At 45.4% G+C, this 288,358-nt stretch overlaps 2 protein-coding genes across 6 annotated transcripts; one reads left to right on the forward strand and one right to left on the reverse strand.

Annotated features, from left to right (window-relative positions):
* Positions 1-2,398: 2,398 nt before the first annotated feature.
* Positions 2,399-210,042, reverse strand: LOC139764167 (acetylcholinesterase-like). Of its 5 annotated transcripts, none has more exons than XM_071690713.1 (6): positions 209,751-210,042; positions 105,047-105,075; positions 64,169-64,282; positions 20,843-22,345; positions 20,293-20,468; positions 2,399-8,917 (listed from the first exon to the last, which is right to left on the reverse strand). In XM_071690713.1, exons 4-6 carry the CDS (start codon positions 22,339-22,341, stop codon positions 8,787-8,789), a joined length of 1,806 nt encoding a protein of 601 aa, XP_071546814.1. In that variant the 5' UTR covers positions 22,342-22,345; positions 64,169-64,282; positions 105,047-105,075; positions 209,751-210,042; the 3' UTR covers positions 2,399-8,786. The 5 variants fall into 5 exon arrangements, with proteins under 5 accessions (XP_071546814.1, XP_071546815.1, XP_071546813.1 ...); XM_071690714.1 differs by having other exon boundaries at positions 209,747-210,042; XM_071690712.1 differs by lacking the exon at positions 209,751-210,042 and adding an exon at positions 186,092-187,006.
* Positions 205,292-208,200, forward strand: LOC139764166 (uncharacterized). Its single transcript, XM_071690711.1, has 2 exons — positions 205,292-206,898; positions 207,010-208,200. The coding sequence occupies exons 1-2, from the start codon at positions 205,318-205,320 to the stop codon at positions 208,048-208,050; spliced, it is 2,622 nt and encodes an 873-aa protein (XP_071546812.1). The 5' UTR covers positions 205,292-205,317; the 3' UTR covers positions 208,051-208,200.
* Positions 210,043-288,358: the final 78,316 nt, after the last annotated feature.

Consider the following 288,358-nt stretch of genomic DNA (forward strand, 5'->3'; position numbering starts at 1 on the left):
TATTTATATATATATATTTATATATATATATTTATATATATATATTTATATATATATATTTATATATATATATTTATATATATATATTTATATATTTATATATATATATTTATATATATATATTTATATATATATATTTATATATATATATATATATATATATACATATATATTTATATATATATATATATATTTATGTATATATATATATATATATATATATATATATATATATATATATATATATATATATATATATATCATAAAGTATAAGAATTATAATATATCGTATAAACACCTTTTTCAGACATGATAGGACTATTTTTTATAGTCAATAAATTTCAAAGGTTTGATTAATAACGCTCAAACAGCTCCCTTAATTTCAATATAAGATGAAGATGTCAAGGATTTATCGGTCTGCGACAAATATAATGAGATAAAGCATCTAAAAGTGTTTCCCATCAAAACGTTTTCTGTGGTGGCGTTTGAGAGAAAATGACTTTTGAATGGGGTAACTAATATAAGAAGCAGGAGTCATTATGAGTGATGTATATCGTAAAAGCACTTCTGCCGATGTTGGAGAGATTACGTATGGGCACATCTAGATTTTATTGGAAACTAGATTGAAGGGAATTTAATGAAAAGGATAAAAGGCACAAAAATTACAAAAAAAGGAACTGAATAGGGTAAGGCAGAACTTGAAAACTAAAGGCGAAGATATAAACACTGTTATAGTATGAAGAAAAAGAAAGGCAGGACACAAAGTAGTATAAGGGAAATTGAGAGCAGAAAAAGGAAAAAAAGATAGCAGTATTTGTCTCCAATTTCTTGTTACATTTGTTCCTTTCTTCTCGTCTTGTAACTCTTCTCTGCTTTCTTTTTGCTTAATCAGTCCATATCCATCCAAATAGATTTGAATAATAGGATACTGTTACTGCTCCCAAAAGATAACTTCATTCTGGACCATCAGGTCTCTTTTTATGTCCTTTCTACGTACTTTTCTTCTTTATTAAACCTTTTTATTGCCGCTTCTCCTTCTCTTCCTCCGCATCATATTTCCTTTTCTTTCCTCCCACTACATTCATCCATTCCTCTTTTATTCCACATTTCCTTGTCAGTCTTTTCATGTTCTTTTTCCTTCTACTCTAGCCCTCCCTTAATACGTCTCGCTGAGTCTTTCGTAACTACGGAGTTCCCTTCCCTCATGAATCCCTCATCAAATCCCTCTTTTTATGTTTCTAATGTTCTTCCCTGGCGTTGTCAGCAGCAGTTCTCATTATCACTAAATGATCTTTTCCTTTTGGTGTACTTGCTTCCTATTTTAGTGCTGTACTACTTTCTTCATTTCTCCTCATTTTGTGTGTGTTTGAAACTTCTCTTGTCTTCAAAGTTTCCTGTACCATTTATACTTTTAAGGATCGCATCCTCCATTCTTCACACTAGTCCTGCCCCTTTCCTCATTTTTTCCACTATATATCTCCCTTTCCATACTCTTTCCATTCTTTTCCTTCTGTTCCTCACTAATCATAGTTCGTGCACTGTACACGTGCACTTCTCTTCTTCTCCCATACTTGCACCTCTTCTCATAGCATCATTAGTGACTTTGACATTCTAGTCCACCAGCAACCTCACCCAGCCATCTGTCCATTTCATTATCCAGCCAGGCAGCCATCCATCCATCCGCTGAGCCAGCCAGGCAGTCAGCCATACATAAGTCAACTAGACAGGCAATCATCCATCTATTTCATTAGTCAGCAACTCTTCCATCTAGTTCGCCAGCCAGGCACGCATCCAGCCAGCTCCTCACTTTTACGTATCCTACCCTTATTTTTTTCTGTTCTCTTCCCGTTTCCCACAACACCCCTCTCATCTTCCCTCCCTGTTTCTCTCATTCCCTCCCTCTCTCTCGCTCGCCACTGGAGTGTCGTCCGCACCACTTCCTTTTACGGGATTTATTATTCATGGCGTCTATAGAGAGGTGAGCGGGCGTACCACACAGACCCTGATAGCCCGGCCACTACCCTCGAGCTACGGGAGAGAGAGAGAGAGAGAGAGAGAGAGAGAGAGAGAGAGGGTATAACCTTGGCGACCAACCGATCACCATAGCCCAGTAGTATTGCTAGGAGGACCCAGCCACTGGGACGTCTGAGGTTGTGTGTGTGGGTGGGTGGGTGGATGGGTGTTTGTAGGAGAAGATACACCAAGTGCAAATTATCGTGAAAGAGATGAGCTTTTAAAACATAATTTTAGGAAACATTTTCTGTTTCTGCAGGATATGAAATGTTGCCATAAGTTAGTGACCAAGAAAATGGAAAGCATATATATATATATATATATATATATATATACATATATATATATATATATATACGCACCTTAGGAAACCAGAAAACACGCATAATCGTAAAAACTTTATTGATGTCACTACGATATACATATAATTTTACATATACCATTTTCCAAGAGAGATAGTTTTGTTTATAGTATTTGTGAGTGAAAATTGAGTAAATATTGAAAAGTAAGTAGTCAGTCAATAGGGGTTAATTTCTCAATGATAATGAGGGAGGAAAACCAACTTTATTGAAGCAGTAAAATCGGTCTCAGGATCGCTAATGTAGAATTACAGTCTTCAGAAATACTTTTTGTTATATATATATACATATATGTATGTATAAGTAAATTCATAGATCAGGCGTCACTTACAATATACCATGTGGTTATTTATGGCTAGATCTCTAGAAAATACACGAATTGCATGATTCTAGAAATACTATCTAGACAACCTGGCAGCTGCATGATTCTAGGAAACACCAATTGGGTTTCGGGGAAAAAAATCTAACCCATTGGTCGATTCTCAAAAGCGACCATGAGAAACTAGGCCAAATTTAACATTTCTAGAAAATACCTAAATGAATGTCTCTAGAACACTCATCAACTGGATGACTCTAGAACCGCACCTGGCAGAGATTTACTTACAGTATTCCCATGAGCGACGAAAAGGCCGAGGAAAGCAACGAAAAAGGAAAGCAAAAGCGGCGGTGATGGAGGCGAAGAGCTATAGACCGAGTCAGAGCGTCGGGCGGTGAGGAGCTAATGATACAGAGAACTTGTTTTGCTCCCTGAAAAGAACTGTAGTTGTTAGGCCACACATCAAGATACGTTTCCACCAGTTTCTGCCGGTATGGTCCATGTCTACGCTTCATTGCAAGAGTGGTTCGATGTTTTGCTGTGCAACCTTCTCGTTCTCTCGTTCTTGTTTTCATCGCTGGTTGTGTTTTGTCGGTAAATTTATGTAAATTACCTTGTTTTTCTCGAGTGTGTTGCTCTGGCTGCCATACACGAAACTGATTCGAATACCAGTAGGTGTTTCATAACACGATCCTGATTCGAACGCCTGTAATTGTCATACACGAAGCTGATTCGTACGCTAGTAGGTGTGTCAGTTTCGTCCCGAACCATTAAAGCCGATTGATGTATCTCTATGATGTGTTGCCTTAATTCGCCCACCGCCCCTTCGCCAGACCCCCCTTTGGCACTCGCTCTGTCTCTCCAAGTGTTGGGAACTTGTGTGAGATAGGAGGAAATATTGAGGAGCCAATTGGAATGGAACAAAGGACGACGCAGGGAAAAGATTCGTAAAGAAAACGATACCAGCTTTGTAATGTTGGTTCTTTCGAGAGGATGAGTTTTAATTGCACTGCTCTTGAAAAGACTTAGAGGAGAGGAAATAGGGAAGGGAAAGAACATGGAGTGTGCACTTCCATTTTTGATAATAAATTCAGCGGATGAGAAAGTGACTTATAATGATATAATACTATATTGTGATCAGAATTTTTTTTTTTTTATCTTGAATAAAGATTTGTAATATATTTCGATCATTTTTGATAAACATTTCTACCATAGACATAGGGCAACAACGAACGAAAATATTAGTTTTATAATAACATGATCATTGATGATTATGTATGAAATAAATTACATGTATCTCTTATATCTAAGAAAAAAAAATATATAGAGTTGCGTCAGTGCTTCGAGGGGTCGTATTTGATTATCATGAATGTCATTTAAAGGAAAAGTAATAATAATAATGACGTTTAAGATGAGTCAATTGTCAACAAATGAACATCTGGAAAGCTTAGGATGAATACGCTTGTTTTGCCCCTCCGACGTCTCGAACGTGGAGCTTGGACTCAGTGGGCACCTGCGGCTGGCAGGCAGTGGTAACCCACACACACGTCTGATCCCGACAGATATGTGATGATGAGAATCGCCCATAAGAGACGTCATGTTTCACCACTGTCTGGGCCCCGCCTACGCCCACTGATTCTCTGTGTTTCGGTTCTTTTCTAGGAGTCGCCAGGGCAGGCCAAGAATGGGAGATCGGCCTGAGGTCAAGGTTCATCCAGGGGTCACTTAATACGCCTTTCTGACACCAGCACAGACGTGGTAATGTTACGGGAGATGAGGTATCCTTCCCCCTTCCCCGTCATGCCTGAAATTCATAATACATAGCTGTACTCTGTAGCTGTGAGCTGTACGCCTTGTGAGGCGGCACCTCTGTCACTGTGAACATTTCGCCACCTTTTACCACAAGGATTAGTCATCAGGAAAGCTCTCGGTTCTCGCACATGTTTTATTTCGTGGGAGAAGGAATACATCACACAGAGCGTCGCGTCGCCCGCCCTGGATTCCTCTAGAGACGAAAGGATATGCTGTTGTCGTCGAGTGATCATCCTGTGGTAACGCCCTGGACTCCTGGCCTAACCAGCTAGCTGCTCGACCACAACACAGCAACCTTAACCCTGGCTTTTCTGTAAACTTTCCCCTTGACGTCGGAGGGATACGTAGCAACAACGCCAGTTTCCCCTCAGCCTCGTAGAAGACGACGTTCCACAAAGGTATCCTCCCCACCTGCAGCAGCAGGTGGGCGGTGTGACGAACCTCGCTGGGAACCCAGGCGTGAGAGAGCGGCACACGTCCGGTATGCGGCAGTGATTTTGGGTTCAAATCGAGACAAAAGGCTGAAAATTGAAGGTTCTTTTTTTTTTTTTCTCTTGCTCTAGGCGGCTATCTAGGGCGGGTTCTCCAGTCTTATGAGTATTCAGTAAGGCCGCTACTCTAGATCATATAGTGGCTTAATTGAGGCTTACTGAAGAGCCGTGAAATTGAAGAATGACCCTAGGGACTTTTTAAGCACCAATAGCATAACAGCAAGGTCTACTTAGAGGTCATACACTACACCACAAACAAAATTTATGAATAAATGTGATGAAAACCTACTAATTATGTTATATATATATATTTAATTGAACTATATACTCCAAGACGCTACAAATACTGCTGTATATATACACATGCAAGACACATAACAGTACTAGTACTTCTGCAAAACGAAGTACTTCTCAGCAGAGAGTTAAGGGTTTAGTATTACCCATATGTACATTACACACGAGAGGGTTTAAAGAGCCTTGTGTGAATGGTGTGTTTGTGATGTGCGTGTGTTTGTGATGTGTGTGTGTGTTTGTGTATAACAGAAGACTAAAATCAACCCTTTTTGACTTATAAAGAGTCATACCCTCATATTGTCTTCACTAGAACGAAACAATGAGAACGCACAGTAAACCACCCCGCGAGTTCTGATTGGCTACGTAATAACAGGTTCTGTCTCAGTATGCTCAGCTAAGCAGGTCCAAAAGACATATTGAGATTACATTTAGTCTAGCCTGTCGACACATTAGGATTACATTTACTCTAGCCTGTTTTTCCATCACTCGTAACAGTATACCATATTTACTAGGTATTTGATTCTGATGTTTGATCCATCATGTTTTTGAACCTGCCTAAAATATTACACAGGAGAGATATTCGAGGCGACTAAACGCTTTGCTATGTTTGTACATAGTTCGACACTCACAAGCATAGAAACGACCAGTTGCAGTCGGTAACACTGTACCGTAAAGTGTATAGACATTTGACATTAGAGTTATTCTTAATGTAATAATATCTTATAAAGCTATCTAGAAAGAACGAAACAAAGAGGAAACTCTTAAGAATGTACATATGATCTAACAATGTGATTTGAAGGGTTGTGTAGGGGGTGGGTGGGTCTGTAAGGTGGTTGAGGTATAGGGGTTGTGGGAGATGAAAGGGTTGTTGAGGTATTAAAAGGTTGTGGGAATCTGAGGACTAAATCTGCAAGGACTAAAGGGTTGTAAGAGTCTGAAGTTATATGGTTATGAAAAGTTGTAAGAGCCTGAAGGACAGTGGAGGTCTGTAGGGGTTGTGGGGACTGAAGGGTTGTGGGGATGAAGAGCTGCAGGAAGTGAAGAGTTGTAAGAATTGAAGGGCTGTAGGAAGTAAGGGGTTGTAGAGGTCTGAAGCGTTGTAGGATTCTGAAAGGTTGTAGAGCACGGAAAAGACATAGGGACCGATGCGTTAGGGGTTCGAAGGTTTTAGGGAGGTTGAAGGGTTTTAAGGTTGTGAGGGGGATTCAAGGGCCTGAAGGGTTGTAGGGAACCCATCGGAATGAAAGACTCGTCCCCGTAAACAAACACGGGAGGGACTTGCGTACTCCGTCTCTGTAGACCCTGATACAAGCGAGGGTTTTTATGTCTCGTGGAGTTTGGAATAAGCTTAGAAAATAAAACAAAATTGCTTTTAATATAGCTCTCTCTATATATTTATATGTATATGTATACTAGCCTTAACGCTATACAGGGTAAGTGTCACGACAGACCGTATGTAGATTCCCACAGAGCCACAAGAATAGAGGGGGACATAACATCATTTCGACAGGCTCCAGACGAGTCACTTATATTTAAATCAAACATTAAAATCGTCCTTAGTGTCAGCCAAGAACTAGTCATTATATCTTCTCTCTTACATGACAGTGATTATCTGAGATAACGAAGTAATATCTGGGGAGGAATAAAACGACAGTACGAGCCTAGTCTCGCGTTCGTTTCATTAGGTAGAGAAGAGGGGTTCGACAGCATGGCAACATGATCCACTTAAGACAAAAGTCAACAACGGGTGTGTGTGTGTTTCTTGTGCAATTTACGCCAACATTTGAGTCCAAAGTCGATTTAGCTAGCATATAGCAGGGGAAAAATATATATATATATATATTTATATATAATATACAGGTTCATATAAGTCAATGTTTGAAACTACCATTAGCATCGACCCAAGGAACAGTGGAGGCATCTGAAATCTCTAGACAGGAATGAGAAACAAAGAATCCAATTCACTTTTCCGAACCAGTGGCGCAACATGTGACTATTTCCCGCCAAAACGGCTGCTTTTCGATCCCCCTTGCCACATCGTCTACGCCACAGACACTGGTAATACATAGCCATTTTGACGGGATATAGCATCAGATGTCGATGAACCTGGTCAAAGTGCTGTTACTATTCTTTTTCCTTGCCATGGATTCGCGGTAAATACGACCAACTGTCTCCTTGGGTGATTAATCTCTGCAGTAACCAGACTGAGACGCTGATGCCAGTGGTAGTCCAGCGACGCAAACCGAAAGATCACGTGACACCTGATGAAACTTAGAACACTGTATCGGAAATCCTAAGAGCTATTGTAGAGATATGTATGAGTTGTCTGAGTTCCGGGGTATCTTCTAAGACGATTAGATTAGAGGGAGACGCATCTCACGGGTTAATAATAGGTTACTGCTTAGCGTCTAGGGAGGGGGATTTGAAGGAAAAAAAAGATTGAAGAAAAGGAGACACATTTCGCTTAATGTAGTGGAATGCAACCCCCGTCCCCATTTCTACAGAAGTCAATGGGAAAGATGACGCTTTGGCAGAAGTGTTCTGGCTATTCCACGACCCAAGCTATTGGGGAGGGTTTTGTAGCTTACTAAGAACGAATAGAAAATTAGAAGAGAAAAATGAGGTCTGATAATGCGAATACTTATAGTTGAGGTGTGAGGTGTTAATATGGCTGACCTTCTACGGTCGAGCGGCAATAAGAAGACAGCCATACTGACAACCTTGAGACTGCTGGGTTGCCTGTCCCTGGGCGAGGTGTGTTGTGCAGTCAACAGAGCGTCCTTACACACCACAGGTAGTGTCCAGCTTCACCCAGCGCCACACGACAAAGACAACACCAGAAGAGTCTATCCACTCGTTCTTCACTATATATATATATATATATATATATATATATATATATATATATATATATATATATATCGTAGACGAGTATAATGTAGCAGGTGTGAACTTTGATCCCGAGGCGGTCCTGTGCAGCAAAATCCTGAGGGGCTGTCCCTTACCTATACCCATTGGGCTCCTCCATAACACACTCTTGAGGTCCATGTAGCGTCACTTACTTCCCTGGAGCCCATCTTGTTAATACACACCCTTTGGGCTTCTTTCCTTTGCCAAATATCATTTAGGGACCCTCCCGATACGTGTAGTCTCAAAAGTGATGTTGTTCACAACTTTTGGTTTGAATCCTCTTTTTCGTCTTCTGTCACAACCATTAGCCCAAACATCACTTTCAGCACTGCTACAGAATCTGTGTGTGAACTGCTTTTAGCGCGGCAGATTCTGGCTAAATAGCTCTCATCTAGCGGGATGACGATGTGGGTCGTCCCGTACACATACTAAGCGGCAGCAAACAGCAACTTGTCGTCGTCTTCAACATACTTAAAGCGGCGTCAAACAGCGACTGTCGTCGTCTTCAGTGTCGACAACTGCTTCCCTCAGCAGCAGCTGTTACAAGTAGAGGCGTTTTTGTGTTGTGAGGCGAGGATGGGGAGACGTTCCTCACGGGCGAGTCATTGAGGAGTACACTAGCAGCACGGGCGTTACCAAGGCCGCCCACATTCCCGTGGCTCTCCCAGCACCGTTGGCTTCGATGTTGGGGCACTGCTCAGGACCCTTGCTCTTCTGGTCGGCTGCAAGAAAGGCAGAAAACCTTAATATATGACAATCGGATACTGGAGAATATTTTGTGGACTGAAAGAAATAGAGGAAAGTGGAGAGAGAGGTATCAAAAGCCTGAACATGCTGGAGGTATTTGTGTGAGGCATGAAGCACTACCAGTGTCCCAGGTAGCAAATGGGAACCACTGAGGTAAAAGTGACTTGCAAGGTTGCTGATGTGTGGGGGTGAGGGAGGTCAGAGAAGCGACGATGTAAGTTGGTGTCTGCGGGAGGAAGTAGTGATCAGCCTACTGATTACTATAGTTAGTGTTTGGTAAGATTGGTGCTCAAATAAGTTGGTAGATACGTGTGTTTACTACTGTAGAATACAGAGGGTGGGTGTAGTGACAAGAGTTAAGGGTATGAAGCACTGAACATACGGAAGATACACAAGTTCATTTGTTCCCTTGCTATTGTCTGAATGGGTTCCATTTCCTCGGCTTTTTCCTACATTTCATCTGATGTATGTGTGTTCGACCTGGGTCCATATGGAGGACAGAGGCATCACGTGGCCTTGTGAACTTTCCCTCGTAAGTCTAATAATCAGTAGGTTTCCCGTGAGGGCTCGCTGAAGGCGCATCTGAACGCTGGTTCGACATGTATGTCACCCTCTCTGTGGACAGCTATAAGTTTCCTGATCAAGCTTGGTCAGGCATACATTCGCCGTCGTTTTCAATTTTTACATATATTTTTCATTAATCGATTGATTTAGCACTATGAAGACTAATTTTTGTTAGTGATACAATATAATTTATCACCCTCAAGAACAACGCATATATTAAATGTTCTTATTCGGCCTTAATTCATTGGCTTTGATAGTTAATGTCTTAAAGTCAACTGTAATGACGAGGCAAAACATGAAGAGTGGATGTAGTGACTTGTCCCAAAACAAATCTGGGTATTCCGGAAACTGAACAGATTTCATAGTCACCTCCCGTACGACAGCATTTACCTAGCTAAGAATTCTATTTAGTGTCCTCTCACTCTGAAACCCATCTGGAGCTGGCATTGGTATAATCCTTCTAAAGCAAAGGATGCAATGGCCTTACCGTCGTAAGACTGAGAATCGGGATGTATTTCGTCTGTCCCGATTCAAAGGATGAGGCGCGCGGTTTACTGCCAACCCTGGCATCAAACGGCTGGCGAAGGGGCAAGTAGAGAGCTAACTATGCCTTCCCAAAGGAGAGCATGTGAACCAGTATGTTTTGAGTGTACTGTTTTCTCTTCACGTGTCCCTATTATAGTTCCGGTTCGAATGGTACAGTGCAATGGGTGTGCGGGATGGGTGTCCCAGAGTTCATACTCCGCACACTGGTATAGTTTGGGTGGACAGAAATGGCTGATAACATGTGTGTACCGAAACTTTATGCGGACGAAAACTATGAAGAAATAAAGGTATATATTTGTATATGATGGGCATGTCACCTCGGCCTGGAGAGAAAGAAGTATTGACTGTATGATTTTTACCGCATTTCCTTGCGAACATTGGTTCAGCAAAGTTGCCCATTTATTGGTTAGTTATTTTTCCAGTGACTTTAAATCACAATGGTACCTTCATTTTTTCTTTTTCATTAAAGACCTCAGCCATGTATATTAAGATGGGTTTTCGAAATCAAAAATAATGCGTAATCTACAAAATATAACCGTAACTGAAAAGAAACTTGTATGAGCTGGTTCTTTCTGTAACCCTACAGCGAAATATTTTGACATCTTCGGACGGAACTTTGTAATACGCTTACTTCCTCTTCTGTAGTGTAGTATGTGGTTAAAATCTCGGTTGATTCGTGCATATTTGTGAATAAACCTAAAGGAAGCGGCTGAGAGTATCATGCTGAAATGCATGTTTAAGATGAGGAGGGTGTGAGGAATTGACTCGGATAGGAGAGTCGGTGTGTTTCATGGGTGTCAGTAGAGTGGCTAGTTGGGTTCATAAGGACACTGGAAGGGTGAGAGAGAGGTACCTCCAAAGACTAGCAGGAAAAGGAAGTACGAAAGAAATTCACGTGTTGAGTGGGTAGGAGGCGTGAAGGGCAGGTGGTTCGTTTTGAGAAATGAGTGATCAGACGGAATCATAGAAATGAGACATGTAGGTGCTCTGAGAAGTTCATGGGAGTGGGGGAGTGAAGAAACTGTTAGTTTCACAAGGATGGAGGAGGAGGGGAGAGAAATATAGGGAAGTTTCAAGAGGGGGAAGGGAAGGGAGGCATGGAAGAGGTTAAAGTAAGGGGAGATAAGGGAAAGAGGGGGTGCAGTAACCACGGTCCTGGTCATGGCCTCAGAGAGGATATGTCTGACCTGAACTTCTCATTACCTAAAGAGTGGAGTGTTCAAGACCAGGTCATGGGTGTCCATGAATGATGTAGCTGTGCTGGACAGTTTTAGGGTCTGCATGGCAAACTGAAGCAAGGGAATATTAGCTGAAGTGAGGATCAGATTTAAGATGTATCTTGCGTAGAGAGATTAATGACAGCAATGTTTAACAAGTCATGATAGTCTTTATTTAGACGTACTAATTCATTACCATCAGCTTAATTGTGATTTTGCTCACTAGTGAAGGAACAATGCAGCTCAAATGAAATGTATGACTACAGTCCATATGGAACAAGTTCATATATGAGAAAGAAATAGAAACTACTTGTCACTGACACAAGAGGACCAGCTACGTTTACCTTCGTCTTCTTAACTAAATGGACCAAGTGGGTGAACGGTGCAGGTCCCGTCCGTGGTGACGTCACGACTATCGCATGCGCACTCACCTCCCTCCCCTGTCAAAGTGAACCGCTCAGTGGTGCCAGCTACACACTACTCGGCTGCCGGCGCTCACTCAAGACCACAGCCCCCCACACACACACCATCCCACTCACAGTGACCCCCACAGACTGTTTTAAGATTTTGTGGGTCCGTCCGCTATCATATAATGAACCTCTAAGATCAAGAATTTAAGATGATACAGTGGTTATACATCTGACCGACTGTCAAAAGGCTTAAGAAAGAAATAGAGAGAATTTCTCCCGTTATCATTGGTTAGTTTTAAGGAAAAGTCTCAAGACTGTAGCATATCCAGGACGTGGCAACGTTCCGAACCAACTGCAATAGAGTATCAAAGCGATTCTGGTTGATCCCGACGTTGCCAGACATTACAATATGTTCCAGTCATTCCTCTCTTTTTTTTTTCCTCCCCCATGCAAGAACAGACTATCTCTTCAGTGTCTGTAGATTTGAAGTGCTCGACTTTCATGCCGATTTCACCTTGGACTAGTAACTTTAACTGGCCTATGAAGGAAGGATGGAAGGAGTGGGGGAGGAAAAAAAAGATTTTTAAGAGAATCATTTGGTCGTTTATGCATCGGTTTCGAACTCTCGTCTGGGTAATTATTGGGCACGTTAGCTCAAGTGGTCTCCGAAGGTCTTGTGTGGTGTAGTGTATCTTTAGTGAGCCCGGCCAGCACCAGGAGCTCACGGGTTGGCCCTCCGCCGCCACCACCACCACACTACAAGGCTCGTTATGTGTTCTGCTTAACTGCTGGAGCACCGCACGCTAGTGCCTCAGCGCCGCCAGCAGCAGAAGCATCAGGACTGAAGTCTTATCAAGAGACTAGTGCTGAGAAATTAGTCACCTACGATAGACGTGTGTGAGGTCATGGTGACCTGATACAGATATGTGTGCTTGATGTCATCATTACATGCAGCCTTATGAGTGACCTGCTACACACGTCTTTGTGAGGTTAGGCTGACCCTGCTACAGGCGTGTGTGTTAGCGACGTCACCCTGGAGTCAGGAGTGAGGTGCACCAACGGCGCAGTGCAGACGTCTCTGACGTCAGCAATGTCATACCACTGAGGGGGGAGTTCCGACGTCAGCAACATGATACCACTAAAAAGGGAGGACGTCAGCAACACCACACCACTGAGAGGCACGACGTCAGCAGACGACACACCGTAGAGTGCTGTGAAGTCAGCAACGCCGTAGAACGCACGGGTGTGACGTCGGCAGCGCCATACCCCTGAGAGACACGGGTGTCAGCAGCGCCCCCCACCACAGACAGGCGTGACGTCAGCGGCGTCTGTACTGCCGTCAGCCCAAGCGAAAAGCTGCTGACAGTCTGGGCGACTAGCGGTGGAGTGGCAGACGCACAGAAGAAAGCACTGGGTGAGCGAGTGACTAACCAATTTCCACGCAGATGGGGGCGCACGTCTCCATAACCAGTTTGCCATTATGTGAACCCAATTTCCTCGTCTACCAATTACATCATCATCCTTGTAGGTGTGAGCGGGTGCAGATAGTGGGGCCCTCCCGTATATATAATTCTGGACAGGCATGCACATACATTTTAAGAGAAAAAGAAAACTAAATCATATTTAATATTTAATGAATCGTCTTGTGCTTTATCAGAGAGAGGTGGCTTATGTCTGGAGAGTTATTGAAAAGCTAGTCTACCATATGCTCATGATAAATCCAAAAAGGAAAGAAGAAAACAAAATTTGGCTGGCGTAAGCGTGATCCTGAAGTTGTTTCCCTAAGCTTAGAGAGAAATGGAAGAGGGAGAGAAGGGGGGAGGAGAAGTTACATGATGGAAGGGGGGGGAATAGATGGTCAGGAAGAATTGGAGAATGCTTCACGAAGCAGCTAGTGAAGCAGTGCTTCGTTCGTTCATGTTAGCTTCACATGACCATTAGTTTCAAGCAATTAGTATTGCAGACTATGTACATGCATGCTCGTCCACACACACACACACACACACACACACACACACTCAAAACACCAAACGGATCTTCAAATACATCTCTACATAAACATTAACAACATTAAATGAAGCCAGAACACACCAGTGGTTCACGGCTTCAGACTAGTGTTCACTAGAGGCACACATGACCACACACCCCTTCACATGTTTTACCACAGAACGTATCTCAGCTAGCAACGTAAATCTGCCACGTTACGTGGGTAGTCGCATGCCAGCATCCTCTGCCAAGAGCTGACATGGCAAACCTTATAACATGAACAGTTAAGCATACCAGGGAGGGATAGCTAAGTAGCCTTTCGTGCTCTTACCCACAAACGAGCATACACACTCGGACACATCGAGAAGCAAGTAGTTAGTGTACCAATACTACCATCATTGTTACTATCCATCATTATCAATTGCATCATTATCAGTAAAGATAATGCTATCTTTGTCATCGCTTCTTTTTATCCTTATTACTCCCATCTACCTTTGGAGCCATTTTGGGATTAAACTACTCTGAAACTTTTGCACTATATCTTAGTAGGGTAGACGAAATCTACTTAAAGCTTCCAAGACCCAGTTTCTACCCACCTCTCTCTCAAAAACTACTCACAACTTTCGTCTCTCCTCTGACGGCTCTGTACCTCCACCTCTTGGCTCGACGAACACTATTTCTTAGAAATCCCACATTACGGGAATAGCTAAGTCTGCCTCTAAGAAACTGTGTCCTGTTTGTGTCGAATTTCTTCTCTTCTGAACAGTCGCTCCGTTTATATATGGGATTGATTCGTCCTTGTATGGAGTACTGCTCTCGCATCTGGAGTGGTTCTAGCTCTGTATCCTTGCTTGACAGAGTCAAAAGAGGTCCGACTTATAAACTGTTCCAAACTAACTTCCAAACTTGACCCTCTTGACCTTCGCCGCAGTGTTGATTCGCTTTCCCTCTTCTATAGACATTACTCTGGCTTTTTGCTCCCAAGTGCAGGCTGCTAGTGTGCCCCCTACCGCTAGCTAGACCACGCAATACTTGGCAAGCTGCCGCGTCACAGATTACTGTGTGGCTGTTAGCAACTCAAGGGTGGGCTGATTTGATAACCGTTTCTTTCCTTACACCTGGAAGGTTTGGAGGTATGTCTTCTCGTGTTTTTCTCAATATCTATGACCTAAGCATTTTAAAGTTTTTCACTCCCCTCAAAATTCGTGAATACTTTCCCCTGTCTTCTTTTCTTACTGTTCGAAATCCTCTCTCTACATTTCAGTTAAGGTCTTGTCTTGTTGTGGACTTTGTCTATGACTGGAACCTCCAACTTGGGGGGAAAAAAAAGACTATAAGACTATACTATTTTTCCTATCCTTGTTTGCCTAAATATAAACACAAAGGACATTCTCATGACGTCGTAAAACATATCATTGGATTCGAAACCTAATCTGTTTTGATTCGTTTGACGAGCATGCATATCCAAAAGACAAGCCATGGTTTATCCTGATTTGCATAGTGACTTGCGAATCATGAAGCCCGCATTCGAATCCCTAAGTAGGCAAGCAGCCAATAATAAACCAAGTTAGTTTATCCTCACCAATGGGATTGACAGGTCAGTGCTTAAGGACAGCGTAGCTTGAGGTGTATATAGTTCTCTCGACCTTGGTAAGTGAAACTTGCCTTTGATTATTAAGATTGCTATAGAAAATATTAACTCTCTTTAGGCTTATAAGGATGCATGTCATTCGGAAACCCCATTTCTCTTGACGAAGAACATTGTTCTGACACGTTTTAGAGCGCAGTCTGCGCTCTTGAATCCCCTCTCTGGTGCAACGGCATAAGGAGGCGTGTATAAGATTTAGAAAACGACTACCCGCCAGATCTTATGAGATGTACAGAAGTGAAACGTGAAGACGGTAGACCGCAGAGTTGTGGTGAATGAAAGGGACTGGTAAACATCGAGAGATGTAAACGGAAGAACACGGGGAGGAAGGAAGGAAACCAGCTTACAGATAAACATGAAGAAATCACTTGTTATAGGACAGGAATAGTGAAGTGAGGTAGTTAGAGAGGATTGAGCAAAAAGAGAGAGAGAGAGAGAGAGACTATGAATGGGGATGTCGGAGAGAGAGAGAAACGATCAGCTCATTTTCCTCGTCTGGACACACTTGGTGTGTGAGTGCTTGGAGGAGCAGACCCTCCAAAGATAGCCACTCATGTCCTATTCAGTAGCGGAGCCGAGCACGCAGGGAGGGAACAAGGCGAGGGGAACGTCGGCGAGTCAAGTCTGCCTTGTAGGTGGCGACAAAGGGACGCTGCTGCAGGTTACCTCTATGGTGGAGGGAAGCTGGTGATTTATGCATTGAAGGGTATATGTCAACCTATGCACTTGGAGTGAAGAGGGTGATTTATATAGTACGAGTAAACATGTTCCCTCCTAATACATTATTTCGAGACAATAAAGATAAGAAGACCACATAAGTGATAAATATGGTGACTGAAAAACTTCCTAGTCCCCATCTATGCAACAAATATACACACGAAGAAAATTGTATACAATTTGGAATTGGGGAAAGTAATAACTCACAGGATATGGCAACGTTGCCTTGTCCAACCGCTGCTCAAATTCATCGAGGCGAATGACAAATCAGCGCTGCCCAGTCGCTGAAATGCATTTCGTTCAGAATATATATATATATATATATATATATATATATATATATATATATATATATATATATGTGTGTGTGTGTGTATTGCATAAAGTTTACTGAAGTTGTGTTTCGCGGGAATGTAAAGCAAGTTGTAAATGTTGAGCAAATGACACGTACATTGCAGTGAGGGGAAACACAGCGAGATCTAATGGCAGGATTGACAGGGGTAGAGGAGGGAGTCGGAGAGAGGAATAAAAAGGATTATGAAGAGGTTGGAGGGTGATTAGCACTGACAAAGAGGGAGAGAGAAGGGAGACTTAGGGAGAACCGGGAATGGTCGAGGGGATTGTGGAAGGGAAGGAATGGCTTGAGGACGAAAGGAAGAGAGGGCATTCAGCTGCCATTGCTGTTGATGGAGTAAAAACATCCCCTGAATCTGGTGGTGGAAAGCATCTCCCAATCCGTGCCTCTAGTTGAAGTCTGTCCTCCTTTAATATACTCTCATGACCAACACATTTTTTCACCTCCTTCTGAGCACTTCCATGTCCAAGAATGAGAGAATAAACTACGTATCTTACCCCGACCCACCAGATCGAGCCTGGGTTAAGGTAACGATAGGTTACAAGTAATTAAAGAGAGATTGCTCTCGTTTTTCCTCAGATAACGACATGAATTAGCAAAGGAACAAAAATAGATGAAAGAATACAAAGAACTGTAAAGAAAGCCCTAGATCCTTCTAACTCGGAGACAAAAAGGAGATTCCAGAAATAGAAAGTTGAGTTGCAAGAGAAAGAGAGAGGTGTATAAGGAGCTTTGTGCAAGGAGATGGAGTGCGAGTGGAGTATTAACTTGATCCAAGCATTCAAATTCGCAAGGCGATGACTTCAACCCAACCAAACCTTCCAGATAAGGTAATCGATAGTGTCGTCTCCCCGTCGGGGCTGGGCAGGGTTGGGTGGGGAAGGACGAGACACACACACACACACACACACAGTTATTAGCGACGGCCACGGCACGAGAACTTCAACACTGCAAACGACACTCGTTGCTACAGGCCTGGCAGCGCTATATTTGGTACGGCCCAGCTGCTGTCGCTGCTGCTACTCAAAGGACTCCCAGACGAGAGACGGGGGATATAAAGTGTGGACGGGGGTGGTAGTGGGAGGGTTGGGGGAGAGAGAGAGAGAGAGATAGAGAGAAGGGGACAGATGCAAACAGACAGTCAAACAGACTACAGGCAGAGAGAAAGAGAGAGAATAAGATAGAGGAGAATAGAGAGAGAGGAAAAGAAAAATCTTTGATTCCCAACACCACACTGGGATTTTCACTGGTCGCACATCCTCCTCTTCCGCTCGCACATCTAGTCTCTTGCACACTCTTGCCTCTCGTTGGCTCCTCCCTTCCACGTCTCTGCACCTGACCATTTGCCTTACTCTCTCCTCCTGACGAATGCTAATGCATCTACGAAAAAAGGGGCTGATAATTCCTACGAGGATCGTGGCACACTCGAAGCCATAACCGAAGGGTGTAGTCTACATCACATGTATGCTAACCTCTCGTGAGTTTCAATCTTCAGGAGAGATCATTTTCGTACGATAATTCTCGAGCAATATTAGCAGCTCTTACGGTTACCATACCACGATGATAGATCCAACGAAGCTGTTTACTTAGGTAAATGGTAAGAACGTTTTGATACAGTCCTCCATGGAGCTTACTTGAAGTTTTGGATCCATTTGAAAGACATTGACTATCACTACAGACATCTGAGAGAATTCTTAAAGGCTAACATCTGAATGAAAATGACTTCAGAATTCTCTTTAGAATTTGTCTAAATTTCTATCTAAATATCGATCATTATCTATTTTTCTATCTATATTTCTATATCTATCCCTTCCCTGTTCCATGGGGGATGGATCGGGTACATAGTCACCGAATCTCTCTCTCTCTCAAAAGCTACTATCTAAACAAAAAAATAGAAAAGAAAAATAGAACCCTTTCCCCTTCGAAATATCCCAGAGAGGCCGCTGTGTCCCCACTCTCACTGTGGCCAGCCTTGCCTACCAAGAGCAGAGCAGTAACGGCCGTGCCATAAACCTCCACCCTGTCAACAGCTGACGACCCTGTGTGTTGATGTGCATACCATGGCCTTCCCTCAAGGGACCAGCATCTCGTATTGCCCTCCTGCGTCGCACCTTGTTTCAGAATACCGGCGCTTCGCTCTTGTACATTTTTCATTTCATATTCCTCTCATACTTCGTCTCGATCTAAGTTAAGAAGTCCTGACGACTTCGTCTCTCTTGATTTATACTCAGACGAATCAAATGCAATTTGAAAACCATGATCATCTTAGTCATTCGTCTATAACACCACAGTTCAAGTGGTGATTTTCATACATCAGAACGAAATCGTACTTAGGGTTTCTCTAAGATCAAAAGAATGCCACACATAGCAATGACTTCATTTTTCTATCGATAAATTGTCTATTCATAAGTTAGAAAATGAGATGCATAACAAGGAGTCCATCGTCCCTTCTCATGTAAGCAGTCGTGCTTTTCAGTCATGTATGTTTCCTTAAACGTGCTTGTAAAACTTCACTGATTAATATTCCATCAAGATCAATGTTTTTTTTTTTTTTTTCTGTACAGTATGGCGCCTGTAGCAAGCTGAGACTTAAGCTGCAGTAAATGTCTTGGGTTTTCTGAATCTTTGTACCGTAATCTAAAGAGGGGCAATGGTTACTGGGTAAGATCTTGGCTCTTCGTCTTCCCTTTTGATTCACTTGCTTAAGTATAGGTATTTGATGCGAATTGTTTCTAGCCCTGACAAGATCATAATAGGTAGATAGATATAGATAGATAGGTGCGAGAGAAGGTACAAAATTTACTAGATGTACATAACTGATGAAGAAATCGAGATTTGTCACAAAATTCTTTTATATATAGATTCAGCTCCCGAGCAGAAATGAAAAGGTTATGATCGCTTTTGCTGTTACTGTATCCACCTGACTTTCACATCCCATATCCCTTGAGAGCTTCGGACGATGATGAACAAAGAAACCTTCTGCACAAAGCGGTGACTACTCCCATCCTTGTAAAATGAGTAATCATGGGCTATTTTTGACCAATCCTTTATTTTTACGTGTTCAGTGTCTTGGTAAATATCTTTCGTCGTTTTTAAACACCCGTTGTTTTTCACTGTTTGTGGGAAGTATGGCAAAGTCCCGTGTATGCTCCTGAAATGGGTTTTTAGATTATCATTGCGTTATGCAACTTTTACTCGGTCCAGAACTTAGATTCGTGTTAGTGAATCTCCATAAACTCTCTCTTCTTGGTCAACCTTGGAGATGTGTGTGTGTGTGTGTGTGTGTGTTACAATTCATAACAGGAATACATGTATATATATTCTTGGCAATTGGTACAAGATAGCAACTGATCAAATCATTTCGTCCATCATTTTGATGCTGTCTGAGGTATGAATACATAACTGGTTTATTTTTTTCTGTTTCATTTGATATGGACACCATTCTCGTTTTCTTCGACTAGGTGGGAGAGAGAGAGAGAGAGAGAGAGAGAGAGAGAGAGAGAGAGAGAGAGAGAGAGAGGAAGGTAAACTTAAGCACTAAATACTTTTTTCGGTTCGCTTTCCTAAGTATATACTCAAGCAGTTGAGATATCTACTATATCTTTTCATTACATCATTTTTTTTCCCTTGAAATATTCTCCTTCGTTGCAAAGAAGCTGACGCTGCTTCTGTTCCTCACTCATCACCTCATGTTATCGCGCACACATTCTCTCTCTCTCTCTCTCTCTCTCTCTCTCTCTCTCACACACAGGAGCTCTACCTCCTCCTGGATCTTCTCCTTAAAATTCACCCCCTCAAGGTTATCACCTGCGTACCCTCCTCACCTGTTCCATTACCATTTTTCCTCCGGGTACCCATTTACCGCTTCGCCTCACCTTTTTTACACCGGGCCTCCAGCCTTCCTCACCTGTAAGCTTCAATAGTTTAGGTGCGAATTTTTTCCAGAAGGCACATTTTTTGAGTCTGGGTCCCCTCCCTACGGAGGTGCTGTTGGTGGCGAGGGTAAGGTACTCCCTGCCTGTAGTCGTGTGCACAGGCCAGAACGTCTGGGTCCAGACGCTCTCGCTTCCTTCACTTGGGTTCCTGTGGACACAAGTCGTCGTCACTATTAACATAACAATGAAGTGAAAAGGTACCAGGAATGCACACATGGGAGAGACTGCTGTTTTCCCGACACCAGAGGTGTTTAAGGAAGACATGGTGCCTGTGTTTTATTGCAAAGCTAATGTGAATAGTTCCGAACCAAAAAACCTTATACATAGTTGTACAACTTTCTACAACACACGCACCACACACGCACAAAAGAAAAAACACCAGTGCAGAGGAAATTGTATTCGAGGGTAGACACACACACACACACAGACGCACCTACATGACTTCAAGAATACCTACACTGTGCAACACAAACATACACCTGTATGAAGAAGTGTCCATTTGTGTTGCTCATACAAACCCACCCGGTCTTAGCGAAGTTGGCCCAGTAGGTCATCATCTGACGCGAGAGCTCCTGTTCCTCGAGCTTATAAGATTTTTCAGGGTTTAGAGGATGGCCGAAGATGAAGCTGATTTCGTCGCCGTGGAGAACACCCATCCATTTGGGCCACAGGTTCTGGGAGGAGCGGTGTGTGTAGTAGTACATGTAGACATTGTTCCCTGCCAGGGCGTAGTAGTAGGCGAACTCGTTGACATTACAGGTGAAGTGGTAGTCGCCCACCATCTTGTCGATGGCGTTGCGATACATAGCGCCGTCGTCTGGGGAGAGCCAGTCCGTGTACTCAAAGATGATGGCCTGGCGAACTACCTCGTTGAAGTACGGGTGAAGATCACGCACGGAGACTTCGAACTCGGGTCGTGAAACTGTGATGTCTTCCTCCCTGCGGAAAATGCTTGGGAGGAAATACATGATGAACCAGTAGCCTTCTTCTGAGTTGCTGCCCATCATGATATTGGTTTTTTTGAAGTTATTGTTCCTGAGTGATTTGCTAGGTAGTTCGTCGAGGAAAGCACCATCAATAATAGGCACGAACGGGAAGTCGCAGATGCCAGAAGACGGTTCGTTCCGTACCAGTTCCGTGGCATTCATAGCGCGGAGGCATTCGATGACGGCAGTCAGGTTGATGTGGTCGTGTGGGCAGCCAACGGCTTCGGCGAGGCGCAAACCTCTCAGGATACTCTCTTCCTTGCTAATGATAGCCCAGGGCGCGGTGGCTGAACCTGACTGCATGATGGCTTGGCTGTACAGGTTACGGGAAAGCGGAGACAGTAAGTGCATGCTCACACTGACAGCGCCTGCAGACTCGCCAAAGAGTGTTATGTTGTCGGGATTGCCACCGAAGATGCGAATGTTGTCATGAATCCACTGCAGTGCCATGAGTTGATCAAAGAGGCCTGCGTTCCCGGGCACGTCGGAGTTCATCATGTAGAGGAACCCGAGTGAGGCGACGCGGTACTGCGGTGCCACAACGATCACATTCTGCTCCGCCGCCAGTGTCTTGTAGTCGTACACTTCCAGCGTTGAGGTGCCCGAGTAGAAGCCTCCTCCGTATATCCATACCATGACGGCAGCGTTGTGAGGTCGAGGCTTGGGTACCACTACATTAAGGTAGAGGCAATCCTCGCTCATTTCCGTGTTGGGATTCCACATAGTCGAGCCCTTGAAGTCCCCGAAGAACGTATCTGGAAGCTGCACGCACGACTTTGGCAGGACAGTCGCGTCCTTCACGCCATGCCAGCGGTCGATGGGTCGCGGGTGACGGAAGCGGAGATCCCCGATGGGTGGTTGGGCGTAGGGTATGTTGTACCATGCATCGACCAGGCGGCCCGTGGTTGTGGTAAGCGTGGCGCCTTGCACGGAGCCTTTCAACGTCTGCACCACTAAGGGATCGAGCGCTTCCGTTCCGCACACCGCTGTCGCCACCACCACCCACGCCACCACCACCACTCTCCGCCACGCCATCACTCTGAAACACGAAAGAAAAATGTGTTGTAACACCTTGACACTGGATGCTTAGGGGAAGAGATGGGGATGCTCACACGATCTCTGCTGGGAATAAAGTAACAGATCAATGCAACCATTCTGAAAGAGAGAGTAGATATGTCATTGTTTCCTCGATGTTGTCTTGACATTTAGACGCAGGACGACTCGAAAATTATTGAAAGATTCAGCAGAGGAAATATCCAGAGCAAAATCCTACGTGTCAGGATCGAGAGAACTGCAGAAGGTAACAGGCCTCCTTAGAAGATAGCAACTCTCAATATACGTAGTCGTCCAGAAGCTACCCTTCGGATAGCATCCTAGATATCTAACTCTACTGAAGCCATCTGTACCACTTCAGAGACCCGATGGCTATTCTATATTGTACAAGAAACGGTTAACATATGTTAGTCATGTTCATGGAATGATAAGAAAACTCATTATACGTCACGATGCCTTGTGACAATCGTGTAGGAAAGGTAATGCAATACAACAAGAAACGTACATAGAATGTTCTTATCTCCTTTATAATCAAATATCGTCAGTATATTTATGTTCAAGTAGAACAAGATACTTTTGATATTTGCTTATAATGTGAATTAGTGTTTTTACATTATGCTCAAGCCCCACAGGCCTTTCAATGGTTTATCATGATCACTTCATATACACTCGTTCTGCCCACTGATCTCACGTCCACCCCTGTTATTCATATCGACTCTAGTTCTCTATATATCATGCACGCCCGCACCTTTCTGCATGATCAGGCCCCGATTACTCGAAGCATCTTTCTTTCCATCCTTCCATCTCTCGTGTGTGTGAGCGTGCGTGCGTGCGGGGGTGTACACACATAGGAGTAACATATACAAAATTGAAAGACAGGGACAACACGTGTAAAAACTTTCTCCCGTGACACAGACACACACACACATATATATATATATATATATATATATATATATATATATATATATACACACACAGAAACACACGTATATACAAACACGAAATAATTCACACGAAATCACAATCCTTCCCCAGTTTTTTTTTTTTTCCTCCAGGTACCACACGGTGTTGAATCAACACTGACCGGGAAGCGAGAAAACACTACATAAAGTATCTATTTATAGGAGACAGACGCACGGCAACTGTTGTTATTAATAGTCCAGCCAAACCTCGCCTGACGGATCCTTTCACACGTCACTCAAGGGACGACTTTTAAGGAATCTGTTTGGACCACTGAAGTCCGGCGCACGAATGTGTGAATTGGGACACGTTTGCTTATGTCCTACGATTGTCTTCCTATCTCGCTCACATATTCCTCGACGGTGGTGGTGATAATATAAGCATCCCACGTTAAGCAAGGCTGAGTTCCAGGATGTCTCATGGAAGATGTGGTACAGACAGGGTCGTGTTTGATCCTGTGTATTTCACACAAGCTGAATCCTGCTTGGCTTATCATAGATGAGGCTAATTCAACTACGGTGGATAGGAAATTAATGGTCACATTTTCTCGTGTATTCACACAAGGATCGCGCAGCATTTAAGTGGTGGCTTAATAGTGATGGATAGGAAAGTATGATACAAATGGACCATATTATTCTGCAGGGTGACGAATCGTGAGGAGAATTTTCATAAGGGAAAGACGACACAGAGGACAAATGTCTCGGGAATATGAGGAATGGACGGTGTGTGAGGGATGGCAAGCATCGGGCACAGAAAAGGGAGGGAGGACGTCTCGTGTGGCCACAAACGAGATGAAATAATTCAAGGATGGTACCCAGGCCCCGCGAGATGATCTCGTGGGGGCTATTCCATCAGCCAGTGGATGGAGTTTATTCTCCTTTATTCTCGTATCATAACGAATGATATACACCATCTCTCTGTCGTATATGCCATGCTATCGTGATGACATGAGTAACGTCATGCTATGGTTCATGTCCTCGATATCATGATAATATATCTAGGATAAAGGCTAAGAGTCCAGAGGGTCGTATGTATAATATATATATATATATATATATATATATATATATATATATATATATATATATATATATATATATAGCCCAGGGTGGATATAGGCGCAATGGACGTCATGTCTCTCTGAACTTGGTTGTGACGTCAATGGAAATTGTTCTCGCCTTTCTCTTGATCTGTATTGATTGGCGTCAAGTTTGTACACAGATGCTACCTTTTGAAGACCTAAACAAATACATTATTTTCGTGTAATATTTTTACTCATTAAAAGTTGACTTAGGCTTTGCACAATCAACTTTGGCTTTGTACAAAACAGTGGGAGAATTTCATCAGTGTATATTCTGTGAATTTGGTCTCGATACACTGATGGTAAGGAGAACCGTAAGTGTCATTTGGAATGTAATTTCCCAAATCTCGCGAGGAGAGCCAGGGATCCGTGAGCTCGGAGACGGTGGTAAACGTACCATACTGTCTACCACTCGACTGGTTCTTACAGTGAACGTTAACAAGAACGTGGATGCTAAAGAGCCTCTGAAACAGATTGTGGCAAACGCCGTCATCTGTGCACAAAAGAAAATACCCTCCCATACTCGTGTGATGATGATTTGTCTAATTCATCAGAATAAGTTTAATTTTCCAATACTTTGACAGAGAATTGCATGAACAAAAGTACGTTTGTTCACATCTATCATGGCCAGAATGACAGCTCTCCTGTTTTAGGGAAGAGACGTAAAGTTAATGTGTTTGAGCACGTCAAGCACTTGACATAGAAAATGGTGAGGTGAAATCTCTACTTTTTTTGAAGTAGTGGCTAAAATGTAGCGGTCACACAACTTGCGTGCTATTTCCTTACGGAATTGCACTGAACTTCCCTTCGACGGCTTGGAGGTGGCAAGAAGCGAACATGATGCAACTGATCATCACACTAGATGTGGACTTCTTGTCATATGTATAGGCAAGGAATGGCTGGCTCTCGAACTGGCCTCAGCGATTCAGGTTAAAAGACGCACAGATGACAGCCACTTCACTGACTTCATTTGTTCACTGTGGTAAACTATCTATATACATGCTACTTATATACCTCCTCCTAAGGAGCCTGATGGAGTAGTGAGGAATTACGACCAACAACAGAGTCCTTCAACACCACTGTCTGACGTAGGCGACTTGATCATCGACCCTATACACATGGAGCCATTTCTCTTAGCAGAATTAAAACTCCTCTAGAACACTGAGGGTACAATCTAGAGGTGCTGCCTCCTCTAGAAAGCTAAGGTGGGAGCACTGAGGACACAATCTAGAGATGCCACCTCCTCTAGAAAGCTAAGGTGGGAGCACTGAGGACACAATCTAGAGATGCCACCTCCTCTAGAACACTGAGGGTACAATCTAGAGGTGCTGCCTCCTCTAGAAAGCTAAGGTGGGAGCACTGAGGACACAATCTAGAGATGCCACCTCCTCTAGAACACTGAGGACACAATCTAGAGACGCCACCTCCTCAAAAACACTGGGGGCGAGACGACATTAACAGTGGCCTTGCGACACGCGAATGTATTTAGTTCACTGAAAGATTACTGCATGGATTATCTTCAACAAGAGATAATTGATGGGGTAAGTGAGCGTTTTACAAGGATACATAACAGCTCTCCTTAAACCCTTTGAATATTTCTTTAGTTGCATCGTCGATGCCTTGTTAAGCATCAGGTAGTTTCCAATCATTTCGGATATTTGAAATTGAGTTTACTTATTCCAGAAACATGTGGTAATATCTTATTCTACCCAAAAAGAATGTCGAACAATAGTTTTCTGATGAAGATGTTTACTACGTCAGTCGAAGTGGTCTCATTTTTTTTTTTCTAGTGATTCCCTCTCAGATGTCATAGGACACTCCTTTCCTGCATTCATAGAAACATATGAGACATCTTTCATGAGGTTAAGGATATCTCGTCAGGAGATCTTTTCGAAGTAAAAGCTGCTAGGTTTGCGAATGTTAAGTAATCTTCCATCGAACACTTAACAGGAAGAGGAAAGAAATGACCCACCACGTCCCCTCATCATACATATTAAACGTATATATATGTCAACCTATGTGACCAGTTACCCTCGCTACCAACTACAGTGGTGACCTAGTTTTCACTAGCGGCAGAGCTTCAAACTCCTGCATTCACCGTCGGGGTGACCCACAGGGTCTGCAATTTCCGCCACAGGGACAGCCTACTGTGTGGTGTGTCTACCTTACACCACTGGGGTGCCCCACAGTGGTATGTCTGTAACATCCACGACGAGGGCGAGCCACAGGGGTGTGTCTGTGACATAAACCTTAGGGGTGGGCCACAGGGGTGTGTCTGTGACTTAAACTTCAGGGGTGAGCCACAGGGGTGTGTCTGTGATTTAAACCTCAGGGGTGAGCCACAGAAATGCGTCCTTAACATCTCCCACACGAGTGACTCACACGGGTGTGTCTATAACAAGATATTCCCACTAAGTGGGTTAAGTGAACTCCCTAAATATCCCTCTTTTTCCCGGACGGGGACCTCAGAGTATGACCTCAGCAATTCTAGGACAAAAAGGGATACTTTTTATCATCGTTAAGTAAACGTGAGCAATATCGTAAGGAAAACATCCACAGTTGATGACATGATAGCATAAGCGAGGGTGGAGTGTCACTGATAACAGCTGTAGAGTGGTTTAAAGTGAGTGACAGGGATGGCAAGAAGTGCAACCACTTGCGGTTGACTTAAGCACACCAACGAGTTAAACGTCTTCCCTCCTGGGGTCCCGGAATATCACATGACCTAAACAATTTTAGGATTACCATCTCTGTTTAATCATTTCTTTCAACTTGCTCTGATGTGGTCTGGCATTTTTCTTAGATTCTATGTGTGTTGTGATCACTCGCCAAGGCAAGATTCCCCCCACACCACCCATCATGGGATCACAAGGTCGGAGACATGCATTACTCGTCCACACTTCAGCACAACCGACCTCCTCCTCCTCCCCTCCACTCCCCCACTCTGTTATATCTGATGGCTGCTTCCTTCCCCCTCTTCCCTCCTCCTCCGCCCCTTCCCCTCCTGGCCTGCCCAGCAACCCACACGCACTTTACTCATGCTGCTAGTTATTCCTGGCGCTTCCACGCACTCTAATTTGCCCATATCAGCTCGCAGAACTGGTAAAGCAATTTATTTGTGAGTTATTTTTTTTTTCAGTTTTCCCAGCCGTCCCTCTGTTCTCCCGGGGAAATCACTTCCACCCGCCTTAGTCATTATCAAAAGACATCTTTACTGTTCGTGACGTTACGTTATTCTTAGGGAAGCACAGGTTATGTACTTGGGTCGAGGTAGACTTCTTCTTTGAAGCGCAAGAAGTTCTTTAACAAGTTATTTGTTTCTCTTTCGTCAAATGGACGATTTTACAACCTTGCCGAGAGTGACTTTTCATTCGAGGCGTAACCTGGAGCAGGCAGAGTCCACACACATTATATATAGATAGATAGATAGATCGATATAGATGTGTGTGTGAGGTGAAACAAGGAAGTAGATTTACGGGACGAGGACAGACATACGAGAGAGAGAGAGAGAGAGAGAGAGAGAGAGAGAGAGAGAGAGAGAGAGAGAGAGATCAAAGGAGAGATGTATGTCAAGAGATATGGCAAGTTTCACGTACAGTGACACTGGAGGACGACGTGGGCAGGGTCTGAAGGACCAACTTCCCTAAAGTATTAAGGCTGTGATAGCCATAACCAAAAGTAACTACCAGTATGGTTACGTTATCCCTCATTTTTCCCTTCACTGAAACTCGCTGCTACAGTGAGTTACTATAACGAAACTCGAGGTCATCAGTAACCCGAATGATCTATACGAAGCTTCTCCGTTATGTTTACGAACAGATAACCAAGAATGGAGATCTGTCATAATTAATCCACAAATTCGTTTCACGCAATCGTTTGATTACTCCCTTGGTGGATTTGAAATAGAATCTAAAAGTTAAAAAAGACTGCATAGTTCCGTATGTAAATGATTCGTCGAAAAGCGATTCCCTGCGAAAAGAAAAATAGTTCCCCACGAGAGCAAAATATACCAGACACTCCGTTCTCTCTTTGCACCGCTCCTCATATTACCTTGAAAAAATATAGAAGTGATCTGGATACCGAGAAGCGTTGAAAGGAATTGTTATATATATATATATATATATATATATATATATATATATATATATATATATATATATATATATATGTGTGTGTGTGTGCATGTATATATTTGTTTTTTCTAACGTAATTCAAAATGAGTTTTGAAACTCTATATACCTCACAGAGTGGATAAGATCAGTTCAGATTCGAACCCTGGATATGGCGCCCCGCCAACCTGGCCACACGGAGGTTAAAACACACACACACACCAGAAGTCTATTGCTTTCACGTGTATCGCCCTTAACTCGGGAGGATATTATGATCTAAGAGTTAGGCAAGCATCTGAGGCTATTGCACTACCTCTAATCAAACACTGGATGATCGTTGGGTTACTTCAGTAATGCTATTAATGGTAATTATAGGAATACCTCCAGACTGCTGCCCCTAAATAAGATATGCATGATTTAATTAATGCCATCGAAAGCATGAAGGAGGAGGAGGAGCTGAGATGGAGTGGGTTAAGTGAGGTAATGAGATGGAGTTAGTCTGAGAATTAGCTTAGAGAGAGAGAGAGAGAGAGAGAGAGAGAGAGAGAGAGAGAGAGAGATGGATAGACAGAGATAAACAGACGCTGATAAACAGACACAGAAAGACATTCAGACAATGAGTGACAAATCGAAAGAGATTGAAAGTAAATAAGAGACAGAAGAAAGATGAAAGAGAGGGAGGAAGAGCAGTGAACGGACTGACAGACAGACAGACAAGAGATATGCACAGACGGAGAGGAAGAGACAGACAAAAAAAGGAAAGAAAACGAGCATGGTCGCAGCCAGAGGGAATGAATGAAGAGCGTATTATGGGCGGAGGGAACTGCGCGCGTCTGGTATATTATTCATAGCCTCCAAATATCAAGGCCACCACAGGAGTATCCTTACGGCATTCACAGTCACAGGTACAACGGCCTCTGGTGTTGCTGCTGCTGCTGCTTGGCTAGGTGGGGGATGAGCAGGAAGAGGAGCAGGAGGGGGACAGTGAATGAGGCAGGAAGTACAGGAGGGAGGAAGAACAAGAGGGTGAAGGTAGACGGAAGGAGAGGTTAAACGACGACAGGGGAGAGAGTGACTGATAGCGAGAGTGAGTGTGTGTGGGGTGGGGGGGATGAGAAACGTGAAGGGAGGGTGATGAGAAGGACTGATAAAGATGGGGAGCAATGCTCATCAGAGAGAGAGAGAGAGAGAGAGAGAGAGAGAGAGAGAGAGAGAGAGAGAGAGAGAAATATATACAAGACAATGAAACTTCTTCCTTTGCTTTATGATCTCATCTTTCTTTCACCAGACCTGATCTCTTCCGGTGCTCACAGGCTATCTTAAGACTGGCATTTCATCCTCCACTGGCTGCCTCCCTCCCTCGCTCAGCAGTTCGCTTGTGACTGGTTCCGTGTGTATTAGGATTCCAAGGCAGTGAACCGAACCCGGGTCTTCGGGGTGACATCCAGGTAGCCTAAAGACCTGGGTTCGATTCTTGGGGTCTAGCTGTAGATAGTTTACATCAGATACCATGTGTACATTACAATATATATATATATATATATATATATATATATATATATATATATATATATATATATATATATATATATATATATATTTGGATATACGGTTTGATTGTTGTGTTTTCTCTATATACTATCGAGCCATCATATTACAGCTACTGTTGCTCTTTCTTCTGAAAACAAGTGAAGTGTATGATGGGGCAATCTGATATTTTGCTGGGCGAGAACAGCAGGATTACGAGAATGGACTTAGAGATCATGGAAATACTTCCCGCGAGGCCAAAGTAAAGCACAAAAGCCATTACAAATCCAATTGATCCAATGACAAACTAGAGCTGTTGTTAAGATAACTAATCAAATTTTATAAATAAAGAAAATGTCAAAAAAAAAAAGAAAAAATCTTAAAGTTTATAAATATCTCGATTGCTAAGAGAAATCAACTTCACGAAAAATCATCATGATTACAGATATTGTTTTGGATAATTAAAGTTGTCCCACAAGTTAACATTTTTAATTAGAATATATGTCCAGTGGTACATGTGGGACGAGAGCAAGACGACCACGCCAGCTGTCGCTGGACCCTCATTTAAATTTCAACATCTTTAAGGGTTCTTTTTTTTTCCTCCCTTGACCTCCTTTACTTTGATGTTCTCCCCGCGTCCTGCCTCCTCCCGAAGGAAGATTGTACAGCAAATTACACAATCTTTTTACTAGGACAGACAGTGGGAGGGACAGATACACAAGTAGAGTGACAGACACACAGACGCACATAAGAAATTATATGTATACAAATTGATAAAGGTGCGAATATATATATATATATATATATATATATATATATATATATATATATATATATATATATATATATATATATTGTCTTTCATATATTCATTTCCCGCGTCAGCGAGGTACCGTTAAGAACAAAGGACTGGGCCGTTGAGGGAATATCCTCACCTGGCCCCCTTCTCTGTTCCTTCTTTTGGAAAATTATAAAAAAAAAAAGAGGGGAGGATTTCCAGCCATCCGCTCCCTCCCCTTTTAGTCGCCTTCTACGACAAGCAGGGAATACGTGGGAAGTATTCTTTCTCCCGTATCCCCAGGGATGATATATATACATATACTTGCAATCATCTTTACCTACAATATATTTCCCATTATCTGGCACCAGTATTTAACATTTACGACATGTCTGACTTTATAAAGAATCATGTCTTTCTCTGCCACCACGCATAATGCATATCTTATCTGGAACTGTTTCCAGCCAACTGACGTAGTTTTCAATGTTTTTTCTTTGTTCTTTACTTATCCCTTGTGGGGTATCTAATGTCAATCGTCGGTACATTACAAGGTGTTTCTAACTTTCTCTTGGGATCTCTTGTATATATCTTGCGATAGATAAAATCTTTTTTCATGTTAACATGGTGTTATCGTACACTTAATGACTCGTGGTTTCTTCCCGGTGGAGATACATATCTGGTCCTGAATTATTACATTTTCTGTGATAGCCTCAATTTGTTGCCATGAGGAGTTTATTTATCATGTATCTCTTGTTCTCATCTTCCGCAGTTATAGAGTTCGGGTTCTTTCAGATTCTCATGACACTTCATAAGCGCTCTTGCTTCCAGCGAAGGCGAGAGGAAAAAGGGAAGGGAGAGAGAGAGAGAGAGAGAGAGAGAGAGAGAGAGTAGACCTAAATCGTTTCTTTAAACTGTGAATGGAATGACTGGTCTGCTAAAGCGGAGTCATACAATAGCTACTGAAACCGTATAAGAAAATGCCATATAACAGCGAAAATGACGTCAATATTTTTTCTAAAAATACCGTGAAAAATGACGCCAAATAGTGTGATTATACTGACACCTGGTGTCGTGGATGAGAAACTCGAACGGAACGAAGAAATGCCAAAGAAGGACTGTGAGGTGGTGCATGGCGGCCCAACTGTGAGACCTGCTCGCGCTAAAAGATTAATTATGTGGAAAAGAAAACAAATTAAGAAGAAGAAGAAGAGAGTCTTCAGTAACTGTCAGTAATGGGGTAAAGCGTCAGGGTTATGAACTGTGAACTAATGCCTGCTTGCTGCCGACGTGTAGGAAATAGATCAGCAAAAGAGGATACCAAAGCAGGAAAGATCTTTTAAGAAACAAGGTGTTGGGATTGGCCTAAAAGAAAGATTTTGTAGACACTTTATTCTTCACGTATTCAAAAAACCCCTTTTAGAGATTCGACAGTTTCTGATTAAAAGGAGTAAAAGTGGACGAAAAAAAATAGAAAGGAAAATGGAGATTTAGAGTGGAATGACAGTAAAATTTTACCTTGTGTGTCCAAGTTTCGAGGGCCAGTCCAGATTGGCTTCTTAAGGTCCAGTAACCAGATCTCAGAGGCACGACCTAGTCTTTGATGTGATGCATGTTGTGAATAGCTCGTCAAATACTTCCTGATCCATATACTTTGTGTGTGTGTGTGTGTGTGTGTGTAACCAGTGACTAATTCGAGATCCCACTCGACACCTCCTACATCACAATCTGGAGTGACAGTACGAGTAACCCTCGCAAGACCTTGAGGGTGGAAGTCGCGGGGGGAGGGAAGACAAGGAGGAGGAAGGGTTTAGAGGGATGGGTTCGTAGCCAACAAGGAGGAAGGCAGGAAGGGGTGAGGAGGGAGGGAGGATCGCTGATACCCCGAGCTGAGGATGAGATAAAGGGAACCCCTTCCCTCCCTCATCACCTTATCCCAACCATCGTGAAACCTGTAAAGACGACGGGAGATGGAGGGTGCTTGATGAGTGAACGTGATAACGTTTGATGTACCTGATAACAAAGGACTGGATCCCTCTTCATACAGAGGGAGGGGAAGGCATGAATCAAAGGGGGTAATCTGAGAACTTAAGCAGGGTGATGTCCCATCGCCTCAGAGATACAGCAGGGGTAATAGAGTGATAAGCTCGGGCTATTTAAGGTTCATTATCACTTTAACACCATCGTGATGGACGTTGGTGAGTGAGTAGGTAGGCCTCGCGTCTTGAGCGACGGGGTTTCACATGCCTCATGCCAACGTTCACGTCCTAGACATATCGTCTCCACCACCAGGGTTGCTCTTGTCCCTTCAAGGATGACAGGCACCTCGCTCGACGCTCGCTCGGTTACCATTTTGCGGCCGTTTCTAACACTGTATGGGAACCTGTGTGTCAAAGCTGATTTTTCATTATTTCATTTCGGAAATCAATAAAACACACACATACACACATTTGCTACCGGATTCCGCCTGCGCTGAGTTACGCCGCGAGTAGAAAATCACTTTTGGAAAAAAGGTTTACTGTCTCGTCGAGGAATTTCTTACTTTAAAAAGAGTCCATCCTTTCCCTGCTCCTGATTGTAGGGCAGCCTCCAGATCTGCAGGAGCCCCATAAGAAAGGCTCTGGACTCATATGATTTAATTTTTCTTTTTTTCATAAGAAAACGAGACAACTCCATGGTAATCATCTTGAAGAACCTTTGCCGTCTAGGTCTATATTTACAATACCATATCGTATGTACAACTTGGTGACCCATTGGGTTGTATGTTGTTAGCATACACACAGCTCGCAACCCTACAGCAATCCCAGGTCAGAGGGACGTAACCTTAAACGAGCAGCATGAACTACCTAGAGAGAGAGAGAGAGAGAGAGAGAGAGAGAGAGAGAGAGAGAGAGAGAGAGAGCACATCTTACTTTTTTATGGATATAGCTTCACTCTCGACATAAAAGTAGCAAACGAGGGGGGGGGTAGAAAAAAAAAGTGAGCACTTATGTGATTGTCTACGTTTTAGAGAGAGACACAGGTTGGGTGCGGGGTGCGGGCCCCGGCCTGGAGGGGCTATTGTGGCGTGACGCATAAAGGAACCTGGGGGAAAAAAAAAGAGAAAAAGGATGAGGGAGGGAGGGAGGGAGAGGTAAGACGCAACCTTAATGTGGTCGTTTTGAAGGAGGGTATGAGGGAGGGGGGGAGAAGTGGTGCAGTCTGGGTAATGCCCCCCTTTCTCTCTCTCTCTCTCTCTCTCTCTCTCTCTCTCTCTCTCCCCCCCTCCACCAGGTCCCGGACGTGAGTCGACTATTATGGGGTCCCAACGTACTACTGTAGATGGGAATGTGATGTTCAAAGGGACTACGAAAATCCGCGGGCGACCATATCCTTCTTAACCCTCCTTGGGAAACTGTTACGACCCTTGAGCACGATGGTACGACTTTTAAAGGAGCGACGGTGCAACACTTGGACACGACGACGTTACGACCCTTGAGTACGATATTTGAACATGACAGACTGGTCCTGGACCTGAGGGGGTCACGTCGTACCCAAGGGTCGTACTCTCGTGCCCAAGGTTCATTATATCGTGTTCAAGGGTCGTACTGTCGTCCTCAGTGTCCATACCGTCGTGTACAAAAGGGCGCACGCACTGTCGTGAACAAGGGTCTTACGGTCGTGCCCAAGGTTCATACTGCCGTGTTCAGGGGTTGCACTGTCGTGAACAAGGGTCGTACTGTCGTGTACAAGGGTCGTACTGTCGTGTACAAGGGTCGTACTGTCGTGTACAAGGGTCGTACTGTCGTGTACAAGGGTGGTAATGTCGTGTACAAGTGTGGTACTGTCGTGTACAAGGTCGTACTGTCGTGTACAAGGTCGTACTGTCGTGTACAAGGGTGGTAATGTCGTGTACAAGGGTGGTAATGTCGTGTACAAGGGTCGTACTGTCGTGTACAAGGGTCGTACGGTCGTGAACAAGAGGGGCAATAGACCACAGCCTAGAGAAGCAATCCTGTCCCTTTCATTCCATTATGTTAATGCTCAGCTGTGATGGTACGTACCCCCGTCTGATGGTACCATACTTAGGTATGACGGTACAGCGACCTAACTGTGGTAATTAACACCAACCTCAAGTATAAAAGTACCAACGCCAGACATAGCAGTACCATCCCTCGTTGCAACCCATACCAACTCGCCAACAGTCTTAAATGCACGGTACCCTCACCAGCCTCATAGGCTCTTAGTACCAGTCTCGGGTGGAGAGAGAGCAATACCATATGATACCACGTATGACCTATATAGATACTAAGGCATCCCTCAGTTACCGTAATTACATTTAAGCGACTTGAATACCATCCACTCTGACTTCAAACCCGCTATACGAACCATCAGTAATGATAATGAATAGTAATAATAAGGATAATTAGCATACCATATTTACTTAGAGCCAACTTAAGCTCGTATCTTTGGCTTATGAAGAAGCTGTGATAATGGCATTGTGTAATGTCGCCACCTTCCCCATGCTAAGTCAGGGAACCGCTGTGTTGCTAAGTATATCCAGCTTATCTTCCGCTAAGCGAGACCTCACGTACGTATACGTACACTATATTTGCCTCAACTGTTAACAAAAAAAGGTCAGGCTACATAAAAATTCGCTACATGCTGCATAAATGATCTTTCCGCTCCACACATTTCAACTTTATACCACATATGTTTATATATACATAAAGATCCGGTCCTCAATGTTTATAGCACGGTTCGCGCCAGCTAAATTGTTCTCTAGCGACAAAAGACTAAGATAAAGAGGAGGAAAGACTACACTCTTTGTAAACAACTTCAGGCGGTAACAAAAAGAAAAACTCTCGCGTGTCTCGTAAATCCCTGACGTAGAATAAATCCTCTAGCACTGGAGTAATCCCTCGTGTGCTAAATGCGTCCTTCATGCGCTAAAATAATCCCTCATGCGCCAAATTCATCCCTTTTGTGCTGAACAAATCCTTCTGCGCTCAATAGATTTCTCATTCTCAAGCGTTGAGTAAATCCTTTTAATGTTGTATAAATCTCCTGTGCTAAATGCATTCTTCCTGGGCTAAATAACAAGCGGCAATCGGATCACGTCTGCAGTAGATTAATCCTTGTTGTTTATGCCTTATTTATGCTAGATGTACCTCGCTTAATGCTACATATATCTTACCTATAGTAAACATATTTATGCTACATATACTTTACGCACAGCATATATGCCTCACTTATGTTACATTTACTTTGCTCATGTTGAATATGTTTCGTTTGTGCTTAATATACTTCACTTATGCTACTTATAGTATATAGTATTATCTTATAGTATATATATACCCCACTTACGTCACATATACCTTCCTTAGATCATATATATACCTCACTTATGCTACATTTACCTTGCTTATGTTAGATATACCTCGCTTGTGCTAGATATACTTCACTTATGCTACATATACTTATAGTATACATATTTCACTTGTGCTATATATTCATCACTTAGGCTCGACATACCTCATTTATGCTGAGCGTTCCACACCCATGCTATTTATACCTCATATATGCTAAATAAGCCGTGAATGTCCTGCGTGAGTAATTCCATGGTACATAGAGAACATTTCAATTACAGGGTTTTAACCCAGGCACAATGACTGACACCCACAACTTTATGGCACCAGAAGCGTTTGTTTAATCACATACACACACACACACACACACACACAGTCACACATACACACACACAGTCACACATACACACACAGTCACACACACAGTCACAGACACACAGTCACACACACACACACACACACGCACACACATATGGACACCATGTATGCTAGATAAATCCCAACCATACTGCTTAAATCACAGAATCACTCTGTAAATCACACCCTAGATCAATATTGAGAAAAAAAGCTCTCGTCCGTGCTCGTAAACCACACACCCCCATTAATCCCACTCCCGCTCTGTAATGCGCTCCCACCGCCCCATAAACCCTCATTGAAGCAATGATGTAGATCACTCCCATCCCTTGGGAATCACTGCCATATAAACCACGCCTTGTGAGTGACGGCAAATCAGCCACCAGTACACGACACATCTTAACGTGATGCTTTACGTTAACCACGTCGAAGGTATGTTGAAAAACACCCTGACGATTTATGATTTAAAAGAAAAACCGACGCCCGCTAAATGGTTATGAAAACCACGCCCACCGACGGTATATAAAAACCACGACTGCCAAAGGGTTATAAAAACCACGCCCGCCGACGGTATATGAAAACCACGTCCACCGACGGTATATGAAAACCACGACTGCCAAAGGGTTATAAAAACCACGCCCGCCGACGGTATATACAAACCACGCCCGCTGACGGTATGTGAATCACTCCCTCTACGTATATGTCGCACCCACGCCACATAAGTCGTAACCCTTCAAAGTAGCCATCACCACGAACAGTGAATCTGTTCCGTGACTCACGAGAATGATCCATAAGTCACGAGAGTCGTTCCTGTAAGTCACGATCGTCGTTCCGTAAGTCAAGGTTCGTGTTCCGTAAAGCTATGCTATGTTCCGTAAGTCACGACTTGTCCCGTGAGTCGAGACACCTTCTATTTGAAGCAATGCTGCGCTATGTCCACAGATTCCCATGGGGCTGGAGTCACCTATAGCTGAAGCAGTTCCCTGTTATACACGCTACTCCCACACCACCCAGGCAATGTCCACGCCCTCCACATGCTCCACACAAGGGGTGATGGATGTTTGGATGGATGAGAAGGGAACGTTTGGATGGGTGAGAAGGGAACGTTCGGATGGGCAAGAAGGGGACGTTTGGACTGGTGAAAAAGGGTGTTTTGGTGGGTGAGAAAGGACGTTTGGACGGGTGAGAAGGAACGTTTGGACGGGTGAGAAGGGACCGTTTGGATGGGTAAGAAGGGGACGTGTGGACTGGTGAGAAAGGGTGTTTGGACAGGTGAGAAAGGACGTTTGGACGGGTGAGAAGGGGACGTTTGGATGGGTAAGAAGGGAACGTTTGGGCAACTGAGAATGATGAATAACACGTCTTCTAAACACTCGGGTGGGAATGTAGAATTAACAGGAACTTGTTAAGTTGACTGGCGAGTCATCCAGATAGACCTGGATTAAAATCTTTTGGGTTTAAGACATCACCACTACAAGGAAACCTTTCAACCAAGACAAGAACTTGCAAGAAAATCCATGTAATATACACGTGTGTATATATATATATATATATATATATATATATATATATATATATATATATTATAATCTATCAGAACTGCTCTCGTACCCTACTACATAATAAATTCATTCTTGTAAAGCTGATTAATCAAGAAATAATCCCTACGAATTTTACAAGATATGTGTAAGCACTTCAGACATAACTCAGCCTGTTGTGTATATAGGTCATTCATTATATACATTATGTAATTCATTGATGCTCAGCTTTTGTAAACACTTCACTTACGATGTAATCTAAGTCAATGGCGTCCGGTTCCTGGTTTTTTTCTGCATTCTGTAACTGCTTGTGTGCCACCGCCCACAGGATGAGTGGGAATGCACAAAATGTTAAGATTAGCATACTAGACAGTCCCCTCCCCTTTCCAAAAAAAAACAAACGTTTTCTACATAGCGAATAAGACAGGTGTCCCTCAGCCAAACAAAACGTCCCTGAAGACTCGCCACTCGAAGTAGATGACTTATAGATACACCAGACGTCCTCCATACCCACACTACATCTGTAAGATGCTCTCACATAGACTAAACGTCCTCCATACACTCTCAAAACCAGCCAGATGCCCTTCAGATAAACCAGACATCCTCCATACCCACACTACATCTGTAAGATGCTCCCACATAGACTAAACGTCCTCCATACACTCACAAAACCACCCAGATGCCCTTCAGATAAACCAGGCGTCCTCCAAACACACGCCACACCAGCCACATCTCCCAGACAGGTCAAACATCCTCCATTCACACAAGCACACCCACCAGATGCTCCCCCCCAGATAACCCAGACGTCCTCCATACACTCGGCACGCTACCTGGACACCCTGACCCACTGTCTCTATTAAGAAAACTGGTGGGTCGAAGGATTCTATTGATTCCGACGTCTCGGTCGATGTGTGTCTGTGTCGCTCACCAGAATAGTCGGAGTAGGAAGGCGTATGATATATTAATGCGCATTGCGTATTGCATCCCTGTAGCCAAGATCGCTCCAGGAAGAGAGAAGGAAAAGAGAGATTAAGAACATTTTTCGTCTTCGATGATAGTGTTGTGTCGGGTATTGGGTCGTATGTGATTATCTTTTTCATTCTGAAAGGTAGAAGAGTTGGTCGAGAGGCTGAAGGGGGGTTGACTTGTGTGTGTCATTGCCTATTGGTTGGTTACTTGTTTGTACATTGTGGGGATGGAGGTCTACACCCATGGGGCTCTCCATTTCTTGAGTATTCTTAAATCCATAAATGCTTCTGCATCAGCCCCTCTGTGTGTGTGTGTGTGTGTGTGTGTGTGTGTGTGTGTGTCAAGAATATAGGTTAGGAGGCTAGTTGACCGCACCACTGCGGATGGATCCAACTCGGACGGCAGATCCGAGTCCATCATTCACCCACCTCACTCCCACCTCTCCGGCTCTATCCCCCTGGGGCTGAAGGGCCCCGGAGAGAGAGAGAGAGAGAGAGAGAGAGAGAGAGAGAGAGAGAGAGAGAGAGAGAGAGAGAGGCTGGGAGAAAGTACTTGGTGCCACACTGGGTTGGTTTTTTATCCCACCTTGTACACCAAAGTTAAGAACAGAAACGAAATAAATAAAGATGTACTTGGTGTAGAGCAAATGTTCAAAAGTAGGATAAAAGTTTTTCTCATGTATTTATAAATCAATATTGATTGTAAAATAAGAAAATGCCACAAGCCAATCATATTTGGCAGGGTCTCATCCATTTGTTTTTTGAGTTTGTATTCAATTTGTTATGGTTGGGGTGGGGACGGAGCTAACAGCAAGGGTCCTGGATAGAAGGGCGAGTATGCAGGACTAAATTGGACCGAAGTGGTATACAGGGGACGACGTGCTTTCCATGGACAAAACCAAGGAATGTGAAGCGGCCGGGCGAAACCATTTGAAAGTGTGTGGGGCCTGATTGTGGATAAGGGAGTGAAAATGGAGGCGAGCGAATGCAGCCTGTTTTCATCTGTTCCTGGCGCAACTTCGCTAACTGGAGAAACTGCGAACATGCAAAAAAGTGTGTGTGTGTATATATATATATATATATATATATATATATATATATATATATATATATATATATATATATATATATATTCATTTATCGCAGCTAGACATTAAAGTACAATAAGGTGTGTTGATGGACAAGAGAGTGAAGGAGAGTTATGAAGGTGTGATGATGGACAAGAGAGTGAAGGAGAGTTATGAAGGTGTGATGATGGACAAGAGAGTGAAGGAGTTATGAAGGTGTGATGATGGACAAGAGAGTGAAGGAGAGTTATGAAGGTGTAATGATGGACAAGAGAGTGAAGGAGAGTTATGAAGGTGTGATGATGGACAAGAGAGTGAAGGAGAGTTATGAAGGGTTCTGACTACGAGGGGGCAACGAGAGTGCATTGAGCGAGAGCTTTATGGGTCATGAAACCCCAGGAATCCCATCCAGTTACGATGCCTCCTCCTTTCTTCGAAGCACGAAGCTGCGGTGGATACACCCTTCCCATCTTTCCTCTTTACCCTCTTCCTCGTAACCTTTCCATGCTGCAGGAATCTAGTCTACGTAACAAAAACAAAATCTTAGGAGCTCGCATACATCCCCTGACGTATTGTTTTCCCTCCACACACACACACACAAGATTCTAACTTTCAATCGACGTTGCCACATTTGGCACATACTTTCGCCCCGTATCCGACGTCAGCTCTTACGGAACTTGAGACAAAAGACTTTTTTTTTTTTTTTGTTACTCTTCTCTTCGTCCATCGGTGACAGCCCAAGACCATAAACTACGGGTCTCCTCATTACACAGTTGTCGTCCGCTGGACGAGGCGTCTCCCACACACGGATGCTCTAGACGGGGAAATTGGTTGATGTTATCGCGCGACGCCCCTTGGGAGATGATGCCCGCGCGACGCCCCCGGAAAGTCACTGGAACAATTCCTCTTACAAGGTGGGAAACTTCAGCGGGCATACGATAGTAGCGACCAGTCTTATAATGACTTTACCAGAATGCTGGAAATAGTCGTGGTGTTGCGACAGAAGGGGGCAAAAAAAAAAGGATATAGAACGAGATCACTGGACTCTGGCGTGAGCTTATGGATCATATGGATGATCTAGCCATCGTAAGGAGGTATTGCATGATACTTTATATGATTTTGGATGATCTAGCCATTGCATGGAGGTATTGCATGACACTTTATGATTTTTTTCCCTTTTTTTTTCCCTTCATTCTTTTACTCGAGAACTTTAAGACGGAGTATGAGTACGTCTATGTACGATATAAGTAAAATCTGGGACCTACGTACAGTGCCAATGGATGTAAAGTGCGCGATTTTGCCCATTCTTCGGGCTTTGTACCAAGGACGGTCGAGGGAACGGGTGAAACCAAAGTGTGGAACGAACGCATATGTGGAGACGATACCATATATATAGTGTGTTTCGGCACTAATGTTTGTTAATACTGAGAATCCTTCAGATAACATACGAAAGCATATGTTGACGAAACCTCTACACTTGAGCACTGAGAAATGACCACTCATACTTCCGATCAAATTACGGTTGGTCAGCCAATCCTTGGCAGGGTTTGCAAACTTTGGACGCTGGTGGAACTCTCTCTGAATAACTCCAGTAGACTGAGTGTGTATAAAGGTCAAGGACCTTTGCGTTATCTATCCATAAATAGATGTAGTTTGCATTATGTACCGCTTTCGTAAGTTATACAGCTTTCTTACACGTGGGTGCATTTCATGTGGACAATATACTACTACTGCTGCTGTTTGACTTGTGATTACAATAGAAATACGAAACTAAGGTGCTCGAACGGAAGATGTAAATACAGACGGATAATCGTGGTTACAGCACGTCACACACGCACACGTCACGGGTGGAGGCACAACACACGTCACGGGTGGAGGCACAACACGCAGACAGCAGCAGCGTCTCCTCCTCCCCCTGAAGGCGGGTTGCGTGACACACGCATAAATAACTCATCGATTGCCAGCCTCTTAGAAAACCCCGGGATATAGACTCTCAAAACATTTATATTGATGATGACTTTCGGATCACAGTTTTCTCTCGCGTTTCTCATGTGGTCAAGTCCTTAAAGATGATTATGGTGATAATGAAAAGAAAAGAGGAGGAGGAAGAAGAACTCTGCTCTCTTTCAATGAGCACCACAAGTACAGACAACTTAGTGAATTTACTAAAAGAACGACTTCACTTACATTCTCACAGGAACAACAATAATAATGCTAACCCTAAAAAAAAAGCGACAGACTATGAGAAACGATGTTGTTAAAGAAGCAACACAGAACCTCAGCTGCTGTGGGGAGGCGGGGAGAGCGAGAATGTCACCTCAAATGGAAGGCTGACTGAATGATTCAATGCTCATTCATACGAGAGTTGTCATGGGACGTGAAAAGGTATAAGATAGCACACTGGACACACACACGCCCACACGGAAATATCAACACTACTTCACACGCGAGCAGATATGTATACATACATATGTGCACACTATCCTCTTTATCATCATATTATCATTATTAGTTGTAATTGTAGTATCATCTTCGTAACATACGTATAGTCATCATCATAACATTGTCATCAGTTGTAATATTATCATTACCATTATTGTCATTATTATTACTGAGCTGATATGGTTCATACGTATAGAGAGGAGGAGAGAAGATAGATTGTCTAAGAAGAATATGATTTAGAAGTGGAGGGAAGAAGGGGGATGGGGAGACCAAAAACCAGATGAAAGGATGGAGTAGAGAGTCTTTGCGTACATAGGATAACATGAATTGGATCAATGTGGTATATGGGGGGCAACGTGCCGTCAATGGGCTGAACCATCGGTTGAATATCCTGTGAGGCGGTGAAAAGTAGGATCTAATTTCGGTATATTATACATGACAACTAGTGTGCGACTCTGGGCAAAGTAGGCCATTGTTCGTCTGTTCCTGACGCTGTCCCGCTAAGGTGGGAGATGCAATAGTGTATGAAAATTCATGATCACTTATCATTAATATCATCATTATCACTTATCATTATTATCATCAGTATCCTTGTCATACACATCTAGTAACGCGCGAGCACAAACACACACGTACACACACGCACACACACACACACACACGCCAAGCAAGGACTGTGGTAGGCCAGTGGGCTGGGAGGCAGAACATCACCTTCAAGTTTGTTTGGGTTGGGCCGAGTGTGCATTGTGTTTACTGTAACCAAATATAGCACACGACTATTTCCCCGTGTGTGTGTGTGTGTGTGTGTGTGTGTGTGTGTGTGTGTATCCTTAAGAAATATTTGCTCAAGCTATATTTCCAGATTTGATTTGGACAGGCGCGTACATGTGCAAAGGAAATATTTACGTGAACATCAGAATCTATGAATATTTCATTTCCTTTTTAATCATCAAAATTTGAATGCTAAACATCTGTGCATGAAGTCGGGCCACAGATGGTACCACACACGGATGTATCTTTACGTCATTTTACGTGACGATGTGCAGAGTAGCGAGTGGTACAGAGGACCTGGTGATGGTCTGTGTTTGGTATGATTTGCTTCATCCTCACTCGTGGTCAGAACGACGAAATTATAGAACGTCTTTTAAAGGAAAGAGTAGTTTTGACAAACGATAAGATGCTGTAAAGTAATATGTCATAATTTGTCTTATTACTATCATTATCAATACCTTTTATTATTATTTATCATTACTACTACTACCATCATACAACCCCAGGACGTTCTACAGGGATCCAACAGCTTTGAGGCTGCTCTCCACGTAGGAACAAGGAGATGGTAGACACCCCCTGGCGTGAGACGGTCCTCGAGGACACTCTCCTCCTCTCTGTTTGTTGACTCGAGTACAACCTCGCTGCTGGTGACATCTTGCTCTCGGTGAAACCACCAGCAGTCGAGAGTCCAGCAACGCTTGTATTATGTACATCTATGTAGGCCAGAGTCTTAAGACTTTACGACGTGGACAACTATATCTTCTTCCTGAACAGTGAAGCTCTTTGGCTTCTAGACGATGAACAGTCGAACTCCAGTCATAAAATTCTCGAACCCACACGACCAGGTCTTTATGATTCTCTGAAACAAAACCCAAGAATAGAGAAGTGTGGCTCAGTAATGGATAATTTCATGAACTTTAGCATCTGAAGCCCCAAAGCTAAAGCTCCAGTCTTCCCGAACGAAAACCTGTGAACTTCCCTTTCATCTGTAAGTTTCAGACCCCCGGCGACTGATGGAGAACTTCGGGAGAGCTCACTTGGGACGTAAGACCTCGTTAATGACATGGCCTTTCCTCATCAGGATTAGGCTGCTCCCTTATACCCCCCTAGGGAAGGCTGGGTTACACAACCACAGTGACCCCAGGAAAGGTAGTGATGCAGTCAGCCTCCACCTCAGGACAGAAGGAAAGGGATAGTCTCACACACCAGAGGAGGTCGAGATGAGACTGGCACTTGCTCCCAGTCATAAGTGTGGTAGTTCGCATGCATCACCCTGTGAGGAGGAGCTGCCCGTAAGAGGCCATTCTCCTCTACCCAGGAGGGAAGACGGTAACAATCACCCTCCAAGGAAAAGACGGTCTTCTACTTGCCTCTTCCTCCTCCTCTTCCTCCTCCTCCACACACGCAAGAAAGCTAAGTGAAATGGAGCTATAAATCACTATCCAGAGGAGAGGAAAACCTACTTACTTCTGCCACAAGGAAGGAGACGCTTTATGAGGTTACCTCAGAGAAGAATGGAGTACTCGCCTTACTCCTAGAAGATAAGGCGTTACTACTCACTCCTGGTCGAAGAAGAGTCGGACAACCTATTCGAAACCTCAAAAACACCTACGAAAGGATGGACTACTTAGACTTACAAATGGAGGGAATGAAACTACTAAGGCCACGTCCTGACGGGACGAACCGCTTACTCGAGCCATACGAGACGGTGATAACTCTCACCAACTCAAAGCCCCGACCCGTCAGAAGAGAGCCAGCTCGCCCCCATTCCAGAAAAAGGTTGGTGTATATATCCCCCTTCCCTCGACCTCCTTCCTTCCTCCCTTACGAAAAACGAAGGTATAAATCATTCCCATCCCATAAAAGGAGGGGCAGCTCCCCTCCGCCTCCAGGAGACGAAGAGCTACTCACCCATGCCTTAGGAGATTAGGGGATTACCCCTCCCAACGAACAAAGGATGTGGTGCTACTTGTCTCTATCCCGAGTGAGACAGAGGAGGGCTGCTCACCCTTCCCTCTTCACCCAAGGGGAGGAAGAGACCAGACTTCATTACTACACAAAAGCCCAAAAGTTCATCTAGCAGAGGGCCATAGTTTTCAGAGCTATGGAGTCAACACAGTAGTACAGGAGAAGAGAGGAAAGGTTGAACTTCTCTGACAGTCAGGTGCTCAAGGACACCCTTGCTTAAAGTTTCTCGTATGAGAGACAGAGAGAGGGAGAGTAGAAATGTATATTTGGAGAGGAGCTATGGGATATTTCCAACTACTGAATCTTTATTTTCCATAATCCTGTGTCTGAGGAACGCTGATTGAGACCCTGAAGCTACGAGAGTCAAAAGGATCGGTAAGGCACAGCTCTCCTCTGCCACACTTGGCATCACTCGCGCTCGATTTCCCTGGTTGTGTGTGAGAGGAGACGAGGTCTGAGAGTAGGGGAGGTGAGAGAGTAGAGGTGTGCTTTCATAAGTCACTGTTGTAGTGTTATTCCCATTACTCCAAGACGAACAGCTAAGGAGCCCTGGGAGGTTTGGGGAATCCTTCATTGGACGGCTTAGTAGTCCTGGTATGGCTTAGGAATCCCAGGACGGTTTAGGAGTCCTGGGAAAGTTAAGGAGTCTTGGGATGGTTACGTAATCCTGGGATGGCTAAAAGGAAGAGTCACTCACCCTCCGAGTAAACAGAAGGGCCCTGTGTCTCTCCTACGCAACGTCCCCCACTCCCTCAGCCACTGTCATCTCCCTGGATTGTGAAGGTTAAGGAATGAATTATTCCTGCATCCACTTTACAAGGTTACGATTCTGATTCATTCTGGATGCAGTCATGGCTGACCTCTTTGCTCTGGAAAGGGTATGACCGCAGAGACCTCCATGCTCTGTTCCAAGTGGCCATCAGTTCCATGTCCTTTGAAGGGCTCCTTACTGGGGTTTGGGGTCACCATCTCTTTAAGGTTCTCATGTCCCTTTTCAACTTGATATCACAGTGCTTCCTGCAGCTCGCATAGAATCAATAATTATAATATTCATGCCCCTTAATATTCATCATGTTGATCTTCTCTCCGATTATATTTGTGTTCATTAGATATTTTTTTCTCAACGATCAGTGTATATAATATTCATAATGTTTATATTTTTTCTAATGTTCTTAATGTGCTGTGTTACTAATTTAGAATGTTTGACTTCACGGGGGATAAAATAGGAAAAAAAAATCCATCTAATATTCCTTTAATGTTTTTTTTTTGTTTTTTTTTCATTTGAATTAACTTAGAAATAGGGTTATCTCTTCGGGTCATCTGGTCTGTGGAGCTGCTGTTCGCAGTGTAGCTGGACTGTTCTGGTTCAGCAGGTTTCTGAAGGGTTGTTCGGTCCCTAACTTTTCGTTCTTGCTTCAAGGAGTGAGGTTCGTTGGCCCCCCTCCCTAACTTAGATTCTCCTAAGCTCAGAAAGACTACCAGGGCAGACCTGTCACACACGCACGAGAGCTCACGGCTTCAGAGACTTAAAGACGACTCACACACGGTCACGTCGCCTTCAGTTTACGGTTCTTCTCCGTCCACATCCGGACTGAAATCACGTCTTCCCTTAGATCGGACACCTCTAATCGTCTCCTCCCTCAGCGCAAACCACAGCGAAAAGATTCCTCCTCACTTGTGGTCCTTCGCTCATATCCTCTCCAGTTCATGTCCTCCGTGGCCAGCCGGGGTCTTCCGGTAAAACGAAAGGACTTTCTTTCGTTCCTCAAAAAAAAGTTATGCGTTTGTGTCCACGCAGAGTGGGGGCCTCTGCTGAGCCTCCTGCCACATTGCTAGGCTCAGCTTGTGTCGTGCTGAGTTGCTAGGCTCAGCTTGTGCTGAGTCGAACACGTTGCTCAGATCAGCATCCGTTGCGCCGATACGAACGCGTTGACAGGCAAAGCTGAAGTCGTGCTGAGTCGAGCACCTTGCATAGATCAGCTTAAGCCGTGCTGTGTCTGCTGCCACGTTTCACTTCATGTTTCATTTGTTTCATCTATTATCTCAACAATGTTAAGGTTTTACTCGTAAGTTTTACTTGTTGAGACTGCGCTTCACTTACCTTTTATATGTTTCACTTCTCGTTAATGAGTGTGTCTGACTAGATTCATCCCTGTTTCACCTACTTTACGTACGTATCCCTTGTCATAGTCTTTATTATCACGTTTCACTCATGACGGTCCTGACTAATTACTCATAGCAGTGTTTCACTCGTTACATTTTTCATCGGTCATGCAGTGTTTCAGTTATCATGAGCATCTTGTGATAGATATCCTCACGTTTCGCTCAACAAGACTGTTGACTGTTTTTCAGTAGTTAACCCTGTTTCACCAGTTAAAACTGTGGTTTACTTAGCAAAGCTATGTTTCGCTATCTCGAGCTGAATTTCATTAGTCACTGCTAAGTTTCGATATTGAAAGTTGTGTTTTTGTGTCAAATCTGGATTTCAGTTGCTTTAGATGTGTTTCAACAGCCAGTGCTGTTTCACCAGTCAACGCTAAGTCTCGCAAATCACAGTAGTTTCGCTATTGGGTCTATTTCATAAGATACAGTGCCCAGAGTATTAATCATTTCTCATAAATGTAGGGTAGAAGCAGAGTGTGTGTGTGTGTGTGTGTGTGCGCGCGCGCGCCCTTTTAAGTAATTATGCATATTCATATACGCATATTTGAGTGTGAATGTCTGAATGTACATACACTACTTTGTTACTCATATTTTTCATTGTGTTCTGTTGCCACATGTTCTGGGACTTCGTGTGTTCTGGGTCCGCATGTTCCAGGGTTTTGTGTGTTCTGTGGCCGCATGTTCTAAATGTCCCGCTGGTCTAAAAAAACCAACAATATATTCATTCAGAGACGCAGAGAAGCATTCCAAACTGAGTGGCTATTGTTTACCAGGCCACTCCTACATCACACCATTCGAGGTCGGGTCTCTTAAATGGCCACCTGGGTGGAGCGCACCCACAACACTCCACCCACATTACTGTTTGTCTCCGAATAATAAACCCTGTTGACTTTGCTCTTTTCATTTGGTTATATGATTCTTGCGTCGTGAGTTCTCAGATGTCTTAAGATTTCCACGGTTTTGGGATGATTTTTCTTTTTACTTTCTTCATCTTTCATCGTGGGTAGATTGAATGCCTCCATGCACGCTTTTCTGCCCATTTCTCTATCGAAGGTTCCTCATAACTTTCCCCTGTCTCTTTCGACGGTTCGGTGATTCGACTCTCTTACTCGGTGAACCTACTTGGCATTACTGCAACATCCAGTGTCTCTGTCTTAGAAAACCCCACATTACAGGAAGTAGCCAAGTCTGTCCCTAAGATATTTGTAGTCCTGTCTAGATGCTTGAACTTCTTTTCTTCTGAACAGCTGCTCTGCTTATAGAAAGAATTGATCGGTCCTTTTATTGAGCACTGCTCTCACATCTGGTGTGGTTCTAACTCTGTTCCGTATCCGACAGGGTTTAAGTTGGGAGCGGTCCGACTTATAAACTTTCACAGGTTAATCAAACTTGACCCGCTTGCTCAGCGCCATAATACTAGTTCATTTTCCGTTTTCTATGTGTGTTGTTTTGATCTTTGCTCCTGAGAGTTGGCTGCTTGTGTGCCCCCAACACTTACTCGACCATTTAATACTCGGCAAGCTGCTTCGTCAAATGGTTACTGTGTGCCCGTTGGCAACTCGAGGGCCTGCTGTTATGACACATGTTTCGTTCCCTACACCTCGCAGCTTTGGAACTCTGTACCTTCTCACGTCTTTCCCAGTAGCTATGACATGACACATATATTTTGACAGATTTTTTTTTTTAACTACCTCCAAAATTCGTGAATAATTTTCCTTGTCTCTTCTTCCCTTTCATTATCCTCTGTATTTCAACCGCGACCTGGCCTTGGTGTGGACTATTGCCCGTGGCTGGAGCCACCAACATCTACCACTCCGTTTTCACTTTCCACACACATGAATATTACCTATATTGCTTAAGTTTAGCTGTTAGAATAAGTATAATCCTTAACGCTCAAACTTAGGCTGAAGACGTATGTATTATGGTTGAAGTTGTATGTATCATGGCTGAAGTCGAATATATTATGCCTGAAGTTATATGCGTTATGGTTGGTCTTATGTATTACTGCTGAAGTCGTATGTATCATGGCTTAAGTCGTATGTTCTATGACTGAAGTATGTATTATGGCTAAGGTCTTTTGCATTATGCCTTTCACCCGAGGGTTCCACAAACTTGCCACTTGGACTTGGCGCCACCTAACCTGAGCGCGGTCCTCAGAGGTTCCAGATTACCTCATGAATAATTTAGCAACAAAGTTGTGTACTTAATTAAGTTCGACTTATACGCTCCCTTCGGGCAAGGTCGAGTGGAGTAAAGTTTTAATGACTGTACTGTACAAGTGCTTTTACACTACACACAAAAAAATTAACCTTTAAAAGATGGATTTTTTTCTTGAATCCTTATATGTCTTGAAGCCTCGCTTAATATCTTGTCTTTGCTAAGGAGTGAACACCATATGTAAGGTATCAGATATTCTATTCATCGCTGTAAAATTTCCAATGATGCATCAAAGGTCGTTTAGAGGTGTATTTACTATGTAATTACCTAACCTAACCTTCACTGCTAGTTCTCTGTGCTTCATTCACTTTAGTGACAAAATTTGAGAAGTGATACTCTAGTTTTGACCTAATATTCGATGTGAGAAGTTAATTCTGAATATTTTCTTATCTATTTGTCTGAATGCGATTCTGATATCTGGCAGCAGACGTGTTTGTCTCCTTTACTCTTCTCCTATGATGAGGCTCTGGCGACAGGTTAGGGAACTACGTATGTTGCATTCCAAAACCCTCTGGTGCATAGGATCCTACCTTTTACCTTGCCCTCAATGATATTTGTATCGAAACCTTCTGTCGCCGTCTACAATCCTCAGCAGTTTGCATTTACTCGCTTTGATTTCGTCAACCATGTACTGCCAGACCAAATTTGGAGTTTGTCTAGGTCCCCTTGTAAGAGGAAGCAATCCTTCACACTCTTGTATGACCTTGGTATTATCCACAAGCATATTCAGGAATATGTCTGAGCCTGGTTATTGATTTATCTACATCAAAAAGAGCACTGGTCCCCGTATTAATCCCTGCGGCACGCAAAAGGTGACCTTGGTCCATTTCGAGAATGATCCTTTGACCTGCGTCCTTTGTTCCCTTCCATTACGGAAATATTCTATCCATCACCAAGAAATTTCCCTTTTATTTCTGTCATATGATACCATCTTACCTTACCTACTGTGTATGGCAGTGTAAACTGGTTTTCTTTTTTTTTAGTTTTTGAAATGCATACAATTTTCTCAACATTCTCCTCTGCCTATAGCGGAGCTCACTCTTTCTTGGAAGTATAAGACGTCTGTTACGTGTATTATCCCATTCCTTGAATCCGTACTCTCTTTCCCTTAGATAGTCCCTCCTTTGGAAATTTTCATCCACTGTCAATTTCTTTATCATCTTTTCCAGTATCTTACAGAACACGATTGTCATGAAGACTGTACTGCAGTTCAGAGCAAATTTCAAGTCTCCCTTCTTAAATTTAGATATGACATTTGTCCTCTTTCCCTCCCGTGATATCTTGAACACCATTTTAAGTGGTCTATCAGGCATATCTGCATATACTTATTTGCCCATGGAGAAACTTCATCACAGTACCATGAACCTTATAGAGTCAAGGCCCTTTAGCATTTTGGTCGAATCCTTTATAGGAATTTCAATACCTCTCCCCATTCCATTTCATTAGTGTTCGGGTTATATTTTGTCTGAAGAGGAGGGGAGACTTTTATACTAGTGTTGCCCTTGTATATATGTGTCATGACTTTATTCGTGTGTGTGTGTGTGTGTGTGTGATGTCTCCAACAGAAAACGAGATATTCTACGACTCTGGCCTTAAGCGGCCGGAGGTCAAAGGTCAACTTGACACTGTTTTGTAAATCAATGAACGTCATTTGCACCACAGTTCTCGTCTTTTACGTTTATATAAACGTGGCAATACAAAAAACGTTATCTGCATAAATTTTCTCTACGTCGACAAACCGCTGCTCCGCATTTTCTTACAGAGCGGTTTATCTCCGTTTTCTTTTAAAGAAAACGCGTTCTGACTCTAAGATGTATTACACAGAAATGCCTCCCCTGTGGTTCCCTAGTCATGATCAATTCACCCCCCTCCCTTCGCTCCGTTATAGCGCGGAAAGCCTGACTGGAGATGAACATTATGAGGTGCTAACTTCACAGGAGAGAATAGCCTCCAAAGCTCATAAAAAAAAAGAAAACGTATTTTTGTGTTGGCTTCAAACAATATTCATGTTCTTTTAGGTAAATCTTTTTTTATAGTCTTCTTTGATAATTCCATGGATCGTGTCTTTCATGGGTCATGCTGTTTATCTAATCGTGGGGGATTTTTGATGCAATTTGAGAGAGTTGAATCATAGTTTTTGTTTATTTCACAAGGTACAGTATGTTGGTTCTCTATCCATGTCACAAGGTTTGATTCCATCACATGATGTAACATAACGTCCCATTCCTTTGATTCACATGCTGTAATATGATGACCATTCCTCACATCACCTGTTATAGGATGCTGACCATTCCTCACATCACACACATACGTTTTTCGTTATTATAAAGTGACGTTATATTTTAGTATAGGTGTATAACATTGTCAAAATAACCCCAGGGGTCCCTCCTCAAGGGGCTGTGGCATCTTCAAGGCTGCAGTACAATCGGTGGCGTCAAGAGCAGGGAAAACGATTGGACTCCTTTGGAGTAAGAAGTTGCCAGGCTAGTATATTGATAGATAGAGATAGATAGATAGATATACGCATTGACACAGTAAAATAGCTGATCATATACATATGTAGTGTTGATTAGATTTCTTTTTTTTAGACACTGAATATAATTCTAGCCAAGCACGTATAGGCCACAACAGGATGTGTACCGGAATTTGGAACTCGTTACGGGGAAAAAAAAAAAAAAAGGTCGGTCAAATTAACAAAATATGCAAATGAAAGTCCGTAAATATAAGCCCACAAATGCGTAAACTATCAATAATGTGTCGTATATGACATCAGCAACATGTTCCTCGAAGCCACAAGGACATACGATCGTAAGGGTATATTAGGTGGGCATATTATACTAAGGGTATATCAAGAGGACATATTATACTAAGGGTATATCAAGAGGACATATTATACTAAGGGTATATCAAGAGGACATACTGTACTAAGGGTATATCGAGGATTCTGTGTGTGTGTGTGTGTGTGTGTGTGTGTGTGTCTGTATCGGGCGGCAGACACTTAGGTATGAGGAAGCTTCGCAAGGCGAGTCAGTCAGGCACCTTGGCACCGGTGGGGCCTGTGCCAGGGGTTGGTGCCACCACACTAGAGAGGAACACCTTTTTGGCAACACACAGACACACACACACACACACGGACGATGCCTGCCTGCCAGGTAACTGAAATATAGTAGAGAAGGACAAATAAAATACGTACATTAATTAACTTTGTCAGATTGACTTCTGAAAAAAAAAAAGACAGAAAAGTAACTCTTGAAATCTCGTTATAAAATCTCGTGCAGGGAAATACGTGCAGGAGAAACATTTTCGACGCTCTGGGCTTGATCACTGGTGAATGACACTCGTTCAACATGAAACCGAGGAGGAGAAAAAAGCGTGAATGTAATTAAACTGATGTAAAAATGAGCTATAGGCTATAAAAGAAAACATCGACGAAGAAATCGATGTAGGCTCGGGTCAAAATAAATTGAGAGAGAGAGAGAGAGAGGGAGAGAGAGAGAGTACCATGCCTCCAAAATCATATATATCTCGAAGAAAAAGGAATTTTCTCAATGGAGAAAGAAGCGTGCAGTTCGAAGCCTTCTTGAAAGAGAATGAGATGTGATTTTTGACATGAATGGCTCGTAAGAATTCCCTCTATATCTCATGGCCATCGAGGCATGATACAAGTCTCATAGTGTGTGGGAGGCTTGACACATGAGGGCAGTGAGTCAGAGATGAGGCTCAGGCCAGTGTGTGTGTGTGTGTGTGTGGTCCAGCCAACACACACATACACACACACATGAATATACTCCACACACACACACATGAATATACTCCACACACACACTAATATACTCACACCGCACTTCAAGAAGAACAAAGAGCTAACAGAGAAGGTCCAAAAGAGAGCAACAAAGATCATACCACAATCAAGAGATGCTGAGTTAACAGAAAAGGCTACTAAGGCCTTGAATATCCCCATCATGAAGGAGAGAAGAGCGAGGCGAGTTAACCTGATCACAACCCTCAGGTTTTTAAACCAGACTGATGATGATGACAACAAACACTTCATCGAGACATGAAGAGGATGGAACAACCAGACGACATAACACGAAATTAAGTCAAAAATTTGAGAAAGATGTTAAGAAGTACATTTTTACAGAATAAGGTCGGTGGATAAATGAAATGGAATGATTGAGGACATAATAAATGGGCATAGTATACAAACGTTTAAAAGACTCAATGAGGGAAGATGACGTTCAAGAGATGGGGCCCTACGAGTGTAGAATTCCCCTACCCATTCTGTACAGACAGGTAATCACAAAACGCGTAATTACACACGTCATAAAACGAATACTAGTATAAAAACTTTACCCCCTAACAATATGACATTGAAATCACTGTTGGAACAAAATAATTGAATTATCCCAAGGGCCAAAAGGCGTAAAAAGATGTTAATTGAAGGTCATGTTCATTATAGATAAAGCTTCGCTGCAAGGTGTTGCCACATTGGGAATTTACCATTAAAGCTCCGCACAGTGTTGCCATGTGGACAACTACCCCTCGTAAGTGATGTCATACCAGGGCATAGATCCTGTAGCCTGTCTCCGTAGCTGAGGTGTTATGAAAGTCGTTCCTCTCGTTAGTACTACATACAAGTATAGTACATCACGACTGACATTTGTATGATTATATGTCCCCTCTTTTTTTATGATAGGATGGTTAGCAGGTCGTCTTCTTGTAGGCATTGCCGTCCTCTGGCTCGTTGGTTACTCGTAAGTCGTCCCCTGCTCTGTAACAGTCCCCTCGCCCTCACTCCCCCTCCATTATACTATCGCTGGGTAGACGAAACTGTTGTCGTCGCACAGATCCCGAAACTGGAGTTTTTTGCCCTGCAGTTCACACGATGGTTGCCTTAATGTTTGCAGGAGTGTCAATAAGGAGGTAAATAACACTATCTTTTTTAAAGTAAAGTTTCAGGTAAGTGACATTACGTAGAACTAGCTCTTGGAGGTAAAGCTTTGTGACGTTGGCCTTAAAGAGATGAGGCCTTTGTTTGTTAAGAGGGTAAGGTTTTGTGTGGTCCTTGGCCCTTGGGGAGTCAAGGCTTTGTAGTCCTTAGCCCTTGGGAAGTAAGGCTTTTGTAGTCCTGGCTCTTGGGAAGTAAGGCTTTTGTAGTCCTGGCCCTTCAGAAGTAAGGCTTTGGGGCCCTGGGCCTTGGGAGGTAAGGCTGTTGCAGGGGTCTATAGAGGGTAATGATGCGTCAGGTCCTTACTACACCAGTCAGGCTTGCCTGCTCGAGGTTACACCGCCGGCGAAGTGTCACCTTTGGCATGGCTGTATCATTGGGTATACAACCCTACCGAAGAAATTCTCACTCCAAAGGAAACTACATTTCTTCGCCACTAGTAGCACCCCAGCCCTGGGCTGTAGGAGCCCTTAGAAATTATATATATATATATATATATATATATATATATATATATATATATATATATATATATATATATATATATATATATAGTCCATAAATCTACCAGAAACGAGCCCGGTCTTTCTTGCCGTGGTGGATGAGATCCGGATATTGGAATACGATATTCAATAGTCGGGGGAAAGTATTTGCAAATTGTGCCTGGTATTCTGGCCTCATCCTCAGCGGTCTTGTGGAGGGCTCGTTATTGGCACCAGTAACTCCCTCATCCTCCTGCTTCTCCATAACCACTCCCCTTTCCGCTGTCTCGTTTAAAGGGACCCCTGCTGTCTTTTTTTCTTTAAAGCTACCCCTCTCTCGTTATGTTTAAAGGCCAGGCCTTTGTTGCCTCATTTAAAAGGACCCCAAGTTGTCTCAATACAGAGGGACCTCCTCCTAGATGTCCCATATGAAAGGACCCTACGTTGTGTGATTAAGAAGGAGCCTCCCCCTGTGTCATGAAAAGTGATCACACACTTTCTCATCGGAAGAGACCCCAGGCTCTCTCATGTAAAGGGTCCCTTAGTGTTCTCTGATCTAAAGGGACCCTAAGCAGAGTCTCACTCAAAGGCACAACATGTCGTCTCCACTCTAGAGACACCCGCACTTTCTCATTTAAAGGGATCCCATGATTTCTCATTTAAAGGGAGGCCCACGCACCTTCATTACGGAAGCTCAATGCTGTCTCATTTAAAGGTCGTGGATGCCATTTCCTCGGGTTTACCGGTGATTTTGCGGGGGTTTCTCTCTCTCTCTCTCTCTCTCTCTCTCTCTCTCTCTCTCTCTCTCTCTCTCTCTCTCTCTCTCTCTCTCCTTGTTGCATCCCTCGTTTCACCGACACTCGTGACTTTTTTTTTTCTATTTTCGCTTCAAGGTGAAACGGGTTTCATTCTGAAGGACCGTGACACAGAAAACCATCGGTTCTCAGCGTACGTTGTCTTGGGGTCGACGTTTTCTCTTGCCTTCAAAAATAACGCAGAGAGAGAGAGAGAGAGAGAGAGAGAGAGAGAGAGAAGTAGAGATACAGTGAGTAGGGACACAGGATTCTGACGATGGCCTTCACGATATCAGAGGAGCCCCCATATCAGCACCGACTTCAGGAGGAGATAAAGGAAGACGTGGAAAGATAACAGGAAGCAGAGGAAGATAAGAGAAAAAAAGATAAGAGAATCGGTGAACTTCCCCAGTGTTCATGTTCAACAACTGTTCTTTTTCCATCCCCCAAATCGTTGTGTCAATATTAGAACTCCCAGATACCTGGGAGCTAAACCTGGGGGGTTTAGGTGGGCTGAAGTTTGCGTTGAAGCTGTGCGACAGAAGGGGCAGGAGCGGGCTCCACCAACTCCCAGAATTTCATTTGAGGAGAGCAATGCTTATCATCATTAACACCTGGCCAGATGTTCCTTTAAGCAGATGCAAAAAGCTATTCATTCATTCGTATTTCGTAAATGCTGACGACATCAATGGCTGACTATTGCTGATAAAAGAAAGGGCCAATTTAGACTTATTTTTTCTTTTGTATCTACCTATAATCGGGAGACTTTTTCTTGTTCATTCTAAAAAAACAAAAGTGTTATATTTATAATTCTCTCTCTCTCTCTCTCTCTCTCTCTCTCTCTCTCTCTCTCTCTCTCTCTCTCTCTCTCTCTCTATCTCTTTGTATTTTTGCTGAAAATGGGACTACGAATTTTACGATGCCCTGCTAATGGGAAGGAGGGAAAACCCGGCAACGCAGAATTACCTGTGGTGGGGTTGCTACTGAGTAAGCAGCGAAATGTGGCCAGCAGCTACAGAGGGAACGAGTCTTACAGCAGATCGGAGGACGAGGTGAGGGTTCCTTCGTCCTTACACAAACAGCTCAGTAGGCCACATGTGGCCTCGTCAACAGGCAAACTGCGAACCCAGATAGCTCAGATGCCACTCCACTACGTGGTGGATTTGGCCTCGTCGATATGCACACTGCATACGCAAAACAGCCCGGATGATCGTGTGCTACTCCCGACACACGGGAAGGGATCTGAAGTCGTCGAAATGCGCTTTACCAACACAAACAGCTTAGTTGGTCATATGCCACTCACGACCCAAGGGATCTGACCACCTCGAGAGGAAATACTGCAAACGCAAACCGCCCACTTGATCACATAAGACAACACGAGGGGACCATCAGAAACATTGTTTTTGATTCATTTCTGAGGTTTTAAGTGAGGTGGGGTCGACCGTGTGGTTATAAGGAGAGAGAGAGAGAGAGAGAGCAGCTGGGGAAGACAGACAGAAAAAGAAAAATGAAGAGGAAAAAGTGCACACCAGCTATATGAAAATTGGACAATACCTTTTGGTACGGGTGAAACAATACTGGAAAAGAACAACACCTGGTCTCGCGCGCGAGGAAATAATGAGTTGTTTCCTAGACAAGAGCGGGAGGAGAGCCAGATGTTTCCTAGACTAGAGCGGGAAGGGAGCCAGTTGTTTCCTAGACAGAAAAAGGAGGGGAACTAGTCTACATTTCCCTGCTACTGGAAGTAGCGCAACCCTTAGAAAGATATTTTGGTTAACACCAGGATTGTTGCATGGAACGTAATTCTAGGGTAATTATGAAACAGAAAATGATTGATTATATATGTTTCATATTTGTTAGCTGTTTTCCGAGTTAGGGAGGTAGCGCCATACAGAGACGAAGAACTGCCTCATCTGTTCTTATCCATTCTCTCTGTGTCTTCCATAAAGGACTAAAACCAAAGCCCACTATCCCAGCATGCGGTGAACCCATCCCTGTATTTCTTAGACCCTCATCATCCCATCCTTAAACAGCCCTGGCGACATCACACAAGCTGACGCTGACCTACCCTCACTCGTTACCACTCACCCTCCTCCCTTCCTTTTTGCACACACGCTTCATTCTCTCGCTAGAAACTCCTTACTACATCCAGTGGATTTCCTCCCACACCAGATGTTCGCAGCATCATCCAAAATGATTCTCTGTCAGTTCTAAAACCATACGGTTTCCCACGATCCATTGATGCTACATAAAGATCCCTTTCTCTCCCTGTATTTCTCACACAAATGATATATACATATCAAGAGAAAGAAAAAAAGATATTAAACACTCATGCACAGTGGACTAAATATATCAGCGCTAGGAGGTGAAGCGATTCAATGGGACCTGTGCCGTGCTTAGCGCTAGGAGGTGAAGTGATTCAATGGGACCAGTGCCCTGCTTTTATGTCAGCTGCTGAGGTATCCCTAAACCTCCTCCAACAGTGATCGTGAAAGACATTGACAACCATGTTGCTTTTGGAGGTAATCAGTCTCGCCTTCCAGAGCCAAACTGTTTCGCAAATATCCCAAGCGTCTCGTAATCACGAGGGTAGTGGAGACACACACACACACACACACACACACACACACACACACACACACGTTCAGGATCACTTCTGCAAATACTTCCAATTGGAAACCGAAAGCACTTCCCCCTGGATAGCAAATGGAGCGTTGACCTGTGTACTGCTTTGACATGTTCCAAAAGAAGGAACAGAGAAGGGGGCCAGGTGAGGATATTCCCTCAAAGGCCCAGTCCTCTGTTCTTAACGCTACCTTGCTAATGCGGGAAATGGCGAATGACATCTACGCATGACATCTGATGTAATCTATTTACCACTACACCCCGAGCATCGAACATCGGAACCATCATCGAGGCAGCCGTTCTGGTCTAGGGGGTATAGGCTACCTGGTTCCCACACAGATGGTCCGAGGCTCAATTCTCGGGGTATAGTGTATATATACACAGCCGAAATCCATCGACAAAGGCACGCCAATGTCAAGACCCACATTAAGGTATCTGCATACAAAAACTTGCCTATGTAGGTTGATACACACGGACGCACACACATCGAACGAGGAGTTAACTTCACGCTGACACAACCTAAGCAAGAAAGCCCGTTCCGTCGACACCTGTTCGATGCCACCGATCTATGTATCTTGTCCTACAATTTCTATGAGACATCCTGACAACCATGCGACCTGGTATTTCTAACGTCATTGTGTGTGTGTGTGTGTGTGTGTGTGTGTGTGTGTGTGTGGTACCACTCCCCTCCCTGGTACCTGTGGTAATGGTACGTTCCCTCACTTGGGTTTGTCTAACATTCGTCGTAATAAGGCAGACTATTAAGATGAGAACCCGCTCACTTAGCTATATTCTTCCCCTCACCATTTTCGTACTGCTGTCTGTTCTAAAACACACACACACGAGGAGGAAAGAGTAAAGAGACGGGGCAACACACGTCAAAGACTCTCTCCCCGGAGCACACAAACAGTCCTCACACACTCGCATAGATAAGTATATTAGCATAACTACCCTGTGTTACAAAAGTGTCAAAACACTGCTAATGACAGATTCACCCTTCCTCTCAGCACCTTACCCATTACCTGTCTCTGAACACCTAGCTATTATGCAACCACTAGCAAAACCCATTCAATCCCCACTATTAACCACTCGGCACCATCGTTCATAACTCGTTGGGGAACACAACCCATCACACGACCAAAGATCCGATCCAGCACAACAGCAGCCTGAGCTACAACAACCATTAACCTCCAGGGGGCCAGAATATACCTAATTATACCCAGGGTTGTTTTAATGCTCCTCACACGACCCACCGTGAAGAGGAGGCTCCTCCTTCGCCACTCTCCAGCAGTACTATCGGGAATCTATAGAGAAGACGTTATATATGTGGGTTACAGCGCGGCACGGGGCTCCTTCCGTCCCTCTCCTCTCCATACGGGAACCACCTCCACAAGACGACGCCCCTCCTCCTCACCCCTAGCCCCACCTGGACGGCCAGCTCACCTCTCCCTCACAATTACCCACCTAAAGACCCATTTGTACAGATCCATAGAGCAATAGCATGAACCACCTCCAGATTCTCACACGTATCCACAGTGACCAAGATTCATTTTTGTTGAAACCCGCTTACACACACACACACGTCAAGACCCAGTCCAAGAGCTCCCAGCACACCTTACTAGGTACACCTCTGTCTAGAGTTCTCGTGAAGGTGTGTTGTAACTGAGGTACTCCTCTGTCGATCCTTTCTCGGATCTACCTCTTTTTTTTTTCCGTCTTCCTCCAGCGTCCTTTGAGTGTTTACCAGCGTTCCAGTGTCAGGGTGTCTCTCTCTCTCTCTCTCTCTCTCTCTCTCTCTCTCTCTCTCTCTCTCTCTCTCTCTCTCTCCTACCATCCACCGATGAAGAACAACGAGACAGTAGTCATGAAGTGTCCTGCATGGCTGAGTTCGACCTGCATTTTGACTTCTATGTGTGATCTCGTAATTTCCCATTTCTGGTCGAGTGAGAGCTATTTCCTATTAGGAAACGCTGTCATTGGTTTCCTTTTGTTTGCTTATCGAAGGCAAGAAATGAAGATAACCAAAAAATAAAATCACCGAGACTTTGTCGCTTGTGTTCATACAATTTTCAAACGACTGGGAATTACATAATTGCGTCTAATATACATTAAAATAGAAAATGTAATGAACAACAGAGGATTTAAACCTTTTATCACGAAGCTGTGGCGGGTTAGGACCGAAAGAAAGTATATTCAGAATGTCAACAAAGGTGGAGGATCCTCCACTCCCTTGAAAAGCAGCATTCAAGGTTTAAGAAGGGAGAGAGAGAGAGGTATATGACCACTTCGCCGGGGCCTTCAGATCGCCTCTTTTGTCCACGTGCAAGTTCGCAACACTTGCTTATGTGAAGGTTTTATGGCGTGGGTTAAAGCGGGTGGAGCACGCTCTCAACACACCCCGTGGCTCCCACAACCTCCCTCCTTCAGCCACCACGGCAAGTGGTGCTGCCGGTGGCTGACTGCCGAGTGCATTCATCCTCTGTGTGTGTGTGTGAGCAGCAGACCCGTCACAATCTCCCACTCTGAGACATGGATCATCCCCGAGGGAGACCGATAAATGTACCTGTGGAGACACCGTTGCCACTGTGGCTGGCGTTTGTGAGGGAGGGAGGGAGTGGCTACGGGCGTGAAGTGTGGCAAAGCTGGTGTTATTGCTGTCCTTACATGGCCGCTATATCGGCTTTAAAAGCTATTTTTTTCTTGTCACAGCTATTGCGGCCTCGGTATAATATTTTGTATTTTTAAATCATTCTTTCGGCGAGTTCGTTCACTCGTACTTCATTCAAGTCACATTTGTGACACGAAATGAAGACCGTTTATGCCGGGTCCATTCGGTCGGAAATCATGTGTCATAGAACGACGAGGATGATCTTTACAGCTTAATGCAACAAATCATGAATGTTTAACCTTAATTAAAACATATTTTGTTGGGTTATTGAAACGTTAAAGCTGATCATGGATAACAAATATACTTGATTTTGTTAGTTCACATCTGTGTTCATGATCATATCCATCCTCCATTGGTTAATCAGAAAGACTTACGTGAGTGTGTAATGTGTAGATACCTATCTGTAACTACATATTTGTACTGTATAGCGAAGGAAATTTGCACTTTGTGTGTGTGTGTGTGTGTGTTGAACAATCTGATATGGACGTTTTATTAAAGCCTTCATACACTGTCATGGGCTATCGAGTTAAATCCTATCTGTCTCTGTTTGTTTGGTATAGGTCTGAGTGCTCTCTCTCTCTCTCTCTCTCTCTCTCTCTCTCTCTCTCTCTCTCTCTCTCTCTCATATATATTGACACGGCACATAACGGGCAATAAAGATGAACATTAGTCGTATTTATTGAAATTTGGGAGATAAGATGATTGTGATATTAACTCTACGGCTGTTTTGCGTCCCTTTCCAACCGATATGTTTGCATAGCCCGATATGTGAAGACGAGGGTGTAATCGAAGTTTACTCAGAGTAACGAAGTCTTCAAATAACCTCTAGAACTCAACCTGACACTTATGAAAGACCTTGACGAATCGTCCTGTATATATATATATATATATATATATATATATATATATATATATATATATATATTTCACATTCCTCGGTACACTCAACAGATAAAGTGGAAACACTGTCGAACGCGCGGAAGAAATATTGATATAAGTTGGTCAAAAATGAACACCAGTGTAACTAGAAATTCATAGATGAAGTGGCAATCCTTGTAGCTCTCAAATGGGCACTGACAGACAACCAACTACAAACACAGAAAACGAATGAACGTTAAATTAATAATAATCATCCAACTCGCGTTTAGTTCGAGTGTTTTACGGGATGGAGGTTGACGTGCTGGTCAATACACCAAGATGGGTCTTTTACGGGGTGGAGGTTGACATGCTGGTCAATACACCAGGGTGGTGGGTCTGCGAGACGTGGGTTCTGAGCCGTCTGAGGCCCAGTATGAGTCAGGTCGTCCAGGATTGACTGACTTCGCTAAACTTGCACCAGACAGATGGCTCTCTGCCCTTTGCTGATACACGATAGCTTCAGGCAGGACTACTGAAACTAAACTGGCGGTTTGCATTTCTCACAAGTAATGCCAGCGTTGGACGATACTGGCAGGAGTTGACTGGCTGAAACCAGGATCATTATTTCCTGATACTAAACAATGTTCTGAAGGAAATACCATTAAAGAAGATTAGTTTATATATGTACCCAGACTTATCCAACGTGAGCCAGCTTAACACAGGTGTCGATACCCGAGGCTCAATATCCAAGAGCTTTTCTTGTTCAGAAACTTGAAGAGGAAGAGAAGAAAATATCAAAACAGACTAAGCTGTCCTTACTTAACTTTTTTCTAGTTCAGAGGGAGAAGTTATGTTACATTTGACGTGTGACACAGTCTTTACAATGATTGGTTCATAAGATCAATCTTCGACATTGTTAATGAGTCATCAGATCTCCAGTTCAAGCAGCTAACACTGACGGTGTGTCCTTAGAAGAAACGTACGAGGTTCGAGCACCGCTCGCCACACTCACTCCACTGACCACCGCTGCTTCACCACTGTCGCTGGTGTTCTCAGTGAGGGAAAGCAAGTCACAGGTGGTCCCAAGCTGGATCATGTCGAGAAGGTTTATCTGATGGACATCATACCTGAAAAAGCTGGTTGGTCTGTAGTCATGTTGCTGGTTTATTCAGCTCGCACCAAAAAAGAAAAAAAAAATTTTTCTCCATACAATGTGGAATCGACCATAGAATCTTGTTTACCAGGTGTATACTATTACCCCATGATCACACATACACTCGGCTTTGACATGTCAGAACTGTCTCTGACCTGCGTGGAACACTGCTCAACCTAGAGAACAGAATACTTCAACCATTCACACATTCATCTTTGACGACTACTTAGAATTTAGGAAGAAATCAAGAGAACAAAAGATCAGAAACTTTACCAATCTTAATCAACATAAGGAAAGGTTCTTTAAGTGAAAAAAAGACTCTGTTACATGCAGTTCAAGGGAAGGGAGGAAGACCACGTGAATTTAGGGGAGAAACAGACTGAAGTTTAAGGCAGAGGGAACCGTAGCTATTGATCGAGCATCTAACCTTCCGTGCCGAGGGGACCTTAATTATTAACCTTTACAACCCATAGATCTCAGGGTTCTCTCTATCCCACTGACCCCATCCCCTACCCCTTCGCAAAACGCCCATGAGACAAACATTCCCTTCCTGGTCACCTGGATTCTATATACCTTTGTCTTTTGTCACGCGTTATGAACCTGAGTGTACCCCGGTCACTCACACAAGACTCGCTGTTCGTATGAACGAGGGAGCAAGGCACTGCTTATTTACTATTCTAAGATTTTACTACATTACCGTGTGGCACGCATGACCTAGATTCCTCTAGACTGTCATATTGTAAGCCTGACACAAGTCCGTCCATTACACGTCAAGTTCTGAGTGAGGGATACGAGTATTCTGATCTTAACAAGTGGTGGTCCTTGTCACGATTATTGCATTGGCTGTTTTGGGTTAATGATATCTACCAGCCTAAGACCATTATGACCATCATAAAGGATTGTCATCATCAGAATAGAATGAAGAAACACTCTCTCTCTCTCTCTCTCTCTCTTTCTACGTACGGTGGCTGACTCAGGAAGGCGACTCACCGTGCGGGGAGTGTGGGGCTAGCAGACGACTTGGTGTGTGTTGGCCGCAGCAGAAGCTGTCCCTGGACCGCCTCTGCTCATTTACCTCTGCACGGCTCCCGCTCTCCTGGCCACCTGCAGGTAAAAACATTACTGTTACTGGCTTGCCCCGCTCCCAGGCAACCTACCTCAACTCTAGCGTTCTTGTGTGGGTTCGTGAGAGCGTGCAGGGGATTGAGGTTTTGCTGAGGATTGAGTGGTTGTTGAGGGCCGGCAGTGATGATGGAGGCTGATGGTGGTGATGGTGGTTGGGTGTAGACTTTATTATGCTCCGCTCTGTTGCTACTATTGGTGATAGCTGTGTTGGTGGTGATGGTTGGGTACGTCTGGCGTCAACCGTGTTGGTGGAGATGGTATGGGTGATGATAGCGATGGTGATGATGAAGATGCTTATGATGGTGGGTGGTGGAGATGATGCCTGTGGTGATGATGGCTGATTTTACTGTTGTCACTATCTGCTGATAATACTGTCTGCCCTTCTCAACATCGTAGTCATTAAAGATAAAAAGGCGCTGGCTTTATCTTGCCATTGTCAAGGCATTAGCTGTTGAATTGGTACCTACACACACACATACACACACACGAATTGATACCTACCTACACACACACACGCATGCACACCTACCCCCTTCAAGTAGGTTACCAGACACCAAATGAAACTCATATTACACCAGACACACCAACATGAATCACGCACCATCAGTAAAACATGAGAGTGTGTGTGTACACTACTGATAAAAGAAAATGGACCGAGTGTTGCACAGCCTGCTCAGGGTGTTGGCGTATTTGGGAGCCTAACAATGGGTTGAGCGACAGGTAAATGTCGCGTCAAAACTTTAAAAAAAAAAAGAAAGAGTTCATTATTCCGTGAACAGTTCTATTTCATGCCTGCCTTCTTCAAAACAGGATCTTCAACATCTGGTGAAATTCGCTGCTTAAGAAATGTTTGTGGGTTTGTGTATATCACTTTAATTGTAGCCCATTAAAGCATACGAAGGGCCCATCTGTTAAACCTGACCAGATTTAAAGTTGAATAAAACCGAATCACATTTGGCTACATTTGACTTATCTTGGTTCTAATCTGGAAGCTCAGGTCTGTAAAGGAAACCTATACTCTTTCTCCTTCAAGAAGTTCCTTTTTAACATTAAGAAGAACTTTACAATTCACAGAATAACCAGGCACACCAGAGAGGAAAATAACCCTTGAGAAAGAGAGTGGTGTTTCCTTATTCGGCAGATCGTCTTTGTGGGTTCCATTTAGTATGAATGAATGCACAACACCTCAGGGCTGTTGTTCTGAATACTCGAAACGCCTCACATGCCAACAACAGATAATTATGAAAACAGCGCAAGTCATAACTCGTGGTGAATGAGACTTATGGGTTGCCTGTACACACACATACACACACGTACACATACACACACACACACATATGTACATTTGTTCCACTGCCTCTTTTGCTCTCTGATCCGCCGTGGTTCAACCAGTTTCGGACCTCTTTATTTAGAGGGCGCCTTCTCAGGGTCTTGGTCTGATGTCGCCCCCCCGTTTATACTGTCCATTGCATTGCTTTTTGATGTACTGTGGTAATGGAGAACCGCAGAATCTCAAAGACGGTCGCTATGACTATCACTTGTGTATTAAGGGAAGAGCTCTTTCCACTCGTGTCACCCCAGCTAAACGCCTAATACTCATTCGTCGGGTGGCCACCAAAGTTATGGACGAACAGATAGGCTGGCTGTAAGCCGACTGCCCTATCCCGAACTCCACCCCAGAAACAAACATTGTGAATGATCCTGCAGGGTGGAGTTCTCTGAGAGAGTTGAGCAAGAGGAGGTCAAGAATGTCGATCGTACGACACCGAAAGGATGGGAGGAGGCGTGTGTTTGCGACACGACACACAGTTCCAGAGGCGACACCAGTATGAAGACATGCGAGAACAGAGACGTCAGTACGTCCAGGTACAGCAGTGACATCAGCACCATAAGACATCAGGACCAAAAGTGATATACCAGTAACATCATCACCGTAAGACGTAGCCTCGGATGACATCAGCCCAACATCAACAAGACATCAACAGAAGCAACCACATCAACAGCACTAGTGACACCAGCTGCGTCATCAACACATCAAGAAAAAACAGAGGAACGTATTTGGCTAGGAAAAAAAGGGGGTGGGTGGGTAGTGGAGGAGGAGGAGGGTGGCTGGTGGCCATTATATTGCGTCATTATCATTAAATGGCCCCAACGTCCGTCTCCCTCGGGAGACACGGATAAAACTCGACCATATTTACCCCGGAGTCAACCACCCTCGACAACACAGGCGAGGAAAGGTGTGGAGAGGCTTTATTACCTTCTCTGTTTGTCTTTGTCTTTCTTTATATATATATTTGTGTGCCTCACACACACACACACACACACACACACACACACACACACACATTTCATCCTATCAACCTTCATAGCACCACAAAACAAACCTGCAATACCATAAACATTCTGGGCATAACCCTAACCTCCACTCTGTTGTGGAGCCCCACGTACGTGCAACATTAGAAAACTGCTTCCTGAAAGCTGCAGCTGTTGTAGAAATGTTGTAACCATCTCTCCTGTAAGTACTGTATCAAATAGGGGCCTTGATCGCCGTATAGCTGGGAGTCTCCCTCTCCATTTACCATGATATTGCCTCTCTCTCTCTCTCTCTCTCTCTCTCTCTCTCTCTCTCTCTCTCTCTCTCTCTCTCTCTCTCTGCAGGAACTATCAGTTGTTCGGAACACAGCTCTTGTGAGCTGTGTTCCCATGTCTTCCGAATCCTATAAGCCCTAGACCCGCAGCACGTAACTGACTCTTCCTTCCCATAGCTTTTGTGTTGAAGACCAGCTACACGAGGATTAGGCGTTATGATGCCTCCTCCTCCTCCTCCTCCTCCTCTTCCTTTTCTCGTACAGCAAAGCTTCAAAATTCCTTTTAACCTTCCTCACCTTTTCCTGTAATCACTACACTTTCCAGAGTCGGATCTGTATACACCAAAAGAACTCATATGAACTCGCTTTCTTTCATTCTATTTTTCAGACGTCCTCTTCGTATCCTGCCTTTTCAACCTGAACAGCTTCGATTGGCATATTCCAGGTGTGTTCATAAATCTTAAGTATACGAACGGTTGTTGATTATCGGCCCAGGTGTACTTTAATAGGATCACATCCGTCGGATCATCACTTTACAAATAGCATAGATAACCCAACGTTGTCTGTCTCAAATCCCTTTTAAGTTTCTTAGATGTTTTTCCCCTGCTGATAACCATTACCACTGCCAAAACAAAGAGGCCACTTTTGAAAACGAAACCTCTATCATATATATATATATATATATATATATATATATATATATATATATATATATATATATATATATATATATATATATACGTATGACGACTGCTTTCAACGAAGAAGTATGATTCACGTTGACATGGAACGCGATGAACGGGTTTCCTCGCGTCCATAAGCTAACGCTAGATCTCTCAAGTGATGGAAAGAGTAGAAACAATATCCAGGAGTGTGAATCATTTGTGCCTCGCGCCCTCATACGTCCAGAGTTTGCCACAGACGTCATGCAGGTTTCAATGAGTGGCGCTCCAAGGCCATGTTAAGTTATATTGAGATGTCTCCCCATCCATTGCAGCTTCAGGGTATGGCGTCCCCCGCCCACTCTAGACTTACACAATAGCACTTACGTTTATTCTAGTTTCATTGAGGTATTTCCACTCACTCGTATTTCACTGAGAGGCACCTTCATTCAGTCTGGTTTCACGTAGTAGCATCATCTTCATTCACTGTACCTTTAGTGTGTGGCACCTACAACCATTGTAGCGTCAGTGTGTGGCATGTCTTGTGGTGTGTGTGTGTGTGTGTGTGTGTGTGTGTGTGGAGTCTATCTTTCATTTCTCTCTTTTTTACCCCCGGCGGGAGTGGGCGGGTAGCTGGCCACTATGAATCACATTAGACCGGCAAGTTCCGCAGGCCACTGTCCCAGGAAGATTATTAAAGTTGACTTTGCTTTTGACGCCGACAGACACTCCCGTCATCACACTGTTGCTCCCTGTACATTGCGTTGGCCTTGAACCCCTCCCTGTAGAGCGCGTTGGCGTCGGATCCCTACCTGTAGAGCGCGTTGGCCTCGAACCCCTCCCTGCACAGTGCGTTGGCCTCGAACCCCTCCCTGCAAAGTGCGTTGGCCTCGAAACCCTCCCTGCAGAGAGCGTTAGACTTGAACCCTTCCCTGTAGGGTGCGTTGGCCTCTGAATCCCTCCCTGCAGAGTGCGTTGGCCTCGAAACCCTCTCTGCAGAGAGCGTTAGACTCGAACCCTTCCCTGTAGGGTGCGTTGGCCTCGAACCCCTCCCTGTAGGGTCCGTTGACCTCGAACCCCTCTCTGTAGAGTGCGTTGGCCTCGGAATCCCTCCCTGCAGAGTGCGTTGGCCTCGAAACCCTCCCCGACCGTCGCTAAGACACAATCCTGACATCGCCACACGAACCTTGACGTCACTCTCTCACACACACATCCCTTTTACATCACTGTCGTCGCTCGTCCGTCCACACGAACATGACTCGGAAAACGGTCTATGACTGTGATCACCTTCATAACTGTGACATCCCATCTAACACGCTCACTGATGTCAGGTCCCACGCCCCCTGATGTTACTCCTGTATGAGATCACACTCACACGTCTGTGACATCATCCATATAAACTGTGGACGTCGGCCACACGCCTTTGACATCACTGGTACAACAGCCACATCACCAGTGCGCGCTTGACATCATTCGTTCAAAGATCTCCGATGTCACTCACATTACTCTGACGTCATTTGTAAACCCCTGATGTCATCCACATTACTGACGTCATACACACACACACACACACACACATTCCCGACCTCATTCTGACATCCCTGACTTTACTTATCCCTAAACATCAATGACATCCTTTAATACCACTAGAGAAAGCCTTAACACCAGAACAAAGACCACAAGTGGTATTGAATCCTACAATAAATCTAATATTCATCCAATAACACTAACCTACAACTTTCTTAGAAAACGGTTTGCACATCTAGCCATCTGTTACTTAATAACGGGGATTTTATGATGGTAATTTGACATCGGGTCAATACGATCCTGTTAGCTTTGAAAACACGAGCCAAGAATGTACACATTTCATATCTAATGACTTCCGAACTGTGGGAAATAAAAGTTTGAACACAGGCTAATAATAACTTACTTCCCGTAATAAAGAATTATGTCTTATGTTTATTGAGGCATTCATAACCCACGACACGAAATCATGCGACAACGGAGATTCCACGAATTAGAATTCGAAATAAAATAGTATGCATCAATCTTTTGAAAATGCTTCTCAAAAAAATTGTTCTTATGATTAAAAAGAAAAGAGAAAGACGTAGGCTCTCTCCTTCCCCACTAGTCTGCTGTGAATTGATAACTTTAACGTTAATCTGATGGGTTCCCGTGGTGTAGCGCATAGGTTCGAATCCTAGTTACGCAGTGGGTCCACAGTCACCCCTAGCTGTTCATCCACCTCTGGGTGTTGGTCGATAAAAAGGGTACCTGGCTCAGGTTATGGGATATATATATATATATATATATATATATATATATATATATATATATATATATATATAGCGTTAATGGGATGGGCTTGATTAGGGCCACAGATGCCCATGCCATCCAAGCAAACATAAAAAAAAATGTGTAATTACGAATGCATTTCGTTATCAGCTTCAGCGGCTGACAGTTGATAAAGGTCAGTATCTAGCCAGAAAATGCCTCGGATCACCCGAACGACATTACCCAAGTGGGCGAGACAAAATCCCAAGCTGGTGGTTCGACGCTTCAGGCCAATCACCTGCTAGGGTCGTTAAGGGCGTCAGGGTCAAGCTACTGCATCCAGGTACTAAGACATTGGTATAGCACTTTCTTGAGGCGGTAAGGATGATTCTAAGACCATTGCAAATGTCTAGTAGCCCATGATGGCTTCAACTTACTACAATCACTTCAAAAGAGACAATTCCTGATCACTCCATTCCTCTGTAACGAAGAGTTTTGTAAATATTATTCATGTGTTCTTTCGTATCTTTCGTCCTCTCCTTGGTGTCATTATATTAATCCTCTTATATTTCTTTTCACTATGATTCGTTCATTTTTCCTCCAGGTCTATCGCTTTAAACCCTTCGTAGTGTTTTCGTTTTCTAGCCATCGCGCCATCTGGTGAAGATTCAGTGCCTTTCGTACTATCCATCCTTCGGTTGTATATGTAACTGTTTCTGTATTTCTCTTCTAGTTAGATGTTCCAGCTTCATCTGAATCGCTTTTAGATATGGTATTTGGCGTAGATATTCCAGTGAGGCTCTTTTTTTTTCCCCAGGACCAGCTGGATGACTTGCGTAAGAATCTCCTACAAGCGGCTTTATACATAGAGTTTTTTGGCCATGTATATATATATATATGGGCTGGTTGATCCTCTTTCACGGGTGGGTGATCCTTACACGTGTGCTGGTCGACCTTAATTTGGGAATGGTTGAAACTTAAGTTTATACATAGGGTATTCAACCCTCATATACATGTAGTGGTTGACCTTTATGTATAAGGAAAATGACCTTTATCTGTCTGTAACGGAGTTATGGAGAAAGTACCAAACCCACTACACTACCTGTAGCTGATATGTGGGTCCTGTAAGCAGAGTACTTATACCCAGGGTCATGGAAGGGGTAGCTAACGCCTCTACATAAGCGCAGACTATAGTGTTGACGAGGTAGCTCAACCAGTACACTCCCAGCACAGTTGTACAGACAGGGTAGCGATCCGCGTTTAGAGCTCTGACGAAGTAACTCTGAGATTGTCAAAGCTATGATCGATGTGGACTAGTGTGAAGCCATGTTTGCTGTAGTTGCCACTATATTCCTTTTATATCCCATGGAATATTGATATCAGACTCTCTCTTTCACAGTTACATCCATTTTCTGTTCTTTAAGTTTTTCACTTCGACTATAAAGAATAAAGTTGATATAAGTAGGTGCAGCAGCAGAGAGGGGCTCAGGCCTCTGATTGTGGCAAACGACATAACTGTTCTCGTTCACATGAATAAACTACCATATCCTTGACTCCGAAGTGACGTGAATTGCTCTTCTTTAAACTCATGCTGCAATCATTGGTCTGACCTTGCAAGCGGTGCATTAGCAGATTGAAACACGTTGTTGAAGGTGAATATCTATGTTTGTTCCTGGTCGCCAGAAATATCTATTTTCTGAACACTCTCTTAAGTGAGGGGGTGGGTGGGTGAGGGAGTCGGTCATCGCTCATACAGCCTCACAAAGCAACTACAATTATGGTTGTTACGACATCATCAGTTGGAACGCTTCTCGTGTACGTGGTTTTCTCTGTAATGACACCATTGGATCTCAGTTGGTACTGAGAATGGTGAGGGGGCCTCTACACAAACCAACAACACCTCGAACACTTCCCAAGAGCAGTCGACAGAATAGGATGCACACAATGGGGCAAAAAGACGTTACCAAGAAGCCATGATTAGGGTCACGACACGCAAGCTGGGGGATGCGTTGCTCTCTGATGGCTTCTAGCTCCCAGACAAAACCTAATAACATAACCACAGCGTTCCCTCACAAGAGCCAACTGGTAAATTTTTCGCCAGAGGCTTTGTGGAAGATGAGGTACCAGACGTCAGCTGGTGTGTGTGTGTGTGTGTGTGTGTGTGTGTGTGTGTGTGTGTGTGTGTGGAAAAGTGAGGGACACGTCCTTATCAGCCAGCGTGAAGGGTCGTTTAACGTGACTGAATAGAATGTGGAGAGCTCCATCACACCAAGTCCAACTTCTATTTGGGATCGTTAGGTTCACTTGTCGTGGTTTACTGTTGTGGGGAGGGTGGGTAAAGATGATGAGAGCAGAGACATGTGACTGACTCGAGGAGTCAACACAGCAAAAAGAGGATTATTAGGAGGATTTAATGCCTACGATCATTATCATGTCTCTCAAGCTGGCGAATCTTTAGTCACCTGAAACAGCTCAGCTGCTCACTACACAACATGCAACTGGACTGGACACAACCTCACGACATTATCATCTATTACTGTACGAATCCCTTGAAGATAATCCATCTTCCTCAGCTGACCTTTCCTCTGAGTCTCTTATTAACCAAAACAAACTATGAAATTGAGAAGCATATATACAATCTATCTTCCTTAGCAAATGATATCTGTCGAGACCTTTTTTTTTTTTTTTCAAGAATTGTACGAATGTGAAGTTTTTAACCCTAACTTACCATACTTTACCTCCCCTTGTCTTACGTGTACCTTATGATGGTGTCGCAAGCTCATCTATCCCTCAACCCCTTTTACCGTAGTTCGGTCTCAGCCCCAAGCTGCCATGTTGTTCCTTTCCTCACAAAGACCTGACGTAGATCAAGCACCTCCTCAGATTCTATCATCCCCTCGACCCTTGGATATGCCCATATTTGACATACGTATATATTTCAGGGCTTTGCCGCTTGTGATCTCCGAAAGTTACCTCTAAATGGACATGCGAGAGCGGGAGGTTGAACCCTCACTCCACGTCCTCTTGTATGTGGTGCACTAGTTAGCCTCGTCATATCCACGTGAGAGACTATCAGTGTCATTAATCCTTGCTGCTTCCTCATACGTGGGATTTGCCGGACGCGGTGTAGTTATTGTTTTCACGGGGGCAGGGGGGTGTTCCCGGACTCCGCCTGCGAGGGGTTTACGCTGCGAGTGAAGGAGACATCCACATCAAGCAGGAGAAACCAACGTTAAGCAGGAGGCTCTATCATTAGGTCACTGAATTCAAATTTCCAACAGAAACGCTTTATCGTTCCCGCCCAGTTCTGACTTACTCGTGGGCTATTCTACGTCGCACTCGTGGACCGTTCTATGTCACTAGTGGGGGAGTTCTGCGTCGGGATGTGACAGTTCTGCGTCACATTTGGGCTATCACGTACCCAAGCTTTGGGCATGGGGGTTTGGGGTAGGGGGGAAGGGAGAGCGAGTTTCGAACACCCAAAAACTACGAAAAAAAAACTCAAAACACGAGAATTCATTTTCCTAATGCTTTTCGATGTCTAATTCAGTCCCTAATATTAGTCAAATTCTCATAAAACTGAACACAGCTGTTATAAAAGAGTCAGTTTATTATGAGACCTGTGACCACTGCCAAATAAAAGTCAAAACTGTGGTGTTTCATAATATAAAACAGCTGATATCAATAATCAAGTGAGTTTTGTTCGATGACACAATGGCTTTTTATGGAGGGAGGGAAATTTCATTATAAACTTGTGCCATTGGTTTAGTAAGGTGGTGAAATGAATACATTGGTTTCAATGGTCACAGGTGGCAACTACTGAATCAGTTAAGTAAACATATATATACATTTATCCATTCTTTTCAGTGATTCAAAGAGAGTTGAGATATATATATATATATATATATATATATATATATATATATATATATATATAGAGAGAGAGAGAGAGAGAGAGAGAGAGAGAGATGTCATTACTAAGCCAATTGCATACTGTATAGAGCAAGAGTTACATGGATAAACAGACCACAAAAGACCCAAGGTCAAAGCGACGTGGTCTGAGGAGGGATGGGGGCAATCATACCCCAGTCCCACCACCTTTGTCTACACGCCTGGGGAATTCTCTGTCACTTCAGACCATTTCTACGTCGTTCATTGGCAGCTCAGTATCGCTTTTGAACTGCCAATGCAAACGACCAGGTTCGATGATGAAGTAGACATCAATTCATACGAAGGTAAATACGTCAGTCTCGTTGCGTTCCACTGGACGTGATGGACGGTCTGATAATCACAGGTTAAACGAGCAACAAAAGATATGTGAAGTGGACTCATTGGTCGAATCTGAATCTATATCAGTGGAACAGAAGAGGTTCGTATTTAAACAGCTTTCGCGTTCGAGAGTGACGTTAGATTTTAAGTCATTCCTTTACAAATAAGGATTGATTGGAATTTTCAAACACAATAGGAAAAGGAGAGAGAGAGAGAGAGAGAGAGAGAGAGAGAGAGAGAGAGAGAGAGAGTTAAACGGATACTTAGACCACACAGATCCCAAGGTCTGAACGGGTTGGTTTGGCCTGAACACCACTGTAGAAGATGCAGTCCCCTTAAAAGCAGAAGAATAAAGAACAGCACAGCAGATATCGAGTACTTATACCCATGATGAACCTGGAGCACCGTCTGCACCTGGGGGAGCCATGAAGCACCGTCTGCACCTGGGGGAGTCATGCCTCTGCTTGACCGCGGAGGTATTGTGGGTGAGGCACAATATGGTGGAACGTCTTCCAGGACAGATATGAGACGGAGGAACTTACACCTGTGAGCCAGGAGAGTCTGGTGCGCCATCTTTTCATCCTTGCACATGTGGTAGTGAAGATCTGATCGATGTAGAGCGCAAGAAGAAAGTTGTCCATCACAAGAAACAACGTCAGTAAGGGACGTGAGAATTGGTATGACAGAGGAGGAGGACGACCACCTCCACCCACACAGGACCCCCTGTGCTAGCTGGAGCTAGAGTGGTTGTCAAGCTTAATGTCATGCAGTGATGTGGCCGTTTCGCTTTTCTGGTTTTAGTTCTCAGAAAATGGGCTGTGGCGATGTCAGGATTTTTTGTGGGGGTGGGAGCTGCGGTGGTGTGAGAATTTTTTCCCCTGGGCTTTAGCGACGTGAGGAATTTTTTCTGGACGGCGGTGGTGAGAGGGATTTCTTCCTGGGCTGAAGCAGTCTCAGGATTTTGAGTGTGGTGGTGTGAGGATATTTTTTCTGGGTTTGGGATGGTACGAAGATCTTGCCTGCGGTGGCGTGAAAATATTTTCTTGGCTGTGGCGTTGAGAGAGATTTTTTTTCTGGACTGCAAGCATCTGAGGACTTTTTTTTATTTTTCTGGCTTTCAGTTCTGTAAGAGGTGACAGGCGCAAAGCGATTTCCTTTCTCTTTTTTTTTTCTCTCTCTCGGTCGCTCTAGTGTTTGTTCTGATAGGCTGGGCTGCAGTGATGACTTCTTTTTTTTTTTATTTCAAGGTTTCGCTGTTGAGAAAAATGGGCTGCAGTCATCAGTTTTCCTTTTTCTTCCCCGTTTTTCATTTCTGACATGATAGTCTGCACGGAAGACATGAGTCTCATTCTGTACTTTCAGTTTTCACTGAGACAATGGATGATAGTGACCTGGGTTTAGCCTTCAGTCTCTTGACCATAGAGACGTTCGTGCGCCTCCCTCACTCCTGATTTGGACTGGGGCTGAAATTTGGAGAGCCAGGTTGCATGGGCGCTGCCGTGAGATGGGGGGCAACACGGAATGAGAGAATCGACTGGGCCAGTACAGGTATATGAGAAATTCGCGTGGACTCCACTAAGGAATTTGAGATGAAGGCGATATATTGTCAACATGAATGCAAAGAAAACGTATAAAGCTCTATGTATTGAGGTTCTGTCAATGGACACACACACACACACACACACACACACACGCACATGAATACCTCCGACGCTCTTCGATGCGTTGAGTTGAAAAACAACTCATGACATAAGTTACGCTCCCTCGATCATTCAACGATGCACGTATTATTTAGACAACATTTCCCGGGAGGCTTCGTTTAACTTATCATTTTCCCTTTCCTAGCGACTCTCGGGAGATGGCATACCTCCAGCAGGTCTCTAACATGATGGGAGTTGTGGGTACTGAGACACAGAAGCGAGGTTGGAACACTACGATGCGGTGAGGAGGGAGCCCAAGCAACACTGTATGGAACACAAGTGTTGACGCCGTAAGAATCTCACCGCAGTAATGTGGTTCATACGTGTCGTTCATACTGGGGATGGGGTCAGTGTCGTCCCCGGCTGACTATACAGGCGGGAGGGAGAGAAGAGGAAAGATAAAGAGGTGTTTATCGTCGTCTAAGGCAGATGGCGTATCTTCTCAGATCGATGACGCTATTGCTGCAGTCTCTGACGCTGTCATTAGCCTGGCCAACCACGGGGGCTTCTCTTGCACTACGTTACCACTTGATTAACCAACCAGATGGTGTTAGCCTCAGTGCGTCATCGGCTGGTCGGCCAACCAGACGGCTGCATTTGCATTACTTCACGGTCCGGGTGACCAATCGATGCGATGCATGACGTCACCACCTTATTTACAACTGGGAGACCTTCCGTTACGTAATGCGACAGTGTGACTGACCACTCACAGGGCTTCCGGCAGATATAACCTCAAAGTAGCGTCACCGTCATCCACGACCGCACTACATCCATTTACACTTTTAGGACTTGCATGGAGTCGTCGCTTCCTCCATGTATCACTTCATATAATCTACACTAAGTATCCAGGCTTATCTACACACACACACACACACACACACACACACACACACGTACACATAAGTGTAAATTTAGCATGAAAAGGGTGTTAGGGACTTGTGTTTATGCCATTAAAGGTGAGGTAAAGTCTATGAGTGAGTGTTGGGTCATATTATGATAAGCACAAGTGTCTGGGCAACAGTGTTGTGTGGTCTGTCTGCGTGTCATCTAAGGTTAGATATATGGTTAGTTATTTGGTCAGTTACGTACCACCTGCAGCTCCAAGGCTGCGCTACGGTAAGTAGCAGGGACCCGATAAACTCCTTTAAAGCAAAATAGTTCTTGGACATGACCGAACTCTGTCATTTTACTCGAGATAAACCTCCGATAATATGTATATATATATATATATATATATATATATATATATATATATATATATATATATATAGATAGATAGATATAGTTATTCATAAAGTGAACGACACAACATGGGGGAAAACGTGCACCAATCACAGCCATATCGGGTTATAAAAATGAACAAATTACCTAGAGTTCCTGAAGCGTTTATAGACATGACTCAGAAATTCTAAGCAGACGTAGGAAGGAAGGGAATCCCACACTTTCGCAGTTCGAGGTAAGGCGGTATCATAGAGGTCAATCTTCGTGTGGTCACTCTGCTCATAGAAGCTGTGTGCCTCGGGTCCCAGCCTTAGTAGCAATGACAGATGTTAGACAGCCCACGATAGTGGTGTACTACGATAATACCTGCAGAGCAGGGGAGAGGACAACAACCTCGCACTTGACAGAGAGGGATGGCTGGAGCGAGGTGATGCCTGAGAACGTACGAGATGGAAGGCTTGAAAAAAAAATGTTAGTTGAGGAGAGTTAACAAAGACGCTTGATACATTGGAAGTGAGAGTAATAGTGGGATGGTTGGCAGGGGCTAGAACGACCGATCTCTTTCCTTAGGGATAGGCTGCACCAAGGCAAGCTTCGAAGACAAAATGGAAAAGCCACGGGTTTAAGACCAAGACGTAAACACTCGATTAAGATTCCGTGCTGGCTCGGAGTTATATTAAGAGGTATATTATCTTAGGACTCGAGGATGGGGGGAGGGTGTATGCCAACTAGGCCTCACGCCTCGCGCCACCTACGGTAGGGGAAATCCTCAGAAGACCCCGAGGGCGAAGAAGATACTTGAGGTTCTACGGGAGGAGACTATGGAGGAAGAAGACAACGGGGAATCATCTGAAGTTAAATCAGAGAATGAGGTATTAAAAGCAGCGGCCATGTAAGGTGGAGAGTTAGTCTTACACTGATCAGAACGGATGAGGGGAGGAGAGGCATTTGTCATAACAAGAAATCATATCATCACAACCCTTTATGTGGGAGAACTCGGCCTGTGCGTGGTTACATCAAGAGCAAGGAGGCATCTTCGTTAAGGATGCATCATCGTCAATGGACGACAAAGAGGAAAAGCCTCGCCAAAGCATATCTCGTTTCATAGGAATCCTTCATTTCCCTGCTCCTGATGGCAGTGCAGCCTTGAAGCTGAAGGAGCCCCATATGAGGGATACTGTGGCTATACAATTACATTATACGAATCTAGGGCATATGAACGCGCACTACCAGCCTCCAGCAGCCACGATCGAACCCGGGACCTCTGCGTAGCAGGCGGGAGCACTACTGCTGTGTATATAAACAGTCATACACAATGCTAGGCTCAGTACTGTCTCAGTGGCCCTACATCTCACGGTTGGGTAGGCTGCATAATTAACATGGAGATGTTTGGTAACGAGTCAGAACCATGAATCGTGAAAATCCTTGGCAAGAATTGCCTGACATTCAGACACGACACATTGGAAGCAGATCACACCAAAAGAAAAAAAAGTTGCGTTAAAAGATAAGGAATTAGCGTCACAATATTTTCCATTATTACATCAGTGAAGATGTTTTTTAAAAAAAAAGGTAATTCTCTCTCTCTCTCTCTCTCTCTCTCTCTCTCTCTCTCTCTCTCTCCTCTCACACACACACACACACACACACCACACCCCCGGGTGTGCCCTGACGTCTTAACACAGTAATCGGTGGCCGCGGGAGTGAAAGTGCTGAGCCAAAGGCATCATAAATCCCCACCCCCCACCTCCCCTCTACCCAAACCCTCCCCTCCCCCCACAGCCCAGGTCGCCGCTGCACCAGAAATATCGCCCGACTCGCTCACCTGCTATTTTTGGGGGGGCAAGCTTTGAGGGAGGGGGCGGAGGAGGAGGGACGGGTGCTGGTGGTGGGGGGGGGGGAGATAAAGGAGGTCACTTTTAACCCCTGGACAAGCGATTAGTTGCAAGGATCGGCCGAGGCTGTGGATCATCCCTCCGACCTCACTCATACACCACCTTACCACACACACACACACACACACACACACACACACACCTACCTCCTACACATGGTTGTCTCACGGGTGCTTCACTCACACACCTGTCATACACACCTGACTTGAAAAGACACTGAAACACACTCACTCGCCTTGCACGCACTCAAATCGTTCCCCGTTTCCTTAACTCGCACTTTACACGTACCTATCCCACACAAATACCTCTCGGACGTACATGCCACATAAAACATGCTTGCTACACACACACACACACACACACACACACACTCACCATGAGTCAGCACGGGCCATCTCAGAGCCGGACCCACAAGAGTTCGAATCCTGGACGAGTCAGTGGGTCTACACCCAACCTAGGTGTTCATCCTCCCTCGAGATTAGTCGATCATTGGGTACTTGGCATAGGCTGGTGTGTGTGTGTGCGTGTGTATATATTTAGGAGTAAAGACATGGTACTTGTATGAACAAGGTTAAGAGACGGGGCGACATGAATGTAAAACTCTCTCCTTGTAACACACAACTAGTAATCATACACAGTCACACACACATTTGCTTCTCTTCCCTCAACCAAGTGGAGTAAATTTCTGGCGTGATGCTTTCGAAGCCAAGACACACAGTAGCCTTGGCTATTCTATACTCCCTTCATTTAATAGTTGTATGTCCTTCCTGGTGCAGACATCAAGATGGGGGAAGAGATGTTCCGAGCACACCCTATGTGTGTGTCACACCCGCTGGAATATCTCACCTAATTCCCCCACACATTTTTGTTTTTCTATTCTTTTGTCGAGATACCTCATCATAATTAGCAACTTTCCATCCCACTGCGTATTGCTATCTCTCTCTCTCTCTCTCTCTCTCTCTCTCTCTCTCTCTCTCTCTCTCTCTCTCTCTCTCTCTCTCTCCTCCTTCTCTCCTCATTCCCTTCTTCCATATCCTTCCCCTCTCTACCTGTTTTAATAATATCTTTTTTTCCCTCCCCTCGCACAGTCCCCTTTCTATCTCCTTCTATATTACCTTCTCCCCTCCAATATCATATATTCCCCCTCCTTACATTTTCTTCTATCCTAACTATTTCCCTGCTTCCATCCCCTGGAATCCTATTCCTCCTTTCTATCTCCCTCCTCCTATCCTATGTAATACCCTCATTCTTTCCTTTTCCTATCCTTCATATTTCCTTTCATTGTTCCCTCACACCTTTCACTATTCCACCTACTCAACCCCCTATCCTTATATAAATAAATAATAAATATATATATATATATATATATATATATATATATATATATATATATATATATATATATATTATCCCTGGGGATAGGGGAGAAAGAACACTTCCCACGTATTCCCTGCGTGTCGTAGAAGGCGACTAAAAGGGAAGGGAGCGGGGGGCTGGAAATCCTCCCCTCTCATTATTCTTTTTTTCTTTTTTTTTTTCAAAAGAAGGAACAGAGAAGGGGGCCAGGTGAGGATATTCCCTCAAAGGCCCAGTTCTCTGTTCTTAACGCTACCTCGCTAACGCGGGAAATGGCGAATAGTTTTGAAAGATATATATATATATATATATATATATATATATATATATATATATATATATATATATATATCCACGTACTATCCTTCCTTATCCACACATCTCCACTGACTATCCTCCCCTCTCCTTGTACATCCACCTACCATCCTCCCCTATCCTTATTCATCCATGTGCGTGTCTCGCTCCACACACGCACCGTGGTGACCTGGTCCCCCTCAGTGTAAAAGGTCCTGCACGCCAGCCCAGGTTACATCACACGTCATTACTTCCCATAAAAAATGTTGGAAAAAAATGCCTGAGCTTGAGTTGTGTGAGGTGGCGCTATATTGTCGTCACCGTGACGTGTGGCGTGGCACTATACTGTCACCGTGACGTGTGACGTGGCACTATACTGTCACCGTGACGTGTGACGTGGCGCTATGCTGTCATCGTGACGTGTGACGTGGCACTATACTGTCACCGTGACGTATGAGGTGGCGCTATATTGTCGTCACCGTGACGTGTGACGTGGCGCTATGCTGTCACCATGACGTGTGACGTAGCACTATACTGTCATCGTGACGTGTGACGTGGCGCTATGCTGTCACCGCGACGAGTTTTAAAATGAATTTTGTATCGAGAAAATTACCTCAGCGCCAGTCTAACATACTCAGCAAACTGCCACCAATTAGAAATATGATTTGGGTAAAATAACCCGATATCTGACTGAAGAGAAAAAAAGTGGTCGAAATTAAGGCACTGGTTGAAATGTGGTCTGTGAGCGAATTCCCCTTGATCTCTGGTTGATCATACCGGCGAAAATGAACGATCACGATTAGGGACAATGAGACGAGCGCTGACGTGGCATAATTAGAATCAAAAGAATTGGTCGACCTGATCCATGGGAATCATCACGTGCCTCAAAGGACAATGATGGCCTTTTTTTTTTTTTTTTAAGAGCTCACGAAGCTTAGCTTTGGAAAATTGTCCAGACTTGACAAGATAAGCTGTAGGGGGACCTGGAGAGTCTGTGGTCTGGTAAAGGTCGCCGGTATGATATCATTATAGGAAATGATACAGGAAATGATAGAGAAAATATATATATATATATATATATATATATATATATATATATATATATATATATATATATATATATATATTTCAAACTATTCGTCATTTCCCGCTTTAGCGAGATAGCGTTAAGAACAGAGGACTGGGCCTTTAAGGGAATATCCTCACCTAGCCCCCTTCTCTGTTCCTTTTTTTTTGGAAAATTAAAAAAAGATGTATATATATATATATATATATATATATATATATATATATATATATTTATTTGTGTGTGTGTGTGTGTGTGTGTGTGTGTGTGTGTGTGTGTTTGCCTGTAGCAATAGGATGGAGGCATAAAACAAGGGGAAAAGAGATACCAGTCTTTATAACCGACACTGGCTTATACTCTCAATAATTTCGCCTCATATAACCAAGGACCTTCCGTCCCTCTCTATTTTCACTCAAACCCATCACTTGACACCCAACCCTTCCTTAGTTAAGGATCCTTAGAGCTTTCGATCTCTCATTGCCTTGGGAACTCACCGCAAAGCCATATAACCCAAAGTGGAAAACCCTTAATCATGTCCACAGGCAGAGGGCTCAAAAACAGGATCCAACCCTTCCCAAACTCCCCCCCATACAATGCTGAACATCGCTCGAAGTAAACGCCCTCTTAAGTTTCCCGGGTTCGTTGATGTAACTTGATTACACGAGTTAGCCACTTCCAATGGCGAAAATAAACAGATATACTTTTAAAGGACCTTTGTCTTCCTGTCATTAAAGATGAGGTAAATTCTTTCATTCAAAAAGAACGAAAAGAAGATATATATATAGATAGATAGATAAGGGTTACGAACGCCGCTTTAACTGTCAGGCCACCACACTGTTCGTTGGTGGGTCATTTAGTTCGCAAACTCTGTCACTCACAAGGTCTGTATCTCGTTACTAACGTCAGTGTGATGGAAACATAATTTCTGAAAGGTTATTAAGGATGACATACTGTCCCCCCCAGCCAGACCATTTGCGTGTCTTTGTTTCGACGTCTGTGTCACGTATTTTTTTTCTTCTTCTTATGTAACTTAATTTTTTTTTTTTGGCATAGTGTACCTCTGTTTTCGTCTCTGTTCTCTCTCTCTCTCTCTCTCTCTCTCTCTCTCTCTCTCTCTCTCTCTCTCTCTCTCTCTCTCTCTCTCTTTCATTCCACACACACACACGGCCTTTTAACTCCTTGGCCATCGCCTTTCAGCCCTACCTCCCTCACACACACACACACACACACTCAAACAAACTGAGAAGAAGATGTGGACCCTTGTGAGCGTTCCTGCCCGCCCGGCAGACAGCGCCACAACTTGTTTTTCCCTTCCTCCGTCTGTGGAAAAGGTCAACAATCTCAAAACGCCGCGAGGCGAAGAGAGTGCCATCCCTCATTCCCACACGGTCCATCTCCCCGGCGCCTGCAGTGGGGACTTAGGATCGTATGACCGTGAAAGGTGAGGATTGACTTGAAGAAAACGCAAGAGGAAGCCTTAAAAGAGATATTCTCGGCGGCCTCACGACCACTGTAGTCCAGACTACATCCGGCACACACACACACACACACACACACACACACACCATTAAAACAGCTGACTATAACCGGATCCAAACAACAGCCACTCACATGACAATGTTTGGCTCACAACACCTGCACCAACTCGCGAGGGAGCAGCACTTCCCGTCAACCTGGCGTGTCATTCCCTTTGATATAACCTAACCTAAACTGCCCATCAAACCTAAACTGCTCATCTAACCTAAACTGCCCATCTAACCTAAACTTGCCATCTAACCTAACCTAAACTGCCCATCTAACCTAAACTGCCCATCTAACCTAAACTGCCCATCTAACCTAAACTGCCCATCTAACCTAAACTGCCCATCTAGCCTAAAATGCCCATCTAACCTAAACTTGCAAGTAGGTACAAGGAGATCTATGGTCATACCTTACTTTGAAAACAATTTATATTTATCAAATTAACAAATGACCGATATGTATAGTGACAATTTAGCTAGACGTCACAAACGGGCTCTGCCTAGCCTGACCACTATGTACACGCAGCAAAAAAAGTATGTTACCACGTTTGTGTGAAACAATAGGACACCACGGACAAAGGATTTTGAGAAACGCCCATTGGTTTGGCCTTACATTGGTTGCTCCGCTTTCATGATATTGTGCTATATCAATTGCTAACGACTTTCCCTCTCATCTGCCATAATAAATGTTACATTGCTTTCATATTTCGATGAAAGTAGTCATGAAGTGGAGCTACCATTACTATTGGGAAATTTGTCTCACATTAAAGTTTGCCAGCCCTTCCGAAACAACACGAGTCGCCATGATCATTTCGAAATTCATCAGACACACCCAGTAAGATACATTATTTTCCGTTTTTACGCGTTAACCTTGAAAGAGAAACACTGACTTATATACGCCAGTTTACGCTGACTGTTCTGTGACCCTGGTCAGCAAGTGGGAAAGGCATTCTCAAGGCAGACTGAACTGCAGGACTGTTTCACACTGCATAGGGCATTCACTGTGGATTCAACGGCAGAACTCGTTGGCTTTCCTTTGTGTTTATCATCTATACACGTCCCCTCCATCACTCCCACAGCGAGAGAGTCATGCCGTAGCTCGTAACCCCGTAGGCGACCGTTTGACCATCAATATACTTCGTGGTAATGTTCAGTAGATTACAAGATAGTCACTCGTAGCTGGAAGGAATATGATAATCGTATGCAATGTAAAGTCTGTGAGCAAAGATGTGGCCAGACCATTGGGCCTCAAAATGAGAGAATTCCATAAACAGGTCTAAACAGATTCTAGAAAAAAAGGCATAGCACTATATTTCTAATGGAAAGATAAGTGAAACCTTATATCCAGTATATGCTTCACGTACATATAAGAAAAGACTGTAAACTAATATAATTAGTTAGTCCTGTGATACGTGATGTTATAATTATCTGCTCACTGGGGTCTGACAAAGACCCTTTGTGACCTCTGTACTCCATTTGCGCTACCGCTCGTAGGATGACATAGGGCATACATTAATTAGCAGCTGTTACCAGCGAAAATCTAATTAAGATGAAAGTCCCTGTGATATAATGTTACCTTCTCGGGTTTTGTTTTCCTTTATTAAATCTAGTTCAAAGGATGTACCATCGCCTTCTTCTGCATTTTATTCTAAGTTTTCACGGGAAGTCTCTCTTGTTTTGTTTCTCAATCAAAAAAAAGGAAAAATGTTAAAGTTTATTATCGGGTATTTACTCAGTGGTTGCCACAAGCAGGGGTGAGGCATTGCCACCCTCCCATATGGATGAATAACTAGCCTTTCCCATCGTAGTGAGTAACTGACCCTCCCCCCTCCCATTCAGGTGAGTGTATAGCCCCCCTTTCCATTCAGTTGAACCTTCATCCCTTCACTTTAGTTGAGTACTTGTACTGTGGCAGATGGGTGAGTAATCGCCCATTCAGCTGAATATATTCCTTCCATTTGGGTGAGTAATTGCCCCTGTCATTCAGAAGAGCAGTTGTCCTTCCCATTAGAACAGGTGGCCAGCACCATTCACGTGACTAACTGAGACCATTCCGTCAGCAATAGCCCACTGCCATGTCTATGAGTAATTGCCTCGCACCATTCAAGTAGTTAATTGCCTTCTACCTCTCAGGTGAGACATTACGCCTTCCATTTGCACTAGTAATTGACTCTCCCATCCACATAATTATCCACTCCATTCAGCTGAGTAATTACCCCATGTAGGTGATTAATTACCCCATGTTGGTGATTAATTACCCCTTCCATTCACATAACTACCCCTCCATTCAGGTGAGTAATTCATCTGTTCCATTGTTCTCTGTTAATCACCACTTGATCCCTGAGGCAGTGGACCACCTAAGATCTTGATCACGTGCAGAGACAAACATCGGGTCCCCAGAGGCTACTTCTCCGCGTTTTATAAAAGGGAAAATATTCCTTATCGCGTCTCGTCAAGCTCCATGGTTGTTAGCCTGGGGCATGACCGTGCCATCCCCCACTCAGCCGAGGCAAATGAGGTTCACTTGGAGTCGTGAGCTGGATGGTACAAGAGCCCCTGTGGCGGCTAGAGGGCTGGAGTAGGAGGAGAAAGGGGGAGGGAGAGGGAGCTCCTCCAAGTGCTTGGCACACGCTCGAAGGGATGGAGGAGGAGGAGGAGGAGGAGGTTATAGTGCTGGAGGGTCACGGCAGTAAGGTCTGGGTGTGAGCACGGAGACTTCTGACCAAAAATAAAATATGCTCCATATTCTGACATCACCTGGTGTTGTGTGTCTTGAGCCTTCCGGTGTTCCTGTGGCTTGTGTTTCATGAGTCTTCACTGCAGTATCTCCGAGGTCCTGACCCCTCATAATGGTCCTCTGCCTTGTGGCTTAAGGGACCTCCGTTGTGGCTCTAAGTCTCTTACTGTCCTTGGTGGTTCTCTGACTAGTGGTTCAAGGGGCCCTTCTATTGTGGTTCTAAGTTCCATGACTTTCACCGATGGTCCTCCAGTTAGGGGTTCAGGAGGGGCCCTCTAGTGGAGATCTAAGCTCCTGACTTTCCTAATGGTCCTTCAGGTTATGGTTCAGAAGCCTCTACTGTGGCTCCTGAGTCTCCGATCTTCCTTGTAGTTCTCCAGCTTGTGGTGGCTCCCGTAGTGTGTATGAATGCGATGAGCTCCTGGCCAGCAGCCTCCACGGGTGACCTTTTGTGAAGCATTTTCTTAAGTCTGGTTTTGCTGTGTCATTTGATTCCTGGGTTGGATAACACTTTAATGTAGACCGTATTCGAAAGTTGTTGTGTCGAAAAAAGTCTAAGTCACTGATGGATATGAGCAGAGATTCATAAGCAAGTCTGTAATTTTAGCCTCTTGTTTTTAATTGGTTTTATCATTACTGAGACTCATCATTGATATCAACATATTTTACTTGAGTGTACGTCAAGAAAACAGGTTTACTTTTTTCTTTGTCATGAAAATGTGCATCGTCCCTTGGTCGATCACTTCTCGCCATGTTGTGGATATCCTACTTCTAAAAGAATTAAAAGTTGAAATTCTACGTTATTGGTTCTTGTGAGGAGGGCAGCGTCACAGATACAGTCGTGAATTATTGATAACAGCAAAATCTGGATACATAAGTAACACACACACACACACAAAAAAAGAAAATGGGATACCTGTTACTCCATTCTTATACGTACAAGTGAGGCTCCATGGCTGACGTATACACACACACACACACACACACACACACACACACACACACAAAATGAAACGGATAACACTTTCCAGTAAAACCTCAGATCTATGACACACCCTTCCTAGGAAGACAAACATGGTTGTTGTCGTAGGCGAGAGTGTTGGATGTATCGAGAAAAAGGAGAAGAAAAAAGAAGAGGAGGAACGAGAAGATATGAAAAGAAAGGGGCGTGTTATTCATTTACATGTTCACAGGTGGAGAGACACCGAAGCAGATGTCCTGCTTGGATCTTCAGCAGTATCTTCTGACCTGCTGTCCAAGCAGTGTGGTTCTGAGGAGGTGAAATGTTTTGCGAGTAGTCAGTCTTCTCAGTGAATGAGAAACACCTCTGATGTTTTAGCGAGATGGAATGAAAATTCGTGATTTCACTGTACGGTGGGTGCAAGATCAAAGGTCATGGAAGTAGGGAGAGATCGGGAGGTGGAGGGGCGGGGTAAGGTAGTCCACGATGGAGGACGGTGGTGGTGGTGGTGGTCCACGATGGAGGACGGGTGGAGTTGCTGAGTTTAGTGAAGAGGGTTTGTTGTCAGAACAAGTCTCTCACTCTCCTAACTTCTGCCACTCAAACCATCTCATCACCTCCAACCTTCCCCTCCTCTCATTTCCTAAATCTCCTCTCACCCATAACCTCCTATTCTCTCTCTCTCTCTCTCTCTCTCTCTCTCTCTCTCTCTCTCTCTCTCTCTCTCTCTCCCCACAGTAACCCCTCGTCCTCTTCATTCCATCCTCATGTTTCCTCCCTGCTCCAGGTCCACTCCTGTGCCCTCCCTCAACTCCTCTCCCACCCTCCCATCTTGCCTCCTTCCCTGCTTCACGTCCCCCACCCCCTAGCCCACTTCACTCTCCTCACGTACTTCCCGTGGCGTCTCCCAAGTTCCCCCTAAGACAATAATTAAACAGCAAATCACCCAACTTTGCACTTCAGACCAGCAGGAAAAGTTAGGAGTGGGCTTCGGGCCCTCCCAGGGGAGCTCATTACCTCTACACACGAGGAACTGTGTTCACGATTGTCTCATTCTTATACCCTGGAGTTTCCTTTTTTATTATCTAACTCTGAACTGTGGTAGACTTTAGATATAAAGTCTTGAAGTATACCCGAGAATACAGGTATACCAAGAGGATATAAAGGAAGGGGCAACTGTGCAGATTGCCTAAGACCAAGAGGAACCTCTGGTACTGAGAAATGGGGTGACATTTTCCCCCTCTTCGTAGGGTTAAAAGAATATAAAAAAAAAAATAAGGTCTTCGAAGATCCTCATCAATGGCTGTAAGTCCCAAGGAGGAGGATGAAAAAATACGAGGGAGGGTCTTCTCAGAGCCAGGGTAATAAGATCTGTGAACCTGTTCCAGGAAAGGATTAGATCATGGGCGGGGAAACCAAGGGAGGATCTTAGTCATCATATCGAAGTCTGTGTTACCTCGAATACAAAGAGAATCTGATGATGTTTATATAACATTCTTTACGAGAGATTCATAAACAATTTATCTACTTATCGTTTTCTTTAAAGGATATTACGGGACAATTCTTCCATAGGGATGTGTTCTTTGCTTGATTAAAAACGGGGAAAGAGACGGTAGAGTCGTGAGATACGCTACAGAGTCGGTATGAGGCACTATTAACTGACGGAAAACACCAAAGAGCCAGGACGAGAAACTCTACAGAACCAGGCCGAAAAATACTAAAGAGCCAGGGCAAGAAACTCTACAGAGCCAGGTCGAAAATCACTATAGAGCCAGGGCAAGAAACTGTACAGAGCAAAGACAAGAAACACAACAAAGCAGGAGGGAAATCGAGCAGAACGTGGCCGGCCTGGGTCGGCTACAGCCTGTCATCTCGGTGGCGAGAATCTCTTCCTCCATATCGGGGCTTCATGTCCTCTGGAGCATCGCTTGAACAATGATGTTACAACTGTGGTCTGGGGAGGGCCGGTGAGTCTGGCCAGAGCAGCAACGATCATGTAGATTTTCTCCTCTTGTCACAGACAGCCTCGAAAGAACCTAGTGGTCAGTTGCTGTTTCAATTCCTTTGAATTCTTTTGAACCATCTGCAACCATCAGACCTCGTAGTAAGGAGATGGCCCTCAGACCTAATGGAAAGGAGAGGGGCTCTCAAACCTGGTGATAAGGACAGAGCTCTCAAACTTAGTGGTAAGGGCAAGGCCCTCAGAGCTCGTGGTAAGGAAAGGGCCCTCTGACCTAATGGTAAGGAAAGGGCCCTCAGACCTAATGGAAAGGAGAGGGGCCCTCAAACCTGGTGGTAAAGACAGGGCTCTCAAACTTAGTGGTATGGTCAAGGACCTCAGAGCTCGTGGTAAGGAAAGAACCCTCTGACCTAATGGTAAGGTCAGGATCCTCAGACCAAACGGTAAGAGCAGGGCCCTCAGCTCCAGTGGTAAGGGCAGGGTCCTTAAACCTAGTGATACTGACTTGGCACAACGATGATTGTGACATCCACAGTCACACGTGAGGCACCATCAGGGGGAAGTTGAAACCATCATCATCGTTCAGATGGGGCGGGCGTTCTGGTTCTCAAGGGCGTCGTGGCCCGGCCGGTGCCGTCCATTATGCACTGGTATATACAAGAATGACTTCGACTCATCAGCAGTTTGCAGAAAATCCACCGATCCCAGCCATCTTCCAAAGACCCCCCCCCCCCCTTCCTCCCTCCCTCCTCCCCCTTAAGGACCATTGGTCAGGACCGCCAACCTCCAACCCACTCTCTCCTCAGTACCAAATGTTCGAGAGGCCAGCCAGCCACAAGACATTGAGGGCGCTCCAACTAATGACCCCCCCCCCCAACCCCCATCAACCGACCCGCTACCCCTTCTCCTCCTCCACACCCCTGACCGTCGAGATCCAGACTGATTGATCTTTCTTTGAGCTTCTCCTGCAGCATAATTAGTTCCGTCCTCTGCTTCCTGGAGCACATCCCCCCCTCTTCTCCCCGAAGCCCTTAGGTCGGTGGCCAGACTCGAACAAGAAAATATTTTGCAGAGAGGGAAGGTGACTCCCTGTTCTCTTTCTCCTTCTCTCCATATATATATATATATATATATATATATATATATATATATATATATATATATATATATATATATATATATGTGTGTGTGTAGAGAGAGAGAGGCAGACAGACAGACAGCAGAAGGAGAGAGAGCCATATTTGCACATGTGCATGACATGTATGCTGTACATGAATGCATATACATATATGTATATACCTTTTTCCTCTCTCTCTCTCTCTCTCTCTCTCTCTCTCTCTCTCTCTCTCTCTCTCTCTCTCTCTCTCTCTCTTCCTCTCTTCCTGTGAAAATTGACAAGGTAGAGTGTAATGTGACCTTTGCACGCACCCGGAGACTTTTCTCTTGTTTAAAGCAAGAACCAGATATCGGCGAGGGCCGCGTCTGTCGATCAGTGCCTCACACCACGTGACTATTGACGTAATGATGACGTCATTACCGCACCGTGTCGTCATAACTTACCCCACGTCGCCAGCCAACCCATCTGATCACTTTTAGGACTCGCCCCAAACCTGCATGAAATTGACCATGAACCGAGAAATGGGTTAGTTCTTCTTTTATCGTAGTTGGTCTTAATGGCTTTTGCTCCCCCGGGGTTTGCCTCTGGCCTGTGTAGTGAGAGAATATAGAGTGAATTGGCCTTGTTGGTTACCGAGGTCTGGCGAGGGATACATTAAAACCGTAGCCTGTGGTGGCGGGGCCCGGACACCTGCTGCCGGCTTTAACATGGAGGGAGCCGGGAGGCACGGGTGGGGAGGGTGGCGGCATAGAGGGCGGCAGGGGTGGAGACTGGCATGGGTGGTTGTAGGGTGGCCAGGATGGAGGCAGGGGTCATTACACTTGTGAACCAAGGACACACACACACACACACACACACAGCTCCAACAGTCCATCTGAAGTATACCATCCACCAGAGGCCGAGCTGGTGGAGAGAGAGCTCTTCTCCTTTTCCTCTTCCTCTCTTCCTTAATTCGTCCGCTTCTCTCTCATTTCCTCATACCGTTCCACCCACGTCTCCGGTTCCTCCTTTCACTTGGCGCTCAGTGTCCTTATTTCTCCCACCCGAGATGAGGAAGGGGCGCTGTGAAGTTATTCCCCTCCCGCAACCTCGTGTCCCTCAGTGTGTGTGTGTTTCCGTTCATCTGTCTTCCCCCGTCAGTCAGTGCCTTCGTCAGTATATCTGCTCCTGTCAGTCCGTGCCCTCGTCCGTTCTTAAGTGAGTGTGTCATTCTGTGTACTCGTGCGGTTGTCCAATCGGCTGGCAGAGAAAATGACACCTGGTGGGAATATTCCTGAGGGAGGGCAACTGTAGGCACTGCTGCACACACACACACACACACACACACACAAGGTAATGATGCCAAGGTCGAGAGGGAGGTGAAGAGCTTGGGTAACTGCATCAACTTGCATGGGGACCTTAACACAGTCCAAAGTGGGTCTGATACATGGCTGATGATATTTGACACAAGTGGATGTAAGATTATGTGATAAGACTCAGAGGTAGAAGGCCTCAGTATGAACGTTATCTACAGGGAAATAAGTTGTAGGAATCCGTTGGCGTCGTCCTGTTGCCAGAGGCCCTTATTTAGATAGATGTACGGGAGAGAAACTATGTGCTGGCAAATGAAAGAAGAGCATTCATGTATGTGTGAGTTAGGAAATGTTCAGCAAGCTGTTCACATCCAACATTAGGCCCAACCTAGAATATACCTCTTGACTCTGGTCACCGCATCTAAAGAGGCAGAGAGAACTAACAGAGAAGGTGCAAAGGAGAGCAACCAAGACGATATCACAATTAAGAGAGCCGAGTTAATGGAGGAAGGATAGAGGCCCCTGGATTTGCCCAACATGGAAGAGAGAGAGGCCTGAGAGATGATCCGATCTTAAGCTTTAAGTCTACATACCAGACTGATGACTTAGAGAGTGAACAGTTCTTTTGAAAATGTAGGAGCAGGACAACCAGAGACAGCAAAGTGAAATGAAGGAAGGAAGTCTTTTAGAAAGATATAGAGAGATACTTACGTGCGCTGAGAGTGGTGAATGAATGGAATACAAAGAACGAGGGAAAGGTAATTGTGGACAGCACAGTGGGGTTTAAGAGGTTGCATTATAGTACAGAATGTTCAAGAGATGGGGCCCCACGAAATTACTACTCCTTCCCCATACAGTACGAATAGGTAATTACATGCCCACGCGCTCAGCTACGCACAGACACACACATCGGCCACCTACAAGGCTACCAGGACCTGAATGGTTCAAGCTCAAATTGTTATCAAAGAGAAGACATTGTAATATGTATATTCATACATTTCATCTTTTTATGCACTGGTTCTTAACTTTAAGTACATCTTGGTGAATGAGACGCGATTCCTGTACTTAGCAAATGTAAAATATGAATGAAGGACTTATGATATGAGACTGGAATGAAAGGTGAAATGCGTAAGTAATAACGAGACAGGAAAATAGAATGGATGGGGTTGAAGATGACACACCAGGCGTAAGGATTAAGGTAAAGCTAGCACGAGAGACATGGATGAGAACTAAAGAAACGGTATAAGAAAATGTTCGAAACTGTGAACGGAGGAAGTTGCTGAAGCTGTCTTACATGTTTTTTCTAACATGAGACACTTCAGATGTTCTTAACATGAGACACTTCAGATGGTCCTAACATGAGACACTTCAGATGGTCCTAACATGAGACACTTCACCTTTAAGGCTCGTCCATAGAACACACGGTCTCCAGGTGTCTCGCAGAAACTTGGACTTGGAGCTAGAAAGAGCCTTTTACCTTCTGCCTGTGTTTACCCTACCTCTGTCCTGGTTGCCATACCAACAGAGCAAGTCAGTATACAAGATGCCTTCCTCTTGTCGTATAGAAGGAACTAACGTATTTCATACTGAACACAGGACATCTACGATCCTGGGCCAGGGGTGGAATGAGTCTTAGGATCCTCGGCCAGGGATGGAAGGACACTTAGGATCCCGGGCCAGGGATGGAAGGACACTTAGGATCCTGGGCCAGGGATGGAAGGACACTTAGGATCCTGGGGCCAGGGATGGAAGGACACTTAGGATCCTGAGCCAGGGATGGAAGGACACTTAGGATCCTGGGTCAGGGATGGAAGGACACTTAGGATCCTGGGTCAGGGATGGAAGGACACTTAGGATCCGGGCCAGGGATGGAAGGACACTTAGGATCCCGGGCCAGGGATGGAAGGACACTTAGGATCCCGGGCCAGGGATGGAAGGACACTTAGGATCCTGGGCCAGGGATGGAAGGACACTTAGGATCCTGGGTCAGGGATGGAAGGACACTTAGGATCCTGGGTCAGGGATGGAAGGACACTTAGGATCCCGGGCCAGGGATGGAAGGACACTTAGGATCCCGGGCCAGGGATGGAAGGACACTTAGGATCCCGGCCAAGATGGAAGGACACTTAGGATCCTGGGTCAGGATGGAAGGACACTTAGGATCCTGGGTCAGGGATGGAAGGACACTTAGGATCCTGGGCCAGGGATGGAAGGACACTTAGGATCCTGGGCCAGGGATGGAAGGACACTTAGGATCCCGGGCCAGGGATGGAAGACACTTAGGATCCTGGGCCAGGGATGGAAGACACTTAGGATCCTGGGTCAGGGATGGAAGGACACTTAGGATCCTGGGCCAGGGATGGAAGACACTTAGGATCCTGGGCCAGGGATGGAAGACACTTAGGATCCTGGGCCAGGGATGGAAGACACTTAGGATCCTGGGCCAGGGATGGAAGACACTTAGGATCCTGGGCCAGGGATGGAAGACACTTAGGATCCTGGGTCAGGGATGGAAGGACACTTAGGATCCTGGGCCAGGGATGGAAGGACACTTAGGATCCTGGGCCAGGGATGGAAGACACTTAGGATCCTGGGCCAGGGATGGAAGACACTTAGGATCCTGGGTCAGGGATGGAAGGACACTTAGGATCCTGGGCCAGGATGGAAGACACTTAGGATCCTGGGTCAGGGATGGAAGGACACTTAGGATCCTGGGCCAGGGATGGAAGACACTTAGGATCCTGGGCCAGGGATGGAAGACACTTAGGATCCTGGGTCAGGGATGGAAGGACACTTAGGATCCTGGGCCAGGGATGGAAGACACTTAGGATCCTGGGCCAGGGATGGAAGACACTTAGGATCCTGGGCCAGGGATGGAAGACACTTAGGATCCTGGGCCAGGATGGAAGACACTTAGGATCCTGGGTCAGGGATGGAAGGACACTTAGGATCCTGGGCCAGGGATGGAAGACACTTAGGATCCTGGGTCAGGGATGGAAGGACACTTAGGATCCTGGGCCAGGGATGGAAGGACACTTAGGATCCTGGGCCAGGATGGAAGACACTTAGGATCCTGGGCCAGGGATGGAAGACACTTAGGATCCTGGGCCAGGATGGAAGACACTTAGGATCCTGGGCCAGGGATGGAAGACACTTAGGATCCTGGGCCAGGGATGGAAGGACACTTAGGATCCTGGGCCAGGGATGGAAGGACACTTAGGATCCTGGGCCAGGGATGGAAGGACACTTAGGATCCTGGGCCAGGGATGGAAGACACTTAGGATCCTGGGCCAGGGATGGAAGGACACTTAGGATCCTGGGTCAGGGATGGAAGGACACTTAGGATCCTGGGCCAGGATGGAAGACACTTAGGATCCTGGGCCAGGATGGAAGGACACTTAGGATCCCGGGCCAGGGATGGAAGGACACTTAGGATCCTGGGCCAGGGATGGAAGACACTTAGGATCCTGGGCCAGGATGGAAGGACACTTAGGATCCTGGGCCAGGGATGGAAGACACTTAGGATCCTGGGCCAGGGATGGAAGACACTTAGGATCCTGGGCCAGGGATGGAAGACACTTAGGATCCTGGGCCAGGGATGGAAGGACACTTAGGATCCTGGGCCAGGGATGGAAGACACTTAGGATCCTGGGCCAGGGATGGAAGGACACTTAGGATCCTGGGCCAGGGATGGAAGGACACTTAGGATCCTGGGCCAGGGATGGAAGACACTTAGGATCCTGGGCCAGGGATGGAAGACACTTAGGATCCTGGGCCAGGGATGGAAGACACTTAGGATCCTGGGCCAGGGATGGAAGACACTTAGGATCCTGGGTCAGGGATGGAAGGACACTTAGGATCCTGGGCCAGGGATGGAAGACACTTAGGATCCTGGGCCAGGGATGGAAGGACACTTAGGATCCTGGGCCAGGGATGGAAGGACACTTAGGATCCTGGGCCAGGGATGGAAGACACTTAGGATCCTGGGCCAGGGATGGAAGACACTTAGGATCCTGGGCCAGGGATGGAAGACACTTAGGATCCTGGGCCAGGGATGGAAGACACTTAGGATCCTGGGCCAGGGATGGAAGACACTTAGGATCCTGGGCCAGGATGGAAGACACTTAGGATCCTGGGTCAGGGATGGAAGGACACTTAGGATCCTGGGTCAGGGATGGAAGGACACTTAGGATCCTGGGCCAGGGATGGAATGAGTCTTAGGATCCTGAGCCAGGGATGGAAGGACTTAGGATCCTGGGCCAGGATGGAAGACACTTAGGATCCTGGGCCAGGGATGGAAGGACACTTAGGATCCTGGGCCAGGATGGAAGGACACTTAGGTTCCTGGGCCAGGGATGGAAGGACACTTAGGATCCTGGGCCAGGATGGAAGGACACTTAGGATCCTGGGTCAGGGATGGAAGGACACTTAGGATCCCGGGCCAGGGATGGAAGGACACTTAGGATCCCGGGCAGGGATGGAAGGACACTTAGGATCCCGGCCAGGGATGGAAGGACACTTAGGATCCTGGGCCAGGATGGAAGGACACTTAGGATCCTGGGTCAGGGATGGAAGGACACTTAGGATCCTGGGTCAGGGATGGAAGGACACTTAGGATCCCGGGCCAGGGATGGAAGACACTTAGGATTCCCGGGCCAGGGATGGAAGGACACTTAGGATCCCGGGCCAGGGATGGAAGGACACTTAGGATCCTGGGTCAGGGATGGAAGGACACTTAGGATCCTGGGTCAGGGATGGAAGACACTTAGGATCCTGGGCCAGGGATGGAAGACACTTAGGATCCTGGGCCAGGATGGAAGGACACTTAGGATCCTGGGTCAGGGATGGAAGGACACTTAGGATCCTGGGCCAGGGATGGAAGACACTTAGGATCCTGGGCCAGGGATGGAAGGACACTTAGGATCCTGGGCCAGGGATGGAAGACACTTAGGATCCTGGGCCAGGGATGGAAGACACTTAGGATCCTGGGCCAGGGATGGAAGGACACTTAGGATCCTGGGCCAGGGATGGAAGGACACTTAGGATCCTGGGCCAGGGATGGAAGGACACTTAGGATCCTGGGCCAGGGATGGAAGGACACTTAGGATCCTGGGCCAGGGATGGAAGACACTTAGGATCCTGGGCCAGGGATGGAAGACACTTAGGATCCTGGGCCAGGGATGGAAGACACTTAGGATCCTGGGCCAGGGATGGAAGACACTTAGGATCCTGGGCCAGGGATGGAAGACACTTAGGATCCTGGGCCAGGGATGGAAGACACTTAGGATCCTGGGCCAGGGATGGAAGACACTTAGGATCCTGGGCCAGGATGGAAGACACTTAGGATCCTGGGTCAGGGATGGAAGGACACTTAGGATCCTGGGCCAGGATGGAAGACACTTAGGATCCTGGGCCAGGGATGGAAGACACTTAGGATCCTGGGCCAGGGATGGAAGACACTTAGGATCCTGGGCCAGGGATGGAAGACACTTAGGATCCTGGGCCAGGGATGGAAGACACTTAGGATCCTGGGTCAGGGATGGAAGGACACTTAGGATCCTGGGCCAGGGATGGAAGACACTTAGGATCCTGGCCAGGGATGGAAGACACTTAGGATCCTGGGTCAGGGATGGAAGGACACTTAGGATCCTGGGCCAGGGATGGAAGGACACTTAGGATCCTGGGCCAGGGATGGAAGACACTTAGGATCCTGGGTCAGGGATGGAAGGACACTTAGGATCCTGGGCCAGGGATGGAAGGACACTTAGGATCCCGGGCCAGGGATGGAAGACACTTAGGATCCTGGGCCAGGGATGGAAGACACTTAGGATCCTGGGCCAGGGATGGAAGACACTTAGGATCCTGGGCCAGGGATGGAAGACACTTAGGATCCTGGGCCAGGGATGGAAGACACTTAGGATCCTGGGCCAGGGATGGAAGACACTTAGGATCCTGGGCCAGGATGGAAGACACTTAGGATCCTGGGCCAGGGATGGAAGACACTTAGGATCCTGGCCAGGGATGGAAGACACTTAGGATCCTGGGCCAGGATGGAAGACACTTAGGATCCTGGGTCAGGGATGGAAGGACACTTAGGATCCCGGGCCAGGGATGGAAGACACTTAGGATCCTGGGCCAGGGATGGAAGACACTTAGGATCCTGGGTCAGGGATGGAAGGACACTTAGGATCCTGGGTCAGGGATGGAAGGACACTTAGGATCCTGGGCCAGGGATGGAAGACACTTAGGATCCTGGGTCAGGGATGGAAGGACACTTAGGATCCTGGGTCAGGGATGGAAGGACACTTAGGATCCTGGGCCAGGGATGGAAGGACACTTAGGATCCTGGGTCAGGGATGGAAGGACACTTAGGATCCTGGGTCAGGGATGGAAGGACACTTAGGATCCTGGGCCAGGATGGAAGACACTTAGGATCCTGGGTCAGGGATGGAAGGACACTTAGGATCCTGGGTCAGGGATGGAAGGACACTTAGGATCCTGGGCCAGGGATGGAAGACACTTAGGATCCTGGGCCAGGGATGGAAGACACTTAGGATCCTGGGCCAGGGATGGAAGACACTTAGGATCCTGGGCCAGGGATGGAAGACACTTAGGATCCTGGGCCAGGGATGGAAGACACTTAGGATCCTGGGCCAGGGATGGAAGGACACTTAGGATCCTGGGCCAGGGATGGAAGACACTTAGGATCCTGGGCCAGGATGGAAGGACACTTAGGATCCTGGGCCAGGGATGGAAGACACTTAGGATCCTGGGCCAGGGATGGAAGGACACTTAGGATCCTGGGCCAGGATGGAAGACACTTAGGATCCTGGGCCAGGGATGGAAGACACTTAGGATCCTGGGCCAGGGATGGAAGACACTTAGGATCCTGGGTCAGGGATGGAAGGACACTTAGGATCCTGGGCCAGGGATGGAAGACACTTAGGATCCTGGGCCAGGGATGGAAGACACTTAGGATCCTGGGCCAGGGATGGAAGACACTTAGGATCCTGGGCCAGGGATGGAAGGACACTTAGGATCCTGGGCCAGGGATGGAAGACACTTAGGATCCTGGGCCAGGGATGGAAGACACTTAGGATCCTGGGCCAGGGATGGAAGACACTTAGGATCCTGGGCCAGGGATGGAAGGACACTTAGGATCCTGGGCCAGGGATGGAAGACACTTAGGATCCTGGGTCAGGGATGGAAGGACACTTAGGATCCTGGGCCAGGGATGGAAGACACTTAGGATCCTGGGCCAGGGATGGAAGACACTTAGGATCCTGGGCCAGGGATGGAAGACACTTAGGATCCTGGGCCAGGGATGGAAGACACTTAGGATCCTGGGCCAGGGATGGAAGACACTTAGGATCCTGGGCCAGGGATGGAAGACACTTAGGATCCTGGGCCAGGGATGGAAGACACTTAGGATCCTGGGCCAGGGATGGAAGACACTTAGGATCCTGGGCCAGGATGGAAGACACTTAGGATCCTGGGCCAGGGATGGAAGGACACTTAGGATCCTGGGCCAGGGATGGAAGACACTTAGGATCCTGGGTCAGGGATGGAAGGACACTTAGGATCCCGGGCCAGGGATGGAAGACACTTAGCCTGCAGATGTGTTTGTCAGCGTATATTTTTTCCGGGAGGAACGCCCTTTCCCCAAACGAAAACCCCCCTGGGTTCTTTGGTAAGAAGGTTTTTACCCTGAAACCCCACCGGTTTAAATTTTGTTGTGTGCTTCGAAGTGACTCTGATTTTCGTCGTAGTCTTGGGTTGGGTCATTTTTTTTTCGGGTTTTTTGAATCTGGCTGATGATTCTTTTGTTGTGTTTATGTTCAGTTATACTATTTCTGTGTCTTCGAATCGATCCTGATTCTTTTTTTCGTAGTCTCCATTTTCAGTTGTATTCTTCTTTTGTTTTCTCCGAACTGACTCTTGCTTTTCATTCGTAGTTCTTATATTCAGTTTCATTCTTTGTCCAACGTGTTACTGAAGATGTCACCTGCAAAGACAGCATAGGAAGAGAAGGAGTTCCATCGGTGTACACCATGAGAAGATATGGTGTGTGTCTCATTCTCCCCTGGGTAGTGGGATACAAACTTTAAACGTCTGCCTTTCCCCTCTGACCTTCACTCAAAAACAAGATAATTGAATACGAGAACAGCGCTACCCGAGGGAGACAGTGTTAGGACGTCAAATAACTGTGAAGATCTAGTGATTCGTTCGCCTGAAAGGTGTTAAGGCTTCGGAGTTCGTTCACAACACAGGAGCCACTTAGGATGTGCTCAGGAGGCGGATTGGCATTGAGCAAGAGGCTGTTGACGACTACGCATGCACCGCAGTCCACAAGACGAGGACATGCCTAAAGAATAACGTCTCATTGTTGCTCGTGTATCATCACTACGGCATGAAGTCCAAAGATCCTCTTCACCCTCGAATAATTTCTAGATGAGTTTCAGAAAAGCATCAATGTCACACCGGATCTGCTGGTGGTGAAATGACCAGACAACCACATAGGCAAACCTTGGTGTTGTCAGACACCTCGAAGATCACACACTCCCTCTCCTGTCCACCGAAGTGTCGCGAGAGGCCTCTCCATTCTCCCTGGTCTCTTCTGGTGTGGGACGCCCCACCTGGAAAACCTTAGTCATATATAGATGCATCACATACACACTGGAGACCTCTCAGTTATAAGGATCCACAATATACACTCCTGAAAACCTCACAGTCATAGAAATTCATCACATACACACCTGGATAGATCGGTCATAAAGATCCCTCATATACACTCCTGAGAACCTCGCAATCATAGCATTCATCACATACACACCTGAAGACTTTCCAATTATATAGATCCTAAATATACAGACCTGGGGCCATCTCAATCACAGAGATAAATCGTATACACATCTGAAAATCCCACTCAGTCACAGAGATCCATCATATACACACCAGAGGACCTTTCACTCATAAACATCCATCATATTCACACACCAGAAGACCTTTCACTCATAAACATCCATCATATATACACACCTGGGAAACCCCTCAAATTATAGAAATCCATCATATACCCACCTGGAGACCTCTCAATCATAAAGAACCATCATATACATCCATCATACACACCAGGTCCCTCCATCTCCTCCTCCTCCATCTCCTCCCCCCCCCCCCCCCCCCCCCCCCCCGTGCGCTGGAACATTTTTTCTGATCACCTCGAGGACGGCAGATCAATATGTAATTCGAATGCTTCATGCGAGAAATATACCCTTCATTACAAGCTTCGATGAAAGCACCAGCGCCATCTATCCTCGCCATTCATCATCCTCCTCACGTGTATACGTCACGACACCGATTGCCATTCTCGTTTGTCAAATTTGTCTCCATGATGTGACTGCCTTTATTCACGGTGCTTCTGTCTTTGTTCATTCCCGTGTCTTTGTTTGCTCTGTGTGTATGTGTGTGTGTGGTTGTCAGATGTTTGCCTCTGTGTGTGTGTGTGATTACTACTCTTGTATTAAGGAAAGGGAGTTGCGAGTGTGTTAATCTGCATGTGTGCTTATGTGTATACACAGACCCACACACATACACACACACACACACACACACACACACACACCGTTCGAAATCAATACACAAAGACAACAATGAAGGAATAATCAGAGTGGTACATGAAGCGGAGAAATATGCTCTCCTCAGAGATGGCGGAGTTCTCATAACGGGGAATTTCAATTACAAGGAGACACACTGGGGGAAGGGATCTCTAGAGTCCCACGGAAGGAGAGAGAGAGAGAGAGAGAGAGAGAGAGAGAGAGAGTTCCTACCTAACCTAACCTTACTGTATCTGTGACAATATTCACCACGGTGACCAGGCTAGCGCGTTGTACTCACCACACTTGACTCGTGTATCGACAAATGACATTTCTCTCGGCTGCCTCATCTCGTCCCGTCACGTCTGTCCATCTTGTATAATGCTTTTCTCTTCTTTCAGCAGCTACTCTGCTCCTCCGGCATGACCATCTATTCTAGGTACATCCAGCTCTGTCCTAAACCATGAGTCTAATCTTTTTCTGTAGTTACGTCATCTGTATTTCTTAGATCGAGCGGTATCGCATTAAATAATCGTCCCATTCTGGGCATTAAGGTATATCTTTACCTCACGCATTTCTCATATGTATCTGGGAATAACATGACTGAATAAATCTGTATTGTCTTTCATCTGTTTACTTTCGGGTTCAGAACACTGGTCGTTATTCCCCCCCTATTTGTTGCCAGGCTTGAATTACCACACACCTCGCCCTCTGCCGTTCTAAACGGTCAAGCATCATTTCTCGTGACCGTTCATCATAAACGTCATAACCATCTCGAAGAAAGGCCACAGGAGCGATGGGATGACCTGCAAGGCCAGTCTCAACGTCGAGTGTGTGGTTTGTGAAATGATGGAAAGGATCCACAGAGGACAAACGGTTGGCTTCTTGTCAAAGGAGAAACACTCCGGAAGACAACGAAGATTTAGAGATTGAAGGTCGCGTATAACAAACCTCTTAGATGTCTTCGAAAGAGCGCGCTTCTTTTGGCACAAGGCTGCCTTCGATGGTGTGTGTGTGTGTGAGCGTGTGTGTATCTGGATAGCAGGGAAGCAGCTGGCAGTGCACGGCATACGCAGAAGGCAGGAATAATGAGGAGACTCCATCTATGCATTGAAAATTACTTCATTGTCTGAGAGGTATTCTCGCAATGGCTTGGGGTCAACAGTGGTGTGCCCGTAAGGCTCGATCCTGAGACCATTGTTTTCTGTCTGGCCAGATGGACTGGACTCTCGTGTTTGCAGATGATGTCCAACGTCATGAGGGAAGTCAAGAATGAGGAGGACTGCAGCGGCTTACAAGGGGACGTAGCCAAAGTTCAGAGCTGATCAGTTGATTAGTTGACGTAATTCAACCAAGAGTAAATGCAGTACAATGAGGATAGGACACGGCGAAAGAAGGACTCGATACCAATGTTAACAAGCAGGAAGTGACCCACAGGAATTTATGCGTGCCAGCGACATATAATTAGTAACTGCAAGTAGATAATTACTCGCACACACGAATACGCATATACGTATACACACACACACACACACACACACAGGAAGAAAGACATAGTACAGATATACAAGCTTAAGAGACAGGACAACATAAGTATAACTCTTTCCCTGTAATATACAAATAATAATCATGCAATCAGACACACACACACACACACACACACACACACACACACACGCACGCAGCTTCTAATTCACTTCTCTCCTCACTGGCCGATAAACAAAGGCACTAAACAAAATAGCATTTCAATAAACGTCATTTGGGGAAATTTACTTTTTTCCCCAAGCATTGCTTGTTGATTTATGTCATACAATTTACCGCGATCGACCAACATAATTTGAATCTCCCTAATATGTATGCGCATAAACACCGCCCATTTACATATTTATTTCGATGTTTATCGGTCGTTCCCGCGCGTGGGCCTGTAATTAGTCTAAGTGATATTGCTGCTATCCATTATAGCTTTTATAGCTCAGGGCCTTGCTGTAACATCATAGTTTTAACCGTAATTCTGTTATGGGGTCGGGAGCCTGATTTAAACTGCCGGCAGCCGGCACCACACTTGTTCACTATACAGCCGGTCGGGGACATTAATGCGACTCATTACGCCGGCCTCGTGATGCTATGTATCTTGCTCCATGTGTAATTACATAGTTCAAATGGCCTATTTGTACGGTAAGGGGATAAGGGGTGGGTTTAGGAGGCTGTGGGGGGAGGGGCCTACACTTGTAGTGCCCTATCCTTTTGAATTTTTTTCTCCATACTCCATTGTCCTAAAACTTGTTATACTTCTTCTGTATGTTGTTTTCAAGCATTTGTAGCTTCATTAACCGATTGATTCCATTTTTCTATTTCTCATGAAGGTATTTCTTTGGATGTCTTTTTTCTTAATATTTCTTGCTTCATGGTGTAGCCTGTGATTGTTCTGTAGTTACAAATTTCCATGACTCACTCACTGCTGGCGTCAGAAAGCTGCTTCAAGAAACTCGGAAGTTGTGATCAAATCACTTATGACTCTTCCATATTCCATGGTGAACAAATTCATGGCCTCTGATATGTATACTTAGAACTCATTTCTCCTCAGTTTTGGTACTCATCTTTGATGCTTTCCTTAAGATCTTCCCTCTTCGTTCTATTACACCTTTAAACGCGTTGACCAAACTTTAAACGCAGTTAGTAGATTTTGAACGAGGTGATTTAATAAACTTTAAACGCACGCAGTGACTACGACAAGATGGTCTATGAAATAACGAGTTTAGGAGAGATTAAAAAAAAAAAAAAAAGAAACTTTTGATACAGCAAAAGTTAAATCAATACCAGTGATCACCATGATGATCATTATGATAATCATTATCATTATAATCATTACCATAAGCACCATAATCATCCCCAGAAAAACAACACAGTACATATAGTAACAATTACCCTTAAACTGTTCCATAGACTGACGACTCATTAACCCACAACCAACACTGACAGGTAAACCACACTCACCCAACACCATCCTAAGAATACCAACTATACACATGACACTTACCTGCACACTATACTGAAGCTATTGAGCACTATGACCAAAAGGAAACTAAACTGTATTAACCATAAACCACAAACCTCCATCATATATATATATATATATATATATATATATATATATATATATATATATATATATATATAGAATGTATCCGTATTCATACGCACGGTCGCCAGAATTTAGTATTCAGCGTTTGTGCCGGTGTGGACACCATGGTGTTTATTTCCTTCCAGCCGTAATTGCCGCCGACCTTTGGCATATAGACTGGACCCGGTGGCAAACGACGAGCAATTTCCCACTATGAGAAGATGACAAATTGATCACCTTTCACCACCACACGAGGGTGAAGATGTCACACCAGACAACGAGTATCCAGATTTTTGACCCCACAAAGTTTCAGGGTTAAGGAGGATCTAAGTGTCTTACTTGAAGGATCTGCCGAAGATCATGTTATGATTCGTAGGGGAATGGGAAAACCTCGAGTCTTATAATGAAAATGGAAACCTCGAGGCTTATAATGCGAATGGAAACCTAAAGTCTTATAATGAAAATAGAATTCAGAGTCTTATAATGAAAACTTAGGGGTATCCACCGTCTTATATATATATATATATATATATATATATATATATATATATATATATATATATATATATATATATGACCAATAGAGGAAGCATGCTCTAGTCATGGCCATCTCAGATGAACAGTAAAATGATATGAGAAGAAAGGATGAATCTGAGCTCCTCAGTTCTTTGCATAGACCCAACTCTTAAAGACATGTAGCTATAGAAAGAAAAAAGGCACCATAACGAGTGCTCTCCATACAGAAAGTGTGGCAAGCAGAAGCCAGTAAACATTCAAGAGGCCCGGATCTTAGTGGCTGGGAGACACACACACACACCACTCACAACAGCAGTGGCCGACACGATGCTTGCAGAATAAGGGGAGAAAAGCAACATGACAACGGTGGACTGAATGGGATGGTGGAAAAGAGGTAGAGTAAGAAAGGTAAAGAAATGGAAGGTTTTTGACACTACCTTGGCTAAGGAAGAGATGTGCAAGAAGCCCTCCCTCCCCATCTTCAACATACGAGCAATTCCTCCATGCGTGTTACAATCGATTTTGAGGATTCGTGAGGGAATGAGGTCACAGTCAGGAGGTGGTGTATGAGGGGTGAGGGGCCAAGTAGCGATGCCTCACTTACCTAACTCGCTCGGCCGGATGTCACACTTCCTGTGGGCAGAGAAACATTAGATTACAAAATGTTATGAGTTTGTTCATAGACAAGTCATTATGTTCTGAGTCAGTTCACTGACAGATATTGTATTGCGAGTCCAATCACAGACACAGTTGTTATGAGTCCAATCACAGACATAGTCGCTATGTTCTGAGTCTGTTCACACGCAACGGTTGTTATGTTTTCAGTCTGTTCATCAGAGGTGCCAGCAATTATGCATGCATCAAGATCGCATCTCTTACTGAAATTAGTCTGCCAAACAACCCAATTAACACTACTGTTGCTATTCCGTTTACTGAGATTAAATACTTCTACTTTTGGCTCTTTTACGACAATCATATATACAAATATATAGCTAGATTTTATATATATATATATATATATATATATATATATATATACATACAGAGGTGCCTTTACTTATGTATACAAATTACCGTTCTTCTAGTAATACTCTTACAAAGATATAGAAATGAGGAAGATTACAGATAGAGTACAGAACAAAGGACAATAAGACTAAAACGCCACTTCATTTTGCCTAAGGCCTTATCGAAAGTGACTGATGAGAGAGAGAGAGAGAGAGAGAGAGAGAGAGAGAGAGAGAGAGAGAGAGAGAGAGACGAAGAAAGAAATAATTGCGTCGAGTCACGACAGATTGTTTACCTCTGTGTGTGTGTGTGTGTGTGTGTGTGTGTGTGTGTGTGTGTGTGTTGTAGAAGGAGAATATAGGCCACTAAACGTCATACTTAGGGAATTGTTACTCTGTGTCTGTGTGTGTGTGTGTAAAAGATAAATATATATATATGATGATTTGTTAGACTTAGGCAGCTATCCGGTTGCAAATACACAATGACGGATATTACGACACTGGGAGAGTTCAAGACAGATACTAGTTAACTAATCATGTAAGATCTTAAGATCAAGATGGGGCTGGATATTTCCACGCTATGGATGAGCACGTGAGTAAGGTATACCTAGACAGCCAGGGTGGCAGATGAAAAAAAAAAAAAAGGATGTTTACAGAGAAAATGCCATGGTTTATACGTTATGCACTTAGCTTAACTAAGAGGAAACAGAGCTGCACTTAGCTTAACTAAGAGGAAACAGAGCTGCACTTAGCTTAAATAAGAGGAAACAGAGCTGCACTTAGCTTAACTAAGAGGAAACAGAGCTGCACTTAGCTTAACTAAGAGGAAACAGAGCTGCACTTAGCTTAACTAAGAGGAAACAGAGCTGCACTTAGCTTAACTAAGAGGAAACAGAGCTGCACTTAGCTTAACTAAGAGGAAACAGAGCTGCACTTAGCTTAACTAAGAGGAAACAGAGCTGCACTTAGCTTAACTAAGAGGAAACAGAGCTGCACTTAGCTTAACTAAGAGGAAACAGAGCTGCACTTAGCTTAACTAAGAGGAAACAGAGCTGCACTTAGCTTAACTAAGAGGAAACAGAGCTGCACTTAGCTTAACTAAGAGGAAACAGAGCTGTTTGCTTGCTTAGCATTGCAACTCTTCATGGACTGTTTATGTTCATCAAGGCAGGTATATAAGGCTGTCCTTATATCTGTCTTCACACGAGCTGTGGTTGCAAACCAGGCGATTGTGGTGACGAAAGGTGGACGGGAGTGGATGGGCGTTGGGGAGTGAGGAGTTCTGTGTGTCAGGTGGATGTGTACAGAGCAGTTTATAGCCACAGTGCCGTGTGAGCTGCATGTGATGATGGTCGGAGAGGGTGGACTGGTGCAGCGAGATGAGGGCCCACTTGGTATGTGGTGTAAGATGGGCTCAGGATGCTCCTGGGTGTCTTTTTCTGCACTCTTTACGGCTGGTTCCTCTATGTAGCTGTTAGAGAGGAGGGCCAGGCTAGGGACGAATACGTGAATTTAAGTAAAATGAAAATTGTATAGATATTCCTGTGCTGATTGCTTGGACGTTTAGTGATTCCAGCGAGCGGAGAAGGTACAGACGGTACGAGGAAGATGGGATGATAGTACAATCATGACTTCTCCAATCAGAACTATCGCCATCTACAGTAACAATAAGATGTTTGAAGTCTCTAACTACCCTGAGGATGTCAGGGCCTCCTCGTGTGAGTGATGGTGACGTCGTTGGCCCTAGTCCACTCCTATAGGTCGTTGTTGATGAAGTACCGAAGGGCACTGAAGTCAGAAGGATTGCTTTAGTTGGGGATGCTAAAAGGCTGAGTCGTCTGCGTACTTCTAGCGGTGGATTGCGTCTCTCTTAGAAGCAGAGGGGCCCCATATTGGTGTCCTGTGGTACACCTTATGTTAGGGGTAGTGAGGCCGATGTGGCACACCTAAAGCTTCGTGTCACCCGGACAGTGTGTGTGTGTGTGTGTGTGTGTGTGTGTGTGTTTGATAATGAATGATAATGATAACTGTGAACGGTTTATTGAATATAGGCAGCCATTCCGACTGAAAATACACAGCTGAAACAATACGGATATTACAGAACTGGGAGGTCATAATAGCTACTAGTTATCTAATTATGAAAGAGCCTCAGATATGTGTGTGTGTGTGTGTGGAAGGGAGAGGAAGACTGCAGTGTAATTTATCTGGATGAAATATGAGACTTCATGTCCTTCCTGCAGAGTTAAGTGAAGGTTCCGGGGTCGTGTAAAATAGAGTCTTTCCAGCCACTGGGACCAGTTGACGTTGCTTCTACACACACACACACACATATATATATATATATATATATATATATATATATATATATATATATATATATATATATATATATATATATATATATATATACACACACACAAAACAAATAGTTGCCCCAAGGAAGAAGCAACGGCTACAACAGCAGCAGCAACAGAAGCAGTAGCAACAGAGGCAACGACTGCAGCAGTAGCAACAGCAGGAACAGCAGCACCAACACCATCATCAGCAGAGAAGGTGGCGTGTGGTGGGGTTATCACAGCCATCGGTGCTCTTAATACCCTGACGGCACGTTGCATTCCCCCGGCGCTGTGGTCCGCAATCGCTTGTATATTACAGACCCGACTCATGCATTCCGTCACGCACTGTCACACACCGTCACGGGCACGGAGGCTATGGATGCCTCTTGTCCCCAGACTTCCTAGGATGGAGCTGAGACGACTTTACGTGTATGTGTGGAGGGATGATTCGCCCTCCATTTCATAACTAAAGATTGTATTGTTATCATCGTGTTAATCAGACTCTTACTCCTGTTATCAGTGTGGATGAAGGTACGATATTACTCAGAGGAAAGTGAAGATATCTTATCATTATTGATAATGGGTCATGTATACTGCTTAAGGTTCGAGTCAGACGAGGTCAGAGGAGGGGGTGCGTGCTGTGTTGGGTCACGCGACCAGAACCGCCAGGCCTAAACCATAGCAGTTATGCTGTTTGTGAATCCGGCTAAACTAGGTCACGCTCGGTAGTTTACAAGACCAGGTCACGCCTCGTGATACTAACACCAGGCCACGCCTAGGATTTATAAGACCAGGTCATGTGTATAGTAATCATGAAATGGTTTAATAAGCCAAGTCGATCATTGTAATTATGGCACAGCCGGAGGCATGTGTTTCTCTCCTAAACCAGTTCACATCTTACGATTAGAGCATGTTTCATGGCAGTTCCTGGAGGGCAATTATAGCATAACTCAAACCAGGTCACGTCTAGTGGTTATTACATGGCCTGCATATATATATATATATGTGATTTTCTCTATTTCTTTTACTCATTCTTTTACATGTTTCATTCAAGCTCTGGCCTCACCGAGGACTTCTATGCATGACTGGAAGCTCTAACATAGAGGGAAGTCAATTTCAGTATTGGTGTCGCTACATCTAGTAATTTCATTCATACATTACAACGAAATCAGGGTTACATTGTATGATTATCTTATATAAAAACAAGTCACATAATCATCAGTAGGTCGTCTTGTGTAGGCCACATTTGATGATAATTCTGATGATTCCAAGAAAGGAAATGTCTTATTATGACATGCCCATTCGATAATGTCACAGCTATTTAACATTAGGATCATACACCCACATCATAAATATCAAATGAATACGTCGCGTGATCATATGTAACAGAACGCACGTGGGGGATCGTAACATATCGCAATCCGGTCCACGTGTTATAATCATAGTATATCTTAGATCAGATCGCGTCTGGTGGTGGTAATATGCCTCCCCCGTGAGGTCCACGCCTCAGAGTCGTCATAGGTCGAGTAATCTGGCCGAGTAATGAACCACCATTAGACGCACGCTACCTATAATTTGGCCTTCAAGGGGACGCTAACTTGCGTGTTGTTGGCTGGCCTGGAGAGAAGAAGGGAAGGGGAGGAGAATAAGGGAGGCTGATGTTGGAGGCCAAGGAAGGCCAAGGGGTAGGCGGAGGTCTAAGGGTGGTTAAGGAGGAAGGGGGGGAAGGTCGAGAGGTTGGGAAGGGGGATGGGGGAGGGCAGCCAGGAGGACGGGAGGCTAAAGAGAAATCGCATTTTCGCTTCTTATTCTGGCTTGAGCTGGATTATGTGAGCGAGGAGGTGGGTGGTGGGAGTGGGTAGGGGGAAAGAGGATTGTGATGTTTTATGTTATTTCAGAACGGGCGTTTAGTGGGCTTAATGGCGGAACTATTTTCCCTGGGTGGGTTGGCCTGTAGTGGAGGAGGAGGAGGAGGAGAAAGAGGAAGAGAGGGAGAGTGAAGAGTAAGGGTCAAAGAAGGACGAGTCTTCTAGTTGTGGCTCGGATTTGGATACGAGAAATCTGCATCAGTAAACGCATTCGAAATCTAGATTTGTTCGTGTGTTTTGTTCTCTTAATGTGTGTGTGTGTGTGTGTGTGTGTGTGTGTGTGTGTGTGTGCGTGCGTGGAGGGTGGAGGGCGCGCACCACTAACCCGACCAATCCCTGTCCACAACTCCTGCTGCCGCTCTGAACCAGTAAGCACCATCACGTCCTCAAGTGGCGCTAGGGGAATAGATCATCACCTTTTATATTCAGATGAAAATACCAGACTCAATATCTGAAACGCCATCCATCCAATCTGGGTGGAAGAAGACTACGATTTAATGATCTCAACGTTCACTTGGTTGCTGGTCCTTCTGGTTGGTAATGCAATCGTTCTCAGTTGCCTTGGAGTTGCTGATGAAGTGGCTCTCAGCTGCCCTCTAGCTGATAGTGGGATGGTTCTCAGCTGCCCTCTAGCTGATAGTGGGATGGTTCTCAGCTGCCCTCTAGCTGATAGTGGGATGGTTCTCAGCTGCCCTTTAGCTGATAGTGGGATGGTTCTCAGCTGCCCTCTAGCTGATAGTGGGATGGTTCTCAGCTGCCCTCTAGCTGATAGTGGGATGGTTCTCAGCTGCCCTCTAGCTGGTAGTGGGATGGTTCTGAGCTGCCCTCTAGCTGATAGTGGGATGGTTCTCAGCTGCCCTCTAGCTGATAGTGGGATGGTTCTCAGCTGCCCTCTAGCTGATAGTGGGATGGTTCTCAGCTGCCCTCTAGCTGATAGTGGGATGGTTCTCAGCTGCCCTCTAGCTGATAGTGGGATGGTTCTCAGCTGCCCTCTAGCTGATAGTGGGATGGTTCTCAGCTGCCCTCTAGCTGATAGTGGGATGGTTCTCAGCTGCCCTCTAGCTGATAGTGGGATGGTTCTCAGCTGCCCTCTAGCTGATAGTGGGATGGTTCTCAGCTGCCCTCTAGCTGATAGTGGGATGGTTCTCAGCTGCCCTCTAGCTGGTAGTGGGATGGTTCTCAGCTGCCCTCTAGCTGATAGTGGGATGGTTCTCAGCTGCCCTCTAGCTGATAGTGGGATGGTTCTCAGCTGCCCTCTAGCTGATAGTGGGATGGTTCTCAGCTGCCCTCTAGCTGATAGTGGGATGGTTCTCAGCTGCCCTCTAGCTGATAGTGGGATGGTTCTCAGCTGCCCTCTAGCTGATAGTGGGATGGTTCTCAGCTGCCCTCTAGCTGATAGTGGGATGGTTCTCAGCTGCCCTCTAGCTGATAGTGGGATGGTTCTCAGCTGCCCTCTAGCTGATAGTGGGATGGTTCTCAGCTGCCCTCTAGCTGATAGTGGGATGGTTCTCAGCTGCCCTCTAGCTGATAGTGGGATGGTTCTCAGCTGCCCTCTAGCTGATAGTGGGATGGTTCTCAGCTGCCCTCTAGCTGATAGTGGGATGGTTCTCAGCTGCCCTCTAGCTGATAGTGGGATGGTTCTCAGCTGCCCTCTAGCTGATAGTGGGATGGTTCTCAGCTGCCCTCTAGCTGATAGTGGGATGGTTCTCAGCTGCCCTCTAGCTGATAGTGGGATGGTTCTCAGCTGCCCTCTAGCTGGTAGTGGGATGGTTCTCAGCTGCCCTCTAGCTGATAGTGGGATGGTTCTCAGCTGCCCTCTAGCTGATAGTGGGATGGTTCTCAGCTGCCCTCTAGCTGATAGTGGGATGGTTCTCAGCTGCCCTCTAGCTGATAGTGGGATGGTTCTCAGCTGCCCTCTAGCTGATAGTGGGATGGTTCTCAGCTGCCCTCTAGCTGATAGTGGGATGGTTCTCAGCTGCCCTCTAGCTGATAGTGGGATGGTTCTCAGCTGCCCTCTAGCTGATAGTGGGATGGTTCTCAGCTGCCCTCTAGCTGATAGTGGGATGGTTCTCAGCTGCCCTCTAGCTGATAGTGGGATGGTTCTCAGCTGCCCTCTAGCTGATAGTGGGATGGTTCTCAGCTGCCCTCTAGCTGATAGTGGGATGGTTCTCAGCTGCCCTCTAGCTGATAGTGGGATGGTTCTCAGCTGCCCTCTAGCTGATAGTGGGATGGTTCTCAGCTGCCCTCTAGCTGATAGTGGGATGGTTCTCAGCTGCCCTCTAGCTGATAGTGGGATGGTTCTCAGCTGCCCTCTAGCTGATAGTGGGATGGTTCTCAGCTGCCCTCTAGCTGATAGTGGGATGGTTCTCAGCTGCCCTCTAGCTGATAGTGGGATGGTTCTCAGCTGCCCTCTAGCTGATAGTGGGATGGTTCTCAGCTGCCCTCTAGCTGATAGTGGGATGGTTCTCAGCTGCCCTCTAGCTGATAGTGGGATGGTTCTCAGCTGCCCTCTAGCTGATAGTGGGATGGTTCTCAGCTGCCCTCTAGCTGATAGTGGGATGGTTCTCAGCTGCCCTCTAGCTGATAGTGGGATGGTTCTCAGCTGCCCTCTAGCTGATAGTGGGATGGTTCTCAGCTGCCCTCTAGCTGATAGTGGGATGGTTCTCAGCTGCCCTCTAGCTGATAGTGGGATGGTTCTCAGCTGCCCTCTAGCTGATAGTGGGATGGTTCTCAGCTGCCCTCTAGCTGATAGTGGGATGGTTCTCAGCTGCCCTCTAGCTGATAGTGGGATGGTTCTCAGCTGCCCTCTAGCTGATAGTGGGATGGTTCTCAGCTGCCCTCTAGCTGATAGTGGGATGGTTCTCAGCTGCCCTCTAGCTGATAGTGGGATGGTTCTCAGCTGCCCTCTAGCTGATAGTGGGATGGTTCTCAGCTGCCCTCTAGCTGATAGTGGGATGGTTCTCAGCTGCCCTCTAGCTGATAGTGGGATGGTTCTCAGCTGCCCTCTAGCTGATAGTGGGATGGTTCTCAGCTGCCCTCTAGCTGATAGTGGGATGGTTCTCAGCTGCCCTCTAGCTGATAGTGGGATGGTTCTCAGCTGCCCTCTAGCTGATAGTGGGATGGTTCTCAGCTGCCCTCTAGCTGATAGTGGGATGGTTCTCAGCTGCCCTCTAGCTGATAGTGGGATGGTTCTCAGCTGCCCTCTAGCTGATAGTGGGATGGTTCTCAGCTGCCCTCTAGCTGATAGTGGGATGGTTCTCAGCTGCCCTCTAGCTGATAGTGGGATGGTTCTCAGCTGCCCTCTAGCTGATAGTGGGATGGTTCTCAGCTGCCCTCTAGCTGATAGTGGGATGGTTCTCAGCTGCCCTCTAGCTGATAGTGGGATGGTTCTCAGCTGCCCTCTAGCTGATAGTGGGATGGTTCTCAGCTGCCCTCTAGCTGATAGTGGGATGGTTCTCAGCTGCCCTCTAGCTGATAGTGGGATGGTTCTCAGCTGCCCTCTAGCTGATAGTGGGATGGTTCTCAGCTGCCCTCTAGCTGATAGTGGGATGGTTCTCAGCTGCCCTCTAGCTGATAGTGGGATGGTTCTCAGCTGCCCTCTAGCTGATAGTGGGATGGTTCTCAGCTGCCCTCTAGCTGATAGTGGGATGGTTCTCAGCTGCCCTCTAGCTGATAGTGGGATGGTTCTCAGCTGCCCTCTAGCTGATAGTGGGATGGTTCTCAGCTGCCCTCTAGCTGATAGTGGGATGGTTCTCAGCTGCCCTCTAGCTGATAGTGGGATGGTTCTCAGCTGCCCTCTAGCTGATAGTGGGATGGTTCTCAGCTGCCCTCTAGCTGATAGTGGGATGGTTCTCAGCTGCCCTCTAGCTGATAGTGGGATGGTTCTCAGCTGCCCTCTAGCTGATAGTGGGATGGTTCTCAGCTGCCCTCTAGCTGATAGTGGGATGGTTCTCAGCTGCCCTCTAGCTGATAGTGGGATGGTTCTCAGCTGCCCTCTAGCTGATAGTGGGATGGTTCTCAGCTGCCCTCTAGCTGATAGTGGGATGGTTCTCAGCTGCCCTCTAGCTGATAGTGGGATGGTTCTCAGCTGCCCTCTAGCTGATAGTGGGATGGTTCTCAGCTGCCCTCTAGCTGATAGTGGGATGGTTCTCAGCTGCCCTCTAGCTGATAGTGGGATGGTTCTCAGCTGCCCTCTAGCTGATAGTGGGATGGTTCTCAGCTGCCCTCTAGCTGATAGTGGGATGGTTCTCAGCTGCCCTCTAGCTGATAGTGGGATGGTTCTCAGCTGCCCTCTAGCTGATAGTGGGATGGTTCTCAGCTGCCCTCTAGCTGATAGTGGGATGGTTCTCAGCTGCCCTCTAGCTGATAGTGGGATGGTTCTCAGCTGCCCTCTAGCTGATAGTGGGATGGTTCTCAGCTGCCCTCTAGCTGATAGTGGGATGGTTCTCAGCTGCCCTCTAGCTGATAGTGGGATGGTTCTCAGCTGCCCTCTAGCTGATAGTGGGATGGTTCTCAGCTGCCCTCTAGCTGATAGTGGGATGGTTCTCAGCTGCCCTCTAGCTGATAGTGGGATGGTTCTCAGCTGCCCTCTAGCTGATAGTGGGATGGTTCTCAGCTGCCCTCTAGCTGATAGTGGGATGGTTCTCAGCTGCCCTCTAGCTGATAGTGGGATGGTTCTCAGCTGCCCTCTAGCTGATAGTGGGATGGTTCTCAGCTGCCCTCTAGCTGATAGTGGGATGGTTCTCAGCTGCCCTCTAGCTGATAGTGGGATGGTTCTCAGCTGCCCTCTAGCTGATAGTGGGATGGTTCTCAGCTGCCCTCTAGCTGATAGTGGGATGGTTCTCAGCTGCCCTCTAGCTGATAGTGGGATGGTTCTCAGCTGCCCTCTAGCTGATAGTGGGATGGTTCTCAGCTGCCCTCTAGCTGATAGTGGGATGGTTCTCAGCTGCCCTCTAGCTGATAGTGGGATGGTTCTCAGCTGCCCTCTAGCTGATAGTGGGATGGTTCTCAGCTGCCCTCTAGCTGATAGTGGGATGGTTCTCAGCTGCCCTCTAGCTGATAGTGGGATGGTTCTCAGCTGCCCTCTAGCTGATAGTGGGATGGTTCTCAGCTGCCCTCTAGCTGATAGTGGGATGGTTCTCAGCTGCCCTCTAGCTGATAGTGGGATGGTTCTCAGCTGCCCTCTAGCTGATAGTGGGATGGTTCTCAGCTGCCCTCTAGCTGATAGTGGGATGGTTCTCAGCTGCCCTCTAGCTGATAGTGGGATGGTTCTCAGCTGCCCTCTAGCTGATAGTGGGATGGTTCTCAGCTGCCCTCTAGCTGATAGTGGGATGGTTCTCAGCTGCCCTCTAGCTGATAGTGGGATGGTTCTCAGCTGCCCTCTAGCTGGTAGTGGGATGGTTCTCAGCTGCCCTCTAGCTGATAGTGGGATGGTTCTCAGCTGCCCTCTAGCTGATAGTGGGATGGTTCTCAGCTGCCCTCTAGCTGATAGTGGGATGGTTCTCAGCTGCCCTCTAGCTGATAGTGGGATGGTTCTCAGCTGCCCTCTAGCTGATAGTGGGATGGTTCTCAGTCAATCGGTTACCCAGCCAGAATAACAACTAACCAATCACCCAGATGGCGAGATAAACTGCCATCCAGCCACCAGCCAGTAAAACAGTCAGGCAGGCAGTTAGATAGCCAGTCAGACAGAGTGTTAGAGAGCCAGTCAGACGTAGGATTAGACAGCCATTTAGACAGAGGGCCAGGCAGCTGGCCAGTCAGACAGTCAGTCAAAAAGGGAATCAAACAGCCATCGAGACTGCCAGTCAGTCAAACAAGGGATCAAACAGCCATCGAGACTGACAGTCAGTCAAACAGGGGATCAAACAGCCATCGAGACAGACTGCCAGTCAAACAGGGGATCAAACAGCCATCGAGACTGACAGTCAGTCAAACAGGGGATCAAACAGCCATCGAGACCGGCAGTCAGTCAAACAGCCAGTCGATCAGAGGGTCAGAGAACCAGTGGGACAGCACCTGCCTCGCTGCAGTGTCCTGGCAGAACCCGCTCACCTCCCGGAGTCCACAGGTCTCATCTTCGTTACAGCGCCTCATCTCGCGCTGGTGATTAATGAGAGACTGGCTCGTGCAGTCTCATCCTTTTTTTACATATTCCTGAGATTTTCTGGAATCGTTTCTCAGCGGCTGATGAATGATTGTGCTATTTCTCCCGAGCCCTGAGCTCCCATGACCTTGCCATGAGCTTCCATGGCCTTAGCACGAGCTTCCCTGACCTTGCCATGAGTTAACATGACCTTAGCATGAGCTTCCATGACCTTAGCATGAGCTTTCCTGACCTCAGTATGAGCTTCCATGACTTCAGCATGAGTTTCCATGACCTCAGCATGAGTTTCCATAACTTTAGCATGAGTTTCCATGACTTCAGCATGAGTTTCCATGACCTCAGCATGAGTTTCCATGACCAATGGGAGAAAAAAATTCTGACTGGATTTTTTCTGGAGGAAAGCATATACGTATATGCCAGTCTGAGTATGTGTGTCAGTGTGAGTGCGCAGGTGTCTGGCCCAGGGTGCGTGAGTGTGCAGATGTCTAAGTCAAGGAGAGCGTAAGTGTGCAGATGTCTTGGTCAGGGAGAGTGTAAGTATGCAGGTGTCTGGGTCAGTGAGAGTGTAGATATGAAGGTGTCTGCATCAGGGAGAGAGTACAGGTGTGTAGGTCAGGGAGAGTGTAAATGTGCAGGTGTCTTGGTCAGGGAGAGTATGGATATGCAGGTGTCTGAGTTAGTGAGGGTTTTATCGTGGAGATGTCTTGGTCAGGGAGAATACAAATATGCCAGTGTCTGGGTTAGTGCCAATATGAGGGTGCAGATGTCTGGTTCACGAAGAATGTAAGTCTGCAGGTGCCTGGGTCACTGCCACTTTGAGTCTGCAGGTGTATGGATGAAGACCATTGCGACTATGCAGGTGTCTAGGTTAATGCCAGAGTATCTATGCAGATGTCTGGGCCATTATGGGCGTACACATGTGTCATCGCCAGTGTGGTGAGTGTGTGCAGGTGTTTAAGTATCCAACATTCCTCTTCAGAACACTTTACAAAAAGACAGGTGTACAGCTCGTCCATGTTTTGAAGGAGGAGTTTGCAAAAAAATTTCCACATGACAACAGTGCTGATGGAACCTGTTACAAAATGTCCACTGACGTAGTGGAGATACAGTGAGGAAAACAGAGATTTTAGATGATGGATCGGAAATCTCTGGAAGACATTTCCTCAAGATTTGTGTGCGCAAAAACATATTTTTTGTGTGTGTGTGGGGGGGGGGGGCACCCGAGAACCAAATGGGAACAGCGGTGTCGCTACGAGAAGTTAACTCTTGAAAAGAAACTCGACCGAAAAAGAAAAACTCTCTCTCTCTCTCTCTCTCTCTCTCTCTCTCTCTCTCTCTCTCTCTCTCTCTCTCATATACATATATATATATATATATATATATATATATATATATATATATATTTGCCTAATGATATGAAAAAGGGAAGAAATATAGAAGAAAACGAGACATCTTGTGCGGTGGAAAATTACAGGAAACCAAAACTTGTAGACGACTTTCTCCCCGGCAGATCCTGTGTGCCTTTCACAAGCAGCTTCGGAAGAGGGGGGGGGAAGTCGCTGCAACTGCCCTGGGTATAAACTGGCGAAGAAAATGAGAAGAGGCGAGCGGAAGTAGCGATTAATCTCCGACAATCTCCGGTACGGACAAAGACCCACTGGGAGAGGCAGGCTGGTTACCCCGAGAAAAAGGCTGCCTTAAAATATACTCTTAAAGACGTCCGACCACAATGGACGACGGGATATTACCTTCCTCCTCCTCCTCCTCCTCCTCCGTCCTTCTTCTTCTTCTTCTTTTACATATTTCTCTTTTTTGAATAATCGAGAAAGAAAACGAGAGGGAAGGTGTTCCACACACACACATATACTCTTCAAAGTGTTCATAACGACCAGGCAATATACGTCAGGGGGACCTAACCACACGACCACGATGACTGAAAAATGTTTTTGCCACAACCGTCACCCTCATGGTCGACTTTGCGATGCAGCCACGAAGAGGTTCGACTTTGCGATGCAGCCACGAAGAGGTTCGACTTTGCGATGCCGCCACGGAACTAGACAGCCGGCCACAGACACAGACTAGACAGATGGCCACAGACACAGGCATAACTAAATGGCTAATACTAGCGAGACAATGTAGTGCGTCCCTCTGTGTATTTTAATGATCGTATAAGAGGTGGTGAAAAGTATCTCTTTTTATTACGTTTCATTGACAACGGCTGGAATGAATAGGATTACTGGCCATAAAAATCAGTTTTTTGATGACGTTCGACCCTTAAGAGAAGGTTGACAACGGTCAAGTCACAAACCTGTCACAGGCGTTGTGTAGACTGTGTTAACCCATCTCTGTGTCTCAAGTTTTATGAGCTTTAGCTGAAATGTGGCCAAGACATAGCGAAAAAAAAATACATCACTATTTTTTTTGTAACCTTTGACCCCCCCCCCCATAAAGGTTAGTTAGAAATGGCCAAATTACAGCTTTGCTTTGTGCATTACGCAACATTATATTAACCATCACTCATGATCATGTTTACTATCACTAACCACCATGTCCATCACTCTCCTCATGTTCACTGTCCTTCACCATAATGTTCACTAGCCCATTATCTTGTCCATAGTCACTCACTATCATACTCACTGCCACTCACCATCATGTTCACTGTCCTTCACCATAATGTTCACTAGCCCATTATCTTGTCCATAGTCACTCACTATCATACTCACTACCACTCACCATCATGTTCACTGCCACTGATCATCATGTTCATCAAAACTCATCACCACGTTCATCATCATTCAGCATCATGTTCATGTTCAACGGCTCAGAACACATGCTTCGAGGGTTGCCTGAACTCTGCCACCCCACCTCCTCATCCCTTCCCTCATGAAATCCTCTACATTACAGGATCTAAATAGAACCCCTCCCTCCCCCCCCCCCTCCTATCCTCCCATGAAATCCTCTACAGGATCTAAATAGACAAAGCAAATAAAGAGATCTGATCATATTGAGCCAAAACACAAGCCTGACCAAGATTGAAGAACGTGAGGGAGAACGTACGATAACGTCTCACTCTGAGTGACAGAAACAACCTACCACACACACACACACACACACACACACACGCATACACACCAACCTAGCCTGTCACTGAGAGGGAGGAGAACGCGATCATCTAAGGACACAGACGGGCCTCCTCCCTCACCGTCTCTGTCGTCATCAGCCGCCCGTGTTATGCTGACTCCACACGACCAATGGAAGAGAGGGAGGGGAAAGGGGCCTTTATCTGATTCTCGAGGTGGCCCCCACCGTGCTGACCTGACACCGTCGCTCTTCTCTAGGGGCGTGTGTGACTGACGTACGGGGTTACAAATGTGATGGTAGGGCTACGTCGATGTGGAATATTGTAACGTAGACGCAGGGGGGCTGCGGGTCAGCTATATAGAGCAGCGGTTGGTGACGTAGGCCTAAAAAAAATGGAACATTATGAGAGGGAGAGAAATCCACAAGAAGTATGGGTAGAAAAGATAGGAAATAGAAAGGCAGAAAGAAAACAGATCTTACTGTTGTACTGAGTGTCTCGCATCTCTCAACGGAGACGACTTCGCCAAAGGTCATCCCCTTGAGGATACAAGGATGGTTTTCAGTTGATATATCTAATGTGACCTGACCTCGTAGAGAGAGACTGTTGTGGTGAGTACCAAGCTCCTAGTGTAGACCCCCACAGTTATTCAAGATTCGAGCGAAAATCTCCTGTGATACGAAGAGGAGGAGCGATAGTGTAAGAAAATAATGACCTGTGATCTAGTGATCGAAAATACACAAATTTAAACTGTATTGATCTTTGCCCTTATGTCTTACGGATGAACTGACTTATGGATGGCTCGTAAAAAAAGAATAAGTATTATCGAGTGATCATCCCCCGAGAGGGTGAGAATCCCATTGATTTCCCCTACTGGGGCGGCCGTGTGGGTCGTGTTCACACCACACACTTGAAACTCCTGTTGGTCGAGTGGGTTCAACAGAAGGTGGGGAGAGGAAGAACACAGTAGACCTTTCTATCAGATGCCATTTCTTAAGGTAAGGAGGAGGCACGTTTTTACAGACGTTCGTACGTATGAAAAGAAAGCCATTTCACTTTGGGTCAGTAATGTGTCATAATCAACGAAAGGTAAAACAAAAGTTAGGGTGAAAGTTTTGCTTCTTTTATCAAGCTTTTGAGACTTACTAACGTTACTTCGACATATGGGTTTCTGGAGGTTCCCGTCTCGTCTGTTTATGCAACCAGTCTGAGACCAGGAAGTATTCTTTTTCCACTGCCTTGTTCACCTTAGCATACTGAGGTAGTCGAGATCTACTGCCGTACACCCTGGGAACTCAAACGTCAATTCAAATTCATCGTAATGCAAGAAACATCGCATCGTCATTTCATCTGTAGTTTCCACCCTCAAATACGACGTAGGTAGATTTCAATCTTAAAGCAACTTTGCCATGATTCATCCCAAGAGCGATCTGATGTCACTCGTAAGAAGCGTCTCGTCATTCGGCCAAGGGCATCGCGCCGTTTCTTCTTGATGACCACCAGCAGGTAAGGGAGGCTCAGCCACAGTGGCAGAAGCCTCACAGCCGTACAGGCTTCAGAGCTTCGTAACTTTTGGTTCTCCAGTGCCCCTCAAGGAGTCAGTAAAGGGAGCGCCATGTCTCACGATCAGCCAAGTGTATGTCTGTAGTAACAGACATAGGACTGCGTCATACAGGGAAGCCTCCCACACACACACACACACACACACACACACACACACATGCCTCAAGTTTCGAGCAGTGATTCATCGTGTCCATCACCTGACGTCCGTCTCGTGCGCTGAGTGACGGCATGATGTCTCTGGCCGCAATACGCAGAATGAACACAGGCGTCACTGCCATCCGCCGCCACTTTCCTTGCGTATCTCCCGACTATTAGTCGTGGAGTGTGTGTGTATATCTCTAACAACACTGATGCTACCTGTTTCCTCGAGCAAGGTGGAATGTTTGTCACCTCCTCCAGGGACGTCTGGAGAATGTTTAGGTTCCTTACATTGAGAAGGTGGGTAGGTAGACGAAGGACAAAGGGTCCAATCAAAGAGTTACTCAGGGGTTTGGGATCTCCCTCGGCCTTGCAGATGGCAGACAATAGACACCTGATAAAGTTAAGACACGGGTTTCTTAATCTTATATCTAAGTGTGGGGAAGAGGCATTGGTGGCCCGATGCTGACGATCTGCTACCTTCCATCTACTTGTGGATATATATAATCAGACTGAGAAGCAGCGATCGGTCATCACCATTCACGTCCGCCTCTCAAAATCCTGTGGCATAAAAGACGAAGACGATACCCAGCACTCGCCAAGCATCAAAACAGATGTCTGGTGTCCTCACTAACATCTCTAGTACATCAGAACAGATGTCTGGTGTCCTCACTAACATCTCTAGTACATCAACACAGATGTCTGGTGTCCTCACTAACATCTCTAGTACATCAACACAGATGTCTGGTGTCCTCAATAACATCTCTAGTACATCAACACAGATGTCTGGTGTCCTCACTAACATCTCTAGTACATCAACACAGATGTCTGGTGTCCTCACTAACATCTCTAGTACATCAACACAGATGTCTGGTGTCCTCACTAACATCTCTAGTACATCAGAGCAAATGTCTCGTGTCCTCGTGAGTATCCATATATGATGACTCTTGTGCTAATAGATCATTCATCCATTTGCCCACCAGGAGAAAATAAAGGGCTTCTCTTAGATGGGAAGGGATTTCCATGCCGACCAGTCATGAAACCGGACAGTCATGAGAAGCGAGAGCACACGTGGTTCCCCAACGACGCTTCAACAGCAAGGAGTCTTTTTTCGTTTCAATGGTTCACGATATTTCTCCACTTCTCTATTTCTCAGATGCCTTCATCCACACGCGCCCACAAAAACGAAGAGGACTCTGCTTGATTCCTTCATCATTCTTCTTCCTTATCATTAGTTTTCTGTCTCCGTTGCTTCATTCGGTCATTCCCAGTAAAGTCCCACGCTCAGCCTCTTGCTAACCCAAGTGCCAGATTGGAACTGACGCCACTGCCTAATACCATATCTAGATTTCATTCCATGTTCATCAACTCTATTTAAGTCGTCTCGTCTATGAACACTGTATAAGTGAAAGAAGGTTCGACGCTGCGCGGAGGCTTCAACGTCCGTGGCAGTAGATCGTCTGATGTGTATGTTGTTGAAGGTATTGTTTATGGTGTTTGCGCTGCTCAGCCTTCGCCTTCCCTGCTCCAGCTGTGGATGATTTCATTAGATCAGATGATAAGCGGATGTTATGAGATTCTCTCTCTCTCTCTCTCTCTCTCTCTCTCTCTCTCTCTCTCTCTCTCTCTCTCTCTCTCTCTCTCTCTTCCATCATCTCCTCCTCCTCCTCCTCCCGCTTCCTCCTTCTCTCTCACTCTTTCCTCCAACTCCTCCTCCTTCTCCTCCTCCTCCTCCTCCTTTTCTCTCTCCTCCACCTACTTTTCCTCTCTCCTCCACCTACTTTTCCTCTCTCCTCCACCTACTTCTCTCTCTCTCTCTCTCTCTCTCTCTCTCTCTCTCTCTCTCTCTCTTCCTCCCTCCCTTCCTCTCTCTCTTGCTCTCTATTTAAACAAATAGACGAGTAATTTAAACGAATCTCAGTCTCACTTGAAAAATAATACACCCCATTTCCCCGGCCAAAAATACCTGCCATTTTCCAAAGCGAGAGAGCCCTCTCCCCTGAGTTTGCCCACGCTACTGCTGGATCCTGTTTCCAGCCAGTAGGTCTGAGGATGTGTGGATTCCTGGCAAAACCTTTTTTTCGACTCATTCCCAGAAAAGTTGATAATTGGTACCGAACCAAAAACACTTCCAGTCTCCGACCGCGTTAGGCGAAAGGGATCGGAAGATTTTCAGAGTCGTGTTGGCTCATAGAAATGCCCTGGTTGGGTCTGTGTTTTCAGCGGAGGGTTGTCAAATCATGGCCACATGAACGGGATCCCATGTTCACAATACGTATGGACCAGGCAGTGATGATGCGTTACCCGTTTGAGTGGTGGGAGAGAGAGAGAGAGAGAGAGAGAGAGAGAGAGAGAGAGAGAGAGAGAGAGAGAGAGAGAGAGAGAATAGAGAGAGAAGGAGGAGGGAGGGAGTGAGACAGACAGAAGGAGAGGAGGGAGGGAGAGAGATACAGTCATGGTGAAGGCATTGGCGTGCCAGACCTACCGCTTCCCTAAACACACACATACACACACACACACACACACACACACACACACACGCACGCACCACGCATTCTCCAGTGTGGCCAGCAAGAGACCTTGTGTTACGTGAGGTATTTGGTTGAGTCTGGGTAAGTTAGGCGAGCCAGCCAACACGCCGCTGGCTGCCTCTCCCTGTGGTCTCATTCCAGCGGAACTCCAGTTAGTTGGTAGGCTATGGACACACACACACACCTCATCTTGATAAATATATATATATATATATATATATATATATATATATATATATATATATATATATATATATATATATATATATATATATATTTATATATTTTATCCCTGGGGATAGGGGATTAAGAATACTTCCCACGTATTCCCTGCGTGTCGTAGAAGGCGACTAAAAGGGGAGGGAGCGGGGGGCTGGAAATCCTCCCCTCTCGTTTTTTTTTTTTTCTAATTTTCCAAAAGAAGGAACAGAGAATTGGGCCAGGTGAGGGTATTCCCTCAAAGGCCCAGTCCTCTGTTCTTAATGCTACCTCGCTAACGCGGGAAATGGCGAATAGTTTAAAAGAAAAAAAAAAAAAAAAAAAATATATATATATATATATATATATATATATATATATATATATATATATATATATATATGCCTCGCTGCTGGAGAGAAAAAGAAGAATACTTTTTCAGAACTAATCAGATTTGTTCACGTTCTAGACTCCGTCATAAGGCGTGACAGAGAGGGCGGACGGTAGAACGCTCCTGCGCAAACGCTAACGTCGATATGTGTGTTGAGAAATTGTATGACGTCATAAAACCCCCATCGATTGACATCATCATGACGTCATAACTTCCATAGCTTGGCAGTGTGACGTGATAAGCAACCCACACCCAACCCCACGGTATGACCCCATTTGCCTTCCTTCGTCAGGAGGCCGAGTGAAGGGAGGTGGTGGGAGTATGTCAAAAGGCCTGTTCTCCGCACCTGTGAGCATTTAAAAATGGTGCTTCACCGACCAACAACTTGGCAGTGGTCTGAGATGCCACCAAAGGCAATGATTTTATTTTAAGAGAGAGAGAGAGAGAGAGAGAGAGAGAGAGAGAGAGAGAGAGAGAGAGAGAGAGAGAGAGAGAGACTCAGTCTGTGCCAGGCGCCAATGCCATCAGTGTCTGCTTAGTGACACTCAGAAACGACCAGAATAATTTGCTGAGTGCTACCACTAGTGAATCAATGGTGCAAAATTAGAAAGGAAATACATATACATATATATATATATATATATATATATATATATATATATATATATATATATATATATATATCAACACATACAATCACAAACATACAAATAGGCATAAGTTCAAACAAACAAGTAAACTTACATCCACATAGACACACTCAGACACACACACACACACACTCTCACACACAGACACACACACACACACAGAGCGGAGGGTGGTGTTGGAGCTGGTCGCGCGGGCCATTATAAGCGGCAGACTGTCATCCCTCGCAATTTAGGGGAGATGCAAGCAGCCTGCTGTGGCTGTCTTGGTGCCATTGTTCGCTGCGAGGGTAATGATGGTGGTAGTGGTGGTAGTAATGGTTGTAGTAGTAGTAGTGGTGGTAGTAATGGTTGTAGTGGTGGTAGTTTGTATGGATGTACGGGTGTCTCATGAACGACCCGTACTATCACTTGTCTCTGATCTGTCTGTAAGTGTTACTTCGACCATTACCCTCGTGCGTTGTCTCCATGTGTGTGTTGGACTGTCTGTGGGCACATGATTTGCCCGCTTAACTTCCCGTAGTTTCTGTGCGGATGGCAGCAACACGAGCATTGGTCCTTATGTCATCTTACCATCATCCTACAACCGCCATTACACACACACACACATATATATATATATATATATATATATATATATATATATATATATATATATATATATATATATATATACTTATATGTTGCAGTAGATCACAGTGGTGTGCGTGATCTAGTATTTGCTGATAACCTGAGGACAATGAAACACGATAAGTTCCCAAGTGCACTTTCGTGGCTATTAGCATTATCTTCATACGTGCTTATCTGTGCTTACCTGTGTGTAAGTGTTAATGTGCACGTGTGTTTGCTTGCACTGACGAACGTGCTCGTGTTGTGTGCCCTTACGTTTGTTGTGGTAACGTGTTTGCCAGCGTTAGAATAAACAGAATTGTAATTCTGATATCATATATTTCGAATGACAGATATGAGCGGAACGTGAAACAGAATCACAGTGGGAAGACACATTCATACCACACACACACACACACACACACACACACACACACGATGTCCCGGCTTGGCAGCGGTCCACGCATGTTTCTGGCAAGCGCCCCACCATACTACCGTGTTGTGCTCATAACTTGGCACTCTCTCATCCGTTCTCTGGCAGAACTTCTCTCATCTTCCCCTCTCCCTTGTCCTCCTCCTCCTCCTCTCATCGTTTTTCCACTCTGTTCCACCCCATCTTGAAATGCTTCCAGGATCTAGGGACCTCTGGAAATCTAAGAGGGGTCTCTTATATTCCCGGGAATAGTGACCATTTTTCACCACAGTCTCGAGGGATTTCCTTTTTTACACCTTTTTTCTCACTCATTTCGTCCTCTAGTCAGCCACTTTCTCTCCACTACTGCCCAAGACATGTCATATTCTCCCATGACCTCTGCAAACACGGCTCCAGGAGGTACCGACACCCTCACACCCCTAGTTCCGCAGGGAGGCTGGACAGGACCTCGTCTTGCCGGTCTGAAGTGAAAGGAAGCGGTCGTGGGAAGGTTTAAACCTTCTGGAGGAGAAGACACGACGAGTGAGGTGTACTTCGCAGCAAGGGAATGAAGTAGAGCGGAAGGTCTTCATCCATGGCACCTCAGGGAATGACCTAGAGAGGATGGTCTCATTCCGTAGTACCTCCAGGAATGAACTAGAGAGGATGGTCTCATTCCGTGGTACCTCCAGGAATGAACAAGAAAGGATGGTCTCATTCCGTGGTACCTTAGGAGATGAACCAGTGAGGGAGTCTGACTTATTCCACAGTAATCCAGCAGTGGATAAGGTTGGGTCTAATGAGATAATGCGATTTCGACTCATTCTCATGAAAGCCTCATATTTGCCTCACAGATGGCGCACGGAGGAGCATAGTGAAGTCTCGGAGACTCAAAGTTAGAGTCATAGTGATAAAAGGAAAATTACAAACGAAGGGAGGTGTGTGTGTGTGTGTGTGTGTGTGTAAGGCTATTGTGGTCAAGATCTCTCAAGCAAATGTGTCAGTGCTGGTCAGAGGGCCCTGGGAAAGTTGGCCGGGGGTGCGTGCCATTTCACTCCTACTCATCGCCCTCATCCACTCATTCAGTCACGTTTCTCTCCATTCATGCCTCAAGTCGCGTTTGAGTTGATGAGCGTACAAGGGGAGGCTCTCACGCCTCTCCTCCATCAAGACGACCTCGGCATCACTCACTGTAGAGGTGGTAGCGATGCGTACACTGAACCAGCCTCTTCTTCCTAGTGGACATACCATTCCCTTGCAGTAGATGGGTATAGGTAGCTCAGGGTTATTGTCCACATGGATATTTAGACAAAGTATTTCCTGATGGGCTCTTGTCCCACGCTGGAACTTTAGACATTGGCAAAGAAGAAAAAATACCAACGAAAAGCATTAATAAGAAAATGTAAACGTAAAAGATATGTCTTTAAAAGGAGGTACCTCAGCAGGATCCTTTAGACATAGCGTACTAATTTCAAGAAGCTTATAAATTTCTTTTAAGCAACATTGTTTCCTGCCTTCAAAAGGCTTCATTTGAGAGAGGAGGGAATATATACAAAGATTCTGTGGCCAGCAAGCTTGGTATAGTAACGCTCATCAGGAGGTCTAACAAGGGAGCCCATTGTGTGACTCACTCATTTAAATTCATCAAAGCTTGTTTACTCTGCAAAAGGAGCCGAGGAGGCTTATTCAGCCATGGCACACGACGACGAGGAAAAGCCCCTCGCAGCGCACTGCAAGCAGAGGGAACATTTATGCCGTGAGGGCGATTATATTAATCTCCTTCCTTCTCTTTTCTCTCCTTGTTAATGCCATACTGGAGTAGGATATGATTATCATCAAACAGCCGTGGAGTCGAACTGCCTGAGGTTGTGGCCTTTACTCCGGGTGAGTGTGGCAGCACTCCGTCCGATGGTGGTGGTCTGTATAATCGTGCACCAAACAGTGGGAAAGAAAAGGGGACACTCAACCCTCTTGGGTTATTTTGTTAAGTCATCAACTGACCACAGTAACGTCAACACACGCCAGTCACTAGGTCCACCATACGACTACTGTCACAAGCAGGTGAAGGAGACTGGTGACACCAGTGTTCTTAAGCTCACATGAGAGAAAAAAGAACATCATGGAACTTTACTTTTACTACGAAGATGTTCAGACAGGGTTAAGGGAGCTACCGAGTGTTCCATCTGGTGCTGACAACGATACAGGGTCGCTGACAAAAGAGCATCCGCGCTTCCAGACTGACGATGCAGAGCAGACAGAGGTCCCTGGGGGTTTGATAGTGAGTCTTGATCATCGATTTCTTGGCCTTGAATGTGGCAAGGACTGCGTACACCCCTGAAGACACGTTCACCCTCCGGCTACGAGCGATCATGCGTATTAACCCGCCAGCCAAGGTCACCGACCATTGCAGTGCAGGTCTTGGACTGTTTCCTGGGGGCCCCCCATCGATCATGACGTCACTGCCTGGGAGGGTGGGGAAGGGGAATGACATGGTCAGCAGTTCCCGAAGGAGCTTATCTGATCTCATCTCCTCGTCGCTGATTGTCAGAAGGTGCTGCCTCTTGCCTTCTCCTTCCTCCCACTCCAACCCAACCTCCAACCCCTCGCGTCTCCACGTCAATACAAAAGGGCTCTGGTCACCGCCCCAGGGCTCTGGTGACCTTGAGAAAGTCCCTAAAGCCCCCTTAAACTTAGATATCAACCGATAACACTGTACAGTCGCAACAGGCAATTGACTCTCGTTTTCTTCATTCCCTCATTTCTTCCTTAATGTCTCTAACTTGCCTTCTGTCAATCTCTCATCACTCCTGCGAAGCTCCTATTCTCTCTCTCTCTCTCTCTCTCTCTCTCTCTCTCTCTCTCTCTCTCTCTCTCTCTCTCTCTCTCTCTCAAGACTTCCTCGGGCCAAGGTGCGACAGCTGAAGGGCCTTGCCCCAGCTGGCACCACACTTGACTGTCAAGTTAACAGACATGGTATCCAGAAATACATCACTAGTGTGATCTATGTGGTCCCAGGCAGAGGAGGCGGAAGGAGAGGCTATAAGCTCGTCTCTTCGTCAGCGGAAGTGCAAACACAAAGGTCTGTGAGTACGATTATCCATTGGTAAATACACAAAGACACGCACAGCAACACAAAACATAAACACTTACATATACACACATGAGTATATAATTCATTAGCTGTGCTTTACACACACACACACACACACACACACACACACACACACACACACACACACACACACACGGGCCTTCGTGTATACTATATTCAAGCACTTTTTTTTTCTATATCAAGACGATGAGTGTCTTAATACTACGTCAAGGAAACTGCGTTGTTCACAAACGGCTGGAGAACGTCATCATAATGACGTTATCAACCTCACAGTTTCACTATCAGCACTATCCTCACACGATCACTATCAGCGCTATCCTCACGCTATCACTATCATCACTATCCTCACACTATCACTATCAGCACTATCCTCACACTGTCAGCACTATCCTCACACTATCATCACTATCCTCACACTATCACTATCATCACTATCCTCGCACTATCACTATCATCACTATCCTCACACTATCACTATCAAAGGGCAATGAGGGAAAATAAGTAATGACGGGAAACACTGGTAATGAGTAGGCATGGGTAGTCAAGATGTTATGAATGAGGAGAGGCAATGAGGAAACCTAAGTGACGAAACTGAGGCGAGGAAGAGAAACACAATTAATGAAGATGATTGACACAGAGACACAGACAATTAGAGGAGATACAGACAAAGAGGGGAGACAGACAATTCGACGGGATACAGACAATGAGGGGACACAGACACTTAGAAGGATCAGATTGCGATGAAGAGCACCGATAGTGAAAAGGCACAGGTAATGAGGGGACACACACATGAAAAACATGATTAATGAGGAAATACTCATGAGGGAGCATAGGTAATGAAGGATAAACAATGTGTAATATATAATGAAGGAAAACAGGAAGAGAAACGGGTGATGAGGTAATGCAAGCGATGAAGGAGCATGGATGAAGAAACATTAATGAGGGGGGGGGACGCGTAAACGAAGGGACATAGATGACTAAAAGACGTTAGTAATCAAAATACTCATTTGCAGAGCAAAGACTGAAAAGGAAAAGTCACTAATTGTAACTAATCCCGGCAATTAGGGTTCCCAGTTCATGAGGTGACACTCATAATGAGAGAAGACACCTATCGTAAGTGGACATAGATAAAGAGGGGGATAATTAATGAAGGGACACATATAATGAGGGAACGCAAATGATGAGGGGCACACAGGTAATGAGGAGAAGTAGATAATGAGGAAACACATGTTGTGAGAAACGCAGGTGACGAAGAAATATATGTAAGAGGTGATGATATAGATAATGAGGAGAGACAGCTGAGGAGAGTACAATGTTAATGAGGGGTAAGAAATGTAGTAAGGGCATATATAATGAGAAGACATGAATAATGAGGATACGCAGTTAATGAGGGAACATGGGCAATTAGGGGAAGCAAGTAATGAGGGGATATCTACATACTGAGGGAAAACTAATGATAATCTCACACAGGTAATTAGGAAATACAGGTTATGAGGATATGAGAGGAACACAAATAATGAGGCAATGTGGTGAGTGAGAAGACACAGTACGTGTCACCATGATAAACTACAGGTGATCATAAGACTCAAACGATGAGGGGAAGCCCGGTGACGAGGAGGAATATGTATGAGGGAAACACTGGTAATGAGGGGATACGAGTAATGAGACGGCGTGGCTGATGAGGCAGCTCAAGTAACGAGAGGACAGACACTTCAAGGGGGACACAGGTAATGAGAAGACACACAGTAATGAACCATGGATGACGAAATCAATAAAGGGATCAAGGCAGAACGCCAAACAGCTATCCATCTGAGCGAGACCCTCATAATACCTGATTGCGTGTATTCACAAATATTTGACTCGTTTTTTCCCAACTCCCCGCTGCACTGAGTGCCAGACGGGAGAACCTATTTCTCTATGAGTGTGTGTGTGTGTGAGTTGCCCCCCACAACCTCACTCGGGCTCTAACTACCATCCTTGCTCTCTCTCTTATGGACGAAGCGAGTTATTCAGCACACACACACACAGTGAGGAGGGAAAGGCAACAGAGAATAGTTAAACTGTCTTGAGGTTACATAACAGTCGCGACTTGTAGAGGTGAGAACACACACACACACTGACGCGTTAAGTGCCTCCATATGTAAGTATATACCCTGAGAAGGTACACATGAAGGCCTGAGAAGGTACACATGAAGGCAATGCTTCCATAAGTCCCTTCCCAGGGCGGGAAGGAGTGAGGGAAGAAGGCACAATCAACCATCGTCTGGCATGGGTGGTGAAGGGTCGCCTGTACCCGACCCCCCTCACCGTCCGTACGTTTGCATACTTGCGCAACGCAGGCGACTTACGTAAGGAATGATGTCCTCCTGATATCGAGCCATGGGTGGCACCATTATCACTCCAAATGACTGGAAATAGAAGGAAATTCTTCCTACACCAGACTACTACTACTTACGTGCCGACCTACCACACGATCTAAGGAAACGATGGGGGGACATTATAGCGATCACATGGTTATCCCCTTTTTTTTCATCCAACGCCTTGAAGACAGTCGAGGGAAATTCTGTAAAGAGCAGCTTGGGTAGTATGAGTCCTGTGGGCTCTTAACCTGTTCCTGGTGATGGCTGTAATACGGTAATCTCTTCCCCCACGATATGCTGTTCACCTGGAGGCCAAGACTTCACCCCGTCTAGGCCTGAACAAGTCCCTGTGTTGAGTATAAGTTTTGTACACTCAATCCAAAGTATCTTGTGGCCCTCTTACCTTGATGAACAATACGAAAAGCATTTCGCTAATCACTGAAATGACTTCCAATACCCTCTTTTGCGTCTCACGAGCTCCGGCCTCACCGTAAAAGCGAATCACAACCCTCTCAATCTCTTTGTCAAATCTTCCTCATCGACGAAAAACAATTAGTCTTGAAAAGACAAAAAACTATATAGCGATGTGAGAAGCCCCATCGCCGCCCTCCTCCTCCTCCCCATCTAGCTCCGTCCCACGAGAGCCATAACACAAACAGACGTAAAATGGCATCGTTATCAAGAGAATGAGGGGAAACGTAACTGGTTTCTCGAGAGAGACGAAAACACGAGTCTCACTTGAGCCACAAAGACGCGGGCTTATGGCGGCATCTTGTGGCGCTGAGGGCTTTTGGTCTCCTCAGAAGCTGCGACAACCTTGTGATATTTCTTTTTACCCATTCTTTTTAGGACTCTTAAGAAAAACGAGAGAGAGAGAGAGAGAGAGAGAGAGAGAGAGAGAGAGAGAGAGAGAGAGAGAGAAATACTTCCTCAAAAAGCCTGGATTATTCTTTTTTCTTCGTGTTCCTTTACGTCTCCCTTTCCGTGACCTTTTTATGGACTTTATTTTTCAGTACTGCCTCGATGATGACTTTTGTCCTTGGCTGGAGCCTTTGACTGGGAGGGAAAAGAGAAAACGATGACAAAATAGTAATTTTGCTCGAGGAGGTTGGATGACGATATGTTTTGCTCGTGGAGGTTGGATGACGATTTGTTCTGTTCATTGTGGATGGATGACGATATGTTCTGCTCGTGGAGGTTGGATGACGATTTGTTCTGTTCATTGTGGATGGATGACGATATGTTCTGGTCGTTAAAGATGGATGACGATATGTTCTGTTCATTAAGGATGGATGACGATATGTTCTGTTCATTAAGGATGGATGACGATATGTTCTGGTCGTTGGTCGATATGTTATCGGTTCATTAAGGATGGATGACGATATGTTCTGGTCGTTGAGGATGGATGATTGTATGTTCTACTTACGGTCGTGGAGAGAAGATGGCGTTATCTGCCAGTCGTGGAGATCACAAGACGATATAATTTCGTCGTGGAATTTGGGTGACAATATTACTAAAGCCTGGTAACCTCTGCAACGCTAGTAACAGGCAAACTGGTAACAGGCAGACTAGTAACAAGCAGACTAGTAACAGCCATGAGGGCTAGTTGCCTCCACTCCAACTGTCTCAGATACTCCTCCTCTCCTGATTAATAAAGACGAGACATCTCCTCCGTGGAGGTTCGTGGAAGCAAGCTCATCAGCTCCGAGTGTATCCGTCGTGGGGGACTGACTGACTGACGGGGAGAGAGAGAGAGAGAGAGAGAGAGCACACACACACACACAACCCATGTGGAAACCACCCCCTCCCCCAACCCCCTCGGAAATTAGTAACTTGGTATTCCAGTAAACTTTGCACCAGGCGTAATGCATCATGGACCTCTGTAATCCCACCGCTACACGACCGGGGCCTAATGAACTCCTAAATCATAAAGCAAGGTAGTGGCTTGGGGGTAAGGCAACCCCCCCCGCCAGCGCCTCTCTCTCTCTCTCTCTCTCTCTCTCTCTCTCTCTCTCTCTCTCTCTCTCTCTCTCTCTCTCTCTCTCTCCGCCACTGCCACACCTAGAATTATATTACGTGCATATAACCCGTACCAGAGTTTCCTCATCCCAAGATATCTTACAATTGAACTTAACGAGACGAAACGTCAGTTAGACACAGGTGGTATCAGTTTAATTCCATTTTTTTTCTTTTTATCTTTTCATTTTTCAGATTCCAAGGAACAATTTCTATCTCGTCAGCACCTTAGGCCTATACCGCCTCCCCTTGTATTCCACAGTCAGTCCTCTCCTCCCCGCCCCTGCTGGTCCTCATTTGCGTGTTAGGGGCCTCGAAGCCTTGTTATTTCTAGCTGTCGTGAAGGAGGGTGGGGGAAAGATCCCCTACATCCTCTTCCTACATCATCCCCCTACATCATATCCCTTCATCTAAAAAAGAAAAAAATAGTTTTTTTTCGGTCCTAAACCCCTTTTGAGTCTAGTCAACAGCGTAAGGGAAAGAGAGAGGGAGATCCCACCTCCCACATAGGCTGCATTGCATCGTATTCCGAAGGCCTCCCTACAGATTAGGCAGCAGCCACAAGGGGAGTATTGAAGACTTAGGTGCTAACTCTGAGAGCAGGAGAAGGTGGGGTTGATACACCATGTTGTGTCTGCTGTAGTGGTGGTGGTAGTGATGGTGATGATGGTGATAGTTGTGGTGGTAGTGGTGGTGGTGGTGGTAGTGGTGTTGGTAGTGGTGTTGGTAGCTGTGGTGGTAGTGGTGGTGGTGGTGGTAGTGGTGTTGGTAGCTGTGGTGGTAGTGGTGGTGGTAGATTCAACATTACATTTCACGACCATAGCGAGAAGTGATTGAGGGCCCTAAGACTGGGTTGTATCAGGCTGTTGTGTGTGTGTGTGTGTGTGTGTGTGTGTGTGTGTGTGTGTGTGTGTGTGTGTGTGTGTCTGGGCGTTGGTGCGCGCGTAGCGTGATACAGAGCTAATTACACATTGCTCGTGGCTTTAAAGTTGGGTCCTCTCTCTCTCTCTCTCTCTCTCTCTCTCTCTCTCTCTCTCTCTCTCTCTCTCCATTTACCATCTTTCATCTGTCGTCTTGAACTATCTCACAGCGGGGCAAGAACCTGACGGTGAACACAAGGAAGAAGAAGAGAAATAGTGTATGGTTGAGGGGGTGACGTGAGAAGGGGGTTACTGGGGGAAAATCTATTAGCATCATTTATGGCGAACATTATATCTATTGCCTGGGGTCTTGAGTGACCCATCACGGAGGTGGGAAGGAAGAGATAAAGGGAGAGAAGTCGATGCATTAAGGGACTTGTGTTTGTCTGCGTCGAAGGAACTGCGTGTGTCTCAAGATGATATGAAGGGAAACATTTGTAGTATAAATCTGTATATTATCTAATAAAAACGATATAGCCTAATTTCATGTGATATACTGCATTAGTAGAGATAGTGCAAATGGAAACGTCTTGCTTATATCAAGGATACAGAAGTACTGACTGTTTACGCTACAGTGAACTCTGGACAAATAAACATCAAGGCGACAGAAGTGGCGCCGCATCGGACACCTTGAGGGAGATTTAAGAGGCTCTGGAGGGTCATAGAGACTATCATAAAGGCCAGTATATCAGCGGGAAGTTATATACGCCAGCTCTTCTCAAGTCCTCCTGATTATAGATGGTGTAATCACGGCCCATAGACTATACTGTGGCCTCGATTATTGGTAATATAATGATTAACATTTGACAGCGTATAGATTACCTTTACATCAGAGATAAATCATCAGAATGGGTGTTGCTAAGTCCTCTCGGAGACATAACCTTGATTCGCTCCTCCGCTAGGAGAGGAATTCGTTCTAAAACTTCGGTTTGTCTCCCCATCGCTTGACAGTCACTTTTGCTCTCTCCAGATGTTTCGAAACCCTCCTCTACCCACACATTCTCAAACACTTACACAGTTCCACTCCCTTGTTTCAGATCACCAACACGACTGACGCAATGCAAGATCTACTGGTGACCTCACCTGTGTGACTCAATTCTAGTATTCCATTACCAGGAATTTAGCGAATCTTTCGTCGTAGCTCTCGACATTCCTCAAGCATTTGACCAAGTGTGCCGTGAGGTTTTGCCTTCTAAACATCCTTCCTTTGGTTTTTCTGCTTCTCTCTGTTCTCCAAAGCATATCTCCCTGTCTACTCGATGCACTGTCGCTCTTGTTAAGTGAGACTCTTCCCGTCTTATCACACCAAAGCGGTGTTCCTCAAGGTTCTGTCTTACCTCCCCATCTCTTTGTTCGCTTCATTAACAGTCTTCTGTCTTCAGTCTTTAACCCAATTCACTCTTACGGCGATGACTTTACACTTCATACTTCGCTTTCCTTTCCTTTCTGACTTTAATATATTTTCCTTCCCTCACACTGAACTTATCTTCACTCTTGATTCAGATCTGGGCAGCATCTCGGAAATAAGAAGCAGAAATCTGGTTGAATTTAGTAGTGGGAAAACTAAGTTTCTCCTTAGATCTTTCTCTAAATGTCATTCATTTTTCTCAATTACATTTCAAAACAGTACATTTAATTCTACAATAACATAAACACGTTAGGTATAACCACGTCCCCGGCAATATCTGGGATACACCATATCATAAACATTACAAGCCCGGCTTCCCAAAAGCTAAGAATGTTTCAGTGGTGTGTCATCACTTCCCTCGTGAGCAACTGTTCCATGTCTACAAGGGTTTTTATTCGCCCAAGTATGGCGCACTGATCTCACATTTGGGGTGGCTCTTCCTCCGCCTCTCTCCCATAGCCAGAATGGAATCGAAAAAGCCTTCGATCTCATCAATTTCTCTGCTGCCACCTCTCGTCAACCATCCCTCTCAGCACATTGCGATGTTGTCCCTTTCCTTCTTGTTTTCCAGGTATACTTTAGGCAAATGCTCTCGTGCGTTGTCTCATGTGTCCCTACTACTAAGGTTTGGACCCCTGGCACTCACCTGGCCGCTGCTGCTGCTTCTTATTGCTTCTATGTGGATATAAACCAAAGCTCCGAAAATTCTCTCCGTTCTTTACGTCTTTCCCTCTTCCTACAACCTTTATGAGTCAGGTCTACACAACACCTTCAGAAGTAATGATTAATATCATGTGGCCATTAATATATATATATATATATATATATATATATATATATATATATATATATATATATATATATATATATGAGTTCCATTATATTTCAGTTCGTCGTCTCCCGACCACTGCGCTGCTCGGGGTTTCAAGCTTCGTTGGTTCATGAGAGGTTCACTCGCTCGACCATGTCTTAATTGGTTCACATTTTCATCGGTTCAGCCATTCCATTTTTTCCTCCTTTCTCTTAACATTTTGCTGGTGGGTTGAGTGAACTAAGGCCTCGCTCAATACGCCAGCTGAGAAGTTCCTTGCATAATTAATCAGATCAGCCTCACTGTCATCGACCAGTTCCTCTAAATCCTTAAAGCCTATATGATTCCATTCCCGTTTCAATGTTACTTCATCTTTATCTTCTAAGTGAATGTCAAAACAGTTTCTTCGACTTGACTGCCTCAGCACAGTGCCATTCGTTCCGTAAAGTTGACTGAACTTTCGTCCAACATCATTCGACCAGTCACCACCACTCGACCAGTCAGTCACGTCAGCTGCGTCGGAACTCAACCAGGAGGAGAGAGATGGAGAGCGAGTTGGGTGCAGTATGGATCAAAGACGAATCAAGTACGGTACACAATAACCTTCAGACGAAGAATTCCTTTCATTAATCACTTCGTTATACTGTGTATCGCTACCCCAGACGTCATTCGTATCATATCAGCATATACTGTATGTCAAAAGGCGATGGAGGAAGTGGTTCCTTTGTTAAGAAATTCATAAGTTGGTTGACGTATGGTGTCGACTGTTTCTCCGAGATATTGTAGTGTTCACCTTCCAGATTGTGAAGAGTTCTGCCACCGTCTAACGCAAATGGCCTCAAAGTCCAGCTTCGGTCTTATCCCAAACGAGAGAATTTCATAAAGACATAACCTTCTTTCATTACCAGTGAATGTCTTTTTCTTTTTTTTTTTTGCATTTCTTTCATGAAAGTCTGATATCAAAGTTGAATGAAATGTAACTGATAGACTGTGTTTAAGTGATAAGGGATGACTGAAATCAGTGACTGTCAGATGTGTACGGTGGGGAAGATTTCCCTTTGTGAAGGTTTTTGATAGGGAAGTATTTTGTATACAATCTCATCGAAGCCCTTTATCCAAAGGCGTCCATCAGTCGTCTGTCAATGGCTGTAGAGGAGCCTTGGAGCTGCAGGAGCCCCGGAAAAAAAGAGAGGAAATCCTGAACTTCTATGATCACCATATACAACTGTTTCACCTCCGTGAATTTCGGATCGTCACGACACCTTACGAATCATCTTTGGAAAAATCAGTGTATAAATTCGTGTACGACACGCAACGACGCAAGTCATGCGGACTCAACACACACACACACACACACACACACACACACACACACACACACACACTTGTTCTCTCGGCTACGGTCGCGTGACGCTGTTTATTTCGTCAACAAGGGCTGGTCGCACCTGGCGTGTATTGTACTCTGTTGTGACGTGCTACACTGTGTTACACCCCTCCCTCCTCCCTCTCCCTCTCTCTGCCCCCTCCCTCCCTCAACACAAAAAGGGGGTGGGGGAAAAAAAAAAGAATATACGACTGATTAAGGGCAATAATGGCTTCTTTATTTAGTGATTATTTGTCAGCAAATTGGCGCAGCGACCTTTCCAAACAACGAACATCCCCTATTGTTGTCTTAATCAGGGGATCATAAACACGCTGGTTAAGTAGACAGCCTCTGGGAGTCTATGCCTTTACAGATTTTTTCGTAAATGATCTGGTGTCCACATGCTTAAATCGTAAAACACAGAAAATTCATAAATCATATATCATTTAATTTTCCAAAGGAAGGAACAGAGAAGGGGGCCGGGTGAGGATGTTTCCTCAGAGGCCCAGTCTTCTGTTCTTAACGCTACCTCGCTGAGGCGGGAAATGGCGAATAGTATGAAAATATATATATATATATATATATATATATATATATATATATATATATATATATATATATATATATATGATATTGACTGAATTAATAAATCCTCTTACCTTATCTTATCTATCATGGCAGATAAGAAAGAAATAGAAACTCATTCAGTTCGGGGTCAGTAGTACGACCAATTTCGAGCTTCAAATCTGAAATCTTTTCTGAACATGAATTTCAGCGCCATGTGAAACTGCCTTTGTTTTACGTAGTCGAAGTTACCGAGAATTTTGGGGGGTTTTCTCTGGTTATAATTCAGATTGGTCGATGTCAGATATGACGGCAAAAATATGCAATATTTTTACCTCGCTGGCAGTAGACACGAGAGCGAGAGAAAGAGAGAAGGGAGGAGAAGAGGGGGAGAGAATAAATACCTATTTACGAGGACCTACCAAAAAGAGGGCTAGAGAGAGAGAGAGAGAGAGAGAGAGAGAGAGAGAGAGAGAGAGAGAGAGAGGTCAGCAAAAAAGGTACCCTGCCACCACCTGGCAACATATTGGTACCCTGCCAACACCTGGCAACACACTGGTACCCTACCATCACCTGACAACATATACTAGTGCCCTGCTACCACCTGGCAACACACTGGTACCCTGCCATCACCTGCCACCACACTGACATCATACAACACATAGCCACCTATTAAACTGAGCAACACACTTAACAAAGCAACATGAAATGCAGCAAAACATGAGACAGAAACACACTCAACACATGAAAAAAGAATATCTAAAGGTAACCCACACACACACACACACACACACACATACAATCAACATAAACATCAAAATACCCAAAAAACACATCAGCAAAATCATATGACACAACACAGAACGGAGGGGAGAAAAGACACACACACAACACCGTCCATACAACACAGCACCACGCAACACAAACCGCAACACAACTAAAAACATACCAGACAGGAACACACTACAGTAACACCGGGAGTTAGTCGGTCAGTGGACCATCTTGAATATTCTAACACTATTGACAATCTGGTGCTTGGTTGGTGTGTGTGTGTGTGTGTGTGTGTGTGTGTCTTGCTTGCCCCGCACCACAAAATTAATCAAAATATTGAAGGCTTTCACTTTTTTCTTCCCCCTCTCGTTCCGCGTCATGGGGGAAATTTCTACTCGTCAGCCACACAGAGCACGGAACACGCGAAGGTCGACAGGAAGGTCTGACTCAAGACCCATCTCTCTCTCTCTCTCTCCAGACTCTTATTCTTCTCCTCTAGGCTAACCGTGACCCAATACGTCATGTGTTCCAGTTGTATTTCATGTGTTCCAGCGAGGAGAGGGGAGGGAAGGTGAGGTGGATATACCACTGATCCCTCACGAACGTGTCGTGATGGCTGGGGAGTGTGCGAGCAATACATCAACACGGACCTTACAGTAATCTGTGGGGCAGGATTTTTGTGTTTCTCTGGCATTAGGGTCTTCTGTTTTTCGTGTTGCAGTAGAGACGACAGTTCATTTCTCTGTTATGAGAGAGGCTTGAAGTCATGGACTGAGGGTTGTACTCGAGGCCAACCCTTGCATGGTCATAAAGGAGAAAGAAATGATATAACAAAATAGAGAGGATCTGAATAAGTTGTGTATGAAGACTAAGGTCGAGGAGGCCTCAGGGTAAAACCAGGAGTCCTGACACAGGTGAAGCTGAAGATCATCCCTTTGGGAGGCATGACTTGAGCAGTGCCAACGTCAGCGCGTCTGCGAAGGGACGTTGAGAGAGAGAGAGAGAGAGAGAGAGAGAGAGAGAGAGAGAGAGAGAGAGAGAGAGAGAGAGAGAGAGAGAATGGTCGAACCGAAGAAAAAGTTTCGAATCGAATCGAATCACGAAGACGAATCATGAGACCCCTGGCATCCTGTGGGCCGAACTGCGGTTCATCAACCATTATTTCATGCTTAGGGACACGTCTGGTCGCAGCCTAGCCACTGTGACTCGACATCATCCACCTACAGTCTAGACTGGGAATTTAGTGGCCTCGCGCGTGTGTATGTGCCTAAAATGGACTTTGCACACACGCAGTGCGCCACACTGACAACAGTTACACAATACTTTAAAACAGGCCCCATGCGTAGCTCAGTAGTGCCTCAAGCGTGAACTAGCTCTGCATTCCGATGCCACCCATTGGTAAAGAGAGCCAAAGAAAGGAGTACCTTACGAGTGGGTTATGACTTCGTGACAAAGTTACATATCTGTGAGGGTTAGGGGGTCGGTCTGTTTTGCCCCACACCTTGCACACCGCTGGAGACAGACAACCTTGGATGGAGTACAGGGTTGCCAGAGGGAACGAATTCCCCTTGACAGTCTCCTCACAGCCGCTGATTGTTTCTGCAGTCCGCGTAAGTGGTCCACCACACATCTTGCCATTTTCCACTCCCATCTTACCCCTCCAGCCTGGCTTACTTAACAGTTCCTCACCACTCGTTTTCCTCCTGACTTACATGTGTGTGTGTGTGTTTCGCTAACTTATAAGGCGCCTCGGAAGGGTCTTCAAAGGTACTACTACTTTCACCAGTGCTTGTATGATACAGAAAGCTAGCCACTTTAGTGTTACACAGACCTCAATACTCTAGTGTTTCACAGACCTCAATACTCTAGTGTTTCAAAGACCTCCACAATCTAGAGTTACAGAGTCCACCTCACTCTTAGTGTTACACAGACCCCCCTCCACTCTCGTGTTACACAGACCCTCCACAGTGTTACACAATCCACCACCCTCTAGTGTTACACAGACCCCACACACTCTAGTGTTACGCAATCCACCACACTGTGCCATTAGTCAGGAACAAATCAAATCGTAGAATTCCGCTCTGTTGGGCCATGTCTTTTATCTCAGATAAGCTCTCACGCAATAAAAATTGCCACAAGATCAGAATTGTCACAAGACCAGTACAATCTCAGACACAAACCTTGAGATAAGGAAAAAGATCTTAAGAGAAACAGTAGTTCATTTAATTTTGAAGCTGAACGACTACCAAGGTTATCAATTAAGGCCGCCAGCGTCATAGCTATAATCACTAATCCTTAGAACTCAAACACCTGAATCTCCCAGGTGTTCTGGATAATCATCAGACCACATACACGCTCATTATTTATATATATATATATATATATATATATATATATATATATATATATATATATATACATATTCGCCATTTCCCGCGTTAGTGAGGTAGCGTTAAGAGCAGAGGACTGAGCCTAAAGGGGAATATCCTCACTTGATCCCCTTCTCCGATGGTTGGGTGGGTTTTCGATTCCTCAACTACCAGGGGACGTCAGGCTATTACAGCCACCAACCGATACATTTCTAACACTCTCCTCACGTGTGGAGGATGACTCAAAGACCACATCCACTCTCACCAAGCTGGTGGCCTTTGCTAGGAGAAAACTAGTTCTAATATGTGATCTAAACTAGATTTTCAGTCATATTTTCAAAGAAACTTTGATGCATAAATTTTTTAACAGAATGGTTTGCTACTTTCCTAAGAAATATGACATATGATGTAATTAAGCCATAAAGCAACTTTATCATCGTCTGATGTACATCATGAACTTCAAGAGATGTGATTGAATTCCACGCTGCTGGTCTACTGTGTAGTTCCTTCCATCAGTAGCAACCTCCCTGATTCATTGACTCATTTCTGCTTCATATGAACCGAATAATTCATTTGACTCGGGTACGAGTCACTCACAAATCATACAGTGGGTCAAAACCCATGTGAGATATCGTTGTTTCGAGGGGTCCAAATCAAGATAATGATCGATATTAAGGGTCAGGATATGCTAAACAAGATTAACAGTGATAGCATAACTCTGTAGTTCATTGATCTAAAACAATCAGAAGATTCAGCCATTTCGAAACAAAATGAAACCTGACGATTCAGTAGTTTATGGTTTCGAAACGTAGTGAAAACTAACAATCAAAAGTTGTATTATAACTTCACTCGCCCAGCAGTTCGAGGCTCCGCTTCAACATGAAGCTATATGATTCGAAACTTCGAATAAAACCCTGGGGTTTACAGCTCAGCGATACGACACTCATTGATTCAAAGCTCTACACTAGAGGTGTAGATATCCAAACGAACATGAGACTTACGATCCATACCAACACGGGGTTCAGTGATTCAAGACTCCAGAATAAGCACAAAAGTAAGTAGTATAAGATTCAAAGTTTACACAACTACAAGATATAGAGACCAAGTCCTCTCGACATTCATTTGTTTAAGATTTCAAAAGAATCATAAAGTCTCAGTTGTTCAAGGCTCCACAGTGACTACAAGACTCAGTGTTTCGAGTCTCCTCAAATGACCAAGGAAGACTCTCAAGGTCTTCAAACACTACGTAGTCATTTTAGGTTCACCAACCCTCACGAGTGACTTAAGTCACGTATAGAAAAAAACAAACATGATAATATTTCCTCAAGGTAAATACTCTTTGCGGTCACCTGCTTCATGAAGTCTGAATGAGAATGATGAAGGTGATGATGAAGCTTAAGAGCCACCAGGTGGGGAGATCTTAATGGCTGGTCGCCTAAGCTTTGAAGCTGGACACGTGCGTGCGTGTGTGTGTGTGTGTGTGTGTGTGTGTGTGTGTGTGTGTGTAAAGAAACCGACTCATTTTTCAATTACCCAACAAAGGTAACGCGCTATATGAATCGCTCTGTCTTATCTTAAGAATCACAAATGAATCTCTTTGAACTGTCTTTTCTTGCGAGTGTAGAGGTATTCTTCCGTGAGGACCAGCTGCTGGTATCACAGTGAGGATACTGTAGGATCGGCTTTCTTTTGCTTGCCGTGAGGTCCTTCTGGGCAGGGTAAGCTAGAGTGGCCAGGGCACACAGGCAGTAGCTGAGGGAGAAGATCAGGTGGAGATAAAGCTGGGGAGGGAAAGACGAAAAGGAAGAAGAAGAAAGGGCATTAAAGAAGAGGCGAGAGTGTTAAGAGGAAGGAGAGAAGGAATAAACGAATGAAGATAGTGATGTGTGTGTGTGTGTGTGTGTGTGTGTGTGTGTGGAGGTGACCGGGCGTGAGGGCAGAGTGGTGGTCAGCGCCACAATCAACCACAACAGGATATCACCACTAGAGCCATGGTAGTTTACTGTGACGCCATGTCCCTCACACCCCGCCTCACACCCACATGCCCACCCATCACTCAATCTGCGCCCATCCGCCCCCGCTGCTAACTAGCTCCTCGTGCGTGCGTCCAGCGACCTACCTAGCCTTCCCCTCCACCTTGCCTCGCCACCGACACATCTCTCGCACTCACCCTATTGCAGCTTGATCACAACCTTGTTGTATTAACTTATTTGGCATATGCTAGACAGTTTCTGAGGTTGGAGGTGCAAATGTGAGGAAATGTTAAGGAGGTGGTGTAAATGTGAGGGAGTCAGTGCACATATGAGGATGTGTGAGGGAGGCGGTGCACGTGTGAGGATATGTGAGGAAGGCGGTGCACGTGTAAGGATATGTGAGGGAGGCGGTGCACGTGTGAGGAATTGTGAAGGAGGTAGTGAACATGTGAGGAATTATGAGAGAGGCGGTGTGTGTGTGTGTGTGGTGTGTGTGTGTGTCTTGCTTGCCCCGCACCACAAAATTAATCAAAATATTGAAGGCTTTCACTTTTTTCTTCCCCCTCTCGTTCCGCGTCATGGGGGAAATTTCTACTCGTCAGCCACACAGAGCACGGAACACGCGAAGGTCGACAGGAAGGTCTGACCCAAGACCTCTCTCTCTCTCTCTCTCCAGACTCGTATTCTTCTCCTCTAGGCTAACCGTGACCCAATACGTCATGTGTTCCAGTTGTATTTCATGTGTTCCAGCGAGGAGAGGGGAGGGAAGGTGAGGTGGATATACCACTGATCCCTCACGAACGTGTCGTGATGGCTGGGGAGTGTGCGAGCAATACATCAACACGGACCTTACAGTAATCTGTGGGGCAGGATTTTTGTGTTTCTCTGGCATTAGGGTCTTCTGTTTTTCGTGTTGCAGTAGAGACGACAGTTCATTTCTCTGTTATGAGAGAAGCTTGAAGTCATGGACTGAGGGTTGTACTCGAGGCCAACCCTTGCATGGTCATAAAGGAGAAAGAAATGATATAACAAAATAGAGAGGATCTGAATAAGTTGTGTATGAAGACTAAGGTCGAGGAGGCCTCAGGGTAAAACCAGGAGTCCTGACACAGGTGAAGCTGAAGATCATCCCTTTGGGAGGCATGACTTGAGCAGTGCCAACGTCAGCGCGTCTGCGAAGGGACGTTGAGAGAGAGAGAGAGAGAGAGAGAGAGAGAGAGAGAGAGAGAGAGAGAGAGAGAGAGAGAGAGAGAGAGAATGGTCGAACCGAAGAAAAAGTTTCGAATCGAATCGAATCACGAAGACGAATCATGAGACCCCTGGCATCCTGTGGGCCGAACTGCGGTTCATCAACCATTATTTCATGCTTAGGGACACGTCTGGTCGCAGCCTAGCCACTGTGACTCGACATCATCCACCTACAGTCTAGACTGGGAATTTAGTGGCCTCGCGCGTGTGTATGTGCCTAAAATGGACTTTGCACACACGCAGTGCGCCACACTGACAACAGTTACACAATACTTTAAAACAGGCCCCATGCGTAGCTCAGTAGTGCCTCAAGCGTGAACTAGCTCTGCATTCCGATGCCACCCATTGGTAAAGAGAGCCAAAGAAAGGAGTACCTTACGAGTGGGTTATGACTTCGTGACAAAGTTACATATCTGTGAGGGGTAGGAGGTCGGTCTGTTTTGCCCCACACCTTGCACACCGCTGGAGGCAGACAGTCTTGGATGGAGTACAGGGTTGCCAGAGGGAACGAATTCCCCTTGACAGTCTCCTCACAGCCGCTGATTGTTTCTGCAGTCCGCGTAAGTGGTCCACCACACATCTTGCCATTTTCCACTCCCATCTTACCCCTCCAGCCTGGCTTACTTAACAGTTCCTCACCACTCGTTTTCCTCCTGACTTACATGTGTGTGTGTGTGTGTCGCTAACTTATAAGGCGCCTCGGAAGGGTCTTCAAAGGTACTACTACTTTCACCAGTGCTTGTATGACACAGAACACTAGCCACTTTAGTGTTTCACAGACCTCAATACTCTAGTGTTTCAAAGACCTCCACAATCTAGAGTTACAGAGTCCACCTCACTCTTAGTGTTACACAGACCCCCCCTCCACTCTCGTGTTACACAGACCCTCCACACTCTAGTGTTACACAGACCCCCTACCCCTCTAGTGTTACACAGACCCCACACACTCTAGTGTTACACAATCCACCACACTGTGCCATTAGTCAGGAACAAATCAAATCGTAGAATTCCGCTCTGTTGGGCCATGTCTTTTATCTCAGATAAGCTTTCACGCAAGAAAAATTGCCACAAGATCAGAATTGTCACAAGACCAGTACACTCTAAGACACAAACCTTGAGATAAGGAAAAAGATCTTAAGAGAAACAGTAGTTCATTTAATTTTGAAGGTGAACGACTACCAAGGTTATCAATTAAGGCCGCCAGCGTCATAGCTATAATCACTAATCCTTAGAACTCAAACACCTGAATCTCCCAGGTGTTCTGGATAATCGTCAGACCACATACACGCTCATTATTTATATATATATATATATATATATATATATATATATATATATATATATATATATACATATTCGCCATTTCCCGCGTTAGTGAGGTAGCGTTAAGAGCAGAGGACTGAGCCTAAAGGGGAATATCCTCACTTGATCCCCTTCTCCGATGGTTGGGTGGGCTTTCGATTCATCAACTACCAGGGGACGTCAGGCTATTACAGCCACCAACCGATACATTTCTAACACTCTCCTCACGTGTGGAGGATGACTCAAAGACCACATCCACTCTCACCAAGCTGGTGGCCTTTTGCTAGGAGAAAACTAGTTCTAATATGTGATCTAAACCAGATTTTCAGTCATATTTTCAAAGAAACTTTGATGCATATATTTTTTAACAGAATGGTTTGCTACTTTCCTAAGAAATATGACATATGATGTAATCAAGCCATAAAGCAACTTTATCATCGTCTGATGTACATCATGAACTTCAAGAGATGTGATTGAATTCCACGCTGCTGGTCTACTGTGTAGTTCCTTCCATCAGTAGCAACCTCCCTGATTCATTGACTCATTTCTGCTTCATATGAACCGAATAATTCATTTGACTCGGGTACGAGTCACTCACAAATCATACAGTGGGTCAAAACCCATGTGAGATATCGTTGTTTCGAGGGGTCCAAATCAAGATAATGATCGATATTAAGGGTCAGGATATGCTAAACAAGATTAACAGTGATAGCATAACTCTGTAGTTCATTGATCTAAAACAATCAGAAGATTCAGCCATTTCGAAACAAAATGAAACCTGACGATTCAGTAGTTTATGGTTTCGAAACGTAGTGAAAACTAACAATCAAAAGTTGTATTATAACTTCACTCGCCCAGCAGTTCGAGGCTCCGCTTCAACATGAAGCTATATGATTCGAAACTTCGAATAAAACCCTGGGGTTTACAGCTCAGCGATACGACACTCATTGATTCAAAGCTCTACACTAGAGGTGTAGATATCCAAACGAACATGAGACTTACGATCCATACCAACACGGGGTTCAGTGATTCAAGACTCCAGAATAAGCACAAAAGTAAGTAGTATAAGATTCAAAGTTTACACAACTACAAGATATAGAGACCAAGTCCTCTCGACATTCATTTGTTTAAGATTTCAAAAGAATCATGAAGTCTCAGTTGTTCAAGGCTCCACAGTGACTACAAGACTCACTGTTTCGAGTCTCCTCAAATGACCAAGGAAGACTCTCAAGGTCTTCAAACACTACATAGTCATTTTAGGTTCACCAACCCTCACGAGTGACTTAAGTCACGTATAGAAAAAAACAAACATGATAATATTTCCTCAAGGTAAATACTCTTTGCGGTCACCTGCTTCATGAAGTCTGAATGAGAATGATGAAGGTGATGATGAAGCTTAAGAGCCACCAGGTGGGGAGATCTTAATGGCTGGTCGCCTAAGCTTTGAAGCTGGACACGTGCGTGTGTGTGTGTGTGTGTGTGTGTGTGTGTGTTTAAAGAAACCGACTCATTTTTCAATTACCCAACAAAGGTAACGCGCTATATGAATCGCTCTGTCTTATCTTAAGAATCACAAATGAATCTCTTTGAACTGTCTTTTTTTCAGAGTGTAGAGGTATTCTTCCGTGAGGACCAGCTGCTGGTATCACCGTGAGGATACTGTAGGATCTGCTTTCTTTTGCTTGCCGTGAAGTCCTTCTGGGCAGGGTAAGCTAGAGTGGCCAGGGCTCACAGGCAGTAGCTGAGGGAGAAGATCAGGTGGAGATAAAGCTGGGGAGGGAAAGACGAAAAAGAAGAAAGGGCATCAAAGAAGAGGCGAGAGTGTTAGAGGAAGGAGAGAAGGAATGAACGAATGAAGATAGTGATGTGTGTGTGTGTGTGTGTGTGTGTGTGTGTGTGTGTGGAGGTGACCGGGCGTGAGGGCAGAGTGGTGGTCAGCGCCACAATCAACCACAACAGGATATCACCACTAGAGCCATGGTAGTTTACTGTGACGCCATGTCCCTCACACCCCGCCTCACACCCACATGCCCACCCATCACTCAATCTGCGCCCATCCGCCCCCGCTGCTAACTAGCTCCTCGTGCGTGCGTCCAGCGACCTACCTAGCCTTCCCCTCCACCTTGCCTCGCCACCGACACATCTCTCGCACTCACCCTATTGCAGCTTGATCACAACCTTGTTGTATTAACTTATTTGGCATATGCTAGACAGTTTCTGAGGTTGGAGGTGCAAATGTGAGGAAATGTTAAGGAGGTGGTGTAAATGTGAGGGAGTCAGTGCACATATGAGGATGTGTGAGGGAGGCGGTGCACGTGTGAGGATATGTGAGGAAGGCGGTGCACGTGTAAGGATATGTGAAGGAGGTAGTGAACATGTGAGGAATTATGAGAGAGGCGGTGTACGTGTGATCAAATGTGAGGGAGGTGGCGGTGCACGTGTGAGGGAATTATCGGTGCAGGTGTGGTGAAGTGTGATTACAGGCACATACCACTGTGAGGTGAGGTGGGGTAGGGGGAACCAGGCGGCGGGATAAATCAAGGGTGACAGCATAGATCACTGTATGACTGTCACAGGTGTGTGGCCGTCGGCCCACAACTAACCCAGGTGTTCATCCTTCCCTTCAGGTCTGGTCGATATAAGGGGACATGGCTATATATATATATATATATATATATATATATATATATATATATGTGTATATATATATATATACTCGATCTCCCTGTGACACACACAAAGAGCAATCAAAGATCTTAATCACACTCATGTTGCCAGAATCCAGAAGAACCGAGCGTGTTTTTATGCTTGATCAGATCTCACATAAGCTGAAACTCACGTCAAAATTTCTCTTGGGAAGACGAGCGACTATATATAGGCCAGCCATGAAATACTGATGAAGGGAAGGACAGTTTCGATCAGAATGAAAGCGGTAAGTGGTGGTATGTCCTGCCAGAGGTGGAGGTCAAGTGTATAATCAAGGCTAATCATGTGTGTGTGTGTGTGTGTGTGTGTGTGTGTGTGTGTCCTGTACCTACGCAGGCGCCTGCCTAAATGGGTATCTTTCATTTGTGTGCAACTGGATGTATATGTGTATGTGGATATACAATGTATATGCATGTTGTTTTTATATATCAACTTACTTATGTCAAAGTCGGTGTACATGTATGTGCGTGAGTATGTGTATATATGTAATCACCTGTTTGGACTGTACGGGGAGAGGGAGTTATACACATTTATGGCCCCCGTCTCTAATGTATATATATGCTTACATGTACATATCAGTATTTGTGTTTGTCCATGATTATCCATGTCCATACATACATATATGCGAGTGTAGATGTGTATATGTGAATGTATATGAAAATGAGCGCATGTTTGATATCCTCCCTCCTCCCCCACTCTTCCCCCTTCCCTTCTTATAGCCCCATCCCCTACTACCATCCCCCAGCCACTGGGGCCGCATCGCACAAGTGACTCCCGACCTTGACCTCCGGCCCACATATACCCTGTCTAACCTCTCGTCACAATGGTCTGAAACTTTTCGAGACATCAAAATTTTCTTAACTAATTCCTCCTTTTAAATCCACTTGTCTCCTCCTCCTCCTCCTCCTGCAAGTGTGTCTTCTAACATTCCATTAAGAATGGAAGCGATATTTCGATGATCTCAGAGGTTGTGGAGTATGATTCGATATTCGTAAAGCAATCGTGGACGGATTGTGTTAAACCTGAGGTGAAACTCGATTTCCACAACACCAAGGAAGCCTCACCGAGGCGGGCGTACCACAGTCGTGGCGCAGGGGATATCTCCTTAAGTAAGAGCAATAAGGAAGGATCTCGGCGTCATGTTAAACAGACGTAGTTCTCGGGTGTAGGATGAGCCTCGCCCAAGATCCTTTACTTAACCCAACACCAGCCTCAGTGTTCTAGGACGCCTCCACCAACCTCAGTAACCTAGAACGTCGCCAACAAGCCCAGTAAAACCCAGAACCCTCTCAACCAACTCCAGTTACCTGGATTGTCTCCCTCATCCGCACTAACCTTGAACACCTCCTTCACTGACCTCAGCAACTTCGAATATATCCACGAACCACACCAACCCAAAACGCGATGGTCCACTCAGCACCTCTCTCACCTGCACTCTCCCGCTCGATTTGGCTGTATTGGTCTCTTAGACTCCGGTACCAAACCTCATTCACCTCACTCACTCATAGTTTAATCCCCCTAAATATAGCGTGAGCACCACCTGACAACCTTCTGTCCTCTAACTCATGTTTAACTCCCCCAGAATATCATCTAAGTCATCTGTTCCTTAGTCTATATTTTAAGTCTCCTAAACGTGTTTATATCAACTCATTCACCTCCCTCAGCCACACCCTAACTTCTCTGAATATGATCATATCACCTTAACCTATCCTCTAACTTTAACTCCCATAATCATTATCAAATCACCTCTATCCTCTGACTTGTCAGTAATTGTTTTCGTTAAAGAATTTCAAGATTACAGTGCCCGTTCTTTCTCCGAACTAAAACCTATTGGTTTATTCTAAATTGTAGACCTGACGAAAAAAAAATCTGAGTAAATTATGTTCAGAACAACTCCCTCTCCCTTGATTAAGAAAAAGATTCCTCTTTCTTCGAAGTTATTTTCTCAAGTAAGGGAAGCTGCCACTAAATACTTGGTAATGTGAATGATGTCCATGACAAATTTTTCCCCAGATCTTGTGATGTTCCACAGATTCACATCATCATCGCAAAGCAACGAAGTCCACAGACTGAATAGTTCGATACAACACAACAAAACCCGAGGTAAAAAGAAGTAAGCCACTGCACAGCACGGGTTTAAACGTTTCGTCATTACACAACCCTGGAGTATCGGCGAGGATCTCCCCCTCCTGGATATTTCAACAAGGGAGGAGGGGGAGGATGGAGGGGGGAGCCCACCCCTTGAGTCACGTCTTGTGTCATCGACCTGACCCTCCCACGGGTTCTGGGTCACTCAGGTTGAAGCTAGGTCAGCTGCTGTCTGAGGGACTGTGGGTGCCTCATGGAGCGCTACACTGGAGACTTACATGTTGCTAAGGATGTTTTCTTGAGGACTTCGATGTTTCTAAGAATGTTTTCTCGAGAATTTTGATGCTTCTCAGTGTTTATTTTGAGGATATTTGTACTTGTAAGGGTATTTTCTTAGGGACTTTGATGCTCCTGAAGGTGTTTTCTTGAGGACTTCGATGTTTCAGAAAGTCTGTGTCACATACAACGCGGGGTATAAGCTGGATGAGGGGCGTCCAGAGAGAGTGTAGGCCACACATAGCTCGAAGTTTGTGATTGAAAAGTGTGGAGGTTCCAGGGAGACTCGTGTGTATTGTCTTCTCACTCTCCTCCTTTCTCTCTTTCCCTCTGCTTCCGTTTCATATTTACCTCCGCTGACCATTCTCACCCTCTTCTTCCCAGGTCTTCCTCGCCTTCTCTCTTCCTCTCCTCTTTTTCATCTTTCCTTTTCCTCTTATCCCTCTCTTTACCTGTCAACATATCCATCCCCCATCTCTCTTTCTTCCCTTAAACAGCCAACCAGACTTTCGGAAACCTTCCCCTGGAACCTCCAGACATATGAGACTGGTGTCATGACGACCTAGAGAACACCTGAAACCCGGGTCGATGACCAACCGAGTGGCTAGCCCCGTGTGCACACGAACTTACCAGGTTAGCACGACATAGTAAATTGGGTCCTCAGGGGCGCCAGGAGAAAAGTAACCAAACAAACCTCGACCTAGCTATAATTGCAGCTCTCTGGGATTTAACACGGAAATGCATTTCGATCCTGAATCTACTTGGAGCCCACCAACCATAATGCTCATACGGTGGTGCATGGTTTTCATTGGCTGCTTTAGGTCCAAGAATGGCGGTGCACGCAGGACGGTGTGTGACCCACCTTGGAGATTTTGTTGTGTGTTTCGACTACGAGCAAACATTTCCTCTCTTCACTACACCTTGGCTAGATTACTAAGCCCTTTCTGTTGCTTGACGACGTGACCGATAGTTGTTCATTTGATTTCTTTTATCATTTAGTTTGACAACTGGCTCGCCATCTTGATGAACAATAAGTGACACATGTTCATTCAATTTCTTATTTCATTTAGTCTGACAGCTGGTTCGGCATTTGATGACCAACACCTGGTTCACTTACTCCAAGTTTCATTCAACAGACACTAATAACATAATGGCTTAGCATTCCAACACTTCAGTTCTTTACTTAGTCCGTCACCTAATCTTAAGTTCGTGAAGATCAGATTAGCTTGTGTTACGACAGAAGGAATGAAGGTGATAATTCATTCGAATCATTTCAGATCTCGAAACTCAGCGGTTCCATTGTTTAGTTTCTAACTTAACCTTACCATACATACACTGCATGGAGGTTTAGACATTGTCAAATATCAAAAATACATTTTGAAAACCTCCCTCTAGTGATTGAACTTATGAGCTGGGTTTACAAATATAATACCCTCACCATAGCGACACACAAGTCACGGCCAAAACAGCGGTTCCAACCTGAAGGCAGAATAGAATAAATCAGGTCAAATAGAAGAGACTGAAAGGAGAAAACCGGTTGCCGGTCGTTATGACCGGTCGCGTAGTCACTCCGGTTTGAAATACGAGTAAATAAATTGTATCTGATTACGACGCGGCGGAAGGGAGAGCTCTGATTGGTCGTTCGTCGTGGTTCCGTGCCACGGAGGAGGGCGACGCGAGTAGTGGTAGCCATTATGCCCTTTATTCAACACTAGGAGCAAAAAGAGAGAGAGAGAGAGCTCTAATATGGCACAATGTCCCGAGGCTCTCCTGGCATTACTGACCTTGGGGCTGTTGGGGGAGGAGGAACACTCGTAAATGATTTACATTAGGCCAGGCGGCTTCAATTATTATTGAGACTGGTCTTGACCTGCGGGGAGTGCTCAGCTCCCCCCAGAGAGGGTAGTGAGTGTAGTGTGACCGACTTCAAACGTGTGTGGATAGATGGTTTGTAAGACGCGTCTCAGGGCTTCGTCTCGTCTCCTCGGCTCCGTGCTGTTTGCTGAGGTGGGTGTCGCTCTCAGAGTGTGTGTGTGTGTGTGTGTGTGTGCGTGTTTGTGTGTGCAAGAGGGAAGAGTAATGGATACCACTGCAAAATTACGCCTTGCTATTCATCGTCATTATTTTTTCTTCTTTACCACAATACTCTATGAATCATCCTCCGTTCTCTTCTATTTCATACGCAGCCATGTATCATACATCCGCCAACATTCATGCACAAAGGACACATATTCACTTCTCACAGAAATACAGGCATACAGAAACCTCGCCAACTCCCAGACATAATCCTTAATGTGTGTTGTCTTGCATAATGTATGCAAAGTAGCTCTGGTTCTCTGTCAAGAACACCTGATATGCGAGGGAGATGGTGCAAGGTGGTAAAGGTGGAGCTGGAGGGAATATCACAAAGGAAAACAGACATCAAAAGAGCACCAGTTCCTACTGAAGCTGTTTGTGACAGAAAACAAAATCGTAGCGATTAGTGTCGCAAAAGATATCAGATGGCGTAAGGAGAAATGCTTATAGACTTTATATGCAACGAAGATGCAAATAATGTCAGGTGTGGATTTGAAGCAAAGTATTCAATCAGGTATATTCTGAAACGCGTATATATGGCGTTCCTATTAAATACTTAGATTGGTTGATCGCTCTATATGTTACACTTCCTGTTGAACGAAGTGTACTTCGCCTTATTTGAAGCAAACTGTTGATGCAGGAGGTCGCTGCCATAAATACGAATGAAATCAGATAAAACCTAGTCTTAAGTAGCTGCTTATATCCAAGTTGTATCAGAGCTTTTGATCATTCTGAATGCGTGCATGAAATCTCCTCTTAAAAACCTCTTTTCATCTACGCTACATAGGTTGAAACCATTCAGTTGGCCCTCATGGGATTTCTTTTCTCAGTCAGAGTCATTTCAGTAGTTCACTGCTGAACTCTTTCTGTTCCACGTATGTCTTTTCTTTGCAAGTAGATCGACTACAGCTAAACACAGAACTCAAGGTGAGGACGAACCAGTAAACTAAAAAGAATACGGATTCGTTTCCCAGTCTTGAAACTGAATGGCCCTGTCGATGAAACCTAAGATTTAGTCTGCATATTTTTTTTCGCTGCCTTTACGTACTGCTCACTTGGCTTTCGGTCATTGAAGATTACCATATTCCCCTTTTCTCTCTCATCTAAGTTAACTCAACGGATTTCATACCGTAGCTTTTACTGCTGATACGTGAAACATTGCACTAATTGATAACAGAATCAGAATTCATATGCCTCTCGTAAGCCCAAGTCTATCAGCTTGTTCCACGTCAACCTGCAGCTGTAGCCGTTTAGTTTCTGTCGTTAGCTTACCTCCTACTCCAGAGTCTTCTACGAAATTTGATATCTGACAGACTCACCTCTTTCGTCAGTATTGTCACTGTACATCAGAAAGTAAATTGGTTCCAAGACAGATGATGTGTGTCCCACCAATTGTTTCGTCTCACCAGTCAGAGGCTTGGCTGGAAGTCACTACTCTTTCTTTGCGGCTTGTCATCAAATTTTCTAACTCCCGGAGCACATCATCATCCACGGCAAGTGAAAAATTTCTTGAAAGTAATCTTTGATGTGGGATTTTAAAGAAAATCGAAATACATAGCATCAACCGCTTACTTTTGTTCATATATGTCGATTACATCATAAAAGACTGCAATTAAAAACTGTCGTACTTGGACAGTTGCATGGAAAAACCCTGATGCCAGTGGCCAATTAGGTAGAAATCCTGTAAATGATTTACAAACTTGTCTCATGATGGCATTCATAAGTTTGCCAATTACGGACATCAGGTTAATTAGGCAGTAACTTCCCTACAAGGACTCATTACCTTTCTTTTTTAAGTATCGTTATTATACAGGCAAACTCGCCAATCCTCTGGAACTTTTCCTAAAGTAACTGACTAATTGGAAAGAACGGTCAGGGGGCTTAACTACCTCACCGTTCGTCTGTTTTAATATTTTCAAATAAAACCTATCAGGACCTGCCGTTTTATTTACTTTTCCTCCGTATACTAAATACAGTATATCTTGATCGTGTGTGTGTGTGTGTGTGTGTGTTCAGTATATCGTAAAATATTCGCTGCCAGTAATGTGATTGGATCTGAAAAGCAAGATGTGTCCCCAGTACTGCTGCGGTGGGTTTGGAAGAGATGGAGCGATGTGGTTTACAGAGGTGAGGTGATGGTGGAGCATGGATGATGATGAAGGTTAAATATAGAGAGAGTGGAAACGATTGTGAGATGGGTCTTTTAGTAAGGATGATAGAGTTAGCAGAATATGGTTGCTGATGATGGTTGCCGGTCGTGGGAAGTGGTAAATGATGGGGATGTGTTGATGGTAATGGGTGGAGAATGTGGAGGAGTACAGTTACATATGGTAGCTGGAGGAGATGTTAAGATGTGGTTGATGACGGTAAGAGGTGGCGGAAATGTGGCAGAGATTTATCTACCACAAGTGTTCGCTTGCGGTGTTGTGGTGTGAATAACAACAGTCAGACAATACAGACACTCGGTCTGTTTTCCAGACTTCCATCCCACGCCACATCCTTGGCAGTTAAGGCCCACATCCTCAACACATCCTTGACAGCCTCAAATGACCATACATCTCCGCCACCATCCAGCTCCCTACAGATCCTTGAATTCCCTTACCTCCCACATTACAACCATGCCCCTTAACTTTCCCCCTTAATTACCTCACTTACTGCAGCCCTGAACACGATCCAAGGCGGATCAGCCATCCTCGCCAGCCACCAAGGACAGATCCAGGAAATTCCAGGAAACCCGAGGCGTAAATTAGCGAAGAGAGAGACTGGGATTCGGGCAGCAACAGTTCTCTACAATACGAGGTAGTAACTTCCAGCACCCAGGAAAGGATGGCCCTGGTTCCGTGCCAGCAGAAGAGTTCACAGTTTTTACATTTTTGTGTTTGGTTAATTTCTGTTTCACGACGGCATTCGTCCCCGTTATTGCCGGATCCTCGTCGTACAGGTTCGTTTGAGGATAATGGTGTTCTCATTATCATAAATTCTGCAGTTTCTTTAATGCCGCAGTCTCTTGCCTCCAGGATAGGCATAGGTAACAGCATTAAGGCAGACCAGCCTGGGATCACAGAAGAGGTGATTACAGATCTCTGTAGCACAACCTTGAGGTTGTGACAGGAGCCCACCAAGTGGAGGATCTTACCGTCACCTTGGCAACAGGAGAATGACGCTCACTTCTGGGTACATGAGTTGCAGAAACGTGGCCTTCATATTTCATTTTCCAGTGGAAACATCTTCCGCTTGTGCGCCACGTTTCTCCTCCAGCTTCAGTGAGAGGATCCCACGCCTTCCCGACGACGAGGTGAAGAAAATGGATGGATATATTTCCTCCTGCTGAGGTATTCCGACTCTTACAGCCAGACACGCGAATGTATTAACATACTTCCCGAAGACCGTGCAAGCGTCAGGTCTTCACTGGGCTAATAATACTCCTTCTGTACGGGTACGAAGGCGCGGGTGGACAGAGAGCCACCAGTCACGCACCGTCTGTTGTGTTACTCTAGTTATTGACCCCCACGCCAAGGACGCCGCGGGGCCTTGGTCGCTACGGTATAGATTGAGAAGTGTGCGGTGGTGGCCTGGCAGGGGGTGGTGGGTTGGTGGGAGGTGTGGAAGGAGAGGGAAGACGCAAGGCTAATGGCCCGCGCGGAAGACCATTGCTGACCTATTATTGCCTTCCTTACTACTAGACGCGGGAGAAGCGCTAACGATCCATTGCGACCGCTAGTACTAGCTGGAGCCGCTGCTAATGGTCCCGATAGAATTACTAAGACATACTGAAAAAGTCGATCAGTCGTTTCCAGCCGTGGCTTCTTGTAGAGACGGAGTGTGCTGATGGCCGCAACCTCAATACCTCCTAGAAGGAGAAGGAAACACTAACGATACAGATCCTAACAACTGTACTCAGGATGAACGCAAACTCCCTACGACATCTGTCTGACAGCGGAATGTCGTAGGTAGGATGTGATTCTAAACCTTCACGCAGTAAACTTGGAGCGTTGACCATCTCTTCATCCTCTGCTCACTTCCCTGTTATTCGAGTCCATGAGGCGAGGCCTCAAGATATACAGAGACTTTGAGATTTCGAAGATCAGTTTTCAGAAGGGATGGGTCCCCAACCACAATACGGTGAGGCTCCAGTGTCAAGTTTACCATCTATCTGCAGGAGAAGTAATCTTATCGAGGATGCTCTTGAGGACGCTATAGGACAACAACTGGCGCTATATGGACTTTAGACGGGTGGAATCAAGTGAACACAGACGGTGCGTTCATTCTTCCGTGAGATATAATGTCAAGCCATTCTATATTAATCTCCTTTTAACCTTTAGTCGAAAAACAAAGAGCAGTTGAAACTGTTCTTGCTTGAATTAATCCGTCTTCAACACCTGGTGACTTAGGCGGCTTGCAGTCACGTCTGGTCCGGGATGTGGATGCGATATCCCAGTTCTGCGGAGGATTTAAGTCTTGTTGACTCTCCCAACTTAGGATTTTGACATACTTTCCTTTTATCGGCTTCGCTTCCGTCATCAGCTTAGGCCAGTGCGTGTGAGTGGGTGGGTAGGGCAAGGCAAGTGAGCGCCTCTCCATTTCTGCCATTCTTTTAAGTGTCCCAAAGATAACTCTTTCCGTTATGTAATGTAAGTTAAAACTTCACAGTCGCAAAGGTTATGTATGTAAGACATGGCCAAGTCTCATGTGGGCTGAGCATCTGGTGCGTCAATTGTGGTTCACTAAGTCGGTTCTCACACTTTTATTACATGTATTTCATATCTTCTCTACTAATTCGACAACGTTGAATTAATTTCTTTCTTCTTTTGATAGGAGTTATATCGAGAGATTACGTTGAGCCAAATTATCAGCGAGGAAATATATGAATTAACACTTTAATGTCACTTGTAAAGATAGTAATGTTGTTGATAATCGTGACAATGATAAGGTTACTCCTGCCACTGCAGCAAATATCTGGTTCATGAAAAATGTTGCGGGAAGAGAGTGCAATAACGGCGGACAAGTTGGTCGAACATTGTAAATCTTTGAAAGTACGGCTTATGACGTTGTGGCATATCCCTGGGGCAATGGCTGATCCGTACGAAAAACTTTCTCACTCAATATTAGATGGCTCAAAACCTCTCATGAAAGATTAGCGTCAGGATCTTCTTGCTCAACATCCTTGACGTGCTCCTCCCTCTCAGCAATCTTTTGGACAATGTTCTTTTAATCAAGTGTGATATATAGATAGATAGATAGATTGAATAGATAGATAGATATGGAGGGAACAAGAGCCAATAATCTAGTGATGCACACAGATAGTCGGAGCTTAACTGACCACTACCAAAGATCCTCCTCCTTTCAGCCCCTGTAGGAAATGTCTCTTGTCGGACGTTGCCGGCAGTCCTGCTCACTAGCGCGAGCTGAGTGTTCTATAAACCCACTTCCCTCACTCTGCTGCTCCGTTGTGTAAGGCTACTACCCCCTCCGTACGTCCGGGCTGGAGATGTCATAAGCGGGTAATTGACAAGAGGAACTCATTAACACAGGCTTAACGAAGGCGCAATTAACTAGAACACAAGCCTCGGGATTATCCACGCCTCTTACATAACCCACATTAATTCAAGGTCTCTCGTAAAGCTGTCGTGGCCGAAAATGCTTCAATTATAGCGTACTCGCCCGGCCGACATGCCTGTTCGTTTCGGGGTTACGAATTGTCCTCCCGATAAGCATGAAGACAGATGGTTTACGTGGACAGGCTAAGTGACGTGAACAGTGGTGTTCGTGAATTCGGAGGCCGCTCGACATCAGGGGAAAAAGAAAAATGCTACGAGAGTCCTGGTTTCCCACATAAGGTTCTAATACCATGGGTATATGAGGCAAGTCCCATCCCTACAGCTAGTCTATGATTTATGGTGCTCGGGACCACAACAGTGTCAACACTGTGGACCATAAAGGGATATTGACCCTTTTCCTTCCTAATTCTATGGCGCCACAATGACCTGGTTTTTGTCGTGTTTATGTGTGTACAATCTGTCGTAGTGGTGAGGCTCTCTCTCTCTCTCTCTCTCTCTCTCTCTCTCTCTCTCTCTCTCTCTCTCTCTCTCTCTCTCTCTCTCTCTCAACACTCGATATTGCTGAAACTCCTGCCTTCGAAAAAGCAATCGCGGTGCGAGGCGAGTGTTCAGCTACGCCATTACTACTATGAGGTAGCGGAGCTGTGGGTGTGGGTAGCACGGCCTTGCAGCATTGTCAGCTGAGTTTGGTCCATTGGCTGTTGTGGAGTTGAGGAGGTGTCAAGTTGCTTATAAGTACTGGGTATCGATACAGTTATCTCTTACTTATTCGTGCAGTGGTTGTCATGTCATCAGTCTGTCCTAGAATGGCTTGTGAGGAAGTCCACATGGTCTACGAGGTTACCAGCACGGTACTGTGTGGTGATTAGAACAATTCTTCTGGACTCTATGAACCACAGTTGTAAGGGATGCACTTGTAGGGTAGTGATCATGACTTTACGATGTATTATTTAAGAAGGACCTCCAGGAATGTTAGTATAGCCTTTTTTTTTCTACTTTACTCTCCTTTATCCGCAGTTCAATTGGCCACACTATTACTGTTGTCCATCGCAGCTTTACCCGTCAGTGGTCCCGTCCTCCCTCACATAGGACTTTGTTCCCTGATTGGCTTTACATCTTGCTCTACACCCTCGTCCTTCCTCAGTGTCCTACTCGTCCTCCAGTGCCTTTGTCTTCCTCGCCATCTTCATTACTCCTGAAAAGTCTTAGTCTTCCTCAAGGGTCTATTCTTCCCCTAATAGCCATGACCTTCCTCGAAGGCCTTGTCTTCCCCTTATCACCCTTGGCTTCCATCAAGTGCCCTGTCTTCCCGGTGACAACCTTGTGCGTGTGTTTTATTCTCGTCTACTTTTATCATCCCTCTCCTCTCTCTTTGACTGTAACTCCTCTTATCTTCCCTTATCATCCTAGTCTTCCTTAAAGTGTCTTGTTTACTCCTGGCCACCATGGGGGTCCTCTCCCTCCAGTCATAATTGTGTTCCCCGGCAGCGACGGTGCTTAGAGACCTTATCCTCAAACTACGTGTTATTGTTCTTGTAGATGGCCGACACTCAACGGGCAAAAACACGCCTCCGTCATGGCCGTCCTCCGTTAATGGTCGTTTTTTGTCCCATTACGATCCTGTCTTTCTATGTTGCCACTGTTGCTGGCGTGTCTGTTTTTATTTCTCCGTCCATCTCTCCACTCTTTTGTATGGCCTTGCGCCTGTAGATTTATCATTTATTCATGGAGGTCGGTACCCGTTAACGGAAACCCAATAATTGATTAGATTCTTCATCAGATATTCAGGTCAGCGCCTGTGTCTAGCTCCGGAGTGTGACGTCAGTAGCTCTCGTGGGTGTCTGCCTTCAGTATAAGAGATGATGGTGATCCTGGAGTGACTACATGGATAGAACATCCGGCTATGTTGTCTGGCAATGGTACGCGGGTCAGGCTAAAGCGTTAGACACGAGTATCAAGGTTGAGGGAGGGAAGCAATAAAGGCTTTATGTTGACGCATATCATGGTCCTCATGGAGCTCTAACCCCGGCATCTGGTTTCAGCAAATGCCTTGTGTGATTAGCTTAAGTGCCTGGTTTCATTGGTCGGTTTAAGGGTCTCGCCCGAGTGTCTATATGGAGCAACTTAACTTGTCTGTCTTGGTCTGAGTGCGCTGCGTGCATGTCCTCGGCTTCTGTGTCTGGGTTGAGAGTTCATGAAGTGCAAAAGGGGGTTAGGGGGGGGGGGGGAAGTGCGGGTCAAGAGCTGAGTGAAGTGTGTCCCACCAGCAGTCAGCACCCGCTTGGTCCATGCAACTCAGTCATCCCCGCAAGATAAACCTTGTTGGATATACACGTAATGATGATCGTTCATTGCTGACCTCTCAAGGACCCCAAAGAATAAAAGCGATGAGCCTCACTCAGATAGTGTGTGTGTGTGTTGTGTGTGTGTGTGTGTGTGTGTGTGTAAACGATGTGGTTATGTCTAACAAAATGCATCACGAATTATGCCGAGCCGAAACCGTTTTGTGCACAGGCCACTCAGGGTAACAGGGGTCTGAGGGAGTATAGGGGTGTTACGTCACACTTCCGCACGTCTGACACGGGAAGCGCTCAACCCGCAGACGGACGGAGTGGTGACCCTGGAGTGCAGTTGTGACCCTTCTTTTGCGTGGCGGTTACGCGATCTGAGTGGTGGCGCGTTCTAGGATGTATGATGGTGCTTCAAGACCTGAATAGTGAGTGACCTCAGTCAATGCGTTATGTCCCCCACCCCCAAAGAGCTGAATGGTGAACACTCTTACATGGCCCTGTGAGGCGAGTTGAGAGATGGATGCCCCCGTGTGTCGACATGCCCCATGGGGTTTTACACGTCGCTTCCTTCCTTCCTCCTCTCTCGTGGTTCACTGAATGGTGGTCCCTGTCTGGGAGAGGTAACATGCCCCTCAGGGTATACCATGCACGCTGTTACACCAGAGAACCTATTACTCTCTATGTGAACACCACTCTGTGTAAAGCCTGTCTATGCTCACGGCCGCTGCTGGAGGACGCGTTATCATTTACGGCAGTGAGAATACGTCGCCTTGTGGTACACCACGCCACACCACTAACCTTATAACCTCATTACCACAGCCACAGCCTCCCTTACACTCTCCCACCACCATCGAACATCCCTTGCTATCTGCCTTTTCCATCCGGAAAAAATAGAAAAAGATAAATCAAGGGAATAGCGAATGCAGACAGATGTGGCCGTGGGAGCCTCCTCCCGAGGGGAGAGTGAATTATTACCGAAGGGGCAGTGCGGTGTGCAGGAGGATGGGGCAGTGCGGTGTGCAGGAGGATGGGGTAGTGCGGTGTGCAGGAGGATGGGGCAGTGCGGTGTGCAGGAGGATGGGGCAGTGCGGTGTGCAGGAGGATGGGGCAGTGCGGTGTGCAGGAGGATGGGGCAGTGCGGTGTGTGCAGGAGGATGGGGCAGTGCGGTGTGTGCAGGAGGATGGGGCAGTGCGGTGTGTGCAGGAGGATGGGGCAGTGCGGTGTGTGCAGGAGGATGGGGCAGTGCGGTGTGTGCAGGAGGATGGGGCAGTGCGGTGTGTGCAGGAGGATGGGGCAGTGCGGTGTGTGCAGGAGGATGGGGCAGTGCGGTGTGTGCAGGAGGATGGGGCAGTGCGGTGTGTGCAGGAGGATGGGGCAGTGCGGTGTGTGCAGGAGGATGGGGCAGTGCGGTGTGTGCAGGAGGATGGGGCAGTGCGGTGTGTGCAGGAGGATGGGGCAGTGCGGTGTGTGCAGGAGGATGGGGCAGTGCGGTGTGCAGGAGGATGGGGTAGTGCGGTGTGCAGGAGGATGGGGTAGTGCGGTGTGCAGGAGGATGGGGCAGTGCGGTGTGCAGGAGGATGGGGCAGTGCGGTGTGCAGGAGGATGGGGCAGTGCGGTGTGTGCAGGAGGATGGGGCAGTGCGGTGTGTGCAGGAGGATGGGGCAGTGCGGTGTGTGCAGGAGGATGGGGCAGTGCGGTGTGCAGGAGGATGGGGTAGTGCGGTGTGCAGGAGGATGGGGCAGTGCGGTGTGCAGGAGGATGGGGCAGTGCGGTGTGCAGGAGGATGGGGTAGTGCGGTGTGCAGGAGGATGGGGTAGTGCGGTGTGCAGGAGGATGGGGTAGTGCGGTGTGCAGAGTTGCTCTTCCTGGCATAGAGGTCTTGCCGCAGGGACAACAACAGCTGAATGGCGTGCACTTGTCACACCCACTTAGAGACAATTGATTTATTGTTGTCGTAAGTGAGTGCGTCTGACGGAGGCAGTGGATGAATGTTATTTATTCATTATACTGGCCTGATTCCTGTCGCAGCTCTATTTCTCCTACAGCAACTATGCAAAAAAAAGTGCATAAATTCTATTCTCTGCATTGGTCCGCTTCATCTTTTTTTAATCTTTATTTTTCACCGATAGTTTATTGAGCAATTCAATATTTTAGTATGCTAATTCTCCAGCGAAATCTGCGGAATGGCTTTACATACAAAAATGTAACGGTGATATTGTGAGGGGGTTATGGGGTTAGTGGAGAACTTAGTGGATGAGAGGGGAGAAGGCTAGGTGAGAGGGATATTCAATGAGGGAGAGGACAAGTAACAAGGGAGATCTGGTGAAGGAGAGGGCTGGTGAGAGGGTGAATTAGTATAAGAGAGTCTTGATGAAAAGGGACATTCGTGTGTGTCGAGGTTATCCGCTGGGATAGTGTCCCTAGTCTTGCAAAGACAGGGACGTGACAGTGAAGCAGAAGACGTCCCCCTCACCCCTCCCTCCCTCTGGCACGACAACTGGCAATAAAAGAGCTAAGAAGAGGCACTCACGCAGTAAGGAAGTAGTGCATTGCTATGGACATCTTATCGGAAAGTGTGAGTGGGGGAAACACGCTCTGTTCAAGCATCTACTGCCGGGTAATCAGGAGAGGTGGCGAAAACATGAAAAAATGAGAGAGAAACTGAAGTAATTACATATTGCATCTTACAACATCTTTTCCTTCTTGAACGGAGTTAATTACTAATAATTAGAATCATTAAAGTATTTGTCTAGTTGTATTTCAAATGTGTTGGTTGTTTTCACCTTGACAACAGCTGGTGCCACTGTATTCTAGTGTTGTGTACAACTCCAAAATTGCTGTTTCTATTCTGTTATTTCTGGTCGTTGTATTTCCATTTACGGGGAATGAATTGTCGTGAGTTGTCTTGTCAGAAACGTTCAGAATCGTGAAAAAGGTTATGAGATCTCGGAGCTTACACGTTTTCTTAATACATTCTAATGCTCCAGGCTGAAAGGTTTACCTTACCAAGCTTTTATGTGGTACGTTATCGAAAGCTAGGTGGAAGTCTAAGTACATAAGAAGTGAAGTATTTCAGAGTCCTAGTTGTCATAATTAAGCTCACACCACCGCCTTTGTTTTCGGTTGTGTGGTACATTTATCTATAAACTTCCCTCAGTTTGGGTTACGTATATCCAAATACATTTCATGAAAGTTTCTTAAATATCGTATCCAATAGAAATTTTCAATGAATCTGATGATCTTATAACCTTTCACTCTCCTTACAAAAGTTGAGTGGAGCTTTGATATGTGGAAGGCGCTGTGTCTAATATGTTATCGTCTCGCACTAGGGCATCTATCATTCTATCTCAAAATATAGATTACTGCCATTAATCAATTAGTCTACTTTCCTCGTTACCATTTGCTCTGTAACTCGAGTTCACATTAAGGTGAAAAAATCTCCAACGACCATATTTTCCTCTATTCTTAACTGAATACTTGATGTCATGCTATAACGTAATATGATTTATCCTTAGGCAGTTTGTCTACCACAAAAATTACTTTGAACGTATCAATACAGCTAAATGGTCCTCCGTGGTGTCATTAGCCACTTCCCGAGCCTTATATGTACGGCCCTTCAATCTAGCCCCTGGTAAACGACCTTCTTCTATTTTTGTTCCTGTTATCATAACTATTTGTCCAGATGCCCAGCCAAAGAGTCCCCAGCAAGAGCGAGGCAATACTCATCTTTCATTCAGTTCCTCTGGTACCTGGTGCCTACGTGTTTCGAGTCAGTCTTAATGTCTTTTCTCCTCGTGAGCTTCTGAATGTTCCGAACCACTTGTAAACTGTTGTTTCCCTTCCAGCGTCATCTCCACCTTAGCCGTCCTGGTTCCTTAGATTTCCAGAGTATTCGCAAGTGCTCCCTTTTTCCCTCCAAGTGCACCTGCCTCTGCCACAACGTACCCTGCCTCACCCTCACCTCACCTCAGCTTACTGCTAAAGCTTCCTGTAGCTTCGCTTCTTTCCCTCATCTCTACTGATATCCAACGACATGAAACCAAAGATATATACGTATACATGAGCCAAACTTAACCTTCATTCTTGGCTAGCAATTCCTCATAGCAAGCAGGTGAAGCGAGCTGTGTGAGAGACAGCGGTGATCATCGCTGACCTCATATATGAGAGAGAGCGCTCAGTAGAGACGTCTGTCCCGACCATGATGAGGGGAGGGGTGTGGGAGAGCCTGAGTGACGGAGAGACTGGATGAGGGAGAGGATGAATGAAGGAGAGACTGACTGGTTGGTGAGGCAGGAGACAAGTGTGGAAGGGGCTGATGATTATGAAGATCAGTTAGGTGTAGGAAATATAGGTTGATATGAAGGACTGATGACGGAGGGACTCCAAGGATCAGGGAGAGAGAGGCTTGGACGGAACCCTGAATCAGTCATCAATACATAATGCACTGCTTCAAGGCAACAATTTAGCAATGTGCTATCGTCTCTACGTGAGCGATGACCACCAAGTCATCAAGTCATCTATAGTCCATGATCATAAACCCCCCACCACCACCCACCTACCCATCCACACTCCCTCTCCTCCTCCCATCTCATTTTCGACTTCGACTCTAATGGGCAATTTCATATTCCTTCTATACAACTTATAAACAATTCATAGATCCAGGCCAGTGAGGATACCTTACCCAATCTGATGCTGGGATCCCGGTTTTCCCACAAATCATGTAAGATATGAGAGAATAGAAAAATGTTACGTATGAAATTCAAGATGATATATTTGCATTCAAGCTATCATGAATGATATCCAAAAAAAAAAATCTTATGATAATGATTATAAAAATGATAATATTCATATATCAGTAATGACGATGCCGATAATGATGATGATAATACATTATGATACTACAAGTAACAACTACAACGATAATTATGATTATTATAATTATCAATAATGATAACTATATTAATGATAATAATGATAAAACCAATAATAATGATGACAATGTTAATAATGATAATAATAATGATATCAATGATAATAATCATGATAATGATAAAAAGCTTTGCAGAACAACCAGTCAATAAACACAAACAAAAAATGGGGCACATTTCATGCGTCTCTCATATTCATAATTTTCCATTCACGTTTATAGAAAAAGGGAATGGCTCTCTCTCGCTAAACAATGCTTAACATTTTTGTTACATGATATTTTGAGAACTTTTGAATTGGAGAAAATAACTGAGGAATATTTGTGACACAGAATACAATATTAGGTGTTTCCAGAAACAATTTCACATGGACTTCTACGATTTTGAAGTAGATATAGGACACACACACACATATATATATATATGCAAGAGCCCCCGTGTATTTGTTCAGCCTTACTGACCATGAGTCAGCACGAGCCAGCCAGGGGTTGGACCCGCATTGATTCGAGTCATGGACGTGGAAGTTGGCCTACATCCAACCCAGGTGTTCATCCTCCCCTTGGGGCTGGTCGATAAATGAGCACCTAGATTTAGGCTGGTGATTTTGTGTGTGTGTGTGTGTGTGTGTGTGTGTGTGTGTATACATACTGGCAAAGATATAGTATACATACAAGGTTAACAGACGAAGAAACATGTGTAAAACTCTCTCCCCGCAACACACAAACAGTAATCACAAATATCAGTCCACACACACACACACACACACACACACACACACACACACAACGTCTCTAGCCTATAGCCAGGCCACATTTGGTGAAGAGCGAAGGAGACTAAGAGTCTGCTTGTAAATATTAGATCATCATTCAAACATGTGAATAATTCAGCAACCTGTTCACATTCTACATTGTGCCAGAATTAGAGTACATTTCTCGTGTTTGGTCACTGTACTTAAAGGAGCCAAAAGAACTTACAGAGAAGGTCCAGAAGAAGGCAACAAAGACTGTGTATGTGTGTGTGTGTGTGTGTGTGATTATATTACTTGTGTGTAACAGGGAGAGAGTTTGTCTGCCTTAACCTCGTATATATGCCATGGCTTCCCTCTTATATGTGTGTGTGTGTGTGTGTAAGAATTTTCTTTATGATATAAAGCAACTTAGCACCATGAGCATGACTATATCATTCAAGGGTTATATCGCTGTGCTCAAGGGTCGTACCGTCGTGCTCAAGGTCGTACCCCCATGCTTAAGGGCCGTACCGTCGTGCTCAAGGGTCGTACCGTCGTGCTCAAGTGTCGCATCGACGTGCTTAAGTGCCGTACCGTCGTGCTTAAGGGTCGTACCGTCGTGCTCAACGGGGTAAAAAAAAAGAAATCGTCTCATTTAGTTACTCTGTTTTGATTGTCTCCAAAGGAACCCCACCTGTTATCTTCGGCTGAGCCTTATCTGCCACTCAGATCAGTCTATCACGCCATTATCTTCATCTTATCTATCACAGACGCCTGATGGTCGTCCTTTAGTGTTGGTCCTTATAGCAAAAGCGTTTTTATGCACGTAGACACTGTAATTCCAAGACATTCTTTTTCTGAGAATTCTTTTCTTTAGTTTCCATTATTAGAGTGGTCGTCTCTTCCATTTCCGTATTCATAATTTTCTGTTCTTTCTTTCTTTATCTTCTTTATTTCTAGTCTATTTCCGTTTTCAACATGCACGTTTTCCCCTTCCATTTCTGAATTAATCGACGTTTATCCTTTTTTTCATCCATCCCATTTGCAAGTATTATTTGCCTTCCATCACTCGCTTTTTCAAACCTTCCTTGTTCTCAAATTCATCCTTTTTTTCCCCTTCCTTATTTCCCGCTTATTTGTGATCACTTGCCACAAAGGAAAGATTATTCTTTCATAATAATGGCAGAGTTTGAAATTTCCTTCTTTGAAAGTGTCTTTTAAGATAGTGACTGTCCCCTTCCTTAGCTTGTAAGATAGTAATGTCCCTTTCTTACCTCCTAGGATCATAATTTCCCTTCACTATCTCCCAAAGATCATCACGTCTCATCCTTGCCTCCAAAAACCACAATGTCTCTTCCTTATTTCGCACCGTGACAATATTGTCCCTTCCTCACCTCCTCTGAGAACGTCTTCCTAAGCACATCCCACAATGATCCTCATCTCGGCCCCAGAATAAATCTTCCCTTTTCTCTTACATGATCTACACCAAAAACATTGTAAATGGTGAAGCCCTGATGAAGCACTCTCATCTGTATCCTCCACTCCCTCCTCAACCTTCCCCAGGTGTTCCTACCATCTCATTTCTACCGCCTCGCAGTAATTTCAGGACGATGTTAATTTCAGCGAAGCAATTGGCTGGTGGGTAGGCAAATATTTGTCCTGTTCTTGGAGAGGGGAGGGAGTGGGCCTTACGCCTCGACCTGTTTGCCTCGACTCTTAATCAAGAATCATCCAATAGCTGTCAAAGAGAGTGTAATTTCTTTCCAGGGTTATTCGTCCTTGGGGTTCCCTTGAGATAAGCTGGGTTGTACACCAGGGAGAGTATGTGATGTATCCCGGGGTTTGTGTGTGTTGCATCCCGGGGTTTCTGTGTGTTGCATCCAGGGGTTTCTGTGTGTTGCATCCTGGAGTTTCAGTGTCATATATCAAGAATATATATATATATATATATATATATATATATATATATATATATATATATATATATATATATATATATATATATATATATATATATATATACTTCCTACGTATTTCCTGAGTGTCGTAAAAGCAACTCAAAAAAAGGGAGGGAGCGGGGGGCTGGAAATCCTCCCCTCCAATTTTTACTTTTCCAAAAGAAGGAACACAGAAGGGGCCAAGTGAGGATTTTCCCTCTTAGGCTCAGTCCTCTGTTTCCTAACGTTACCTCGCTAACGCTGAAAATGGCGACTATGTGTGAAAGTATGACTATGTATAAAGTAATACACAGGCACACACACACACACACACACACACAGACACACACACACACACACACACAGACACACACACACGTACAAACCTATAAATCCACAAATGTCATTGATTAAAGTTGAATCGCTTCCGCAGAATGGCGATGGAGTACCTCATTCCGACATTCAACAAAGCTTAAATAAAAACTTCCCCGGCCACAAAAATAACAAAGGAGTGTGTATCAGCGTCGTGCCCGACGAACTATGATAACAAAACAGGGGAAAAGAAAAAAAAATGGAGAGAAATTTGTAAAGTGATACTCACTACAGTTCAGGGCCTCTGTTAAGTACAGCACACCCTGCACTTAAGATCTTTGTGAAGTGCCACACACACACACACACACACACACACACACACACACACACACTACAGTGAAGAGCTTCTTCCCTTTGTTCTATGACCTTGGGAGACCAGAGACTGACCTACAGACGAGCTGGATGGTCACATGTCTGGACCCACACCCCGACCTTGCCCACCCGCTCAGCTCTCGAACTTATCACGAAGCTTCAACGTAGTCTACCCTTCGTTAAGCTTTTTCAAAGATAGGTGTGGACTGGCTAGCCCTAGATGTCTAAGCTGGGATTTGACTAGCTATCCTTAGATGTCCAAGCTTGGATTTGACTAGCTAGCCCTAGATGTCTAAGCTGGGATTTAACTAGCTAGCCCTAGATGTCCAAGCTTGGATTTGACAAGCTAGCCCTAGATGTCTAAGCTTGGATTTGACTAGCTAGCCCTAGATGTCTAAGCTGGGATTTGATTAGCTAGCCCTAGATGTCCAAGCTTGGATTTGACTAGCTAGCCCTAGATGTCTAAGCTTGGATTTGACTAGCTAGACCTAGATGTCTAAGCTGGGATTTAACTAGCTAGCCCTAGATGTCTAAGCTGGGATTTGACTAGCTATCCTTAGATGCCCAAGCTTGGATTTGACTAGCTAGACCTAGATGTCCAAGCTTGGATTTGACTAGCTAGCCCTAGATGTCTAAGCTAGGATTTGACTAGCTAGCCCTAGATATCTAAGCTGGGATTTGATTAGCTAGCCCTAGCTCTCCCCAGCTTTCTATGCTTGGACTTGGCTGGATAGCCCAAGCTTTCTCAGCAAGAATTCGATTGGCTATCCCCAGTCTCTATAGCTGGGGTTGGGCTGGCTAGTTCAGTCTTCCTTAGCTGGGAATTGTTTTGATTTGGATGTTTCAGCTCCTTAAGCTGAAGTATCCACCTACCCTATTGTCCAACAGCTTCAAAAGCTTTCAAAACTGGCAATGAACGTCTATTCCAACTGTCAAAACTGGAAATAAACTGTTTGTTCTAGTTTTCTAAACTAGGAGAGATCTGTTTGCCCATATTTCCATAAATTGGCATTCAGTCCTTTAACTAGAATGCATAAACTAATAGTTGACTGTCGTCTCCAATTTGCTAGATTTGATCAAGCTGTCTCATCACCAGTTCCCCCACTCTCTTCAAGGAAGCTATTAATCCCATGTCCTAAAACTTGGAATTGGGTCGACCGTCTGAACCCTCGAAGGTCAAGAGGGGGAAAAGTGACTTCCCAGTCGCCAAAATCTGCGATGGGTAAATGAGGAGTGTGGAGGTGGGCTTCCGGCTACACTGGAACTGGTTAGAGCTTGTGAGAGATATGAGAGAGAGAGAGATATGAGTGAGAGAGAGAGAGAGAGAGAGAGAGAGAAACATGCGACAGACAGACAAAGAAAGACAACAAAACTACTTAATGAGACGATTAACAAGGGTAACCCTTGTGATACCCTAGTGAATATGGACCGATCTTCCATCACACGAACAAAAAGGGCCTGAGTAACAGGACATCAGGCGGCTGTAGAGAGTAAGGAGAGGAGGAGGAGGAGGAGGAGGAGGAGGAGGAGGAGGAGGGAGAAGACGTGACGAGATTCTCAGGTGTAGGACGGGAAGGAGGGAGGGAAGGGGTGGTGGTTAACCCTCGTTGGGCTGACCAGAAACCCAGCCTGTGGGACACCAAGGACGAGTGGCGTCCCTTGAGTTTCCGCCTCCCTGGCTATATTTAACGACCACTTCCCCTCCGCCCCCAATTGCCGCTGACGACGTTCTCAGTGACGTTCCCTGGTGGTGGCAATACCGAGACACGCACTGTTGGCAGCGCAAGCATCACTGGCACTGGTAGCATTTCAGCACTGTCTCTGCTCCTGCCAATACTAACCACATTCCTTCTTGTTCTTGTTGGTAATCAAAGTATCACCATCGGTACTGTTGTTGGCACTGCTGTCACAAGATCACAAGGGTGGTAGTGTCGGCAGACCATCATAAAGATTCGGTGATTCATCGCTGATTCGTCCAAACCACACACTCCACCACCCTCCTTGCTGCTTCGTCGGCATCAGGCTTCCTCCCTCCTTCGTGGAGGTGCTCGCCACCCGGCGTGGCCACCGTCGCAGTGCAGTACGTATTATCATAAAGTTCTTGGCTCTGTTGCCGAAGACTTGAGCTCTGTTGGGGCCCCCCGTAATTAGAACTACGGAACACTCACCGAAACAAGGTATCTGGACACCTAACTACTGGGTTTATACCATCAAGAGAAAGTGACGAATAAGGTCTGAACTTCAAAGCATCTCATCTCATGTGATCACAATCAAAGTTGATGATAATGATGTCAGTCAGGAACGCAAATATCTTCAATTAACTCCACTTGTCCAGCTGTGTCTCATACCATCATAAAGGGTTCTTTCTTTCTTTGCTTTTCTTTCTTTTCTTTTCTTTTTTCTCACTCGATCCGCCTTATTACTTACGGGCGTTAGAGAGGGTGAAGCAAGGGCTGCTGGCGTCTGCCTGGCTTCTTTCCTAGCGAGGGAGTGAGGCAGTCTCCACTCCTTGACATTACACTCAGCTACGTAGTTCTGATGGCCAGCTAAAACCTTGTCACTCCTTCGCCAACAGGACAGCAGTGAGTCCTTGACTGAAGCCCCACGATATATATATATATATATATATATATATATATATATATATATATGATAGATAAGTGTGGGTTGAATAACTATTTTACGTGTATTTTTCGTACAAGTGAAAGTAATCTTACTAAACATGGCAGGTCGGTGCATCCTACTGGCAGCTGCTGATACTTTAAGAGACCGAGGCTGAACCTCTGTTCCATGGGATCAAACCCAGTTAGCATCATCTACGCTCCTCCTTTGTTGTTCACTGGATTTATGACCTCTTACGTCTAAACATTATTTCCTTACGTCTCTATCGAAATTTATGAGCTACTTCCATACGCAATATTATCTTCCAGCTCGTCTCTAGGCATTGGTGTGTTTTTGGTTTTTTTTTTTTAGTTTTTTGAGTTTTTTTAGAACAGTGTTCAAAGCAACGGCTGTCGCTTTACACTGACATGAGTAACCCATCGTTCTCTCCGTCTTTGACAGCTGACGTCTTGTACCAGCAAGTCTATCCGTCTGTCTCCCTGTCTGTCTCACAGTGAGAGCCAACCTTGGGAGCCTCGGCAACCAGGGGAACACCAACAAGATCAGGACAAAGTAGTGGGTAAAAGGCTCAAATAAGTATGGAACATGATCAAGGTCAAGTAACAGACTTAGGTAGGCATATAACCAAGATAACTCAACATATGATAAGATCGCTCAAGCATGTATGTATGAGTGGGTTACGCTGTATAAAAAGAAAAGATAAGTCAGAGCAGCTGGCTAAAGGTACATAATAAGAATAGCTTCTAATAATACCAGGCCAACTAGATCAGGAAGGACGCAGCATCATAACCAGGCTATTTGTAAATCGCTTCATTTGGACATGTAACGAGGTGGGGCTCGGAACCTAGCCATGTCATATTAAACTGTCCTAAGGTCAAGGGTACACTCAGGTAAGTCCTGGTCAGAATGGAGCCAGACCGCAACCGTGTGACGATGGGCAAAGACAGTATGTGGCAAGACCAGTGTAGCAAGAACCAGGCCAGCGATGGCTTCAACTAGAAACCACCAGAATCTGATAATGCTGGATCACTTTATATCTAGATGTTAAGCTAGCTTGTAACAAGGTCACGTCGGCGTGTAACGAGTCTAAATCAGCCTGTAATAAGGGAAGATCAGACTGTAACGCAGACAGGTCATGTAACATGGTTCCGGCCGGCTACAAAGTCGATTCAGTCTGTGACGCGGTCAGTTCAGCATGTTACACAGCCACAAGGGACGGACTGGAAAGATGGCTGAAACGAGGGGACAAGCCGACATGAACTTCATCCTTAGAGTTCCATCCCTAAGTACTGGCCAACGCTCAACACTGAAACATTTCCTCTACATTTAATTTACATATTCAGCCTCGTCGGGACACAAGGAATTTACAAGTTACCGAATAGCCACGGAGGCCTTGTGATAAGCATTCAGTGGGAAAATACTTGACTGTAAGGGACATTTCATGGAAATGAAGGAGCCTTGGATAGCCCCGTTCGGAGAAGACTGCAGACGAAGGCGACGTCGAACACGCCAGTGAGGTATAAAGTGGGTTGAACGAGCATGCCTACCCGGGGCACCCTCGCCTTTGAGAATCAGGGGGACACAGATTCAACGCTTGAGCACATACACGGCCCATGTTAACATAAAGTGTGTAACGAGCCTCCGGCCCGTTACCTCTGTCGATAATTAGAAGCCCGTCTCTCCGTCCTCCGCTGCAAATATTCAAGGGAACACCAAAGTAAGTGTCAACATTACGGTCCGGTGACCGTAATTTTAGTGTTATTATACAACAGCATTATACCCAGAGCGTTGAGACAGCCACCAGCCTCGGAACGGGCCAGCTGGACATTTTGGTGGAAGGATAATCATCCAGTTTTCAGTAACTGGATGAATACGGACGCACACCGCGGATATTCAGCGGTGGTGATGTTCACGGGACACTGAAGTCAAATCTCGTCAAATGGGTCGGACCAGACATTTTACGGTGAACCAATATGTACGTGACTGATTCTATGTAAATTTTAAATCTCCTTTTATCGTATTTGTAGACTGGCTCAGCCCGGGTCGTCCCTATACCATTATTACTCCTCTTTTTCAGCCCCTGAGCTTTTCTCTCGATCTCCTGACGTTTTCTCCAGAACACTTCCCAGTCACTCGCACCCCTTCCCTGCAAGTAACTCCAGTACAACTCTCTAGTCCTTTTACTTTTATAGAACTGCCATCTGAAAGGCACAACAACGATAATCTAAACGTTAAATGGATTCGGAAATAGATTTAGACGAGAATACTGGAGAGCAATAATGTCCCACTCTGCGCGATCTTAGCCAGAGCTATGAACGAGACCTATGGGACGTTTTCGGTATAGAATACCGAACGGCTACCATAAATAGTAATGTGGCTGTGTCCCCGATACGTATTTTCGACCTACTTGAAAACACAAAATACCAATTCTTAAACACAATAGCTGGCGAGGACATGTGGCGCTGTGTTGTGAGGAACGTTCAGGGACCATTGCTGTCGATGGCTGGAGATATCAGGAGAGCAAAACCCGTTTATCCCTGAGAACTCGAGATATCCAATCCCAAAGCCCTACTTACGAGGACGAGAGATGTCAGAGGAGAGAGGCAGCAGCGCCATACCTTAGTCTTAAGGGGCGTCGGAGTGTACACAGCCAAGCTGCAGGGTAAGAACGAAAGAACTATACAGGAGAGATCCACACTGTCTGTTGTTAGAGACATCAGAGGATATGGACTCATAGTCAAGTACCGAAAACAATGAGTGAACTCCCCTTTCATTTTACGGAAGCGTGGAGCATGGGGTCACCCACACACACACACACACACACACCAGAGCATGGGGAGCGAATCACCCCTCACACACCAGAGCTTGGAGTATGGGCCACCACCTCTTACACACACACAAACACACGCCAGAGTGAGGAGCATGGGTTACCAACACTCACACACACACACACACACACACACGCGCGCCAGGGTGAGGAGCATGGGTTACTAACACACACACACACACACTCTAGAGCATGAGGCAAGGTAGTCCACCCTCAACCAACCGGCCACAATCAAATCCAATTCTCTCCCTCCAATTTTACCAATTATTCAATTCTGTTCGAGTGGTAATCTCCCCACCGCGGAAATGCACCTTTTTTTTATATTTCACACTCAACACATCAGCTTACAAATCCGCTTTTTTTTTTCCCCACCAGACAAAATGAAATTACAGCATCGCTTTGGGATCAACCATGGGTTCTCGACCACCCTGGGATAAGGGGGCGTCTCCATTCACTCAAGAGAACACGCACTAAACACTTATCGTCCTCTGTGCACTCAGCCAGCCAGTCACCTATGAAGGGAACTCAATGTACCACTTCTCCAGTGACAATCTACTCGGTTTGAAGTCTCTCTCTCTATCTATCTATCTATCTATCTCCCCAACGCTGGGAGAACCTTCAAGACCAGTGCTTTCCTGACCCCCGTGGCCTTTGACCTTTCACTTACATTTACTAAATCCTCAATCCTCGTCATCTTCCTGAGTGATGCCTAATGGGTGTGTGTGTGTGTGTGTGTGTGTGTGTGTGTGTGTAAATACTATTTTTGTGATACGAGGGGGGAGAGAGAGAGAGAGAGAGAGAGAGAGAGAGAGAGAGAGAGAGTTCTACACTCGTGTTGCCCCGTCTCTTGACCTTGTATGTTATGTACCACATCTTTACTCTTATGCGTGTATATAAACACACACACACATACACACTAGTGCCGAGGGAGGATAAACAGCTGGGTTTGCTGTGGGCCGACTGCCGCGCCCATGATTCAAGCCCAGGCAGGCCCCTTGAGTGAACTATGGTCAGCAACGCTAACCACACTGTGTGTGTGTGTGTGTGTGTGTGTGTGTGTGTGTGTGTGTGTGTGCAAAATCTAATACAAAAGTGTGTGTCGCTTCTATTGAGGTTTTTTCCCCACTGTAACTAAAGGACATATATGGACACGAACGTTGGACACAGGCTCCCACGGGGCCCAGAATAGTATATTATTTTCCACGAGAGCGAAGAGGTAATTAAATCTGACCTCCATCCCATTTTCCTTTTTTCCTCCCGTTAGAGCTGGGCTGACGCTCCACACAGGCTGCGTTATGTATGGTCTATGTATACTGGCCAGGATACGTACGTTGCCCACATCCTTGTATACTGGCCAGGATACTTACGTCGTCCACATGTTTGTATACTGGCCAGGGATATGTATGACGTGTCTATCATGTATACACCCAAACCCTTGCTTGGCTGTATAAACAAAGGTATAGGCCGGATATCCACGTAGAGCGCCGCGAACGGTCGCCAGGCACGTCTACGCCAGCCCGATAGCGGTGAGCAAACACTCGTGGAGATCGGTCCAGCCAGCGCTCACAAGCCCCAGCGCACTGGAGAGTCATGTTTGCCGAGTTAAGGTGAATCCGTTATCATTTCCTGCTGGTGTTTGCTTCATTTTTATTGGATGAGAGATGAGCTGCCCTGTGTCCCCGTGGACAGATGTGTGTCTCGTGTATCACTGAGAGAAGATACAAGTGTCGTGTGTCTGTAGGTGAACGTAGGTCCAGTGTTACTTGGGCTCGATACAGGTGTCTTGCGTCGCTGTATATGGATACGGGTGTCTTATGTCGCTCTAGACGGGGATACAGGCGTCTTGTGTCGCTGTAGACAGGGATACAGGTGTCTTGTGTCGCTGTAGACGGGGATACAGGTGCCTTGTGTCGCTGTAGACGGATACAGGTGCCTAGTGTCACTGTGTACGGATACTGGTGTTCCGTGTCGTTGCAGATTGACTTCGTGGGAAATGTATCTGTGTCCTTTGAGCGGGGATGAATGCCTCGCACGAAATTCGGATGGTCGCAGCTAAACTGCATCACTATGGCCGGATACGGTTAACATGTGTGGCTACGGACGGACGTAAGTGACCCACGTCGCTACGGGCGGATGCAGGTATTCTGTATAACTGTGGATGACGCATGTACAGGCATCCTGTGCCACTTTAGAAGGAGGGAGAGGGATTGGGGCGGCGCGGCGGCGTGGCGGAGGCTGTCCCGTATCCTTCTGCGTGGATAAAGGCGTCCCTTGTCACTGTAGATGGATACAGGCGTCTTGTATCGTGGTGCCAATGTTGCAGTTCGACGTCGTACTTTATGGTGCACATCTTACAGTTCGGCGTCGTATTTTACGGTGGAAATGTTACAGTTTATCCTCCGATCATCTACAGAACCATCCGTCTATAAGACTTCGATCAGGTACTGGTCTGTTCTGTTCATCAGAGCTCAGAGCCATCCGTCTATAAGACTTCGATCAGGTACTGGTCTGTTCTGTTCTGCCTGAACGCACTCGTGAATTCTTACTTCGGTCGGTGAACATACACGAACATTTGATTTCCGATCGGTACTCGGAACACGAGAGGCCTATGGGAGGTCGGTCACTGCCTTCTCCTTCCGTATTTTCCGTCCGTATGATTTCCCAGCTCCAGCCCATTTAATCCCAATTTTCTGTCTCCGTGGTTCCACCAACCCGGCCGCTCCCCTATTTTTTTCCGGTGGTGTGATTTTCTTACCCCTAACCCATTTCCTCTTCCCATTTTTCGTCTATATGGTTCACCTTACCTGCTCCCCCGACCCCTCCCTCCCTTTCCCCCCCCATCCATTTTCTTCTGCCTCCTACCCCTCTCCTCCCCCTCATCCATTTTCTTTGTTTGGAGGTGGTTATTTGGGACTAACGCAGCAAGTTGTGCGTGTCCAAATGCAACAAAGCAAGCCACGGATGCACTAGAATAACACAGCAAGCCTTAGATTTCCCAGTATTGCACAGCAAGGTTCGGGATGCGCAAGTATAACACAGCAAGCCACTACCAGAATAACACAGCAAGCCTTGGATTTCCCTGTATAGCACAGCAAGGTTCGGATATGCCAGTATAGCACAGTAAGCCGCGGAAGTACCATGAGGACACCGCTGGCGCTGCGGGACCGTAACTCTTATCATTTGCTCAACATTTCTAAACCAAACTTTTCCTATATCAAATTCCTGTCCTTCCTCCTTACAGTCGTCTACCCGACATTCTCCCTTTCATCATCGTCTGAGTCTCCTGTCTCTTTTTCTCTATCCTTTTATTCTACGACTCTTCCATCTTTCATTCTTTGTTCTCTACTGATATGTTCTTTGGTCATTTCCCATTTTTAGTCTTCTTTTGCTTATAGTTATTGCTCATTCCTCCTCCTCCTCCTCCCTTTCCTGCCACCCTGCTTCCTGCTTCGATGCATCCCGCGAGTCATGAGACCGGTCGAGTCTTTGAATCTTGCGTGACGAGGATTCGAATGAAACCTGCGTCATCCCCATAAGTTATGCTTCTCTCCCCACCGAAGCGGCTTCAAAGCAGCTTCAGAAAGGGTTCATCGTTAACACAGGTTATTGCCACAGTCTTCCATAGGCTCGAGGAGAACTGGTGTACCATGATGGCGGGCGGAGTCATGGTGGCCGTCATCATGACTTGAGGGTGTCGGGTCGGGCGCTGCAGGAGGTGGGGATATGACCTAACTGGTGAGTTCCGGTCTTGATCAGCTCCTCGCGTTACGGACGCGGGAAGTTGTGAAGGCAATACAATCATCGTCGACCATCCTGTGCCTCCCCCCCTGAGATGGGAGGCAACGCCTGGGAGGGAGTGGTTCCCTACGTGGGTGAAAATGTGAGATCCTTATGCCGAGCGAATGGTTTCGGGAGCGGGTAATGGAAGGAGCGACAAAGGCCGGCGAGTGCTAAACCTTTCACGGTCTTGGTGCGAGTCGTTCTGCCCAGGGAAGGAGCTGTCGGCGGCGCCTTTCAGGGATCCTGCGATTCGCTGAAGTTAAACGATTCGATGCGTATACCGTGTTCTTCACACAGCCGCCTCGATATTCGCAATATTGTTCGACTGTTCGTCTTGAAGAACCTGCTCGAAGACGGCCGAAGATTGGGCATGTTGTGAGATGCTTCACTTTCCCTGAGGCTTCGAATCGTTCCAGCCGCTCGCAAAACAAGTTCCGAACTCGAGGGTTAACCCGGATCACTTGCAGGCCTGTGAGTCCGTGTTTTTCCATTCCACCTCCGCCCTAAAAATGTCTCTCCCCTGAACCATTTGCCTAGTCCTATGGTCTCCCTCCATCCCCGAGACCCCCCCCCCCTTTTAAAGTACCCTTAGCTCCGTCCTCTCTTCCATTTCAGCCATGAATCTTCCTTATGGTCCGCCATAGAGGAAATCCCTTCTCCCCCGCCTCGGCGCCCCCACCTTCCGAACCCACTATATCTCCCTGAATATCTTACGTCCGGGACGATGACGACTCCCGCCGGGATGGCAAGCGAGGACGCCGTCAGAGAGGAGGTAGTCTCGAGGCAAGTTATCCCAGGGACCCCCAGCGAGACATTCACGTCCATATGAGCGAAGCATATTCTCTCCTCTCTCTCTCTCTCTCTCTCTCTCTCTCTCTCTCTCTCTCTCTCTCTCTCTCTCTCTCTCTCTCTGACCTCACTACGATGACTCCGCCAGTGCGCTATGCTGCTTCGTCGTGTTGCTGTTCTTGATACTCCTGTAGCAGGTGCGCGTCGCTGATATGTGTTACTGTTGCTGTATTATCGTGTGGTTACTGCTGCTGCTGCTACCCCAACCGGATGCCACTGCTGCTGCACGATGTGTGTTCCGTCAGGGTCATATGGAACCTACTACATCTCCGTCAGAATCAAGTTGCACCGTCATGTCACTGCTACTGTAGTGTCGTGTTATCATGCAACTGTATCGTATTTTGCTGGCGTTCTCCCAAAGTGGTCCCGTTATTTTGTCGTCCTGGTGTTGCAGTTGCCACTGCTTCTGTTACTCTGTTGCCCTAGTGTTGCAGTGTAATGCCACTGCTTCTGTTACTCTGTTGTCCTGGTGTTGCAGTGTAATGCCACTGCTTCTGTTACTCTGTTGTCCTGGCGTTGCAGTGTAGTGCTACTGCTTCTGTTACTCTGTTGTCCTGGTGTTGCAGTGTAGTGCTACTGCTTCTGTTACTCTGTTGTCCTGGCGTTGCAGTGTAGTGCTACTGCTTCTGTTACTCTGTTGTCCTGGTGTTGCAGTGTAGTGCTACTGCTTCTGTTACTCTGTTGTCCTAGTGTTGCAGTGTAATGCTACTGCTTCTGTTACTCTGTTGTCCTAGTGTTGCAGTGTAATGCTACTGCTTCTGTTACTCTGTTGTCCTGGTGTTGTAATGTAATACTACCGTTTCTGTTGCTTTCTGCTGTTAATCTTACTCCGTTGTTTGTGTTTTAGCTTTGGTTTTGTCACCTCGATTCGTCTCTGTGCTGTATAACCATATTGCTTCTGCTGTTCCTTGGTACAGTACTCGCTGTGTCAAGACTGCTGCTTCAGGGAAGTACAACACCCTTACGTTTACATTACGTCGGTAGTAAATATTCAAACACATAAAAATTTACTGACAAAGTGCGAAAATATTGTATTGCTTTCATTATGACTGAGAAAGTACGATAAGCATGATTATAATAGGAAGATCCAAAGGTGCAAAGTTGCATTTTTTTTTCCCCACGTTGAAGGCTTCAGTTACGGATAAAAGTTCCACATCAAGGCCGGGCCTTATTTGAAAGGATTATGGAAGGGAAAGAGACAAGACAAGGGACAGCATTTACGAATTTTGGAAGACGTGAAAAATCTGTCTTCTAAATTGTGACAGGTCATTGTTACTGGGAAAGACATGAGAGGGTAGAACGTTCCAAAGCTTCGAGTTGTAGGGAAAGAAACAGTTATCAAAACGGCCCACCCGTGAGTTGCCGACGGCCTCACAATAATCATGTGACGCAGCATCTTGCCGAGTATTGCGTGTTCTGCCTAGTGGTATGAGAACACAAGCAGCCAGCTCTCAGAAGCAAAAACCAAAGTAATACTTATAGAAGAGGGAGAGTGAACCAACATTGCGGCGTAGGACAAGCGGGTTAAGTTTGATATGTCATTTGAGAGCTAATATATATATATATATATATATATATATATATATATATATATATATATATATATATATATATATATATATCGGTGGTATCATATCCCAGGTGTCAACTAGCCTTACATTCGTCTTCCAGATGTCCACTAGCCTTACAATCATCTCTCAGGTGCCCACTAGCCTTACATTCATCTACAATGTGTCCACTAGCCTTACATTCATCTCCCAGGTCTCCACTAGCCTTGTATTGATCTCCCAGGTCTCCATGATCCATATATGCGTCTGCTAGGTGTCCACTAGCCTTATATTCATCTCCCAGGTGTTCACTTGTCTTAGATTCGTCTCCCAGGTGTCCACTGGCCTTGCATTCATTTCCAATGTGTCAACTAGCCTTACAATCATCTCCCAGGTGCCCACTAGCCATACAATCATCTCCCAGGTGTCCACTAGCCTTACAATCATCTCCCAGGTGTCCACTAGCCATATAATCATCTCCCAGGTGTCCATTAGCCTTACAATCATCTCCCAGGTGTCCACTAGCCTTACAATCATCTCCCAGGTGTCCATTAGCCTTACAATCATCTCCCAGGTGTCCATTAGCCTTACAATCATCTCCCAGGTGTCCATTAGCCTTACAATCATCTCCCAGGTTTCCACTAGCCATACAATCATCTCCCAGGTTTCCACTAGCCTTACAATCATCTCCCAGATGTCCACTAGCCTTACAATCATCTCCCAGATGTCCACTAGCCTTACAATCATCTCCCAGGTGTCCACTAGCCTTACAATCATCTCCCAGATGTAACTAACTCTCCAATCATCTTTCAAGTATTCACTAAACCTCACACACTGATCGTAACCTTACACGTTTATGATGATAGATCTCCTGCAGATCATACGGAAAAAAATGATGTTCATCTGCACCAAAGATATACCTTGGGATGGGGGAGGCACAGCTGCAGCACAAGTGACGTCACAGCGCCTGACGGAGGAGGACCCCCAGCACTGCGGGGAAACGAGACAGAGCCAAGGAGGGCAGATGATTATTCGACTTGAGAAAGTTCCCAGGGAGGGCTGACGAGGCGCCTGGAACTATCGAGGAAGAGGAAGAAGAGGAGGAAGATGATGATGGTGGTGATAATGATGAGGGTGAAGATGATGAGATGGTGGTGATAATGATGAGGGTGAAGATGATGAGGAGAAAGGATGATGGTGGTGGTGATAATGATGAGGGTGAAGATAAGGAGAAAGGATGGGTGGTGGTGGTGATAATGATGAGGGTGAAGATAAGGAGAAAGGATGGGTGGTGGTGGTGATAATGATGAGGGTGAAGATGATGATGAGAAAGGATGATGATGGTGGTGATAATGATGAGGGTGAAGATAAGGAGAAAGGATGGGTGGTGGTGGTGATAATGATGAGGGTGAAGATGAGAAAGGATGGTGGTGGTGGTGGTGATGATGATGGTGGTGATGATGACGAGGTGATGGTGATAATGGTAGTGGTGGTGGTGATGACGAGGTGATGGTGGTGGTGGTGGTGGTGGTGATGACGAGGTGATGGTGGTGGTGGTGGTGGTGATGACGAGGATGGTGAACATCAACCACAAGAGAACCCACCCAGCAGGAGGCTCCCGAATGTGCCCTTTGATCCCTATGGAACCCAAGATGATAGGAAAGTACTCGTTGTAAGTAATGTAAGTAACTGAGCTGCGTAGGAAAGTACTCGTTGTAAGTAATGTAAGTAACTGAGCTGCGTAGGAAAGTACTCGTTGTAAGTAATGTAAGTAACCGAGCTGCGTAGGAAAGTACTCGTTGTAAGTAATATAAGTAACTGAGCTGCGTAGGAAAGTACTCGTTGTAAGTAATGTAAGTAACTGAGCTGCGTAGCACCACTTTTTACCGAAGCGAAAAGTGCTTCTTAATACCACTGTGCGAGATCGTAGCCACTCAAGTGGTTCATCAGCACATTATATATTATTGAAGAACAAGTCGATCCCACTTGCTGGTGGGGCCGGAGCTCCACTTGGCATAAAATGAATAAGCCAAAACTACAAAATTAATTGCGTGTATTTGTTATACGTGCGTGTTCGATCCCAGTTCCCCGAACAGTAAAATTAGACTTCCTCTCAAGAATGAGTGGCTAGTTTCGATATTTTTTTTTTCTTTCTCCTACTGACGTTCAGAATATCTAAAGAATATCTAAATCTTCGGACACGAACATTATTTGAATGAGGCCGCAATGACAGACTGTCAATCGATGTCGACTACTGCGCATGTCGATCGGTTTCTGGCAAGATCCGAAGTCGACCGGTCCACCACGGATCATTTTTTGGAGCTCTGTCAATTCATTTTTGTGTGTCTGTGTGTGTGTGTGTGTGTGTGTGTGTGTGTGTGTGTGTGTGTTCACCATCTGTGTGTCACGAGGAGAGAGTTGTACACTTGTGTTGCCCCGTCTCAACTCTATACACATTATCTTGTCACAACCTAATGAAGTGTACACACACATGCACACCGCAACTTACGCCAGCTACCCATTCATCCTTCGAGTCTAAAGGTGAGGATGAACAGCTGGGTTGGCTGTGAGCTGGCTGCCCTATCCGACAATCAAGCCCGGGCCTGTTAGACTGGTGGATCGTAGAACTAACCTCTATTCCACGGAGGCGTGTGTGTGTGTGTGTGTGTGTGTGTCAGTGAATATATAATGTTAGGATTTTTAATATTACGGTGAATTTTTAGCGTGTGATTTACTACCTGAATATCTGTATCTTATCACACAGGATTTTCCTAAGAGAGATCCTAGAGTGTCAGTAATTATAATGGTCGGGTCATCAGTATCACAAGGCTTACCCATGCCAGGCTGGGACGTTTACCTGTCCTATAAACCAACAGCACAAGTCCTTCCCAAAAAAACTAAACTTACTTTAAGCTGAAAATCCGTAGAGGTCAGCACGGCAAGCTACACTCAGGGGTCACTGTGAAGGAGGGAAAACCTTCTGTGGCATCTGAGGTCCTCGTCTCTAGCTGCAGGTGCTGGGGAACAGTGATGCCTACCTTGCCCTTGTGAGGCAGATTAGCGCCGCTGAGTGAGCTGTCCTCACGCCACAGTGACCTCGTCTCCTCCCAGGGAGACTACCTCCATATACCGAAGAAGACCAGCCCATGATCTTGAAAATTACAGCACATTAGCTTGATCGAAGACCATCCCTGCAGTTCGTCAAATCCTTGCAGGTTTAACCTTTGTTCTTTAGTGCCTTTATTTGACATATGGCATTAAACTCAACGAGGTTAGTTAAATCTGCATCATCTCTGGATAGACATCTCCAGCAGATGCCTTACCTCCGCCGTCAGACATCAGTGCCAGGCACCAGTCCCTCCCTGGAGGGTACATTTCCATCATACAAGCGACCCCCAGCATCCTCCCTCGTGTACGCATTTTTCAGAAACCTTTTGGAGTGTTTTTTGGTAAATATTTGAAGAGTTAAGTACTGTGTACCAGGTGAGGCGGGCCGCCCTTCTCCCACAGAGCTCACTACACCTCCCTCGCTCACCCCAGCATGCCACTTGCCTCCTCACATCACCTCCTACCTGGCCACTAGGTACGCTGTATACTTCATGCGCTGGCTCATTATACAGACACCTGCTGTATATTAGATACATCCTTTATAAATTTCCTTTTTTTTGAACTCACTGTCCAGTCTAGAGGATGTGGGTAAATTCTCTCTTGCCTATGTGGCTGTATGTATACACGCAAGACAAGAGGTATTCTGGATAGATGCAACGGAAAACCTACTCAGTGCTGAGGCATTGATATACAAAATACTGTACCTCAGGGAAGCAGGTCAGAGGAGGAAATCATGGCAGGGATAGGAAACACACACAAACACACACACAGAAATCTGATCACATCCGACACATGCTAGAGAAACCTGAAAATAGTTTCTAAAGACGAGCAAATCCTACGATTTTCTTGTCCAGTTGAGGAATAGGTGAGTGACTAAGGTCTCCTATAGTCCCTCTGTACAAGGCTGAGTGAACCTCGTGAGAATGTAGCCACAAGGGTTACGCTGTCGCAGATCCCGGTGTCCAGCACCTACCACGGAAGGGGACCTGATGCCCAGCATCTACAAAAGGGGACCTGGTGCCCAGAACGTACCGCGGGAGGGGACCTAGCGTCTAGCATCTTCCCGGAGGGGACCTGGTGCCCAGTACCTACCATGGAGAGGATCTGATGGCCAGTACCTACTTACGTTCTAGGGACCTCCTCTCTTAGAGGAACCGAGAGGAACCGAGAATCCTTAGGGTGTCTCACGACATCCATTTACATGTATACTACTACGGTCTCCAGAACGCACAACATGGTCACGTCATGCCCACTAACCCCCACACCCTCTGAAAATGGTCACAAACTCCCCAATTTCCCCAGAGTGTACAATGCTTATCACACCCTTATAGACGAAATGGCTTCCGTAGCATCCAACGCTTGCACTAACGACCACGCCCCCCCACAGGCTTTAGTATCCCTCACCTCTTCACTGTGTAGGCTATCTAATACCACCAGAATGTATAATGACTAAAAGCCACTATTGTACACTCCCTAACATGCCCCCATCCCCAGTCAGTACAATCCCCACCACGCCCCCATAGTAATTAGTACCCAACACATCCCCTGAAATGTACTCTGCCCAACATGGCGCCACCAGCCTGGATTCTAACCTTGAACTAGGATACTGCCACTACACCCTCATCGCGACGAAGGTCCTATACCCCCGTAGTGAAAATCAGCCGCTGCACACCCCAGGGAGTGTACACTACACCTCGCCACCACACGGACGGCATACATCTACCACTACACCCCTAGAGTGTATTTCCTCATTTATACCCTAGTGTACTGAAGCTACCGATCCCAGCCGATGAGCAGTACATCACTTCACACAAGCGTGACGGTGTAGTTCCAGCACTACACTTGGGAGACTGACACGAGCCACCACTTCCCCAGAATTCGTGTGAATTAACAACCTTCTATGCACACAATTGCACCCTCCTGTACCCATCAACACTCCGTCTGTACAGCCCAGAATGATCATCAGACAGGAGAGTAGGCGCAATGTACTGCACACGTACTCAAGACATTCAGCGACTGTCGTTTGACAGTGGAAGCACACAGTGGCATGGTCTCCAGTGATGTTTGTATATCGCGGGGCAGAAAGGCCAGCTGGAGCGTGGTGGTGTTGATGCTGCTCTGTCCTGTAACCAAGGACAGGTGAGGGCTTCCCCTCCCCCCTTGCACACGTGACGAGCGTCAACAGAGCTGTGCCTGTTGGTACGCTGCCGTAGTCCGTCTGTTCTTACTCAATCTGTCACGCCGGGCCACATGAATGATCGGGGAATTGACACCCTGACGGACATCATGAAACAGAATTAGATCGACAGATGATTTTTTCCCCCTCTCTTCCCTCCCTCCCTCTCTATCCAAGGGCCGCCCGCATGTACATGTGGAGAGCTGAAAGGGAAACAGGAGGGGGGGCGCTGGGATTTGCTCCTCACAGGACACGAGGTGGACCTCCACTAGAGCACTAGAGGGCCACTCCTCCGTCTGGCACCACACCCCCCACCCCAACTAGGCCTGAGGGTTATGTAAGAGTGAGAGGAACGCCCCCTTCAGCACTTACCTTGCCCGGGCAGGCTGGAGGATGGGTCCGCTGCCTCCAGGTGGGTAACGCTGGTTGGCTGGGTCAGGGCCAGCAGTCACCGGAGCATGTGTTGACCCCCCAGACCAGGTCAAACTCTCAGTCGGCCTTTCTGGACTTCCTATATTTGCATAACAATTACGCCTTGGCCCTTCACGTGCTCTTGTATGGGAGTTAGGATCGATGGGTCCGGGTTACTTCCCTGTGGCAAGACTCAGGTGCGATGAAGGTGTGTATGTGTTTTGTGTGCGTGTGTGTATGTGTGTGTGTGTGACACCTGGTGACACTACCAGAGTCCCGGACCTGCCGCCGCCTCGGGCCGGTCCTGGCGGGGGGTGTCGAGGGAAAAACAGTCCGACCTTGGTTTTAGGGTTCAAACGTCAAGGGCTGAGATAGATAGAGTGAGAGAGGGAGTGAGAGAGAGAGACAGAGAGAGAGAGAAGAGGGGGAGAGAGAGAGAGAGAGACAGAGAGAGAGAGATAGAGAGAGAGAGAGAGAGGGGGGGAGGGAGAGGCAAGGGCTAATGCTTCATTCTCACACTCGCTCGCTCCTCAGCAAGATTGGTTTAAGAATCTTGGTCGAGGAAGTAACTTAGTCGTCGGCGTTGGCACTAACAAGAGAGGAACAAGGCTGGCGGCGGAAGCCTCGAGGGGTCGACACACGAGCGTGAGGATCAAGTGGCGGTAACGGGCGCGGAGCGGAGCCCGACGTGCTACCCCTGCCACGGTCGCCACTGGACTGCCTGACACACTGGCATCCCTGCCGGGCCACCACCTCTCTCCGTCCTACTCCGACCCTCCTGCTGCACTATCGATTTTTACCGCGTTCGCTGAGCCCTGGTCTCGCCTGCTCTCTCCGTAGCTACCCATCAACATCAAAATCCTTGTACAAAGGCGCACGCACCACCACCACTAACCCGCTTACCACATCAGTGATGTTACTCATTAAAATCTCTCGAGGCTTGCGGGAGAGCCGCTCCTGCGCATGCGTCGTGACGTCACACGAGTGCCCGGGAAAGAGAAAAAAAAAAACGGAAAAGCAACGAACGAGACTCGACGTTGTTGCGTATTCTCCCAAAAGATATTTGTGAATAATATATAGCGAAGCGTCCGTATGGTGTGGTGTAGCGGCCCCAGTAGCGGCGGTGGTAGTGGTTGGCGGCGGCAGTAAGCGCATCTGCTGCAGAGCCGCTTATACATCAGCTAGAATTATGGCTCCCTAAACCTGCCAGCCTTACGCTCCTTGATGCCACGTCGCATACACGATAAATGCTGCTCCGGGATTTCCCACGTTCCAGGCAAAGCCTTCAGAGAGAGAGAGAGAGAGAGAGAGAGAGAGAGGGGACAGGGAAGGCTCTCCAAAGCCCTTTTGCAAGATACTTTTCTTCTGGAACCTTCGGGTGTACTGCATGACAGATCACACCACGAACATTTTCTTTCGTCATGCCTCATTTAACTGTTTCGTCGTCATAGCTCCCCTTGAGACGAATTACCTGTCCCCCCTCACTTTCCCTGCAGTCCGTATGTAGCGCTTCTTCCCCCATTTAGCTGTAGCTAGCGTTCTAATCGACTGCCTACGGTACATTGATACATATATACATGTACTTTACAATTACCTTCTTGTCCCAGGTACCTTTTCTATGGGGCTTCCGCACCACTCAAGAAGCCAGCTACGTCCACGGAAGTGTCAGTGAAGCTATGCGTATATCTATCTGTGTGACGTGAGGGAGGGAGATAAAGATCCCTAGTCTTGAGGGGTGGAAGATGCACCTGGGGATAAGAGGTGTGTTGTCATATGGCTGACTCGGTGGTGTTCGTAAGTGTACGTACAGCAGGCGAGAAAAGCGTAGCTCGTACATGTCTTGGGGATGTAGTTCCAGACGGATGCACGTCTGGAGGGATGGTATTTACGATCAGGTTGCGAGGTTGGTTGTCTGGGGTTACCAGGTCATTTCGGAATGTATATGTTCCGTTACTGTTGTGTGTTTCTTGAGGTATGAAGGGTGTCTGAAGTGCTAGGTCAAGGTCAAGTTTATATATATATATATATATATATATATATATATATATATATATATATATATATAGTACCCATCTCTATATTCACCTGTTCTGTGCTATATGTCGGCCGGCAAGCAAATCCATCCACCCAACCACCAACAGTCCTCCATCCCTATCCCCCTCTCCACCACCCTAACCTACCAATGTTGACGGTTCTACCCCCCATCTCCCTGGGAAGGTTTGGGGGTAGGCTGACGGTACTGTAATATTTTGCGACGTTATCCCGCCAGGTTATTCAACCTTTGGTCGCAATTGCCCCATGTGGGAAGATAACGCTGGAAGCCCTGCAGTCCATGGCAGGCGTCTTTTATCTTTCACTATCATTGTGGTCATCTATCTATCTACCTCTTTCTCTATCTGTCTGTCCATTCATCTATCTACTTATCTATTCATCTATCTACTAATATATTTTTTTCCTTTATGTTAGCTGAGCCGGCACGGGCAACTGAGGCCCTGATCAAGGCCATCTCGTTAACGATATATATATATATATATATATATATATATATATATATATATATATATATATATATATATATATATATATATATATATGAAATGGCTTTTGAAATGTACACTTATGTAGTACTTATGATACCATCCACTGAGAGAGGAGATTCGAACCTCTACCACTTGTGGCGATGGTCGAGGCGCTGCTCATACATTCAGACGCCGGCATCCGTACTAGCTATGAAGCTATTCAACTCAAGCAATCGAATGTCTTTCGTCCTCCATACACAGACAAAGAGACCCTCTATGGGTCAATTGCGTCGTACACACAGTACGCATCAGTAACGTTGTAATACCGATCTCTTTCCATATAGGCGGAGTCCTGTAACACGCACACACACACACACACACACACACACACACACACGTATCCATCTACAGACCCTGAGCTTGGCTATAAAAAGGTGTGTGGCCAGCAATTTGCGTACCAGCGGGAGTTACCTCAACATAAACTGCTGATTATCTTCACTAATACGCATGAGGGAGGTGACTGGTAGGTATGCTCCGTCATGCCAATGCCCGGGATCAGAAGTTTCTCACGTCAGGGGTCATGCACGAACGTCTCACGAACCTCAAGGTCGCGACTCGAACTCCAAGGTCGTGAAGAATGTCCTACGAACATCAAGGTCACAGGATGAACTGTCCACAATCACGTTCATGTTTGGATGTTCCATAAATCTCAAGGTCATACAGTCGCCTTCTACGACACGCAGGGAACAGATAGATAAACAGATAGGCAGGTGATTATAGATATACAGAGATATAGATATATCATCGATATGCTATAGCAAATATAGACTTTGTTAATCCGAGGTGTAGCCACATCCGCTGACGTTGGTTCATAAGATACACACAATGAGGATGCAACGTTTGAAATGTACCAACCAAACCGCTGATAGATTTGTGGCTGTAAGGGGTAACTAGCTTGGCTTCACTTTCCATTAGCAGAAACCACCTTCCCACCCATCTCCGGTTCTGATCCCGTCTGCGTCTCTTAGTGAGAACGTATTATATACCACCCACACTACACACAACACCTACACCATATCCAGACGCAGACTCACCACGCAATTCTAACACAAGTAACACTAAATACTCATCCACACTTCCTCCTCACACACACACACACACACACACACACACACACACACACACACACACACACGCACACACATCCTCCACTCACATTCTTCCCACAGTTACACCACTGCTACCCTCACACACATACATACACACACACTGCCCGCCTTACACCTCCACCCACACAGCCTTAGGGAGGGGCCTGGCTCACTGAGAAGCCTCCCCGTCACAGCTGTCGATATAAGTGACTCTTCAACCCGCGATCTCCGACGGGAGAGGCTAAAGTCCTCCAGGCCTGAAGGATGACCTGGCTGTCCATCAAAAGGAATTCAACTCTCGCATACAGCCTTGTTGATGACTGTCAATAAGAGTGATGACCTGATAGAACACCGTAAGAAACATGGCCATCATTCTCTAACACAGGGAGAAGACGTTTGATGACTCATCATGATGAGTGACGTCCTCGAGAGGACGGCAGTAAGGGAAGCTGTTCATCAATCTACGAGAAAGTGAAGGCATGTTGATGACTCTCAGGCCTGAACACATCAGGGCTGGTCTCCACTCTGCTGTGATAATATTGTCGTTATAACAAATCAGGTTGGGCTCAATTTGCATGCATAAGCGTCTTGAGAGACACGATGCCCTGGCCGGAGCGAAGCCGATTTGTGGACTAGATGGAAGCGAAGCCCTGTTTGTTGAGGACAGAGAGGCTAAAAGGTGAAGAATAGATATACAGAAAGCTGAATAGACAGGATCGAAAACGAAGGCTTCAGACAGGTGTTAGGGGTTCAGATCCCCTCGGATTTTTGGCTACAGAAAAGTCTGCTGAGATGATATGGAGATGTGGTACGGAAATGTAGTATTACGATGCCGCATTTGCTGGTAACGAAGGCTTAAAGTAAAGCAGGTTAAGGTCTAAAGATTGGAGGGGATGGATCTGGACGTCGGGGAGGAAAAAAATGGATGGATGGAATAATGAAATGAAACTCCAAAGTGTGTTTATAAAGCACAACATAAGCAGACACTTGAACAAGAGTGCCTCTAGACCTTGGTCAATAGAAGTGGGGCCAGAGGAAGGAAGAGAGACGCCGACATGGTTCATTATGTCTCAATTAAATCGAGTTCAAAATGTATATAGACGGTTCTAAATTTTTCCATACACGTTTTATTTACAATAAAGAATAAGTTAGCTAGTCCTGTTGTTGTCTTATTATTCCAGCTGATGATTATCATTTTTTCTGTATTTCAATTGAGGTCTTTCACAGTCGTTCCGTCCCAATGTACATACGGGAATGGAGATACTTAATTCAAGAGTAAGATAGATATGTTGCTATTCCCTGATTCAGTGACGTTTACTGAAGGTTTAATGACATCTACTTAAAGGTCTAGATGGATAATGACGCCTCCTAAAAGCTCCGGGTGGTTAACGACATCTACTTAAAGGTCCAGATGGTTAATGACGTCTTCTAAGAGCTCCGGGTGGTTAACGACACCTACTTAAAGGTCCAAGTGGTTAATGACGTCTTCTAAAAGCTCCGGGTGGTTAACGACACCTACGTAAAGGTCCAAGTGGTTAATGAAGTCTTCTAAAAGCTCCGAATGGTTCACGACACCTACTTAGGGGTCGAAATGGTACATGATATCTACTTAAATGTCCGGATAAGCTATTTTGTAGATAACTAATATATCAAAAATGAATCAGTACACCAATTGCGAATAATGATGAGTAAATGACTCATTGATTAGAGGATTCGAAAACGGAAATGAAACATATTTGAAGGGTTACAGGTTAACGGCCAAGGGTCAAGGTGACAGTGCTACACAAAGGTCAAGGCTAAGTTCGTTTACGGCGCGTGGGCTCATGAACTGAACTCATGCTAGTGTAAGACGTTGGCAGCGGAGCCAAATGATGGTGGCGGAGGCCACGCGTGGCCTCGTGATCATGTGGGTTCATGTGGTCCAGAGCCGTGTTTGATTTTTTCCCTCATGCTATTTTAAGGCAATTGAATACCGTTCTTTCATGGTAAACTATTGATCATATACTTTCTTACGTTCTTTTTGCACCGGGAAGCCTCAAGCAATGCCAGGAATTCCCAAACTCCTCGAGTTTGACATTGTTAAAATGTCAATTAGTTTGCATGGTATGAAAACTCTGGTGAGGAGGTATTCTTCTGTCTTCATGCAACAGGAAAGAAAGGACCTTGTTACAAAGTCCTCGTTACAAAGCCCTTGTTACAAGCTCCTTGTTACAGTCTTGGGTAAAGGTCTCATTACTGTGATATCTTCTGTTGTTCCCATTTACTCACAATCCTCGAAGTCTGATGTTGCTCGGTATCATTTCTGCGCATGTAGATCGTGCCTGCGATACCACGGTCTTCTGAGATTTAGTCTTACACACACACACCGTCCTATAATGCCATCCGAGCCAGGAGATAATGTCATCTCTATGATTCATTTTCGATGAAAATACTCCACCCACATGGCTAAATGCCTTTCTTTGGCCCGAATTCTACCAGTTTTGATCCTCATACGACCATTCACGACTCAGTCTCGCTATTTATAGTTCTTCTAACGCTAAGGCTCCTCATCTGAACATCGAATCTATCAACAGGGTCTACGAGTCTGTTCCAAGTTCCCAACACGACCAGAATCCTTCTCATAGACTCCAGACAATACACCCTCGGTACAATACTCCCTCTGGTGACCTGAGTTGGAAATACTTAATGTGTGACATATGAATGAAGGAATTCGCGCAAAGAGTCACCACTACGGTATAACATTCTCCCACAGTTATCCAAGAGAAATACGTCAGCCTTTAAGGTCGTCTCGGTATGACCCTTTATGATCATTTTAGCCTTTAAATCGTCTTAATACCACACCCTTTAAGGTCGTCTCTGTCCCAAATTCAAGTTCGAAAGAACGTGAATCGTGCGAAACAAACCTCCTCGACACAGCTTCAATCAAGAGACTATCAAAGCCTCATCTGCTCACTGATAGAACTAAGACGACGATGGCCATACATACCAGATAGAACTAGTCTTCACCACATTAACCACACGAGAGCGTACATGTTACTCATGTACCTACATGTGTGGCAGCAGATCACTTTGACAACGTTCGCTGGTATTTCAAAACCTGCCTGAAAATGCTTCAAAACCCTCTAGATATCCTTTCATGTCATCACATTCTTAAAAAATCAGGGAAAATAAAACTGTACTGTATTTTAGCTTTAGACCCGGTTATTTTCCCCATTTTCTATGGTTTTGGGTATATAAGAAAAAAAAAGAGGATCTTTTCCCAGGAGACGCGGAAAATATGGTGTGGATACAGTCGTGACCACCAGGTGGTTCCCAGATAATCCTCTATAACGCAACGGCAACGGGATGTCTAACTGCACCACTTGGTCATTGGCCTTTATCCTCCTCCATGTTCTTTCATATACTCTCTCTCTCTCTCTCTCTCTCTCTCTCTCTCTCTCTCTCTCTCTCTCTCTCTCTCTCTCTCTCCGTATGCGGGGAGGACAAGGACAGCCAAAGGAAAACATTTGACCATTTTGAGGTTAGCAACTTTCATGGCTCTGGCATATATATATATATATATATATATATATATATATATATATATATATATATATATATATATATATATATATACATATATATATATATTGGAAAGGATCACAATTTTGCGCGTGATCAAGATATTCCTATGAGTCCACGGGGAAAATGAAACACGATAAGTTCCCAAGTGCACTTTCGTGTAATAATCACATCATCAGGGGAGACACAAGAGAGAAATATAACAGTCAGTTGATATACATCGAAGAGACGATGCTAGGACGCCATTTCGTAAACATACGATTGTCCAAGACAATTTCTCTCTTGTGTCTCCCCTGATGATGTGATTATTACACGAAAGTGCACTTGGGAACTTACCGTGTTTCATTTTCCCCTTGGACTCATAGGAATATATATATATCAGATATCAGATTCGATAACCTGCACTCGGATGAAATACCGTTCCTTAAAGTATAGATTATGAAATAGGGAAAGTCAAAAGACCTCGCATCCATCCAGCCCTGTGGTGTGAGAGCGGGTCATAAATAGCATATATGATGGGGTTACCCGTGGTCGGCTGCTGCTGCTTCTGAGTTTGCACTAGCAACTTGGAGTCGTAGGACACTCACACACACAAACTTCCGTACCATGTTGGCCTCAATATAAACTTCTGTAATAGACTGTCTCCTCCTCTCTCTCTCTCTCTCTCTCTCTCTCTCTCTCTCTCTCTCTCTCTCTCTCTCTCCCTCCCGCGCCCTACCAACCGCCCGTCCGCCTCCCTGAGCAAGCACTGGGAACGGAAGGGAAACTCCCAGATGGTTGGGGCTAAAAATGGCCCAGACTTACATCCCAGAGCAACAACCAGATCGCATATATTCTGCTTATGGGGGGGAAGAATCCACCGTAAACAGGTGAACTGGTTTGAGGCCACAGCCAATAATCCGATTTTGAGAGAGATTCTGTAGCTGTTTTACGCCCTGAGCTGTGAGCAACAGACGGGAAGACATTACACACACACACACAAACACACACACACACACACACACACTCCTGACCGAACCTTCCAAACATACACATTTAAAAAAACCATACTCTCACATTTCAAAAAACCATGCCCTCTACTCTCGGCGTTGAACTTACCATATGTATGTATACATTATATATATATATATATATATATATATATATATATATATATATATATATATATATATATATATATATATTCTCGAACAGCGGGATTCGAACTACCTCCACTAGTGTAAATGCTGAACATGTTCACCACTCTGCTGTATAGCGGGCTCAATATCTGTGTAGCAAACATACCCAACTTCCACACCAGCGGCAGCAATTCGAATCCTACTGTCGGAGTGTTTGTCTGTCTATGGAAAGGCTTTCAATTCTTTACATCAATTTCGATAAGCAGAATAAAGGAAGAGACCTGATCCACCTCTCAAGTACCATGACATCTATTCCTCGATCAGGAACTACCTGCATATATAGATCTGTGGTCCCTACAATGCCTATAGGTGTGCGATGCAACACTACAAGCCTTAGGAATGATGGTCGTGTCATGAATTGGAAGCGTACTGACCTGATGAACCGAGTTACAGTTTCTGTATACATATATATATAATGGTCGACACGACAGAGGCAACAGCATACCCCAGTCGAAGCTAAGTCTATCATAAAACTGATACAGTAAGTTAATGAAACGAATAAAAGTTGGACAATACAACAGGGGATTGATCTCCTCGGTTATCTGTCGACTTATCTCAAAGCGAAAAGTCTACAGGAAGGAAGGCAACTCCATAGCTTCGCTCTGCAGAACAACGAAGGAGAAATCACAACAGCTAATCATACTGCGGTTGGTTTCCACATAGAAACCAAAGGAAGCAGCCGCAAGCTGCGTTTTATGAGTCCAGGACTTTAAGGAGCTTGGAGACATGCAGGCTTCTCACGAGAGCAGAGGCCGAGATGGTTCCTTTAGAACAGAAAGTCACAGCATCAAGCCAGACGGAGAGGGACTGTTGAAGAGAGGTGATAATAGGAGGCGACAGATGTCTGATTCCACTCCAGCCATGATAAGGGTAGTAAAAGAGGCGCCCTGAGGTGTGCCAGCAGTACTCGAATCACTCTGGGATGGATGAGACCCCTACAGATATGGAGTGGCTATTCGGTAGCTGAGCCGCTGAGCCGCGTTACCCATACGGTGCGACCAGGTGCTGAGGGGAGGTCAAAGCTGATTTTTCTGCTCCTTCAGTTTCAGAATTCGCTCTTCCGTGGAATCAACTTTTATTCACCACGGTTCCGCCAGCGATGTGCAACAAGCAGAGACACACTCAAAATCTACAATATCTGGAGTTCCTCAATTTTCCAGAGCCTCTTTGTTATCCATTCCCGTTAACCTACTCTCCTTCTCCTCCTGGCCTGTCCCTTCTCCGCTCTCTACTCTCTCTCTCTTTACTCTCTCTCTCTCTCTCTCTCTCCTCACGATGGCCTTGGGCAGCAGGTTCTGCTGATTGAGGAGGGTCCCGCTTACCAGCGTAGCTTATCGCCATCCAGCCTCCTGGATATACGTATACCCGATTGCTACATGATCACAGAACAGAGGAATGAATATCCAAGACCGATATTCTGCAGCTGCCATTATCGCAAAGGTGTAGCCACACACACACACACACATGCGTAAGTACCGACACGTAGTCCTATCTTCAATCAGCTGTAATGTAAACAGGTATGTTTTATGAGTCAATAAGCAGCCTCTCTGTACCCGAGAAGAGTTCTGCATAATTCCAGCCTCGCAATTCTGGCCAGGATTCAAGAGAACTCATCTGTCTCCTCATTCACTCCTTTCATTTGGCTCTTGACAGTGTGGCGAGTTTTACCTTAGCGTTCTTAGCATTTCTGAGAACCGTTCGTTTCGAGTTCTTCACTAGGCCCTTGAAGATAAGCTTAACTTTCCTACTGCCTGTTATATACCTTTCACTTCTTAAGATCTTATCTTTCATCTACTGTGTTCACTCCTGCCTGCGTTAAGTCAGGCTCGATATCCTCTTTCAGATGTTTATCTCCTCGTGTTGAAGTGCACCCCAGGGCTTTTGTCTTTAACCCTGCCTTTTAACCTTGCCTTTGCTAGCGCATGTGTGTCGCTGACCTGTATGATATTATTTGTCTATTTTTTTTTTTTCCCTCGGCCACACCATCATACCCTTGAGGTCTCGTCTCTTACGACTGTGAAGGCGCTGCTCTGTTGAGTAAACTTAGCGTCGCTGCAGTTAAGGCAAGGGGATATGTATATTCATAACGAGCTGAACAAACGTTAACCACATCAGCCACACAGTGACACTCCACATGCATCTGTCACTCACGCAGTGTCTTAAGGCTCGTTGTGGCATATTCTCTCAAAGGACCCCCAAGTCTTCAGCTCCTTCAAAGATGATTATAAAAGGAAAGCGTCACTCAGTTTCCTGAACCAATTCTAATTTCAGTTTTCTCTTTCTGCTGTATCCGCTGTAACAGTCTTACTTACGGTCATGTGGGACCTGGTACTTGTGCAGGAGGAAGGCAATCGTAACCTTACCAAGGCAAAAGTAGATGATAGTCAGTCTGAAAATTAAGTAGATCGTGAGTGAAGATTCAGACCATTTTCCAAGAATTACTTAAACACAGACGCCCCCAACCCCGTAACCCCACACTCATGATCCCTCCACTGCCTGCTGAACACCCCCTCCCCCCACCCTACCTTTTAGACATCTGATTCTCTTTCATTTAACAGTTACTCTCCGTCGGTGGAACTCCCTGCCTGTGTACCTGTGTATCCTCTGCTCTCAAGTTTCAGCTTTTTTAAGTAGAAAGCAAATACACATTTATCTTTTCTCTCGCTTTACCATTTCAGGGTCCTCGTGTCCTGGAGAGGGAGCAAGGGAAGGTTCCAGCAGGAGAGAACTGCTTTCATTGCCCGAGTACTCTGACTCTGGATGTGTCGCTGGGATGAACAGGTAATCTAAAAAAAGTGTTCAGGTCTCAGGTCCAGCTCATAAACGTTTTTTTCTCCCCAGCGCTCGAGGGCGGGTGACAAACTGTTTCCAGGTATGAGGGGTGCTGGAGTCTGAATGTTTTCCCATGGACGAGAATTCCAGGAAGAGGGGAGTGTTTCCACGTCTTCAGGAGATAATATCCCCCATCCTCACTATCCCCATATCCATGAGCGTCGTCAGCTCACTCTCGTAAACCAGCAGACGCTCGTCCCAATTTGAATCTTTTTCTCTCTCTGCCACCCATCACTCTGTCCTTTACTGCCGCCCACAATCAAGGTATTTTCACGGACAATTACATAATAGATTCATCCTTTTTTGACGATTTTGCTTGTCTGGTTCTAACTGGCAATAGTCTTTGATCTGTATTCGCACTATATGTTACCCTTTTCTTCGATAGTCTTTGATATAAGCATCAGAACCTATTTTCTTCACGGAATAATACGGTGGTCTGCAGCTCTGTGGAGGGAAGGCGACACGTCCTGCTCTGAGGGAGAGGGGTGGGCGATGTAGGAGGCTTCCTCAGGCTAACGAGGTCCTCTGTTGCCGGGACACGCACGCAGTCGGGGCAGGCTGCAAGGAGACCACCACCTCACCCGAACCCGACCCCCTCACTAACACCTTGTCGTTTGTTATTGCTCGTCTTGTAGCTGTGGGGCTTGTGGCTGTGGGGCTTGTGGCTGTGAATGGTGTAGCTGCGGGTCTTGTATTTGCTGGTCTTGTAGCTGTGAGTCTTGTACCTGTAGGTCTTGTAGCTGTGAGTCTTGTACCTGTAGGTCTTGTAGCTGTGAGTCTTGTACCTGTAGGTCTTGTAGCTGTGAGTCTTGTACCTGTAGGTCTTGTAGCTGTGAGTCTTGTACCTGTAGGTCTTGTAGCTGTGGGTCTTGTACCTGTAGGTCTTGTAGCTGTGGGTCTTGTACCTGTAGGTCTTGTAGCTGTGGGTCTTGTAGCTATGGGGCTTGTAGCTGTGGATCGGAGGCTATGGGTGGAATATACATGCACCATACAGCTACGTAGCATACGGCTATGCACCACACTGCGATACGTCGCACGACAACTTCTTCGCAAGGTACCCAGTTGAGGTTACCTGCGAGACTGGGATAGCTGAGGTTGGTGGAGGGGGTTTGAGAGATCGTGGTGAGGTAGCCAGCCCGAGCTGTCACCAAGGGTGCAGCCTTCACTGCAAGGACAGCTGTGTTCTCCATCCTCTGACCCCGACTTGTTTATGTGTTATGTACTCGACAGACAACAGATTTTTGGATGAAGTGATATATATATATATATATATATATATATATATATATATATATATATATATATATATATATATGCATAAACTTCCTTGTATACAACACCTCGTAAGACCCCTTCCGTGTTTAGTCTGTTATACAGGTATTCAATCGAACATATACAGTGACTTAGTTTGATCCGAACGAACTGATCTTTGGGTATGACGGATAAACACTTTAAAAACTGCCATTTAAACCCTTAACTGCGACGGCTAACCTCTTTAAAGACGACCCCTGTACGGTCTCTCATCCCATTTGGGTAAGACCACTCAGTCCCTTGACTACGACAACTCATCCCCACCAATACGATCATCTAACTTAACGAAAACAATAGCAACATTTTCATTACATTCCCTCCCGCTCTCACCACAGAAAGTCCTGACCTGTGTGGCATACACACTGCCGCTGCAACGTGCACCTGACCCCTTCTCCAGTTTTCAGCTATGGGCAATAGCCACAGGATTCTACACAGGATATTCAGTGAACAAAGCTTCCCATCGCGTGTGTTAGCATCTAACTTTTCCCATTTCCTGGGCCACAGCGGGAGGCCACCTGAACCATTATCTTTTGTTTGTAATGTGATTCTTGCTGCTGAGACCCAGACCCCTGACTCTCTCTCTCTCTCTCTCTCTCTCTCTATATATATATATATATATATATATATATATATATATATATATTGAGCCATTCAGGGTCGAGTGTAGTTCCCTCCAATCATTGAACCCCCATATCTGTGTGACCACCACACACACACTGTTATCGATACTCAGAGATCACTATCGTTTATCTGTGATGCACACTTTTGGCTATCGCATGGTCACCGTTGCCTATCGCTGAGAGCAGAACCAGCGGCGCGGGCGGGCGGGCGTGTGTGCAGCACCAGCAGCTCAATCGGGTTCTCCCGTGCCCAGGTAAACACACCCGAGACGTTTGATCTACAACATGGACGAGTGTTGGGTCACCGAGTGAATAGATCCAAGGGCAGCGTATGTGGCTCGTATCCTAGCATCCCTGCAAAGCCAAGGATAGGTATGTGTGTGTGTGTGTGTGTGTGTGAGGCCCACCGATTCCCCAATATCCCCAGGTTAAGGAGGAATAGACGACGCCTCCCCTCGAGCGTAGAGGCAGCGAATGGGAAAAAGAGAGAGAGAGAGAGAGAGAGAGAGAGAGAGAGAGAGAGAGAGAGAGAGAGAGAGAGAGAGAGAGAGAGAGACATGGAAAAAGACAAAGTTAGAAAATGACTTTGTACAACACGTCGGACGTGGAAGAAAAGATTCTGTCTCAGGCTGGCAGACAAGGACCAGAGAGAATCATTGACGACACAAGCCTGTCGAGCAAGTACTCAATTTGTCGATCTTGAAAGCCTTTGTGTTTTGTAAGTCGTCTTTGCCTGATAACATCTGTTCGACTTAGCGTATCGTGTCCACACACTTCACACCACACATGCACAAAGGGTAAGATGGAGAGGTGGGGAGTACAGAATGGTTGGGGCTAATGCCAAGTGGATATTATCTTTCCTGTTCCATCGTCGCTAACCAGGTAATGTACAGAGCTTGGGAGAGAGAGAGAGAGAGAGAGAGAGAGAGAGAGAGAGAGAGAGGTGATCTACGGCACTGTGCCAGGACAGACCATCAGTATTGTGACAGTGCCAAGTCATACAGTGTTACAGCTGCTATCTGCCCATGTTCCTAAAAAATGGACACGCACACACACACACACACACACACACACACACATGTATATACATACTAGTTCTCAGTTCACATGTGTATGTCTTTGTGCTTAAGAACATAGGAATAAAGATCCAGTTATCAGAACTGTTCATTTCACAGCACAAACCATTATGATCCCAGGGTTCACATGCCTCTATCGTCAGTCTGTTATTAACACGACTATCAACGTGGTTGCTGCACAGACGTTCTCAGTCGTAAACAACGATTCGTGATCTCTTAACAATAAAGACTTAGTCAAGAAGCAACACACTTAGCCAGCTGCACGAACGTGATCGGCGGAGAGGCTAGCAGCACGAACGGGATGGCGAGAACCACTTGCACGGATCAACCACGACTGAACCAAGACGACCATCTTTCCAAGCAGCAGAACCTTCTGCGTCTGACGCATCTGAGTGAGGATGGTGGTGAGGTAATGTAACCCTTCCCTTTGGCCGACCAACAAGGGGTTTTACCGAAGGGCAATTGGCAAATCTCTGACGCCATAAGTCTAACGTGGTGGTGAGCCCACTTAATTCTAACCACAAGCTGGGTGTAGGACATGATCGGAGCTGAGATCAAAGGAACACAACCTCGGTCATCATCCATTCCTGCATCACAATGATCCCAACATGGTAAGGTTAAGCTTTGAAAGGGTAGATAGAAATGGTCTCAGTCGAGTCTGTCGTCTGCTTACAAGCCAAAGGATATACCTCATCACTCAACCAGCCCCCCCAAAAAAGGAGACCCAACGTCTCTTCTTAGGCTAAAAGAATTCCTCTTGGATAGTTTTTGTTCAGCTGAGCCATCTTGTACTTATCTGCTTCTCCCCGGACACCAGAGACGTCAAAAGACTCGTGGTAGAGAACATATGTAACATGACACAAAGTCTTGTCAAGCCGAGATGTGTTAATTGAGATTCAAGAGATAAATCGAAAAAGGAAATATGTTAGGAGAGAGAGAGAGAGAGAGAGAGAGAGAGAGAGAGAGAGAGAGAGAGAGAGAATTTCCAAGCCTCCAGGTGTAGTACTACTGAGATAATTTTGCCCGTAATGCTTGAATAGCGAGTCTGCTTCAAAGCGATCCGGAACTCCAACGCTCCACTTAGCGACACTTTGATGTTCTGTTGGCAAACTTGACGTGTGTGTGTGTGTGTGTGTGTGTGTGTGTGTGTGTGTGTGTGTATCAAAACAGTTCTTCAGATGTTTATGGTCCCGTTTCTTGGAAATGGAAAACTGTTTTAGGGAGAGGGAAAGGGAAAAGAAAAAGAGAATCCCTCAATTTCACAGAGCGAGGAAGGAGAAAAGAAAAAGGTCACGACACACAAGCTATGGGAAGCAGCAGCCCCACACATGCCGAGGGTTCAGGCCTTTAGTCCCTGGGTCACACGCAGACAGCTCACGAGAGCAGTGGCCGAAATGATATCTGCTAAACAAAGAGGAAAGACGATGATTACGAAGGACAGGAGAAACTCGTTGAAGAGAGTTGGGGAGAGTTGATACAGAGGAAGGATTTCCATTCGGTTGTGGGTAAAAAGAGGTGTGTGGAAAGGCGCCAACCTAGATATGCGAACAGTACAACCCTAGTTGTGTGAGGGAAAAGCAGGTGCCTAACTACTCAATGGCGCAAGGTAAGAGCGTCTTGTTATCTCCAACGCGTTTCTTACAGAGTCGAACTCGTATTGCTTTGAAATCTCATAATATGAGACGAGTGAGGTTTAGAAAGAAATAAAAGTAGAAATCGTGCTATGTTGACACTTCTGAATTTAGTCTGTTTACCCATTCAGACACGTGGCACAAGTCCGAAATAAGAAAGGAGATATATATTTGCTGCAAGGAACCGAACGAGGAGCAGAAAGGTGGATTGAAGAACGTATAATAATCGACAGCTAAAAATTGGTCAGGATTCGAAACTGAAAAGAAAAAGAATATATATATACATATTCTTTTTTTTCATACTATTCGCCATTTCCCATGTCAGCGAGGTAGCGTTAAGAACAGAGAACCGAGCCTTTGAGGGAAATCCTCAATTGGCCCCCTTCTCTCTTCCTTCTTTTGGAAAATTAAAAACGAGAGTGGAGGATATCTAGCCCCCCGCTCCCTCTCCTTTTAGTCGTCTTCTACGACACGCATGGAATACATGGCAAGTATTCTTTCTCCCCTATCCCCAGGAATAATATATATATATATATATATATATATATATATATATATATATATATATATATATATATATATCGTTTCATGGACGGGTGGAGGTGAGCAGACGACAGTGTCGACAGGATAAAAGAGACAAGACTCTCCGTCAACTGCTACCTCGCTGGAGGGAAATAGAAAGGACAGTATGCTGAGCGAGGCAGAACAGCCAAAAGAAGGAAGTTTAGAGGGTGAAAACTTGTTTCATAGTGTCAAATTTCACGGAGGTGCCGAGGTCCAACGAAAACGGATTGACCAAAATTTCTTAGGGGGTGTAGCTTGGTATAAGTGGATGTAAGTGGCTGCAGGTGGGTGTAGGTGTGTGTAGGTGGGTGCAGGTGGGTATAGGTAGGTGGTAGTGGGTGCAAGTGGGTGCAGGCACTGAAAGAAGATGAAGCGCGCCCCCACGACAAGCAGTGGCAGGGGTAGGATGACCCATGACAGCTAGGGAACTGGGTTGCGGTGCCTGTCTGCTGCATTATTCAAAATGTAATCGTTGTGTCCCCTCACGCGATCACATCTCTCTCTCTCTCTCTCTCTCTCTCTCTCTCTCTCTCTCTCTCTCTCTCTCTCTCTCTCTCTCTCTCTCTGACACCGAATAAACGGATGTCAAAAGTATAACGTATAATCATCATCATCAACATTGCCAGTGAGACCCTGGAATTTAGATAGCGCATTGAGGAAAATGTGATCATTATCATTCAGCCTTTATCGGAGGTCCACATAATGAGAGGCATGATTTTGAGAACTCTCATGAGAGACAGAAAAAAAAAGAAAAAAAAGGAGAATCACTGCTGAAAATGTTTGATGTTTACAACGAAACAAAATGGAAATATATGAATTAGAAAAAATTCAGGAACACACCTCACAAGCAGAGCAAAAACCAGGAGTTTAGCGATGATATATATATATATATATATATATATATATATATATATATATATATATATATATATATAAATATATATATATATATATATATCGTCGAGGTAAATTGAATACATAAGGGGAAATCTATTCATTTTACTTAAAATATCGTGACAGAGAAGATACAGATTTATCAAAAATCCAAGAATAACATGGAACATGTCGAAAATAGACGAGACGAAATGCAATGTAAACTCAGCCAAGAAGCTACAACGGTTGTCCAGTATGTTACCAGGAGAAATGACAACTACAGAAGCAATCGAAAAGAACACTTGACAAGTGTGGTTAAAAACAGAGCTCAGACGATCACCGATATATGCAAATTAGGTGTTTGAAGAGCGAAACAGTTTTACTAAACACGCAAGACGTGCAGGGATCACCAGGGGCTACACAAACACACACACAACCTGTCATTTTGGTCAAATCTTCTCACAGATGATCATAGATATTATCTTGGAGGTACTGTCCGCCTGGATATTGTGTTAGTGACGGCTGCACACTTCAGTGGTTGTCATGCTTCACTCCTTTGACCCAAGTAGCCTGTCATTTTTTTTTCTTTTTTTGTCTCCATCCAGACATGGGCTGTTGGGGTTCACTCCACAAACAGTCTCGCTACCTCACACATGCGTAACTCCTTGTAAGTATTCGTAATTAAAGCTCTCTCTCTCTCTCTCTCTCTCTCTCTCTCTCTCTCTCTCTCTCTCTCTCTCTCTGTAGCTTCCATTCCACTAAAAAAAGAAATCGTTTCCTCCTCCCTACACCCATCACCCTAACTCCCCTATGAAACCTGTTCAGGGTTTTCAATATCGTCTCTCCTGAAGTGTCGCCTATGCCTGGGTTATAGCATTCCCCGTACGCCGTGAGTGGCGGCTTCTGGTGCGTTGTGCAATATTGGTCTCCAGGCGAGAAGGCAGGAGGCTGTCTGGCAGAGAACGCTGATATGTAGCGCTGATCTCGCTACCTCGACCAGACACTGATGATATGTAGCACTGATCTCACTACCTCGAGAAGTATATATATATATATATATATATATATATATATATATATATATATATATATACATGTAAAGCCTAAAGATACTGTATACATATGCAAGGTTAAAAGACGAGACAACACTAGAGTAAAACTCTCTCTCCGTAACACTCAAACGATAATCATATGTACTAATCACACACACACTCACACACACACACACACCACACACAATTACATTACAATCCTTACTTGCGCCACAGCCACCTTGACTTCCCAAGTTGGGAATGTTCAAGAGACGGGGATCCCCACGAGAGTAGCGGATTTAGGTGTAGTAATACCACAGGTAGCAGAAATGGTACCAGTAGCACTGGAAACAAAGGTAGCAGAAGTGGCTCTTTCTTACACTGGAACTTTCTTTCACCTAAAGCTAGAACATCCAGGTTCTTTACCTCAAACTTACTGCCTATATCTCATTCTCATCTTAGCTACATCCACACACAGTCAGACATCTTAACCTGAACGCTTGAGAAGGATGGTCATGTTGATGGTGTATTTTGACTTACGACAGAAGGTCATAGGTCATGTTCATGGTGCGTTTCTAGTTGCGACAGAAGATCAAAAAGTCACGTTGATAAGATGTAAAGACATTTAAACCAACTTTCACTCATCCTCATACATCACAGCAAGTCATAATGATCTCCTCAAACCGACTCCTAAAAGACGCGCAACGAGGAACCGCCTCCACCTCCTCCGCCGCCACCACCCTACAGACCAAATTTTTGGCTCCTCTGCAACCCACTTTTTCCTTCCAAACATTTCAGTTTTCGTCCCTCTTACTGGACAGATGAATTTAATATTAATTGAGAATGTCGATTATTAAAAGATATTGTTGTGTTGCAGCTCTGTGCATCGTGCTGATCCTGACAGGGTTCATGATCCTCAACGGCGCCCTCCTGAGGAAGGAGGCACAGCTTCTCTCCACACTGAAGGACAGGCATATCCAGACGCACACCCTCCACCTCCCTCTCTTGGGACTGGTGCAGGTGAAGGCGTTCACCCCACCGGTAGAGACGGCGGCAAACGTGCCAGTATACCATGTATTCAGGTTCATCTCGCTTGTCAAGAACTTGCTAACTCTTGGGGAGCTCGTGGCCCAGCCTGTGGAGCACGTGACGTACCTCAACCTCCTCAAGGCCTTCTGCCTCCAGCTCACTTGCGGAGTCCTAGTGGCCGTGGTGGTTATCTGTTCCATAGGTAAGTTAGTGCGGCGTGTTAAACGGGCAACTGCACCTCCAGCCCAGGTGGCTAGGGACGTTGTAGCCAAGAAGATACAAAAACAAATAAAGGCTGACCGGCCAGCCAAGGTGCCTCCAGAGGTTGTGTCCATGGAAATGAAGGCTCCCACACCAGTCCAGGTTGTATCCTTGGAAAAAACAAAGGCTGTCACACCAGCCCAGGTTGTATCCTTGGAAGACACAAAGGCTGTCACACCAGCCCAGGTGGCTAAGGATGGTGTAGCTAAGAAGAAGAAGAAAAAGAAGAAGCAACCGAAGGTTGATCGGCCAGCCCAGGTTGCTACGGAGGTTGTATCCATGGAAACGAAGGCTGACCTACCAACCCAGGTGGTTAAGGATGGGGTGGCCAAGAAGAAGAAGCAACCAAAGGTTGACCGGCCAGCCCAGGTGGCTACGGAGGCTGTATCCATGGAAACGAAGGCTGACCTACCAACCCAGGTGGTTAAGGATGGGGTAGCCAAGAAGAAGAAGCAACCAAAGGTTGACCGGCCAGCCCAGGTGGCTACGGAGGCTGTATCCATGGAAACGAAGGCTGACCTACCAGCCCAGGTGGTTAAGGATGGGGTAGCCAAGAAGAAGCAACCAAAGGTTGACCGGCCAGCCCAGGTGGCTACGGAGGCTGTATCCATGGAAACGAAGGCTGACCTACCAGCCCAGGTGGTTAAGGATGGGGTGGCCAAGAAGAAGAAGCAACCAAAGGTTGACCGGCCAGCCCAGGTGGCTACGGAGGCTGTATCCATGGAAACGAAGGCTGACCTACCAGCCCAGGTGGTTAAGGATGGGGTGGCCAAGAAGAAGAAGCAACCAAAGGTTGACCGGCCAGCCCAGGTGGCTACGGAGGCTGTATCCATGGAAACGAAGGCTGACCTACCAACCCAGGTGGTTAAGGATGGGGTGGCCAAGAAGAAGAAGCAACCAAAGGTTGACCGGCCAGCCCAGGTGGCTAAGGATGGGGTAGCCAAGAAGAAGAAGCAACCAAAGGTTGACCGGCCAGCCCAGGTTTCTACGGAGGTTGTATCCATGAAAACGAAGGCTGACCTACCAACCCAGGTGGTTAAGGATGGGGTGGCCAAGAAGAAGAAGCAACCAAAGGTTGACCGGCCAGCCCAGGTGGCTAAGGATGGGGTAGCCAAGAAGGAGAAGCAACCAAAGGTTGACCGGCCAGCCCAGGTTTCTACGGAGGTTGTATCCATGAAAACGAAGGCTGGCCCACCAACCCAGGTGGTTAAGGATGGGGTAGCCAAGAAGAAGAAGCAACCAAAGGTTGACCGGCCAGCCCAGGTGGCTACGGAGGCTGTATCCATGGAAAAAACGGACCCACCAGCAGACGAATTCGGTTGGCAGGTTGCATCCAGGAGGAGAAAACAGAAGCCTGCCCAACCAGGCCAGGTGTCTCGGGGGGAAGGAGCAAAGAACGGAAAGAAGGCCGCCCAACCAACCTGGGTGGTAGTAAGGAAGGCTGCTCCACAACCCCGGGTCGTTAGGCAGACTGTAGCCACGGAAGAAAGGAAGGCTGCTCCACCACCAGCCCAGGTACCGAGTGGGCGTTTAGCTACGATATCTCTCCCACCAGCTCACCCTAGCTACGCCTACAAGGCTATGTCGGGTGCAGCAAACAACCAAACCCCTCAACTACTCCACGAGGTTTGGAAGCCTGCACCCAAAAAGATGAAGACGAAGAAGGCTGCCACACTACCCAATGCACCACCACATGTCCAGAACGGCAAAAGATGGACAGAATGGCTGGAGGTCCCACTTCAACAACAACATCACCTTAGGAGCCATGTTCCATCCATACAAAGGGAATTCAATGTCAGCATTACTTTCCCTAGTAACAAGTATATCGTGATAATAGGCGACCGTGAAATGGTCACTCTGGCCTGCTTCAAAATACAAAGATTGGTCGACCTATCTAAAGTCACAAATGTGGACCTTGTCTCGCTCTTCTACAAGGTCAACCACAGGGATCGTCCTTCTAGATTATGGTCATCTGGACATGTACTCAGTAGGGTGTCCGTCGACCCAAGTATGTACGGCAAAATTATTGGTCAGGCTGGAGGCACAGTTAACGCTATAAGAAAGCAATATGGCGTCGAAATCTACATCCCTCACATAAACGAAGAATATAAGGCTATAGACGTTCTCGGACAACAACGAGATGTCCAGAGGGCTGTAGATCATATACACCAGCTCGTTAGACCCAGATCATATCGTCGGTCCAGTGATATCCTATACAGCAACGCAGAACGACCAACTTACATCCCCGGATTAAATCTTCGCCCCAAATCAAATCGTACTCCCTAAATTGCTCGGTACGAAAACATACAATGAGCAGCTAACATCCCCAAACCATAGTGATGACGCAGACTAAGGTAAGGTCTGGGGCTGATTCTGGTGTCCTTTGCCACCAATGACGGTGGCGTTTTTCTTCTTATCATCTACTTATTTACAAAACTCTGCCTAACGTATGTACTGTGAAGTATAAATCCAAATCGCCGCTTTCTCTTCCCTCCACTCTATCCCTCTTTCCTCCACATTCTCTTCCTCCATCCGTTTCTCAAGGTCAAGTCATCAAGGGTTCCTTATGGTTTATAAGTGTCTTTATTAAACCCAAGCTAACTGGTATAATGAAACATTAGGTCCCATCATTAACTGGTGAATTAAGGTAATTAGTGAGATTACCTCCCATTACTTCCTTAGTGTAATTACTAGTGGTGGTGGCCGTGGTTTGCCCCGCCCATATCCACCACTACCAACGCCGCCACTTACCACCATCTCTGCCACACTAACACGCACCACCACTCTATCATTACCACTATCATCACCACCACTACCACACTGTTATCACCGTCTCCACAGCCAATACCAGTCAACCAACCACTACCACTAACACTACCATAACCAGTAACGTCTCTACTACCAAGACCTCACCATCGCCACCACCTGGAATACGGGTGGAGGGAAGGACGGAATTGACAAAATGAAAACAATAGATACAAAGATAATTAGTAGTTGTCCCTGTTGCTCCTGGGCCCGACCCTGTCTTACCTGTTCCGACACAAACACCGCCCGACCCTGTTTACGTGTGTGCCAACACCATCATCCATGCCAAATCGCCCGACCCTCACCAATCCCTCCTCTCTACTGAAAGACCCAACAAACACACACATACATACACAGCCGGATATCTGGACATGCTACTTCGATATATGTAATATTTTGGTAAAAGGGATCAAAGGTTGGCTGCGAGAGAAGCTTTCCTGAAATGGCTTCAGGTCAATTGGTGTACCGCAGTGGTGTCTCCTGGGACCGCTGATCTTCTTCTCAAGAATGATGAGGAATGCGTTGTATAACAAGGGCCTTGACAAACAAACGAGTCAATACAAGTAATAATAAGCCTGAGACACAACTTGAACCCGAGTAAATGCAAAGTAATTAGGATGAAGCACGAGAAAAATAAACCTTCATAAGAATATCATCTAAAAGGAAGTTCACTCGTATACCTAAATTGTAAGATTACTTTCCAGTTTAGGTTTTTTCTGAGTTTGCAAATCGAAATGGTGAATATTGTTCACATTTACTGATGTGCTAACAAAGCTATAACTGAATTCCTGTATACAATGGTCATATTTTATGGTCACCAGGACCCTTGTGTGTGTGTGTGTGTGACTGGAACTTAGGGGATCGACATTGAACCTAATTTCTCGCCAGAGGTCCACCTCTGGAAGACTGTATGGGAGAAAAGCTTACTGGTACAATAATGAATCAAGTTACTTCCAAATTTATAAATCCACCTTTTTCCGTATTTCATTACTAACTCCTAACGTAAATTCAAAAAACCCTCATATATCGGCCGATCGCGTTTATATATATATATATATATATATATATATATATATATATATATATATATATATATATCATAATTCAGGAGCGTTACAAAACATTCATAAGCCTCATTCCCAAATAAACAACATAATTTCTAAGAATTTAGACGTACTCACTGACTCCTTCCCGAGGTGCTTCGATCCCTTATTTCGAGACCTCGAAGCTGTCGGTGTAGTCCCGTAAACTCTGTAGCGATCGTCACTTCATAACCGTAAGTAAACCTCGCGAGGAACTTGGAAACATACCAAAAGTCATTATGCGTGGCTCACGAACATCAGTAGTCTCATGGCTTTTTTCCTAACATATCACGAATGTTGTAACGCTCACGAACGCTGTGTAACACTCACGAAAAGTGAAACACACGAAAGCGGACACTGCTATGAACTTAGCGGGAGCTCCTTACAGTCTTGACTCGGCTGTCATCGCCTCAGTGCTTATACCCCACACGGCCGGGAGCCACACCCGCCAAAATTCAGTTGCTTATTGCTGATTATTTTCCTTTAAGAAAATCTCTTACGTACATCTAGGTTTTCTTTGACTCTTTGATTAAATCCATGATCTATTTAGGCGTAGCTTTCATTCATTTTCAGAAGATTTCCGTGTTTAGAAAGACAATCAGTTCCTTAATTTCTCCCAAGTTCGTAGAGGCATTGTTTAACGATTGTGTGGTAGTTCTGTAAGCCATGTCCACATCGTTAGTCTTGTATCCGTTCAATGTCTTCCCTACGAGCAGTAGTACTCTTGTCTAATTCTAATTTGAAATAGATGATATGAATGATTACGCTATGTGTATATATATATATATATATATATATATATATATATATATATATATATATACACACAACCCTAGTGCCCGTTTCATGAGGCTCATACTGCTTCGAGGCTGCGGTAATAATCAGAAGTAGAGAAATGATGAACTCTTGCTGTGTTAACATGGTCGTCCACTGACGATGATACAGCCACGCCGAAGGTGACCTTTTTTAGAGCCTAAGGTTTCAAGGTCACCAGATAAAGGGCGGTATAGTGTTCATGGAGTCTCTCCCCCGATACGGTGTCACGGCTGACCCTAATTGGACTAGAGGGATGAGGTCACGTGAAGAGAGAAGGCCTGTGTGACATCCTGTGTTGGATGGGGGCATGGTGGGTGTACACCTTCCCATGGGTTGAGTACACCACCCACCCACACACACACTCGAGGCCTCAACACCACCGAGTGAATAGGTAGTACCTCACTTGACGCGGCCTATCCTACGGGAATCCGTCGCTGGGTAGAGAGAGAGAGAGAGAGAGAGAGAGAGAGAGAGAGAGAGGAGCCTTCTGGCGTCTGGTAGTGAGAGAGTTAGGGAGTTCACGTTAAGGCAGGCAAAGGAAGTCTCCTCCTCCAACTCATCATAGGAACTTGAGTACCAGCAAGTCTGACGTGGTCTCAAGGTTTTGAGCGATGATCGTATATCCTCCTGTCACGTCACCAAAAATACCACCAGGGCCGAATTATGATGACCTGAAGCCGGAGTTACTTAGGAGGAGGCACGCGTGTTATTGTTCGATAAGAACAACAACTATAACAACAACACGCACGAGCTTGTTTGTTAGCCTGGAGGTAGAGGTGTGGGAGGGGGAAGGAGAGAGGGAGACTTTTTATAACAACGGTTGTCAAGTGTGTCATCCAACAACGTTTTTCTTCGCTGCTGTTATATGACCCCGAGATATAACATAAAGGCCATCCGTCTTATTTTGCATTCTTAAGTGGTCGTTATATCTTATTAAGGTCATGTCCCCTACATCCTTACCAACGGCTCTTTCATACTTACCCACAACTCCCTCCACGAGCACCAACGCCACCACAACTCCCTCCACCAGAACCAACGCCACCACAACTCCCTCCACCAGAACCAACGCCACCACAACTCCCTCCAACAGAACCAACGCCACCACCAGAACCAAATGTATCATTACGATTATCCTTCTTTTATTCCTTTTACCATTGCCGATTATTCAGCACCATCATCATATTCATCGGCCAGCCAGCCATCACTTTCCCCAGCAACTTTACTGTCACTTTCACAACAGTTTCTACCACGATCACCTTCATTCCAGCACTTATGACCCCCGACTGCTACCAACTACCCTCACCACAGCAGTTACCAGGCACCTCACGATCACCATCCCTTCACTACTACTCCTCCTCCACCACCATCACCACCACCACTATCCCCGCCACACCCACCAACAACGGCACCAGCACCACCACCATCACCATCATTATTACTACCATAAGCTCTCCTATCATTCCCCCTCTCAGTCATCAGCTCCCACCACCATTACCATCGTCATTAACCTTCAAACATCCTCACCTTTACCTCCCTCCATCACTTGGATCGTCCTCCTCACCGCCACCACCTACACCACCACCAAAGACCACCACCATTCCAACGACCACTGCCACCATTAACGCCACCACCACCACCACCCCTCCTCCTGCTGCTCCTCCTCCTCACTCTATCAGATTGATTCATACTCGAATTTGTCCCCGAGTTCTGCCAGCCCCTCTCCCTCCCTGTCCAGGGGGGAAAAAAGGGGGTGGGGGGAATTTACTGGCCCTCCTGCTCACTGGTCAGGTCCCGGGGGAGGACAGGGAAGGGAGGTGGTCAGCAGGATGGAACCGGGGTAGAGACAAGGACTCGGGGGAACACATTCAAGTCCAGGAGCAACACTTAGGTCAGCACATACACAACACGCCACACACACACACACACACACACACACACAAACACACAACACACACACACACACACACACACACACACACACACAACACACACACACACACGGGGCAAGGCGGCACAATCGGTGCAATAGGGACACACTCATGTTAGACTCATGACAAGAAGGAGAACACGACAATCCCGCTGAAGATTACGGACGCACTCTACCCTAATCAACAGACTCTCCTCCTAGCACACACTTCGCTCAACAGACTCACTCACAGAGTTCAAGATAAGATAATGATACTTATATAACCCCTGGAACTCCTAGCGTTCAGGAAAATCAAATACGGGGTAACTCATTCAGGGCCTGTCACCTCCTACGTGGGCCCTGAGAGTCAGTGCGACCCATTCATTTATGACAGAGAAGGGACACTCAGCCTCAGCTCTGCCACAACCCTCAGCAGGAAGCCATTCCTACAAGAAGACATCGAGGGTCATTCCAGGAGACAATAACAACCCCACGAGTCTACTGTCCTCGTGCCGGACTTACTCCCTGGGCGCACGTTTATACCCTCGGGCGCCTTACGTATGTTGGTGAAGCCCATCCAGCCCCGCCTGGCTGCCCTGGGCGGGTGGTGGTGGTGTGTGTGCGGCAGGGAAGCGGCCGGTGCACTCACTGGTGTTGCCGCCGGGCTCCTGAGTTGTGCGAGTTGGGTCGGACGATTTGCTCTTGGTGGAAGAAGTTAAGAAATGTCGCTTTGGTCATATATCTTATCATGTATACACACACACACACACACACACACACACAAACACACACACACACACACATATATATATATATATATATATATATATATATATATATATATATATATATATGTGTGTGTGTGTGTGTGTGTGTGTGTGTGTGTAGATATACAAACAAGCAAAGTATCTGAAAGATTTACCAGATATTCTATTTTCGAATGATAAGAGATAAGAATATAACGTCCCACTATCCATCGTCAATAAGATTACTATCTAGGCTCCCAGAGTACATCATGGGACAAGCACCGGATGATCACAGTCGAGGAAAAATGATAAAAAAAAAAAAAAAATTGAAAGAATGTCGAGCCTCGAGCCTCGTGCCTGAAGCATCGTCGTTCAAGTCATACTTGAAGTTCTTTACTGCTCAGGTCGGCTGCTTAATCAAGTAGACAGAGACCCAGAGAGAGAGAGAGAGAGAGAGAGAGAGAGAGAGAGAGAGTGTGTGTGTGTGTCCAGTTTTGCTTTACGTCCAGACATACGTCGCTCTTACAGCTGGCCAGACTGAGTACGTTGGTAAGACGTGGAATGAATGTTAATTAGGAATTCGCCTTTATCGATACCTCGGCAGGATGATCCATAACATACTAACCTCCTGACGACCCAGCTCATCCCCGACCAACGAGAGAACGTGCTGGATGATACATGACCACGCTATAAAGAGAGGAGGCTCTTAATCCCTTAAAAAAGACTTCAGATTCTAAGTCCAGCAGCATACGTACCCAGAGACACTGCCAGTGTGTGTGTGTGTGTGTATGTGTGTGTGCTGGTGGCCGACTTGTGCAGTGTGGAGTGTGTTTGTGTGTACACCACTGGATCCCTTCCATCCACAGTCATCGAACACTAAACTCGTATGTGTTTTAAAGCCAGTCAGGAACCCATTATACTTGTGGTTTAGATTTATATAAGATCGTATCATCAAATTATGTAGGACCTGTCACATTTTCTAATGGAACGTGTTGTAATCTGTATCAAATTGTTGTTAGCACTTGAACTGTCTTCTCTCTTCGTTTCTGTGTCATCTGCTAATCACGTATCTTAATGATAATTCAAAATATAATGAGAATTCATATAATTGATTGCAGGAATTAGTAAAATTACATAAGGTAATTCAAACTTATTACTCATATATATATATATATATATATATATATATATATATATATATATATATATATATATATATATATATATATATATATATATATATATATATATATATTCAGCCATAACCTGGTATTGGTGTATGATCTTCATAAGGCACCAGAGCTTATGATTTTCCACATCATGATCGGACAAATCTAGGATCTGAAATCTTACTCAGCATCTTAGCAACATAGAGATTACTACAATAAACCACTTCGCATGAATACGCTCATTGCAATGTTCGTGAACATCAGACGAACTATTTGAGGGTTTATACCGTACATCAGATGCCACACCGCCTCCCCTTCTGAAGTATCTCATCAAAAATGCGGCTGAATTTATGTCTACGTCTGTAAACACCACTATGAAGGATGAGGATTATGATAACGTGTTCTACGAGTGTATATGTAAATGAGTGTGATTAAGATGTCACAGATGACGAATGGGTGAGGCTCGTCCATCGTAGAGGAAAAAGAAAAAATATTCATCGTTTTGTAAATGAAGACCAGATGGGTTTATACATGCACGGGTCTGGGGGTAGATTCATCATTAGCTTTCAAAGTTAAGGGTTACGCATGAGTCGACTGATCGATAGACACACACACACACACACACACACACACACAACACACACACACACACACTGCCCTTGGTTCTGCCATAGCTTGATAAAAGGCCTAACTCCTTGAAGACTGTTTGGGATGACAGAGCCGTCCCCATACAATGGGATCTTCCACTTTAATGTCATATGTCCACTGGTGTGACTTCTTCTGTACTCTATTTCTTAATCGAAGGCCCGCGATTGTCGCCTTTGTGGTCCTATGGAATAAGGTTGGTCTTTGAGTGTTCTGCGACTCGGTGAGGGGGAATGGTGCCCACGTCACTCATAGCTGAGTTATGAGAGTCTTGACGTCATATGAGGTTGTGACATCACAACCATGATTTAGTCATGCTAAGGTTGAGACATCACGGCCATGAAGCATATGGTAACACAACCATGTAACAAGATGGAGACATCTGTCATGATGACAAAAACCGTCAAGCCGTAGAGGCGAACAACACACACTTTAGCCATTATAATCGACCTGTCAAGGCATTAGACACAAACTGGGGTTGTCAAGGAGTTAGCCCAAAACTGGAGCTGTCAAAGGCATTAGACATACGCTGGAGCTGTCAAAGGCATTAGACATACGCTAGAGCTGTCAAAGGCATTAGACATACGCTGGAGCTGTCAAAGGCATTAGACATACGCTGGAGCTGTCAAAGGCATTAGACATACGCTGGAGCTGTCAAAGGCATTAGACATACGCTGGAGCTGTCAAAGGCATTAGACATACGCTGGAGCTGTCAAAGGCATTAGACATACGCTGGAGCTGTCAAAGGCATTAGACATACGCTGGAGCTGTCAAAGACGTACTACGAACCAATCCCACAAAGAGCTACTGCCTGTTAAGGAAATAAAAAGAATTGTTGCCATCAAACTCTGGCGATGGAGGCATAAGCTAGTGTGTCCTTGCTCCAGGGGGCCTTTCATGGGGTAACCGATAGTGTGTGCGTGTGTGTGTGTGTGTGTAGTTTTTCTCTATTGTTTATTTCTAATCATGCTTAGGAGTCATCTATCATTTCTAGTTGTATTCTATTGCAGTAAAATGGCCTTATATAAAGCACTCGATTCCCCAAGCGACATTTTTCACCTCGTGCTTTTGTTTGCTCTATACAGCACCCGGATCTACGTTCCCATGCTCACTGTCACCCTTTCAAAGTCACCAAACTATTACCAGGCGACCAATTTTTTTTTTTTTCCACGAATTTTGTGCGCACTCCTGCCCATGGTGTGGGCGGTGGCGCACCAGAGGATGGAGAGTGCATAAAACGTCCCACAGGATGCCAGGCCACAGTGACTGAATCATATAACTAGATACGCTCTGAATGAACTACTTACACCAGGTGGGAAAATCAGGACACTTCTCAAACATCCGGGATGAAGCGTATATAAATGAGGTGTTTACATGCCATCCTTTTTTTTTCCTATGGTAGAAATTGTCTCTGAATTCATGGCCTTTGCAGTTGTCAACGACACAGCGTTGCAGGATGCGAGACTAATCATTGTTGGCGAAGTTTGTATGATTTTATGATGGACATCTACACGAGGATTTACCGTTATGATATCTCCTTCTTTCCTCGGACAACGAAGCTGTGGAATCCCCCTTCCTTCTTCTTTCCCTCCTTCCCTTCTCATATAACCTTTCAACCTTTAAGAGTCGGGTATACAAACACCTGAGGGGCTCTGATTAATTTCTTAATAGCAGTTTTCACACATCTGGCCCCTCCAGCCTGTGTGTGTGTGTGTGTGTGTGTGTGTGTGTGTGTGACGTTGAGGGGTGCGAGTGGTTACTACGGCTCCTCATATATCATGCCAAGGATATCCGCATTAAAACATGACGGAGACTGTCATTTATGTCTCGATTCCTCCTCTCTCTCTCTCTCTCTCTCTCTCTCTCTCTCTCTCTCTCTCTCTCTCTCTCTCTCTCTCTCTCTCTCTGTTCAGCTTAGGCTTACTGTCTCGAACCACTGAGCTTTAGACCATGTCTTTGGTACTCGGCGTCACCGTCTTGAACACAAATGATTCTGAACCAGGTGTTGATTTCCTCAGCCGCACTGCTTCGGACCCTTAGCCCCAGGATGAAGCATGGCTCGTGTGATTCGCCCTCTCAGACCACTAGTGTGTGGATCACGTCAAAATGCTTCAGGTTCACTGCCTCAGACACCAATCACTGTCTTAGATTTATCATCGCAAAGCAGCGTTTTGACTCAGGTTCACTTTTCAGACACCATTGTCCTGAATCAGATCTCGAGTCTTATGATCACTGACTCGCAAACAGCTATCCATAGATTCTCTACACTTCAGGTTTATTGTCTCACTATAGTCATCCCTAAACCATGTAAACTGCTGTGGTTCAACTCTCTCTCTCTCTCTCTCTCTCTCTCTCTCTCTCTCTCTCTCTCTCTCTCTCTCTCTCTCTCTCTCTCTCTCTGCACCATATACTGTTCTTTTCGGGTTTGATGATATTCACATAGCTATTTATCCTTGAGCACAGCCTCGACTTGACTCGTTTACTGTCTCAAAGCCTATCTCGACTTGCATTGTTTTGCTGTCTCAGAGTTGCTGTCCCGAACCATGTTTTTCCAGTTTGCGTGGATCACTGTTTTAGATCTTACATGATAAACCAAGCTGTCCTGTCGTTCGAGGACATTGATGAAAGGATCTTAAAGCGAGCTACGGGAGAGCAACAGATTTTTCCCTCGAATATTGTAGCCTTTGAAGATGTATAGACTAACTACTGAGAGAGAGAGAGAGAGAGAGAGAGAGAGAGAGAGAGAGAGAGAGAGAGAGAGAGAGAGAGAGAGAGAGAGAGAGAGAGAGAGAGAGATTGTCTCCTCAATTTTTGCCGACGTTGCACGAAGCTCAGTACTAGCTAGGGACGTAGGTACATATAGCACTGCATTAGATTTCCAGGTAATCCTGAGAGCTTACTCTGTCGGAGGGTTGGGATGAGGGCGCGCATGGTGAAGCCCTCTCATGACCTCTTCCCTCCCTCCTCCCCAGTGCCACATTGCTCACGGCGGAGATTATACAGTAACCTCTCCTTCCCCTGGTATAAATAACTGGAGAACAGGAGAGGGGGGAGTTGGTTCGTCATATATCATCTGCCGGTTCATGATGACCGGAGGGGAACGTAATTATTTGGTTTATCCTTTTCATTTGCACTTCATGATGCATAATGTATGACGATTACTCAGAAAAGGAATTTAACACAGGTTCGGGGAATCTCTCTCTCTCTCTCTCTCTCTCTCTCTCTCTCTCTCTCTCTCTCTCTCTCTCTCTCTCTCTCTCTCTCTCTCTCTCTCTCTCTCTCTCTCTCTCCACTCCGCCATCTGTCAGTTTGTGGGTCTTTCATGGCAATATTTACCATACAATGAGACTGATTACACCTCCAGCTTACTCTCTGGCCTCAGCCAACCCATCAGGCAAAAGTCGAGCTAAAGAAAATATAGACATTATTTTTCCCCTGACAGCGAGAAGTCATAAGGACCCATAATCTTAAAGGAACGCTGTGTGTGTGTGTTCTGAGGCCTTCGAAGCGCTGAGGTACATACGTTTTCCTGGAAAATAATGACAAAATTAATGACATTCGACACGACAACAATATTCCTCATCATCACCTCATCATCTCCCCCTCCAACACACAACACGCACCGTCCAGAATCATCCAAAAGAAGAAGAAGAAGAAAAAAAGAGGAAAGTAAAGGATTTGTTCTGCTACACTGCCACTGAACATCTCTTTGAAAAATATCTTGTGTTTCCGGTACGATAATGTTTGGTTTGTAAGAGGAACTTTCGTGTGTGTGTGTGTGTGTGTGTGTGTGTGTGTGTGTGTGTGTGTAACAATATCCTTGTGGCACGGCGCTTTGATCAGCCAAGCGTGCTTGTCTGCCTGAAGGGTACCTCCGCAGAATCCATCCTCCTGCTCTTCCTGCTGCTCCTCCCTCCCCTCCTGAGCCTCTGGCAGCCTCTCATCTGCGCTGCGAGTCTCAGGGACGCGCGCAAGCTCTTGTAGACGGACGAGCCTCCCTTGTTCAAATTCGAAAACGGGAAGATGACGATAGAGGTGCAGTATCGGAGAGAGAGAGAGAGAGAGAGAGAGAGAGAGAGAGAGAGAGAGAGAGAGAGAGAGAGAGAGAGAGAGAGAGAGAGAGAGAGACTTATGCCGGCAGCATTCCTGGCAGATTTATTGGACCTGGAGGTGTAGGGGGAGGTAATGGCTGGACTCGGATACAGGATGGGAGAGTTATGAGGAGAGGGTTGGGCCCCCCGAAGGGTGCCAGTGAGAGAGAGAGAGAGAGAGAGAGAGAAGAGAGAGAGAGAGAGAGAGAGAGAGAGGATAGAGAGAGAGAGAGGCTTGGTTAAATCAGCAACCGTTCAGTGGAGATAAACCACACCACATACTACATTAGTAAAACAGACTGAAATCAAAACTTCATAATGAATTCAGAGGATATTCCTAGTAATGGTACATTTGGCATGTTTATGCATTTTCAAAAAGGGTGGACGACAAATGTTAAGAGACCACAGGAGGACAATATTTGCATCAAAGGCACGTGTGTTGGAGGAAAATACATGTACAATGCACCCATGCAAGGGGACAATACATGTACCAATGGTATCTATGTTGGAGGACAATACATGTACCAATGGCATCTATGTTGGAGGACAATACAAGTGCCATCGGTGCTTATGCTTGGAGGACAATATATGTACCAGTGGTACCTGTGTTGGAGGACAAGACATACATCACCACAACAATGCTGGAGGTCAGTAATACGTACCAGTGACGCGTTCGTTGGAGAACAATTTGCCAGTGATCATAAATTACGCTTGCAAATGGTGAGAGATGCGTAGGTATGCATGGGTGGTGGAGGGACAGAGAAGGCAAGTGTGAACTGATGGAAGCGTTGATATGTGGCCAAACGTTTCGTTCATTTCTTTTTTGTTTAGATGTGTGAAATGATAGTCAAGAACAGCAGGTGTAAAGTGAGAGCACTATGTTAGAATGTGTATGAATAGTTGAAGTTATATATATATATATATATATATATATATATATATATATATATATATATATATATATATATATATATATATATATATATATATATATATATATATATATATATATATATATATATATATATATATATATATATATGTACCCAAGGGATACATGCACTCCCGGCGTAGGAGGGTTGAGTCAGCTGGTTCCATTAGCAAGGCACTCAACTGGGACACCAGAAACATCCGTCAAAAATATTACATGAAAGACTTAGCTGTTGCGTAGGTGCACCAACTGTCCTCCTCCTTACCTCTCCTCCTTCCCAGGCCTTTTCATCACCAGCCCACTGATGTACACAGACCCACAAACATGGTGTGGGGGAGGATGTGCTATGATGCCTTCGGTTCAATGTATAATATCATGCGTTGTGGAGAGAGGCCTATAATGCGGAGGTGTATTCATGAATCGCATGTAAATGGTTCTTATGAATACACAAATTCATAAGTATGAATTATATATAATGTATAAGATCTATATATATACACACACACAGATTGAAACATTGTTTGAATGTCGCCGTCACAATATCTAGCGCTTGTTATCAAGAAGTCAGTACATTCAACTCTATATACAGGGAGACAAACTACAAAATTTCTATCATCACCACAGTGGAGTTCAACCCCACAATATCCCCATCTCACAATATTCCTAATATTTGATAATCAGATTGAAGCTTACATAATATTTAATGTATACTGAGTATACTGAGTCTTCCATTTGATTAACGAAACGCTTTGTGCAGTATGCCATATACATGTCGTATGTTATTGAGAAGATATCTAACATGACGTTATCTATATATTGTCCAGTGGCACAGTCGATCACGGCAGTGGCTTTTCCTACAGTATATATCGGTAGTTAGATTACCTGGCTGTCGTGAGCCAGACGGTTCACCGATAAATGATGTGATCCATGGAAAGCATTTTCGACATTTTGAAACGACAACTATTATCGGATTTGCCTTTGCTTTTTTTGCATTTTCCTTTTTCCGTTTTATAGGTCTGTGTGTGTGTGTGTGGCCGCCATCTGAAGTAACTACGCTTTTAAATTATGGATGAAGTAGAGTATAACATTCTATACTCTTTCTATACTTGAAAAAAAAATCATGGATGAAGTAAAGTATAACATTCTATACCCTTTCTATACTTGAAAAAAAAAGGAAGTTCTATATTGTTTTAGCTAAGAGGGGATGACTGGTATGGTGATGAGAAAGACTTTGCTTCAATGATGGGACTCACACAGCCTGTAGACACATGTGGTTGACCATATCAACAGAATTTACGAGGTCATTAAGGCAAAGTGAAGGAAGAAGAAGAAGAATGGAAAAAAATATATATATATGTTCGTAGAAGTCAGAACCCATTGAGAATGGGTTCTCTTATACTTTACAGATAACATATACCATGTCTATTGTAATCTCAGCATCAGAACTGGCCAAGAATGGAGTGGATTGCTTGAAACATTGTCTAAAAGGATTCAACAATAGAATCAGGGTATCCAGTGCCATTTTAAAGCAGTATCTGGGAGGCAAAAGAAGCTGTGTGTGTGTGTGTGTGTGTGTGTGTGTGTGTGTGTGTGTGTGTGTGTGTGTGTGTGTGTGTGTGTGTGTGTGTGTGTCGTGCATTTATTGAGATAACAGACCACAACAGAAGGTGTCTCCGACGAACACTAGCGAGGCAACAGACATCAACAGGTTCCATGTAAAGACCAGAATCCATCTGAATTTTCACCACACATGTAACGTGACTCGTATCATGAGTCCTCAGCTCATCCATGTGTGGAAGGTCCGTGAGCGGAGGACTGGAGGTGTTGCACACACACACACACACACACACACACACACACACACTTCCAGCCGTCTCTTGGATCATGGTACCGCTGGGTCTAGGCTAATGAACAGGCCTCAGTAATATCCTCGGCTACTTACTTTCTCTGATTAGACAGAAGGACATAACTAAATAGATCCAAGTCGTTCTTTCATAAAGCCTGGATTCAAAAGAAAGAGAAAGGTATTTCACCTTCGCCAGAGATGAGAAAATAGATTTTCGATCTTCGATTAGATATCGAAAGAATTTTTGCCAGCTAATTAGCGTATGTATGAATGAACGAGAAGGATCTTGAAAAGACTTCAGGATCTCACAGTGAACATATCACCAGTCACAGTTCTGGTATCTTCGAAAATGTCTTGATATAGGGAGTGATATATATACCTGTGTAATAATGATTCAGGCTAGATGTAGGGAAACGCACCATCATATTTTGATGAGAGAGAGAGAGAGAGAGAGAGAGAGAGAGAGAGAGAGAGAGAGAGAGAGAGAGAGAGAGAGAGAGAGAGAGAGAGAGAGAGAGAGAGAGAGAGAGAGAGTTCTGAACCTTATGTTCGCTGGGCCATTCTCTGTCATCACCGAAGATGCTTCATAATATTCTTGAAATCGTCTGGATTCTCCGAAAGAAGAAACCACCAGAGACCTGGCGTAAGAAAATTCGAAAAACCTTTCGAGATGCAGTTCCCAGGGCGGAGAGTCCATCTGCATCTAACATCTTTGTGAAACATACTGCAATACGAACTTTTTTCCTTTCCTATGAACGACAGCCTCCTCTTACCATGATCACTCTGGGGACACTAGTAAAAAAAAAAAGGATAATATAGAGATGAGCCACATGGGATGAGAACACTCCTCTCTCTCTCTCTCTCTCTCTCTCTCTCTCTCTCTCTCTCTCTCTCTCTCTCTCTCTCTCTCTCTCTCTCTCTCTCTCTCTCTCTCTCTCTCTGAGGTGAGCGGGATTAACTGGAGCGGGAAATCTGCTCTCTGAGGAGCGCGGGGGGGTCGCATTAGTCAGCGAGGCACAGGACCCAGTATGTGGGACATGGACACGAACTCCGGCACGTTAGGCTAACTCGGTACATTATAATTACATCGATCTCTTCCCCAGCCACCACACCATCCACCTGCTATGGAACACAGCGCCTGATCGGGCAAGACCTGTGCTCACTATGATCCCCATCTTATCGCTATTTACAGACGTGTATGGATAAGCGGTGCATACCAGTTCGTAGCAATGAGACACAGTGTGTGAACTAGCATCCAATCTCCTCAGTGGGGAGGGAAAGGAGTACTTGTATGGTCAAGGAACTTCTTTCCCTCAAAGGAGTCCATCACTTCCCTGCGTCCTTACGTGGAGTGCAGCCCCGGCATCATGATTAATATTACTACTATATACACTGACTGCTATACAGGCCACAGGTAGAACGCCACTCCAGGTTGTGCTGTAGGTGAGCAGCGATGAGGAAGCGGGTGTGCAGTACCAAACAAAGCATTTCTTTTTCTTTCTCTTTTGTTTTTCCCAACCCTCCCTTTTTTATATATATTTTCTATGACGACAAACTAAAGCAGAGGGACAGTGAAAGGTTGTGACCTCCCCTGAATGTGAGGACAAGTTCATGATGTCCAATGTGTCAGCACCGATACCACCAGTCATGTAACCACACGCTACAGTGACAGATAGAGACGTTCGTTAATGAAATGTAAAAGCAATTAGCTAAGTGATCCTTGCCTCAAAGAAAATGAGACCACGGAGAACATTTGGCTTTTGGATTAGAGGCTGTACAAGCGAAGGCTTTTAGCCCAGATGATAATCTCTTCCTGATGTAATCAAATACAGCGAGTAATCAAGGCATGTGAGGTGCACACACACACAACTTTGGTCCGAGTGAGGGAGGGAAGGAGGGAGGGGTAATACATCATAGAATAATTGGTCTTGCTTTGAAATGCCAGAAACGAACAGGATCAAAATGGTGAGCTGTCCTTGGAATGATCCTGTCCCATTCTGTTGCATCCTGTGGGCAGTAAAGGTCATGTTATGTACACGTAAGTATTCGACGTATTGCAACCACCTTGTTACATCAAGTCTGCTCTCATGAACAGGATAACAGACTCCCATGATAATCTACACTAGATTTCTGATTTCCACTGAGGTGTTTCACGACGATTTCGCAAGACAGTAGGTGTTCATAGAGCTTCCCATGACGCTTTCATGATGGCAGATTTCCATAGAGGATTCCCACCGACATGAAGACAAGGTAACAAAATTTCCATAGAGGTTTTCCCTGATGGTTTCAGAGGACAGATGATTCTCACAGTCATGTCACTGATGACTTCACAGCAGTTGAATCGTGACTGCCCACAGCCATATTACTGTGTCCAGTTATATACGTCCGTGTTGCAAGAGGCCACAGCGGTGCGCATGATCTAGTATATGCATAGAACTACAGGTTTTTTTGCATATACGTCTGTGTGTGTGTGTGTGTGTGTGTGTGTGTGTGTGTGTGTGTGTGTGTGTGGTGTGTGTGTGTGTGTGTGTTTTACCTGTAATTTTCTAAATCAGGCATTTCAATATTTGACAAAGAGCTTCAGTCATCATACGAAATGCCTAAGTTACTTGGACAGTTTAAGTTGCTGACTAGAATTTAAAAGCCATTCAAGAGAATGCCTGAATTTGTGCAGTTTCCTTCATGAAATCGCTTAATTATCATTGATATCAATAATCATTTGGAGCGTCTTCGGTACCGGGCTCTTCCCAACACCCTCCACACAGCTCCCTGTATGCAGAAAATAGTTAACAAATAGTCAATTGTCTTAGGGTTGACATGCCAGTGTATAGGAACATGATTAAGAAAGACCCAATCTACATTCTTTCATTCGAAAGGCGTAGAGTCTCTAGGGGAGAGATCCAACTGGCGACAGGAATGTAACTGCTTGTTTACAGCCTCGTCTGGTCGTTTGACTGTAAAAGACCAGAGAGGCAGGCCGTTAGCGGCTCGGTCTCCCCCTCACTGCACCGTCAGTTAGGTCATGATCTAGTGGTGTTGGAGGAGGTGGACTGCGTGTGAGCGTGTGACCCTGGAGTGTAATTGTGACCTAGGAGGTGTAATCACTTGTCTACGGTGGTGTTTGGCCTAATTCTGTGCCTTGCTGTGTCTTTAAAAAAAAAGAAAAGAAAAATCTGTTCTTTAGACTCCCCAAGAAACTATAGCAAGGATAAGGAAGCAGATGTTCCCTTTTATAAGCCTCTCAGAATAACAGTTGAAAGCAAGAAACATTTGACGTGGCCAAGAACTAATCACAAGGAGGATGTAAGGTTAGGACAGCTGTTAGGTCATTCTCAGAACGAGTCTCTCGGTGGATTGCGACTACGACCATGTAAAGGTAAGCAGTTTTTTTTTTTTTTCATTTTGTATGTGAGGGTGAGTACGCTATGGTGGTGCTGCTACGCTCTGGGACGTTCGTCAGTGAATGAGGTAGAGAGAGAGAGAGAGAGAGAGAGAGAGAGAGAGAGAGAGAGAGAGAGAGGAGAGGATGCAGTGGCTAATGGTCGACAGAGAGGTGATGATTGTGGAGTGAAAATCAAATATCAAATAAAGGGGAGAGAGAAAAATAGGAAAGAAAAAAGAAAGGAGGCCGTTGCTGAGGGTTTTGCAGAACAACAAAGTTCAGCCAATGATGATGAATTTCTGTGCAGTTCCCGTGGAAGTAGAGATTGCTTGCTCCAGCTTATACCGTCGATAACCTGTGATCGACGAGGACAACAAAACGATCGCGAGCAACGTATTCGATCCTTGTGATGATTATTCAATCAGGAAATGAAAAAAAAGGTCATAAAAACAGGTTGCCTTGGATGGCGTTCTTAGTGGTCACTAATTCGCGTGCATAGTCTGAGATATTTTTTTGTTCTCTCATTCAACGAGCTACGAGGATCCAGTCCATTTGGGCTCGGGGGGGTTCAAGGGTGGGGTTGATATACGTCTGCGTCTGAGAACATAAGCAAAGTTATTGGTCTTCGCGTTAAGAACGATGCCATTGTATGGAATCTGGACTAACTACGTACCAGCAGCGATCAGCCCAACTGTAACATGCACTGGATGACGAATTGTCTGTATGTCTGTGTATATCTGTGTGTGTCTGTGTGTGTGTGTGTGTGTGTGTGTGTGTGTGTGTGTGTGTGTGTGTGTGTGTGTGTGTGCTACATCATGGCAGCATAACAAAAGTTGTGTGTGTATGTCTGTGTGTGTCTGTGTGTCTGTGTGTGTGTGTGTGTGTGTGTGTGTGTGAGTGTGTGTGTATTACATCATGGCAGCATAACAAAAGCTGTGTATGTGTGTATGTGTGTGTGTGTGTGTGTGTGTGTTTGTTAGATCAGAGCTCCGTGTACTGTATACCACGAGTTATTGTACGTAGGATCTATGTACTTAGTTGTTTACAGTAACACTTGCCTTTGAAATCATATTTAATCTATCTTTTTATGATATGATTAAGGTCTGCCCTCCAACTACATCTTTTATATTGTTTTGTCTCAATAAGTCATCATGCTTATTTTTGTTGTATGAAAATAAGTCATCATATTTCTTTCCGTATTGTGCAGATGTCATCGTATTTATTTCGTGTGATAAGGTCATCGTGTGGAGTTGTTTCGTGTTCTGTGTTTCGTTAACAGAGCCATCGTAGTCATATGCTTTGTGTCATGAAATTATTTTATCTGTTGTGTTTATCTGGCTTTTTCAAAACAACTAGATCGTTAAATTTCCTGATCCCATGTCAGGTATTAAACGAATTGTCTGGCATTATTGGTCATTTAATGGAAAGCCTAAATCTGATAGCCATTTGATATAATGCACATTATTCTATAACCTTTAAATCAAAAGAATTGCTGGTAATATATACGTATATATATACAAATGTTTGTGTATACTCGTCTTTACGTTATTTATCTTTATAAGGTTAGATAACGCCATAGATTAGGTCATTTTTTATCGTAGAAAGCGTATTAAAACTGAAGGGTATCTGCGAGTAATTTCATATCATAGTGGAGAAGTGGGCAGTGAAGTGCAGTGGAGAATACAGGGAACGTCCACACGTCACTGCAGATGACCCAACAGTGACTCCGACGCACCACCACCTGTATGGCGGCGGGCCCACTGGTGCACGGGTCTGCTCGCGGCGGATCAAGAGGTGGTCAGGTCCTGAGGGCAGACTGGTCCAGTCAGGTCCTGAGAGTGGACTGGTCCAGTCAGGTCCTGAGGGCGGACTGGTCCAGTCAGGTCCTGAGAGTGGACTGGTCCAGTCAGGTCCTGAGGGCGGACTGGTCCAGTCAGGTCCTGAGGGCGGACTGGTCCAGTCAGGTCCTGAGGACGGACTGGTCCAGTCAGGTCCTGAGGGTAGACTGGCCCAAATAGTCTCGTCTGTGTGTACTCACTCACTGTAACGCACAAACACGCTTACACACACACACACACACACACACACACACACACACACACACACACACGTATATACACAAACCATACAGGCGCGTATTCCTCCTCTCCCGTCGCCCTTCTGACGCCGTCGTCAATGCAGACGATCTTCCACGTACCACCAACGGAGGAGGAACACGTGATCCTCATGCCAGGATTTCTGGTTATTACTGACAGCGGCCTCCAGCAGCGAGTTCCAGGATGTCCTTCACGTGCTGGAAATTGTCAGCTGCACCCTATGCTTTATGGCCGGCACTCCCTGGGGTGGTGCGTTCCCTCCTCCTCCTCCTCCGTCAGGCAAGAGTGGCCTCAGTCCTCAAACGACGTAATAATCCCTGATGGGGGATCACTCACTACCAGCTCGTCCTGTGTGGTTTGTGGTACAACCACATTATCGCTCTTAGGTTAAGAACAGCGTCTGTTTTTTTCTTTTTTTCTTTTTTACACAATGCCTTCGTTTTTTGAAAGCCAGCTTTGAGTTTCTGTCTTATTGGTATCTACTTACATACCTTCCTGCCTGTTTATTTGCCCCTGAGACCCGCCGCTTCCTTCACCTCCTCCTCCTCCTCCTCCTCCTCCTCCTCCTCGTCTTCTTACGTAACGCATTACAGACCAGTTCGGGGAATTCGTAAGACCGACAACAAGCTCGTGAAGAACAGATAGCCTGCGGACCATTCCGGAAGGGGATGGTCTGCTCACGCGGTACTGGGAAGTGTTTGGGTGTGTGTTACACATTCCTGGTACGTCGGAATGGACCCTCTCTCTCTCTCTCTCTCTCTCTCTCTCTCTCTCTCTCTCTCTCTCTCTCTCTCTCTCTCTCTCTCTCTCTCTCTCTCTCATCCTCGGCAGTCCGATCAACCCGACGACCCAAAAAATACGCATCTCCGTCCTTGACGCCAACAGCATCATTCTGAAATTCAGGGGAAGGTATTAGTGAGAATAGCTTGAAGAGTAAACAATTAGACGCACTCCCCGCTGTGACCGGAAAGAAGCCTGGGAAAATGATGCTTCTCAAGTGCTGTGGGTCCCTCTAGCGTTTACCCCAGGGGAAAGGCGGGCTTCTAACTCTCATGCTATAACACAATCATATAAAATCGGTAGATTTCATGAAAATTAAGAAAGGCATTCATTTCTCAGGAGTGTGGCTGTCCACTAAACACAGCCATACACTAAACATAGCTATGCACTGAACATATTTGTACACTGAACAAAGCTTTACACTGAACATAACTATACACTGAACATAGCTATACACTAAACATAGTTTTACACTGAACACAGCTGTACAAGAAACATAGCTATACACTGAACATAGCTACATACTGAACATAGCTTTACACTGAACATAGCTATACACTTAACATAGCTATACACTGAACATAGCTTTACACTAAACATAGCTATACTCTGAACATAACTGTACACTGAACATAGCTGTACACTGAGCATAAGCTGTGTACTGAACCAATGCAGTCCAGGTTTGTGATGTGTTGGATCACTACCGTGTTGGCCCTATAGGGGTAGGTATACCTATGTTCTCTCTGTAAAGAAAAGTGGGGTTAAAGGCGCCCCCTTGGACCCAAGGGGCAGCTTAGATTTCCTCCTCTCCTTTTTTATTTCTGAGTTTGGTCTCCACGGATGTCGACTGTAACAAAAGGCAATCAACTCACCTGGTCTGAGACAGAACCAACCGACCCTTTAATTCCAATTCGTCCGTCAGGCAGACCTGAAAAAACAAAAAGAAAAAAACAATCTTTTTTTTTCCGCCTCAATTCGTCCTGCAGAAGCGGTGACCTCGAGCTGACCGCCTCCTGCGTCTGGCCATTTTCCAAAAATCCCCAGAGCTCGGGTACACACACACACACACACACACACACACACACACACACACACACACACACACACACACACAATATCCGGACACAAAACGGGCCGGGAGTCGAACGGGGAACCGGTGTCTCGTCGAAACAAGAGACTGCAAGTGTCACCATATACCCACAATGTCAACTTGTCTCGTACAGTGAAATTGCCTCCCCGTTCTCGTCCATCGTCTGTTGTTTCGTCATCAAAGACCCGTCGTCGTTCTCGTCCGGTGTGGGCGACAGTTCGTCAATGGGATGATTTACCGGATCTGGACAGAGTGGCCAACTCTTCATGTTTGGCTTTGAAATTAATTCATCTTCGGCAAGTTCAGTCGTGAGCACAATATACAGATACTGTACACACACACACACACACACACACACACACACACACACACACGTATATATATATATATATATATATATATATATATATATATATATATATATATATATATATATATATATATATATATATATATATATATATATATCTGAGGTAGAGGAGAAAGGATTCTACCTTCGTATTCCCTGCGTGTCGTAGAGGGCGACTAAAAGTGGAGGGAGAGGGGGGGAATAGAAATCCTCCCTTCTAGTTTTTACTTTTCGAAGGGGTCCAAGTGAGGAAATCCCCTCTAACTCTCAGTCCTCTGTTCTTGAAGCTACCTCGCTATAAAAAAAAATGAAGAAATCCCCTCTAACTCTCAGTCCTATGTTCTTGAAGCTACCTCGCTATAAAAAAAATGAATATATATATATATATATATATCTGTCCAGTAAGTTAATACTCGTTGATGACTTTGCGCAAGTTCTGACGCTCGCCAGATTGTGGCCGCTGGACAACCCGACCTTAAACTTCATTTCGGCACAAGTTGGAAAAATCCATAACCCATTACTGGCCAGCGTGATGGTTCATACAGGAGCCGTAAGTCGCGGTGCTTGGGCAGGGATGGTTGTGGGGCTGGGCGGAAGGAGGGTGTGTGTGTGTGTGTGTTCATTCAACCTACGGGAGAGGAAGTGGGAGAGGTGGTGGTGGTGGTGGTGGATGGAGGATGTGGAGGAGAGCGGGGAGGGCCTCCCCCGCTGAGCGAGCTAGCCAGGTCAGGCCGGGTCATAAAACCAGCCGAGTCCGACACCCGGAGCGCCAAGTTATCCTGCAGGCCTCGGGTTTTATAGTTGGGTTTATAGTGTACCATTACTGGGTCTTTATGGGTCGGCGGGGGGCGAGGGTGGAGGTCTAGTCTGGTGGGGATTGTTGCCGGCCATGGTGTTGGTGGTGGTGTTGGTGTTGGTGTTGGTGGTGGTGGTGTTGGTGCCTTGGTGGTGGTGGTGGTGTTGGCAGTGGTGGTGTTGGTGTTGGTGGTGGTGTTGGTGTTGGTGTTGGTGTTGGTGGTGGTGTTGGTGTTGGTGGTGGTGTTGGTGGTGAAGGAGGAGGAAGGTAGGGGAGTCATGTTAGTCTACCATAATGAGGATCATTCTTGCCCAGCCATGGTGAGGATAGTGTCAGTCTCCTAACCAAAGTGAGGAGGGACCATCCTCCTCCTCCTCCTCCACCTCTTCCATTGAGAGATATGTCTTCGTCCCCTTTTGCTGAGGGCTCTTCTCTCCCATGATGGTTCACCAGCGACCTACGCCAAGAGGCTGTGGAGATGCTCCTCCCATACCTGGGTTCCTGGCGTATGTTCCATGTCTTCAAGTGTTCTCGGCTCTCAGTATCTGCTTGCGTATGGGATTGTTATTTGTGTGTTGCTGGGAGAGAGTTTTACACTTGTGTTGTCCCGTCTCTTGACTTTGTAGTACATACGTACCATGTCTTTACTCCTTTATGTACACACACACACACACACACACACACACACACACACACATACAACACACGGGTACCCATTTATCGATGAACTCTGAAGGGAGGATGAACACTTGGGTTGAGTGTAGGCCGACTGCAACACCAGGGATGTCAACCCCTGTGGATCTGAACCCCGGGCTATCCTGTGCTGACGCATGGTCAGTAACGCTAACCACTACACCACAGGGGCCCGTATGCGCCCTGTTTTGCTTCCGTGTGTGAGTCTCTCTCTCTCTCTCTCTCTCTCTCTCTCTCTCTCTCTCTCTCTCTCTCTCTCTCTCTCTCTCTCTCTCTCTCTCTCTCTCTCTCTCTCTCTCTCTCTCTCTCCTTTTTGCATACGAATATTTATTTTTCACACTCCGTGCCTATGTATGTATCCATGTGTGCGTGAATGGATAGCGTTATGTATTTCTGAGTTCTTATGTATACTTCTATGACCACTTGAGTGTGTATAGCAGCCTGTCTTGATACATACATATGTGTAGATAAGACGCATATGTATGATAATTCGTGGCAGGTGACAAACAATCAGGCGAGTCCCATCCATGTATACATGAGCGAAAGTTAAAGCCAAAAGAGACGTTTACTTCTGAAAAACAATTGAACAATTGAGACACAACGGCGCAATCAGAGTTAATAGCTGACACCGTCTGTTCTGTTTGGTGGGCGTCCGAATGCCGCCCGTCACGGCGCTACGTCGATGGTGTCGATCAGCGCTGAACGTGTTTTGTTGCCATATTATGGGCGCGTCACTCTCGCATCGACACATCCTCAGCGTCAGGCGGAGAGAAACTCAATATGGCACGTGAAACCCTTCGGTACAGTGCTGACACCTTTTCTCATTGGGGGATCCGACCTCCATCGTCTATCTGAACTCCTGTTTGATCCTTTTAATGGTAGGTCTAACCAAGGCTGGGTCATGAGTTATGTACGTAGTGCAGCTTCGTAGATTACGGTGGCGTAGGCGTTGAAGTAGTGCAGGGAGTTGCTTATTGAGGTAATACGGAGACCAAAGGAGGGTTGTCTTATCCTGTGCAGGGCGTCCCTTGCGTTGGCTATTGCGACCTTCTACGTTTGACGTCTCGTTCTTCGATCTTCAGTGTTACACTGACAGTATACATATATATACCTCCTCATCCTCATTCATACAGATATACTCTTCTGTGACAGTGTCCTCCTTGTTCATCTACTCTCGCAGTCTATCTGTCCATATACGTCTTCGTTTCTCCTGTCACCATGCCTTATCTTTCCTCCTGCCAACACACTTTGTCATACCTTTTCCCAACAGCCTCTATCCTTCCCCTCCTCTCCCCTGCCAACACACTCTGTCACACCTTTTGCTAACACACTCCATCATTTCTCTTGCCGACATAATCCGTCATCCCGCCTGCCAACACACTTCACCATCCCTCCAGCCAACACACTCCATCATCCCTCCTGCCAATACACTCCATCATCCCTCCAGCCAACACACTCCATCATCCCTCCTGCGAACACAGTCCATCATCCCTCCAGCCAACACACTCCATCATCCCTCCTGCCAATACACTCCATCACCCCTCCAGCCAACACACTCCATCATCCCTCCAGCCAACACAGTCCATCATCCTTCCTACCAACACTCTCCATCATCCCTCCAGCCAACACACTCCATCATCCCTCCTGCCAATACACTCCATCACCCCTCCAGCCAACACACTCCATCATCCCTCCTACCAACACTCTCCATCATCCCTCCAGCCAACACACTCCATCATCCCTCCTACCAACACACTCCATCATCCCTCCCGCCAGTTATTGCACCCTGACACCCTTCCCTCTCGCTACCTCTGGTCCAGGCAGTCACCGATTAACGAGAGGGATGATGATGATGATGATGATGATGATGATGATAAATGATCGTTGACCAGTAATAGATGACAGCGAATATAGGAGGCAGATTATCCCTGATAAATGAAGATCGATCAACAGTGGAGGGACAACAGGGCATGACGCTTCCCCACGCCAGCCTTTCAGCGGCGACCTTGGCAACTTGGCATGGCTCCCTCCCTCCCTCTCTCTCTCTCTCTCTCTCTCTCTCTCTCTCTCTCTCTCTCTCTCTGGATCCGTCCACCTGTATCTCGACCTGCGCCATGCGTATCTACTCAGGCTTCCGGCAGCGGATGTTGCGTATTCATAAAGGGGTCTTGCGTAATATCGTTTAACGCTCCAAGTTCTTCACTGTGAGCCCAGCAGGTGTCAGGTGTCCTCAGTCCATGGCACCTGCGTCGCTAGATGGTATCTCTGACAAGAGGGTTATTCCATCGACTCTCTCAGTCTCTCTCTCTCTCTCTCTCTCTCTCTCTCTCTCTCTCTCTCTCTCTCTCTCTCTCTCTCTCTCTCTCTCTCTCTCTCTTGCACATACTGTACTCTTGTGCAGTGTCCTGACCATGTCTCTACATATCACGAGGATAACGAACAAGATAACGCACCACACCAGCAAGATAATGGACTTGGTTATCGTAAGATAATACATGGCAGATTAACGTAAGATGATTAGGTCTGAACTGCAGGTGACAGGTACAAAAATTCCTCGATATCTTAGAGGCTGTATGGCAACCTACCTACGATCCTTTCCCCTCAACCTTGCCTGGGCAGTAACAGCGTCGTGTGCAGCAGCAGCAGCAGTCGCCCGTAACCAAACGTAACCACCAGAGCGGCAACTCCCTTCCTCGTACCCGCTCATCCCTCGTAGCCACGTCTAAAGACTAATTACGGAAGGATGTATAGTGTGTTTAATGCCCATCGGCTCCTAATCACTACCTGTAGGTGGTGTGTCACCACCACCTGAGGAGCTTACCTGCCTCCTCCTGTCTTCGCTGAAAACTGTTATGTATATGTAAACTACCTCCCTCATACACCACATATGTGTACACACCTTCCTCTCACCACACACCTTCCCCTCCTGTACACTGCCTCCTCCCCACCTCAACCTCCCTCATCATACCCCCTAACGCAAACGTCTGTTGGACATCTTGACAGACAAATCCGCAAGACGTCAAAAATAATGGCGTGTTTCTGCCAAGAGGAGGATAATAGATACACGGAGGCCCCAGGCCGGCTAGACCGGGCCGAATCCATCTTCCCTGAGCAATCTACGCCGGGAAAACCAATCTTATTGCCACCGTCCAGAGGGCGGGAAATAGGAGGTGCTGCCTCCATTATGCCCGGGGTCCCCTCCCCCCCAGTTGAACATCGCATCAGATGAATCCTCTTTTCAAGGCTTGAAGGCAGCGCAAATTCGATGCACAATTTATCAAAACCTGCATTTGCAGGAGACGTCCTGGGCTGGCTGGCTGCTTGCTTGCTTGCTGTCAGGTTCTGAAAGTCACGACTTTTGGCTTATACAATGATTTCTCCTTTTTTTTTTTTCTTTCTTGCCCAAGAAAATCTGTTGTTTCGGTCTCGAAATGTTGTGTTTTGTGGATATTTACGTCACCTGATTGACAGCGACGGGACGACTTACGTTGTGATTTCCGGCGTGCGTGTTGGTTGGCGCTGCTTACCCTAGTGGAAGGAAGAGAACGGGTCGCCCAGCAGGAAGTAGATAGGTTGCAGGTTCCTACTGAAGGAGTATGAAAGGCGTGAAGGAAGAGGGTTGCACAGCGGTCGAAGCAGGTCATGATAGCTTAGACGAGGGCGAGGGGGTGAAGGAGGCGGGTACCACAGCAGTGGGTAGCTGGTCCTGCTGGTTCCTGGACCAGGTGGGAGTAAAGGAAGCGGGCTGGACAGCAATATGAGGAGGCCATGTTAGCCTGGGCGAAGAGGATGGAGTGAAGGAGGTGGGTCACACAGCAGTGTAGGTTCCTCCTGGCCTGGGATGAAGATATTCCCTGATGAAAAGGGAGTATAGTAGTTGATTCAACACATATAGGTAGTGGAAGAGTGAAATAGAGGAGAGGTTCCTCTTTTCCTCTGATCCAGAAAGTAGTGAAGCGACAAACCTATGAACATGTACATGAGCCCACCACCAACACACACACACACACACACACACATACACGCACACACACACACACACACACACACACACACACACACACACACACACACACACACACACACACTTAAGAGCTGTATACGTAGCGAGGCTAAATGGCCTTCATTAGTATATTCTGTTCTCAGGAGATGGGTGCCCCTATGAGTGTAAAACTCCTTCCTCGCACGGTGCAAATAGGTGATATTAATAAGCAATCATACAAACGACTTGATCCCCATGGTAGATGATCCGTTCCCCATGGAATAACAGTTTGACTATGTGAGGACAATGTGAATTTTTATGAGAGCCACTTACCGTATTCCCATTGAAACATGGACCCTCTGTAGACTGAAGTATCCATATACGTATTGGGGTGCAATATTTGGACTTTTGGAAATTACGATTTGGTTCCAATATAAGCGCGTCCTGGCTGCGGTAAAAGAACTGCCTGGTTTCTTGGTAATTTGACGGGAGAGAGAGAGAGAGAGAGAGAGAGAGAGAGAGAGAGAGAGAGAGAGAGAGAGAGAGAGAGAGAGAGAGAGAGACAGGCTTAAATCGAGAATAAAGTGGATTTGTGGGACAGAATAATCAAGAATTTGTTTGAAAGAAAACGAGCCAACTTTAAACACCAGTAATAACATAATGTTTGGGGCGGGGGACCAAATCCTCGCCACCTGTCAGAGGACATGCCACGTCGTGTTTACCACAGGAAGAACACGGCTCAGCGGCCGACAGCACCTGGCGATGTTTTTAATCACTTTCTTCTCCTTTCCTCCGACCCAAAATTTCTCTCTTTGGTAATTAAAGTTTAATTAGTCCTTTCCCTCCCAGCCTCCCTCCTCCATCCTCCATCCCTGACCTAACACCACGCTCCCACCCCACGCCAACCCACCTCCTCCCCGAAAACCCCCTCCTCACCCCCGCTCCGAGCTGATGAGTACAGAGTCTCTCTCTCTCTCTCTCTCTCTCTCTCTCTCTCTCTCTCTCTCTCTCTCTCTCTCTCTCTCTCTCTCTCTCTCTCTCTCTCTCTCTCTCTCTCTCTCTCTCTCTCTCTCTCTCTCTCTCTCAGCGTCATCTTCGACCCCGCCTTGGCTGAGGATGTAGAAGCTTTGTACTGAAGGGCATTTCATCCACTACGGGTAACGGTTGGTCAGTAACCACGGAGACGGTCTCACACCTTTCGGAAATTTCCCGTCAGCAGCTGAGCCCAAACCTCGTGCGGGGGTCTTCAGCCCGATGAAGATGACCCTTGAGGAAGTTGGTCTTGAGGCGTCAGTGTGGTGTGATTGTGAGAGACATGAGTGTGCGCGGGGGATGTGTCCAGCATGGAAGCATGTATGTGTGTGAGTGTGTGTGTGTGTGTGTGTGTGTGTGTGTGTGTGTGTGTGTGTGTGTGTGTGTGATAATAGACTGAACTTATTTCACCAGTTTGTCAACGCATAGAAATTCATAAATCCATTATGATTTCCTTTCTTTTTCTGTTCCACACTTCCCTTTTTCCCCTCCTTTTCCTTATCTCCTTTCCATCCACTATCCCTTTCTACCCTCCCTAGAGATGAACATATTGTTGTGTCCGCCGCCCCAGACCTGTGTGTAGGTAAGAGAGTTCAGACTGGATGATTGTGACGCCCTGGATGTGGTTTGATCTGCTTACCGAGGGGCGCACAGACAGTCTCTAATCCCCTTACTATATACTCCTGGATCCTCCTGACTGATCCAGCCAGACAGCCCTAACGTAGAGCCTTTGGCGGTGGGGAGAAGGACAAAGGGAGATAGGGTTTGGGTGAAAAGAAAGAAAGGTGAGAGAGAGAGAGAGAGAGAGAGAGAGAGAGAGAGAGAGAGAGAGAGAGAGAGAGAGAGAGAGAGAGAGAGAGAGAGAGGAGAAATGATTCCTTTTCATAAGTTTCTTTTTCCTTTTTATCTTTGCATTTCATCATTTTGGGGTCGACTGACTCAAAACGTGAGAGACGCGCGCCTTGGATCACTACGCCGGGGTAACTTTTTGATTTTACTTATGTCAACCGAGACGTTTCTGGCGTGGTATATACCATTTCTGTTATTCAATAGGGAAAAAGGTTCGCTCAAAAGCCTTTTTTTTTATTTCGTCATTATTTGGCCATATTTCACCCAGTGTTCGTGGCATCTGGTTGATGTTTTTTTTAATATAAATGCCCAGCATTATGAGCATCGCCAATTTCTGATTTGATCAGTTCTAACCATCCTATAAAGGTTGCGTCGGGAAAAATGGGGCACATTTTTTTTGGGGGGGGTGGTTAGGGCCATCATTTGGCCATTTACATGCATTGTTCATGAAATATCAGCTGAGATTCATGAACTACTGCATAACGACGTCTTTCCACACACTGTGCATGATGCTATGACACACTTGGTCTTATGTAGAGGTTGAAGTTTAACAAATAATCCCCATCTTCGACAATGACACATCTCGTCTGACCAGTATGATGATCGAACTCGGCAAAAAAAAACATATTTTTCGACGACATACTTCCATACAGAGGTATAGGAGGAGGAGGAGGAGGAGGAGCCCCTGCACCTTGTCTCCAGCCAGATCTTGCTTCGCCCTGTCTCTTGCCTCACTCCGTCTTTTGCCTCACTCTGAACCTTGCCTCACTTTGTGTCTTGCTTCACCCTGTGTCTTGCTCCACCCTGAACCTTGCCTTACTTTGGGTCTTGCTTCGCCCTGTGTCTAGCCTCACACCATCTCTAGCCTCTCCCTGTACATAGCCTCCTCCCGTCTTTACCTTCTCCCTGGGTATTGCCTTGCCCTGTGTCTTGCTTCACCCTGGGTCTTCCCTCGCCTTCGGTCTTAACAGGACCTGGCACAGAGATCAATTACTATGATATCCCCCTCCCTCCCCATACACACACACACACACACACACACACACACACACACACACACACACAGTCAAGAGATACATCCTCGAACAGATGATGTTGAGGAAAGTCTTGGTAACAGAGGGACATGAAAGGTTGTGTGTGTGTGTGTGTGTGTGTGTGTGTGTGTGTGTGTGGTGTTGTCTCTTGTAGTATACATTACCAGAAGGTGTTGCTCTTATGCTTGTTTGTATCTGGAGTTGTAGAAATTGTTTTCATTGAGTAGTAGTAGTAGTAGTAGTAGTAGTAGTAGTAGTCGTAGTAGTAGTAGTAGTATAAAGTTTAAAAAGGTAAAAAGGGTAGTAGTGCTAGTAGTAGTAGTGCTAGTAGTAGTAGTGCTAGTAGTAGTAGTGCTAGTAGTAGTAGTGCTAGTAGTAGTAGTGCTAGTAGTAGTAGTGCTAGTAGTAGTAGTGCTAGTAGTAGTAGTGCTAGTAGTAGTAGTGCTAGTAGTAGTAGTGCTAGTAGTAGTAGTGCTAGTAGTAGTAGTGCTAGTAGTAGTAGTGCTAGTAGTAGTAGTGCTAGTAGTAGTAGTGCTAGTAGTAGTAGTGCTAGTAGTAGTAGTGCTAGTAGTAGTAGTGCTAGTAGTAGTAGTGCTAGTAGTAGTAGTGCTAGTAGTAGTAGTGCTAGTAGTAGTAGTGCTAGTAGTAGTAGTGCTAGTAGTAGTAGTGCTAGTAGTAGTAGTGCTAGTAGTAGTAGTGCTAGTAGTAGTAGTGCTAGTAGTAGTAGTGCTAGTAGTAGTAGTGCTAGTAGTAGTAGTGCTAGTAGTAGTAGTGCTAGTAGTAGTAGTGCTAGTAGTAGTAGTGCTAGTAGTAGTAGTGCTAGTAGTAGTAGTGCTAGTAGTAGTAGTGCTAGTAGTAGTAGTGCTAGTAGTAGTAGTGCTAGTAGTAGTAGTGCTAGTAGTAGTAGTGCTAGTAGTAGTAGTGCTAGTAGTAGTAGTGCTAGTAGTAGTAGTGCTAGTAGTAGTAGTGCTAGTAGTAGTAGTGCTAGTAGTAGTAGTGCTAGTAGTAGTAGTGCTAGTAGTAGTAGTGCTAGTAGTAGTAGTGCTAGTAGTAGTAGTGCTAGTAGTAGTAGTGCTAGTAGTAGTAGTGCTAGTAGTAGTAGTGCTAGTAGTAGTAGTGCTAGTAGTAGTAGTGCTAGTAGTAGTAGTGCTAGTAGTAGTAGTGCTAGTAGTAGTAGTGCTAGTAGTAGTAGTGCTAGTAGTAGTAGTGCTAGTAGTAGTAGTGCTAGTAGTAGTAGTGCTAGTAGTAGTAGTGCTAGTAGTAGTAGTGCTAGTAGTAGTAGTGCTAGTAGTAGTAGTGCTAGTAGTAGTAGTGCTAGTAGTAGTAGTGCTAGTAGTAGTAGTGCTAGTAGTAGTAGTGCTAGTAGTAGTAGTGCTAGTAGTAGTAGTGCTAGTAGTAGTAGTGCTAGTAGTAGTAGTGCTAGTAGTAGTAGTGCTAGTAGTAGTAGTGCTAGTAGTAGTAGTGCTAGTAGTAGTAGTGCTAGTAGTAGTAGTGCTAGTAGTAGTAGTGCTAGTAGTAGTAGTGCTAGTAGTAGTAGTGCTAGTAGTAGTAGTGCTAGTAGTAGTAGTGCTAGTAGTAGTAGTGCTAGTAGTAGTAGTGCTAGTAGTAGTAGTGCTAGTAGTAGTAGTGCTAGTAGTAGTAGTGCTAGTAGTAGTAGTGCTAGTAGTAGTAGTGCTAGTAGTAGTAGTGCTAGTAGTAGTAGTGCTAGTAGTAGTAGTGCTAGTAGTAGTAGTGCTAGTAGTAGTAGTGCTAGTAGTAGTAGTGCTAGTAGTAGTAGTGCTAGTAGTAGTAGTGCTAGTAGTAGTAGTGCTAGTAGTAGTAGTGCTAGTAGTAGTAGTGCTAGTAGTAGTAGTGCTAGTAGTAGTAGTGCTAGTAGTAGTAGTGCTAGTAGTAGTAGTGCTAGTAGTAGTAGTGCTAGTAGTAGTAGTGCTAGTAGTAGTAGTGCTAGTAGTAGTAGTGCTAGTAGTAGTAGTGCTAGTAGTAGTAGTGCTAGTAGTAGTAGTGCTAGTAGTAGTAGTGCTAGTAGTAGTAGTGCTAGTAGTAGTAGTGCTAGTAGTAGTAGTGCTAGTAGTAGTAGTGCTAGTAGTAGTAGTGCTAGTAGTAGTAGTGCTAGTAGTAGTAGTGCTAGTAGTAGTAGTGCTAGTAGTAGTAGTGCTAGTAGTAGTAGTGCTAGTAGTAGTAGTGCTAGTAGTAGTAGTGCTAGTAGTAGTAGTGCTAGTAGTAGTAGTGCTAGTAGTAGTAGTGCTAGTAGTAGTAGTGCTAGTAGTAGTAGTGCTAGTAGTAGTAGTGCTAGTAGTAGTAGTGCTAGTAGTAGTAGTGCTAGTAGTAGTAGTGCTAGTAGTAGTAGTGCTAGTAGTAGTAGTGCTAGTAGTAGTAGTGCTAGTAGTAGTAGTGCTAGTAGTAGTAGTGCTAGTAGTAGTAGTGCTAGTAGTAGTAGTGCTAGTAGTAGTAGTGCTAGTAGTAGTAGTGCTAGTAGTAGTAGTGCTAGTAGTAGTAGTGCTAGTAGTAGTAGTGCTAGTAGTAGTAGTGCTAGTAGTAGTAGTGCTAGTAGTAGTAGTGCTAGTAGTAGTAGTGCTAGTAGTAGTAGTGCTAGTAGTAGTAGTGCTAGTAGTAGTAGTGCTAGTAGTAGTAGTGCTAGTAGTAGTAGTGCTAGTAGTAGTAGTGCTAGTAGTAGTAGTGCTAGTAGTAGTAGTGCTAGTAGTAGTAGTGCTAGTAGTAGTAGTGCTAGTAGTAGTAGTGCTAGTAGTAGTAGTGCTAGTAGTAGTAGTGCTAGTAGTAGTAGTGCTAGTAGTAGTAGTGCTAGTAGTAGTAGTGCTAGTAGTAGTAGTGCTAGTAGTAGTAGTGCTAGTAGTAGTAGTGCTAGTAGTAGTAGTGCTAGTAGTAGTAGTGCTAGTAGTAGTAGTGCTAGTAGTAGTAGTGCTAGTAGTAGTAGTGCTAGTAGTAGTAGTGCTAGTAGTAGTAGTGCTAGTAGTAGTAGTACCTATACTCAGAGGATTAGAGGTTTGGTTAGTACAGATGGCTATATTGCTCAGGTCGCATTGCTTGCGGTGACTGTATAGTTTGAATAGAACAAAGAAAATGATGCGTTAGTTTTTCGCTGATTACACCGCTTGCCATGACTGTTGGTGCCCGCAATTGATGGAGATGTTAACATAGTGGCAGTCATGAACCAGTTTGCACGAGTCTCGCCCCAGAGATGATCCACTCTATTTTCACACTCTTCATACGACCTTCTAACCAACATGTATTGTGACACATCTCTGATTCCGTCAACACCTACTAACTACTGTAACACGTCTTCCATCACCCAGTCACTATCATGACATGTCCCTCATACCATCGTCATCACCCAGTCACTATCGTGACCTGTCTTTCATACAGTCAACCAATCATGCTGACATGTCTTTCATCATCTGTCTGTCTCGTGACACTTCTCTCATACAGTCATAACCCAGTCAGTACCTGTGTGCAGGGGAGAGACTGAGATGGAGGAGAGGTGAACACCTGGAAAGAACTAAGTAGAGAACAACACAAGACCTGGCCACGCCCCATGGGTGACCCTAGCCGAAGACTCTGGCTGAGGCAGCCTTCACCTCCAGAGGGTCATGGTGTAACGGATGATAAGGCTCAGGTAAGACGGAAAAAACAAGAGAGTTGCTTCTTGAGACACAACGCCATTATAGTTTCCTCGATAATTTTTTTCTCGTGCTACTTCCGCAACTCCTCTCCTCGAGGGGGTCATCAGGCCTCAAAACTTTTCTTCAGACGAAGAGAGAAAGGAGAAGAAGAAATTGGAGGGCGTTTCCCTATCCTCGCGCAGGTAGCTAGAGAACAAATGTTCTTGTTACCTACTCCGTGGAATGATAAACTTATGCTACATCGGAGTGGGAACTTTTGGAGTTGAATCCCTTTTGTGAAAAATGGCTGCTCACCTGTACCCAGCTGCTGGCCCATGATGGCTATTGGATACCATAACTCAGTTCGAAGCTCTTCTAACATTTTTCTCTCTGGATGCTTGGCTTGTATTGGACAAAGTTAAGGAGCTCAAAACTTGTGAAGGGTTTGACAAGGGGAGGAACAGTTTCTCTTCATTTTTTTTTCAAATATAAATATAGATACCACATTTTTTTTTATTTATATAACTCTTTTTGTATAACAAATATTACTACCCCTGGGAATACACTTATATCTAAGTAGAATTCATTGGTCGCTTAGTAGTATTAATGTCCTGTATGAGGAGCACTTTTTAGAGAAATGAAATACAGTAACACACACACACACACACACACACAGGGAGCAGGTCTGGCGGCATCATCTAAACCCAACACAACCTCAACCTATCACTTCCCGCCGCCCGTCGTGACTATGCATGCATCCTCCAACGGCGACAATACACCCCGGGAATACACGACGGCAGCGCGCGCGCTATTATGGCTGCGCGATTATGCAAATGAGCATGAATTCGGAAAACGTAAAGGCCTCGTCTTGCATCCAAATGAGCGAAATATCGGCGCGTTATGAGGTGCGGGAGGCGGACAGAGCGAGGGACAATGAGGGCTTGGAGAGGATCTCTCACCGGCGTGTGTGTCCTCAGGTGTGGGAACAAGATAGCAGGTTGTGGGCAGAAGATAACAGGCTTCGGGGAGATGATAGCAGGTTCACGAGCCTCTAAAAGGAAGGGCTTATGATGATAACCCTTTGGTTAATGCCGTGTTGAGAGATGGTCATCAAGGCTGGAGACTCGTGGTGTGCCACCTGTCTTGTGGCACCTGTACCTTTGTGTTATGGCTCGTGTACCGCTGGTGTACCGTGTTATGGCTCGTGTACCGCTGGTGTACCGTGTTGTGGCTCGTGTACCGCTGGTGTACCGTGTTGTGGCTCGTGTACCGCTGGTGTACCGTGTTATGGCTCGTGTACCGCTGGTGTACCGTGTTATGGCTCGTGTACCGCTGGTGTACCGTGTTATGGCTCGTGTACCGCTGGTGTACCGTGTTATGGCTCGTGTACCGCTGGTGTACCGTGTTATGGCTCGTGTACCGCTGGTGTACCGTGTTATGGCTCGTGTACCATTCCAAGTACGGTGCATCTCCCATGATAACCTATTGGCAGAAGAAACAAATTGGAGAATGGTTGAAAAGGAAGGGTGTGGAAATGCTTGCCTTTCTGACTATCACCATCTATCAGGATCTATTGTTTTTTTCTAGGGTAGCTAAGGTGATGTTTGTGAATGATTGGATGAAGGCGGTGGAGGAGGGAGTGTGTGAGGGGATCAAGAGAAGTCATAGGGGCCTCCCGGTGAGGCAGTCAGAGATGACTGTCTCGCCTTCTGGCTTCATGCTGATTACCACTGGAGAGCTACTCTCTCTCTCTCTCTCTCTCTCTCTCTCTCTCTCTCTCTCTCTCTCTCTCTCTCTCTCTCTCTCTCTCTCTCTCTCTCTCTCTCTCTCTCTCTCTCTCTCTCCCTCTCTCTCTATCTATCCATCTATCTATCTATCTATCTATCTATTCATCTATCTATCTATTCATCTATCTATCTATCTATCTATATATATATATATATATATATATATATATATATATATATATATATATATATATATATATATATATATATATATATATATATATATATATATATATATATATATTACAATAGGTTTTCTGTGAGTGACAATATGTGACGGACCACCGTTCACAGCACAAGAGGGACTCATCTCCTCTTTCATCTCCGTTTTCTGATGGTTTCCCGCTGAGTGGTCTCGGCCAGACCCGAGACAAGTGCTGAGGTTTTAGTCTCGACCTCCACTCTGTACCGGGTCCCGACCTCCTCCCTATACCGGGTGCCGACCTCCTCTCTGTACAGGGATCCAACCACCTCCCTATACAGGGTCTCGACCACTACCTTATACCGGGTCCAGACCTCCTCCCTGTACTGAGTCTCGTACTTCAACTAAATTCATAGAAATAAGTGTCGTTGTTTCCGTCGTGCGTCCGGCAGCAGCTCTAGGCTCCAGGTTGCCGTGGATGGTGTTGTAAACACGTCACAGCTACGAACAACACTCAAAAAAAAAAAATATTACTCCAAGAACTCAGCCTTAAGAAGGAGCCACCCAGACAAGAACACATCGACATCCTACCACAGAAGGCCCTTCGGTAATTATCTCAACAGCCACAACGCGAAGCTGAGCACAGAGTGCCTTCTTGAAGGAGAGGGATTACAATGACATTGAAATCAGTCATGCCCGACACAGATCTGGAGTATTACCGACCTGCTTCCCCCTTAGAAGCACCAGGCAGGGGAAGGTCTTGAAGAATATACTTAACCTTAGATTCATAAAACGCAAAGAAGACAACAGCCTCTGTAATCAGGGAAAACGAGATTTCCAGATGAGTAGGATACCGCCTCTGCAGCTATGACCATTGGAATAAGAAAGGATAACACAGTTACCAGAGGACGAGTAATAAGCTGCACAGTCAAGCAGAGAGACGGAGGCAAAGCCTTCGACAAACTATGAACAACCGGCCGACGCTGTAGACCGTGACAGTCAGGCACGTCAGACTTAACAGAAAGACTACTGTGCAGTTTCCTTTGCCAGTGTTCTGCCGGAATCACCATCAACTCCACAACAATTTCCTGTACTAAGTTGGGTTGAACCCTGGTCCACACACTGACATTAGGAGCGATGATAACAGCAGACATCAACAAAAGAACGCAACAAGGGACAGCGGTCCTGGCCAGCCAGCCTGCAGAGATTCAAGCACCTTCCGGATGGGCAAAAACTAACGCCTTGGTGAAGCCCGCAATGATCCTTCCTCACGCTTGGTGAAGGCCATGATGACCATCCTCCCTCACATCCTACCCTATACTCCCCGGTATCCACACACCTCACCTCCATATCACGCACACTAAAGTTCCAGAGAGTAGAAATACCCTTAGGTTGAAAACACTGAAGAACATGAACGACGAAAGATAAGACCAGTTCGTACAGCACAGAGGAGTCTGGCAGAAGCGAGACGACCACGAAGACACGAACTGTAGACATACCCGGGACGACCTTCACTCCCCACACAGCACTACGTAGCGACACACCACTTGGTGACTACAAAGCTTCAAAGAACTTAACTGATGTACACAGTCAGTGAGAATTATCAGCTTAGCTTAACAGATTTCCTTTCTCACTCCAACAAGCAGCAACGCTACTGAACCACACACACACACACACACACACACACACACACACACACACACACGGTATAATATATAAGCCTCTGAAAACTCGTACAATATCCGGCAGATCAGCAACCCACGCACACACACCTATATACACTTCTGTAACTTTTTACGCTTCGGGTCTATACTTTCTCCCGTCCACCAACTCCTTTCTTCCCCTACTATCTATAACCAACTAAAGAAAAAGGGAAAGAAAAAGGGCGTGTTGACTGGCGGGTACCAGCTGCCAGTCGGCGGAAACAGTCTCTTTGTGACCAGGTATAATAGATCAGATCCTAAGGATCACTTATGGTATTTGTGAAGCCCGTGTCACACTGTCTCTTGTGTCTAATGAATGTAATTAAGGTTATCGAATGGAACTATCTATCATCACGTCTCGAGATGACAAAAATTATCTATTTTAATTATCTTTAATTTTTTTTCTTGCTCTTCCTCCAGGAGACTCGTATATCTTTCCCTCTTTTTCTTTACCGTTTTATGTTGACGCCTTTCCTCCTGCAGGTGCGAGATGGTCCCTGTGGGGACGCCAGGAGGCAAGTGCCCTCACCTCTCACACGTTTCTTTCGTTTTTACCTACGAGTCTCTCCTATGGCATATATATATATATATATATATATATATATATATATATATATATATATATATATATATATATATATATATATATATATATATATATATATATATATATATATAATATATATATATATATATATATATATATATATATATATATATATATATATATATATATACAATTATAGATTTTTGATATTCTTTTCGTTTCATTTTAGATACTCTGTCTTTTGCCAGCAGTAGGGGATAAGGAACGTATGGAGCTAAGATATATGAGGTTATATAGAATGGGGACAAAATAACATTTATAGACATTTGTTCTTGGTGATCTGTTCCACTATTGCCCACCTCGACCTTGAATATTCCCCCCCTTCCTTTCATACCGAGGTGGTCATGAAGCTTAACATGAATATTTGAGGTACGTGTCGAAGATCGCCGGAAGATGTGAGGGAAGATCTCCTCACTAACGACCACCCTTCACATACACTTCTGGTCTTGAGGGTTTGGTGTGGGATGATGATGATGATGATGATGATGGTAATGATGGTGATGATGATGGTGATGATGATGATGATGATAATGATGATGATGATGATGATGATGATGATGTAAGCTGCCCGTTAGACTTGACGTGTTTGATCATTAACGGTGACTTGTCAGGTTAACTGATGAGCGTGTGAGTGATGGCTGTCACTTACGCTCTTGGATCTAACTTGGTGTTACATGGATTACTCTTTGGTGGAGTACCATGGCTGCAGGTATACTGCCCTCAAGTTCACAGCTTTACCTTTCGAGGCTGACCTCACTGTTCTTGTTTGAGATTTAGCCTCCCTACAACTCAGGATTGTGCGCGGAGGGGTGGCCCTATGCTCTAGGGCGGCCCGCTGGTGGCGAGGGACCTGAGCAGCACTGTGGGACTAGGGGTGTTTGGGGCTTGTTATCCCACCCGGCAACCATGGGGGCCAGGCTTCCTTTGGACGTCACTGAGAACAGATGTGAGTGAATATGTAGCTTTGGGTAGCCTTTCCTCTGCCTGTGACCCTGTCAATGATATTCAGCAAATCAGTCTTGAATGTTTAAGAGTGAGAACAATACTTCAGGCTGAATACCTACAACGCTATCATTAACAGAGTATATGACTAATTTATATAAATCATAACCACACCATATTTCACACAAGTTGTGTACCTACTCACAAAGTCCTTCTTGATAGTTTTTACATACTTTAAATACTGTGTTATATTATCCTAATTTTGGAGATAGTAAATAGATTGTGGTTTAGAGTTACCTTTAACTGGACGGGAAGGTAATTTGTGTGTTACCGGTAACGGAGCCTTGAAGGATTGCTGAACTACGACTGTTCATTATCATCATTAACTCTGTAACTTAATTAGGGACAAAAGGATTCTAACAATAGCATGGCAATATGCTGAGGTACAGTACAATGCACTGTGGCACTATGTAATATTCTGAGGTACAGTGTAATATACTAATGATACAAGGCCATATCCTCAGATACAGCCCAATACAATAATGGTTCAATGCAATATCCTGAGGTACAGTGCAATATACTGTGGTCCAATCCTATATTCTGAGGTACAGTGCAATACACTGTGGTACAATGCAATGTATAATGTGGTGTACTGTACAATATCCTACGGTACATTGCAATATCCTGTAGCACACTGCCATATCCTGATGTACAGCCTAATGTACTGTATCACAATATCCTGTGGTACAGTCAAATATACTGTATTTCAATATCTTGTCGTACAGTCTAACATACTGCATTACAGTATTCTCCAGTACAGCGTAATGCCTCGTATGAACTGCCTCGACGAGACAGCATGGCAGGCAGCGCAGAATAACTGGTATTTCTCTGATTTATTGTTATAATTTTCAAGATGATAATTACATAGCGACACGGAATATCAGGAAATGTAAAGCGACATTCAGTTCAATCAATGAGGTTTCGTGAAGCGCACAAACTGTGTGTAATTATTATTATCATTTTTATTATCTTCATTATTATTATCATTATTATTATAATTATTATTATTATTATCACTATTATCATTATCATTATTATTATTACTATAATTATTATTTTATTATCATTAATATTATCATTACTATTTTTATTAACGTTATTATTATTATTATTATCATTATTATTATTATTATTATCATTATTATTATTATTATTATCATTATTATTATTATTATTATTATTATTATTATTATTATCATTATTATTATTATTATTACTATTAATATTGTCATCATTATTTTTATCATTATTGTTAAAAGGATTCTTATTCTATTTACTATAATCTTTATTACTATTGTTATCGCTATCACTGTAATTAGTAATAGTAAGTAGTAGTAGTAGTAGTAGTAGTAGTAGTAGTAGTAGTAGTAGTGATGGTGTCTTCATTATTGCGTTCATTACTACTACTGCTACACCACTATCATAATCATTACTGTTTTCGTTACCATTTGTCAGTATTATTATCACCTAAGATAGTAAGGTTACAACTATAGGAAATATCTTGAATAACTGTAGCCTAGGATGGTTTACTTCAGACTGCAAAGCATTTCCTAGATCATTTTTCTTGGACATTGTAGCAAAGAAAGAGATTTGTATATCTGGCATTGTTCTGACGCCTTCCTTCCTTCGTTTGTTTACCAGCAATATGGCAGATAACTTAACTGACGTTCAGTCACATCAACTTTTGGTACGTTTTCTTCCAATTTCTACTAGAGCTTATGTATAATTGACGCAGGTTCCTCCAAAGGCTTCGTGTTTAGATTCAGAGATCAACTGTATCTATGTCTTGCCCTGTGGCTTCGTATGGTCACGGGACTAGCAACATCCGGGGAGGGACGGAATGTAGAGTCAATACATCACTGTACCAGTTTTTTGTCCAGGTCCCCCTGACCATGTTCGCGTCGTCAGCCCCTCTCGCAGGGAGTGGGCAAAAAGTCTCCGTTATCTTCGCCCGAGAACTTGAAGACTGCGGACCGAAAACTTTTGGGATTCTTTCTTCTTTCTTTCCGTTGTTGAATGATTTTTCTCCTCCAATTTTGTTTGTCAGTGATATATAGATTACGAGAAGTTCTGGCTCCAGCGAGATTTAAGGTTTTTTTTTTCTTTTTTCTTTTCGTTAGGCTCGTCCAAAGTTGTTGCGAAGCGAAAGCATTTTCCAGTTCTCTCTCTCTCTCTCTCTCTCTCTCTCTCTCTCTCTCTCTCTCTCTCTCTCTCTCTCTCTCTCTCTCTCTCTCTCTCTCTCTCTCTCTCTCTCTCTCTCTCTCTCTCTCTCTCTCTCTTCCAAAAGAAGAAACAGAGAAGGGGGCCAGATGAGGATATTTCCTCAAAAGGCCCAGTCTTCTGTTCTTAACGCTACCTCGCTAACGCGGGAAATGGCGAATAGTATGAAAGAAAAGAAATATATATATATATATATATATATATATATATATATATATATATATATATATATATATATATATATATATATGTGTATGTTCCTATGAGTCCACGGGGAAAATGAAACACGAAAAGTTCCCAAGTGCACTTTCGTGTAATAATCACATCATCAGGGGAGACACAAGAGAGAGATATAACAGTCAGTTGATATACATCGAATAGACGAAGCTAGGACGCCATTTGGTATTTGAATCACATGTTTACCAAAGTCGTCCTAGCTTCGTCTCTTCGATGTATATCAACTGACTGTTATATTTCTCTCTTGTGTCTCCCCTGATGATGTGATTATTACACGAAAGTGCACTTGGGAACTTATCGTGTTTCATTTTCCCCGTGGACTCATAGGAATATCTTGATCACGCGCAAAATTGTGATCCTTTCCAATATATGTATGTGTGTGTGTGTGTGTGTGTGTGTGTGTGTGTGTGTGTGTGTGTGTGTGTGTATGTGTGTGTATTAGAACATGTTACCTGGTGTTACTGTTATGTCTGGCCAGGTCTTCCGTGTTCGCTATGTAAGACTCACTTCACTGGAACTCGAGGTGAAGACTCCACCTCCCCAGGCCTCTTAACGACCCTTTTTGGAGACTGAATTATCACCTTCCAGAAATTCGCCCGAGGAACTTCGGCAATAAAAAGCTAAAATTTGTAAGTTTCGGAGAAAACGTGAAACGTTTGCAGGGTTTTAGCGTGTTGATTATCACTCGCAAGTTTTTAATATGGTTTCGACTTGAGGTTCTATGGATGGAGGAGCAGAACTGGTTTGTGGGGTGTACGTAGACCTGCAGCTTATAACGTATCATTTCACTCTTTCCTGATGACATCTATTCCTGTTTTCTTGGTTTAGAAGAAGAAGAAGAAGAAGAAGAAGAAGAAGAAAGGAAGAAGAAGAAGAAAAGAAGAAGAAGAGGAAGAAGAAGAAGAAGAAGAAGAAGAAGAAGAAGAAAGGAAGAAGAAGAAGAAAAGAAGAAGAGGAAGGAGAAGAAGAAGAAGAAGAAGAAGAAGAAGAAGAAGAAGAAGAAGAAGAAGAAGAGGAAGAAGAAGAAGAAGAAGAAGAAGAAGAAGAAAAGAATTAGAAGAAGAAGAAAGGAAGAAGAAGAAGAAGAAGGAGAAGAAGAAGAAGAAGAAGAAGAAGAAGAAGAAGGAGAAGAAGAAGAAGAAGAAGAAGAAGAAGAAGAAGAAGAAGAAGAAGAAGAAGAGGAAGAAGAAAAAGAATTAAATGAAGAAGAAAGGAAGAAGGAGAAGAAGAAAAAGAAGAAGAAGGAGAAGAAGAAGGGAAAGAAAAGACACTGAGTTTATAAGGTGATGCGTAGTGAGATGGAAGAGAAAACAGAGGGAAAGAGGTTGGGGGAAAGCGGGTATTTAGAAGACAAGGATGATCAGAAATGGAAAAGATGTTTGGGTATTATGAGGGTAGACGTGAGAGGCGAGGGTGGAGGCTACTGGATGCTTCGCGGAAGAGAGGAATTGAAAGGAATTTCGAGAGACGTTCATTTAGAGGCTCAAACATGGCTGACTGTAGGAGAAGGTGAGGATGTGAAGAGGAGAGGAAGTGGAGAGTGGCAGAGAAATATGAGAAAACATAGTCGAATACAAATGGGATGAAAGTAACATACACAGACACACACACACACACACACACACACACACACACACACACACACACACACACACACACACACACATATATCCTCGCCCTCTTCCCAAGCTCAATGTTTTACACCTAGAGGACCACACACGTCTGGTAAATGTGGTTCCGATCTGTCATATCTTTCTTCGTCCATTTTTTATGCGTCTAGTGTTCTCCCTGGGAGCGTCCGGAGTGTTCTTTTTTTTTTTATATCTTTTTCTGTTTTGTCATCATTTTCTTTTTTTTTCCGTGGGTGTCATCGAGGGCGTGGAGGTGGTTCACTGGCTCAGTCTAACGACCTCGTTTTGTGATCGCGTCGTCAACATCCTGGCTCTTTCTAACTTCTCTCATTCGAAGATTTAAGAGAGAGAGAGAGAGAGAGAGAGAGAGAGAGAGAGAGAGAGAGAGAGAGAGAGAGAGAGAGACCCGCGTGTTTCCTTTCCTTATGCCAGTCGATTCTGAAGAGAATGACAGTGAGACTCTTTCCCAGGGAATGATATATATATATATATATATATATATATATATATATATATATATATATATATATATATATATATATAGATAGATAGATAGATAGATAGATAGATAGATAGATAGATAGATAGATAGATATTCTGTGGAAGATCGTAGACTCATCCAGGAACATTAAGCAGATACCTCGACCGAACCCTCAAACGCAGAGAGATCCAGACAGACTCACAAGCCAGGGGATTAAATGGTGTGGAGAGTTAAAGTCACAGTGACAGACAGAGGGTAACAAACGTTAATATAACAACATATAACGTTATATAGAGACCTTCGACGCCTTGTCCTTCCGTCCATGTTGCTGCTGATGATTGCAAAATGGCAACTAGTTTCACATGGTAGGAGGTGGGTGTGGGTGATGGCTGGGTTTAGGAAGAGGAGAGAGAGAGAGAGAGAGGGAGAGAGGATGGGAGGGAGGGAGGGAGGATGGAGGATGGGATGGATGGAGGGAGGGAGGGAGGATGGCAGGGAGGGAGGGAGAGAAGATGGCAGGGAGGGAGGAAGGGAGGGGAGGAGCTCAGTCCCCAAACTGCTTAATTGGAAAAGTTCATCCCTACATTTTCCTGTCTTTTATAAGTAGTTTGATATTGTTCACAAAGTTATCTTCTTTATCATTTATAGGAAAGCACACACACACACACACTCACACACACACACACTCACACACTCACACACACACACACACACGCAGCCCACCAACCCCTCTTCTCCTACCGAAGGGCGTGTTGTCAGGGAACAAAATGAAGGCTTCAGCAGCAGATCTCGTCTAATTACAAGTGGCCTCGGGTGGCCACCAGACCACCGGGAGCAGAACATAAACCTCACACTGTGATGTAAGGCCAACCCACCTGCTCCCCACACTAACCCCCCTGGTGCGGTAAAATTCCCAGCGGTCCTCCATGACCTTCTCTGACCTCTGATCACCTCATTTATTCCCTCAGCTCACCTTTCATTGGCTCTTGATAATCTCTGGGGGTTGTTAATCATCTTGACTTCCCCGTGGTGAAAGGGCTGATGACCCATAATCATCAATCGTTTGTTATCCCTTTGATGACTTTGGACGACCCTCTGTGATGGCCCGTGATTGTTCATCTGTTGACCGCCGGTTGCCGGGAGTTCGATGACCTTGTATGTGGTGACCTCTCTTGACCTCTAATGAGGCCTAGTGGTCTCCTGTAAGGCACTGGTCATCACTGATGACTCTAGAAATGTTCTTTTTGTCTCTATTTTTTTTTTAGTCCTTAAGTATGGTTGATTTTGGTATAATCTATGTTGACCTGGTATACGTTTTTCTTACTCGCTATAATCCCTGTTGACCTGCTGTAATCAGTGCCGATCTGGCATCATCCCTGCTGACCTGGTATACTCCCTGCTGACCTGGTATAGTCCCTGCTGACCTGGTATACTCTCTGCTGACCTGGTATACTCCCTGCTGACCTAGTGCAGTCCTTGCTGACCTAGTGCGCTCCTTGCTGACCTGGTACACTCCCTGCTGACCTGGTACAATCCCTGCTGACCTGGTATAATACTTGATGACGTGATGAAATCCATACTGATCTCTTATAACTCCTGCTGAACTAATTTGATCCTCGCTGACCTTGTATTTCCCTTACTGACGCCTTGTGAGTATCATACACAGCCCTATTACTCTTCATTTCACTGCCGTTACCCTCAACTGTTACCTCTAACCCTCAGTGATTGGTAACAAGGCACTGTAGTCACTGGGTAACACCTCCAGTTGCCTAGTAACCTGTAGCAACGGCCCGTATCTCATGCACTGGTCACTGAAATTAATACCTGGTTATGACTCTCTTTGAGCCCTAACGCCCACCAGTCTTAACCATCCTCCTACCAGAGGTTTAGGCTCTTCCAAACCTCTCATAACTCCATCGGTCTTGGCGTGACCTCACGTCACCCGAAGCTTATTTCAGTTTGGATCCGATTTCCTTGACGCATCAAGCTTCTTGCTCAAGCTGGGTCGCGCTGGATGAACGTCGTTAAAGGCGACCCAAAAAAAGAAGGTGAGGGGAGGGATCTTGATATCCTGTCCTCCTGTATCATTTCCAAAAGAAAGACCGGAGGAAGAGGCGAATGAAGGGTTTTTCTTCCATGGCGAAGTCGTCTGTTCTTGACATGGGAAAGAGCGAAAACGCCTAAGATATACCGGACTCCTCCTGCTCGACGTTACACCGCTAGTGGGAAGTCGCCTTTGGCGAGGCTGTATCACTGGGAACTCCTCACTCCCAAGGAGTCTACGCTCTCAGCAACTAGAAATAACGAAGCCTTTTCGTGTACATAAGGAAGACCATTGCATGACGTATCTCCTCCATCGCAAATGATCTGGAACAATAGAAGATTCGCGATTCTTTTAACAATATAGTCTCACCAGTAATATACCAGGTATATCCAGCAGGTTAATACTTAATATTGCCGCTGAAAGCCCCAGCGCTTCCTCCTGCGAGCGACCTTCAGCCACCAGGCAGCCGCCGCCTGGAGCACAACCCGTCCTTACCTTTCCCTGGCCAGGTGTGTGTGTCTGGCCACGGCTCAGACCTGCCGCCCACCGACAAAGCCCAACTTAAAGCGTTCATCCCTCCCAGCCATATTTCTCAAAATTCAGTACATCCTGCAGAACCACACTGGCTGGGAGACCAACAGCTCTTGCAGATCGATATTCGCCTGGAAGAACCACGGTGCGTGAAAGCCTACAACGCTCGGGAGTTTCATAGTGTCTGGAAAGGTCTGGCGGCTGGAAACCCGCAGTGCATAAAAGCCTATATTGCCTGGAGATTCGGAGAGCCTGGAGGCTCACAGTGCCATGGAACCAACATCACCTGGAGTTTCACAATGCCTAGAGGACAGGGCCTGGAAACCCCCACCAAGCCTGTATGCAGACTTCACCAAGAGACCAAGAAATCCAGAGGGACTGGATACTACAAGAAGACCCATCCATATTGCTGAGGATACATCCAGAACTTGTGTATGTACGTGCACTGCCAGAGGACCTGTACACTGGTGAGGGACACTTGGCAGCACAAGAATAGGAATGCAATACACCTTCGGTACCTGGAAACCTAGCTGGTGATCCACTATGAGGGAAGAGCTACGCTGTCTCAAGAATTTAAGTTTCTGGAGCTCCACAAAAGCTAAAGACCACAGTCCAGGACTGGAGACCTACGATGCCTGGAAAACCTCCCTCACTCACTGAAGAAATACAAGTCCATGGCGACTTCAAAGTCACGTGCGTCTTGCAATATCAGACAGCCAATCCTCGAGTAGCCGGTCTCGATACAGAAACTATGGGAAGCAGCGGCGAAATGCGTACATCAGGTTCAAGCCTTTTGAGTACAGGTACACATGCAAACTGTGGCCAAGATAATTCCTGTGGAACAAAGAGAGATGAGCAGCTTCGATGCGCACAGCAAAGGGATAGGTTGAAGAGAGGTGATGATAGGGATGAAACGGAAGGCTTTTGTTTCCACTCTGGTTGATAAACAGGTAGAGGGGGGAACCTCCAAGGATATGTAAGCATCCATACATCAAAGTTAACAAGAAAAATCATTATGGTACTTACGGTAAGATAATTACTACACCCCCATTCCCTGAACAAGACAGATAGGATACAGAACCCTGGGGAACGCCACATTTAATGCGATGTGGTGGGTGAAGCCGCTCCATCAGCGACTACTCCAGTGGGAGGGCTGAAGAAGAACTTAAGTTTGAGGTAACAGAGAGAAGCATAAAAACCAAAGGAATGGAGTCTGAAAAGCAGCGACTAATGCCACACCGTATTCAATGCTTGAGAGATGCCGAGGGTTAAAGCCAAAATTTCAGTGATATCCCTGAGAGAGGAGGAGGAGGAGGAGGAGGAGGAGGACCAGAGATGTGAGTCACATGAGTGAAGATCACCAGAAGACCTTCCATGATATTATGAGTGCGTTTGTGGGTGTAAAGCCATGCATTGTGATGACTTATGAAGATGAGCTGATACGTCTGCTGGCTGAATTGTGTGACTTTTGATCACTAGAGTGAGTACATTAGATGTGCTAAATCTAACGTAGCGATAATGTCACTGTGTTTGTATTTACCAGCGAGTGTGTAAGGTTCCACAAGTTCGTTAAGTGCGGTGGTGAAAGTGTGTGTGTGTGTGTGTGTGTGTGTGTGTGTGTGTGTGTGTGTGTGTGTAAGAGAGAGCGTGTTTGTGGACCAGCGAGCTCTGATCAGCCCATCTTGAACCCAGAGGCAGTGTAATAAGGGATTAGCACTCTATGTCTCTCACAAGTACAAGCGTCGTGTAAGAGCCACTCTGCCAGCCTAAGAGGAGTTAGCCCGCCGCCCTTACGTGAGAGTGGGGGTTAGCACTGTCCTCACCCGCCGGCCCTCGTTTGCCCGCTGATAAGAAAAGTTTAGAGATGTTTGGGTTAGTTTTTATTGGTAGTTCCCGGGTACCGCTAGGGACCAGGGTGAGTATAAAGATGCCAGACCATGAGGGAAATCTCACGACATTTTCCCTCTGTGGTTAGAAAAGGAGGAGAGAGAGAGAGAGAGAGAGAGAGAGAGAGAGAGAGAGAGAGAGAGAGAGAGAGAGAGAGAGAGAGAGAGAGGTGGGGGGGATGTGACCTAGAAAGAATATTTGGTTGAAAGAAAAAAAATCAAAAAGAAAAAGCAAATAATGAATGAAAAAAAAGAGGAGACAGGATCTAGGATTAGATAGGTCAATACAGCACAGCATTAAAGTAAGGAATGGGAGAATCTAGGAGACGGAAAAGATAAGATATATGATAAAGATAAGGCTGGGAAGAAAGACTTCGTAAGTCGACGACAGACAACATGGCCAGATTCCCTGGAAAAGCATACCTGGGAGACAATATCCAGGTACACATCCTCTCTCCCTATCCCACAGAATGGTGGAAATCTCAATGAATCTTCCTCTTTTTGCTTCCACTGTTTCGACGTTATGTCTTGCTCTTTATTTAGCCACATTGTCTGCATTCATCCAGGTTGTTTGCATTCATATCATACGATCGTTTGCGGGTCATTAAGTTTCGAGTAACACCACCTTCCCTTTGGGTGTGAGTCGATCTCTGAAAGCCTCACCTCTTGTCTTAATCTTTCTGTGGCTGAGGAACAAGTGCGGCACGACGTACCTTCCAAGATACCAAGCGACACAGGGGGGAGGACTAGGAGAAGGAGGAGCTTCGGTGTATGAACACGCCCCTCAGAACTTCCACATTAGTGTTGATTGCCTTCAATAGACTTCTGGTTGAGACTGGTTTCAACACGAGTGGGGCCTAGTGACGTCAGCCATATATTTACGAGGAGAGGGAAGTGTGTTGTGAGCTCATTGTCTCGTTAGAAGAGAGGTTCAGGATGGGGGAGGGGTTTGGGAGAGAGAAAAAGATGATGACTGACAATGGGGGATGATGTTAGATATGATGCTGAGTTATACATATGCGCCACTTCCCGCGTCAGGGAAGTAGCGTCAAGAACAGAGGGCAAATACTGAGTAGTGCGACTGAAGGTCTGTTGTGAAAATGCAAGTTACCTTGAGTGCGGGTTTGGTATGCCTGGCTGGTCAGTGCTCGAACCTCTGAGGGGAGCCAGGCGGCCCCGTATCACCCGCCCAAACTGCGCCTTACGTACAAGGTCAGTCAGGAGTAACCCCTTGAGCACGGCTGTACGACCCTTCAGCATGACGGTACGACCCTCGAGGACGACGGTGGGACGCCCCTTCAACACAAAGTTTCTGCCTTCAAGGTCGGAGATACGACCATTCAGCACGACGGTGCGATCCTCTAGGACGGCAGGACGACCTTTCAGCACGACGGTACGACCCTCGAAGACGACGGGACGCCCCTCCAGCACAAAGGTTCTGCCCTCAAGGACGGAGATACGAGCGTTCAGCACGACGGTGCGATCATCGAGGAAGGCGGGACGACCCTCAAGTACTCGAGGAAAAGTAAATGTTACTCTTCTAACCTAATGTTGGCTTTCGAACACATACCTCCCACGTTTTGTCAAAGTGACCCCCACACTGACAACGTAGGAATGATACGACAAGCCAGGCAACATACCGACATCGTCTTCCATAAAAGTGACTTCCACCATGTGCTGGCCAATACACCAATAGCTCTCATACCAATTACGTCTACAACCGCTGAATCAGTCATGAATCAACTCCTTTCTTCTTGTCGTGTACAAACTCACACAGCTTGACTTCAAACACTCCTCCGGTGGATTCGCTCTCTGAACTGCAGGGCCAGGCTAGGCTCCCTCTCTCCCTCTTCTCGGAATTACAACCTCTGCCAAACTTTTCGAAAGAGAGGCAATTTTCCTCTTGCCGTCATGTATATTTAGCAAGCCTTTGATGAAGCATATTAGGTTGTTCTCTCTCTCTCTGTGTAGTTTATACTTTCCCCTCATCTTTTACAAGAGGTTATCGCCCAGCAGTAGTCAAGCGGATTGAACCATTTCTCTTGATTGCTTGAGTCAGCGAGGGACTCCGTCGGTGCATGCATGAGCTCCGTCGTCTGACCTTGCGTCCTGTTCTCCTCATTCGTATAAACTACTTCGTCCCTGGGGCTCACCGGCGACGCACTGCACACACCGCTGTTCCACATGACACATGAGTCTTTCGCAGTTACTTTGATCTTCAGGCTACAGACTAACTTGAGAACGAGGACGATACGACCCTTGAGTATGACGTTACGACCCTTAATCACGACTGTACGATCCTTGGGTACGATGGACTGTCCATTGACCCAACTCGTATGCGTCTGATCAAAAGGACACACCATCACACCGGTGGATCGCACCTTCGTGTTCTAGGTTCGTTCCGTTGTCCTCGATGGTCGTGCCGTCGTGCTGAAAGGTCGTCCCGCCGTCCTCGAGGATCGCAACGTCGTGCTGAATGGTCGTATCTCCGTCCTCGAGGGCAGAACCTTTGTGTTGAAGGGGCGTCCCACCGTCGTACTCGAGGGTCGTACCGTCATGCTGAAGGGTCGTACAGCCGTGCTCCTGACTGACCTTGTACGTAAGGCGCAGTTTGGGCGGGTGATACGGGGCGCCTGGCTCCCCTCAAAGGTTCGAGCACTGACCAGCCAGGCATACCAAACCCGCACTCAAGGTAACTTGCATTTTCGCAACAGACCTTCAGTCACACTACTTAGTATTTGTCCTCTGTTCTTGACGCTACTTCGCTAACGTGGGAAGTGGCGCATATGTATAACTCAACATCATATCTAACATCCCTTCCCTCCCTCTCCTCACCCAGTACTCTGACAGTACTTAGTGTAAGTTATTGTTTTCATTATTGTTCAGTAAGCAGCGAACTCAAAACAATGAGAGGCAGATCTAGAAAAAAAAGTTGGGGGTAAATAAAAGTTTGGCAGTCATATTGAACTCAGATGCGGAATGCCGGGAGGAAAGGCTGCCTGTATTGAGTATTGGGCAAACATAAAACATTAAGAGATTTACATTTTCTCTGTGAAGGCGTGAAGTGGTTGGGTTGGGAGAAAACGGGGTACCGGAAGGTAGAAGAAATAAGGTAAAAGGATTTCGAAAAAGGACCAGAAATACTTGCTGATTTTTATGGGGCTTTGTTGATTTAAGGATTGTACGAAAACAGAATGTATGTTGGGACAGCAGCATTTCATTCTTTTCGTAGCGGTAATGTAGTACAGATGTCCATTCCAGGCTATAGAACGAACCACAGGGTTTATATTGCATGGTCTTCCATTGAAGAACACAGCTAACCCTGAACCATAGGAGAGGGGCAAGTTTCTCATAGTAACAGACGATGAACATTCTTACTTCAATAGAAAAAAAGAAAATCCTACTTATTTCCGGGGTCAGGGGTAGGCATCTGGAGACTGAAATCATGGCTAACAAGATTTCCTTTTTAAAATTCAGTTTCGTTGGACTGAGCTGTGATGTCCGGTGACCCAGTATTGTGATGATGGTGAAGGTCACAGGTATAGCGAGTGTTTGAGACAGGGAAGATAAAAACGGGGTTGCCTTAGCGACAACAATACATATATATATATATATATATATATATATATATATATATATATATATATATATATATATATATATATATATATATATATATATATACACACCATTTGTAGAGCCCATCTTTGCAGCAGTGGCGTCCCCTTCCCCAGCCTGGAAGGCTGAGGAAGGGCAGCAGCGCCCAGGTCTCTGAGGTTTGACTTGCATATTAATGTGGGATTTAATACACCTCAGCCATCACGGCCCGTAGGCACCTCACAAGTGCGAGAGTTACTGCTGCTCCTCCTGGTGGGGTCGGGGCCCACGCTATGCTGGGGTTGGGGCGTCCTACAAGGGGGCACGAAGAGCTGCCTGAAGATTCGTCCCCTGACCTTCAGATTGATCCTTCTCCCCCAGCAGGATAATTGACGTCATTAAAGGTAATCTTATCATTTTGAGATTAGTGAGTTATGTGCTGCATGTTGACTCTCCTGCCTCTGCCAGGGAGGGAGGCAGTTGTTTGTGTCTTCGTGTGGTTTTGGGGAACGTGATTGTTTTGTGTTTGATTATAGTTTGTATCTTACGAGGAGAGTTGTTTACACTAGCGTGTGTGTGTGTGTGTGTGTGTGTGTGTGTGTGTGTGTGTGTGTGTGTGTGTGTGTGTGTGTGTGAGTACTATTTGTGATAACTGTTCGTGTTTTACAAGGAGGAAGTTTTACACTAGTGTTGACCCGCGCCGTAATCATGTATAGAAGTATCATGCCTTTATTCCTATATACCTACGGACACACACACACACACACACACACACACACACACACACACACACACACACACACACACACACACACACACACACACACACACCAGCCCTAAGCCAAGTACCCATTTATCGAATATCCTCAAGGGGAGGATGAACACCTTGGATGGGAGTGTAGGGCTACAACCGCGCCCAGGATTCGAACCTATGCGGGTTCGACCCCAGACTGGCTAGTACTGACTCATAGTCACACACACACACACTGTGTGTGTGTGTGTGTGTGTGTGTGTGTTGTGTGTCTGTGTGTGTCTGTGTGTGTGTGTGTGTGTGTGTGTGTGTGTTCACAAAGAATGTAAATCCACATCTAATTCAGCAAGAAGCAAACATAGTATATATAATCCCTACATAAAACAAACTACACGAGAAGTAACCCAAGAATCACGAAAAACGAAAAAAAAAAAAAAGATATCCCATTTTCCTTGTTTCTTTATTGAGGGAAAATTGAGAGTTGCAGTGTTGCCTGAGCCCGAGCTTGCTGGTAAGACGATGCTGACGACCCATGAATACCGCCGCCATGTCATGATAATGTCTCACACTAAGACATTATCGACTGCAACTTGTCGAGGCGACCGGGCCCGTCGGGAAGGCAGCCAGCTGATGGAACGTACACAATGCCCATTGAATGCTAATAGGGCCAGTCTTCTTTCTTCTTTATTGTAGCTAATGACACCAGCTCCCGCTGGCACCAAACGCCGCCCTGAGCGAGGTGAGGTATGCCTGTCCCTCCTGCGAAGGGAGAGTCCAAATGTCCCAGGGTAGTCCTGGGTGTGAGATGGGCGAGTGTGTCCCACTAGGCACAGGCAGCTGACACTGGCACAGGAGCTCCGATTTCACTTAGCATGGGCCTCTCTGCCTGTACGTGTGACCTACTTAGGATCCGTGTATATAGCTTCTCAGGTAGCCGTGAGTGTAAGAGACCATACTAATTAAGGTCTCATCCTCACTTAAGTCTGGCAAAGCTGTTCGTTGGTAGAGAGCTAAGCTCTGGTGCATTCATAATCCTGTCTGGATTTACCTTTGTAAGAGATCTGGAATTCATTCTTGTAAGGGAGACTAAGAGCGCCTCAGTCAGTGTCTTGGCCGTACCTCTAGAGTGAGGTCTGTCTCTACAAGTTACTTGGACTGTGCAACACGGAGGGAATTCTGACTATACCTTTTTTCCGGGAATTCCCTTAAAGTGCCTTTCCTTTTGTGAGAGTAGCAGACGCACCACAGAACGGGTGCTGGATGTACTGGTGGAGATGGCCCCGCGGTGTGCCTTTAAAATACAGAGTGAGTGCGGACTGGCTGGAGATGACCCAGCGGTACAGTGTGAGTGCGGACTGGCTGGAGATGACCCAGCGGTACAGTGTGAGTGCGGACTGGCTGGAGATGACCCAGCGGTACAGTGTGAGTGCGGACTGGCTGGAGATGACCCAGCGGTACAGTGTGAGTGTGGACTGGCTAGGATTCTGGGTGTAATCCTCACGGGCCGACGCTGAGGGAAGGGGATCGAGACAACCCTAAATGACAGACCAGTGAAATAGATCCCTTGAGATGTTACCCTCGTAGCTCTGCCTGGAGACCTTGCCTGAGGGGCTCGTGCAGGAGACTTGTTGAAACGGTATCCCTGGAGCGTCGCCAGGATCCCCATGCCTGACACACCAAGTGGAAGTGGAGATTTGACCGTGACCTTGTGAACCCGACGGTGGCAGCCATCAGTAACTCGTCATCCAACAACCAGTGAAATCAATGCTGATGTACCATATGTATATGCAACTCCCTCCTTCCAATGAAACATACTATGCGTTTGTGCCATGTTAGGGAGAGAGGGGGAGTGGGGTCAGTATATCATCATCATCTACTTATCCTGAAACATGAAGAGGAAAGAACTTGCCCATAAGGATGTACACGTCATGCCAGACGGCTAGGATCTTAGAACATATTGTTCGTTAAGGCAGTAAATCTCTCACAAGTACAGAGGTCAACAAGGAGCAAACCAACTTTCTAAATTATACTCTTGATGATTTTGTTCAGTACGTCGCATTTCGTTTAGCACTTAGTAGGATTTCCTTCTTTTCCGTCAATACTACATGAATGACGGGTTCTTATTCACATGTGGACCACAACGCTTCTTTCTCTAGCAACGGCCTAGGGCAGGTTGTTCCAGGGTCATGGGACAGTATTCACCCCCTGTGTTAATGAATTCGTTCGTCTAGGAAAGAACAACGAGCTGGGCACACACACACACACACACACACACACACACACACACACACACACACACACACACACTCCCTCATTAAAAACCGAGAAACCCTGAGGTGAAGGTGTGTGACGACCACGAATATCATTATCCCAGCAAACTAACTTCCTTCGTCCAAATGACTGCCATTGTCGAATGTTTTTGGATCGTTTTTCATCCAGTAGATCTCAGCTCATGACTTTACCATGAGTGTGACTTGTGCACGAACGTACGCATGACTTGTGCACGACCGTAGGCGTGACTTGTGCACGAACGTACGCCTTCTAGATGTGTGGAAATTCTTTGTATCTTCTTATCTTCAAGGAGATTTCAGACATCTACGTGATCTAGCTAATCTTTTATATTGTAGATTATATATGATGGCGGTTTCTTCGTTGTGACTCTCATGGGGGCTTCATACTCTCCTAGCACACGTTCTCGAACTCTTCTGTTGGATTTATAACATGTCTGTATTTCATTATGCATCATAGCAGACGTCAAGACTGGTTCGGGTGTTATCAAGATGCCTGGAACGCTCTCTCGCTGCAATTCATGCAAACGACATGCTGGAACTGCTAATATCCTCAGATATTAAATTCCAGACCTGTCCCTTTTTTTCAGTTCCAGACCTGGCCCTTTTCAATTCCAGACCTGGCCCTTTTCAGTTCCAGACCTGGCCCTTTTCATTTCCACACCTGGCCCTTTTCAGTTCCAGACCTATCCCTTTTCAACTCCAGAGCTTTCCTTTTTCATTTCCAGGCCTGTCCCTTTTCTGTTACAAACCTGTCCCTTTTCTGTTCGACTTGTCCCTATTCATTTCCAGATCTGCTCCTTTTCCGTTCAAGACTTGTCCCTATTCAGTTCAAGACCTGTCCCTTTACATTTCCAGGGCCTATTCCTTTTCAGTTCCAAACTCGTCCCTTTTCAGTTTAAGATATGTCCCAATCAGTTCCAGGCCTGTCCCTTTCAGTTTCCCTACACTGTAGTCGTCTGCCTTTTTTAAGATTCGTGCATGGTGTCGCTTACATATGCCTTATTGATCATGTAGTTTGAAGGCATTACAAAAAGGAATGATTCCGACGGTAAGATTCGACAGGCGCCACTGGTGTGGAACCTGGCTATGTTAATGACTCGGTTAGGAAGTTAACATAGCCGGGTTCTACTCCGAGAGAGGCGGTTCGAATCCTGCCATTGGAGAACATGTATGTCTATGACAGTACGTGTGTGTGTGTGTGTGTGTGTGTGAGAGAGAGAGAGAGAGAGAGAGAGAGAGAGAGAGAGAGAGAGAGAGAGAGAGAGACCCTTGCTGGAGGAGACACATCAAGGAATATGAAGCGAGTTTCCTCGTCAGAGCGCTAGCCACAGTGTGGTGCGAGTGTTGGCTGTAAGGTGGACCCCAAGAGTACACGTATTTACCATTAGCAATCAGTTATTTTCTCTGGGCTCGTCGGCCTCCATGGCGGTGAAACATCTGTCCTCAGCCTGTGCTCCTTGATCCTCCTTTGCCGTATCCACAACCGCCCACAGACCATCGATAAGCCTCCATTACTCACGACAACACCCGCAGTTTGTCCCTGTCAATCCCTTTCACTCGTTTTAGCACAAACGTATATATACTCGAAAGCCTGATGCTCTGTGTACACCCGTCCACCTCTCCAGAGAGTAGAGGTTTAAGTCCCACTCTTATTCCATCTACCGTGATCTGTTCTACTTCCGGGATATATATATATATATATATATATATATATATATATATATATATGTATATATATATATATATATATATATATATATATATATATATATATATATATATATATATATATATATATATATATATATATATATATGCAGACACCTTCCTCTTAATCCGTCTTAGAGTCGGCTAATTCTACCTATCCATTCCTATATCCGTCTTCCCTCCCTCCTATTCTTTTAAACTATGAACCTGTCTAAATCTACCAGTACACTGATACACCCTATCCGTATATCCCATTATCGTTATATAGGCCCTCCACAAGCTCCTCTCCCCTATCCTTCTCACTCGTAAGCCTCCATGAACGCCTTCTGTTCTATCCTTTCGTCCTCGGGTCCACCTGCCCTCGTCCATCCTCTCTTATTCTTCTAAGCGTAGAGCCATCCTGGGTCGTCAGTCATCCAAAACCCAGCCCCCTGGCCTCACCTCCACCTCACCGTGCGCCATGACCTCTTACGGCCTCTCAGGCGAGGTCACACTAGCTCCTCGGGGCCCATTCACCTCGCCTCCCACTTCATCCTATCTATCACTGGATGACGCGTGACCTTTCGCCGAGTCGACTTTGAAAAGGTGGCTTCTCCTGGCCTGGCTAATTACCACTCCAGGACCCATCCTTCATGACCAGCGCACCACACGCCTGACACTCCCACGAATTATTTCTGCTTCCCCAATTTCCTCCAGAGTGCAATCTTTCTTTTCCCTTTTTTTTTTTTCTTTTGGTATTTTTAGGTGTGAATTATTGCCTTTCTTCGACCAAGGGGAGAGGTGGGGGCAATAAGTAGCGAACAATTTTTTTCTCCTCTCTCTCTCTCTCTCTCTCTCTCTCTCTCTCTCTCTCTCTCTCTCTCTCTCTCTCTCTCTCTCTCTCTCTCTCTCTCTCTCTCTCTCTCTCTCTCCCTGGTGTTCACGACGCAAGCTGTTCCCTTTCCTTGTTCTCCCTTTGCCCCTTTGATACAATTGTTCGTCGTCGACTCCACCTGATCTGATCTCTTCCATATTACGAATTCTTACCCGAAGAAATTACGATGTGCATCCGATATAACTATATATTACAAATGGACACCCAGCGGGTCACAGGATCCTATGTAGAACACAGAGTCTCATCAGGAATACAGGATCCCAAAAGGTACACAGAATCCTATCAGGAGTAAAAAGGATCCCATCATCAACATAACAGCCTATATCATCAACGTGGCATCTCATCCACACAAGGAGCTATCGTGAAAGGGGACATCACCAACACTTCGATCCCATTGCCAACATACGATGCCGTCAGCATCATCTACTGCCATCATCATCCACTGCCATCATCATCCACTGCCATCAATATCCACTGCCATCATTATAGGATGCTGCATTCACCATCGCCTGTCATCATCATCACTTACTATCATCATAGGATGATGTCATCATTATCAACTTCCATCATCAGTACAAGACCTCTCATTAAATGCAGGATCTTAGTATCATCCACTGGATCCTATACCTAAACCAGGATCCCATCACTAATAGAGGATCCGATCACTAACCCACGATCCCATCCCTAACCCAGGATCCCATCTCTAATACAGAATCCCATTCCTAACGCAAGATCCCATCCCTAACCTAGGAACCCATCCCTAACACAGAATCCTATCCCTAGCAGAAGATCCCATCCCTAACACAGGATCCCATTCCTAACACAGAATCCCATTCGTAACACAAGAAACCATCATTAACCTAGGAACCCATCCCTAACACAGAATCCTATCCCTAGCAGAAGATCCCATCACCAACACACGATCCCATCCCTAACACAGGACCCCATCCCTAACACAGAATCCCATTCCTAACACAAGATCCCATCTCTATTACAGGATCCCATCGTTAACACAGAATTCCAGCGGAATAGGATCACAGCACCAACTTGGGACCCCCTACACCAGCAATGGATCCTACCCCCCTAAGTGATGAGATCCCATCATCAACAGAATACCCCTCACCAACAACATAGAATCCAAACCTCACTAGCCAAAGGATCCAAATGACACACACACACACACACACACTTGAAATATACACCACTTCATCAATCAAAAGACTCATCCCTTCCCTTCCCACCACAAAAAAACATCTTCACCAAACACAGACACGTCCAGCATTCCCCCCCTACACCACCACTACCATGAGACCTCCCACACCACGTAACTCCACCACCCCACTCCACTCCACCAACCCACTCCACTCCCCCAAGCCAACCCCAACCCCCCCTTCAACACTCGCCAGAATTAAACCCCATCAACACGGCATCCAATCACCGACACAAAACCTTCATCACACAGGACCTGGATCCACATTACGCTATCGCATCTCGCGACCCAGGCAAAGTTGCCGTCTCCAATCCTCCTTCCCACCTGAGAATACACACACACACACACACACACACACACACAGGCACATACGCACGCACGCATGACTTTGGGGGGACGTGAGCGTCTGCATGATTTATAAACGAATGAAAAATGCTATCTGTATACAGAGATATCAAAGATTTATGTCGTCATACGAGTGCTGTAAACTGGTGAAATGTGTTTCCTGCACGCGTTCATGTTGACAATGCTGACGTGGGGACGAAAAGTATATAAAATATCTGTGTACATACACAAGGTAAATGAAACACTGTTCACACACACACACACACACACACACACACACACACACACACACACACACACACACACACACACACACACACCAACAATTTCAATCTACTTGAATCATTAACATGTGAAAAGAAAAATGAAATTGGTCTGAGTTCTGATTATTTTGATCTACAGAAATTCATGGTCTTCTGATGAACATTCTCTTGACCATTATTGTTCTTTCATGACGGATTTTGTGACGTCCTCTGGTCATGACGTACTTCATGACGTAGTCTGTTATGACGTATTACATGCCCAAGTTCCTTATCTCTTACCTTCACATCTGTATCGTGGTGACTCAAGAACTTCCCAGTGTTCTAGTTATTATTTCCACTTCCTCGTTACCTAGACTGTTTCTAAGCTTATGAAAATTGTGTTGTTTACATATCCTTCCTGACTTTTATTTCGTGTTTCTCATCACGTTCTCTGGTTCGGTAGTTTCCCTGAACTTCGAGTGTCTGATCCCAGAGGGAACTTAAAGGTGGTTGTAATTGCCTATTTTGTTCAGTAAGGATAAGTTCTGCACTCGTGGGGCCCTAACCCTACCTCTTGTGTGTGTGTGTGTGTGTGTGTGTGTGTGTGTGTGTGTGTGTGTGTGTGTGTGTGTGTGTGTGAATTACTCGTTTCCAGTGTATGGCTATGGAGTTGTAAACTCGTGGGGTCCCATATCTTGAATTTTCTCCTCCGCTATGTACCACCTTAAACTTCTGTATGTGGTATGTGATCCTTGTACATGACTACCATTTGTGTGTTGAGGGGAGAGAGAGAGCTTTTCCCACTCATGTTGCCCCGTCTCTTAACCTTATGCACCATGTGTATACTTCTCTGTGTACCTGAGGAAGGTGACGTGAATATACATACTGCCTTACCCAACTGAGAAATGAGGGAGGGGACCTCCCTACATTATCAGACACGTACACCTTACAGTGATTTCACGCATCCATATGCTCAACTCTCCACAAAGACACGCATCTAAGAGTTATACCGCAGTCTTCGTTTTGACGACCCATCCTCTCATTCTGTGCGCAAGTGAGGCAAGAAGCGAGGGGGTGTTGTCACCGAGCTTCGTCTATAGGCGACTTTTGGCAGGGATGAGCTAAAAATGTTGGCAGTAGCATCATACATGATTGTGTGGACTGCCACCACCAACACACACACTGGCCGCGGAGTCTAACTGGGTTGGTCGCTGCGGGAGGCGCGAGAGTTTTTAATAAACTTGCTCATCTGTGTGTATGTGTGTGTGTGTGTGTGTGTGTGTGTGTGTGTGTGTGTGTGTGTGTGTACCTGACTCTTTGCGCTGATGCTCTTGGCCAGGTTATTCTTTTTTCTTTTCTTTTTTTCTTCTTGTTCCTCATTTTTTTTTCCCCCCTCCTCCACTCGAGAAAAATCAACATCGTCTACAAGAGGCTTAGTACACGTTATAACACTTGAGACGGAGACGCACCAAAGAAAAGTGTAGCGAAGCGTTGGGTCGGGAGTAGGGCCACACGGCGCGTCCCGACCCCCACTCCTGGCCACGCCTTAGGGCAACACTTGCAAGGATGTCTGGTCGTGTTGAAGTAAGTCCCGCACACACACTTATACCCATATCTGTCTCACTACTTAGATTTCATAAAGTACGAAACACCACAGACTTAGAGAGAAAACTAGATGAGTAATAGAGGCTTATGAGTCTTTCCCTATGGGGCTGAGGTGGATGGTGAACCAATGGCAATAAGGAGCAGGTGTGAGGTGGGCACATGACCCTGTAGACAGGAGTCTCACTTGACCTCTGCTTCTCGTTGCTGGTTCCCGTCGACTGGCCTTTTCGTCTCCTGCTTTGTCGTGTTTTGCTTCATTCTCTTCTCTCATCTCTCTCTCCATTTTTCTCTTTTTACTGCCGTACTGACGGTGTATTTCATCATCAATTTCTCTCTCTCTCTCTCTCTCTCTCTCTCTCTCTCTCTCTCTCTCTCTCTCTCTCTCTCTCTCTCTCTCTCTCTCTCTCTCTCTCTCTCTCTCTCTCTCTCTCTCTCTCTCTCTCTCTCTCTCTCTCTCTCTCTCTCATGTGCTCCTTGTCTCCTCTTTTGCTCACACCTCTGTCACTTCGCCTCTCCTTTTCGATTTCCTCATCTTTTCTTCAACTCTTCCTCCTTGTCTTCCTTAATTCATTATGCTCTCTTTCGTTCCCTTTTCTTTCTCTCTTTTTTTGTTCTTTTTTCCTTTATCATTTTATTTCTTGTCCATCCTTCATTCTTCTTCTCCCTCCTCTTGTTTTTCTTTTGCTCCCATTTCCATCTTCACTCTCTCTTCTTCTCTTTCGTTTTCCTTCTTTCCTCTTTTCTACATCTTTTTTTGTCTTAGAGCAACTTTACCTCTCCCATTTGCTCCTCTTCTCTATCAGTCTTCTCTTCCACTCCCATTTTCTAACGCTCTCCCGTCGCATTCTCTCTCCTGTCTATATGTGCTCCTCTCTTCCATCTCCTTTTCCCCTTTACCCCCATTTTCTCTCTCCTTCCTCCCTTCCCTCGTTTGTCACAATGATCGTCACCGTCTTCCTTTCCTCTTTCCTCTCCCTTGCCTCACCCTCGGCTTCCTCTTTTCCTACGTATTTTAACCTCCCTCCCTCCCTCCTTCCTTCCGTGACCCTGGCCACCGCAGGAGCCATTTAACTTTTCCCCGCAGCGAGCCACCCCCCCCACCACCTCCCTCCTTCTCCTCCTCCTCCTCCTCCTCCTCCCACACCCTCCTCTCACACCGACCCCCATCCTTCCCCCATCCCCTGGCTTTCCTACCGTGGGAGAGAGAGAGAGAGAGAGAGGCAACTCCCCTTCCTCTTCCTCCTCCTCCACCACCTTCTCCTTCTCCTTCTCCTCCTCTTCCTCTTCCTTCTCCCCCTCCTCTTCCTCTCCTCCTCCTCCTCCCCCTCCTCTTCCCCCCACCTCCTCCACCTCCTCTTTCTCCCCTCCTCCTCTCCTTCTTCCTCCTCTTCCTCCTCTTCCCTCCCTCCTCGGCACGCACAGTGAGGCAATATTGTTGAAATTTAAGAACCCAGCTTGTACATCATGCCGGATTTCGGCGCCTGGCGCTACAAGCCATGCTGGGCGGCTGGCTACCCCCGATAAGAACACTGTGATCAACAGAGAGAGAGAGAGAGAGAGAGAGAGAGAGAGAGAGAGAGAGAGAGAGAGAGAGAGAGAGAGAGAGAGATTATCTTTATGGTATACCCACCGCACCCTCTAGCTCCTGTTATATTCTAATATGATATAACCCAAGACGCAGGTGAGGGAGGACATTAAAAGATGGTACTTGAGTGTGGGGGGTTGGGAGTTTACCTTCTTTTTTTTCCTAAGGCAGATATCATCAACAGCTTTTAGCTCCCCTTATCTCTTTTTTTCCTTGGCGTCTGTTTGAGGAGGAAAGCTACAGACGTTCTTCTGGGTAGTAGTCAGAACTGGAATTCGAAGCGCCACTCCCTACCACAACAGCAGCCACCCACCTCCCCACCTGAAACCTCAAGGAGCTATGTCTCTCTCTCTCTCTCTCTCTCTCTCTCTCTCTCTCTCTCTCTCTCTCTCTCTCTCTCTCTCTCTGGTCAGGGTCGTACCCGAGGCAAAATTTCCACCAAATAAGCCTTTCCGGCACGTGCCTCGCGAGCCTTGACTCTACCCCTCCCCAACCCACCCACCTCCTTCCCTTCCTCCCGTTCCCTCCTGCCCCTCACCCCCAGGAGGGCGAGGTCTATTTCCCACCTGGCCTCGTGGAACTTGTAATACAATAAGACCGGAGCCAGAAGTCACGTCGCCCTTGCCTCTGGTCTCCAGACAACCGCCAGCCAGCCTTGCTTAGGGTTCAGAGCCGCCCCTCTCCCTCCCTCCCTCCCTCCCTCCTTCCTTCCCTCCACCCTCACTCCCCTCCCTCCCCACCTTGCCCCCCGATCTTAACAAAGCCACGGCCTTTTATCTAAGTCTTAGGCCCCCCCGTGTTGCCTCAACCTAATCAACAAAGCCATTTTTACCTTTTTAGCTAGGTTCGTTCTCAACATAGCCACAACCAAGGAATAGCTAGGTTCCAGGGGAACTGTAACTGTCTTTTCCTCAACACAGCCGCCTAGATGTCTCGTCCTCAACATAGCCGTCTTTTACCTAGGTTTTATCTAAGTTTAGGATGGCCCCCTAACTGTCTCGTCCTCAACATAGCCGTATTCCTTAAGGTAACTACCGAACTGTCTCGTCCTCAACATGTCCTCAACATAGTCACCTAGCCGCCTCATCCTCAACATAGCCACCTAGCTGTCTCGTCCTCAACATAGCCACCACCATTTAGCATGGCCTTGCAAGGCAAGTCTTCCTCGTCTGCTTCGACCTCAGGACAGCTATTTCTTTAGCAAGGTTCAGGGTTTCCATCTTCCTTTGCCTTAGTTCTTTTTGTGACAAGGTGTGTGTGTGTGTGTGTGTGTGTGTGTGTGTGTGTGTGTGTGTGTGTGTGTGTGTGTGTGTGTGTGTGTGTGTGTTATACGAGGAGAGTGTTCCACACTCGTGTTGCCCTCGTCTCTTACCTATGTTTATTTGTACCATGTCTTTGCTCCTATGTATGTATGCAGACATACACACACCCCCCAGCTTCAACCAGGTCCCTATTTATAGTTACATATTTGCACTGTATGTTGGAGGGAGTTATACACCCATGTGTGAGTGGGTAAGAGGGTGGGGTCACCCATGTGTGTGTGGGTGGGAAGAGTGTATCACCAATGTGTGAGTGGGTAAGAGGGTGGGGTCACCCATGTGTGAGTGGGTGGGAAGAGTGGATCACCCATGTGTGAGTGGGTGGGAGGGTGGTTGCCGGATATCATCAACCCATCCATCTTCCAATGGAGGAAAGACCCGTTTTCTGCATGGCTGCAGCTAAACCCAAAGTCCTCTTCGAGTAAAACATTCTTACGTACCTAATTCGTCTAGGACCTAGCTGTGTGGACGAACCATGGGAACTTCCGACCATGTCGCTTGTTACACAGTGTAACGCTCTTGCCTCTAGAGCCAATTTGCCTCAAGGGACACAAGACGAATGAAGAATTTACGTCTCGGAAAACGGAAAGCGGCGGGTTTATCCTTAGCCACTGGAGCGAGACAGTCGAGTTAGTTCACACCTGAGATCATTCACTTACTCCCTAACGGGGATCAATTTAAAGAAAGTGGAGCTCGGTTATTTAGGCGATAAGAAACAGCCGTCGTTTCTGGCGCTGGATAACGAGAGGCGGATATATAACCGCCTCTAAAAACATTAAGACTCGAACGACAGCTTTAGAAAACTTGAAGAATAATGGAAATTTATATATATATATATATATATATATATATATATATATATATATATATATATATATATATATATATATATATATATATATATATATATATACATAATGTGTGAGGAAGGGAGGGAGAGAGGGGGAAGCTATAATCGTATTTGTTCCGCATTAACCCACCGACTGAAAAAATTAATTAAAAATTAATCATTTGATTATGTATAATCTGTTTACAGAAATCCCCCCCTTCCCCTTCCCCTCCCCCTCTTTTTTTGCGTTATATAAATCATAATTTCTTTTTTTTTGATGTTTCATATATGCATATAAACAACGAGATGAATGTATCTAGAACACTGAGTTAGCAATCACTTGTTTGGACAAGGTCCGGATAATCGGGATATGGACTAACGGCAATTCCCGTTATCGGGGCTACGGGTAACACAGAGCGCGGTTAAACGAGTGCTCATATATAGCGGTTTTGATATTCACCAAAACGCTCGCTTTAAAGGTGATTCTGATTGTTAGGGTATTCCCATATTCGATTTTTTGGCTCCTGTCTATACATACCCTTCTGTCTATCCCCGTCCTATAACCGTCCTTCTGGCTGCTCGTCTAAACCATCTGTCAAATCCCGTTCACGATCTATTCAAGCGCGTGTCCATCCTACAGCGTCTGTCCGTCCTGTTATCCATCTGTTTCCCATTGGCTCTGTCCTCATCTTCCTCCTGTCCTTATCGTTCTAAAAACCAAACAACCGTTCTAACGTCCCCCCCTGTCCTTTTTCCCCCTCTATCCATCCATCTGTCTTACTGCCTAGGGCTATACTTCTGTCTAAACATACGTCGATCCGTTGGCTTTACTGTCTATCACCCCACTGCACACAAATTTCCCGCCCACCCTGTTATCTACCTCCCTAATCTCCGATGTATATTTATATATATATATATATATATATATATATATATATATATATATATATATATATATATATATATATATATATATATATATATATATATATATATATATATATATATATATATATATACATATATATATATATATATATATATATATATATATATATATATATATATATATATATATATATATATATATATATATATACATATATATATATATATATATGTATATATATATATATATATATATATATATATATATATATATATATATATATATATATATATATATATATATATATATATATATATATATATATATATATATATATATATATATATTCCTATGAGTCCACGGGGAAAATGAAACACGATAAGTTCCCAGGTGCACTTTCGTGAAATAATCACATCAAGGGAGACACAAAAGAGAAATATAAGTCAGTTGATATACATAGAAGAGACGAAGCTAGGACGCCATTTGGTAAACATGTTTACCATATATATATATATATATATATATATATATATATATATATATATATATATATATATATATATATATATATATATATATATATATATATATATAGATGTAGATATAGATATAGATATCCCATCTATCCACGCCAAACCCGTCCCTGCGTCTTTCCTCTATCCGGGTCGTTACTGCTAATCGTATGCAAAAACTGCTGAGCTGTTCGAGGCCAGGATGATATCGCTTAACGAGACTATGGCTGACGTCACGCCACTCATAAATTGGGACAAGTATTCCTGATCCTATTATACGATAAGAACGACTTTGGAAATATGAGTGAATGGAGAGAGGAAAAACAAAAAGGGGTATCCAATTTTTCTATTGCCTTTGTCTCTCCTAAACTGTTTATTTACTACACAGATTTTTCTTTTATTATACCTAAACTATTTATATTGCCTTTTTTGTTTATCAAAGCTTTCCGTTCCGTAGTTTCGTTTACCTCTTTTTTCCCTCAAACAATATGTCTGTTTGTCAATTATTTTCCCTTGAATAATTCGTTTCCCACAATTCCTCTCCTCCTACGCATCTTGTTTATTCACCGCTGCTTTTGAACACAGTTCGTCCACTTGTCACAGTTTGAAAAGACCCGTCAGTGTGACCTCAGCCATGAATGATTTGGCTTCATTGTAGACCAAAACATATTTCTGCTATTTCTAGTCTGCTGTGTATTGACGTCATTCATACCCCTCACCGTAGGTATACACGGTAGTTCAGCCTTCAGATAGAGGACAGCGTCTTGGACACCATGACACGACCCTTGAGCACGACGGTATGACCCTCACAAATGATGATAATCCACGCACGACCCTTGAGGACGACGGTACGACCCTCACAAATGATAATAATCCACGCACGACCCTTGAGCACGACGGTACGACCCTCACAAATGATGATACTCCACGCACGACCCTTGAGCACGACGGTACGACCCTCACAAATGATGATACTCCACGCACGACCCTTGAGCACGACGGTACGACCCTCACAAATGATGATAATCCACGCACGACCCTTGAGCACGACGGTACGACCCTTGCTCAAGACGGACGGTGGGTTAGCGCGAAGAATACGACTTCTCAGTACAGCGATGCGATCCTTGAATAATAACGGTACGACCCTTGAGTATGATGTTGTAACCTTTGACCCGACGCTTAGAGCTCAGGTCAAAGACCATTCTGTTGATACCGTCGTACTCAGAGGTCGTACCGTCGTGCTCAGAGGTCGTACTCAGAGGTCGTATCGTCATGCTCTGGGAGTTCAACCAGCAGGGTAAACTTGGCAGTAAACAAAAGCATTAAGATAGCATTCGTCACAGTGGCCGTGGGTAGACCACCCCTCTGAGATGAGCCATCGCTAATGGCATGCAGACGAGTGTGCCTGCATATCTAACTTGGTGTCAACAGAAGAGGTGCAGCATGCATAATGAGGCGAGCTTCGGTAAACCTGGAAAAAAAAAAATGTTGTCAGGATAAACTAATAAAAGTTCCTTCATCCAGCGCATTAAGCAAACCTAACAATATGAAAAAATAAAGGTTGTCATATACATTTATCTTCACCAACCTCTCAAGCTGATTGGATATGTTTAAGTGAGAATTTAACTCTGCTGTTTGTATATATATGCTCTGCTGTGTTGGTGTACAGTACTGAGTCACTGAGGTTTAGATTCCAAAATCCCTACCTTCAATCCTAATTGGTTCTCGTTCACATCTCCATACGGTGGTCAGAATTTCGCCTCAGGTCCTTAATCTTTATTTCTGTGACATATAATTGGCCTCGAAAATATATATATCTTTTCTTTCTTTGCATATGTTATTTGACTATCAAAAACGTATCATCTGCGAGAAGGTATGATCTTAGGAAGCCGGAGGCATTCTGTAGTTTCCCAAAGGACATAAAAAGGATTTCAAAATAAGGTGATTCTTTCTGTATCACACTGTTGCCTCGTTTTGGCCCCGTCGTCCTGCGCTGTTGGTACTCGTTCCTCTGAGTGTGAGGGCAACACAGCCTTTTCTTTAATGGTCTTCCACAAGGATAAAGGATCCATTCATAACCTCATTCATCAGGAGGATCATTGTTATCGATAATCGTCTCCTTATCAGCAGGAACTATACAATCGGGCTCAGTCAGAAGCGCTGGTGTGAGGGAGTAAACAAGAAATCACAAAGACGTCGACACCTGCCCGTCCGCCAGCACCTCCATGCCATTACCACACCTCCAGGCTCCGGCGGGTAATGATGCAGGCGCTAGGGACGAGAGGGTTCCTGGAGCTACGGGAGTGGTAACAGCAGCAGCAGCAGCAGCGGTAGCAGCAGCGAGAGCGGCGGCTGGAGCGTCCCTTCCTTAATGACCAGCCTCACAATGGTCGCTTCCGGCACGCTGGGCCCCACAACTGCTAGTGATGGATAACGCTGGCTACCATTATCATCAGGGGCCCAGGTGGCTCTGGCTGGCGGGGCAGGAGCAGGGAGAGGCCCTGGATGGAGAGAGAGAGAGAGAGAGAGAGGGAAGGAGAAGAAGCCTTGAGAGGAGAAATGTGAGTAACCCGAGATGAACGACAAGTAGAGCGAGAGAGAGAGAGAGAGAGAGAGAGAGAGAGAGAGAGAGAGAGAGAGAGAGAGAGAGAGAGAGAGAGTATAAGAATAATGGGGATAGTGTTGCACGGACTTGCGTGATGATGTGGGGTTGGCAGGGAACGAAAACTTGGTGGATGAGGGGACGAAGGTGACGAAAGTTAGGTGGGTGACGGATGGGTGAGTGGGTGGGTGAGGCAGGACTAGAGTCTGAAGGATGAAGAAGGTTAAAAAAAAGGGGAGTGGGGGGACTCAGTGGGCGAGAGGAAAACAATTGGATACAGGAAAGACAATTGGACGACTAAGACATAGGGAGAAAAAAAATCAGGTCCTCTCTGGCGGAGAGAAAGAGAAAGACAGAAATACAGAGAGAATGTGAAAGGATTAGTAAGAGAGAGAGAGAGAGAGAGAGAGAGAGAGAGAGAGAGAGAGAGAGAGAGAGAGAGAGAGGTGGAATATGGAGTGTGACGGGGTTACGAGTGTGGAAGAATTAAAGTGGTCCAGAACTGGTCAGGGAAGAGTGATGGGAGGGTTATTTTGCACGGAGGTAGGAGAGGAGGTGGGAGGGGGGAGACGGAAGGAGGTGGGAGAGGAGATGGGAGGGGGGAAGACGGAAGGAGGTGGGAGAGGGGGAGAGGAAGGAGGAAAGGAAGGAAGGATGTATAGGAGGCGGGGGAGAGGGAGGAAAGGAAGGAAGGATGTTTAGGAGGCGGGGGAGAGGGAGGAAAGGAAGGAAGGGTGTATAGGAGGCGGGGGAGAGGGAGGACAGGAAGGTGTTACAGAGAAGATGAGGAGTGGAAAATTGAGGAGAGGTAGGAAGAGAAAAATGAGGAAGAAGGACTCTCAGGAGATGAGAGATGATAAGTATGAGGAGCAGAGAAGAGACTTGGCATTCAAGGATGATGGTGAGGAAGCAATGGGATCCAAAGTCTCTCTTGCTTCCTCATAACTATAGTGTGAGGAGGAAACAACGACACAGAACAGAAAGTATGGTAAAGCAAGAATGAGGAACCGAGGATGATGAGGGGCCAGTGTCTCTAATGATGGTAATGCTGAGGAAGACGAGAACAAATGAGCAACCCGAGAAAGCACTGAGGATGCCATGGATGAGACTGTGAGAGATAGAATGAGAGAATGATACATACGTATATGTATCACGGAGAGAGAATGATGCAACGAACAAACAAGAAAAGACAAGATCGACGAAAATGAGCTCATCTGGGCAGAGAGAGAGAGAGAGAGAGAGAGAGAGAGAGAGAGAGAGAGAGAGAGAGAGAGAGAGAGAAGAGAAAGGGGCTAATAAACGAAAGGGGTGAAGTAAGCTGAAAAGATACAAGGCATTAGAGGGGCGAGAGTGAGAATTTCCATCGTAAATGGAATAGATATGGCCGACGTGGAGAATACTGAGGGCAACAGACGGAATTAGAGTCTCAAGGGTAACAAAGTTAGGGATACAGGTGGCTTAGAAAGAGACACGGAAGGAGCGCAGGGAGTCACAGGTGGTGTGAAAGGGACGCAGGTGGTGTGAGAGGGACGCAGGCGGTGTGAGAGGATCGCAGGTGGTGTGAAAGGAACCCGCGTGGAGCGAAAGCAACAGAGGGGGAAGTGGAAAGGACATGAGTAGTGCGAAATGGACATATATATATATATACGGTGTGAAAGAGACATTGCTACAGCGAAGGGGACCCGGATGGAGCGAAAGAAACTCGGATAGTGCGACAGCGACACATGTGAAGGAAAAGGGTTTAAGGTAGAGAGATAAGGGCACAGACGGCGGGACAGAGACACAGACGGAGCGAGAGAGATGCAGGTGATGCAAAAGGGACAGAATTGTTGCGAAAGTGACGCAGGTGGAGCCAGAGGTGACACAGGTCGTGCCTAAAGTGACACAGATAGAGCCAAAAATTGACACAGAGGGTACCGGGAGTGACACAGGTGGTGCCGAAATTGACGCAGATGGCACAGAGGGAGCCAAAAGTGACACAGATAGAGCCAAAAGTGACACAGGTGTTGCTGTAAGGGACACAGGTTGTGCCAGTAGGGACACAGATGAGGCGAAAAGAGATACAGATGGTGAGAAAGGGGCGCAGGTGGCGGACGAGGGGCCCGAAACAAGAGGTCCATTACAGGCCTAGCGACGGTATTAGTAGCCGTCGGGAGATGGTGCCGGGACCACTCAGGGACGAAATTACCAGAGGGAACGTGAAGAATGAGGTGAGTAATGAGATGGGAAGGAATGAGTAAGGTGGGGAAAGATGAGGACTCGGAGGAGGAATGAGTAAGGTGGGGAAGGATGAGGACTTGGAGGAGGAATGAGTAAGATGGGGAAGGATGAGGACTTGGAGGAGGAATGAGTAAGGTGGGAAAGGATGAGGACTTGGAGGAGGAATGAGTAAGGTGGGGAAGGATGAGGACTTGGAGGAGGAATGAGTAAGGTGGGGAAAGATCAAGGGAGAGAAAGGGAAGTGCCAATGGGAAAGGGAGAAGGATGAGGCGGGGAGAAAGTTGAGAGAGGGGCGAGGGTGAAGATGACGGGAGGGGGAGAGATAGGAATGGGTGAGTAGCGGGATGGGAGAGATAGGAATGGGTGAGTAGCGGGGTGGGAGAGATAGGAATGGGTGAGTAGCGGGGTGGGAGAGAGAGAGAGAGAGAGGGGGGTGGAGGAGGGAGGTAGGGAGGGAGGCCAGAGAGGGAGAGCATACCGCACCACAATCAATAAGACTCATTGAGTAATTAGATTATGAGGAGGGGATCACCCTTACTGTCCTGCAGGCCACGCCCATTGAGTTACAAGCCACGCCTCCTTGGACACACAGCCCTCCTCCTGTGCTGCAGGACGAGCATGGTGTGCCGCAGGCCACACCCGCTCTGCTACAGGCCACACCTGCTCTGCTGCAGGCCACACCTGCTCTTCTGCAGGCCACATCCGCGATGCTACCAGCTGCATCCACTATGTTACAGGCTACACCCACTCTGCTGCACACCACGCCCCCCCTCTGTTGTAGACCACGCCCGCTCTGCTGCGGGCCACATCCTCTCTGCCGCAGGCTACGTCCACTCTGCTGCAGACCACGCCCGCTTTACTGCAGGCCACACCCACTCTGCTGCAGACAGTGCCCACTCTGTGCAGTCCACGCCCACTCTGCTGCAGACCACGCCCCCTATGCTGCAGACCAACCCCACTCTGCTGCAGGCCACACCCACTCTACTGCAGACCACGCCCGCTCTGCTACAAACAACGCCCACTCTGCTGCAGGCCACACTCACTCTACTGCAGACCACGCCCGCTCTGCTACAAACAACGCCCACTCTGCTGCAGGCCACACCCACTCCGCTGCAGACCACGCCACTCTGGTTGCTGGCTACGCCCACTCTGATGCAGGCCACACCCACTGTCGTGCACCATCCCTCAGGGGCCACACCGTTTATGCTGCGGGCCACCTAACTCACAGTCTTGCAGGCCGCTCCTCACCGTCCCTCGAACCACAGCGAATGTTGTTACCGACGCAGCAGTATAATAGCGACCAAAACTGCCCGTAGTCCTTATTATGAGACGTTGTTTTCCCCAGGCTAACGAGGGGACAACCGACCGACTGTCTTGGTACAAGCGTTTTCCAAAGGGCTCGAACGCGTCTTTGCGTGTACTCGGGAACTCTTCCAAAGGTACATCAGGTTAGACTTGAGAGAGATGCATGGAAATGAACTTAAGAGACGCACCTCAACCGAACACAACACCCTGGGTTAAGATAACCCATAATAACAGAGCTTTGGTTAACATAGTTTGGATTAACATAGCATGGGTTAACATATCCGAGGTTACCATAGCCTGGGTTTATGTATAACACCGTTTTGATATAGCCTAGGTTGATTTGCCTCGATTAACATAGCCTCAGCTAACAGAGCCATGTTTGATATAGCCTAAGTTAACACTGCCTGGGTCAACACAGGCTGGTTTAACATAGCCGGGGTCTAGAAAAATTAGGAGTGCCTGTATAAATGGCTTGGAAAAAAAAGGGTCAACAGGAGATCTGTGTAGGCTTAAGCCTCACCATATTTCTATATCAGTCCTACAACACTTCTCTCGTTTTTTTTTCTTTTTTTTTTCATTTCCTGGTCAATACGGACGTCCGAGGCAACAAAAGCGAACACTGGGGAAAAAAAGAAAATGGGTGGGGGGAAGGAAATGCTGAATTGTCAAAGTTCATCAACTCGCGAGACCTTCAATTCTCGGGTTGTCTCGTTCCCTTGTTGGCCTCACTCGTCCCTCATAAGGTGACGCAGACACAACGCCAGAAATTTTATGAGGACACTTCTTGATTCATCGTAAACTTCTGTTTTCTTTCTTTTCGTCTCTCGTTCTGTGTCTGTGTGTGTGTGTGTGTGTGTGTGTGTGTCCTCTATTCCAAATGCGACATCCGTCCACACTTAACTGGAGACCACGGCTCCCTGCGCAGCCCGTGCATATCGTCGTCAACTTTTCTTTGGTCGCCTTATCTGGACAGAGACACGGAGTGGAGGGAGTACAGCGGCGAGCAGCTAAGTTGATCCCAGGGACAGAGGAACAAATCCCGTGAGGCCCGAATAGACGACTTCAACTAATGTAGCTTACAGAAGATCAGAAGAAGAGATGGTTGTGGATACGAGTATTCAGAATGATCAAAAGTCGTAGATGGTCTACGTCTAAGCTGCTGTTGAAGACTTAGATTCCTCTACTTTCACTCTAATGAACTCGAACTCGTGGTCCAAACATTGTCCATCGAATGAGGCTTTAAGGGACAATACATGTTCCTTAAGAGGGTTGTTAACAAGTGGAATGATCAGAGTAGTTGAAAGCAACACCATAGGTACGTTGACAAGGACTTGGTTTCATATCCACGACTGACGTTATCTGAGCCTCAGGTAAACTTTATAGGTATTTATCCTTTAGACATATGTCTACACTTCTCCTTTAAACATAAATGATATTTATTTCTGAACTGCCATCACACACAGCTTCGAAAGGACCCAATGTTTTGATGTTTGCATTCTCTTTTCTGTATATATATATATATATATATATATATATATATATATATATATATATATATATATATATATATATATATATATATATCGTCAGTATGTGCTGGACAGGTTTGGTTAAAAGCTATGCATGATTGCGTATCAATTCGTTTGTCGAATCTGACGAAAATGTATCAAACGGCCGAGGATTTACGACCAGTTGTTCACTTTCTAGTTACGGCTCTCGAGGCGGGTGCGACGCTGGGCCGGGATTGGACCAGCAGGGTTGTGACGTCACGCCCAAGTCGTTATGTATAAAGTATAAACAAAACGCAATCTTGCGGAGCTCCGAAACGACCCACTGTGTGTGAAGTATCCTACTTTGATCGACTTTCTGTGCCCGTACCTCACCTGAACCATTTTTTTTTTCTGTATGTTCGCGACAGTTTATCAATACATTATTCATGCAAGAACTAACGTACAGCACCATGTGTGACAGTAAGTTAGGAGTAGAAGCTTTAATAAAAGCTTCGAAACCGAAATCGACCACTGTCTCATTTGTCTCGGCGCCTTGGAGTTCATGTCAACACTCTCTTTCCATTCAGTGTCAGGTGGATTCGTTTATATCGACTGCTGTAGAACAAGCAGAACCAAAGGTGGTAACTGGTGCTATAAACATCTTTAAGTACATGTATATACAAAGATGGCCGGGAGTTCCATTATAGACGGTCACTGGAGCCACGTCTGTCTGAACAGAAGTTCATGGCCAGTTCTCAAACGAGTGACAAAAGTGGCCGTCAACAGGAAGGGTGGGAACTGCTCCTCCCGTCCTCGGCTCCAGCCACCGCCACCATCCAACCCATCACCACGACCATCCCAGCCACCAGCCACCCCCACCATCACCACCACGGTCCCAGCCACCCATCACTACTAACTGTCCCAGCCACCCTCTACCACCACTACCACCACTACGTTACCAGCCAACCAGCACCGATAACACTACGATCCCAATCACCACCACTATAGTACCAGCCACCGACCACCAGCCATCCATCACCACCACTACGCTCCCAGCCACCCACCACTACCACCACAGTCCCAGCCACCCACCACTACCACCACAGTCCCAGCCACACACCACTACCACAGCCATACTTCTCGGAAACAAGTAAGTCTGATAATACTGTTCTACAATTATATTTAGATATCATTTCCCTGCCGAGCTATATACATACTCGGCTCCTGAGAATGGAGTCCCATTTCATATTGATTCCCACGTAAAGAATATAATTGAGTCATGCAGTATTCATCGGAGGCCAGCGTCCGCACCGGAGCCGCCCAGCCTTCCTCCCCACCCACGTCAGCACAGATAAATTCTGTCGGGTCAGGTGTTTTCATTTGACCGAGAGAATTTACAGTACAAATTCCCTCGTATTCAAACCTCCGTCTTTACAGCATTTTTACGCGGTTTGAATGTAGGGAGGGAGAGGGAGGAATTCGCAGTTCACAGCAACCTGCAAATGCTCTTCCGTGTACATATTACGAGAATTATGTTGTCAGGGTCTCAAATTGGTGGCCCTGTGTACTCTGTGCGCGCAAATTCGGGTTCTCCCTCAACTCCCCCCCCGTCGGTCGTACAGTTTCAGCGCTCCGCGGGCCAGGTAGACAGACTCCTGTGTGGGGTCGAGCTGACGATGATAAGGGTTTCGCTAAAGGTGATTATATTTTTCTCTTGTTTTTTCTCTTACCTGCAGGGATGATGTGGTAGCTCTCTCTCTCTCTCTCTCTCTCTCTCTCTCTCTCTCTCTCTCTCTCTCTCTCTCTCTCTCTCTCTCTCTCTCTCTCTATCTATCTATCTATCTACCTATCTCTATCTTTCTATCTATCTATCTAGCTACCTGTTTATCTGTGCTTATATATATATATATATATATATATATATATATATATATATATATATATATATATATATATATATATATATATATATATATACCATGAAATACGTTTTCTTAAAAAGCAGTGAATATTCTTACTGTCCATTTGACTGTCTGAATTTCATCACAAATCATATATTACTGGAGACATGGCTCCCTCGCACGACAGATCAATATACCGCAGAAGATGGCGACCCGAAGCTCTTAATTAGAAACCAATGATTTAACTAATGACAACCAAGACAGCTAATCTCGTACAGAGCCATTTTGTACCGATCGATCACATTAGGAAGGTGTGAGACACTGCATCAAATTCTCTTCGATCCAAGAGCCATTTGTGTAGATTACAATGAGCAATATCTTGATTTACTGATAGTAGGCTTACTGTTCGACACACACACACACACACACACACACACACACACACACACACACACACACTAGGGGCACGAGCATCAAGGATGAGTGTTGTCTGTTTCAGTGTTGGGTAATGTGGACTTCACGATGACTGTGTGGGTCTGGGAGAGTCGTCTTTGTCTAACCTTCTTCATCAACGTTTCTCCGCTCACCTGATTGGTGCTTAATCCTTCCTCGACGTTTGCCAAGGTCGGTGATTGGTTGTGATTATTTCTACACGTTTTTCTCGTCAGCTGATTGGTTCTAGTCATCATTCGTCGACATTTTGTCCAATCAGGTACATGGTCCCGGAGTATGGGTCAACGTTGCTCCGGTCAGCTGATTGGCTCGGGTCAATCGTCTACTATTTTCTCTCTCTCTCTCTCTCTCTCTCTCTCTCTCTCTCTCTCTCTCTCTCTCTCTCTCTCTCTCTCTCTCTCTCTCTCTCTACTAATAAGGAAGGGTTCGAGTGTGGGTGGTAAAGCCCCTCCCAACACAGTACAGGAGGCGTGTCTTGAATTTCTTTCCTTCTTTCTTTCTTCTTTCGTCTTTCTTTCTTGAATCATTACAGATACTAATTAATGCATGAGCTAATTACGTTCCGTCCACTTAACGTCAGCCCCATTAGACGGGCTTGTGGGTCGTCGACTTTTATTAACGTAGATTTCTCTCTCTCTCTCTCTCTCTCTCTCTCTCTCTCTCTCTCTCTCTCTCTCTCTCTCTCTCTCTCTCTCTCATTAGAAATTACGCTCTCAGATTGCTGGTAGTAATTACTTTCACTTATTTGCATATATATATATATATATATATATATATATATATATATATATATATATATATATATATATATATATATATGTGTGTGTGTGTGTGTGTGTGTGTGTGTGCTTTTTCTGTGCAATCATAGTTGTCACTGGACTGTTATCACAGCATATGTCACTATTATCACATCATTCGTCACTGTTATCACATCATGCGTCACTGTTATCACATCATGCGTCACTGTTATCACATCATGCGTCACTGTTATCACAGCATGCGTCACTGTTATCACATCATAAGTATTGCTCCACTGTCATCATATCACATGAATCACTGCTCTGTGAAGATATCATTAGCGCCACTACACTGCTATCACATCTTGGTCGTCACTTGCACTGTCAGCACTGCCTAAGTAACCCTGCAGTGTTATCACTGTTGACACACCATAAAGTATTACTACCCCTGTTATCATATCTCTGCACTGTTGTGCCGTGTTATCATGCTTGCCTACCCTATAGACGAGGAAGATGATATGTATGTATGTTATCCTCGCAAAAAAAAAAAACCCTGCTTGGTTTAGTACCTGGTTTAGGAGTCGTCTGCAAAGCCTTGGAGGAATTCATAAGAACGCTAGATTATCCCTCGCTGGGCCACTCTCTCTCATGGTCAGGTTGCAAGTGATTTGCTAAGACTTGAGCTCGAATTCCATAAGGCTTAACTCAAAGGTCAGTGACCGTTGTCGTACAGCATGATATATAGCCAGATATACACACACACACACACACACACACACATATATATATATATATATATATATATATATATATATATATATATATATATATATATATATATATATATATATTATAAGATCCTTCCCTCTCGTTTTTTAATTTTCCAAAAGAGGAACAAAGAAGGAGGCCAAGTGAGGATATTCTCTCAAAGGCTCAGTCCTCTGTTCTTAACGCTACCTCGCTAATGCGGGAAATGGCGAAGAGTATAAAAAAAAAAAAATATATATATAGATCGATAGATAGATAGATAGATAGATAGATATAGACGTCACTTTAGTGTCACTGCGTAATCTGGTTATATTCCAGGGCAAATATTCTGCATGCCATTTTAGGCTCTGGGGGCATATGGGTTAGAAAATGTCTACTACATTTTAACATTATTACCCAGTGGCGCCGAAATTAACCCCTGTATTTCCCAGCTGGACGCCTGAATTTAACTTTTCCCATGCAATGTGTTCAGTCAGATATTAAGACTTTTCTAAACTTCTAGACTGGAAACCAGAATTTCGGGGCCACTGCCTTTAAAACCCCCGTCCGGACACCATCCAGTTATTGACGACGACACTAACTAGTTCACGCAATCATCACTTCTAACAAACACGTCAGCAAGCCAGGTCCATAATTACCCAGGCCAACTATGATTAGCTACCGGGGTCATTAACAATAAAATGTCGCTAATGACGAGCCTCTAACGACCAGACGAAGTGTCTAATCTAACAAGGGCAGTGATGAACTGACTAGTTTCTTAGCGACATTTCTAACTAACGATTTTGGTAACGATTTAACTAACGAGTTAAGTAACTATTTACCTGACGATTTCATATGTCTTAACGAATTGCTCAGACCCTCATTGACTGAGGAGGACATCAGGTATCTAACGAAGTAGTTGGCTGCGTCAGGAATTCGTTATTATATGGATAACGAGAAGAAATCGTTATACATGGATAACGAGATCACTACATCATTCATAACATCACCACAAACAGCATCACACAAACCCACATTCTCACGACTTTAACAGCGAGAACGAACGATAACACATGCAAAACGAGGTCACTAGGTCGTGAGGTCAGTAATTGGCGAACGATAGCATTAACTAATGAACAGAAAACATTATCTATTCACAAGTTGGATTATTATGATGGTAACGATGCTGATCGTCCATAGCACACAGCGATGTTCAGAAAGATGTTTACATGATGATGCTAATCTCAAAACATCCTATGCATCTTAACTTTGGCCTTCTCACCTGAGGATGTATGAAATAGAGTTACTAGAGAAGGTCCAAAGGACTGAAGAAGTGGAGCTGATCAACTGGGAGAGACGAAGAGATGTAGACCTTCCCATGGTTCATGAGGGAGGGACAAGGAAAAGATATGACGTAACAGGTTTTGATTCGTCTGTGGAATATGACGTAACAGGTTTTAATTCGTCTATGGAATATGACGTAATAGGTTTTAATTCGTCTATGGAATTATAAGGAACAAAGAAACAAAACAAGAACAAACGACTACTTGATAAGTGAGGTGTCAGGAGGGATGATGTGACAGGGAGTACTTCTGTCACGTCAGGAGGGATGATATGACAGGGAATACTTCTGTCACGTCAGGAGAGATGATGTGACAGGGAATACTTCTGTCACGTCAGGAGAGATGATGTGACAGGGAATACCTCTGTCACGTCAGGAGAGATTATGTGACAGGGAATACTTCTGTCACGTCAGGAGGGATGATGTGGCAGGGAATACCTCTGTAGCATCAGGGACGTAAAGATGTGCAGCGAGGGAAAGGTTCCACATCACAGAGCAACTGGAAAATTGCAGTAGAATCTAATTTTTTCAGTAGAAATATATTCCGAGTCGAATTACTATGGATGTGCAAGATAAGAAAAAAATTGTTGCATCTTGAATGTCTTTTACTTTTATTTTTTTACGTATGTTACTTATTGTGGATTGATAACCTATAGCTGTTGCTAGCCATTAGACCCAGCAGTATACTTACCAACATACAGTTTAAACTTCCTTTTTTTTTCTGTGTGCAAAAATAGGCTGTCACACACACACACACACACACACACACACACACAAGAACAGTACTATACATATAACATTCCATTACACTGTGTGATACCTAATGTCAGTACAGAAATGTGATCCATTTATTTATAGCCACAGCTCGGCTCGCTGCTGGCTGCCCAGCCAGTAAAGTATATTCTCGCTAGCGGCTAAACTATAGCAGTGTGCCGCTATATGATGTTGGGGGGTGGAAAGGGGGGGGTGTTAATTAGGGAGGGCAATTACGGCAGTAGCAAGTGAATTATTCTAGGGGGACAGTTATAGTTGGGGTAATTAACTTTTTTCCTTGGGGGGTTGGGGTAATTATGGATGAGTACACGAAAGAATTTGAAGGATAATTTTCGTTGGTGTAGGATAAGGTGGTAATTCTAGTGTGGGGAATTATGGCATGGGAGGTTGTTGTGTGGGGAAGAGATTAGCTCATCACATATTGTGGGTACGTGCCATACATATGTACCATAGGTGTGGGGGGTGGACGTACCATTGGGTGTGGGGAAAGAATTATCTTCCTAGGCAACGCTAGCAAAGGATGTCAACTCAGATCTGTGGGTAGTCTATGTAGCGGGCGTCTGGTGTCATTGTGATCTGTGGTCTTGGAGGAACAGGTGAAAGTCATCATGATTAACGTGGTAAATAACCCTGGAGGGCAAGAGCAGGTAGATGACCATCGGGAGGTGATCAAGAATAGTGCTCGACCAAGGCTCCTGCGATCTCTTCCTCATTTCTTTTCCAGTTGCCTCCACTCACAGGCATCAGCTGCAGTTCTACTTTCCCATCGGTTTATATCCCTGGTCTTCCCGTGTTCTGTGTGTGTGTGTGTGTGTGTGTGTGTGTGTGTGTGTGTGTGTGTGTGTAGCAGCCAACACAATCTTCTCTTGGTGCCTCTTGCATGAACATTTATCAAATATCTCAAAAGGTGTTTCATCTACGTAAAACCTTGTCTTCCACGTCTTTCAAGCGTGAGTCCACACTAGTAGAACCTACAGACGAGGAGGATGTTCTCGTCTTTTCATCTACACATGCTTAACTCCTGCCCCGGGAGTCCCTTCTGTCCTTCTGAGGCATCCTGCAGCGCTCAGGAAACCTGCCACGGCCACCGGTCGGGACCACAGGTCATAAAGTATCGTGAAGTGTGTTTGACTTCGAGCAGAGAGTTCAGGGCAATTGACTTTGAGCTACTTGACACGCTGGAGCCACCTCCATAGCACCAGATGATACGAAAATTTAGTCAGAAATGGTTTTTCTTTTCCTTTCCAGATCAGTTTTGT

The sequence above is a fragment of the Panulirus ornatus genome, chromosome 48, assembly GCF_036320965.1.
Source record: "Panulirus ornatus isolate Po-2019 chromosome 48, ASM3632096v1, whole genome shotgun sequence".
Classification (NCBI taxonomy): domain Eukaryota; kingdom Metazoa; phylum Arthropoda; class Malacostraca; order Decapoda; family Palinuridae; genus Panulirus; species Panulirus ornatus.

Excerpts from the sequence above, each read along its gene's own strand:
- LOC139764167 (XM_071690713.1), bottom strand. The coding sequence starts at position 22,341 with ATGGCGTGGCGGAGAGTGGTGGTGGTGGCGTGGGTGGTGGTGGCGACA. Across the intron at positions 20,469-20,842 it reads GCCAACTTCGCTAAGACCGG|GAACCCAAGTGAAGGAAGCG; the intron begins GTGGGTTTGTAT and ends TTGTGTCCACAG. Across the intron at positions 8,918-20,292 it reads TAAACTATTGAAGCTTACAG|CCGACCAGAAGAGCAAGGGT; the intron begins GTGAGGAAGGCT and ends CCTTTCTTGCAG.
- LOC139764166 (XM_071690711.1), top strand. The coding sequence starts at position 205,318 with ATGTCGATTATTAAAAGATATTGTTGTGTTGCAGCTCTGTGCATCGTG. Across the intron at positions 206,899-207,009 it reads AGAAGGAGAAGCAACCAAAG|GTTGACCGGCCAGCCCAGGT; the intron begins GTTGACCGGCCA and ends AAGCAACCAAAG.